General features: G+C 36.7%; 15 protein-coding genes, 1 non-coding gene and 2 pseudogenes across 30 annotated transcripts in view; 9 read left to right on the forward strand and 9 right to left on the reverse strand.

The window, feature by feature from the left end:
• LOC113107602 (adhesion G protein-coupled receptor L3-like) overlaps nt 1-24,636 on the reverse strand; it is a 109,320-nt gene extending 84,684 nt beyond the window's left edge. For all 4 annotated transcript variants that reach the window (XM_026270257.1, XM_026270248.1, XM_026270237.1 and 1 more), the window contains exon 1: nt 24,083-24,636. The gene's annotated coding sequence lies outside the window, so the exon portion shown is untranslated. The remainder of the gene's footprint in view (nt 1-24,082) is intronic.
• A 797-nt stretch (nt 24,637-25,433) lies between these two features.
• Nucleotides 25,434-65,461, forward strand: LOC113107631 (multiple PDZ domain protein-like). Its single transcript, XM_026270277.1, has 43 exons — nt 25,434-25,665; nt 26,939-26,991; nt 27,191-27,360; nt 31,015-31,215; nt 31,303-31,439; nt 31,533-31,695; nt 32,738-32,860; nt 32,960-33,133; nt 33,882-33,978; nt 34,073-34,161; nt 35,258-35,495; nt 35,622-35,684; nt 36,798-36,874; nt 36,995-37,141; nt 37,493-37,675; nt 39,698-39,847; nt 39,980-40,189; nt 41,136-41,216; nt 42,576-42,687; nt 45,295-45,493; nt 46,643-46,774; nt 46,846-47,103; nt 47,171-47,348; nt 48,814-48,912; nt 49,030-49,095; nt 49,182-49,241; nt 50,062-50,236; nt 51,715-51,923; nt 52,100-52,191; nt 56,181-56,226; nt 56,452-56,517; nt 56,596-56,877; nt 57,639-57,722; nt 57,954-58,177; nt 58,265-58,412; nt 58,525-58,596; nt 59,531-59,579; nt 59,663-59,706; nt 59,792-59,890; nt 60,966-61,070; nt 61,151-61,245; nt 64,602-64,725; nt 64,851-65,461. The coding sequence occupies exons 2-43, from the start codon at nt 26,985-26,987 to the stop codon at nt 65,013-65,015; spliced, it is 5,493 nt and encodes a 1,830-aa protein (XP_026126062.1). The 5' UTR covers nt 25,434-25,665; nt 26,939-26,984; the 3' UTR covers nt 65,016-65,461.
• A 764-nt stretch (nt 65,462-66,225) lies between these two features.
• Nucleotides 66,226-77,636, reverse strand: LOC113107638 (replication factor C subunit 1-like). 2 transcript variants are annotated; one of them, XM_026270289.1, is made up of 24 exons: nt 77,513-77,636; nt 76,899-77,006; nt 76,677-76,743; nt 76,309-76,365; nt 75,913-76,214; nt 75,758-75,832; nt 75,196-75,273; nt 74,629-74,940; nt 74,195-74,302; nt 73,925-74,104; nt 73,720-73,824; nt 72,836-73,223; nt 71,791-71,900; nt 71,514-71,628; nt 71,341-71,429; nt 70,660-70,797; nt 70,233-70,328; nt 70,059-70,157; nt 69,803-69,957; nt 68,923-69,040; nt 68,261-68,406; nt 67,955-68,168; nt 67,620-67,802; nt 66,226-66,428 (listed from the first exon to the last, which is right to left on the reverse strand). In XM_026270289.1, exons 1-24 carry the CDS (start codon nt 77,516-77,518, stop codon nt 66,327-66,329), a joined length of 3,351 nt encoding a protein of 1,116 aa, XP_026126074.1. In that variant the 5' UTR covers nt 77,519-77,636; the 3' UTR covers nt 66,226-66,326. The 2 variants fall into 2 exon arrangements, with proteins under 2 accessions (XP_026126074.1, XP_026126082.1); XM_026270297.1 differs by lacking the exon at nt 77,513-77,636 and adding an exon at nt 77,196-77,404.
• A 2,160-nt stretch (nt 77,637-79,796) lies between these two features.
• Nucleotides 79,797-83,153, reverse strand: LOC113107657 (60S ribosomal protein L9-like). The gene is made up of 8 exons (XM_026270322.1): nt 83,072-83,153; nt 82,600-82,646; nt 82,397-82,512; nt 80,896-80,991; nt 80,647-80,779; nt 80,455-80,535; nt 80,190-80,317; nt 79,797-79,940 (listed from the first exon to the last, which is right to left on the reverse strand). The coding sequence occupies exons 2-7, from the start codon at nt 82,643-82,645 to the stop codon at nt 80,211-80,213; spliced, it is 579 nt and encodes a 192-aa protein (XP_026126107.1). The 5' UTR covers nt 82,646; nt 83,072-83,153; the 3' UTR covers nt 79,797-79,940; nt 80,190-80,210.
• Nucleotides 83,154-83,208: 55 nt separating this feature from the next.
• LOC113107652 (lipoyl synthase, mitochondrial) lies at nt 83,209-90,017 on the forward strand. The gene is made up of 11 exons (XM_026270309.1): nt 83,209-83,447; nt 84,319-84,482; nt 85,158-85,251; nt 85,320-85,400; nt 85,477-85,633; nt 85,848-85,905; nt 86,002-86,130; nt 87,129-87,274; nt 87,375-87,445; nt 88,455-88,566; nt 89,511-90,017. Exons 1-11 carry the CDS (start codon nt 83,361-83,363, stop codon nt 89,576-89,578), a joined length of 1,167 nt encoding a protein of 388 aa, XP_026126094.1. The 5' UTR covers nt 83,209-83,360; the 3' UTR covers nt 89,579-90,017.
• A 423-nt stretch (nt 90,018-90,440) lies between these two features.
• On the reverse strand, nt 90,441-100,726 carry LOC113107665 (UDP-glucose 6-dehydrogenase-like). Its single transcript, XM_026270332.1, has 12 exons — nt 100,543-100,726; nt 98,989-99,150; nt 97,037-97,138; nt 96,759-96,959; nt 93,852-94,049; nt 93,625-93,772; nt 93,436-93,530; nt 92,741-92,871; nt 92,360-92,499; nt 92,156-92,247; nt 91,182-91,292; nt 90,441-91,098 (listed from the first exon to the last, which is right to left on the reverse strand). The coding sequence occupies exons 2-12, from the start codon at nt 99,148-99,150 to the stop codon at nt 90,994-90,996; spliced, it is 1,485 nt and encodes a 494-aa protein (XP_026126117.1). The 5' UTR covers nt 100,543-100,726; the 3' UTR covers nt 90,441-90,993.
• Nucleotides 100,727-100,828: 102 nt separating this feature from the next.
• On the reverse strand, nt 100,829-105,368 carry LOC113107673 (small integral membrane protein 14). The gene is made up of 5 exons (XM_026270343.1): nt 105,175-105,368; nt 104,012-104,092; nt 103,336-103,384; nt 103,097-103,245; nt 100,829-102,024 (listed from the first exon to the last, which is right to left on the reverse strand). Exons 2-5 carry the CDS (start codon nt 104,084-104,086, stop codon nt 101,983-101,985), a joined length of 315 nt encoding a protein of 104 aa, XP_026126128.1. The 5' UTR covers nt 104,087-104,092; nt 105,175-105,368; the 3' UTR covers nt 100,829-101,982.
• Nucleotides 105,369-107,389: 2,021 nt separating this feature from the next.
• Nucleotides 107,390-112,972, forward strand: LOC113107706 (ubiquitin-conjugating enzyme E2 K). The gene is made up of 7 exons (XM_026270388.1): nt 107,390-107,510; nt 108,064-108,157; nt 108,257-108,315; nt 109,132-109,214; nt 109,325-109,424; nt 109,513-109,641; nt 111,643-112,972. Exons 1-7 carry the CDS (start codon nt 107,448-107,450, stop codon nt 111,715-111,717), a joined length of 603 nt encoding a protein of 200 aa, XP_026126173.1. The 5' UTR covers nt 107,390-107,447; the 3' UTR covers nt 111,718-112,972.
• Nucleotides 112,973-113,284: 312 nt separating this feature from the next.
• On the reverse strand, nt 113,285-135,972 carry LOC113107680 (sister chromatid cohesion protein PDS5 homolog A-like). Of its 4 annotated transcripts, none has more exons than XM_026270355.1 (34): nt 135,816-135,972; nt 134,984-135,127; nt 128,663-128,866; nt 128,394-128,480; nt 128,132-128,229; nt 127,922-128,048; nt 127,746-127,826; nt 127,527-127,667; nt 127,332-127,447; nt 127,147-127,241; nt 126,920-127,065; nt 125,761-125,912; nt 125,545-125,658; nt 125,320-125,401; nt 125,045-125,093; nt 124,818-124,957; nt 124,542-124,657; nt 123,854-123,959; nt 123,251-123,411; nt 122,954-123,077; nt 121,010-121,168; nt 120,858-120,926; nt 120,635-120,771; nt 120,419-120,542; nt 119,212-119,416; nt 118,602-118,716; nt 118,374-118,506; nt 117,891-118,010; nt 117,739-117,807; nt 116,794-116,951; nt 116,618-116,702; nt 116,199-116,536; nt 115,048-115,288; nt 113,285-113,656 (listed from the first exon to the last, which is right to left on the reverse strand). In XM_026270355.1, exons 2-34 carry the CDS (start codon nt 135,089-135,091, stop codon nt 113,615-113,617), a joined length of 4,242 nt encoding a protein of 1,413 aa, XP_026126140.1. In that variant the 5' UTR covers nt 135,092-135,127; nt 135,816-135,972; the 3' UTR covers nt 113,285-113,614. The 4 variants fall into 4 exon arrangements, with proteins under 4 accessions (XP_026126140.1, XP_026126147.1, XP_026126154.1 ...); XM_026270362.1 differs by lacking the exon at nt 135,816-135,972 and adding an exon at nt 135,675-135,809; XM_026270369.1 differs by lacking the exon at nt 135,816-135,972 and having other exon boundaries at nt 115,048-115,261; nt 134,984-135,091.
• A 1,184-nt stretch (nt 135,973-137,156) lies between these two features.
• LOC113107714 (NEDD4-binding protein 2-like) lies at nt 137,157-150,390 on the forward strand. 2 transcript variants are annotated; one of them, XM_026270400.1, is made up of 16 exons: nt 137,157-137,395; nt 139,110-139,830; nt 140,549-140,673; nt 141,095-141,183; nt 141,422-141,498; nt 141,584-141,736; nt 141,886-144,209; nt 144,626-144,711; nt 144,860-144,905; nt 146,038-146,195; nt 146,286-146,410; nt 147,463-147,589; nt 147,675-147,857; nt 148,137-148,305; nt 148,410-148,533; nt 149,558-150,390. In XM_026270400.1, the coding sequence occupies exons 1-16, from the start codon at nt 137,257-137,259 to the stop codon at nt 149,613-149,615; spliced, it is 4,704 nt and encodes a 1,567-aa protein (XP_026126185.1). In that variant the 5' UTR covers nt 137,157-137,256; the 3' UTR covers nt 149,616-150,390. The 2 variants fall into 2 exon arrangements, with proteins under 2 accessions (XP_026126185.1, XP_026126192.1); XM_026270407.1 differs by lacking the exons at nt 147,463-147,589; nt 147,675-147,857; nt 148,137-148,305; nt 148,410-148,533; nt 149,558-150,390 and adding an exon at nt 146,711-146,777.
• Nucleotides 150,391-151,159: 769 nt separating this feature from the next.
• LOC113107725 (rho-related GTP-binding protein RhoH) lies at nt 151,160-153,901 on the forward strand. Of its 2 annotated transcripts, none has more exons than XM_026270418.1 (2): nt 151,160-151,369; nt 152,686-153,901. In XM_026270418.1, exon 2 carries the CDS (start codon nt 152,914-152,916, stop codon nt 153,490-153,492), a length of 579 nt encoding a protein of 192 aa, XP_026126203.1. In that variant the 5' UTR covers nt 151,160-151,369; nt 152,686-152,913; the 3' UTR covers nt 153,493-153,901. The 2 variants fall into 2 exon arrangements, with proteins under 2 accessions (XP_026126203.1, XP_026126208.1); XM_026270423.1 differs by having other exon boundaries at nt 152,689-153,901.
• Nucleotides 153,902-158,136: 4,235 nt separating this feature from the next.
• Nucleotides 158,137-163,753, forward strand: LOC113082186 (neuronal acetylcholine receptor subunit alpha-9-like). Its single transcript, XM_026254173.1, has 6 exons — nt 158,137-158,182; nt 158,543-158,688; nt 160,205-160,359; nt 160,507-160,690; nt 161,545-161,896; nt 162,809-163,753. Exons 1-6 carry the CDS (start codon nt 158,137-158,139, stop codon nt 163,660-163,662), a joined length of 1,737 nt encoding a protein of 578 aa, XP_026109958.1. The 3' UTR covers nt 163,663-163,753.
• A 2,356-nt stretch (nt 163,754-166,109) lies between these two features.
• Nucleotides 166,110-166,182, reverse strand: trnar-ccg (transfer RNA arginine (anticodon CCG)). The gene has a single exon. It is a non-coding gene; the product is annotated as a tRNA-Arg (tRNA).
• Nucleotides 166,183-167,714: 1,532 nt separating this feature from the next.
• On the forward strand, nt 167,715-176,696 carry LOC113107747 (uncharacterized). Of its 3 annotated transcripts, none has more exons than XM_026270445.1 (18): nt 167,715-167,858; nt 168,743-168,921; nt 169,019-169,114; nt 169,405-169,569; nt 169,652-169,739; nt 169,815-170,311; nt 171,250-171,967; nt 172,364-172,538; nt 172,800-172,957; nt 174,093-174,278; nt 174,354-174,439; nt 174,521-174,583; nt 174,695-174,786; nt 174,862-174,941; nt 175,112-175,200; nt 175,293-175,435; nt 176,164-176,266; nt 176,355-176,696. In XM_026270445.1, the coding sequence occupies exons 2-18, from the start codon at nt 168,755-168,757 to the stop codon at nt 176,557-176,559; spliced, it is 3,111 nt and encodes a 1,036-aa protein (XP_026126230.1). In that variant the 5' UTR covers nt 167,715-167,858; nt 168,743-168,754; the 3' UTR covers nt 176,560-176,696. The 3 variants fall into 3 exon arrangements, with proteins under 3 accessions (XP_026126230.1, XP_026126239.1, XP_026126246.1); XM_026270454.1 differs by having other exon boundaries at nt 167,720-167,858; nt 168,748-168,921; XM_026270461.1 differs by having other exon boundaries at nt 167,734-167,773.
• Nucleotides 176,697-176,711: 15 nt separating this feature from the next.
• On the reverse strand, nt 176,712-195,452 carry LOC113107739 (protein FAM184B-like). Its single transcript, XM_026270436.1, has 19 exons — nt 195,065-195,452; nt 190,289-190,411; nt 189,556-190,188; nt 187,909-188,044; nt 186,901-187,052; nt 185,692-185,964; nt 184,424-184,519; nt 182,825-182,995; nt 182,607-182,713; nt 181,629-181,746; nt 181,379-181,561; nt 180,334-180,490; nt 180,002-180,132; nt 179,758-179,909; nt 179,357-179,467; nt 178,303-178,411; nt 178,120-178,224; nt 177,781-178,019; nt 176,712-177,088 (listed from the first exon to the last, which is right to left on the reverse strand). Exons 1-19 carry the CDS (start codon nt 195,200-195,202, stop codon nt 177,013-177,015), a joined length of 3,210 nt encoding a protein of 1,069 aa, XP_026126221.1. The 5' UTR covers nt 195,203-195,452; the 3' UTR covers nt 176,712-177,012.
• A 1,719-nt stretch (nt 195,453-197,171) lies between these two features.
• Nucleotides 197,172-222,907, forward strand: LOC113107769 (condensin complex subunit 3-like). 4 transcript variants are annotated; one of them, XM_026270481.1, is made up of 24 exons: nt 197,596-197,632; nt 197,861-197,978; nt 198,830-199,048; nt 199,129-199,357; nt 199,492-199,637; nt 200,110-200,194; nt 200,560-200,755; nt 201,848-201,997; nt 202,131-202,271; nt 202,457-202,580; nt 202,866-202,955; nt 203,048-203,233; nt 203,768-203,803; nt 204,300-204,410; nt 204,605-204,724; nt 204,810-205,016; nt 206,392-206,573; nt 207,058-207,220; nt 207,327-207,497; nt 207,654-207,780; nt 209,398-209,439; nt 209,516-209,585; nt 209,689-209,844; nt 222,774-222,907. In XM_026270481.1, the coding sequence occupies exons 1-23, from the start codon at nt 197,613-197,615 to the stop codon at nt 209,813-209,815; spliced, it is 3,060 nt and encodes a 1,019-aa protein (XP_026126266.1). In that variant the 5' UTR covers nt 197,596-197,612; the 3' UTR covers nt 209,816-209,844; nt 222,774-222,907. The 4 variants fall into 4 exon arrangements, with proteins under 4 accessions (XP_026126275.1, XP_026126266.1, XP_026126257.1 ...); XM_026270490.1 differs by lacking the exons at nt 197,596-197,632; nt 222,774-222,907 and adding an exon at nt 197,172-197,269 and having other exon boundaries at nt 209,689-210,844; XM_026270472.1 differs by lacking the exon at nt 222,774-222,907 and having other exon boundaries at nt 209,689-210,844.
• On the reverse strand, nt 217,596-227,521 carry LOC113107789 (ligand-dependent nuclear receptor corepressor-like protein; annotated as a pseudogene).
• A 51,453-nt stretch (nt 227,522-278,974) lies between these two features.
• The window catches only part of LOC113107798 (slit homolog 2 protein-like), a 71,607-nt pseudogene continuing 62,223 nt past the window's right edge, over nt 278,975-288,358 (forward strand).

Here is a 288,358-nt window from a genome sequence, read left to right on the forward strand (position 1 = left end):
ACCGTTTCATTTGTTTAGGTTGTAATAGTTTTAAGTGTAAAACAGCTAGACTTAATTTTTTGTTGTGTCGATGCTTCATGTGATCACACTTTTTGGACAGACACAAAGTTGCACTAAAAGAAATATCTCGAAGAGAAAAACTGTAACATAAGTTCTTAATTTTCATTTATTCCTATTATGATGACACCACACAGAGATCACCTAAAAACGTACAGTCCAACAAACAAATTGTGAACGGCCGTCCAAAATCTTGATATGGCTAAATCTTGAGGTGTAAGAAAAATGTCATTTAAAAAACATTGTGATTCTTAGATGTGAAACACCCTTGACATAATCTGCTGGCATGCAAAAATAGTCATAAATGTTTTAGCACAGCTATCTACACAAATAGTATGAGAACTGTATATCGTGTCACTTGCATAGAAAATTCATTACCAGTTTATCAGAGTCAAAAGGAAATGATGATAATAGTTGAAACATCCTTAGCTTGTACATTTCTTTCATTTTGAAAATCACAGCTGCTGATGCTAAATTTTTTTTGTAAACCATTTCACATTACATGATGCCTACAAAATAGTCAAATAGTCAAAGTGTATGTTTTCTGTTCTAGGTAAGAACATTTACACCACGTGTTATAGGCCGGGGAAATAATTAGAAAATAGTATGTCTGTCGAATGAGAAAAGTTCAGTCATGCATTTAAGATGTAGAAATTATGTTTTTGGCAAACACATCCAAAGAGTTTTCTACTCGTGCGAAAAAAGCACTTGTGTGCGTAAATGATCTAAAGAAACAATGCTCGTCATCAGGTTATTTAAACATTTTTTAAGACAATAGACAGTGTGCCTTGCTTTAGTGACACACAATGTGTAATCTTTTAGACATGTTTAAAATGGTAAGTGTAATTATTTTACTGAGTTTAAGCTAAATGTATATTTGTTCATTTACAGTACACATACTACAGGTTAGATTATTAAATTAAAACATTTCTTACATAACACAAAGTAAAAACAACAAATACGAATTTGCTCATAAATAAAATTTAGTTTACTCAGATTTACTGTGTGTGTCTGTGTGTGTGTGTGTGTGTGTGTGTTTGTGTTTGTTTGTGGTTCAGGTATACCCCATGTTATGGGGAACAATGATGGCAATATCCAAAATCCTTGGGGATTGTTTTTGTCCCCGTGAGGAAACAAGTTTATAAATCATACAGAATGAAGTGTTTTTGAAAATCTTAAAATGAAAGACATTTTCTGTAAGGGGTAGGTTTAAGTGTAAGGTTGATGTATGGTGATGCAAAATACAATTTGTACAGTCTAAAAAACATTACGTCTACGGGATGTCCCATAGAACATGGAAAACCAATGTGTGTGTGTGTGTGTGTGTGTGTGTGTGTGTTTAGAGTTGGTTTTAAAATTAGCGTGAGATTTCAACTCCTTTTACACATCACATATTATGGATAGTATTTTCTTAACATTAAGGAATGCCTGTTTGATTTTATTAATTCCAGATAACATTCAATTATTTATCTCTTCAGCGGCTTAGTTAGTTGATGATTTAGATAATTGTCTCTCTCACTCTTTGAAATTCTCACCTGGAAAGACACCAGACATCGTCCTCCTTTTCAAATGTGTTTGTAGACGGGGAGCATGTGGCCTGTTGGTGCCTAGGTATCAACACCATAAAGATTAAACAAACATTGATCCTGCCAAGACGTCAAAACCCTCACTTTTGCACCGCCATTTTTTTCCCCCCAGGAAGAACCCAAACACCTCCCCACTGTCTTTAGGTGTGAACAACAAGCCAGAAAGGAACTTCACAGAAACCCCCCCCCCCCCACAGCTCTGGTTACAGATACAACCATCATATATCCAGTAATAAACACAACACAAGTCAAATCTGAGATCTCTTTGATCTTTTGATTTACACACCTCTGCCATGTCAATCAAGGGTCACAGGACCCAGTGGCATGGCAACCGCTTTGACTGACAGGCCTTATAGTCATAAATCAATCCAAACTGACCATGCACACTTCTGACTACCTGTCAATCTACACGGACTGTACGGCCATAAATCAGGCCATAAATCAGGGTAATAAATCATCAAGACTTGAGATAAAGTGTATGATAGGACTACTGACACACACAGAGCAAGCAAAGAGAATGTTAATTTAACAGCTAAAGGTCACTTTTGTTGCACACAGTGATACAATTAAAAAATAACCAGAAAATCAAAAGTTACTCTGTGTATTTTCTTTATAAATGTCACTGGTGTTCCCGTGCATCCTTGCACATTATTGGAAAATATGTTTATTTTTATAATCTCTTATCAAATAGTAATAATGTTTTTCTTTCCAAACCAACTGAGAGAATTCAGCACAGGATGTGTTCTTGTGCTCAAAGACGGCTAGACTGAGAGACAGAAAAAAACAGAAATTATAAAAATTATAAAAATGCTACAGATAAACACAAAAACACATGTTGTGATTGTACCTCTGACAGATTGTGTGCTAGTGAAGGGGTTTATGTAATATATTCTGTGCGAGGAATGTTAAATGAGTTAATACTAATGAGTAAACCGTGAAATGTTTAACAGAATATTTCTGAAATTAAGGACTATTTTAAGGTCTTGCAGCTCAAAAAGCAGAGAAACTGATCCAGCTGAACCCAGATGTAATGATCACTCATATCTCATATCACTCATAAAAAAAAATCTATAATATTTAATAGAGATTATTGACTGTTGTGTTTGTTTGACCATGTAACAATTCAATCATCTGACAAAAAAAGAAAGCGTGGGTGTTTCATAAACTTTAATTTAGTTAGTTAGTTTTTTATGTCACAAATGAAAATTATATTAAAAGTGCACTGACATTTCATAATTGTTTCAATTAAGTTTTTATCCATACCAATTTAGTTTTATTATTGTTGCAGACTTTCAATCTTAAACAATGAAATCCAATATAAAATGTACATTATTATACTATTATGACCAATGCAAATGTAACTTACAGAATTTTAATAAAGTGCATCATTTTGAATCAAGTTTGTCAACTATTTTCTAAAAACGTATAATAATAATAACAACAATAATTTCCGCCACAGTGCTATTAAACACAATAAATAATATGAGATGTGTTGAAAATTACAGTGTGTTAAGAATGTACACTGTTGGACATATTACAAAGAAATTGAGCTTTAACAATGTATTTTAAGGCAGTTTACTTTCTCAACATTCAGATATCGCCCAAGGCAGTGCAATGTGTAACAGAGGCATGACAGCATAGGATAAAAATCCTGTGACAATACTCTTGAGAAGACACATGTGGCGCGCAGCTAAAGCCTCCTACAGCAGCTTAATGCATCCGTCCCCTTCCCTCTCCCACACACACACACACACACACACACACACACACAGAGAGAGAGAGTTGTTATGTAGGCTCTGCCTCCATTGAACATCTTCACCTTATTAAAAATAAAGCACTATACAGCCACTGTCTCATTAAACTTACATAAACACTCAACAACACCACTCACATAAACACACGCATAGCTTAAACGCTCTCTCTTTCTTTGTCTGAGTGACTGATGGCTGCTTAACTAAAGAGAACAGGAGGCTTTCGAGCAGATGTCCCACATTATAAACAGGGACATATGGAAATACGTCCACAGTACCAGTAAAGAGCATGTGTGTGCATGTGTGATCAACTAAGCATGCGATTATTCTTCCAGTAGAGATCTGGTCAAATGATTGTGTGTCTAAGAAAACAGTCAGTCTGCCAATCGATCATGTGTACAGTATATGCACATATGGGAGTGTGCATGTGACTAGTGCTTCGACAAATAAAAAAGACACACTATTCCACTTTACTTCAGATAATGATGCTGACTTAAATATCTGTTTGCATGCTTTTTTAAAGGAATATTCTACCCATGCATGAGAGTTTTGTCATCGTGTTTACCCTCATGTCTATCCAAACCTGTGTTACTTCAGTGAAAAACAAAAGATATATTGAAAAACACTTTACATGATATAATGTTGCTTCTTGCATATTTCATGAGTGTTTACGAAAAAGCATATTCAAAATAGCCAACATTTTACTACTGTATTGTGGTTTATACACATACTGTATCTCTGCAGCTCAGAAATTAAATGTTATGTTTGAAAGTGATAAATGACGAGAATTTTCATTTTTGGGTGAACTCTCTCTTTTAAGTGATTCGTTTTGATTTTACAGAGCAGAATATGTTCATGCTTCCTCAATTATTTCATTGTTTAGCATGATCCGTTTGACCATATGCTAATCTTAATCTCTTAATGACCTAATTATCTACTTCAGCATAACCAATGTGTGTCCACTCTAATGCTGATTAATCATTGGGTATCTGAGGATGACCGTCAGGACTTCTGCTATTCACTCATTCCTTAAAGAACCCATGATTTGTGTGCAATCTGTAGTTGGCTGCAAGTCAATTTGTGCAGAACATTCACACCGAGAGTACCAGATATGTACTACATAATCCAACACTGTTATTTTTTAGAGATGACAATCTTCAGCCATCATTTTGGATCCTTTGGCAGGTATAGCATGCATCTAAATACTATTTAGGTGAAATAGCAATAATTAGCAATAACTTAAAAATAATTGGCTTATTAATGTATGCATTAAGCAGGCTTGTATTGTGATAAAGTTCAGCACACTGTTGCATGCTAATTAAAGCACTGAAGCAAAAAAGAAAAATCTAGCCTACATAAACTGGTCAAGTAGTATGTTTTTGGACAATAAGACCATCATGACTCTAATACACACAGTCAGGAAGAGCACCGTTTCTGACCGACTTCCCCTTATTATACTTAGTGTTCAAAAACAATCTATCCGACTTAGATAAGGTAAGCAGATATGGTATCTGAACACTGAACAGCTGGCGTTGGTGTGTAAATGTCATAAGAGGCAATGCATTAATGTACACCTTGCATTAATGCATTAATGTTTTTTTTTCTAAAGGGGCAGGAAGTTCTGACACATAAATGTTACAGTTTGTTTTCATAGTTTAAGAAACTCTTTTTATATCAAAGGTTCACAGACTTCATTTTCTGGTGAATGACCGCTTTAAAACCTACTGTATCAAACGCTTGGGTTGTCTTTCTTTAAACGCTATGCCACTTAATGCGACGTGTTGTTATTTAATGCAGTGCTGCTGAATTTCAAGTGTGGCTGAAGTGAGTGAATACTGTCGATGGATCCACATTTGATTGAGACCAAGTAAAGTCGAGTGTGTTCCTGTATGTGTCGATATGCGATCCCTCTCGCTTGCTGTCACTCTCGTTCTCTCTCTGATTATCTGTAATGCCATATGGCAGTTTTTGACTCGATTGTGCTGCGGGGTGTCTTACATAGATGGTAGAGTTTGGCTATAAATTATGGCACAGAAATGCTTCCATGTCTGGCATGGCATGACCTTACGAGCTCCCATCAACCCCTGCAGCGCTGTGTGTCCAGTAATGAGAGCAGCAACCTCTCTCTCTCTCTCAAATCAGGGAGTCTCACAGTAATGACACACAATTAGAAAGACACGACCATGTATTCCCCCACCATCTCGCTCTCTCCGTTCCTCCCTGTGTCTCTTCCTATCTCGATCACTCCATCTCTGCTTTTTTTATACCTCACATTCCTCCTAGTGCATTTTTGGTGGCATGCACTGACCTCGTTTTTTGTTTCCCTCTTCACAATAAGGGAACAAAAACTTAAGCTTTCATGCATCGTGGACATTTGGTGAAATGCACCATCGTGGACATTTGGTGAAATGCACATTTCACAAATGCACAAATTTCACAAATGCACAAATTTCACAAATGCTCACATTTTACAAATGCACAAATTTCACAAATGCACAAATTTCACATTTCACAAATGCACAAATTTCACAAATGCACAAATTTCACATTTCACAAATGCACAAATTTCACAAATGCACATTTCACAAATACACAAATTTCACAAATGCACAAATGCTCACATTTCACAAATGCACAAATTTCACAAATGCACAAATGCTCACATTTAACAAATGCACAAATTTCACAAATGCACAAATGCTCACATTTAACAAATGCACAAATTTCACAAATGCACAAATGCTCACATTTCACAAATGCACAAATGCTCACATTTCACAAATGCACAAATTTCACAAATGCACAAATGCACAAATTTCACAAATGCACTCATTTCGCCAGGAACTGCAAACCTATAAGACATCTGTTCATCTTCGAAACAGAAATGATGATATTTCTAATATTCTGTCATCATTTGTATCTATCCATTGGCATTCCACAAAACCAAGATTTTTAAGATTTTGCATGTAATGTAATCCATATGAACTGGGTGGTTTAATTCAGTATCTTCTGAGGATTTAACTTAGGCTTTTATTTACACATAAACATTGATCAATGCATATACATACAATATAATAAAACACATCAAATATAATAAAAAGAACCTCAACCATACTTTTATTACGTGTTTTGAATATGAAATAAACTCTTATAGGTTTGCAATGACATGAGGTGAGTACATTTACAAAATATAAATTTTAGGGTGAATTGACCCTTTAAGACACAACAAATAAAGCTTCAGCATTTATAATCAAATTATATTTTTCATATCAACTGATATTGGATATTTTTCTTTGTGCATGTTCATTTCTATTTACATATATTTAAATCACAGTTGCATTATGTAATGCTTACTCAAAAGCAATGTTTATAAAACACTATTAATTTAATAAAACTTAAATTAAATTTAAAACAAAATATTCTTTTATCTTTTTTGGACCAAATACTAATGAAATGCAATGCTGGCCATTTATAATTACTTAATAAACATTAAAATAATTATCAATTTATAAGTATACACTCGATTTCTCATATCATTGCATCCCTAATTTTTTTTCGAATTCTGGATGTTTCAGACTGGATCGATCGAGACTGGTTAGGCGTTTCGATGCCAATAACGTGTCATCAAAGGGCCACTGAATGGGCCAATCAGATTCCATCTGGCCTCACCCCTAGCCCCGCCCATCCTCCCTCTCTTTCGCTCTTTCTCTCTTTCTCACTAAACAGCAGAAGAACTTAGTTTTGATTTATAATGATGGTGCTGGTGACTTTTTGCTCTGATAGAAGGCATGTTTATAAAACTCTTTCTGAGCCTCAAAGAGTCATAAATCTTTATTCATTTTCCCCCCGTTTCAATAATTCAGAATTCAGCATGCTGAAATCACTATTAATCTTGAATGCACACACACACATACACACATTGAGTGTGTTGGGTTGAGTTCCTCTAGCCTTTGCTCATAATATATTCTGTGTCTGTCTCTGGCTCACTCTTCATACTGCCAATACAACTGAGTCTCTCTGATTTATCTTTTATTATGTCCTACAATCTACTTCTAAAGCACTCCGCTCACTCTCTCTCTCTCTCTTACACACACACACACACACACACACAAAAGCCACATTCATGAGCCACACATTACACTCACATGCACAAACACGTAAAATAACAAACAGAATCGCTGATAATAGACTATGGCAACATCTGTGCATGAAAAATACAACCACAAATACAATCTTGCATGAATACATAATGCTACAGACGAATGTAAAATGTGCTTTCTTCAATCCAGAAGGAATATTATGAACTTGTTTTTTGATTTGTCTTTAAAATACTGCAACATGACATACAATTGTGCAGCAATTTAGTGAGATGAGACACACTTTGAAAATGAATGAAAATGAGGCTTTGAGGGACTAAACTCCTGATTGAAAATGTAAATATGCATTTTTATCTGGAAGACATCATTTTCTCATCTGCTATATGTCTCTAAAACATTCTGTCAGATGTTAGAATGACATGCAATAGATGTTTTTGAAACACGATGATGTTTTTTCCAACTTTAAGCAGTTTTCTAATGCAGCCTTTTCTCTTTTTGTGAAGGTCACGTTACAATGCCTTAATTATTTATATTTTTGCTTTTCAGAAGCCTTTTATGTCAAACTATTTCTTTAACCCTTGTCCCTGATCTAGACTTTCAATATTTAAAAAAATAATTAAATGCAATTAAATTGGTAAGACTAGAATTCACAGACAGTGAAATTAACATAAATTAATTTATTGTGAGAAAACTAATTAAAACTCAACTCATTTTCATCGCATCCAACTATTTTATCAAGTTTTTTCGAAAGGTAATGTAATAAGCTGCCAAGGAAACAAAAGTGTCAGCACATAAATTATGGGACACACGAGATATGTGAATAAAACCAAAAATAAATAATATCTTTTTTGTTTCGTTTTGTGACATTTCATCAAATTATGCAAAATCTGTTTTATTAATTGTGCATATCAGAGACATAAAATGCTGGCTATGGAATTAAACAATTTCCGCCACATTGTAATTCTTAAAATGACATTATTAAAATGCAATTTCCACCACAGAATGCTACTAAACAATGCATCCGATGAACATTAATCATTCAGCCAATGAAACCATTTCCAGTCAACAGGAACAATGCAGGATGAAGCTATAGTTTTGTCTCTTCTTTTCTATCAGATAGCAAACTAAGTGTGCTGACTGTTGTAGTGTTTTGTCCTGATTTGCTGGGTGCTTCAGTGGGCAGAGAGGGGCACTGGCACAGTCCTGTCACTCCACATCTATCTAGAGTCAGCTACAGGCGAAACGCTCCCATGCACAGAGACGCAGGGGCTTGTACAGTAGTAATGTGCACAAATTCTAAAGGAATAGCTTTAGGATTCAAAATGCTTCAGTGTGCATCTCAAGGCTAATGTGGATTAAAGCTATGGTTTGCTAACATGGCCAAAGGTTAAGATAGTATCAGCTGCTTTATGCAATGGTAAAAACCTTTTTAAAAAAGTGATCTCTGATAGCTCAGCTGGCGTTGTTCAACTCGAGCAAAGTGTAAATCATTCATGAATACACAAACAGTTCACACACAAATGTGCTCTAATTTAGTTTTATGAATAGGCCCAATGTGTGCGTGTTGTCATCTGGAAGTTGCTTTTTAAAACAGATTTCTCATCTGAAACGTTCCCTGATGTTAAAACAACATTCGGCAGATGTTAATTCACAAATTTAAAATTTATGTAAGTTCATTCTTGATTACCAGATGGGTTACAGAAAATTATACACAATGCTAATAATTCAGTACTACTTAGAGTAAGTAAAAGTAGCCTAGTGTAATAACTATTTAGTATGCACATCATGAACTCATCTTTTTAGGCGAGTAGCCTACCGGATAAAGGTCACATGTCATAAAATATTTAGCAATGGCTAATCTGAGCGCCTCTGGTTGGTCAATGCATTCAGAAAATCAACAGAATGGTGTGTGATTGGTTATAATGTGAAACACTCTAAAAACGTCTCAAAAGAAATATGATGCAACATGAGCATAACTAATTTTAATGCTGCAATCAACACAATTCATTTCATTGCATGCTGTTTTAATCATTTTTTTTTTTTATGTTGCAGTATGAAAAAAAAAAAAACTTGTGTATGCAATTGTATCAATAAACAAAATCTCCAGTCTTTCACGTGCATCTTAAAGATCATGTTTAATATGTGAAGTGGGGGTGATATGACAGTGTTTTGTGCAGGCCCTGCAAGTATCATAGTATTACCATAACTGTACCATAGTGCCACCTCTTCTAGATGATGATTTTGGGGTACTACCCTGTACTTTTTCTGCCAGCGTGTGATCTAGCTCTCTAATTATGCAATGCTAAAAGTGCTCAATCTGCTCAGCCTGATTCAGCATGATGGCGCTGATAATTAAAGCCATTTCATTAATTATTCAAGATGAATATTCGCTATTGTGGGTTTGGTTGAAGTGGTGAAATATTTACGTGTTTTCTCCTCCAGCTCACTAATATTTTATGCTGCGCCTAAATTCACACCATATGATGGAAAGAGAGAAAGAGAGAGACAAAAGCTGGGGATGGGATCTGAGAAAAAATGCTGTCTTTGCAGGCAGTGTGATGGTAGGAAGGCAACCGTGTATGTCTGCATCCAGTGTTCACATAACATTCTGCCGACTCCATCTGGTCTTTTCAGAGCAGAACTGTGTCCAAAATCACTTACTGTTCCCTATATAGTGCACCATGTGGAGATGATGGAGGTTTATTCTTCATATAGTTCTCTCTTCTATTCCTATAATGCCTTTAGGTTTACAGAGTACAGCCGATCATTTTCCTGTAGGTCAAGCATTCATGTTAGTCTAATCATATTTAGCAATAAATAAGGACATGTGTGGCATGTAAATAAATCTGCCCCTGTCCTTTTCTCACCTATGAGTGCAGAAATACTTCACAACATGGATAGATATTTTTTTCAAGATAATAAAAAAATAATGATGATGCATGCTTTGCATGATTTGTTCACTCTTATTTTATTAATTAAAACAATATATTATTTTTAATTATATGCACAACTATTAAACTTGACAGACATCATGCATCCATGAAACCTCAAAGATGACAAGTTTATGTATATATACAGCACAGCTGCAGAGTGAGGAGATTATTATCATCATTATTCAAATGTTATTGGACAAAGTTGACAGAGCACTCTCTGGTTAACTACATCAGATAAGATTTTTCTTGTTTTTTGTCTACATGTAGTCCACTAGGTGGAGTGACCAATTTGTGACTGTGTGTGCGGTTTGGTGGTTGGTGGAAGAATCTGGAAATAATAAAAATGGTGTTTAAAGAAGAGGATGAATGGATTAATTAAAAGAGATGAGATGCAGAAAGTGTGCTTCAGTTTTTAAGCGTGGCGTATACAGCCGAATACATAGCATCATATTTTCTGAGAGTGAAGAAAGACTCTAAAGTAAACACTGTGCAGAACGCCCTTTTATGGAAATGGGTTGGGCATGTTTTATGCAAATGACTAACCTCGGGCACACAAACGCTCATTTAGAATACAACAAATTCATTAACATTAAAACGAGGTTAGGAACAAATACATGTGCACATGTTCTGAATTAGGTGGAAATGTTTGCTGAGAGGTTTGTAAATACAAATAATCCACTCAATTATTAATGAATGAGATTAAACGTCTTTGCACTCTTTTAAACTTGAGTTGTGAGTATCTATACTCGTCAGTCGTTAGCTGTGCTGCAATTGAGAAGCTGCTTGAAATGCGTCATCGTTGCCACAAAAGATACAACAAATGGACACTTCTCAGCCCAGTTCTTCCCAAAATCAGTGCTGGGTAGATTACTGGCAGTCCTTTACTGATTCCAAATTACATGACAAAGATAGAAACCTAATCCATTACATTACACATTTAAGGTAATATAATCAGACTACTTTTTTAATAACTTTTGACCTAACTCGTTAATTTAATTTGAAAACCGTATAAAAGAAAATAATTTTAACACTAAAATAAAAACTTACAAATAAAAAAAGATTAAATATTTATTCTTTTTCCTCATGTCATGTGACCATTAACCAACATCTGTGAACCACGAACATGCAAATGTGCAGATTATATTTTTATCTTATTGCCTTAAAATCTCAGGGGCTATTTTAAGTAAATATATTAGGTGAAAGAGGTTCATCTGACAAAAATATAATGTGACTTTGTGCATTTAATGTGTTTGTAATGTAATTGTAATATGTAATTATGTTATCAATAAAAAGATCACTGTTGTCGGATTATGAGTATAAAAAAAAAAAAACATTTTTTGGAATCCTATTATGTAATCCAGTGTTACATTTTATTTTAAGGTGTCCTTGTTACAATGTAATTATACATTTAAGTACTGACTAATATTAATTAACTACATGTGCTTACTACACAGTTAGGGTTTGGCTTAGGGTAACCTGCATGTAATTAATTGTTATTATAATAGTAAGTACATGTCATGTGTAACAAGGACACCTTCAAATAAAGTGTTATGTAATCCACTTACTACTGCTACAGCTCTGCCCAAGGGTCATTAAACACTGGTGACAATAGAATTTATTTTTATTTTATTTTGCAGAGACAATGACAGATTACACTTAAATAAAAGCTCTGGGTTTCAGCTTACTTGGATATCTAATGATAAAAATGTTATACAAAATTTTTTTAATGTTGTCATTTCTTACTTACATGCAATATTATAGATAGTTTCCATTTAACAACCTTCAGGAAGTTTGCTGTTGGCCCTTCATTTCAATGTGTTTTTCGACTGTGAGACAACAGTCTGTAGGAGTTACAACCTTGTGTACAAAGTGAAAAATGTTGCTGCATGTGTACTATTTGAGGATTAAAGCTGCCATGAATCTCCTCCATATTGTGACTTAAATCCAAGTCTAACAGATGAAAGTAAAAAATGTAGAGCAGGGACTTGGAACAACATAGGCTGATAAACGCAAGCATGCAGAGATGCGGTTCAAACAGAATAAATGAGTGTTCAAAATAACATAAATAGCATGCATTTTGAAAATACAGTAAATACGGTGAGTTTTAGAAGTTTCGATCCTGCAGTAAAATATATAACGATGCAGTGAAGAGGATGAGAGAGAAGGAAGGAGGAGGAAAACATCCTTTCAGAAGCGTAAATATAACACTGCTTTGCTTCTCCTGCAAGTGGAGCTGCACAGTGTCAAAAGTTGGGCAGCATCTGTGTGATGAAATATTCAATGATGCCACTGTTTCAGTGTGCAGACAGAGCACAATGCTACGCTAAATTATACATCCCACACACACAATCACTAGCTTAGCATTTAACAAAGACATTCTTAAAATATGAGTCAAAATCTGCAAAAGTTACTAGGTATAGCAGGGTGTTGTTGAACATGTGGAAGACATAGCTGACTATAAAACAGTGTATGGTGCTTACAACAGGCATTATGGAGCTAGAGCTTTAGCTTTTGTTATCGCATGTGCTCTATTTGTTTTACATGCTCCCTCTGTTAATCTCTAATCAGGTTGTTTTTCTGTTGGTGAGCAGTTATTGTTAATAGTGTGTCGCTCCCTCCTGGAATTAAACAAGTCCAAATGCAGCTCTACCCAAGAGCCCTGCTACTAACAACAAATACTCTCACAGTCCCTCAGCAGGGTGTGTGTGTGTGTGTGTGTTTAAGTGTGAACTTGACTTTATGTACTCCATGTCAGAATGGATGTTTGTCTTGGAGAGCTCCACTCCAATTCTGCTGGGTTTCGCTTATCAACGGCTGAATACCTCTGAGAGTTGGAAAAAGAAATGGAGGAAAGGAAACGAATTACCAAGGTATGACACGAGCAAGTGTACGTTTAAGATGGTTATACAATTAAACACTGCAACTCAGTCCTGAGAATACACATTCGAGCTCACGCACACACTCTGTAGTCCGTCTACACTTTTTGTGTCTCAAAGGAAATAGCATTCGCTTGACCTCATTGTTTAGGCAGTGTGTGTGTGTGTGTGTGTGTGTGGCCAGAGAAGTTGGAAACACCTGCCACTCATTTAATAGTGAAAGATGCATCCTTCCTCTCAAATGCCATTTTCTCACTCTGAAACACACATTAACTCAGTTTCCACTGCTTTCACAGCATAGCAAACAGCAAGTTATAGCATTCAAATGTCAAATGATACATGAATCAGCACCATGTAGCATAAACCGTAAAAATAGAAGAATGCAGCTAATATCTCAAGGAGCTTTTAACAAATATACTTTAAGTGTAACCTAAATGTAGTGAGCTTCATTTAGTTCATTTTAATATTATTGCTTATTATAAACTTATTATTAAGTTTAGGTACAGGGTCGTATTAAGGGATCTAAAAAATGTTCATGCAGAATAAGAAATGAATACGTACTTTATACTATAAGTACTGATAAACAGCCAATATGCTACTCGTATGCATGCTAATAAACAACTAGTTAATAGTGAGAATTGTTCCCTACACTAAAGTGTTATCATAGTTTATAGACTAATCTAGTATGCACAAGTCAAGTTCTGTCTGTGTTTGATGATGATGATGATGATGATGATGATGATGCATGGTGTTCCAAAGTGAACTTTAACTGATATCCCCTGCTCAGGGAATCAGGGAGTAGTGAACACTGCATAGGGACACTGAGAATCGCAATGCATTTAATGTTAAAAATAGTAAGACTTAAAAAAGTGCATTCTGTTCCTTTTTGCACTCGATCTAACTGTTTTAAATGCAGGAATGAATCTTATATAAACACATATCGGATCTGGGTCAGGTGAAACTGAAACCAGACGAATTCTTCAGGGCTTCATTAAGAATACCAGTTGTTCAGGCAACAGTGTAGTCGATGGTGAAAATATGTTGTTTTAGCAGTGCACTAATTGCTTTGAGCGGGTCTGCGATCTCTCTAACTCTCTCACTATGTCACTAATTCCCAGGATTGAACCTTCGGTGTTTCGTTACCAGCTCTGATCTTCAACCATTATCCCACCACCACTCCAGAGGGAGGAAACCTGAAAACATGAAAGCCTGCAGATTAAGTCATTGTAAAGCACTGCACAGAATGTGGGCGGATGCTGATTCAAGGGGTTTTTAGAGCGCTATACATAACCACCTTCCCGTTAAAAGCGGTCACTTAGGAAGACATCCATTTGTTGTCTGTTCAATAGCGCGCATGTCTTTAGAGCCACGTTTGAAAAGTTGGTTATTACACACACACAGATAGATATCTGAAGAGCTATTCGGCTTCATAACAATCCACAGAGCGTTTGTGTAATGGGTTTAAAATCCAGGTGTCTGTGTGCATGTGTTCAGAAGACTAAGGCACCAAATCTTGAATGTCATTCTAGCACAAAATAGTGGTTGTTCTTATATGCACGCATTACAGTACCATCCGTGACACGAAAGGCGGCGGGAGCCACATCATTCTCCACCATTATAAGGTGAATTGCATCGCTGCCACCCAAACAACACCTACACCCAGTTTCTGATATCCAAACCCTCATTCTGACAAAATAACACAGCATATGTCCTCTATTCCCATCTGTCTATCCTCTCATCGCTCTCCCTCACCATGGGTGGTCATATTTCTCGCTCTGTTTCTAACTCTCTCTCTATTTCCCTCTGTAATTGGGTGTATTACGGGACTGGAGGCGATGAGCATCATGGACACGGCTCAATGCGCATAGAAAGAGAGAGAGAGAGAGAAATAGAGAAAGCAAAATGCTACAGCAGCTTCAGGCAATAACAAGGAGGAAAAAGACTGTGGTTTGTCCGAGAAGAGAAGAGAAGAGAAGAGAAGAGAGGAGAGGAGGAACGACAGCCGAGAGAGCGAGATGTAATATAGAGATGAAGACAGGATCATGAGGAGAGAATTATTGCGTCTTTTTGGACTAAAAATGGACACTGTTGGGAAAAAACACCCCACTTGATTTGGAAATCTGTGATTTGGAGCTTTACGATAATCCTAACAGAATGAATTCTACATATCTCGCCACAGAAAGACTAAAATTGAGCCAGACTTAAATAAATCAGGCTGAACTGTGTCAGCCACAGGATATAAGTTAATGTTACTTGTCATGTGACCGTGTGTGCGTTCGTAATATACGCTACAGCGGTGCATCCAGTTCCCTCGAGCGTAAAATTAAAGAGTCATATCCTGGAAACAGCATAAATGTGACACACATTGGTGTGCATGCACACACACACACACACACACATCCCTGACACAGCAGAACTAATGGGAGCATCGGTCCTTTGGTAACCAGTCAGCTGTGTGTAACCGCTATGATAAAGACAAGACACCTTGATTTCACCGCTTCATTATGTCACACATCTAATACCTGACCTTCAATACGGTGCACAGTAACAGATAATACAACACAGACGACCACAAGAGTCAATGACATGATACTATATTTGCTTTATATGTATATGAATTGCAATGCAGTTCTTACATAGAGTGAGATATAAACCTGGGTAAAAAATCATTTTGACATTTTTAAATTTTAAAATTCACTAAAAGACTGAGTCTGAGATTTAAAAAAAAAAAAAAATATATATATATATATATATATATATATATATATATATATATATATTTTTTTTTTTTTTTGTATATTGGCATAATTTTTGTTTTTTTAAATGCATAAATTGTGTTATAATTTCTATAATAAAATACTTTTTAATAGTATAAAAACTAAAAATGTCATATGACATTGTATGACAAACATGCTGGGAAAAAACAAACAGGAAATTATATCACAAATATTATATTCAGAGTTCAAATTTCATCTGGTGATATTAGCATATGTCCATATTTCTATAATTAATGATGATTAATAATTGAATCAATCTTTTATGATATTTGTAAAAACAAAAAATATGTATCCTTTTTGGCTTGAAAAATATATATAATTTAAAATATTTGAAATATTACTTGTACTTGATGGTTATCACATTTTATAGTCATAAAATTTACATTTACATAAAAAATAAATTGTATAAAAGCTTCAAATCAATATTATTACAAAAGATACATTTTTTATGTTTTAAGCTAGATTTTTATAAGATTTTGTCCTTTTCTTTAACATGGACACTCTTATACAAAACAAACCACAGAAGCCCCAGAAAAACAGGTTTTGATGGCAGACCCTCAGTGGTGTACTTTGCTGAAATCTCAGTTCCCACAAGCAGTATAACACTGTACTATAGATGTGAGCGATGACGAGGAACTGTTAATGGAGGCCAAATACAACAGATCACAAGAGTGAAACAGGGCACACACACACACACACACACACTGGACGAGCATATTCCTCATTCACCGGTTTAATGGCTAATTAGGCAAAAGCTGGATGAGGATGAATCTGTCAGTCCGTCAGATTCCTCTTTTCCATTTCTCTGTGGCTCAATAAAACAATGTAATGGACCTTCTCTGACTTTTTTTCTCTGTATGTAGAGAACTATGCAGGATGCTTTATCCATGTGGGGAATATTCCAGAAGAGCAGCAGTTATTTAAGATTCAAACACAAGGATAACAGATGGCTACCAGAAAAAGAGAGAAAAAAACACGCATAAAGAGCATGAGAAGAGAGAGAGAGGAGGAATATGACAGACAGTGTTGGTTCCTCTCAGTAAGCCGGTCTCTAAGGACAGACAAATCCACTGCTTAGTGACGTTTAAATTAACAACATTACTTTCTATACCCCCCACCGTCGCTCACCTCACCTCGCATCAATGCACAAGTTCACTGTGATTCTGTACATGCTTCGAGTGCTCAAAATAGACGTTTTGAAAAAGCAATTAATCTGACATGGTTTGAACTTTGACTGCATGAAAATTGTTTTAAAACGTGCATGAAATCATTTATTTTTTTTATTTAGTTTGATATCACAATAGAATAAAAGATCTGTCGCGAGTTGTGTGACATTGGATAAATCGGAAGAATGATGTTTCTATATGAGCGTGATGTGCTGCGGATCTCATTTGCATATTCAAATCTGGTGCATTATGGCATTTAACATCATTAACGTCAAACCCAGCGCTGTGTGTTTTGATATGCCGTATTTGAATATACACAAACTCAAATGAGATTTCAGAGCTCTGTACAGCAGACCTTCTATAAATAAATTCTGAAAATGCAGTCGGCTCCTCACACAAGTTACAGTATCTTGTTATTTCAGAAGACTTGAGAGTTTATGAGTCATTTGGGCGGCAGGGAACAGCAGCAAGTTATTGTTATGGCAGAGGTACATTGCAAACTGTGAGAGGGATAACAAGGATGATTAATTTTCACTTTTACTTTAAAGAGCATCTCACTGGACTGGTCACCCTGCTCCCCATTTACTTCCATTGCATTGGAAAGAGAGTTTGTCAAAATATCTCCTTTGTGTTCAAAGAAAGAATTTCACTCAAAAAATATTTAAGATTTATGTATTTGAATTGCATATAAAATAATTCATTTAGATTACAACTAATGTATTGTGTGATGCATATTTGTCAGAAACGGGTAAGATTTCTGGACTCAAAAAATGTCATATATTATTTGTAACTATTTGCATATGCATTTGATTTTAATCAAATAGGCATATTTTTAAAACGCATTTATTCAAATAGCTTAGACTTGACATGCATGTAATTATGTATCATGTCTTTGATACATAATTATGCATCACATTAAGGTGATAAGTTCATTTATTACAACTGTGTAATCCAAATGGATGGAAATTTTATATGCAATTCAAATACATAAATATTAAATGTATGCCTATGTATTTTTTGACCAAAGGACAGAAAACCATGCTGGTTTGAACTGCATTGTGAGAATAATGTAATGAGTAAATGATGATTCTTTGAATGCATTATTCCTTTAAATTGTTGCCACATTATGGGGTAAGTCCCCACAAGGGCAGATGCATGCTGTATTGTTTAGAGGTGAATGAACAATAAATGTTTAGAAAAAAATGTAAATAAATATCCCACAGCAATCAAGACAACTTTGGACAAAAAGCACCCATTGCTAAGCTAAACACTTTGAGCTGTTGTTTCACTCTTAAAATAGCTCACATTGTCCAAAAGCTGAAAAAGGAAAACAACTGGAGGTTGATGTTTCCTGTGCCATTCATTACCCATCAAGAAAAATATACTGCCTTTGACTTCAACAATGAAGGGTGCCAACACAGCCAGGAGCAATCGATGCAAGGAGCAATCAAACGTCAGGGTGATCAATCAATCACAGAACTGCTTTATCTCAGAGGATGCTTTCCTCTCCCTGAACCTGTCACTACAGCAGACCTGAGGGCACATTAGTGTTAACGTCAGTGTCATGCTGAACTACTCTTGGAAGGAGACTTGCATGTGAAACAGTTGTAGAAATGCTTGGTTCTTTTGATTCAAAACACCTGTCAAGGTCGTGGGTTAAATTCGCAAACTGATAAAACATGTACTAGATATTTAACTGTAATTGCATTCGAATCTATACAACGATCAATGTTTTTTGCTGTTGTTTGTTGCCTGTAAAATGGTATATCTATGGTCTCTCAAACTGTGGGAAAGGGCATAAGGCATAAGTCATTTCTCACAACGGTTTCACTGTGCAAAACGATAACGCATTAAAGGAACCATGATGATAATGATCACATTTTACAAGCAAATTTTCCATTCATGCAAATCTATGCCACAACAATCTGACCTGCCACAGGTGTGCCTCTCTACTACATCTCTAGCCTAGTCTAAACCGACTCCAGCTCATGTTCAAACTAGTCTATGTTTATAAAATACTAACACAAATGGACAATAATGCATGCAATGCAGAGACAACAGGTTGCTTTTATGTTTTATTTGTAATGGCGCTATACTGCATGTAAAAGTAAAGGTTGCTTTAAAGTACTTAACTAATGTAAATGTTTGCCATTTTCTGTGACCTAATCTAAAGTGAGAGCTTTTTATGGTAAATATGTTGCATTATCTAACTCTTCACACATGAGCTAATTACAATAATAATTGTGTTAATGACAGTGATAATGAAGAAAGAACTCACTATTTGTATGAATTTTTAAACTACAGCTTAAAAAACTGTGAATTAACTAGTTGAAGTGGTACCCATTTGTCTTTGTCATGCTGTTTATGGGGTTTATGGGATTGTGGGTGATGACATCATCATCACTATTTTTGCTCCAGCTTCAGCTTGAAGCACTTGACATCACACGCTGTGTGATGCTCTGAACATGTAAGCATGTGTGTATGTGAAAGACCTCACACATCTCACACACACACACACACGGGGAGGGGCAAAACAGCGTATTTTCAAACCAAACCAGTTGGTGGATTGTCTGAATGAGGAGACGGTGTTAAAAAATGCTGTATAATTAGGGTCCCCCAGACTCTGATCAAACGCATTTCTTCAGCGTTCACACAGGAAGTGTTTTTGTGTTCAAATACAGTGCAACTGAATGGAAAAGAAAATCAGGCATTTTAAACAAGTTTAATTGTTTTTAATTTGACACGGTGTGAAAACAGACTGCGTGAAAAATATGAAGCAGTTGTTTTTAGTGAATCATAAACACACAGTTGCATCAGTGTAGTCTGACTCTTAAACAAATGAGTCTTAAGCAAATTATTTTTAGTGAATCAAAAAAAAAAACGGACAGCATAACTGTAGTCAGGAACAAACTACTCTAAGCTGGTTATTTTTTTTTTTTTTTGTGAATTAAACATATACAGCTTGCAACAATTGCATTATTTTCTCGTCTTGTTTTTACAGTATAAATATCTAAACATTCATGAATCAAGATGCATTTACTTGAAAAGCAATTTCAAGTATTTTGAAAACGAACAAACTTTTGATACATTTTACAGAAAAAAATACTTAATATCTTAAATCATTTTGCTTCTAAAGTAAATTTATCTTGATTCCAAAAATGTTTAGATATTTATACGTGAAAACAAGAAAAAAACGATTTTTTTTTTTTGCTGTCTTACTGAGAAAACAGTACAGTTACTGACTTGCTGTTTTTATTCAAATGTGTAGTTCAAGATGCACGTTACAACATTTGTCAACATTACTTTACAAAAGTAACTGAATTAAATGTTACTATGCTTTTAGATGGTACAGTAATTTCTTAATAAACCAATTATTATACTGTATATATATGCTGATTTTAAAAGCCATTAAAGTTTTTTTATTGATTATCTCATCATTTGGCATTGAAGTTGTTGTTGTTTGTTTGTTTGTTTGTTTGTTATTTACAAGCACCAAAAGAACGGTCAATGGAACCATTAAGAAAATGGTAAACCAAAAGCAGAATATTTAAATTACATTTCCAGCATCCTACTACTCAATTATTTGTTTTGGATATTTTTCAACCACTCTTTAAAATATTGAAAATACTGAAAAGAATGATAATAATGATGACGATACAAATAAATAAAAATACTAAAAGTTTGATTTAAAAAATGTCTAGATGAACTAGTCATGCTCTCTAGTTGCTAGTTAACCATTCAGCCCTTTCCTAACACACATACTTCTGACAAAACACAGCTATAATTCTCTCATCACTTAAGCCCACTTAAATCCTTTTAACCTTGCAAATGGATGAAAATAAAAGCATGAACACACTTGTGCACATGGGATCATTGCTTTCAATTTCCTGTTGGGACTGAAGTAATCAAAGTCCTTCAGAAGACCATTCCAAATCCCATCGTCATTGTTTGGTGACCTCCTTATTCAATCAGATGCTAACACACACACACACACACACATCCTACTTCAAAGCATGGCCTGTACACACTCAGTGGCTCTCGGTTCTTGCCCTGAGTGTGTATAAAAATGGATGAATTTGTAAGTGAAAGGGAGAGAAAGAGATGGAGATGCGGAAGCTGTATAATTCATGCCAATCACTGTTTTAGTTTGAAGGACATTCAGAGAATGAGAAGAGGAGCACTCGCTCGAACACATGCACTCAGTGTGCCGTGAGCAGCTGCTGTACATCTAATTGTTCTGCAGGAGTGTGATGAACTGTATTTCATTTATTTATATTCGAGCGGTTGTGACAACACACACGGGCTTTCTTTCACAGATCTATGACAGCCCCAAAACACAGTTTGTATACTCATGCAATCAAACCAATAATCCAAAGCGAGAAGCTGTGTTTGTCGCCCTTTGATGATGAAAGCAGCATGTGACCCACCGGCCTCAGTTTGATAATGAGCGAGTGTTGCAAATTACACTCTGACCCATGCTGTGACATACAAAACATATAGCAACAAACATAAACCTATGAACTATTTTATGTTTTCATAATGTCCATAATGATACCTCCAAGAGATTCTTTTGTCATTTAGTCACTCTCATGTTATTGCAACCCTGTAGAACAATTTTGGTTGCCATTGACTTCCACTGTATGGCCAAAAAAACACAAAACAAAACAAAACTTAAAATATCTATATGTTTTATGTTCCACTGAAAAAAAAACAAAGTCATTTGGGATAACAGCAAGGTGAGTAAAACACTACAGAATGTTGGGAATTTTTGGGGAAGGATGTCCTTGGTTATATGAATGTTATGAAAACGTAAAAAGAAAATGTTATGTATACATCACTTACACATCATGTAAAGCAATAGCATGCATTTGTTTTAGCTGACCGGACCATGGTGGACAGATGGCTTCCAGAAATCCATTTGAAAATCATTATTTCATCATTCCTTTGGTGATGTTAGTGGTGCAGAAATTACACACTTCAGCTTGAAGACACTAAGAGTGGAAATACAAAACACCCCCATCAAGGCAAACGGAGCAAACCAAAAAACCCAATCTGAAAAACACAGCTCCACCCAGTGTGTGAACTCCACGAAACTCAACTCACAAAACAAGAGGACAGAGGGAACATCTTTACAGACGACAGAATCTAAAACCTTTCCATTAGTGTCTAAAACATAACTATGCAAACTATACAAGTTTCAGAAATTAACACTATGATGATCTTTCACTTTCACTGGCATCAGCTAAAGTGTTTTAAATTAACCTGTTATCTTGCATTAAATGTCATACACTATCAATCAGATATTAAAATATTTCTACGTCAACCAAGCAAGTAGGAAGTGAATTGCAAGTGGCATCACATAATTCAGCAAAATGCAGCAAAATCGAATGTCTGTCTTTCTAAAAAATGCTAATTCTGTCATCGTTTACTTGTTGTTCCAGAACTGTTTAACTTTCTCTCTTCAGAGGAACACAAAAGGAGATGTTGTGCACACTATAAGGGACTGACAGCTTCAGTCACCATTCGCTTTCAGAGCATCTTTTTTCTATAATATGAAAGCAAACTGAGGCTGTCATCCTGCCTAACATCTCCTGTGGTGTTTCACCAAAGAAAGAACATCATATGACATGAGGGTGTGTAAATGGTGACAAGTTTCTTTTTTGGGCTGAACTCCCTGTAATGCATCCCTTTTTGCTAGATCAGGAATGGAAATGTTTGTCAAGTGAGCAGCTTTTATTTCTGTTGGCATATAATGAATCTTCTGATGGAACGATAGAAGAACTAATAATAGAGTTTAAGTTATGAGTTTGACTGGGGATCAAGCCTGGAATCAAACCTCTAATTTAATAATATTACAGAAAGAAAACGCACAATCCTCCCACACAAAAGCAGGTCTGATATTTTGGTGTGTGTGTTTTTTTTAAATGCCCTGGGTGAACGTGCCTGTCCATTCTTCCTGTTTCTGTCTTTTTCTAATCTAAGCTAGATATGCATTATGAATGTGCTGCAATCAGTGGAACACAGGGACTGATCTCTTCCTTCCAAAATGTGTCACCCACACGAAGTAAACAATCACTTAACATCTAGTGAGTTGATTCTATTTCCATGTAATAATCTCTGCTGACATATGACAAAGAGTCCGGTATTCATTGTTTATATGGTATATATGATGATCCAGCATTCACTGCAATTTAAATGGCATCATGGTGACATGAATAGCAGATGTGTCTTTATTAGGCTACTCAATGAATCAAGGTCATATGATCTCTGTACACATCTGACGGTGTTCAGTTGCATGCATCCAAGGCTGTTTATTTTGCTCTTTTTTCTTCTGGATTCTCTCATACCAACGCATCTCCTGTTTATACACAAACACACACACACACATGCATTTACACGCAGAGAGAGAGAGACAGTTCGTAATTGGCATTAAGTCGACCGAGGCGTTGACAGTCTTCTCCTTATGTAAAGGATGAAGGGATGCTGTGAATATAATAAGCCATCGATACAACGTTGTTTGCGACAAGCTGCCTCCATTCTGCATGCAATAAACAAATTAAAGCTATCGTTTCGTTACGTCAAGAGCTGAAAGCAGAGACTTAAACACGCGCGCGCGCACCGACGCCCATTAAAACACCACGCACGACACACGGCAAAAAGCATCCTGTGTCCAAAGCCCCTCACACACACACACACACACATTCAGCTACAGGATATGGAGAGTTTGAGGAGTGTAAACTACAGCATCTCTCTGCCACTGTCAATCAAACGTCGATCGGTTATTGATTTATTGTTTCTTACGAAATAACGTCCCCTCGTTTAAAAGCATTGTGACTCACCGCATCTTATAAAGCACTGGAATAATAGTCAGCTCCGGATGTGTTCAACAGCATCAGGCTGTGTGAGATCTCAGAATGCTCCTTTATTCCCGTGACAGTGTGTGAATAAAACACGCAGATGATGGTTCCCAGATGCGCGTTTATGAAGCCTCCTGAAGAACCACGACGAGGTGGAACAGTATATTTCGAGTATCCTGCGTCCCCCAAACCCAATGGATATACAGTGCCCTGTGCTGTATCCCGATCAGTGTTTTTCTGGAATAAGAGGAAGATGCGCAGAGTGGGTCCAGCGATGGCATCAGCGCCAGTCCATCGCTAGATCGTCCATGCGACCCGACAGCTAATGCACGCGCGAGGAGAGAAAATGACAAGCCAATTTGGAAGTAAAGTGATGCTTGATTCACGGATGGAGGGTGGGAGGGAGGGAAAGAGAAAGAAAGGGAGGATAAGAGAGGAGTGATGACGGGAGGACTTGAGCACGCTCTGGCGGTCGAGAGCGCGCACAGCAGTGAGGGTCGACCTTCCCTTCACTTGAGGGGTCTTTCATTGAAATGTGTGCAGTGTAACTTTTCTGTTTTGAGATGTGTTTTTCTTTTTCCTTTACATTTATTTAAGCTTCAAAAAGCTTAAAACTGCGTGTTTGAGTAATAAACTGTTGGCTGAATTAATTTTACAGATTATAAATAAAGTTGGGATACAGAAACATCAAAGTAGACGTAAATGTAGCCAGGTTATACCCTGGACACTGGAACCTGTTTAAAAAAATACAAAATATATATAATAACGATAGCTCTACATGCATGTTCAGATTTCAGATGATCAATTTAATAAATTTAAAATCATGGGGTTGAGATTTAAGCATTTCAAGATTGTTCACTGACTGTGTTCTGTATGTACTGTAACAAACATAAGATAAAGTAATTTAAAAAAATAAATGTCGAAGATAATTATTTGTTCATAAAGAACTCGAATTCTGAAACGATGATGATTATTTTATTAATCGATTGTTTCATTATATTTTTACCATCATCTGATAGTAACAGTGCTGATGCTTAGTCTTTTAAATAAATATTTATATTTGGATATTTACATATTTATTTGGGACACACATAAGATCTAAAAAAAAAATTATGAAAATGTATGAGCCTCTATTTTATGAGACGAAAGGGATTTTTTTTTTTTTTTTTTTTTGGCATCCATCTGTTGTAGGCTAATATTAAGGACATTAGGGTAATAAAGCATAATAGAAAACATCACATTGGCAAATTATAATTTGTGGACATACATTAATTTAAATGTCTCTCATGAGCTGATGTCTCTGTTATCATTAAATGAGGGGGAGAGGCCTGATCATCCATTTACATGACACTCATGCACGAGCATCAAAGGCGCATCGCGGACATGCGCGGTGAGTGACAGACAGTTATCACTCTCGCGCAAACCCTGGGCTTTCTAAATAATAATTACGACGTCTGAAAATGTTTTAAATTGAGCCCCGACTTTTCATCATCCGATGAGACGAGACGAGACGAGACGAGACGATCCGCGAGCGGCAGTTTTTCATGCAACCTGTTGATCTGAAGGTAAATGTGAAGTGGGGAGATCAGCTTTTATTGATCCTTACGTAACGAATGAAGATGGCATCGCAGCTGTCAGTTACACCTGAACCATGGCATGCTGAATTTATTTAGCTATAGGATTTATTTTAGCAAACTGTTTTTGTTGTCCTTACAGACAGATCCCATTTACTCTGTAGTCTAGCCATAACTTGTTTTAAATTCGCAATTAACCTATGCATAATAAACTCAATTTGTTACATTATAGCCTAGGCTATATGATGGACAACACATATTTAATAACCTAATGTTGTCATCTATTTTTACGTTAAGCAACAATGCGTCTCTCAACTAGCCTATCTTAACGACATTTTAATGTACCACTGATATATTATTGTGAGTTGTAAATCTATAATTAGGCTACTTGATCAATAATGACAGAACTGTTTTTCTATGACGCATCCGATGCAGACAGCGACCCAGCATCTGTTGCTATGGCTACTCCTTACTTGTAAAGTAACTTTTGTGGTTACTGAAACCTAAACAATTTGGGCTCCTACATATAAGGGGCAGGGTAGTCCATAATCAATTTTTAATATTGAAAACTGGAAATAATAAACAATTTGCACACTTGACAATTTATGCACTCCATATATGATTTCAAGATCGTTCGATATGACTTATTTTAAATCGTGCAACCCCCTTGGTGATGTGCTGAGGCTCCATGGTTCAGAACCTCTTTGCATATTTACGCATCTATCAGCTTCGCCCGCTTAAAAGAAACCCCTTGATTTGTTTTCCCTTGGTTACTATTGTTGTCCGCCACACCGCCCACCGCCAGGCGCTATCAGGTATGCTGGAAGGACATCTGTCCCGGTTAATTACCGTCGTGCACAGTTTAAGTCCGTTTACAGCTACTAAACCTGACCGGTAAGCGCATTACCGGAGCAGCGCGGCGCAGACACGAGCGCTCGCGCAGATCACAGAGGTGCCAGATTACATCAGCATGAATAACCGATTACAGCAAGCGTTATCAGAGCGATCGGTGAGATGTGACGTGAACCGTCTGTGCAATTCATAAAGCCTGTCATCGGTTACAGAAGCGTCACTAGATGCCAAACGTCACCGTCGCTGTCACAGGTAAGGTCTGTCAGGTGCGCATGCCAGTCAGTGATTAAGATGCAAGTCCCTCTTTCGTAGGATGAGAAATAGACAAATCTGTTTGTTGATTTGTATCTAGAATATGCTCAATGCAATTACGTCTGATGGTCCTGACATTAATTTTCTTGCATTGTTTTAGATGTCAGAAAGAGAGAGCTGGTAATTCATTACCCAAAGAGCTGAAAATGATGGGTATGTATGAGGTGTTAACACCACATCATTATTTTAGCCAGCATGTGTGTCTTAATCTGTCTTTCACAATTTATGATGACCATTTCCTTAATCTGCATGTGATATTCACACTCATACATTGTACATCAACTGATGTCACTGCATGTGCCCATGTCATTGATATATTTATGCGTATGTGTGTGTGTGTGTGTGTGTATAGACACACAGCGTGCTTTGCTGGCCGTGGAGCGGCTGCAGGAGCGGCTGAAGAAGAAGGGAGAACTACCTGCTGAGGAAAAACTCAGTCTGCTCAAGAGTGTTTTACAGAGTCCCCTGTTTCACCAGATCCTCATTATGCAAGACACCGGACAACAGCATCAGCAACAACAGGTCAGAGACTAATAACACCGTCATTAAAGTGCACGACCCAAAAAAAAGGCACACACTGACACGAAAACACATCAGACGATAGTGTGCTTTAACATTATGTAGTGTTTTATTTTTAATAAATGTATTCAATGAATCGGTGTATGCAAAATAAAATAAAAAATATTTATGACATGACACATATAGATTAATTTTGTGCCATATTTCTGTCATTACCTTCATAACTGATCTTGTGAAGTGTATTAAACAAAATTATATGTTATGCTGATATCCGACTCCACAACTACTGAAATGGAAATTTTCATGCAGGTATATTTTTTAAACAATTATACAATATATTTCATATGGATCATTTTGATTCACATCTTCTTCCCTGACTACATCAGCTCTGTTTCAGTGTCTATTATTAGATGAAATAAAACAAGAGACAATCCTTTCTTAAAGGACTGTTTTGGATTCAGTACAAGTCTCAATTGATAACAGTTGTGGCATAACTTTGTCCCTATTCTGCTTTAAAAAAGGGTGAAATGGGGGACAATCCATTAATATTCTTGGTGATTGATAGTAAAGCTGCAATATATAAACAATACACATGTTAACAAGATTTTTGCATGAAATAAATGAATCTGTATTTGGTAAATTATACCACATTTTACAGCTTTGTCAGCTTTACAGTTCAAATAATAAACAGAAGAGTCACACTATCAAAATGTATTGAGTTTAGAAGCCTTTTTGTCCATTATCAACAGTGTTGCATGAAACACAGCTAAATCTGAGGTCCCTTCGAAGCTAAACAGCTTTATATTGATCACAGCGTGCAATTTGGATGTTCAAAGTTTAGTTGCAAAATCTACAATCACACAAAACTCCAAATATCACAGATTATTATTGAAATGACTACCAGCAGAATATCACTATACAAAGGTACAGTAACCTGCACCCTTAACAAATTTTATAATTGCTTTTATAAAATTATAAGATTCACTTTTCTGCTTTTACAACCTCCAAATACTGTCCCTATTAAAGCTGCAGTCGGTAACTTTTGACGCTCTAGCGGTTAATAAACAGAACTGCTTGCGTCTTGCGGAAGAACATCGTAGCCGGAACTACTTCTCTCTGTTTATGTCTATGAAGAATCACAAAGGTACTGGATTACTCCGCCGCGGTATCCCCGAAGCAATCTAAAATAGTCCGAATATAAACACTTATTATAGGTGCACCTAGTGATTGAGGACAGGCTAAAAACACGGTTTGGAAAATGGATTCATGGTGTACTCGCTTATTATATACATTTTGTAAATCTTGAACACAAAAAAGTTACGGACCGCAGCTCTGATTGGTTGTTTCTTACCGGGAGCGATTGAGTTTCTGCAAACGACAATAGGACACTGGGAGGAGCCAGAGGAGCTTGATTTTTTCACAGATTATCTGTCTCATATTCTACTGTCAGGACATAATGTTTAACAAATGACAACAGGTTTAACAAATATGTAAAAAATACATTTTTACAAAAGTTACCTACTGCAGCTTTAGTTTCTATTGTTACCCTAAAATCTCTTTGTTTTCCTAATAAACTTTATGCCATAAATGCTGTCAACTGAGTCTAACTTCTAGTGGATGTTCCACTGAATGTAAAAATAGTTGCATGCATTGAATTTCGACCTGAGCTTGTATTTGACATTTGACTTTAACTGTGCTTAGTGTAATAACCACATTGACCCAGAGGACTACATTTACAGAGCATAAAGCGGTCAGAGAAGCCCAGCAGATATGAGTGGGAGGCATGAGAGGTTATTCAAGGATACTAGGTGAAAGAGTCTCAAAGGTGTGTGTGTGTGTGTGTGTGTATATGTGTGTTATGATGCAAGGTAATGATGGGAAATGTTCTCGCGAAAATGGCCTGCGTTGTCCCAAGCTTTCAAAGAGCAGCTCAGGTAATTTAGCTCCTCGGATATCATCATAAAAATAGACAGTGGATGTTACATTCAGATTTATTTGGTACAACCATAATTGATTGTGTTAGAATCTTCTAGCAGGCTGAAATGAGAGGAGCAGCAGGCGCCAGATGAGCGACTCCAGTAAACCAAGCACTAAACGGGCTGTTTGTCATGAAAAATCACACGTTTATGGGTTTGCTAATATGCCATGAGATGTAGCTACTTCAGCAAAACTATATATCAGATAATCTTCTTGCTGCTCACTTTGTATTGGTCAGGCCACTTGCCATGGATAATCATTAGCATTGAGTTGTTTATATGAATCAATCTTTAATCAATCTTATCATTTCCTGTTTGCATTCTGTAATGTAATAGGCTGGATTTTGTCATCTTTCTAAAATAGTTTTTAGAAAGTTTTCGGTTGCCAAACAATTAATTTATTATTCAATAATTAATTCACTCTCCTCTCAAGAGCTCAATGAAAGTAGCATATGCAATAAAAATATACTTTGTCTTCTGATACATCAGGAAAAAAATCTGCATGATAATTTTTTAATGCATTAAATTAGCTGAATAAATTCGGTTTCTTCAGATGCGCATTCTAAATCAAATTTAGATTTGTATATTTGAACATTATTTGTAAGGAGACGTCTGACTGTGTTCCACGTCAATGGTAAGTGCTTCTGTGTATATTGTGTGTGATGCATTAAGAGAGACGATTCTTTGAAAACAGCAGCGAGCACCAAACTGAGGTTGTATAAGCTACTTACCTGAGCTGACCGCTTAATCGGTGCTGAAACCAGAGAGATGCAGAGGTCAGCAAGTCACACACACCTTTCTGTAATTCTGGGGACTTTCCATTGACTCGTGTTGTTTTTATAGTGAACTAAGTATGTTTGTTTTCCTATCGCTAAACCTGAGATTTGCAGAAACAATTTTGCATGTCTATAATTTCATTAAAATAATCCAGTGTGTTAAACCTGACTGCTACACGACAAATAGAAAGTGAGATACTCCAACAACAAAAAAAAGCACACTGTTATTAGTTAGTTTTAGCAATGGGCTTGGCTTGCACCCTACTAAATATCTGTGCATTAGACCATTACACTTGAAACACTGAAATATAACCACTCTTTTAATAAACTGAATATATACCCAAGCTTTGACCAAGTTGCAATAAAGGCTCAGTTGGCAGTCTGACTGAATTATAACAATGAGCTAATGTTTTACGCGTCAGACTTCAATCATTTAGACTTTTTTATAGCAATGCTCACATTTACACTTGTTTTCATTTGAAGAGAGAACATTATGTGAATAACTGAACATCTCTCCAGCAATGAAACTGATCTAAATACTGCACTTTCTTTCTGATATCAAGTGTTTGTCTGTGTATATATATTGCCAGTATCTTGTTGCCTTGTATAAAAACACACTACTGTTAAAAATGTGGGGTTGTTGTTTTTTGAAAGTCTCTTCGGCTCATCAGGACTGCATTTATCCGATCAGCAAAAACAGTAATATTGTGAAATATTATTACAAGTTAAAATACATGATTTATATTCAAAAGCTGAATTTTTTAGCACCATCTTGAATGTCACATGATTCATCAGAAATCATTCTAATATGCTGATTTGCTGCTTAAGAAACATTTCTTCTTATAAGTGCTGAAAATAGTTAATATTTTGGTGTGGAAAATGACTTTAGATGTGTGTTTGTACAGGTTTCCCCCAGAATGCCTCTTTCCCAGTCACTGAGTGTTGATGCAGATGTTGTGAGCACATCCCATCCCTCATGCACACTGAGATACAGAGACTCTTATCTCTCAGCACAGCGGCGAAATGACCGATGTCAATCCTCCAATCATGTGACCTTTGGCCCTTGCATCACTGTGGACATTTCTCTGCTGCAGTCCATGGCCAAGGTACTGTACCACCATAATTGAGGACCTTTAAACAAACTGCAGTTTGAATCCATTCTTTCTTATCTCATGTATTTACTTCTCTTTCAGGGTCGGTCTGTGCTTAGTTTTGAGCTGGAGAAGGGTGGAAGTGCTTTAGGCATCAGCATTGTTGGTATGGATCCTGAAGGCAGTGGAGGTCATGGTATCTTCATACAGAAGATCCAGCCAGCCTCTGTAGCATACAGGTATACACTGACAAGGATTCAAGTACAGTGTAGAAAAACATTATGTTATTCTGGATAGGTGCATAAATTGATCTGAAGCCATTCTTTATTTAGTGATGGACGTCTGCATGAGGGTGATCAGATTCTAGCAGTGGATGGCAAGCTGTTTGAATCCTCTGTGACTCAAGAACAAGCTCTCCAGGTTCTTCAAGATGCTGCTTCTGTGGTAACCTTAATTATAGCCAGGGAACCAGCCCCATCATTCAGCCCCCCACAGGTGAGCATTAGGAGATGCATTAGCCTACATCTCTTAAAGTTCCCTAAATATAGCTGTTTAAATGTACCCTGAGCTCATGTTTTGCCTCATATCTTACGCTGTAATGTCTTATGCCTTAAAGCTGCCCCACTTTACCATACATCTCAAATCTGATTCTGATCCACAGTAATTCGATTGCATTACCACAAGTGCAGCACATCTAACATTTGAAATGGTTTACATTAGCTTTTAAAACAGAGGTTTTCGGTTTGGTGGTTGTTGTGGAAAAAGAGGATTTCCTGGTAATGGTGGCGATTAAATTGAGCCTTCTTCTATTAGCAAGACTATTATAATACACTACTGTTCAGAAGAGGTTTTTCATGCTCACCAAGTCTTTACCATCAATTTTGATCAATTTAGTGCATTTTTAGTGCGAAAGAAAAGTATGAAATTCTTACGAAAAATTTACTTTAAAGAAAATTGAATAGTTGTGTATACTATATATGGGGTTCAAAGATGAAGGAAAATTTTTGATGGGGAAAATAATTACATTTTTTGGATTATATGGTGTTTACCTTTCCTTGTGAGTTTTTTTTTGTTGCCTTTTTTATTTAATTTTTTGCCTTTTTTATCTCAATATATAATTATAAACACAATACAGAGAACATGATCATATTTTTCTATTGAGATAATAAATATTTCAATTTTAAAAACAAGTGATATAAAAATATAATACACATGTGGAGATTAGTAAAATTGATCGTAAAAAAAAATACAAAGTAACAGCTGTTTAAAAAGTTTTTTTTTTATTTTTTTTTAAGAGTATCAAGACATAATGTTACAAAACATTTCTATTCTATTCTTTCTTTTCATCAAAGATAAAGATATTCCAGTGTCTGTTTGGCACAACATTGTTATGGCATTTTGTAAAAAAAAAACTCTGTTTCATGAAATGATTTGTTACATTTAAAAAAATAAACTTACCCTGAGAAATATTCACTGTAGTAAGTGTGACAACTTGCCCCAGTCTCTCTTGCACTGTAATTTAAATCTGAATCCACAGCCTCGACAACTTCATCATATTGAGCTGCAGAATGACGGATCGGGTCTGGGCTTCGGCATCATTGGAGGGAGGAGTACTGGCACCATGGTAAAAACCATCCTACCTGATGGTGTAGCTGGAAGGGTATGAGAGAATCAGCATTATTGTTATGTTTTTGAATTGTACATGTACAAACTGATTCAAATTAGGAAGAGTGGCAAATGCCTTGACGTGTGCACACAGGACGGGAGATTACGCGGTGGAGATCTGCTCCTCAGAATCGGTGATGTGGATGTGTCCACTATGGGCAGTGAGGAAGTGGCACGTGAGCTCCGTCTTGCTGGTCCCCGTGTGAGACTTATCATTGCCAGAGAAACCACTGATGGTGACCTTTCACCTTCCATCACCCAGCTACAGGTGCAAAATGCTTGTGTGTGTGTGTGTGTGTGTGTGACATATCAGGACACAACTCTGTATAATGACATGGGTATGACACAGGTATTACAAGGAGAGGGTGACTTATGAGGACATAACCCATGTCCCCATTTTTCAAAACGCTTATAAATCATACAGAATGAGTTTTTTTGAGAAAGTAAAAACGCATTAAGTTTCCTGTGAGGGTTAGGGTTAGGTGTAGGGTTGGTGTAGGGCCATAGAATATACAGTTTCTACAGTATAAAAACCATTACACCTATGGGATGAACACACTTTACACAAAAACAAATGTGTGTGTGTGTGTGTGTTCATATTAGAGGTGTGCGATAATGACAAAAAAATTATATCTTGACACTTTTGGGGATTTTTTTGATAATGGCACTTAAAAGCGACATATGATAAATGATCTTTTTTATTTAGCCTATATCATACAAGTTTGGAAACAATTGAAGGTGAAATTAAAGCTAATTAAATTAAAACTATTTCTATTTTCAACAAAAATTGATTGACACTGACATTGAGACACAAGGAGATTGTGGTTAAGTGAGAGAGTCAATGTAATGCAAAGAGATGTCGTGTTTGTTGTCAAATGTTATATTTATTCACACTTTCTAAGTCTTTTATCTTGATTACGTATTATAATCATAAATGCCTTTGTATTATGTCTTTGAAGATACAAAAACTAATAATTTGATGAGCCGATAATAAACAAAGTATTATCCTTCTGCAGGGTTTAGCAGAGAAAAAGGAAAAAGAGTTCGGCATCAGATTCAGTAACAACAAAAATGGTTTCAGCATCTCCAGATCTCTGGATAACCTGGACAAAGGTATGATTTCTTACTGTTTCCTTTCAGAAGTTATTTTCCCGTTGAGTCTAAGAATGTTAAACGTGAAACATTAAATGAATATTGGGTGTTTTAGAGTCCAGTGGGTTTGAAATAAAGAGCATACTGAAAGGAAAAGCCGTGAATCCGGATGGACAAATTCACACCAGAGATCACATCATTGCTGTGAGTCCAAATCACAGACCTTTGTTTTCTCTTTGTCTTTCGAGAATCACATCTGTTTATCTTCCTTGTGTGTGCATGTAAAGTTAAACAGTAGTTCTAATGCTTTCAAGCTATTTATTTACATGTTTACAAAGTTTTGCATTAATTGTGTTTGGAGGTTTAGAGAGCTCAGATATGAAACATTAAATAATGCTTAAATAATGATGGGATTCTGCTGTACAGACTGTGGAAATACACTCCTGTCAGAAGTTTAGTGTCATCGCTTTTATTGTATTCTTTGCCGAGGTCAAAATGACCAGAAACAAAACAGTGTATACTAGGAATATTTCTGAAAAATGCATGCTTGCTTTGTGGTAGAACAGCGGGATAATGTGTCTAAAGATGGGTAAAATGTCATGACGCATCAATATAGTCGGTATTAATGTTGTAGCAAGAATTATTTAGCATGAAAATCAATGCGTGACATAAACTTTGAAGAGAAAAACTTAACATATAGTTATTAAACTTTGCAACTATTCATCTTAACACAGAGAAATCCTGAAAGACACAAGCACAGATATCATCTGGAGCTATTTCACACTCAATAAAGATGAAGCTTAATGTGACTCTATAATAGTTATAATGTAAGTTTTTAGTGAAAAATCAGTTCTTTAATTGTTATTAATGATATCCTAACACTAAACTCTGATCATTAGCACTTTAGACTCATTAAACGATCAAAGATGGCTTTCAGATATAATGTTAAATGGCTGTAATTACGCAAATATTTTCCATTTAATGGACGGTGTCTGCATGATTGGCTCCTATAGAACGTGATATTGGATTGAACAGAAAATAAGAGGTATTGCTTATCTTTTAGGTTTTGATTGGGTCAGAGGTGCTCTTAAAAGATAGGAAACTATGAGATTAAAGCTGAAGAACATGAGCGTTGAGCCAGCAATATTAGTGACTTCAATAACTGTGAATAATATAAAACATATAAATAAAAGACAAACGTTCAAATATCTGAACATGAATTATATGAATCATATTATTATTAGTTTTATGCACATGTTATTTAATTGTCAATTTTAATGGGGGGTGTTGGTGTTTTTAGAAACCGAAAGCAGCGGAGATTCTGCACACGACTGGTCAACAAGTAGAAATCTCTCTTCAGAGAAAGAGCTCAACATCTGGAGCACAGACAGCGTCCTCCATCTCTCAGAGAGACTCGAGCCCTCTGGGGCTTCTTCCCCCTCCGCTGCCTCCACGTCTGCCCGAAACGAAGCCTGTCCTGCCCCCAGGGAAAGTCTTCTACACTGAACGCCGGGACCTCAACTTCAACAGAGAGTGCAGTCAGTGAAACGCTCGTCACTTGGGTTTATTTACACTCATTCGACCCGTTCTCTGTGTGAAGTCTTTGACCCTGCTTTGAATCTAATAACAGCTTCTGTGTCTGTTCGTTCTTTCTGTGACCTCAGTGGAGTCAACGCCAAGCTGTTATTTAAAGTCCAACATGGAGAACAGAAACAACATTGTTTCACGTAAGAGCAGAAAATGTTGTTTTCTAGCATATTTGATTATCATTGATTATCACAGCCACTCATTTTGACTTTTGTTCCTTGGGTTCGTTAGTGTACGAGTAAACATCTGCTATGATATACTGATATAATTGTGATTTAAGAGAATTTTAATTGATCAGAAATTAAGCATTGTATCACTTGCTCACCAGTGGATGCTCTGCAGTGAATGGGTGCCGTCAGAATGAGAGTCTAAACAGCTGCTAAAAACACCACAATAATCCACACCACTCCTGTCAATCATTTAGCATCTTGTGAAGTGAAAATCTGCATGTTTGTAATAAATAAATTCATCATTAATTAAATTTTTTTATGTTTTTACCAGTTAATATATGAGTCTTCTATGCATAATATTGCTTTTGCCAGTGAAAACTTTGTCTGGTCTGAATCAGGAGAAAAATATGCACAGATCAAGTACAATCCAAAACAGTTCTAAACAAATATGCATGTGGATTTCAATGTGAATGACAACAGGAGATGGACTTTTTCTCTGGAGTAAGCATTATTATGGACTTATATTTTGGCCATAGGCAATGATTTAAAGTTACAAACACGCAGCTCTTGGCTTCACAAGATTGGAATTAATTTATGAATTTGATTGGTGTGGATTATTAATGTTTTTATCTGCTGTTTGGACTTTCATTCTGACGGCACCCATTCACTGCAGAACATCAGTTGGTGAGCATGTGATGCAATGCTAAATCTGCTCCAATAGAGAAACATTCACATCTACATTTTGGATGGTCTGAGGGTGAGAATATGTTCATTTCTGGGTCAAATATATTCCTTTAACTTGTATTTAATGTAGTCTGTTAACTTGAATAGTTTTTGTACATTTCGACAGCTGTCTAATCAGCATCGATAACAGATAAATGCTTTAAAGCCAAAATACTGATTCATTTAACATCACACATACATGGACACTGAGCAGTTAATTTCTTTAGCTTGCTTGATGATTTCTAACATAGATATTGAAATCCAGACTCTATTATGATGAAAACATACATTGTCTTTCGTAATCGATTCTCCTTAGTCATGTTGTCTTTTATTTATGCGTGACGTGAAATTTTGTTTTAGTTTGCAAACTGCCTGATGAAGAGGATATATTGAAGAAGAAGTGGCAAAGCAAGCTGGGTCCTCAATATGAAGTCATGGTGCGTCTCATCTGTATTCCCTTTCCTGTATTTTCCATTTCAAGTGTGTGTGTGTGTGTGTGTGTGTGAGCATATGTTTACATTCAGTATATGTCTCTGTTGATGTATGCACATGCGCAGGTGGCCCAGGTACAGAAACTGACTGAGAGCAGCGGTCTTGGTGTGAGTTTGGAGGCTAAGGAAGGTCATCATTATATCTGCTCTTTACTGCCAGAGGGTCCGATCGGACAGACGGGAATCATTCATCCTGGAGACGAACTGCTAGAGGTTCACTTCAGTTTATGTTCACTTCAGTACTTCATTACTATAGAATGCATTTACCTAAAAAGCTAATGTAAATTATATTTGGTTATACATCAAAGTCAAACAAGCTTTAGATAATACTGTTGTTTATAGATTAAGCCATTGTAATCCCTTATCATAAACCCTGCTAACATATGCATGCATAATAACTGAACTCTTCTGCATTCTGGTTTTTATGCATAGCACTTTATCCGGTGCTGACTGCACATGAATATCAATCACGACAGCTGTTTAAAAACAGTCCTTCCTGTCAGGAGAAAAGCCTAGAGGATGGTTTCGGCAGAGCAGGCGAGTTGATGTGTTTTCTGTTTGTAGGTGAACGGCTTCTCTCTGATTGGTGAGACACACAAGGAAGTTGTGAGCTTGCTGAAGGAACTTCCTGTGAATGTTTGTGTGGTTTGCAGTCGTCTCATCCCACCCACAGCCAGTGATGAAGATGATGATGATGATGATGTACAACTCAACCTCAAGAAGCTACTAGCAGAATTTAATGAAAAGGTTTCCTGTCTGTGTCTATCTATGCAGCATTACAAATAAAACTAAAGTTTAAAAGATGATAGAAGTGTATTCAAGGGAAGTGTACTTAAAGGGAATATTCTTTCATTATAATGTTTCTTAACACACTTTTAAAAAGTACACTTTGTAATAAAGTCAAATTGACCGCTCATTGACCGTACACTTATTACTTTAAACACTTATTGAAGTATACAATAAGAAGTACACTTATTGACTAACACACTAAAGCACATGTAATATGTACTAAATTGGACCTTAATGTGTAATTACAAATATATTTAAATAAATGACATACAAGCTTCAATAGAAATTACATTAAAGTGTATTTATTTAGGCTACTTTTTTATTCTAGGGACAAATTCTCACTATTAACTTGTAGATTATTAGCATGCATATACTTATTATGCGCATATTAATGCCTTATTCTGCATGACCTTTAATACAAGCACATACCTAAACTTAACAACTAACTACTGATAAGCATGAGTTTACTGAGGGAAAACTCTTAGTTCATAGTGAATATGTGCTTCCTATTTGGCAGTACACTTTAATCATATTTCAGGCTATGAAAGTATGTAAGTCCTACTTAAAAGTAGCAATAATTACTCTAGAGTTCAGTTGACTGCATTTAATATAAATTCAAATTAGAATAATTTTTTATTTGCAATCAATTACAATTATCATGCAACTACGGATCCGAAAATAGTAGATTTAGTTAGAAAATATAAAGTGTTTTAATGTTTTTTTTTTTTTTTTGCCAAACTGGACTTCTTTTTTAACAAAAATATTTACTCACCCACATTTAGTTTCAAACTCAAAACCCCTCTTTTTCTTGTAAAATGTACTTTTGCTAATCTTTAATTAGCAATTACACAAAGAATAGAATCAAGCTCCAAAAAATGGAAAAAAAAAGTGTAGAAGTAGCATAAAATAGAACTGAATCATAATAAAGAATTCCCAATTAAAGGGACACTAAGTAGGAATTACTCCCATCTAGTGGTGAAATTGTATTTTGCATTCAAACTAATTTTGCTCTCCAGCGCCTCGCTTTTTCAAATGCGCGTTGCATCTACGGTAGGCGATATGTACCAAAAAGCTTTGACAGGATGTCTTCTAATAGCACTTCGTCGAGTTTTCCTTCAGGTGTGTTATTTCAAACAAACAGCAACATGACAACTAACAAACGAATGTTACAGTATGAATTACTGACTGTGGAAAACATGAAATATTGTAATTAGTAGTTATGTCTAATTTATTCGTTATATTTTCTGAATAATGTGCATTGTTAGATATAAAAAAAATATTATAATATAGACTGTAACACTGACTTACCTGTCGAGAAGAAAACTAGCCACTTCTGCGTCTCTTTTGAAATCTTTATCAAGCATTAGCTCTTTCCACCTAGAAAAAGCTTCCCCGACATTAACTCTTGTTTTCTGTAATCTACGGTCACATTTCCTTTTACGTTCTATTTTTGACTGTTTTGGCGACTATGTTTTCTTCTACTGTGGCGCGGCATATGTATGGTCCATAATAAGAATGCAATCCAGACTTTTAAACTTGCCGGTGCAGTTTCAAGCGCCTCTCACTGCTCTGCACCTGCGTTTCTGGCTCTGACCGAAAACGCGCTGTGGAAACGCGTTGGCTTAGTACTTTTTGTCCCTCTCTGCTATTATAGTTCTGCAAGATGGCGGAACTACATGGAAGCCTCCGTCGACCTACCTGTCCCATGTATATAAAGATAATAAATTCTTCATTTACGAGGATTAGTTTAAACATTGGCATAGGTATTTGTACACCATTGAGGGCATATTTATGAATAAAAATATTGATTTTAGATAATAAAATACCTAAAAAGTTACTTATTGTCCCTTTAACGTCATAAATTGAAGCACACAAAATGAATGATTGCTAATGCTTTTGTCCTTTTTAAAATTAGTTAACATGAGTCCACTCATTTTTTTTCTGCAAAATAATACTGCCTTTTTCCACTTTTTCTCACAGGCCGAGCTAAACTCGTCTGCATGTAGAGAGGAAGAATGGAGGACAGAGGCTCCTTTGCTTTCCCATCAGGCCATGTGGGAGAGCCAGATTCAAGTTTACGAGCTGCAGAAAGGCGATTCTGGTCTGGGATTCAGCATACTAGACTATCAGGTATCTGTGTGTCTATTCACCAGTACTATTAGCTCCACATGACTTGGTTTGGGGACATTGCAGCAATCTCTCCTAATTAATGTCTACTCTTCTCTGTCTCTCTTGCGCTGTGACTTGCTGAAACTCTCTCAGGACCCCATGAACCCAGGGCATACTGTGATCGTGATCCGCTCTCTTGTAGCAGGCGGTTTGGCAGAAAGAGATGGCCGCTTGCTGCCAGGCGACCGGTTGATGTTCGTGAACGGGACTGACTTGAGCCACGCGAGTCTGGATCAGGCCGTCCGCGTCCTGAAGAGCACTGCTTTGGGAATCGTACGCATCGGAGTCACCAAACCCTTAACGGTAAATTTCTCACAATCAGCTCCATTCTCAAGAGCAACGATCTTGAGCAGTGTGGGAGAGATCTAGAATCATCATGCATCATGCAGAGTCATCATGCAATGTTAAGGAAGAGAATTCAATGTGCACCACTTTGACATGTATAATTTGCAGTATGATAAGCATGCATTTATATCAACTATCTGTGAGCAATGGCTGTGTTGAATGCTTAAGTATATTAAACTACAGCTCCTCAAACTACTGGCACTTTAATGTCAAAGGGGTTTCATTATTCTTGGAAACATTCTACCATATCCATATCATGTATTTTGTCATTTTTTGAAAGCCTTTCACCAAGACAAATTACATACAAATCCATCAATACAAAGAAATATATTACAGTTTTTATTTTTTTTTAAATACATTGATATAAATGATTCTGTGATTAAGTAAATACTTCAGAAAAACAAATGTAATGTCTAAGAATTCTATTGATTCTTTTAATTATACAGTTAAGCAAAACCTACTCATCTTTCTGATACTGGTGTACCCATCATGCACTGGGGCATTAATAATTACTTCATGCATTTTTCACTGTTTTCAAGTTGCATTTACACTGTGTTATGGTTGCTTTTGTTGCTTAGACTGAGATGTCATTGCATTGCCTCTGTCATCTTTTATATTTTCCAAGTCACTTGAGTGTTTCTGGCCTGAGCTCTGTTGTTATTACCGTAGTCTAGAACTGGGTCTCAGTAACTGTGGCTCGTGAGTCTCTGGTTACTGGAGTCTTTCAATAATTAATGTCTCTTGAATTCTAACACCAGCCTCCTAAAACAAGTGGTGGGTTTGTGTTTATGTGTCTCTGAAATGCTCGTTAGCTGGTCCTGGGAACCTCACTGTGAAGTTAAGTGTCCATCGAGTGAGAGAGGAGTTTTGAGTCGGAGATTTAATACAGCTTTGTCATTGACAGGAGAATGAGACTCAGGACGCAGAAGATGATGTAACTGTCAGCGTTTACTCCGAACATTACAACCAGCACAGCACTTTGCAGGTATATTGCTTTAGCTGCTATAATACTAATGTGAGCATCTGAGCTACATGAAACCACTGCTTTTCAAGGACTCTTGACATTTGTTTTGCATGCATAAACTCAGTCTAAATTTCCTGCTTCATGATGTAATTTTGAAGTGTCCTGCAGCAGCTGATTTTGCAAACGATGGTTGTTTTACTCAAGCAGTTAGTAGGCCGAAGAGAAAGTGTTTTTTTTCCACTGACCTAATTTAGCGTGGTCATTCTAGCTGTCAGGGTTTAACTGGGAAGGATATTTGTGTGACATCATCTCTTATTCACACAAGGGTTTTGGTTTACTCCAGACCGTAAGTGTGTTCAGGACTCGTCCGCTTCATTGGCTCGTCGAGAACACATTTGAGCATTGTCATTGATTGCTTTTAACTTTTTTATGGTGAACAAATTGTTTGTAGTATATCATTTATTTTGCTGTATTTTTTTTTTTTACAAAATCATTTTTTTCCCTTAAAAATGGGATAATTCAGCTGCCTTTTTTCTTGCATATTAGTGCAGGTCATTCTATTTGTTAGAGATCTGGGGGATAAAATGCTAACCAAAAAGTCATTATTATAAACTTTCAGTATTCTTGGAAATACAAAAGCTAACATGACAATGCTTTTTGGTTTAATGTTCATTTCTAATACATTTTTAACATTTCAAGTTATAGATTAATGTTTAATGAACAAACTTGAATTTAAAATGAACAACAATGTATTTACAGACCTTCATTAACATTAACGCTGAAAAATATAAATTCTTTAACTAATGATTTTTGGATTTTATACCTTAATCTGCAAGTGTGCATTAATGTTGAATCAAAAGTTACGGTTAAAATGTTTATAATGTTGCAACATTTTTAATTTTTCAACATTTTTATGTTTTTAAGCAATAATAGCTATTCTTAATGTATTTGATTAAGTAAATGCATTCCTAGTTAGTAAAGGATGCTTGTATTTAAATGCTGAAATACTTGCCTAATTGTAATGTTTCTTAATTACCAAATGCATTTTACTTACATTTTGCCATTTAATTATTTCGGACCCTGTTTATGTTCTGGATAAAATACACTGGTTGAGGATTTGGAGGAATTGTTGACAACTTAAAAAAAATAAAAATAAAAAGTGCAAGACATTGCTCATCAGAGGATTGTGCATGTCATTCAGTCCCACATTGACTGGCACCGAGTCGCCCGGGATGTTTCTCGAGAGCTGAATAAACACTCTCAGCACTGGAAATAAAGCACCGCTGCAGGACAGATGTTTAAAAGGGCTCTTAGCAGCACATATGCACAGAAAATAGGCCATTTCACTGAATAAAGTCTCTTTATCTGTTTGTGTTCTAGACAAATTCCCTCTCTCAGAACAGCAGGATGGAGACTGACGCTAAACACGTCTCCATCCCTTCAAGCGGCTATGAGAGAAGCATTACTATAGTCAGGGGAAACTCCAGTCTGGGTATGTTAACCCTGTTCTTTACATTCTTCCTGTCTGTCTTCTTACTGATCCTCAGTTTGTTTCACGAAGAGCTGGACTCTGTGAGAGACCTGTAACATGCTGTGTGTGTATAGATGTTGAATGGGTTTGTTTGAGATCTCTAACACACCTCACAAACCTTCCTAGATGAAAGTACACATGCAATATATTACATAGGGATCTAACGGTTTGTATTAGCATATGATTTATTTGAATTTTTTTTATTTGTTTGCATGTACTTTAGTTTGTATGTATGTTGTTGTTTTTTAAAGATTTCTTAGATTTCTCTCTCTCTCTCTCAAGTCAAGCTATACTGTATATGATGCATTGCAGGGCTCAACTATGCATTTATGTATTACATTTTTTTCAGCTGATTTGAACTTGCCCTACACTTTTTATTTTACTGTATTTCCAATATTTCATGCATTAATTTCCTTTATAATAAATAAATAGGATGCATTAAATTGATCAAAAGTGACGGGAAAGTCATTTATAATTTTACAAAAGATTCCTTTTTCAAATAAACGCTGTTCTTTTGAACTTTCTGTTCATCGGTGAATCCTGAAAAATAAAATGTATCACAGCACAACTGTTTTCAACATTGATAATAATCAGAAATGTAAGAAATGTAAATAATTATCTTAGAATGATTTCTGAAGATCATGTGACACTGAAGACTGGAGGAATGGTGCTGAAAATACAGCTGTGCATCACAGAAATAAATTGCATTTTACGATACATTCTCAAAGAAAGAAAATGAAATGGAAATTTTACAAGCATGCCATTACAACTATAAATTCATAAACACGATTAAAAATGATGACATAAAATGATTTAAATGAAATCATCAACACATTCTGACTGGTGTATCTAAAGACTTTCACAGATTTTAACAAAAGAGCTTTACGCTGTTGATGCATTTCAGCTAAATTGGCAGGAATAATGTTGAATGCATCACAGAATACAGAACACAGTTGAGCCCTGTAGTGTATTTATGCATCTACACCATCACATGGGCAAAGTCATAAAGCTCAGTGAAGAATATAGAAGTCATGGTTCCCATCGAAGCGTGATCTTTCACTTTATCTTTCCTTTTGATCAAGTATTTATTCCAATGACTGTCTAATTTGACACAAAGCTCGACATGAGTGTTATTTAATTGATGAGTTCCAGCATCTCATTTCACCTTGATTTTTTTTTTTTTACGTTATAGTCAGTTATTTATGTTGGCTGATGGAATAGAGATTATAAATCGTGATGTGTTGTGTGTCTTTTGTGTCATCTCTGTCTGTGCTTTATATGGTCAAACGTGCACTTCTGTAATTAGCGCACTATGATTGTACTGTAATTTGACTGAAATATGATGTTCAAATTAAAAATAAAAGCTTTAAAATCAATGAATCTCAAATTCTTTACGACCATAGTGTTGTCTCCGTGTTTGGTGTGTTTCCTCGCTTGTGTGTTCATGTTGCATGTGTTTTCTCTTTGCATGGGCTCATAATAATTAATAAATCAGCTGCATGTTAGATTTAATACAGGTTGCATGGGTTTTTTTTCCAAATTGAGAGCAATTTTGATTTCTAGCAGCTTAAAAATAGTACAAAGCCAACCAGTCACTTTACAGCCACAATGAAGTCAGCAGCACTGTTTGAAGCTCATTAGCTCAATGTAATACTCGTAAAATGAATCGTTTGAAGGCACACGCTGTGATTTTAATACAACACTGAGTCAAAGCCAGCATTTAATACGCCATGAAGGTGAGTGAGGTGTTTTAAGACCCTCTACACGGTGCGCTGACACTTTCATTGTTACTTAGAGATAATTAGCTTTGACTAAAAGAGTTTGATTCGGTAAGACGGATTCACGGCGTATTTATGAGAGTTAGCGAATGATGACATTCCATTTGTAGAAATGTATGATGTGGTTAAACTTGCTCTGTCAATCTATTCACACACACACTATAATACACACTTTTGTTAGCTATGATGAACTTGATTAAATAAAAATGGCTTCATATAAATAAATACTAATAAAATATTCACTGTTGGGAGAGCCTGGGGCTAGTTGTCACACTTTTTTTAATTCAGTGCATAGTTGTTTCTGTACAGACACATACTTTAGAGTCTTGACCACACAAAAGCTATTAAAAAAATACTGTTTATTAAACTCATGTTGACCTTTTCACACTTTATGTCGTCATTTGTGACAATGCACCCTTATTATAGGCTTTTTGCCACAATTTAAACATTAAACCAATTAATAAACAGCAAAGATGTAAAAATGTCAGATTAAAAATACATGACAACTTGTGACGAAATAAGTGCATACCCTGGGTAAATAAATAAGTGCATACATACAGTGCATACATACATATACTTAAGTACACTCCCTCAGCTGACTATGCACATGCATTATCAGCGCTTATATTTCCTGTTTAACACTGTAATGTTGCTTTGACACAGTCTGTATTGCACAAAGCACTATTTAAATAAAGGTGACTTGACTTGAATGACACATGCGTGTGTGTGTGTGTGTGTGTGTGTGTGTGTGTGTGTGTGTGTGTGTGTGTGTGTGTGTGTGTGTGTGTAGGAATGACAGTGAGTGCCTTAAGGGATGGTTCAGGCATGATAATCCGCTCTGTGGTTCATGGCGGGTCGATCAGTAAAGACGGGAGACTGGCGATTGGGGATGGAATTGTTGCCATCAATGGAGAATCCACCACCAACCTGAACAATGCACAGGCCAGAGCTATGCTGCGCAGACATTCACTGATCGGACCTGATCTCAGGTGTGCACACACACACACACACTCACACACACACACACGTTTGTTCATCCCATAGGCGTAATGGTTTTTATAATGTACAAACTGTATATTCTATGGCCCTATACCAACCCTACACCTAACCCTAACCCTCACAGGAAACTTTGTGCATTTTTACTTTCTCAAAAAAACTCATTCTGTATGATTTATAAGTGTTTTGAAAAATGGAGACATGGGTTATGTCCTCATAAGTCACCCTCTCCTTGTAATACCTGTGTTATACCCATGTCATTATACAGAGTTGTGTCCTGATATGATACAAACACATGACCACACACAAACACACACTCTCTCTCTCTCTCTCTCTCTCTCTCTCTCTCTCTCTCTCACACACACACACACACACACACACTCTCTCTCTCTCTCTCTCTCTCTCTCACACACACTCTCTCTCTCTCTCTCTCTCTCTCTCTCACACACACACACACACACACACACACACACACACACACGTACACACACACACACACACACACACTAACCAAGCTTTATCTTAACATTGACCTTTAGCTCTAGTTTCTGTTTTTATATCTAATACAAATAAATACAGGATAACCATTTGCAAGAACATTTATATAATAATATTTCAAGCAAGCGGTGTTATTTCTATTTTCACAAAATAAGTTTGTTGATATATATATATATATATATATATATATGAACAAATAAACAAACTTAGTCTTGTTTATATTTATTTATTTATAAGTAATTATTTAGATTTATTTGTTACTAAAATTTGGGGTTGTAAGTTTTTTAATGTTTTCAAAAGCTATAAAAACTGCATTTATTTGATCAAAAATACAGTAAAAAATACTACTGTAAAATATAGTAATTTAAAATATGTTATATTATATATATAATAAATATTTGTAATTTATTTATCTGATGCACAGCTGATTTTTCGAGTAATAGAATTCTTGTAAGATTATGTTTTACCTTTGATGAATTTAACGCATCATCCATGACTTTAAAAGAGATAATGCTGACCCATAGCTTAGTTAACCGATTATTTAAATTTTTCTATTATACCACGTGCATTCTTTATAAATGTTGCCTGTTAAAACTAAAACTAAAGAAAGGTGATATTCTAATTTCTGTGTGTTTCTGTCCCAGCGTGACGTATGTACCTGCTGCCTTCCTGGACATGCACAGAGCCAGCTATAGCCAATCAAAAGAGGAAATAGAAACCCACAGAACAGCTACCGTCCAACCCAAGCACTCACAAAACCTGCCTTTCAAACCTCTGTAAGGAATCTTTCCGTCTGTCTGCTTTCTTGTTTCTGATGGTGTCCTAATGCATGTGTGCTTTGTGTTAGAGAATGCATTTCTGAACAACAGAGTACAGTGGACGGTAAAGGAGTGAACGGAAAGACTCAATCTGAAGAAGAGAAAGAAAGAACAGATAACCACAGCCAAGTAAGACTAAGAGAGAGCGATGAAAGACTGGAAAGAGACAATAAGGTGAAGAATGAAGAAGCGGCCTTGTGGAGTGAGAACGGACAAAGACGACAGAGAGTAAAAGATGATGAAGAGACACACGGAAATGATCGTAGCTCGTGGAGTCAGCCTAGAAGGTATTGCATAAACTAATAAAACATTAAGACATTGCTCAAGGTGATATGGTTGTGTTTTTGGTCCTAGAGTCACATTATTCAGGGCCGGGGCCACGAGTCTGGGCTTCAGTGTGGTGGGGGGTCGTGGCATGGGCAGTCGACTCAGCAATGGAGAAATGAGACGTGGCATCTTCATAAAACACATCGCAGAGGACGGCCCAGCTGCATGCAACAGCGCTCTGAAAGAAGGAGACCGAATTCTTCAGGTGGGTGTGTTTATAAGACAGTAACCTTCAACTGTTGGTGTAAAGTCTGACATGCTTTTTATTGCTTATTCTAGCAAAGAGATGCACACTTAGACACTGTCTGAAATCACAATAACGGGGAAAAAGTAGAAAATACTTGGTCAAATAATGACACAGCAGTCTACAGACATTGGTGGAAAATAACTGTGATCAGAAAATCTCCTGTTAAATACTGAGTGATATAGATTAACGACATCTACTTATTGTAGGGTTATGATTAGAGTTAGCTGCTTGCAATCAGAGCTGGAAATTGTAGTCCGTTACTGATTGATGAAAACTGTAGTTAGTCATAGTCAAACTGAATTTAGGCAATGTACTCTGACTGCTTTTCAGATTACTTTTAGATGCATGGTTTGTAAATAATATGTGATCCATAACAAAAGTAATCTGTAATCTGATTATGAGTATTTTAAAATGTAATATACTCTAATTACAAGTACGTATTTTTGGAATCTGATTATGTAATCCAGTATGTAAAATGTGTTTTATTATTACTAAAGTAAGTACATATATAACAAGGGCTCTGTTAAATAAAGTGATACCCATAACACAAATTCAGTATGTAAAGCAATATATTTAATATCTAGTTTACTTGCTATAAAGATTTTATAGCATGAACCTCAAAAACTAATCGTATGATCAAAGAAATGTGATTAAAACTCACAATTTTTCCAAATCATGATGACTTTTTGAAGCCATAAAGATGTTTATATATATATATATATATATATATATATATATATATGTATAGAAAACCGTATTTAAAATGATATATAGAAGAAATTATGAAATTACATATAAAGATCTAATTCATTTTGAAACTGCATTTAATTTAAATTGTAACTAAAAAAAATGTTGTAATTGTCATGCAATTAAATTCGTGAAAACATTTCATTCAATTTGCATGCATATTATTTCTCTTTTAAAAAGTATGCTAATGGAGACTTCATGTTGACAAAAGTTGCATGATATCAGAAGACTAATTATGTAGCGCAGGAGTTGAAACATTTGATTTTTGTAAATTGTATTAATTGTTTTTCTTTATTTGCAGTTTTGTAGCTTGACAGTCTGAATCCTCATTTACTCTCATTATACTGAAGAAGAAAAAAATCTCCTTTTGTGCCTCACAGGAATTAATCATACAGGTTTATAACAACATAAAAAGAAAGAAAAAATACAGATAGTCAAATTTGAATGGTGCATTTTGCTATTTTTGTGTCAAATGTACATCAGCAGGCCTGAGGCTGAGTCTAGTTAGTGTTGATGAGCATTAATGATCTCCATCTGCTGGTCATAATAAGCTAATGCATCACTCCTCAGACCTAAATATACTAGATAACAAGATTAGTTTCAAGAAAATCTGGGGCAAACTGGTTAAAAAATGGAAAGAAATGAGCGACTCTGATTTTTTAATGTGTGTTGGCAGGTTCAAGGTGTAGATGTGAGTGATTTTACTCATGAAGAAGCCGTTGAGGCGATCCGTAGAGCAGGAGACAGACTCCAACTACTAGTGCAGAGTCCTCAAGTAATCTCACACACACACACACACACACACAGCCACTTCACAAATACACAAACTCAGTGCTAGAATATACAGTGCTAGAATGAGTACATAAAACATTTATTTTCTTTCAATGCCCAGCTTTCAGCTCCTGACAACTGCCCTGAAGATCACGATGCATCGAAATCTAATTCTCAAACTCATCAGGTGTGTTCTTGCTTATGATATTGTGTTTATCATAAGTGTCTTTGATGTGATGTGTATGCTTACATTAAAGTTGATCTCATCTTTAGGAGCCCGAAATCCCTAGTAATCATTCCCCAACCTACCCCTTCAGTCCCATCCCCTTTAAGGTAATGTCATGAGTGTTTGCATAGTAATAATAATCCAGAATTACATATACACATATTCTCTAACACTAGCCTACTTTAGGATACTCTTAAAAAGTACTTATTAAGGATAATATTATGCTTTGAAATTGACAATTATTTGTATGTTAAATGCAATTAAATGTAGTTTACATTTATATTAACTGTAGTAGAGTGCTTTTTGATCCACTTCAGTACATCTTTTTGATATTTGATAATTTCTTGTGCACTATAATATACGTTAATGTAATTTCTAAGGAAACTTGATACTGGTTGCAAATTATTATATTCAAAATATATTAACTTTAAATGTAGAATTAAATATTAAACACACACACATATTTATATACAGTATATGCACAAAGAAAGATTTTTAAACACTAATCATAAAATATTATTAAAACGATATACGTAAAAGACATTACAAAGTGCATTTTTTAAAAAGCGCACTTAAGAAAGATGTGAAAATAACACTTAAGTGGCTTTTTATTTAATTAAGATTATATTATCTGCAAGTAAAAAATTTTAAATACTTATAAAATTCAATACAGTTATGCACACTTCTGTTTCAAGAGTGTAAATAGCAGAAAAAATATTTTTTTCATCCATGAGGTGACAAAAAGTGAATAATATTTAATTTTAATTCCCATGTTTCTTTACATAAATTACGTTACTCTGTTAGTATTTGATAAAAAGAGAAATGTATTTTTGGATTGTCAGATTTTAGCTGTGTTGTACCAAACTGTTGAGCGCTGAAAATGAGAACTGATTGAATATTATAATGATTTTTATGGTGCTGTTGCAGCGAACAGAAGCCTGTATGTTGGGGAAGCCTCCACATGTAGCTCCATCACTCCTGAAACTGACATCTAAACACATGGAGACAGAAACTGATGCAGTGCAGCATCTTCCAGAGAAACCACCGCTGCCAGAAGAGGATTCACAGCATCACAGCGAGCCGGAGCAGGCCTCTTACTGGAGTATGTGTGTGTGTGTGTGTGTGTGTGTGTGTGTGTGTGTGTGTGTGTGTGTGTGTGTGTGTGTGTGGCACCAACACGACGGGGACCGAATGTCTCCTAAAAACAAGAATCACTTTCAGTGTGAGGAACGGTTAATCATTCCTGTGAGGAAAACTGCTTAGAAAACATATCGAATTCAGCGTTTTAAAAATGCATCAGTCTGCATCAGAATGCTACAATCTCAGAAAAGAAGATACAAAAGGTGTCACTTTTTAAAAGGTACACCTTTGTACCCCAAGGTACCCTAAAAGTACATATTAGTATCTAAAGTGCACATATTACTACCTAAAAGGGAACTTTTGTAAAGGTACCACCCAAGTAATAGCTTTTATACTTTTTTTATCGGAGAGTGTTGAAATAATAGACTTGCATGAATATTCAGAATATATTTACAGAGGACTGTAAAAGCAATGCAAGGGTGAAAATTTTATTTTGTTAATATATCAAATTAGATATATTTACACTCTCAAAAGAAATGCATAGGTGCAAAAATAATTTAATCTTTGAAACACTTTTTTTTTCTAAGTCAACAAATAATGTATAATGTTTTCACAAACAATCGCTGGCCGTAGGTAGGCAGTAAATGAGCATGGCATTAAAAAAAGCAGTAAATTAAAAACAAAAGCTGCATGCTTTCTAATGTCTTTAGTGTTTTGCAAAAAGTTTTTTTTAATTGCAAACTGAAGTACAACTTTTAGTGTGTAAGTGATTTTTTTAAAACTGTAACGTTAGCTGAGGCGATCAAAAATATTATTAGCTCTGAATATATGGAATTACATTTGTTTCAATAATAATGAACGAATCTTTATAAAACTGAACGTAACTTTTTCAGAAACGATCAAAAATATGCCATTACAAAAGAAGAAAAACACTATGAAAATGAAAAAAATGAACTCAGTCACACAACTTTAACATGCTCTTCAAATATGCTTAATTGTTTGTTTATGTTTTTAAAAGATTCATTTTCGCTAATCGTGGATTCTAAATTCACTGCCACAGATTTCACTTACGTTTCGCAGTTTTCCGTTTGGTGTTTTGATACAAACCTCTCGTGGGGGCGTGGTTAACAGTGATCTACTCTGATTGGATAGTGAGCTTTTGATGGACAGGTGCTCTCTGACCGGGAAGTACAGACGTCACTCAGTGGCGCTATTTTTCAAAACGCTTATAAATCATACAGAATGAGTTTTTTTGAGAAAGTAAAAATGCACAAAGTTTCCTGTGAGGGTTAGGGTTAGGTGTAGGGTTGGTGAAGGACCATAGAATATACAGTTTCTACATTATGAAAACCATTACACCTATGGGATGAACACACTTTACACAAAAACACGTGTGTGTGTGTGTGTGTGTGCATGCATGTGTGTGTTCACATTTATCTCAAGTGGACTTAAATAAATATTTAAATGTGTGTGTGTGTGTGTGTGTGTGTGTGTGAGCAGGCCGCATGCAGCAGAGGTATGGCAGTCTTCCTGGAGAGCTGCACATGTTTGATCTGGACTGTGGCTCTCACGGCTCTGGACTGGGATTGTGTTTGTCGGGAAACAGAGATGGAGCTCGTGGTCGGATGAGTGTGTACGTGTCAGAGATCAAACCGGACGGGGCTGTGGCCGCAGACGGTCGGGTCAGAGTGGGAGATGAACTACTGGAGGTGAGGACGACTGCCTGGACCCAGTTCATTTGGCCAGTCAAAAATATGTAGATGTATGTAGATTTTGCGATTGCCCTCAGTCTCCTCCATAACTAAAAGAGCAAAACACAGAGAAATATGAGTCTTATCAAAGGTCAAGGGTTATTCTTCAGCGTGTTTATGTGTGCATTGTGCAGATAAATGGTCAAGTGCTGTATGGACGCAGTCACCAGAATGCAACAGCAATCATCAACAATGCTCCAGTTAAAGTCAGGATTCTGCTCACAAGGTGAGACATGTGCACATGAATGTAGATTAATTCAACTTGTCTTCTACGTGCATTTTAATATGCTCTTTATTTACATAGCTTATTACTATGGAGTGCAAACATCTGAGATAGCAATGCATATTTGTTTTTAATTTCAAACTAGGGCTGGGCGATATGGACAAAAAATCATATCCCGATATATTTAGACTGAATATCGATATACGATATATATCCCGATATTTTTTCCGCAAAGTGAGAGCAAATGTTCAGTCAAAGTCAAAGCCAAATATGACGTCACAAGTAGTTTTATTGAAACCGGCCATTTCAGTGAACAGTTGCAAAATCAAATGAATAAATAGTAAACGGGGTTCTTCACCTGGTTCATAATTAAATGCTCAGCTGTTCAAATAACAATAAAATGTAAAAAAAACTGTACAACAAAATACTGTATAACAATAGGACAGGAGTACCTTTTTTGAAATCAAAGCTCCATAAGGTGCACATTTGAATAAAAAAAAAAATCTTAAAACATTTTAAAATAAAATAGGCCAATCTTTTTCCGAAATAAATATATTTATATGAGAAAAGTACAAATATCAAAAATGTTTAGTTTTACAACTATTAATGGCTTATTAAAATCCAATAACAGATTTTATTCTCCTTTCTAACAAATCCACAGATGCAAATAATGAATATTACAAAAGAATATGACAAACCCTAGTAACTTAAGGGCAGCATTTACATATAAAGAAAGAACAAAATAAAGTGCTCAGTTTAAGAAAAAAAAAAAAAAAACATCAGCTTGAGATTACCTTTTCCTTTTTGTTAACTCAATTTCTTATCTGAACAGTCTCAACCAGTTCCACAAGAAACAGATTATCAACTAAATAAACATTTTCCCCCTCTTTTTTTACTTTGATAAACAGTAATTCTGTCTTGAGGTAGACATTAGAAGATAGACAAGCGTATCCTCCTTCGTTTAAAGATTTTGTGCGAGAAACACCAGCCTGTCAACAGCATCCGGCTTCAGAGATGCTCTGTGGCAGGTCACGATATTGCCACTACAGCTGAAAACCCTTTCGGAGGGTGAACTGGTAGCTGGTACCAAGAGATACTTTTTTGCCAGGTGGCTCAGAGATGGAAAGAAAACTTCATGATCCTTCCACCACTTGAGAGGATCAGTGTCACTCTCCACACTTGCGGACTGCAAGTAACTTGACAGTTCATTTTCAATAGCCCCCCTCTTGGTTGGTGCAGTGGTGGTGGCTGTGCGCTTCTTGAAGAAGCTTGCCAGTCTTTTAGCTTTTGGTGCTACTGCTGCTTCTCCATCTGCAGGCTCAGGCACAGTGGGCACACATAGGCAAGGCGGTTGACAGCTGCTCTGATCAGCCAGTAGCGTCTCCACCTCCAAGACAGCTCTGTGCTTCAATGCTTCCACTTTTTCACTTGGGATGTAGGTGGCCCTGAACCGAGGATCCACAAATGAAGCCATCTCCAAAAGGTCAGCAGTGGCTGGGTCAGAATATTTGCTGTTGAGGTACTCAACAATGCTGGTCTTGATCGATTTACAAAGCTCGCTATCACCCTCTTCACATGCCAGGAGACTTTCGTTAAAAAGGTGCAGCACAGGTTTCACATATGATAGAGTGACGTACTCCTCACCTGATAAAGCATCAGTAAAGTCCTGGAGAGGTTTCAAGACCTTTTGGACTGCTTCTAGGACCTCTAAGTCCTGCCAGGTAGGGACAAGGTGCCTGGTGTTTTTGTCATTAGACAGGACTTTGGCCAGTGCTCCTTCCTGCTCCAGGACTCTCTCTATCATCTGCTGCCTGGATCCCCAGCGTGTGGCAGACTCGGTTATGAGTTGGTGACTTGGCAGACCCAGCTGAATCTGGACTTCAGCAAGATGTCTCCTTTTCTTCCAGCTGTACGAAAAACTGCTTACAATTCTTTTGCACAAAGAAATGGCCCGGGTGACACGCTTGTCATTCATGCCATGTCCTGTCAGAATCATAAAAAACTATTAAACAAATGTGCTTATGCAAGAAATTTGACTCAGGGTTCACTTTAACACATTCATACAACTAATCCAAAATCAAGCTTTAGAAATATTCTACATTAATATTATATTATATTAATATTTATTTTATTGTTGGATTGTTTGTGTTTAAATTATTTATTTTTCTGAAACTATGTGTGCTGCCGTTTTTTTACCAGGTCTCCCTGGAAGAAGAGATTATTATATGGGATTTTTTCCTGGCTAAATAAAGGATACATTTTCTCTTTCATAGTTTATTTTTTTAATCAACACCAGTACTAATCATAAATATCAAATATTATATTTTTTTTCTGAATTTTAATCATGTAAGTGATTTTAATGTATTATTATTTTTGTATAATTTATAAATGATGACTATACTGTATGTACATTTACTTGTGTTCCGTTCTTGTCGTTGTTCTTAGTATTTAATATGTATGCTATTTTTTAATGCTACTTCATATTTCTACTCCACTAAAAACTCCATGTGTCCATGTGTCATGTGTCAACATTAGTTTCTAGTTACTTTGCAGTTTGCTATTTTCAATCCAGAGAAAAAAACTAACATTTTAATGTTTTTGATTAAAGTAAAATATCTGAATACTCCTTACAACACTGCACTCACCAATAGCCAAGTGCAGTCTGTGACCGAAGCACTGCATCCTCATCCACTCGTTCAGCTCAACCGCTTTGACGATGTTGCTCCCGTTGTCGGTTGTTATAGCAACCAGATACTTTTCTTGGAGTTTCCAACTTGCAATTGCGTCCTGCAGGGCCTCAGCTATGTGCTCACCGGTGTGATCCTGGGGGAAATAACTTGTTTGCAGACACGCTGTTTTCATCTCCCAGTCTTGAATGAAGTGAACTGTCACGCTCATGTAAGGCTCACACGTCCTGCTCGACCACATATCGCTGGTCAACGCAAAATGGGTCACGTTAGCGAGCTGGTCAGCAAGGCGCTGTCTGAGTTCAGTGTACATTTGTGGCAGTGCTTCTCGTGCAAAGTAGTTGCGACTGGGAAGCTCATATCTCGGGTCCATAGTTTTCAGTAGGTTTTGGAATCCGACTTGTTCCACAGTTGCAATGGGGACCATATCTTTAGCAATGTGATAGGACACCGCTTTAGTTATAGTACACCACTTGACACTTTTCTTTTCATAAGGCACGTTGCGGGAAAATGAAGTTTGCAGTGAGCTTTGTGTTGGGGCTGGAGCTTTTTCGGGTTGTCGATGGCTTGCGGCTGTGGCTTCTGCAGCGCGCAGTTTCAAAGACTCTTCGTACTGCAGTTTGTGCCACTGTTTTAGGTGGTGAAAAAGATTTGTAGTGCTTCCACCCCTGGCTGTAACTTGTTTATTGCACTCCCTACAAATAACGTGATGTTGTTGCTCATCTGATACTTTAAATCCGAACCATCTCCAAATTACTGAGCCACTGCTTTTTCTTTTACTAACCAATTCCTCCCCGCGCTCCGCAGACGTACCTGCTTCCTCCATGTTTGTCGAAGAGTGGCTCTGTGCCTGCCCATCCCCCCTCCCCCCATCGAAGAGGAGGGGCGGTGGCGCGGGGAGCAGCGCAAATTTGAACTATATCGATATATGCGATATGCTCTAATTCCATATCGCGTCTAAAAATATATCGATATATTTTTTTATATCGATATATCGCCCAGCCCTATTTCAAACAGAAATAAAGAAACACTTTGGATTTTGAAATATTTAAAACAAAGAAAGAAATTCAGCATTACTTTTAGGACTATGCCAGCTTGAATGCACGGTGTCATTGAAGAACATCAATTCAATGTAAAAAATAAATCTGATATATAATATTTGTAATGAAAAGACTGCAAATAATTTGAAATCAACCTAGAAGCATTTTCATTAAAAGTCTCAAGGTCTTTATTTATCTATATATAGAGTTTGTGTAGTGTGGATGTGTCACATATTTTGATGCACACATGTAATTTTCTCATCAGGAATAAAGCTGCACAGAAACAGATGACTACAGGACCAGCATATAAGGCAATGGAGACACACACACACTTAAATAAAACAGTAAAAAATACAATAAATATAGAGCTATGCTTGGTTAACAAATTAAAATAATTTTCAAAAAAAACTAAGTTTGCCTCATGTTTCTAAAGTTCTTGTTTTATTATTATTTATTATTATTTTGCATATGCATTTATCTTAATTTACCACATCTTCAGACTCATGCGTCATCTAATAACACTTTTATCTGTTTAGATGCACAACTGTCCTGTTATATCTCCAGTCTTGCTCAGAGAAGGTCAACATTCAGTATTATTGCAGGTAAAACACTCAAAAACATGACAAAACAATATCTGCATGCTTCAGTGTCTTTGTTCTCATGTTTGCGTTTGTCGATAGGATGGAGGGATCAGCAGAGAGGATAAACTCAACATTGGTCTTCCTGCCACATCCAATCACAAGCCCTCCTGTCATCCTGCCAGTCACATGACTCCCAGCCACTGTACGCCTTCGTCAGCTGATCCCACAGCCAATCAGAGCTCTTCTTACTTGGCTCAGTGTTCTGTGACCTCTGACCCCCTAACGAGTCCAATCATAGCTGGCTGTATGAACATCATTGATATCTGCAAGGGCACCGCGGGGCTCGGCCTCAGCATAGTAGGAGGCTGCAACACAGTGCTGGTGAGAAATTGTAAAGGAAACCATGTATATGACACTTAATGATGTCGCGAGAGCAACTTGAATACAAACCTGAACGTCAAATACTACAACAGTGTTATCAAAAATCATCATTCACCCTCATGTCATTCCAAACTAGATTTTCTTTCATGCATGGAACACAAGGAGAAGTTTAGCAGAATGTTCACGCTGTTCTTTCTTTCAAAATGCAGGTGAATCGTGGTAAAATTTTATAAATGAATGCATTGGTAGAATATTTTATCTAAAGCAACTTACATTGCATTCAAGAAATCCATTTTGTCAATTCATGCATTGCCTGGGAATTGAACCTGTGACCTTTTTGCATTGCATTTATTTATTTATTTTTACTTTTAATTATTTACTACAGAAATGCTTTTTATTTGATCTGTAAAGTCGTCTAAAGCCTCCTGTTTTTCCTCTTTTTGAACTGAGGGATGAGTCTAAATGACTTTTTCATCTGGTATTTGACAGAAGGCCAGAGAGAGAGAGAGAGAGAGAGAGAGCACGCTTGATAAAGCTTATAAAATATTCCTTTAAATTAAAAATATATTTTGAAGTAACATGTTGCAATCACCAGAAATCAAAATGGGACTTCAAATAATATTTTTTCTTTTCCTTGGGAATTTTTCTTGATTTTCTGAGGAAATAAACAATTTTAGATTTTCAAACAGTTCAAAGTTAAGTTATTGCAACTTTTCACTTAAATGCTGCTAATATAATTTCTTTCCCTCTTTCTTTGTCAGGGCGTAATAGTGATTCATGAAGTGAATAAAGATGGTGCGGCATACAGAGACGGCCGGCTGTGTTCTGGAGATCATATTCTAGAGGTACAGAAGTGTAGCATTCACCAGTGAAGTTGTATAGTTTAGTTTATTGATTGATCTCTTCGCTAAGAACTTCCATTGACCCAAGGTAGATGCACAATCAAATGCACAGAGAAATAAACTGACATCAACAGGGTACAGTGCACATATGCACAGATTAAACTCATCTTGGGAAATATTTAATCTACTTTTTCACTGAATAGCTCTTAATGTGATTATTGTTATCTGCTCCAGGTGAACGGCATTGATCTGAGAATGGCCACTCATGAGGAGGCCTTGAGCGTCCTGCGCTTGAGTCCGCAGCGAGTGCGCTTGTGCATCTACAGAGACCTTGGGATAGAAAACCACTGCACACACGTCCTCCAGAACCGCACACCCGGGGACATGTGGGACCTCTTCGGTGTGGAACTGAACCTCAAAACAGGACAGGAACTGGGGCTTTGCATTGTGGGTAAAAGGTGGGTTGTTCTCAAGGAATATAATTACATTACAGAACTGCATGGATAATGCATAGATTAATCTGAATTCATCTGCATGTCTTTTAGAAATGACACTGGAATCTTTGTGTCTGAGATAAAAAGGGGAGGGGCTGCAGATTTGGATGGAAGACTGTTACTAGGTGACCAGATTCTGTCTGTGAATGGAGAGGACGTGCGAGCTGCATCACAGGACTATGCAAGCGCACTTCTGCAGGTGCACCAAAATACACTTCACTCAGGAGTACAGTGATTAATGCATTTCATTCATAGTCATAATAGGGCTAATTGTGCACCTCACCTCGTGTGTGTGTGTGTGTGTGTTGTAGAGCTGCAGTGGGTCTGTGCTGTTGGAGGTGGCTCGTTTTAAAGCTTCATCACACTACTCATATGGAGATCAGGTAAATGCTGAATAATTCCTGTTATGCAATACCCTATAAACGTTGTGATACAAAACAATAAATATGCATGTGTTATAATTCAATAAAAATACAAATATATATATTTTTTTATAAAGGATTCACAATATGCTCTGGTTACGCTCAGACCATTATTTATGTATGAAAATGAACAGAATTATTCCCGAAAGAATAGCCGTTGCTCAGTGACCAGGATGTTGACTTAAATACCATTTTGATATATTTAACCTTTATTATTATTATTATTATTATCAGATTTTTGTGGAAAGGTGGACTTATTTGTCATGAGAACAACTAACACTAACTAACACAAAAATCAGAACAGAAAGATAATTTGATAGATAAAGAGGATTAAGAAAAAATAAACCAATGAAAACAGAATGATTGGAAATTAAAACAACATTCTCAAAAAAAAAAAAAAAAAAAACGGAAAAACTTTCAATTAAAATAAATTGACAATTTGTATTGTTAGAACTTTATGAAGTTAGATTGCATAACACATGGGAAGTTACATAATTGTGAATCAAATTTGTTTAACTAAATCTATTTCCATCTAGAAATATTTTATATTTTATACAGTATATTAGTCACGCTACTGTTCAAATGTATGGGGCACGAATTTTTCTTTTAAGGAACGTAATGTTATTATTTGTTATGTATGCATTAAATTGATCAAAATTGACAGTGAAGACATTTATAATGTTATATAAGATTTCTTTCAAATAAATGCTGTTCTTTTGAACTTTCTGTTTATAGAAAACATGTATCACAGTTCCACAGAAATAAAAGCAGCACGACTGTTTTCACCACTGATAATAATCAGAAGTGTCTCTTGAGCAGTTTCTAAATCATCATATTAGAATGATTTCTGAAGATCCGTCTCAGATCTAACAGTGTTCTGTCTGTGTTGTGGCAGGTGGACGAGCTGGACGTCCCTCTTCTCGCCTCGTTCAGCACATATGATTGTAAGAGTGTCTGTCACATCACACAATTATTCATTATTCAGTTCTATTCGTCAGTGAGTCAATGTTTTCATCTTTTTGCACAGCTGTGGATGAGAACGTGGACATCAGAACGGTCACCGTTCAGAAGGTGGGTTTGGTTTTGCATGCACTCTCAAAGCACGTTTCTGCAGTAAGTCAGTAGTAACCGTACGCTTGGTGTGATTCTGTCCCAGTGTGAGTGTGAGTCTGTGGAGCTGAGATTGAGAGATGGAATAATTTATATCTCTAACCTGGACCCGACCACATCTGCAGCGCGCGCTGGACTTCTGCAGGTACAGACAGAGAATGAGGATATAACACAGGTCCTGAAAGCCTTTTCCACTTTTCATTGTGTTTGGAAAATGTTGATGCTGGAGCCTGTCCTATTAAAGGCAAAACATTTAATTAATAAATAACTACATTATCATTTTAAGCCTCTTTAAAACTATATGTACACTACCATTCAGAATGTTGTGATCAGTAAGATTTTTTTTTTTTAAAGAAATGCATACTTTTAACCTAAATGGATACAAAAGTAACAATAATTTATAATGCTAATATATATATATATGTAATCTGTTTTAAAATAAATGTTGTTTTTTAGAATTTCCTATGCGTCAAAGAATCCTGAAAAGGTTACATTTTAAAATATATTACAATAGAAGACAACTGTTTTAAATTGTAAAATGACACAATATTACGTTTTATACTTTATTTTTGCTGTAAATTCTTTTTATTGATGCCAAAACTTTGAACAGTAGTATTTATGTGTGTGTGTGTGTGTGTATACATACATTTTCCATTTATTTAGCCTTGATGGAAAAATCAGTCCTTAAAAGCAATACAGTAGATTAAGGCCACACACTAGTTATTTATAGAACTATATTACCAATAAATGAATACACATATGTGTATTTGGGTTTTTTGTATAATGATTTCTTTACAAAAATATTTATGATATTTGTGTAAAAATTTAAAAATCTTTTTTTTTTTCAAATCCAAATTTTCCCCCAAAATGCATGTATGTATTTTTTGCACAATGATTTGGGTAACAGAGTTGAATGCTTGAGGTTGATGAATTCTATGAACACTTATGAACATTTGTGTTAAATTTAGAAAGAAAAATTTTTATTGAATGATTTTACATTTTGTATTTGAACAAAATGTGAGAGGCCAAAATAACAATTTTCATGAATGGATACAGTGATTTAATGTGTTTAAACCCTGTCATTCCAGATTCATTTTAGATACTAGTTTATCTAACATATGTAATAGTGCTGCAAAAAAGCAAACGTCACAGGACACCAAACACAACATTCATGAGAACCGCTTCCCTCAAAGATAATCACCTCTGAACTGAATTTTCAGCTGGGTGCCAGGGTCATCAGCATTAACGGGACATCGACAGAACGTCTCTCTGATACTGAGGCTAGTGTTCTCCTGAGAAACAGCAGCGGAGCCGTCACACTGCAGGTGTGTGTCTTCATCATCAAGTGTTCACTCATTGCACACACTCTTTCCATGAATGTCACACTCGGTGTGTTTGATTAAAGGTGATGCCGAGTGGCTGCGCAGATGGAGCTAGTAAAGATCAAGCATCTGTAATTCACTCCTCACCTGGAGTCAACACTACACACAACCACCACAGGTACTCAAAATGAATATTTATCATCTCATTATATAATGCATAAAAATGGTCAAACTGTGCCGAAGTAGATTCTTATGTAAAAAAAAAAGGTAATATTATTTTGTATTATGATTTTCAACATCAGAAATATTTCTTGAGCAGCGAATCAAGATCATGTGACACTGAAGATTGGAGGAATGATGCTGAAAATACAGCTGTGCAATGCATCACTGGAATAAAAGTTAGAAGTGCAAGCAAAATCCCAAATGACCTTTATTCACCAATGATTATGTGTATAGAACTCCAATTTTACTTGCATTCATTTTCATTTAACAAATCTATTAAATGCACTAAAATGAATGAATGAGATCTTCAACTCCCACCTCCGGCAGAGCTTCGACCGGATCCCGAGGGAGTCTGGAGATATTGAGTCCGAGTGGACCATGTTCTCCACCTCCATTGTCGCTGCGGCTGCTCGGAGCTGTGGCCGTAAGGTCTCCGGTGCCTGTCGAGGCGGCAATCCCCGAACCCGGTGGTGGACACCGGAAGTAAGGGATGCTGTCAAGCTGAAGAAGGAGTCCTATCGGGCCTGGATGGCTTGTGGGACTCCGGAGGCAGCTGACAGGTACCGGCAGGCCAAGCGGACTGCAGCCCGGGTAGTCGTGGAGGCAAAAACTCGGGCCTGGGAGGAGTTCGGTGAGGCCATGGAGAAGGACTATCGGTTGGCCTCGAAGAGATTCTGGCAAACTGTTCGACGCCTCAGGAGGGGGAAGCAGTGCCCTACCAACACTGTTTACAGTAGAGATGGGCACCTGTTGACCTCAACTGGGGATATCGTCGGGCGGTGGAAGGAATACTTCGAGGATCTTCTCAATCCCACCGACTTGTGTTCCGTTGAGGAAGCAGTGGCTGGGGACTCGGGGGGGCACTCGTCCATCACCCGGGCTGAAGTCATCGAGGTAGTTAAAAAGCTCCTCGGTGGCAAGGCACCGGGGGTGGACGAGATCCGCCCCGAGTACCTCAAGTCTCTGGATGTTGTGGGGCTGTCTTGGCTGGCACGCCTCTGCAACATCGCATGGCGGTTGGGGACAGTACCTCTGGACTGGCAGACCGGGGTGGTGGTCCCTCTTTTCAAGAAGGGGGACCGGAGAGTGTGTTCCAACTATAGGGGGATCACACTTCTCAGCCTCCCTGGAAAAGTCTATGCCAGGGTACTGGAGAGGAGAATTCGGCCGATAGTGGAACCTCGGATCCAGGAGGAACAGTGTGGTTTTCGTCCCGGTCGTGGAACACTGGACCAGCTCTATACCCTTTCCAGGGTGCTGGAGGGTTCATGGGAGTTTGCCCAACCAGTCCACATGTGTTTTGTGGACTTGGAGAAGGCATTCGACCGTGTTCCTCGCGACATCCTGTGGAGGGTGCTCCGGGAGTATGGGGTCGGCGGCTCCCTACTTAGGGCTGTTCGGTCCCTGTACGACCGGAGCAAGAGCTTGGTTCGCATTGCCGGCAGTAAGTCAGACCTGTTCCCGGTGCATGTTGGACTCCGGCAGGGCTGCCCTTTGTCACCGGTTCTGTTCATAATTTTTATGGACAGAATTTCTAGGCGCAGCCAAGGGCCGGAGAGTGTCCGGTTTGGGGACCATACGATTTCGTCGCTGCTTTTTGCGGATGATGTTGTCGTGTTGGCATCCTCAGACCAGGACCTTCAGTGTGCATTGGGACGGTTTGCAGCCGAGTGTGAATCGGCTGGGATGAGAATCAGCACCTCCAAGTCCGAGGCCATGGTTCTCAGTCGGAAAAGGGTGGATTGCCCACTTCAGGTTGGTGGAGAGTTCCTGCCTCAAGTGGAGGAGTTCAGGTATCTTGGAGTCTTGTTCACGAGTGAGGGAAGGATGGAACGTGAGATTGACAGACGGATCGGTGCAGCTTCTGCAGTAATGCGGTCACTGTACCGGTCTGTCGTGGTGAAGAAGGAGCTGAGCTGTAAGGCAAAGCTCTCGATTTACCGGTCAATCTACGTTCCTACTCTCACCTATGGTCATGAGCTGTGGGTCATGACCGAAAGGACAAGATCCCGGATACAGGCGGCCGAAATGAGCTTTCTCCGTCGGGTGGCTGGGCGCTCCCTTAGAGATAGGGTGAGAAGCTCGGTCACTCGGGAGGAGCTCAGAGTAGAGCCGTTGCTCCTCCACATCGAGAGGAGCCAGCTGAGGTGGCTCGGGCATCTATTTCGGATGCCTCCTGGACGCCTTCCCAGGGAGGTGTTCCAGGCATGTCTCACCGGGAGGAGGCCCCGGGGAAGACCTAGGACACGCTGGAGGGACTATGTCTCCCGGCTGGCCTGGGAAACGCCTCGGGTCCCCCCGGAAGAGCTGGAGGAAGTGGCTAGGGAGAGGGAAGTCTGGGCGTCTCTGCTTAGACTGTTGCCCCCGCGACCCGGCCCCGGATAAGCGGAAGATGATGGATGGATGGAATAAAATGAATGAAGCTCGGGAGAAAATACAGGTCCTGATTTATGCTTTCATTTAAGATTTATAACTGGTTTCATCCCAACACTATGGAGCACCATGTTTCCACCACTGAATATATATTTTTTTAAATAAAAGAAAGTGTCCAAAGTCCAAATTGCGTCATATAAACAATTCACAATTCTGACTTTTTGTTGTAACACTTTATTTTAAGATCCAATTCTCACTATTAACTAGTTGTTTATTAGCGTGCCTATTATCAACATATTGGCTGTTTATTAGTACTTATTAATCACATATTCTGCTTGACCATAACAACTTACTAATAAGCAGCTAATTAGCCGTTTATTGAGGGAAAACTGTTAATATTAAACGTGTTTCCTATTCTAAAGTGTTGCCAAACTCACAATTGTGAGTTATAAAGTCCAATTCTAAAGAATACTATTTTACAAGTTTATATCTCAGTTACAACTCGCAAAAGATATAAAGTCAGAACTGAGTTTGACTATATAACACACAATTGCAACTTTATATCACACAGTTCTTACTTTATAAATTCTGTAAAAAAGTAAGAATTCCGAAAACTTGCAAATGTGAAAATGAAATAATAATAATTACCTTTTTTTTTCAATCTTCTATACAACACTGCATTTAATAACTCCATGAAATGTATTAAAATTGCACATATTTACATAAACGTCTGCTTGTGGATATTTGTGGAGCTCTGATAAAGGACTTCCCCTCCAGGCCACACAGACATTCAGACTCCCGGTTTAATGTTAGTGCTATGCTTGTTTGTCATTATTCTAACTGTATTATGAGATTAATTGTTGCCCTGTTTGCCAATAAAGGGTGTCTCTAGAGGGAAAAAAGGGGTTAAATTCCATGTGTCTTTTGCGTGTGTTTAAGTTCTCCCCAGCTCCAGACGATCACTCTTGAGCGCGGCGCTGCTGGACTTGGCTTCAGTATTGTGGGAGGATTTGGCAGTTCTCATGGTGACTTGCCAATCTACGTCAAGAACATATTTCCCAAGGTACACAAGAAAGACACCGAAGCTAAAAACTGAGAGTTGAGTGCAGAGATCAAAACAAACACACGTTCAGTTTGCATGAGTCGTAGCATGTAAGAAATCATCACGGTTTGTGTGTGTTTCCACAGGGAGCCGCGGTGGAGGACAGGCGTCTGCGTCGCGGTGATCAGCTGCTGAAAGTAAATGGAAAGAGTCTGGAGGGTGTCACTCATTCAGAAGCCGTCGAGCTCCTTAGACAAACCAGCGGGACGGTTACTCTACAAGTACTCTCAAAAACACTACCAACATGCTGAAATTTCACCGTCCGTCCTGTCCAGAGGATTGCGTAGCCCTCAAGAAGCAGATCATCAGACACAGACGAAGATCTACAAGCAGGAATTATCAAAAAAAACTCCCAAAACTGAATAAGTGAAAGAAATGTGTAAAAGTGGGAGATGCCAATAGAGACTAGTGCTAAACCAGTGGTTCTCAACCAAACGGACAGAAGTTATTAAAATGATCATTATTAATATTAATGCATTTAACCTGAAAACACTTTCCTTATTTTCCCTGCAATAAATATTTATATATATTAGCTACTACTGAGAGCTCAAATTAAGCATAATTATGTGTAAGTGTGGTTCAGTTACACATTTATGTTATGTCATAAATCATGCAAAAAGCAAGAATAATATATAGGAATATTTTCTGAGTAATTAGAAATGGTCTGTATATGTTGTGTCTATTAGAATGACGTCATCTGCTCATAGATCTATCTTTTTCTACTGTAAATGTACCTGTATACAAAATAAATTAATGCATTAAATAACTATCTGTTAAAGTCTTCATGTTAAGACTACAAATGACGTGAAAAAAACTCTAATTTTAATAGAAAAAAAGTTGCAATTACAGCATAATCAAGCCGTTTTTTCCATTCCATTCAATACGTCTAATCTGCATAATCAATATATACAGCAAACACAATGCATCTCTATGACATAATTCTTGTTTTAATTGTCAAGCAGCACACATTTAGTCATTTACACAATAATCTTCATGCAAATATCAGACACGATCACTCTGTATCCAAAAGTAGAAAGCACTATGAAAGGGATTGTTTTTATATATATATATATATATATATCTGGAAGTATTCAAAATAACAAAGCAAAAAGCTGATATGGCATATATTTACATCACGTGAGGTCTCTAGCTGACATGCAGCCTGTACAGTTATCATCCATGTGTTCAGCAGCAGGGGACGTGCATGTGTTTAACTGTGAACAACTGAAGCAAATATATTAAAAAGCTCATGCAGTTAGTCACAAGTACAGTGACATTAAGTGCACTTAATTCGGTTTACCTCGGAGATGAATATAGCTTTAACAGCATGTGTTAACAGTCTGATGCATGTGTCAAGTCTGATCCACTTGATGAACTGTGAACTATATAATAACTTGTGTGTAAATGTGTGGTTCCTGCAGTGAGGGATGGCTTTCAGGAAGTGCACAAGTATGACTCACAGACAGAAAAGATCTGTTTATAGAGCAGATGGCATTCAGCCGCTCACATCTTTGTGAAAACAGAGAGAGATAAACAAGGTCTCGTTCCCTTCTGTGTTTATCTCAGTTCACTGCTTTTCCCTTTCCTTTACCCCTGCCTTTCCCCATCCCAGAAGCCCCTGGTTTCTCTTGCTTTGTGTCTTTTGCTGGTTTGGCTTTTTTCTGCTGTGAGAATTAAAAAAAAAAAAAAACAGAAATCAGGTGAATAATGGTGTAGCATTGTGAATTATATTTTTTTGCCTAAATGCAAAATGTGGAATTCTGCAGAAATGAAACTATACATGCAACAGCATAAAAATATGTAATAAACAGGCGTGCATGTCACAAATAATATGTAGATTTAAAATGATGGCCGTATGTATTCAGCGGGTTTAGATTCGAACATAAATTTAACTGCATGCAACAAAAAGTGTTTAAATTTCAAGCTTTCAAAAATAATGCTAAATTATAAAAGCAGCCATTATGAACCTATCAGAGTGGTTTCAGGAGATTTGTAATCTAGGAAAAAGTAATAATTCTTTAAACCACAGGTTTAGGTGAAGAACTATTTCATTAACAATTTGAAGCATTAAAGTTCTGGTTTTATTTATTTTTGTTGGAGGGACAGAAATCTATTTTCTCAGGTGTTTGCATGGTGGTAAAAAAAAAGACCTTTTTTATTAAAAAAAAAATAAAATAACACTAAATTTCATTTTTTCTTAATTTGTATTTTTCAAAGTTTTTATGGTATTAAATTATATTTATGATATAGTCATGATCCATTTATAATCTGTTAACCATTTTTTAAGCATAGACCTGAAGATTTCCAACTTAAACTGTCATAAATCTACTTTTAAATACTACTTTTTTTTTTACTTTTGGCCTCTTTTTAAGGAAGAAACTTTACTTTACATATTACAGAAGTTAAAAAATAAAAAGTGAAAAGATATAGAAGTTTATTATTATGAAAAAAATGCATAAAAATACTTTTATTTTTTATATGAAATCTATATTTTCCAAAACATCTTTACTCTAAAACTGCAAGAAAAAAAAAGCCATAAATCTAAAGTTTTCCAAATTTGGGTGCAGTACCAAATATCTCCACTAGATGAAACTTGTTTCCTATTCTTTTCGAACAATACAACGGTGTCAACATTTTTCAGGACTGGTTAACTTTTTCAAATCATAAAAAAAAAAAAAAAGTTACTCAGTTACTAAAACACCAAAGTTTCGACGAAAAAAGTATTGTGTTTGGAACAACATGTAATTAAGTAACTAACGACAGAATTAAAAATTTTGAGTAACTTGCCCTTGCAAATGAGATGTAAACATGATTGTAAAACACGGCCAGTCGAAATAAGAGATTTTGATATCTACCTTTATCATTGCATCTGCGGTAACGCCATCGTCGTCTTCCTCTTCCTGGATCTGAGATTCACCGTCAAGCTCTCCTATAAGCTCAGGGTCAACGGCACCTTTACGGCTTTTCTTAACCACTTGTAAAGAGTACGGCGTGAGATGGGATTCCTTATTGTAGGCTCTTGTAAACGCAGCTTTCACCTGCAGAAAGGAAAAAAAACCCAGAGCTGATGGGGATAAAGTGTGGCTTACAGCAGCTCCAGATGTTTAACAGTTAAACACATCGCATCTGTCAAAGCAATGAACTGTCACAACTGGACCACCGGTTTCTACACACACACACACACACACACCTTGGAGTCCAGTTTAGAGTAAGGATCCGGCTGTCCGCCCCAAGTGCTGATCTCCATCATGTTATCAACGTCCTCTTTGATGAGGTCATAATCATCTATGATCTGCACGCTCTGATTGGCTCCCTCCGAGCCCCGCGACTGAAGAGGCTCTAATACTGCCGAGCGCAAATACGGCAGGTAATCCAGATTTATTGCTTCCTTACTGCTTAACGTCCTGCAGGGAGATTTTAGGGAAGCATATATGTGGTTAAAAGACTTCATACATCAGACACGGAGGAAGGGAAGTGTTTAAGAGCGTTTTCTCACTTTAGGCTCATGTGTGAAGCGAGCTCCTGTATGATGCGGCTGTGTTTGCCAGCGGATGAGAACTTGCCCAACCAGCTGGGAAAGGTTGGAAACTGGCTCATATAACCCCGCATCAGTTCCCCCGGCAAAACACTCGCATAAATCGCCTGTGGGGAAAACATGCTTTCACTGATCTATGCAAAATACTTTGATGCAAAGCAGTTTTTGTAAATGGTCACTTCAGGGCCTGATTATCTACAGCAATAATTGTCGATTATTCCCTTGAAATTCTAATTGCAATTATTATTATCAATTTACAGTATTGTTTTGAAGCAAATGCATGCCATATTTTTATATGAAAACTAACTCCAAGTGAAAAACTTGCATTGCTTTTCTATGGCGTTAAGCCTCAAATGTCAACTGTACATTGGTTTGGTTTCATCTCTACATAAAAAAAAAAGGTTAAAATATGCATGGTATTGTATGCTATAATTAAAGCAATGGAAAAAATCCCTAAAGATAAATCTTTAGAGAGAAAAAAAAACTTTTGCAAATTTTATTTTTGGTAGTAATTTCAGCTTTGTAATCACAATCCGAAATACGATCAATTGTGCATCCCTACTGTTGACTTGTGGTTTGGTGCTCAACACTGATGAGAAGATATTGGCAGGAAAGCGTGTCACCTGTGTGGGAAGCAGAGACCATGCCTGTCTGGAGCGGATCTGTTTGTCCACTAAATCTCCATCGCAAATACTGTCTGCTGTTTTACTCAACAACACCAAATGATTCTTCAGATTTCCCCTGAAAAACATCCAATGTCGCAATTATACCATCATGCTTCCATCCGCAGTTAGAACGGTCTTATTAAATAAATACATAGTGCACAAGTTACAAGATGCAATTCTGTAAGTCTGGTCAATGCATTGAATATTAAAGATATCACTGCAATAATGTAGGTGACGACAAAATCAGGGAAAATTGTCATGTCATTTTTATCTGTCAGAAGTCAGTTTGTGTGTCAAAATACATCTGTACATTATGCAAACCAACAGACCTGCCAATTTTGTTTTTTTATGCAACTGTGCAATTATTAGTTTATTTGTTCTTTGATTGGGCTACACTTTATTTTAAGGTGCTCTTGTTACAGTGTAATTATACTGTTAGGTAATGAGTAATATGTTTAGAATTAGGGTTTGGTTTAGGGTTAGTTGCATGTAATTATGCACAATATCTTGTTATTACTATAGTATGAACATGTATGATGTGAACTGTTAAACAGTGTTGGCGAAGATCATATTTTTATATTGATACCTAAACATGATTTTCAATTGTGTTAATGCTATAAAAAGCAGTAAGTGATCACTATGTCTAATTTTTGGTATTTTGTGACAACAGCTGTTCTAAGTAGATCATGTCTTTTTTAAGGGGAACAAGCAACAATCACCACTTTTAAATTATTAAAAGAGCAAATGCAAAAAATAAGATTTACATTGAATATTGTAAAAAAGTGGGAAAATACTCAAATATAATACATTTGCCCTTGCGTGCACGTCTAAAACTCACCGTGCAGAGGCTGGTCGGACATGCAAGAAGTTTTCCTGAACAAATAGTGGTGCTAAAGAGTAATCATGGAAGAAAAGGTCTGATTTGTCAATCAAAGTCATGTGGGCGGTTTCCTCTCCTGAAGCAAACACTTTCCGACACACGTCAAACGGACCCTGCATACATGAGGAAAACACACAGATCTTGTCATCTCATCAATGCACCAATGCTTCTACAGAGTGTACCCCATCATGTATTTAACAGTGTGCACATATACCAGCTTCATGTCCTTCCTAGCATTGTTAGCATCAGCTTTGGCCTGGTCATAGGTCATGACCTTGTCTGTAGCTGACCACATGCTTAGATTATGCAGCACCTAGGAGCAGAAATATAATAAGCACCAAACTGATAAAGACCGTTTTGGACACAGATTAGTTTGTTAACCGCATACCTGTCGAATATCCTGATTGGACGCCAGGATGACTTCATTAAGTGCCGGGGGTGGGATTTTCAGACCCTCTTTGAAAGCTATAGACATCATAGCCCCCTGAAAATACATTATTTTATTTTTTTTATGGTTAGGTGTCTTTGTCACAATGTCATTAAACACAAAAGTAGTATTAACTATTAATAACTAACAACAATGTATACTTCATATACGCTTGGGGTCAGATTTAGGCTTAGTTCTACGCTATTGTGCATCATTTACAGTTCTTATTACAAAATAAAACCTAGGATGTTTAAACCTCCACAAGGTTCTCCTTCATTTCTAGATCACTATCCAGACTGACACTGATCATGTGAACACACATTGCTGCTAAAAATATTAAAATGATGTCTTTATATAAAACGCTGATTTAATGGGACACTGGTTCCACCTTGATCTGCTCGACGCGGGGTCTCTGAAACCTCAGGTCGTAGCAGTAGTTGGCCAGCGAGCGGATCTTCTGATGATTGCGGTCATTGCACATGCATATGATGGGAATCTTTGACTGTTTTATCAGACCAATCATCTCCTGTGTGGGTCAAAGGGCAAGAGTCAAGAATCACAGTGACAGTGGAAACACTGCTGTGCACATGTACAAGTTTAATGGCACGCATTTAATGGCTTGCAGTCTACATATTGCACAAAGTATCTACATGTACTGTATGCACAGAATACCTACATGTGCTCAGAATAAACAGCAGGGTGTATTGCACGTCCCCCTTACAATGACTTGACCTTCTATAATCCAAAATAACCATGAATGCACTCTCTGAATTTGAGTGCAATGGATTCTCAATAAATAAAATAAAGTACGATCCATCCGTTTTTTTTTTTGATTGATTGATTGATTGAACGCACTCAAAAATGAAGCTTGAAGTAGACAATGTGATCATGTGACAAATGTAGCATAATACTGTTTGAAACAATGGCAGCTGTTACACACTATATTTAAAAAAGCTATACAATAAATACATTAACTGTGGGGTATTCAGTAATCATTAAGCGAATGCTCCATTGCACACACACACACACCATCTCTGGTAAAGTGCAAGAATAATATTGTATGTCGTACCTGTATTCCTCCTCTGTCTTCATTTCCTGCCATGCCGTCCACCTCGTCCATTATGAGGACATGTTTACTGCTCACCGTCTGAGATGCACCTGATGCCATTAAACACAGAAACAGTGTTTACATTATAATCAGCGCAGTGTAACTCTCATTACCTGATTAATTAAGCTAATTACCGGTATAGAAGTTCTTAATGCTGGTGTTGTTGAGTGACTCTGCGATCACTTCCTTTAAGCTGTTCTTACTGCGTGTGCAGCTCGCGTTCATCTCCACGTAGCTGAAACCCAACTCCTACGAGAACATATGGAACGCTAATAATGCATAAACCATGCCGTGAAACTGTAAAAACATGCATGCCGTGTTTACAATCATTCACTGATGATTTAATCCTGTTAAACACTTCAAATTGATTACTATTTGCTTCTATTTAAATATGAGCGGGACTGAACTGACCTCACAGACGAGGGCAGCAGTAGTGGTCTTCCCAACGCCAGGAGGCCCGGACAACAACGCAGCCTTAAATCCAGAACCGTCATCTTTACTCCCAAACTTACCCAATTTGGCTGCATCCCAAAAACAATGGAAAATAGTTAAACTGAACTTTGTCTCCAGGGTGCATTAGAAAAAACACATTTATTCAGAAACGGCATACTAGTATGCATACTGCTCAGTATATACTACTAAATCAGATGCTAGTAAGTATAGTAGGTGAAACAGTATGCACCATTAAAAAAAAGAGAAAAATCTGGTGCATATGCTTATGGTCAAGTCTAGCACACAGCATTATGGGAAACGTACTCTGGTTATATATAGCATGTGACCCTGGACCACAAAACCAGTCATATGGGTCTTTTTTTTTTTAAATAAGCTTTAAATAGATGTATGGTTTGTTATTATAGAACAATATTTGTCTGATACACACTATTTGAAAATCTGGAATCTGAGGGTGACAAAAAATCTAAATATTGAGAAAATCATCTTTAAAGTTGTTCAAATGAATTCTTAGCAATGCATATTACTACTCAAAAATTAAGTTTTGATATATTTACAGCAGGAAATTAACCAAATATATTCATGGAACATGATATTTACTTAATATTCTAATGATTTTTGGCATAAAAGAAAATGCAATAATTTTGACCCATGCAGTGTAATTTTTGGCTATTGCTACAAATATACCCCAGAGACTTAAATCTGGTTTTGTGCTCCAGGGTCACAAATATGCTTTGAAAATGTAGCAGGCATTGATGCATACTGGTAGTTTGCTATTAGAAACACAGGTAAACTGAACAGATTTCGCAGCATGAGATAAAACCCATCACAAACAACATTTCTAAATCTTATCTTATAGCATTGTTATTAAGTCATATTGACTGAGAGACTAAATCCATAAATAGTACTTTTAAAAAAGCACCGGTCATATTTAATTTAACTAATGAAGGTACCCAAATATCAACTGCCTGCCAACAAACAGTAGAAGCCAACTTTAAATACTGACATGGTGCTTTTGTAATGCCGCTGTGATGTTTATGCCAGTTCTGTAACCAGCGCAGAAGCTTGTTGGCACAGCTCTGATCCCCCTGCTGGCCAATCAGGTTCTTCAGACTACGAGGGCGGTACTTATCCACCCACAACAGGCTCCTCCCATCGTTCTCAGGGGTGGAGTGGGATACAGGGGATGCGCTCGTGGTTTGATCGAAGCTCAAACTCTTTTTGACCTCTGAATGAGAGACGCCTAGTGTTCCAGATTTAGAAGCAGAGCCAGGCTTAGACTTCCCCTTTGAAGGGCTGCTCTTTTTGGGGCTGGGCTCTTCTGGAGTGGCCTTCTTGGATGGAGAAGAGTGTTTGTGTCTAGAGTCTGGAGTCCTTGCTTTAAAGGATTTATTCTGTAATAAGTGCAATAGAGAGAGTTTGTAAATTGAACCAAATTCAAAAAAATAATAATTGACATTTTATATGCACAATAGTTTTTTTATGCAATATATGTTGAAAAGATGCAGAATGGTTATACAGTGAAGACTTTTTGTTGTGTACGAACCACTGGGTAAAAAATTCCCATTGTTTTTTAACTTTACAATAAAACTATAAAATATGATTTTTTTATTACTGTTACTATTATTAAATAAGAAATATTAAACATAATACAGTACTTCTTCAATAAAATAATAAATTAAGAATTTAATCAAATAATTTTATTTTAAAGTACTCTGTAAAATTCCGAATTCAAAATGTAAAAATTAAACTGGGGTTTCCCAAACTTGGGTTTTTAAAGATGAAAAGATAATAATTAACTCAACTTAATGCAACATTAAAACAGGGCTGAACAATTAATTTGGAAAAAAACTAAAAAGCAGGAAAGTTGATGCGAGCTGCTTTATTCACCTCTGCTTCTGCTGCAATCTCGTATTTAGACTTCTTGCCTGGTTTGGTTCTTATGAGCTCCAACAGCTCATCTTCATTTATGATCTTAGTCCCAAAACTCTCCGCCTAAAGAATAAACACAACACATTCAATTAATTAAAAGGTTAAATTAAATATAAATATGGTTAAGCTGGTATATGCTGAGAAAAATCATGCAAAGTAAGACCTTCTCAGACTTTGATGCCCCGCTGTCTCGTCCCAGAACAAGGTAAGTGGTTTTTCGGCTGACGTTTCCTGTGACTTTCCCGCCATATCGCTCTATTAGTGACTTGGCATCATCCCTCTCCAGAGACTCTAACACACCGGTCAACACAAACACACACCCCTCCAGGCAGTTCTCTGCTCCCTAAAACAATCACAGAACATCGTCAAAGCAGTTTAGAGGAAGAGTGGATTCCTTAAACAGCAATGAAACGATAGGCAGAGATGTTTTTACCTGCGGGATCTCTTTAGACCCTAGTGCTCGTGGTCCTTCTCTGTTCAAAAAGTTACGGTAGGCTGATGAATTTGCCCGTTTTTTCTCTAAGTCCTCTGGACTTTTATTCTGAAATGACAGAGATGCTTTTGGTTTGCTCATTAGCTGAGCACAATTGTGCAATGCCCCATTAAACAACATGCATTACATTAACATGCATGCATTTAGCAGACGCTTTTATCTGAAGAGACTTACAGTGCATGCATTCAAGTGCATTGTGAAAAGCATTATATAAACAACACAAATTACAAATATATCCAAATATTGTGTGCCCTCTTTTAACTTGTAACCATAATATTTGTAATTGTGTTGTTTAAGGGTCTGACATATTAACGTCTTCTAACATAAAAAAAATAAAATCCTAAATGAAGTTATAACATATGTGTAGGATATACCTCTGGTTTTGCTGGTGAGGTTTTCAAGGGTGCTCCTACACTTTTAGGTGATTTTGTGGCTCCTGTGGAAACGCTTGCTGCGGATTTGGGCGTAGCTGCTCGCTCTGAGCTAGTTGGAGACATGGGCTCTTTCTTAGGAGAAATCTTCATTTGTTTTTCACCCCTGTCTTTCTTCCTTTGCTCTTCCTCTTGCCTTTTCATCCTATACAGTTTGGAGCTGGTCTTCACGGGACTTTGTTTAGGGGACGGGTCTATTTTGGGTTTGGTGTCTGAGGTACTTGTGCTGCTCTTTGTTGGGGAGTCCCCTCGAGCCTAAGTTAAAAAATAAAAAATACTACTACATTTAAAACACTCCACACTTGACTGTGTAGATGTTTTTCCAGTATTCATAAACAGTTTTTTCTTAAGAAAAAATGAGTAAATATTGATTTTTCATTATTTTGATACCAGACATACAAATTTAAGTTCCATTTTTTATGTATTTTGAATAAATTAGTAGATATGACAAGATGCTCAATATGCATGTTTAAATCAGAAGATGATGTAGTGTTGAGACAAACTAAAGACCTTTTTCGGTAAGGGAGCATCATCCAGCATGGCTAATGTTCTCGCAAATTCCTCATCATCATGGATCTTCTTTTCCAACTAACACACAAAAAACACACACACACACACACATACAGAAAACGGACAATTTCTGCATGATAATGAATTACATATAAACAAAGTGCAAAATTGACATGCATAATTTTCCCATTTAAAGACACCGTTCACCCAAACACTACAGTATGGAGGAAATATACAATGGAAGTCAATGGCTACTGTCTGGATACCAATATTTTTAAACGATTCAGGTTTGAGGGAACAACATGAGGGTCAGTAAATGACGACATTTATCATTCATGACTGAACTATCCCTTAAAGGTGTATTCTGGATTAGCCTTTATTAAATAATAAAAAATAAATTATGCATGCTCTTCTGGAAATCTCGTTCATTTTTAGCAATTCTGAATCATAATTCAACTCCTTGCTCACTTAATAATATATAATACAATGCATTTTTTATATGACCAAATTCAGATTGATATAGAAGCTTTATTGAGCTTATAAACATGTGTCCTGGACAAACCTCCATGTCTTCGTCCATCTGAAGTTGTTTAGCAATGGCTTCATCACTGAGTGGCTCTTCAGTGTCCTGTGTGGGCTGGACAACACCGAACAGCCATGAGTGTGAGTTTTTCTACACTTTAAGCGTGTTCACACACTCACACTCTCTCTACTCACTGCCTTCCTCTTAGTGCTGCTACTGGCCACCATCTTCTTCTCTGACCTCTGAACACTTGAGCTCCCAAAGAAGGCCATTACTGAGGTGGGCGTGTGTTTTGGTGGTTCCACCCTTGGGGAGACGGTGGGCTGAGAGCTCTTCGCCGCTCCCTTTGAGACCGCGTTTGGGGATTTGGTTGGGGATTTCCTGGAAGAAACTTGCGCTTGTTTTGCTTTTCCCGAATCTGATTCTTTCTTGCCCTTAGCGGCTCCATTTTCTTTAGGTTTGGACGTTTTTAGAGTCATTAATGTGTCGTCCGAATCTGGAAATATAAAGAGGACAAAAGAGGAGTACAGATTAATGGATTCATAACATTATATTATAAATGAGGAAAAAGCATCGGATGACTCCCTCACCAGAATCTTTAGCACTCTTTTTGGTCTCCTTTTCTTTCTCTTTCTCTTCTTCAGAGTCTAAGATAAGACGAGAGACGAGAACATCTATATATAGTGGTATATCAGGGGTGTTCAACCTTTCGGATCCCACAAACACGTTTGTGTCTGGGACCCTGTGTGAGTGAGTGTGTGTGTGAGAGAGAGAGCGAGAGACAGAGTTTGTGTGTGTGTGTGTGTGTCAACCTTTCAGATCCCACAAACCCACAAATATATGAAAAGTTAGTATTATAAATGTCTAAAACATACACAATACGGAATTTTTATTTAGTAAGATATCAAAAGTTTACTATAATTGTTTTCCTAATATTTGATAAATGCTCTTTAGGAACCTGAATCAATTATGACTCTTTTCTTTCGCTTTCCAGAAGGTTTTTCATCAGATGTGAGACTTTTGACCTAAGGAGAGAGAGAGAAAGAGATAACATAAAATATATCAGCATGCAAACTCTTTCAAATAAAGAGAAAACAAGAATGAAATCACACTGTAGATGCCATCTCATATTTATAAATTCTGTACAAATCACTGTCAAATCAAAGAACTGGTGTTTTACCTTAGTTTTTGACTTCTGCTTCTTCTTCTGCTCTTCATCAGTGTTGGTGCTTTCATTTGAAGGTTTGGGTGCCGCAGGTTTGCTAGACGCAAAAAACCTCCGGATGTCCTGAAATACACACAAAACAATGTTTACTAATAACATCAAATGTAGTTTTATTATTATTTTATAATGACACATGCTAGTAAACATGCAATGCAGAGCTGGTACCATAGTAACCACAGGATGAGTTTGTTCCATGTTTACATTTCAAAATTGATTATTACAATTATCAATGCCAAAACATAAACAACTAACCTGTGTTGTTATCGAGTATCATAAAGGACGGTATTGGCAACCAATCAAATCGATTTGATTTGTTAAGTTATGGCTAATTTAAAAGCTTACAGGAACAGGATGTAAACACATGCACCTGTGACATGAGCATGGACTGTTGAGTTCATATATAGTATTTTGTATGTTTGATTGTATTTGTAGCTCTAATGTTAGTCTGTTAACAAACACGTGAAGGCTGCAAGTTGGAGCTAACTGCTCTTTCTTTAGCCAAACAGACCGAGGTATTGCACTGATTGTGTCGTTGTTTATACACACGGTGCATTAGTAAGGCGACTCACCATCATTAAGCATGTGTCAAAAGCGTTTCTTTATTATTTTTTTTTGGGCGAAATTGCGCGACAGCAGCGCTTCTCTGATGCTCTTTGGCGCCAATGATGCTAAACTCAGGCGCAGAGTGATGACGCGCGGAGCGGATTCCGATTGAGACGCCGAGACGTTTCATAATATCTTTACGACGTAAAATTATATCCTTTTGAGAACCAAAAAATAATAATAATAAAAAATAAATAATAATAATAATAATAAAAAAAAATATATATATATATATATATATATATATATATATATATATATATATATATATATATATATATATATATATATATATATATAATTACATTGGTTGGAGCATAAGAAACAAATAAAGAGTTAATCAGATTAGTATTTTATTTTTATTCATATCTTATTCTATGACCTACGTAGAGGAGTCGTATGTCAAGGCCAAGTTATATATATATATATATATATATATATATATATATATACTAAGTTATTTTACAAAAAGACATGAAAAGGCACGTAAAGGCGAAAACAATTATTATTATTATTATTATTATCAGATTATTTTTAACCAGACTTTGTACAAAGATGATTCTCAACCAGTGTTGGGCAGTAACTAGTTACAGTAATAATATTAATTTTGCAGTGACTAATTACTATTAAAATTTAAGTAATAATATTACAGTTACCAACCATAAAAGAGCTAAATCTCTGTATCTAACAATCCAAATAATTCCATTTCAATTCTATTGAGTGCTTGTAATAATTTCTGTGATCCAATGTAGATTTTGGTCAAATGATGAGGCAGAAATATATTGTTAGTAACATTTACAAGAATTTTATGGGAAAGATACACAATTATAACTTCTGTGGAGTGTGAAGGAAAAATAATTTAACAAGTAGTGTAACTAATTACCGCTGCCAGATGTAGCACTAAGTCATAATATTACTTTTGAAAGAAATACTTTTGAACTGCTAATGAGTAATAAATGACATTTTCTTAGTGTCGAGCCCAACACTGTTCTCAACTATGTTAAAAAGTATAACTGTATGGTTTGATATACTACTGTACTTTATGCAATATGTGCGTGAAATGTCTATAAATTGGTATTCTCATTCTATATAATGTATCTATTCATTGCATCTAATTTGCATGTTAATGTGTTCATTTAGTGCAAAAAAAAAAAAAACAGTGTAATAATGGGATAATAACATGGCAATATTTTTTTAAGGAATATCTCATAGTTCATAGGAATATTGATCTACAATTTCTTAAATTTGTCCTGGTGTCCTCTACAGAATAAATGTATGAAAATTATGCCGTTTCATAAAAAGTCATATTCAGATTTGAAACCATTTGGGAAATAGCCAGATTTAGCCAAAATATTACCATACTCATCCTAAAAATGCAGTACATAATACATTTATAGGTAGGTATCTATATGGTTTACTATCTAAAGACCCATACCATGAAAAAATTATATTATAAAAATGTCTTAATGTTATTTGTAAAATATCCCATTGCTATTTAGATAACTATGTTTTTCTATAATTTTGTGTCATTGTAGTTATTCTTATTTTATTAAAAAAAATTATTAGTTTTTCTTCTGAAATGTAAGCATCCGTCAATAAATAAAAATACAATTAGAACAAATATATTGCTTTTCACCATATTATTAACTGAGTGGCAAAAAATATAAACAACTATAGAAATATGACAAAATCTCTGACCTGCACAATTTAATTTATTTGGTGCATATATCTCCGTTGCCTGTTGAAATGTACCAGTCACACCACCAATTAAGATACACAACATTATTCATTAAACTTATCAATAGCGCATCAAAAATAATCTTGTTCATAAACTGGAATATGGATGCCCATTGATAAAATTCAGACTATTTTTGAGGAGTTAAAGTTCAAAAGGCATTTAATTAAATCAATCAAGATTTAACTCTGGTAATCCTAAGATTTTATGCTTGCATGGATTAAACATTCAAATAATTTATCACTTAAAAATATTTTATGTGTAGTTCTACTCAATTTAACATTTTTAAACCAGGCATTTCTTAGTTACAATTATATCCTTACAATATGGTTTGTTAAAATATTACTCTTGAGGTCCCAAAATATCCTATGCAGATTTAGAATGCATTCAGAGAAAGTGCACAAGATGAACACTGATTGAGAGTGCAAGAATATTTTAAAATACAAGCAGCTCATATTTTAATTCCAATCCGGTCATGTTTGTGCCAACATGAATAAAACACACATACAATTATGTGGTTGAAAAATTAAGTTGGTCTTTATTTTACAGAGACTAATTTAGTCCTTTTGCTGTTCCACCACCGTGCCCTGACATAGATCCCGTCCAAAAATGTCCAGATGTCCTTCATTCTCACAGCGGTGGCTGCTGGATCAGAGCAGCTAATGGAGATAAAGTGAAAACACATTAAGACAAACCAGTTTAAAATGACAACGTGGTGCACCTAAGAACCTGCGTTTGAGCGTGCAACAAATCCCTACAAAAGATGAAGTGTAGTAAAGTTGTTTGGCGTGTATGATACGCTCAATCAAACATTGCATCATTTGAAATGTAATGCTTTGGCAAAGAAAATCAATCGGATTTAACCATGAACATGCCAAATGAAACTAAAGCAGGAAAACTGGCCTAACCTCTGGTGTTCTCTACGTTCTCTACGACTCCGCCTCCACTACAGTGCCCTTCTCAGAGACGTAAATACCATCCAGGAACTTTCTGATATCTTTATTTTTCACTGTGGTTGCCTGCTGAATGAGGGCAGCTGAAACGAGAGATGATGGGGAGGTAAGGCATGCACACACACTGAACTACACACACACCTTGCATACAACTGTCTCACACACACACACACACCAATCAGTCTATTCAATCACTCAGGATTGGCAATGTACATCTCACCTGAGTTTGACACCAGCTCAATGTCATTACCCTCCAGAACAAGCTCGTCTTTCTGAGCGGCAGACACTGCGCATGACACACCTAGCCGAAAAATAAACATTCTGCATCAGTGTAACCAGGAATGTGTGAAGCAGGACCAGTGCTTTAAGATAACAGACATCACGTTGATTTAGGAAAAGCCTGCACATGTACCTTGCCTCATGCGGACACGGCGGATGTACTTCTCTCCCAAGAAGTTTCTGATCTCCACCAGAGTGCCGTTCTCCTGCATCGCCACATTAATGGGGAAATGGGCATATACAGATCGCATCTTGTATCTGAAGCCCTGAAGATGAATAATATTAGGGTCATATCTTTTCCTCCTCGCATTATGAGCACGAGTTACTTAAAAAATGAATTAGTCGTGCAAGCATGAAGAAGAGTGAAATCAGGGTTGCTTACCAGTGTGACGCCCTTGATCATGTTCTGGACATGACTGCAGATGGTGCGGACTGTGGCCAACTCCTTCCTGTTACCCCACCACTTATCCACACGCAGCTGAAACAAAACCCTTCGTTTGCTGAGATTCCACACACTTTCAATCAGAATGAATCCAACTCTACATCAGATTCTGAAAGTTGCAATGTTTCAGAATTTTAAATATGAAACCAGTTCACATTTTACAAGCCGCATTCCAAACAAAACTATTTTGCATCAGCTTTTTTGTTTTTGTTTTTTTATGCATCACCAATTTAGCATATTTAATACATGTAATCTACTGACCAGTTCATAATACATTAATATAAGCATGTTTGTAGGATGTACAACAAACATAAGCATCACAGCACTGTGTGATGCATTTTTGAACTGATTCGGTACGCAGTTCATTAATTGGATTTCAGATCTACACCACCTCGTTCCAATACGATCGCCATTTCATTTTAATCTAGCTTAATCTGATTAATTGAGGCATTTACACAAAAGGACTTCCGGTCCAATTAAGAAAAACAATCCAGATGTGGGTGCAAAAACCATAACGATTGAAACAGTTAAGCTGTATTTAAAGGATTGGTTCACTTCCAGGAAGGGCTGTGCGATTAATAGGAATAGTCCAATCAGAATGCAGCGTGCCGAAATGTAGCGAGAGAACAGAGCAGACAGGGTTTTTCCGAGCCCATGCTAACGGATCATAACGTTCACACTGCACACGGTAAAATATACTGAACAGAAAAGGTTAGAAAATAGAAATGTGCAAAAATGATAACTAGCGCATGAACCTGGATGGGTGGGGTTTTTTTTGCCGTATGTCTAGACATTTTGTCAGCTTAGTGATTATTTTGATTTATGTCAGTTCTAGAGACATTACAATGTTTTGATAAAGCTCTCTTTGATTTTCTTTTGGAAATATGTTTCAAATTTATACTGAACGCATTTATGACTGTAAAGCATGTCTGTGTGTCAAAATCGTGTAGTTGTAAAACTGATAAAAAAAAAAAAAAAAAAAAAAAAAAAAATCGCAATAGGTTTTTTTGTTGGCTATATCGCACAGCCTTACTTCCAGAATAAAAGTTCTGGTCATTCGCTCACCCACATGTTATTCAAGATGTTCTTTAGTCTTAAAGAAATTCAGATTTTTCAGGATAACATTAATTTTCTCTTTTCTCCATATAAAGGACTTCATGGCCTGAAGGTGCAAGCTGCAGCTTCACAGAGCTCTAGATGAGGAATCAGAGTCTTTAATTAGTGAAACAATCGGTCATTTACCTTAAACTAAGAAAAAGAGTTTTACTTTTAACCACAAAAGCTCTGTTCTGAATTTTCTCTGCAGTCTGGACCTTCAGCCTCACTGAAATCCTGGAATGTTCTCCTCAAAAACTCAACTTTGTCTAAAGACACAAACGTCTTCAAAGACATTGGGGTGAGTGAACGATGAACCAATCCTTTAATGCAGATTCATTCAGACCTTCTTCTGTTTCTTGCCCAACAGACTGAGCTCCAGATTAATGTGGTTGAACTCCCGGCGAAGAACTCCTCGGGGGCCCTTCACTACAACGGTGCGGCCCTTGAGGGTCACCTCGACTGCAAGGAAACAGACAACATTCAGTACAAATGAAAGCTTGGGTCAGGAAGAAACGTGTAGGTAGGTGGTCAGGATGTCAAACACACCGTTGTTGGGGATATCCACAGTCTGGTTACTGAGAATGGTCTTCATTCTGAAGGAAGGAGCACAGAAGCACAACATATAGATGTTACGTCACATCCTGTTCATTTAACTTCAATTTGCAATAGAGAACATCTGAGCCTAGAAACAGAATAACGCTCAGACAGCAATGCTAAACGTACGTTTTCAAACAGTGAAAACGTTATAATGTCATAACGAGACAAGCGAGTCTTAAGGTCAATGTGATTATTGCTAAAATGCATTAATTCAGCCTGCTAGCCGAGCTAATAGATAAACACTGACTAGACACATCGCGGTTTTTAAACAACATCGGGTTTTCTGCACTAATACTAGCACATATATTCTCAGGGACATGTAAATAAAGGATTGGGACACTAAACAAACCCGACAGATTTGACGATGGTGAGGATTGTAGTTGATTTAAACACACAAGAACAGGACGCGGCATATTCTTACCTCGCCGAGTGAGGAGGAAAGGACGGCGGGAGGACGTCATGACGTACATGTACTAACCAGTACGTTGTGCGTCATCGCCGCAATCGATCACCGATCGATTACAGATACTGTTTATATAAAGCAAATTTAACACAGTGTTGTTAACTGTTAGAAAGATTATTCAATACGATTTTAATGCCATTTCTTTTTTATGTAGGAAAATGTTTTATATGTTTTTGTCATAAACGCGCAGGGTGAGTTAATCGATGTCAGAGCGAATTGTTGACAGGCTGGAGCTGGTTCTGAAGACATGGCGCTGATCAGAAGTTGTGTTGTTTCGGGACGATATTCGTCTAATCGTCTGTTTTTACCATCAAAATGCTTTGAGGGGTCTAGTGTAAGTGATTTTTTCGTTCCGTTTTGTTGTATGACTGATGTTACTGACATTTTAGTGTTTAGGTCAGCGCAAAGTCACAGCGATCTAAAGTACAATATCCACTGATTAAACATGTTAATTCTTCATATAGCAAATAATTCATTTGTGCACAAAGTTGGGGACAAGGGTCTCAGGTGTGATCCCAAAATGTATTTATTTTATTATAAATGTCATACCAGTAACCTCGATAAAATAAAAACGTTCAATTAACGCAATTTAAAATGTACTTACCTCTAAAAGTACCATATTTCTATGTTTAAAATAAATGCTTATTTTATGTTGTATTTAATATTTATTTAACCTCAGTAAAATAATAATTATTCCAGTAAGTTCAGACATCCAAAAGCTTAAACATTTGGTAACTTTGATTATATATGATGGTATAAAAATATATCTAAATATCAATAGCCACTATTTTGTCTGTAGTACTGCAATCTATAAATCATTAGCCACTTAATTTTTAGACTTTAGCACTAGAAAAAACACATTTGTGATTGGTTAGACTATGCAAAGAGGAAACAATAGGGAAATCTGATCATGCTAAAAGGAAAAAACAAAATAAGTAAAAATGAATAACTCAAAACATTAAAATGGCATTAAATGGGTACGAATACAAAATGAACCTGGCAAGTAGTAACAGCATGCTTTGTTTGGATTCATTTACAAATCAAGTACATATTGTTTTTGTGTGTGTACAGGTGGCCAAAAGTGGGTTAAAATGAGTTTAATATTTGTTACGGTCTGAATATATCTGTGTGAGCTGGTAGATGATGATCAGAGTGTGTATGTTCTTAAAGAAAAAGCCCCGCTGACCCCGTGCTTCTGCTCTTAGGTTAGACTGATCACTGCTGCCAACACGTCCTCCTCACTCCCTGAAAAGAAGAGGAACATCAGAGACGACGGACTGAACCTGCAGGACTTCATCTCCGGAGAGCTGTCCGAGAAGAGCAGCTGGGAGGAATACCGAGGCAGTCTGAAGAGAGAGAAGGGAGAGCGGTACGCTGATGCACACCACAGTCTTTCTCAAGAACTTTTGCATTGGAAAGCTGCTGACTGATCACTACAGCTGTCCTTTAGACACATAGTGTATATGTGTCCTGGAGAACAAAAGCAGTCTAAAGATGCATGGAGATATTTGTAGCAATAGCCAAAAATACATTGCATGGGTCGAAATTATTAATTAAAAAAAAAAATTAATGTCTTTAATTCAATGCACCTTTGCTAATATGTGACTCTGGAGCACAAAAGCAGTCTTAAGTTGCATGGAGATATTTGTAGCAATAACCAAAAATACATTGCATGGGTCCAAAATTATTCATTTTTCTTTCATGCCAACAATAATTAGGACATTAAGATCGTGTTCCATGAAGATATTTAGTAAATTTCCTATTATAATTATATCAAAACTTAATTTTTGATTAATAATATGCATTGCTAAGAATTTCAAAGGTGATTTTCTCAATAGTTCGAATTTATTTATTTTTTTGCACGCTCAGATTCCCGATTTTTTTTTTTTTTATAGTTGTATATCAGTCGAATATTGTTCTATCATAACAAACCTTGCATCAAAGGAAAGCTATTTCCTGTCCTAATCAGCCTTCAGATGATGTAGACATCTGAATTTAAGACTGTCACGAATATGATTTAACCCCTCGTGTTTATTTTTGCCAGGCTAAGGCTTCCACCGTGGCTGAAAACAGAGATTCCTATTGGAAAGAACTACAACAAACTGAAGAACACACTTAGGGACCTGAAGCTGCACACAGTGAGTGTCTTAAAAAAACATGTCCTTCACACAGTTAACCGAAGTATTGACTGTTAATGTGTTTAAAGGTTTGCGAGGAGGCCCGGTGTCCCAATATCGGTGAATGCTGGGGTGGAGGAGAGTATGATACTTCCACAGCAACCATAATGGTGAGTGTGCTGGGTCTGAAATACAACATATGCATGCTCCGGTCTGGACTAAACATCTCCCGCACTCTTTCTGTAGTTAATGGGGGACACATGCACACGTGGCTGTAGGTTTTGTTCAATTAAAACAGCCAGACATCCTCCGCCTCTCGACCCTGAGGAGCCGTATAACACTGCTAAAGCCATCGCTGCATGGGGACTGGACTATGTAGTCCTCACATCAGTGGACAGAGATGGTAAGGAAACCCAAAAACACCAGCAAACCAAACATTAAAGACTCTGAAACTGGGCTATATTAAAGTGCAGTCTATTTAGTTGCATCATAGCCATGATCCATATTCTGGTTCCCGGAGGAGGAAGTTTAATTTAAATGAGTTCATCTGATAAAAAAATTAGTTGTACACAAGCATATTGAAGCATAGAGCTTTACGATTGATTTCTGACCGACAGATATTCCTGATGGTGGAGCTGAACACTTTGCTAAGACCGTCTCCAATCTTAAAGAAAGGTAGGGAGATGGGGGAAATGTTAGTTTTTTTTAGAAACAGCAGATTATTCATCCGTTTCTCTCATATATATATATATATGATGTTTTCTCTCTTAGGAACCCTAAAATCCTGGTGGAGTGTTTGACTCCTGATTTTCGAGGTGATCTGGCTGCAGTGGAGAAAATTGCTTTGTCTGGACTTGATGTTTATGCTCACAATGTAGAGACGGTCAGAGATTTACAGAGGTCAGTGCAATCCGCCGTTACAGCCTGGATCTTGTGTGCTCACATACAATTATTATTATTTTTGAGGAATGCTTTGTAAAGCTGTTTGTCATGTCAAGATGCTCAGACAGATCTCACAAAGTGGTGTGCAATATGAGAAAGTTCTGTTTTTATTCAGTTGTATTTTTATGCAAAAAATATTTAATTAAAATATTTAAATCTTTCAATATAATAATTATTTTATTTGCATTCTTTTTTAAATTGCTTTCATATTTTATTATTTTATTTACTATGCACTTTTTTTAATTCTTTCATATTTTATTATTTTATTTGCTTTGCATTCTTTTTTTATTTCTTTCATATTTTATTATTTTATGTGATGCATTCTTTTTCAATTTTTTTCATATTTTATTATTTTATTTGCTATGCATTCTTATTTTAATATCTTTCATATTTTATTATTTTATTTATGCATTCTTTTTAATTTTTTTCCTATTTCATTTGCTTTGCATTATTTTTTAATTGCTTTCATATTGTATTATTTACTATGCATTCTTTTTTATATCTTTCATATTTTATTATTTTATTTGCTATGCATTTTTTTTATTTCTTTCATATTTCATTTGCTATTCATTATTTTAAAAATTTCTTTCATATTTTATTATTTTATTTGCTATGCATTATTTGTATTTCTTTCATATTTTATTTTATTTGCTATGCATTGTTTTTTAATTGCTTTCCTATTTGATTATTTTATTTGATATGCATTCTTTATTTAATCTCATATTTTATTTGCTATGCATTCTTTTTTAATTTCTTTCATATTTTATTATTTTATTTGCTATGCATTCTTTTTTTTATTTCTTTCATATTTTATTCACTATCATTTTCAGCTTAATTTCTAATATATACGATCACCAGCAGATGGCAGAAACATCTAGTCCAGCTTATCAAGTGAATTAGCAACAGTAGTTAAAGTAGTTTAATAACAGACCTAATTTTTCAACTTTGACCTTTAGACATGTGCGTGACCCTCGTGCAAACTTCGACCAATCGCTGAGTGTTTTACGACATGTTAAAAAGGTGAAGTCCGGTGTGCTCACGAAGACGTCCCTCATGCTGGGCCTCGGAGAGACAGACGCACAGATACACGCAGCTCTGAAAGGTAATTAATGTTCAGTTCCAGATGTGTTACGTACATCACGTGAGGTACAGTACATACAAATGCATGTATTAGCGTATGAGAGTTGTTTGTGTTCCTTCAGATTTTAAGGACTCTGGAGTGGACTGTGTGACTCTGGGGCAGTACATGCAGCCGACCAAACGCAGTCTCAAGGTGCGACATTAACTGTGTCTTAGATTTCATTTTCACAATCTGTTCAATGACTATGTGATACACTCCGCACACACACACACACACACACACACACAAAAGGCATGTTCTGGCTGACATCACCAGCTACTGGCTAGCTTTATGCAACGCTTTGGTAAAATTTAAGGCCAGAATAGTTTAGCAGTGTCACTTTTGAAATCATGCAGCTTTCTGTGTGGCCAACTTGAACCTGTTGCGAAATCTTTCACCCTCACGGAAAATGAGTTTCTATTCAAATGACTGAAAATTAAGTAAGTCAACCAAATCTTGAAGGGACAGTACACCCAAAAAAAGAAAGTTAGCAATGTGCTGTTAATATACTCGCCCTCAAGTCATCCAAGTTGTAGGTGACATTTTTTCTTTAGAAGAATACAATTCAGAAGATTTTTAGCTGAAACTGTAATCCTTTGTGTGATCCTCTGAAATGCAAATCAGTGGCTGCATGTTTGAGAATAAAAAAAAAGCATATTACAAAATTAATACTCATGACTCCTGATGATATATTGAGGTCTTATGAAGCGAAACGATCAGTCTGTGCAAGAAACTTTACAGCATTACTACCTTTAATCCAGAGCCTCAGGCTAACGATTCAGTTCATGAATCATTCTATTGAACCGATTCTTTTTGGTGAACTGACTGAATCAGTTCATCAAATCATCGGTTGTAAAGCATCTGACACAGTTTGTGGCTCGAGCAGCAAAGATTTACAAGCTGCTCAATCAAAACTCACTTTCATTCTCCTATGAGACGAGCAGAAATAGCGGCGTATCTGATCCTGTGATGAGTGAACCGATTCATCGCTCCAGTTCCTCCAACAGTCACTGAACTGAAGAAACAGTTCAAAAGCAGCAGGCCAATCAGCATTTCCCATTTCATCCATCATTTGAGTTTATTGTGTTACATCACACACCTGTGCCGCTTCTCGCGATCTCTTCTGGAATGCATCAGTCTAAAGCTGTGTGTCTGATTGAAGGTGGAAGAGTACGTCACTCCTGAGAAGTTTGCTTACTGGGAGCAGATTGGCCAGGAGCTGGGTTTCGTCTACACAGCCAGCGGGCCGCTTGTGCGCACCTCTTACAGAGCAGGTAACCTCACACGTCTTCTGTTTCATGGGGCTCTAGCCAGAGCTCAGATTATGGGATCTGCTGGCTTTCTCATTTTTTTAATCACACTTGCTTGGCTGCTGCTAGATGCCTAGAACCATGTGACTTTAAATCTCCCATCTTTTCTCACGGGGCAATTCATTATTTGCTATATGTTGCTTGCAAAAAATAAAATTTTATAACCTACTTTTAGATATGTTAAAGCCTTAACAAGTTTATATATATATATAATTTTTTTTTCTAAGACACTTAAAAGAGACCTCCAAAGTTTTTACTGGACTTAACAAAAAAAACTGTACATTTTTATTTACACTCAGACAATCATAAATGCAAATGAAACATTAAATTTATTCTAAAAAAAAAATTACATTTCCAAATTAACAAATATATATAAACCTAATATTATATTTACATGTCTAATTTTTAAATTAGTAAACTAGTGTTATATATTTTTACATTAATGTATAAACCAAACATTAATTAATTTACATTTCTAATACATTTAAATGTCTAATTTAGTATTTTTTTCTAAAATTATTATTTAATAATAATATTTAGTGTCACACATTTTTACATTTGTAAATATATAAACAAAGCATTTATTTATATTTATAATTTTATATTTACATTTAAATTTATTATTTATTGTTTATACTAAAGCAATTGTTCAAAACCATTATTTGGGATTATTCCTATTTTTACAAACGTGTATAATAAAAATAAAAAAAATTAAAAAATCAATGAATGGAAATAGCTGGAAATTAATGCATTATTTGCAATGCAAAAAAATACAGTCACATTATACATAAATATGGCAAACGATGCTGTGTAGTTTCAAGGTGTAGTTTTGTGCATCAGGTCAGCACTTTATTTAGGTCAACTTCAGGTCAACTTTATTTGTTTAAAAATATCATTTCATTTCTTAGGTGAGTTCTTTTTGAAGAATCTGCTGGAAAAGAAGAAATCTGAAGGAACCGTAGAAGCAGCAGAGTGAACTTTTCCTCTTTATTCCTGCCGTATAAACCGTATTAATAGGAGAATTCATCCAACAATTGCTCAATGCTCAATGCTGTATTAATTTACTCTCCATCATGTCATTATTTTTCTGTGTAACATAAAAGAAGATTTTGAATCATACAGCTTTTGGAACGACATGACGACTGAATTTTCAGTTTTGGGGTGTACTGTCTCTTTAAGAAAACATATTACAAGATAACATTCACCGTGTTACAGTGACACTATAAACATATTTAAATGAACATGTTGGGTTGTTTTAGAAATGGATTAAAGCTGTCTATTTTGTGCATCATTTAAGTAATATAAATAGAATACATTCAATGAAAACTTGTCAATTGTCCATTTTTGTTTGAGTCATGGTTGACTTTCATATTTAGGCCTGTGACATAAACAACACTGCTGCTTTTTATTAGTCCATATTTGTTTAATACGTTTTCTGACATTATTGTATCTGAATATTACAAACCTGTACAGTAAGAGATGATTTTATAAAAGCTACAACTGTAACTCTACATTAATATAAACAGTACAGGTTAAACAATACATACCAGAGTATATTTGTAGCTATAGCTAAAAATACATTGTACAAGTCAAAAATGACCAATTTTTCTTTTATGCCAAAAATCATTAGGATATTTAGTAAAGTTCATGTTCCATGAAGATATTTAGTAAATTTCCTGCTGTAAATATATAAAAACTTCATTTTTAATTAATAATATGCATTGCTATGAATTCATTTGGACAACCTTGAAGGTGATTTTCTCAGGATTTAGATATTTTTTTTGCACCCTCAGATTCCAGATTTTCAAATAGTTGTATCTCATCTAAATATTGTCAGATCCTAATAAACCAGACATCAATGGAAATATTATTTGTTCAGCTTTCAGATGGTGCAGAAATCTCAATTTTGAAAAATGTACGCTTATGACTGGTTTTGTTGTCCAGGGTCACATATGATTTAAAGCAGTTTTTATGTCCCCTTGGTCCACTTATTAAAGTTCCTTCTGTTGCTGCTCCCTCAGACATCGCTCTCAAATAAACAGATGATATTTGAAATAAAATCTATAACACTTATATGCAACTAAACCGCTGGGATTGCATTAATGCAGTTTTGTGCACTATGGTTGTTTCAACAATGTCTTTGAAATGGCACAGATTTGAGAACATTCTAAAAAAATAAAAAATACAAATTAAGAAAGATGTTTTTTTAAAACAAACATGAATGCCAGTGTTTAAAACAGTACATCACTGCATTTTTGCAAACGGTCATGAGAGATGAAACTCATATAAAAACATTCTGAAGATAGTTTAACACATACACACAAAACATGCATTTTTTCACATTACTTTGGTTTTGTCACTGAAGGACTTTATTGTGTGTGTGTGTGAGTCTTAAACTTTGGTTTTCTTGACGGGTGGTTCAGTGAGTCGTGGACCTCCTCCGGAGGATGGTGTGAAGGGGATTCGGGTCGTCACTTTCTTCCCAATGGTCTCAATCTGTGCAAACACACAGCATTAAACCCTGGTAACCAGTGAAGTGTGTGAGCACACACCTGTGAACTGCACAAACAGCCTCTCACCTGAAAGCCCAGGTTCTGTAGCTGAGGGTGCAGATAGTCCAGAACTCGTCGGCCATCAAAGATAAACGCTGGTTTCAACATCTTCTGATAGATTTTCTCGTAATTCAATTTCTACAATAAACACTATTTGCATTACTTAACTATTCTTTTACACACACTGTTGTTTTGGGAGTACAGTGTGGTACCACATTTACTATAATATATGAATATATGGAAATTATTCAGCACCAGGGCAGGACTTTCATGCCGGGGGTTCAGATTTATACCCCACCAGTATTTTAACTGGACCCAACACAAAAACTAAAATTTTACATTTTAAAACTTAGATTTTAATTAACACAAAAAAAAAAAAATTACATATATATATATATATATATATATATATATATATATATATAAAATTAATTAATTAATTTACATTTCTAAATAAATTTATATATTACATATTTATTTATAGTATTATATGCATGTAAATATCTAATTTTGTATTTATATCTAAAACAATTATTTAAAATAAATGTTACATTTCTACATGAAAAGAATAAATAAATTAACCAAACAAATTAATTATTTTCCATTTATAATTTTTAGAGTATCAAATAATTGTTTAAAAATTATTATATAATTAAAATGTAATATATAATTAAATTGTAACTATAATGTTATAAATGTAAATTATTTATTTATATTTAAATCCTTTATTTATTGTTTGTACTAAAATGAGTGTTAAAAACCATTTTTCTGCATTATACATATATATATTTTATGTTTAAACATCAATATGTAAATCAAACATTTGTTAATAATACAATACTAACGAAATTGTACCTGGAAATGAATGCATTATTTGCAATAATATGGCGCTGATGAAGTGACAGTCCTGCTTTGGTAAAGCAAATACTTGGTGCATGAATAAGACATTACACTATATGTCAGTGCATTTTGAATATGCACAGCGTTTGTGTCTTTTGTACCTTAAACATGTCCCACTCCGTGCAGATGACCAGAGCGTGTGCACTCTCACACGCCTCATACGGGTCAGACGACACTGTTACGAGATCAGACACTGCCGAGAGAGTCAGAGACATGATGAATTAGACACAAACGTTCACCTGCATGAGATTCAGAATGAGGTTTATCTGCTCAGCACACACACACACACACACACACACACACACCTCTCTCGGGGCTGTCTCCAGAGATGCTGGGTTGAGACAGGTCCTGGATTATCTGCTCCTTCAGCACTTTAGGGTCATAAATATGCAACTTGGCTCCTTCGTCCATCAGATACTTAGAGATGTAGATACTAGAGGACTCTCTGAAACACACACACACACAGGAGGGGCTTACAGCACAAGATTCCCGTTTACAGACAGATGATGATGCCACAGAATAAGGCTCTTTTTGAATAAATCCAGGGACACTAGTGCAGAACAATAGCTAAAAATGCATGCTATCTGTCAAATGCATAAAACATGGCACACTTTTGACTTAAATGAACATATGATAAAGCTGTCATGAATAAACAAAACGCCTGGTTCATGTATCCCTGCATGCACCTAGTGTCTCCTGTGTCCTTCTTGAAGGAGAAACCTAGCAAGGCGATTTTCTTCCCTGTGACGGTGTTAAACAGGCAGTCAATGATCCGACAGGCAAATCTCTTTCTCTGATATTCGTTCATGTCAATCACCTGCAGAGTAAAAGATTAGACAAAAATAAACACGTTTAGATTTTAGCGTGTCTCTAGGCACAAGTTAGCTTACACTGAATTTACACCTCAAATGATTCATGTTGTTGAAAGAAGGGTCTTTTATTTGAGCACAAACACAATAAAAGCTGTAAAATTGTAATATATTATTATAATTTAAAAAAGCTGTTTTCTATGTCAATATCTGTAAAACTGGAATTTATTTCTGTGATGCACCGCTGGATTTTCAGCATCTTCAGTGTCACACGATCCTTCAGAAATCAGTCTAATATGATGATTTGCTGCTTATAACAAATATTTATTAATATAATTAATGTTGAAAACAGTATAGATTTTTTTTCAAGGATTCTTTGATGAATAAGAAGTTCAAGAACAGCATTTGTTTGAAGTTTGGAAATACCTGTTCACCTCCACATACTCATATTCATTGCTTGCTGTGACATGATCGGTAAGCGTCTGATGACTTCACACGAAGCTAAATCTGACCGTATAATGACCCACACAAAGCCAACATCTTACTAAATAAATATTCAAACTGAAGTTGACCTGTTGCCAGTATGAAGCAACCTCTGGGAGATTCAGTGCCTCACACAGATACACCAAATTCAGCACATCCTTCTGAAAACAACTTCCTCCAAAACCTGATACAGACACATAGAGATTGAAGCAATTAGAGCAAAACTGGCTTTCATTTATTTATTTGATTGAATCCCATTCTTTATAAATCAGACTGACCCACGCTGGCTTTGAGGAACTTGCATCCGATGCGCTGATCCATGCCGATGGCTCTGGCCACTTCCTCCACATCAGCACCAGTGGATTCACACAGAGCAGAGATGGAGTTTATACTGCTGATGCGCTGAGCCAGGAACGCATTCGCTGCCTAAAACACAAACACAGTTCTTGTACAGCGCAGAAAGATTTTTACATATACAAAACTACTTCAAATCACGTTTACACACCAGCTTGGAGAGTTCAGAGGACCAGGTGTTGGTGGTGATTATACGTGATTTTTGAACCCAGTGCTCATAAACTGCACAGAGGGCACTGATGGCCCTTTGACCTTCTGGAGTCTCATCTCCACCAATCAGGACGCGATCTGGGTCCTTCAGGTCCTTCACTGCTGTTCCCTCCGCAAGGAACTCTGGGTTAGAGAGAACCTGTGATCAAAGAGGGGAAAATGTCATTTACTAACACAGAATAAACTGTGAAGTCGGTCAATTACCGAGGCAAGATTGTGTAGAATATCACTATAAAATCCAGACTGTGTTTACAAGTAGAAGGTGGCTGTGCAAAAATGTCAAACTAATGCAAAGCATATTTTCACATATAAATTAGACTAAGAAGTTCCTTTAACTTTTAAATACCACCATTCTGTCCTCTTCACACACATATAGTGAACACACACACACATATAGTGAACACAAACACACACGTATAGTGAACACACACACACATATAGTGAACACAAACACACACGTATAGTGAACACACACACACACAAACACACACACATAGTGAACACACACATACACACATAGTGAACACATACACACGTATAATGAACACACACACACATAGTGAACACATACACACGTATAATGAACACACACACACATAGTGAACACATACACACGTATAGTGAACACACACACACACACACATAGTGAACACAAACACACACATATAGTGAACACACACACACATAGTGAACACACACACACACATACACACGCACATATAGTGAACACACACACACACACACACATATATAGTGAACACACACACGCATATAGTGAACACACACATATAGTGAACACACACACACACACACACACACACATAGTGAACACACACACACGTATAGTGAACACACACACACACACGCACATATAGTGAACACACACACACACACACATATATAGTGAACACACACACACACACGCATATAGTGAACACACACATATAGTGAACACACACACACACACACACATAGTGAACACACACACACGTATAGTGAACACACACACACACGTTTAGTGAACACACACACACACGTTTAGTGAACACACACACACGTATAGTGAACACACACACACACACACACGTATAGTGAACACACACACACACACACACGTATAGTGAACACACACACACACGTATAGTGAACACAAACACATATAGTGAACACACACACACGTATAGTGAACACACACACGTTTAGTGAACACTCACACACACGTTTAGTGAACACACACACACGTATAGTGAACACACACACACACACGTATAGTGAACACACACACACGTATAGTGAACACACACACACACACGTATAGTGAACACACACACACATACACGTATAGTGAACACAAACACATATAGTGAACACACACACACACACGTACAGTGAACACACACACAAACACACACACACGTATAGTGAACACACACACACACACGTATAGTGAACACAAACACATATAGTGAACACACACACACACACGTACAGTGAACACACACACACACACACACACACGTATAGTGAACACACACACACACACGTATAGTGAACACAAACACATATAGTGAACACACACACACACACGTACAGTGAACACACACACACACACACACACGTATAGTGAACACACACACACACACACACGTATAGTGAACACACACACACACACGTATAGTGAACACACACACACACACGTATAGTGAACACAAACACATATAGTGAACACACACACACACACGTACAGTGAACACACACACACACACACACACACGTATAGTGAACACACACACACACACGTATAGTGAACACAAACACATATAGTGAACACACACACACACACGTACAGTGAACACACACACACACACACACACACGTATAGTGAACACACACACACACACACACGTATAGTGAACACACACACACACACACACGTATAGTGAACACACACACACACGTATAGTGAACACAAACACATATAGTGAACACACACACACGTATAGTGAACACACACACACACACGTTTAGTGAACACTCACACACACGTTTAGTGAACACACACACACGTATAGTGAACACACACACACACACGTATAGTGAACACACACACACACACGTATAGTGAACACACACACACACACGTATAGTGAACACACACACACACACACACACGTATAGTGAACACAAACACATATAGTGAACACACACACACACACGTACAGTGAACACACACACACACCCACACACACGTATAGTGAACACACACACACACGTATAGTGAACACAAACACATATAGTGAACACACACACACACACGTACAGTGAACACACACACACACACGTATAGTGAACACACACACACACACGTATAGTGAACACACACACATTACCATTCAAAGGTTTGGAATTGAAACAATTTTTTAATGTTTCTGAAGAAGCCTCTTATTCTGATCAATGCTGCATTTATTTGATATTACTGTAAATACAGTAAAACTGAAATATTGCTACGGTTTAAAATGACTATTCCATTTGAATTTATTTTCAAATGTAATTTATTTCACAGTATTTTCAGCATCATTACTGCAGTCTTCAGTGTCACATGATCTTCAGAAATCATTCTAACATGCTGATTATTTTCAATATTGAAACGATTGTGATGCTTACATTTTTTTATTTATTTATATATATTTTTTGTGGAAGCTGCAATAGATTATTTTCCAGGATTCTTTGATGAATAGAACATTTAAAATGACAGCACAGAAATTTCTATAACAATGTAAAAATCACCTTTTTGCAGTAAAGTAAAAAAAGGAATGGTGTACGGTTACAGCTGCTCACACAAACACACCTGTAAGTTGAGTTTGGGTTTGTTGTTTGCCTCAAATATCCTGCGGATGCTCTCAGCGGCACGGACCGGCACCGTGCTCTTCTCTGTAACGATTTTATACCCTTCTGACACCTCCACAATCCGCCGTGCACATGCCTCGATAAACTTCAAGTCAGCAGCACGACCTTTTCCCATACCATACGTCTTAGTCGGGGTGTTTACCTGAGAGAAAGAGAGAGATTAGGGTCAGTGAACAGACATACGTGCAAAACCACATTCAAATAGTTTATTAAACTCACAGAAATGAAGACCAGATCTGCTTGTTTAATGGCAGAGTCGATATCTGTGGAGAAGAAGAGGTTCTTCCCACGACAAGACATCACCACCTCATTCAGACCCGGCTGAAGAAGAAGAAGAAGAAGAAGAAGAAGAGGTGATGTTTCATGACTCATGCAACAAGGAATTCTCATTAAAAATATATATATTACAATTTCCGCCAATCTGGACTGGTTTACAATATATATATATATTTTTTTTTTTTTATAATTCCCTTATTGTATAATTGTATCTACATTTTATATTTGATCTAGTTATTTTTTTTAGGCTTTAATGTTAATGTTATCTGTATGCATCGGGGTCTGAGAGTAACGCAATTTCGATTCTCTGTATGTATGTACTGTACATGTGGAAATTGACAATAAAGCAGACTTGAACTTGAACTTGAACTTGAATATGTTCTCAAAATAAAGTGCTCTGTGACTGGAAAGAGGTAGAATCTGAAGTGGCATTAGATGTATTTGGGTCAAAGACGTTGAAAGCAAAGGAATTTACAAAACGTGACTTTAGGTTCATAGAAAGAACATTCAATTTAAGTAAAGTGTCTACTTTTAAGGTTTCAAATACATTTTTGGAGGATAAAATGTAACAATTTGGTTGCAATAATGTTACATTGTCATTCAGTGTAACAAAATTTATGTAAAAATTCAAACAACATGCTTATTGTGATGTGTACATATTAAAGCATATACTGTATAAAAGAATAAGGGAGCATATTCAATTTGATTGTGTTTTAAATGAGTGAAAAAAATGAGTGTTTATTGACAAATGAGCAAAACCTAGGATAGTGGCAAATTTAAAAAATGCAAAAATCCAACTAATTAGTATTTGGGGTAAAAGTAATTATTCTTTTGATATGTCATAAATTGATTTTAGTTGTAAATAATGCCTGACGAGATCATTACACTGAATGACATTTTAGCGGGTCTCTTCCGTAAATCAGGGGGAACATGTATGATATTTATTTTTCGCTCAGAAAAACAAGAACAAAATTGCAATTAAATAATAAAAAAAACTTTTGAATATTTTTTGGGTGAAAAAAAAAATTTAAAGCAGTATTACACTTATTGTTTTTTATTCTTAAACCCTTTTTCGCCTTTGACCCATTTACACAGACTGTTTGATAAATTGCAAATGCATAAATAATGTTATAAGATTCATGTAAAGTGTTCATCATATGATTTGACAGTTTATTTAAACAAACATCAAAATCTAAAAGGTGTGCATTACTGCAAGTCATTTTTTTTCCAAATGCTGCATGTACAACAATGTCATATGTAACTTTAGAGATGGTCCCTAAATTAGTTAAAGCTGCAGTAGGTAACTTTTGTAAAAATATATTTTTTACATATTTATTAAACCTGTCATTATGTCCTGACAGTAGAATATGAGACAGATAATCTGTGAAAAAATCAAGCTCCTCTGGCTCCACCCAGTGTCCTATTGCCATTTGCAGAAACTCAATTGCTCCTGGTAAGAAAACAACCAATCAGAGCTGCCGTCTGTAACTTTGTTTGTGTTCAAAATTTAGAAAAAATGTATATAATAAGCGAGTACACCATGAATCCATTTTCCAAACCGTGTTTTTGGCTTGTCCTGAATCACTAGGGTGCACCTATAATAAATGTTTATATTCGGACTATTTTAGATTGCTTCGGGGATACCGCGGCGGAGTAACCCAGTACCTTTGTGATTCTTCATAGACATAAACAGAGAGAAGTATTTCCGGCTACGATGTTCTTCCGCAAAATGCAAGCAGTTCTGTTTATTGACCGCTAGAGTGTCAAAAGTTCCCTACCGCAGCTTTAATATTGAACATCCAACATCAAACCTGATTCCGGTCGGTCAGTGCATGTCTATTTCTAAATGCACCTTTATCTTGGATTTAACCCTGTTATTCCTTTAACGTCGTTACCTCATAGATGGGCAGGATCTCGGAGTTCCAGGCTCTGATCCGGGATTCATTAACATCCACCACTGTTACTGTGATCTCGGGACACATGCTTGCAATGACACTACATGTCGGACCTCCAACATACCCAGCGCCTATACAGCAAATCTTCTTAATCTGAAACATCTGAGCAGAGACACAGATGCAATCAAAGTGACAAGTTATTCACACGATAGCAATCAATTATTTACAATTTATTGATTCTCTCTAAACATTGCTTTTTATAAGATTACCATATATATTGGTTCGGAAATTATTCCAGTTCACAAAATGTTTAATGTTTATTTGAATTATCACTTTTATTTAAGTATGTGTTTCTAAGACTTTTGTAATTAAAATGCACAAATTCACATTACCACCACCTTATTTGTATGTAATGCAGGGATTCCCAAACTTTTTTCTTTCCTCTAATATATTTCCTTGAAGTACCCCTGAGATTATAAAATAAATATTTTAATAATTATGCAAGACATTTGCGTGTTCTTGGTTCTCTGGTTTCGGTTAATATTCACATAACATGCAGAAAACCATATAAAACATTTCATTTTTGTAGTAAGCATTTTATTTTGATGTTTTGTTTTAATTGTACATTTAAACAATTTAATTATTAGCTTTTCATTGAACTGACATTGTTCCTTTAAGAACCCCAGTTTGGGAAACCTTTATAATGTTATGGTTTTAATGCATTTCATGTTGTTAATTATATCAAATATAATTCATTTTCTTTCTCTTTCTGTTTTTATATCAATATCTACACGGTTATCCTGTGATTAACGAGTTGGGTGAAATTATATTACTTAAAATGTGTAATTTATTACAATACTAACTACTTTTGTTTTCGTCATGCAATTTGGAATCAGAAACGAACTACAATTTGTAGTTTAATCTAAGTAATCTATCCATTTTTGCCAGTTTTAAGTGTCATTTTACTGACCCCACCGGGGAGCTTCAAGTAGTGACGAGAAGTTCGAATCTTTTGCGCGCGCTCGGTTCTTTTGAACAGTTCATCCCAAAATCCAATTTAGCGATTCTTTTATATAAAATACTTTATAAATTAAGTGTTCTCCTTATAAACACGATTACAAAATTAATCCGAGAACAAAAATCTACTGTCAGGAGTATGTTAAATAGTAAAGAAAAAATAAACCGTTTAAAAAGTATAAAATGAATGTAAATGTTGACATCGCCTCGTGAATGAATCACCTCAAAGATCAAATGATTCATTAAAAAAAATAAAAAATAAAAATAAAAGGTTTAGCCATTATCGTACGTTACATGACTAATTAATAAGATGATACACTTTTAAGATATATAAAGAAAACGCAAATGTGTTTGCAAAAAAAGTTCAGAACTGTTGCTGCTTTTAAAATAACGTTACATTTAAAATGTCAAAATTATTTATGTGATTCGTGGTGTTCTATCAAAACAGGAACATTAAAGCGTTTATAACTGACATGTATTCAATTTACAGTCAATCTGTACAATAACTTTTAAATTCTTTATCTTAAGTAGACTTACCTCGTCTATCGGAGGACTTCAGTTAAAACTCTCTTCTGTGCCTTGTTCCCGAATGAATAAAACTATTATATCCTCGATATATAAACACACGCAGAAATCACACAGACCAATCAGCGACTGGAGGCCTCGGTGACGTCACATGTAAGGAACACATGAGTGGAGTTTGACGCAGAAAGTTTGAGGTTGTTTTGTACAGTCTATGGTTGAGACACACAGAGTCATGGAAGAGACTAACCACCACAACAACAGATATCTTACATTTAACAAGAGACAGACACGATGGGATGCTATTAATCATCAGATTTATTTGTAGAAACCAAAAGTGCATAGATGAAGCCCTTTCTCATAGAACAGTGTACATAGACAGAACTCACATATTAAGTCCAACCAATTAAGACATTCAAACCTTCTCAAAGCACTGAAGAGACAGCATCCTATCGTTGGTGTTTTTCTGGAGCTGTTGTAAAGGAGCCAGAACGAAAGTGCTAGAGTTTAAGCTCATCCGAAACAGAATCTCACTCTTTGCAAATATTACCGAAATTGCAGCATGCCCAATTCAAAGCTTATTTTGAAAGCCACCGTTTCTGAAATTTGACAGCTATTCATACCATTTAAGTCATGTGGATAATACAGCTACATAATGATTCCTGAGCAAGTGCAAGCAACTCCTAAGAATGGCATTTCACTGGCTGTACTAGTGATTCTTTTAGTGATTTAGAGAGTAAACAGTGTTCAGGGTGGAGAGGTCCGTTTTAGATGTTTTAGTCTATCCCAGACCATGACAGAGTCAAGTAAAAACTGGAAGACGCCCATTTTTTATTATTTCCTCTTGCCCAACATTTTGATTTAAAGGGATAGTTCACCTTCAGTTGAAAAAATAAACAAGAACTCTATGCAAGTCAATGGGTACCGGCAACTGAAGGTGACCTATCCCTTTAAGAAGTGGACTCGGTCAGCCTCAAATGTGTGAATCATTTCAATTACATCTGTGTTTAGAATGAGCCATGGCTCACTCAATGACATGATGTCTGTAAAGTCAAGAACATGATCCTCTACGCCTTCAAAAATAACCAGATTTATACCTAACCTCGAGTCTAAAACACGATTTAAATCCAGGCTGATCTAGGCTAGGTTTATGTCATATTAACAACTTGCCGAATGCCTAATAATGCTTCAAAACAAACATATAGAAAGAAGAAGTAAAAAAAAATTGAAGACATATATAAACCTGGAAAACATTGTTTCATCAACTTCCTCCTTTGAAATGTAACAAACTGTACATAAACCTTGCTATCCAAGAGTCTGTATAAATCCACCCCCATTATTGGACTAAAGAATCTGAGATTTGAAACACTGAAAGATGAAGGAAACTAACGAGTTCTATATTCGTCACAGTATCTGATCAGGTGGAAGCTGATGGAAGGATCCATGAGAAGAGCTCTAGTCTACAGGAGGAGCTGCTGGAGGATCTCTGCCAGGATTCTAGACCAGAGGAAAGAGATATATTCAATCAATCTCTTTAAACACACGGTCAGTTTACTCTCATCACTGAACTGGACTTCTTGTGTCTTCCACGGAGTCCAATTCAGTGATTTACTATGTAAACCGATTCAGAGCCCAAATACACATTAGATATTTTGCTGATAATTAAAACCGATTAAAGATGTACATGGTTATTTCACTGTGGAGGTGGATTATTTTTTTTTTTTTTGTATGTTTCTTGCTCATCAAGGCTGAATCTATTTGACATAAATACAGCAAAATAAAAAAAATAAAAAATATTGTGAAATAATAAAATAACTGCTCATTATTATTGGTACTGAAATATTAATAAGGCTTATTATTATTATTATTATTATTAATGTTGAAAGTTATTTTTACTGCTTTATATTTTTTTGGAAAAAAAAATTATTAGGCTATATACATATACATATATATATATATATATATATACACACACACACACACACACACACACACACACACACACACATACATATACATATATATATATAATATTTTTAGGATTGTTTGATGAATAGAAAATTCAAAAGAACAGTATGTATTTGAAATAGAAAGCTGTAGTAATATTATACAGATAAATTTTGAACAATTTCATGCCTACTTGCCGAATAAAAGTATGATTTGTTTAACTTACCACAAACTTAAATGGTAGTGTATCACCATTACAACAAAATATAAAGCAGCAAACGCAGTTTTCAGCATTGATAATAATCAGAAATGTTTCTTGAGCTTTAAATCAGCATATTATAATGATTTCTGAAGATCATGTGACACTGAATACAGGAGGAATGATGCTGAAAATACAGCTGCACATCACAGAAATAAATTACATTTTTAGATTATATACAATAAGAAAAAAATATATTTTAAATTATATAAGAATAATTCACAGTATTTCTGTTTTTATTGTGCTTTAAATTAAATAAATGCAGCTTTGGTGAGCATAAAAAAAAAAAAAAAACATTTTGACAATGTTTTGTAAGTGATAAGTGACATGGTTCATTATGAAAGCTTGTCTGTCATGACTTACACCTCGGGGACCGGAGGGCTTGCTGCTGGCTGAAGGGCCCCTCATGCTGGCTGGCCGGATCAGAAAGAGCATGAGAGCTAGCACCAGCCATCCCATAATGATCATGGGTACAGTGATGTCCCCTTCCACTGAGGAGCTGGGGCCCGGCACTGCATGCACACAACACTCACACGTTAGAAAACAACACACAACATGTGCCATAATGTGATATTACTCTTGTTTCAGACAGACAAACTTACTGTCCTGAAGGCACTCGGTGTCTGTACAGTAGGACTGGGACTGTCTCAGCTTGCAAATGAATCACAAAGGGTATATTTCATCAAAAAGGCTGATCCAAAAACATACCATATATACGTAATGACAGCATTGTGTGCTGATGTGGGATTCTGCTTTAAAGCAATTTTAGAACAAAAAACTGATGCCTCTACATTACATTAATTGATTTTGAATTGAATTTGAAACAATAAATGTGTGTATCCCTCTGCAGAATGCCAATTTCATTCATATGATAGATAGATAGATAGATAGATAGATAGATAGATAGATAGATAGATGCATTCAAATGCATTCTCTATCAATACTTAAATAAGCTGAACCAAACGTTATTCATTGGCTGAACTAAGTGAACCAAAGAAGCAAAATTACAGAAGCAAAATTATTCGACACCTATTGCATAATTAAAAAAACATACATACATACATACATACATACATACAAATATAGATAGATAGATAGATAGATAGATAGATAGATAGATAGATAATGATAAACAATATTGTACAAAAAAAAAAAAGAGAAATCCAAGGATATATTTCATACAGATCAGTATGTTTATTTAAAATGTATAAGATTAATTTCTATTTTTAGATTACTTTTATTATTATTATTAATTTTAATGAATATAATAGAACTCACCAGGCTGATGAGTCTCCTCATGGCATGTTCATGAGAGCAGATACACTCACAGGGGTCAAAACCTCCCTCTGCCATCCTCTCCTAAATAACACAGAGGATTCACACACATTCCAAAAACAGAGACAAAGTACAGAGTCTAATAATAATACTTAATTATTTTAAACACACAGAGACTCAGAAGCGAATGGGTATGGTAAATTATGATGGCTTAACATGGCGTAGCAAGGATATCAGCATAACTCGCATTTGAAAATCCAAACTTCATCTAGTACTCATAAATGTTTTCTAGGAGTGAAAGTGTTTGGTGGAAATAAAAGTGGAGAAAAAATTAAATGTCCAAGCACCAAATTGTTCATGCATTGCTTTTGATTTTCGTATTGGCTCATGTCAAAGGATCAATATCACAGGACAAAAAAAAAAAAGATAAATTATCCTTTATTTATGTTTTAGTTTATATTACACAAATTGAAATAGCCACATGCAAATTACACTTGGTTTACAGTTAGATGTTAGCATTAGTGAAAATGGTGTATAGCTGTAATATTAATGTGAAATATTGTAACTGATGGGTGTTTGTCAGTTGTAAGGTAATGGGTTAAATCAACTTATGAATTGTGTGCATTGTGACTCAATTCCTAAATCGAAAATACTTCAGTAAAAATGGCTATTTCTAAATATATTTGTATGCCACAGCAACTAGGTCCACCACTATCAACACACTAATGCTTTTAACATACTTTAGTTTAGTGCATTTTAAGCAGGACTAAATAGCTATAAAGTGTACACAAATGATTATTTTGCACAAATAATACGAATTAATTAATAGACGTTTAATGCAAATAGATTATCAGTTTGGCAAGTTTTTTTTTTTTTTGCTTCCTCTTACTCAACCGGATTCAAAAACAATGTCTGTCTACACACAAAAACTTACAAACCACTAAACATGTATATTAACTAATATGCAAGCAAAAACAAAGAATAAAAAGTAATGTTTTCCCATCGCGAGAGTTAGACTATAATTATTTGCGTCTTTAAAGAAAGATATATGTTTATTTACTCATTAAAGCATTTAAATTATTTTAACAGAGACAGCATTTAAAACTAAAATAAGACGATTTTTACCCCAGAGCAAAACAAACGAGATTTGGATAAAGATGTCTTACCGATGAGTCGAAAACTCACTCTAAGAGATTTAAGTTAAACTCTTCGCTTTAGCAGGAGCAGCGGAATGTGAATATTGCCCTCTGAGAGATCCAGTGCAAACACTCCTTGTTTACACTGCTGCTTGGCTCCTAGCTCCGAGCTCCGGATGATGTTCCGGCTGTGTTTTGGATAAAGATCAGGGAAGCAAATTTAGGAATGTTACTAAGGCGAAGGCTTAGCTCATGAATATTAAGTAGCTCGCGCTGACGTCAGTTTTTATCCGTCCCGCGGCGTCCAATCGCTCCGCCTAATTAATATCCAAGATTAAACATTTCAGCGAATCAGCAAAGCCGCCCGGACGAAAGTATTAATATGCATGAGGGAGGCGTTGACCATAGTAGGATTCGTACATCAGTGTTGCGGAATTAACTGATGAGAGCCACGTCGGTGCATGACGCGAAATGTGGTATATTTAGGGAAACACTGAAATGCCGTTACTTTTCTCACCTTTTGCACAGCGCATCATCTCTTCATTTTTTATTGTGCTGGCTGAGTGTAAATAATGCAATGTAGCCTAACCCTCTGCCAGTCACAGGAGTGTGTTCGTGTGAATGAAGTGTGTACTTATGTGTGCTCCTAATCTAAGATAAATAACAAAACGTGTCAACTGCGTTAACCAAATGCAAACAGAGATGAACAGTAATTTTGTAAAATATTTTGAACAAGGATATCCTGTAAAATAATATAGACTTATTTAATAAAATGTGCTTTATTTTACATGGTGTTGGGCCACCATGTCATGGTAACCTACTGAAAAATAACAATCAAACAATGCATTTCTATGGAATTGCAAATTAAGGCTTTGTCAACATCAGAAAAGGTGCTGCATGGAAATATAGAAAACTGTCTGAACTGAAAGTAATCTTAGTTTTTGTGACGTGCTAATTGTACTTGGATTATAAATTAATGTCACCTTTGAATACAAATACAACTTTTTCATAAGCAGCTATGTTTAGGGATCATGTACTGGGAAAACTACTTGAAAGTAATTTTGTAGGAGGAATCTGCACTTCTGTTATTTACTTTAATGTCTGCCCAACACATCAGACCAACAAAAGACATGTCTGATGATACTGACCTGATTTTATTATTTATTTTCTTGTTCTTTTACACATAACGCTACATTACATGAAGTCATTTTAAGTGCACTTTGCACCAAAACTATGCACCTGTCTGTTTTTCTTACTTTTTATTTAGAGAAATCTGTTTCTTTAATTTATAATGTGTCAATTGTGTATGAGTCATAACATTGTGTGGATGATTAAGTGAGAGTAAATATGTTAGAGAGAAGGAGAAATACTATTATAATCTAGTTTTATTGTTATTTTGTTTTTGTTTTTAAACCAAGATAAATTAGTTTTATTAGACTGAGATTTATTGTATAATGAATTGTCTCTGTTGTATAAATATTGTAATGCATTGTTTGATTGTCCAAATTTATAGAAGGGCAATTATAATCTTCTTCAGGTCACCCACCAGATAAAACATTCCATATAACTTACAGGGGCTTAAAAGATCAATACAAATATTCATGTTAATTGAGAATACTTCTGGCTTGGATTATTTTTTATTTTATTTTAAGTTTTTTAAGTTTTTTATGGTCACCAACCTGCATTTATTTGATGAAAAACCACAATAAAAATAGAAATACTGAAAAAAAAATATATATATATATATTGAAAAAGTGGTGATGCTTAATATTTTTGTGGAAACCATGGTTGATTTTATTTTTCAGGATTCTTTGAAGAATGGAGCATTTATTTGATATATATAATGTGTATATATATATATATATATATATATATATATATATATATATATATATATATATATATATATATAATATTAATGTTTAATTACAATGTGGGTTGCATTCAACTTGCATTTACTTTATAACCTTTTAATTTTCACCTTATTTGCACGTAGGCTACACATTCCTTTAATAGTCCTATATGATTTACTGTTGACTTTTTAATTATAAATTATATACCAACAGTGCAGGGCTGAGGATGTACACTTGGACAGATGTGATTTGGACTTATAAACTTCTGTATTATTAGGCGAGTTCGACGTGAAGCAGTGTATGACATCAAAGTGTGTGACATCAAAGTACCGCGAGAGCGATTCGATTGCATAGGATCCGTCTGCTCTCGCGGTACTTTGATGTCATACACTGATGATTCTGCGCAGTGCAGAATGATCACAGAGAGAGAGAGAGATAGATAGATCAGCCATGGCTAATATCGCTGTGCAGAGGATCAAGCGAGAGTTCAAAGAAGTGCTGAAAAGCGAAGAGGTTTGCAAAACTTTACTTTCCTACGTTTTTGAGCCCGTCGAGAGCAAACAAAATTACTTTTGAGGCCAAAAACACAGAAACCAGTCGGCTAGCTTAGCCCGCTAAGCTAATGTTAGCACGATCTGTCATAAGATGATGGCCTTTAGTACTTGTTAGAGGCGGAAGTCAAACATCTGACAAATGTCCCTTACTTGGATGTTTGGAGAAGAAGTCCTTGCCTGAAAACCATTTATAGACGCTTCTAGATTTATTTATTTATATTGTTATATGTCATAGTTAGCCTGTTAGCTCCACTAGCGTTTCTTGAGTGTGTTGTTGTTATATTAGCACTCGTGTTTGTCGCTTATTAACGTGTGTTTCTTTTTTAAATCCTGGTTTACTGGTCGTGTTTGGCCTATTAGTGTCTGTTTAAGTAGTTTTCAGTAGTGTGGCTGTTTCAATCCCTATCTAGACAGAATGTTTTGGAATCGTAGGCACCTCTTAATGCTGTTAAAAATTAAAGGGTTAATAATCTTCCCTCCTTTGTTACTATGTTTGTTCTGTTTTATAACAGACGAGTAAAAATCAAATAAAAGTAGATCTGGTGGATGAAAACTTCACAGAGTTAAAGGGAGAAATAGCAGGACCTCCAGACACACCGTATGAAGGTAGTGAGGATATTCTCAAATCATATTTTCTAGATTGCTGATGTTTTCTAATGCATGACTGTGTTGTGATTCACAAGCTTTTGTTTTTTTCCCACGCAGGCGGCAGATACCAGCTAGAAATCAAGATTCCTGAGACATATCCTTTTAACCCACCTAAGGTACCCTGTTTTTAGTGTTTTATTTCTATCAGTTCTCGTGGTTGATATTTAAAGCCAAATTAACCTGATATGGTCATAAGTTCCCTTGAACTCTCGGTAACAATACAAGCAAAGAAACACACCCTTGATGGATTACTAAATAAGACATCATTTTGAATTTGCAAGCTTAAAATTTATTGGGTTATTAATAGTAGCTCTTGCTTTCTGTAATGGAAGCTGTTAGTCAAAGATGCACAACCATGTTAACTAAACCTCATTAACTTGCACTTACTAAATTGTTAATGTCTTCTTTTGCACCATTCAATAGTTTGAAAATCAAAGCCAGTCAGTTTTCATAGAACATTGCATAGGCCACAGACTTCTTTAGCTTCAACATAAGATGTTTTGAACCGTTTATGTGTGAATTTGTTGTGACTGTAACAATGCATGTGTATTATGAGAAATTTATGATGCCTAGTGTTTTAACATCTGTTCAGTTGTGTAGTGTATTCCAACTTAAACTTAACCAACGCTTGACGTAATTAACATTTTCTATGCAACAGCTGCTACTATTAACAACATGATCTTAAATGTGTTCTAAATTTGGCTGTGCATAAATAAACAATATAATACTCACTATAATAATTAAATTATTTGCTAATGTTAGGTTGACTAAAGGGGAATAATCCAAGCTTAGTTTTTGTTTTATACAAGGGTTTAATTTGATTATAATTCAATGCTCCCTCAATTCAAGCATTGTATGCGCTGATAAATCATGTGCAGTAAAGCAAAATGATTCGTTTATGATTTAATGTTGACTTTTTTTATCTTTTTCAGGTGCGGTTTATTACTAAGATCTGGCATCCCAATATAAGTTCGGTTACCGGAGCGATATGTTTGGACATTTTAAAAGACCAGTGGTGAGTGCTGATAATTAATGAGCATGACAAGTGTAGAAGGCATTTCTTTCGCCATATACTGCACTCTTTCTTCATTTCCTCCTCATTCTGTCTTCACTTCCTGTGCGCAGGGCGGCTGCTATGACTCTGCGAACCGTTCTGCTCTCACTTCAGGCTCTTTTAGCTGCAGCAGAGCCGGATGATCCTCAAGACGCCGTGGTAGCCAATCAGGTACAACATGCTCAAGTCTGAATGAGAACATGGCAGAAACAAAGCATGGAAACCCGTCCAGTCACGTCACTGTTGTTGTTGTTTGCAGTACAAGCAGAATCCAGAAATGTTCAAACAGACGGCTCGTCTCTGGTCTCACGTGTACGCTGGTGCTCCCGTGTCCAGTCCGGAGTACACGCGCAAAATAGACAAACTCTGTGCTATGGGCTTTGACAAAGTAAGTGGACAGCTGATCGTATGGTTAAAAATCCAGATGCACAGAATACACAGAAGGGCTTGGCAACCTTAGGTTAGCCTATAATATATAAATGAAACATGAACACGGTATGTGAGGAAGTCATGTGTGATCCAGGACCATAAAACCAATCTTAAGTGTCAATTTTTCAAAATCATCTGAAAGCTGAATAAATAAGCTTTCCATTGATGTATGATTTTATTAGGATTGGCTGAGATACAACTATTAGAAAATCTGGAATCTGAGGGTGCAAAAAAAATCATCTTTAAAGTTGTTCAAATGAAGTTCTTAGCAATGCATATTACTCATCAAAAAAATACGTTTTTATATATTTATAGTAAGAAATTTACAAAATATCTTCATGGAACATGAATTGTCCTAATGATTTTAGGCATAAACAAAAATTTTACATTTTGACCCATACAGTGTATTTTGGGCTATTGCTGCAAATACACCCCAGAAACTTAAGACTGCTTTTGTGCTCCAGGGACACATATATGATGCTTAAGGATATGAAAAATGAAAAAATAAAAATGATGCCACTTTATTTAAATGTATTCAATAGCTGTGATATCAGTGCACTGTCATGCCATTAAAAACAACTCAAAAACAAGAATTTCTAAACTATTGAAAATGTAGGGAGTGTACTTGGTTCAGAACTGAAAGCAAGCTTGCATTTCGTTTTTTTTTTTTTTTAAATGGCTCTAAAATCTGAATCAAATAAATACTTGAGTCATTTTGTGTCTTTTCTATGTTTCCAAACCAACACATTTGTGTTTAAGGGTAATCAGATGTCGTAGACTGTGGCAAAATTACCAGCCACTTCCCAAAAGCAACAGCGCTTGACTGATGGTGGGTGTTTATTCTTCACCCTGGGTAGAAGAATGCATTATTGGGTCATCACCACATGCCATCAGAGTTGTAAACTAGTACACCTATACTAAATAAAATGACACTTCATGTCAAAAAGGTTGCCGACTATTGTCTGGAAGATGTACCGTATTTTTTGGACTATAAGTCGCACCTGAGTATAAGTCTCATCAGTCCAAAAATACGTCATGACGAGGAAAAAAAACATGTAAGTCACACTGGAGTATAAGTCGCATTGATTTAGAACCAAGAGTTCACATTACCGTCTCCAGCCACGAGAGGGCGCTCTATGTCTTCAGTGTAGACTACAGCAGCACCGAGCGCCCTCTCGTGGCTGGAGATGGTAATGTTTTCTCTTGGTTCATGTCAAATTAATTTTGATAAGTCGCACCTGACTATAAGTGACAGGACCAGCCAAACTATGAAAAAAAGTGCAACTTGTAGTCCGGAAAATATGGTACATGGTACTCACTTATATATTGCACAATGAAATGCAATCCATATATTTAGGTGAATATTTTTAGTTAGTCACATTAGAAAATACACAACAGTTCTGAAGTTTGGGGTTGGTACGATATTCATAAGTAATTTATATTCACCAATGCTGCATTTTTGATCAAATATAAATTTAGATAATTGAAAAGTTTACATTTTCAGCAGCCATTACTCCAGTCTTCATGATCTTTTAGATATAATTCTAATCTGCTGATTTGTTGCTCAAATAACTTCTTATCATATTGGAAACAGTTGTGCTGCTCAGTATTTTTGTGGAGACTTCAGGATTCTTTCATGCATAGAAATGAAAACGAACAGCGTTGGTTTGATATAAAAATCTTTTGTAAAATAATCGATGCATTCACTGTCAATTTAATGCATCATTGCTGAATTAAAAGTATTTGTTCCTTGAAAAAAAAAAAGTGAACGTTAGTATGTTATATGCCTACTACTTTGTAAGCAGTGTTGAAAAGAGAGTGAACATTTTGCTTAGTTGATTTGTGGCACTGTGTTGAATGAGCAATAGACAGATGATAGCATGAACTGATAGCATCATCTTCATTCAGCAAATTTACTGTTGCTTAGAAATGTTCCGTTCTGTGTTTCTCTCTCTTACAGAATGCAGTAATAGTAGCCTTGTCCTCGAAATCATGGGACGTGGAGACTGCGACAGAGCTGCTTCTAAGCAACTGATCCTCCAGCTCTCACGTTTTCCTCAAGCCCTCCTGCTCTGTGTTCAGAATCAATGTTTGGGGAAGAGTCAGCACTGAATCATCTTCTGTCTGTCCCCCATCACTTTCAGTTTTTTGCCTTGCTACAATCATTTCCCCCTCTTAAATTTAGGCGGTCACTTACTTTTTAAAGAAACCCAACAAGCCTCTATCACTGTCATTTCATGCAACAAAAGTGTGTTTTTTCTTTCTCTGTACACCATAAAAATGTGTTTTGGGATATGCTTATTTGAATGGGATATTGAGCATATAAAAACTAGACTCTGAGATTAATAATACCCCTTCTATTTGATGCTCTCTTGCAAAGAACAAATGTGATTTATTTTGCTCATTTGATTAGTTTCTTTCGGCTTTCCTTTGCACTAATCTGTCTGTATAGTAGCAGATATAGCCAGATGACATGGTGTTATGTTGTGAGCGCAGAGACAGTTTCAAACTTGAAGTGTTATATATATTAAACCATAGGAAGATTGCCGTTTCTCACTTTTCCCTCGGGGGACGATGTGGGATTGGTGGTCACAAGGGTTGCAACTTGCTAATGGACCGATACACCTTGAGTTGCCTCGTTGTTTTTGTTTTTAGAAGAATGCATTGTATTAAACATGGAGAAACGATTGGCTTTTTTGTGCAACAATCGATACAGTGAGACGCGTTCAGATTGGCATTGGCGCAGAGGTTTAAAAGGGTCAGATATAATTAGTATTTCCCACATAACAACAAATATTAGAAGCATGAATCAAACAGTTATTAGTCTATGATGATGTTTCAGAGCAAGTACTGCCACACAATGCTTTGTGTTTTTATCTAGTGTTCTCTTCTTTTCTTACATGGGTGAATTGTTAAGTGTCTCTATTCTTTCTTTGCTACTTGCTCTTCTTCTATTCCTCATGTACACACAGCAAAAGCTTTTTGAGGGGATAAAGTGCTGCTCATCTCTAGAATGCACCATTGATGGCTGGATTTATATTTTGTATGAAAATCAAAAATGGAACAAAAAGACTGTCTTCCTGATCACCTTGTTCAATATTGCACGAAGAAGTGAATTCAAAACGAGTCTGTCAAAGGAGAAATGCAGGTCATGGGCTCTGGCTTTAGTCACTTTAGCTCCTTTACAAGTCACAACAGAAACAAAAAACCCTACCCCGAGCCGTACAAGCATGGTTATTTATTGTGAAACTGTCATGTTCTTTTCAATTAAAAAAAGTGGAAAAATAAAACTGGTGTTATCCGTGAATCTCTGACTTCTACATCAGCCGGCGTCAGATTTTAGAGAATGCATGTAAATCGCTTTGGATGTGAAATTGGGAAAAAAATGAAATCAAACAGCTGTTTCCCAATATAAAAATCTGATCCTAACGTAAATTCCATGTAGGAAATACAGCAAGTCCCTTGTAAAAGTGTGAAAAATTTATGCTTTACCACCCCAAAATGAATAAATAGCAGCGTTATTAATCATACAGTCGTCTTGGCACTTTATAAAGTTAAACTAATTGAACACAGGATGTGAGCCTCAATGAAAATCAGAAATCTGAGGAGTTTTTCAATTTAATAGAGGATTAAAAGAAGCGAGGGAGTTACAACAGTAAAAAAATCTTTCCAGGTATTTAATAAGCAATCTTAGAGCAGATTAAAACAGATTTTTTTCTTTCAAATGTTTGTTTTTAAAAATGGCTCCGGACAGAGAGGCAACAAGAACAATGTCAACAAAACAAAAAAGAAAAAAACGAATGGAGAGTATGTTTCTACATACAAGTGTGAACATCTAAAGAATGAATTCCTCGTTCGTCTTGAGGTGTGAGCGGAGGACCGTTCAGGTTCATGAAGAGCGTTTGATGTGGAAGTGGATGCGTCTCAATTCTTTACTGCCTGACCGTCCTTGTCTTCACGCACCAACGGTTTACCTGAAACCAGAAAAAAATAGAAATAAATCAATTCTACATTATAGCAGTGTGAGACCAGGTCTGGTGGAATTCTGCACTAGACTTTTCAATATTAAACTGCAAACTGACATTTTTATTTTTCCATGAAACAGAAACTGAGAAACAGAGAGAGAAAAAAAGGATTCAAACAAAAGAATGAAACTTATATGAGCAACAGCAAGGATGCAATAAATTGATCAAAAGTCACCAGAATAAAAGACTACAAAATGTATCTTTCAAATGTGTCATGGTTTATTATTAAAAAATATGACTAAAAATGGTTTTTGAGCACTGAACTGTTGTAGAATGATTTCTGAAGGATCATGTGACACTGACTTGGCCATCACTGAAATAAATTACATTTTAAACCAAAAAATATTTTATTATCTAATTTTATTGCTCTTGCTGCTCGTCTGACATTATGTAAATATGAGACAAAAACATATTTTGCACCAATATCTTGCATTTTAGGGGCATTTATGCACTAGATCAATGTCTGGGGCAAAGACAGTGCATTATAATATTTTAATCGCGTAATTTTTTTCTTATCAAGTTAACATGTTAAACTGACAGACTTTATATATATATATATATATATATTCCTATTTTTACTCTTTTTCATTTTTACTCGTACTGAAATAAATCTTGCTGAACCCAATTTCTTTCTTTGCAAAATATGTGTAAAGCAAATTCCAAAACAGCCACCATAAAAGTACCGTATTTTCCAGACTATAAGTCACACTTTTTTTCATAGTTTGGCTGGTCCTGCGACTTAAAGTCAGGTGCGACTTATTAAAATTAATTTGACATGAACCAAGACAAAAGATTACCGTCTACAGCCGCGAGAGGGCGCTCTGTGCCGCTCACTGCTCCTGTAGTCTACACTGAAGACATAGAGCGCCCTCTCGTGGCTGGAGACGGTAATGTTTTCTCTTGGTGCTTGGTTCTAAATAAATGCGACTTATAGTCCAGTGCAACTTATATATGTTTTTTTCCTCATCATGACGTATTTTTGGACTGATGCGACTTATACTCAGGTGGGACTTATAGTCTGAAGAACACGGTAGTGTAAAAAAATATGTATTTCAAGCCTTCTCAGGTCGCTGGATAGCTTTGTGTTCCTGACAGAAAGCTGTCGCATGACATCAGAAGAATATAAAACAAGTCGAATGGACTAATGTCATGTTGCCAATGTTGTGAGGAAAACAAGCATATACATTCTGCAAAGTTTCTCCTAGTATTCGATGAAAAACAACACCGTTCGGAAGAACATCGAGGTGTACGGTTGCTTTAAGCTAAAAGCTGCAACGAATGTGAAGGATTTAAGAGCTGGAGGTTACAGCATGAGCTCTCTCTCTCTCTCTGACACTCACTGACACCTCGCCCTGCTCTGCTGCATGGGTGGATGCTCTCTGTTTGGGAGCGGCTGCACCCCTGAGCCACCTGTCAAGGGTTTCCTCCTGCTCCTGTAGCTGTGTGAACCAGAGCACATACTCTGGGCTGGACTCCACTTCTCTCTCTGTCTCTCCTTCACTTCCAGATGTCTTCTGAGACACCTGCTGATCTGGCTGTGCTACCCTCACTGATCTTGGACGACAGAAACACCTGCCTGAACTTCACATAACAGACTTCATTAACAGCATAAGATGACCAAGTTACACACAGTTTGTGGTGTACAAGGGAATATCAAAAATGATTCCCACTGAGGCAAATTACATGCAAATGTGAGTCACTCTCTAAAAAGGATTTGCATGCAATAAATGTGAAACGCACTCTGGGCGTTGATGAGCTTAGTGAAAAACTTGTTTGACAAAGATGGGTGTGTTTATCATTTACGGGGCCACAAGCAAAGTCCATGCAGACTGACAAAATAAAATGTATACTATAATAAAAATGCATTAAAATGTCGCGCAGGATACAGTTATACACCTTGTCAATTTTGGGGTCGGACTATTCTGCTCACTAAGAATGCATTTATTTCATAAAAACAAAAAAACAGTAAATTGTGGATTTCTATTTTCATGCATTTTACAAATATTTATCATATCAAAGTTGCACTGCTTTAAGTTTAAATTGCATTAAATTTTTTCAGGAGTCTTTGATTAAAGTTCAAAAGAACAGCATTCATTTGAAACCAAATTTTTACAACGAATGCTAAAGTCTAATGTAGTGCATACTTGCTGATTAAAACCACTAAATTCTTAAAAATAAATATATTTTTTTACTGACCCCAAACTTTTGAAATAAAGTAAAATAAAAATTATTACTGTGAGTAATAGGCTGCTAATCATAAGTTATTTTATTATATACAAAAAATTATAAATATGCTAATTATAAATAAGCCATTTTACAGCAGCATATCTCTACTCTATAGTCCATACTCAAAAAAAAAACTTTAATATTTGAACTTGTGTGAAGAAATTGATTGATATGCTGTGTCAAATAAAGGCCTACTAGTAACTTGTAGTGACAGGTTCATGTCTAGTTGATTGATGTCATACGGGAAAGTCTTGCACTCAGTTACCTTTGCAGGTCGATCTGTCTCTGTGGTGTCACTCTTTTGGGTTCTGCTTCTTTCTGCTGTTTTGGTGTCTTGACACCGACTGGATCAGCTGAGGCTGTGCTGACGGGATCCTGAGCAGGTGCTGCTCTCTTCCGGCCCCGTCCGCTCCCTCCTCCCGTCGCCGCTCCAGCCTCTTTATCCGGTGTGGACACACCTGAAGTGTTTTTCGGGGGTCGACCGCGTCTGGGTTTATTGGCGGGGGTCTGTGACCCTGCAGAGGGGTTTGAAGACACGCTGTTCTCCGAGCCGTCACTCGCAGGAGCAGCACGCTTCTTCCCACTGGGCTGAGCCGCTTCCTCCTGAGAAAGAGCAAAAAACTGAATGACAGAAGTGTTAACGTGCCGCATTCTTAGTGTTCACATGAGATATATATATCTGACCTTCTTTACATCTCCTGCTTTTGTGATGACTGGATTCTCTTCGTTCTCCCTCGCCCCTGTCTCTGAAACCTCGGAGCTTGCATCCCTTTACGAAAAAAACAACAACAACAACGTTTAATTTTTTTAAAATGCTGGATAGATTCCACATCACACCGATATAAAAGTAAAGCACTTGCCTGCTCTTATTTGTTGCAGGCGAGATGGGTTGGGAGTTGGTGCTTGCGTTGCTTGCCGTGTCAGAGGCGCTGGTTTTCATGTACGGGCGGCGAGCGGTTACCGTTACCGTTAAAGGTTTGTTCACTGCCCCCAGCACGCCTGGCTGCTTTGGTGGTAGCTGAAATATATTAATGAATATGTGTTGTGTATACTTCCAACAAGAAATATTGAGATGTCATTGATTCCTGCTTGCAAAATATATCTTCCAACACTTTGACATCCAACACACCCTGAACCAAAAATATATATTTATTTGGAAATTATAAAGTCACGTTCTGAAATTTTAATGTCATTATGAAAAAATTTCTAAATCTGTAAATTATTACACAACTGTTAATAGAGTTTGGGATGGGTACGATTTTTTTTTTTAAATGTTTTTGAAAGTCTGTTCTGCTTACCAAGGCTGAATTATTTGATCAAAAATACAGTAAAGAGTCATTCTGAATTATATTTAATTAAATTAGTGTTCCTGTAGCTCAATTGGTAGAGCATTGTGCCATTAAGCGCAAAGTTGGGGGTTCAATTCCCCGGGAACACAAGATAGGTAAAAATTGATAGCCTGAATGCACTGTAAGTCGCTTTGGATAAAAGTGTCTGCTAAATATATATATATATATATATATATATATATATATATATATATATATAAAGCTCCATATGCATTCAAATGATCAAAAGTGACAGTAAGGGCTTTTTTTTATATTGTTATAAAAGATTTCAAATAAATGATGTTCTTCCTGACCCTTAACCTTTTTTTTTTTGCTTATATTTTTTAAATTATACATTTTTATATTTAACTTGGAACTGGCCTTCTACTACAAACTTCAATCTTTTCAAATGCATAAAATATATAGCAAATTTCTTTAAATTCATTCAGGTATAGTCGCAGAGGTGACAAAACCTACCTGGATTTTCCCTGTCTGCAGAACCAATTTCGCTTCTGGTGACAGATATTCCTTATCATTGATAAAATCCTGTGTAGATGGACAGACAGAATGAGTTTGATCGTAAGGTCACATGAGAAGTGTTCACTGCGGACCGTCAGAGAGACTGTTACCTTATCAGGTGTGGTAAAGAACTTGCTGGGCAGCACGGGATCTTTTGGGGAGTCCAGATGACATGAAGTGCTCTTGTTGGCGATCACAAATAATGCCACGTCACACACGATGTAAAGTTTCTGTAAACGCATAACAGGCTAATAGTGAACAGTCCAGTCTGGATGATGTAATCAGTGTGATAATATAAATTAGGTACTTGTATTATTATTATGGAGTACATGATTGTGTTTTATTCACTTAAGTTATTAAACATGATGATCAACACTTTCGACATCATATCTTGTGACTTTCAGATTCTGGAAATCTGAATTAAAACATTTAAAACCTGGTGTGCAATGTTGTTTTCATGTCTGATAAAAGTAGACAGATGCATTGCCTAAAATAAGTAACCTAGATTTAGTTATGAAGTACACTTTTCATCATGTAATCAGTACCAGACTACAATCTGGAAGAAATCTAACTATGTTTTAATGGAGACAAACCTCGTTTGCTTTTGGGTCGTCTGGTGCCTGAGCATCTTTTGTTTGTTTGATGTTCTCTACCATCTTCCTCAAGAACGAGTGACTGTTATTCTCATTCTTTGTCATCAAAACCTCCAGCATGAACCACAGGCACCTGGGAGGAAACAAGAAATCACCTGAATTAGTTTTCACTTTAACAGAAGAATTGTTAGTTAGTGTGAGGTTGTCTCTGTGTAGAAGTACTCGTACTCTTTGACGTCTCGGAGCTGCTCCAAATCCTGTGGTTTGGTGAGGTCTGGATCATGAGCTAGAAGATGGATCATGTATGGCACCACATATTCCGGCAGGAGAGACAGCAGCTTTTCTGAAAGAACAAAAATATATACCGTATTTTCCAGACTATAAGTCACACTTTTTTTCATAGTTTGGCTGGTCCTGTCACTTATAGTCAGGTGCGACTTATTTATCAAAATTAATTTGACATGAACCAATAAAAAAATGAACTAAGAGAAAACATTACCGTCTACAGCCACGAGAGGGCGCTCTATGCTGCTCACTGCTCCTGTAGTCTACACTGAAGACATAGAGCGCCCTCTAGTGGCTGTAGACGGTAATGTTTTCTCTTGGTTCTTGTTTCTAAACTAATGCGACTTATAGTCCAGTGCAACTTAAATATGATTGTTTCCTCGTCATGACGTATTTTCGGACTGATGCGACTTATACTTCAGTGCGACTGATGTAGATATATTTTTCCAAACATAGCATATGCACGTCCTGGCAATTCCAGCAGTTCTACAGGAAATAACGTTACTGTCCCAGTGTGTTATGTGCGACACCAAAAACCAGAAAGTGTACCAACCATGGGGCATAGGGTTCTGTTTGATGAACTCTCTGCGAACACTGATGTTCTTGAGCAGGCACTGTCGAGCGTGAGCACGTCTCTCTTTCACTGGGTCTTTAGCACACAATGCAAACACAGCCATGTACTCCAGTGGCAAGAACAGCTTCACCAGAGCAACATGCAACTTCTGAGCAAAGATCTGCCGCACCTGATAGCACTCGTCCTATAAAGAGAAGGGAAGGAACAAACTGAAAAGACAGTTTTGGACACTTTTGTAGCATGTTCACTTGTCATTTTAATTTATCAGCATCAGACCCCTCGGTTTGACGTCTACGTTTACTTCATTATATTACATTTAAATCCTAAACTCCTAAATGGATATTTTACCAATCTTTTTTTGTTAAAAGTTATGTAGGAAAAGTAAAAGCACCTCAAAAAGCCTTTCTCTGACCTTTGTCCAAAAAATAAATAAATAAAAAGTCTTCTTTGTTGCCTTTTTCTCGATCACACTTTAGAAATCATCAGAAATCATAGATCACGTCAAAACTTAAAATCTCAAAATTGATCCTTTAAACCCATTTTTCAAATCAAAAAGTGCATTTCCATGAAAGTGGTACATAAAAATCATGTCACAAAATGTTTTTTTCAGTCATGAATTAAAAAAGTTTATGTTTGGATCATGCACTTTCAAGTCGCTGTTCAAAAATGTGAGTGGCAGTTTTTACAAAAAAAAAAATTTTTTTTGCTCCTGAACTTATAAGATTTTTATAAATAAATAACTTGTTAGAACATATTACATTAAGATTCATGCATTTGCCAAACGCAAGTGTAATTCAATGTTACTGACCTCGGCATTACTAGGACCATCATACACAAGCAAAATATACATAATATATAACAGCAATAACAGCTAATATTAGACATTCGTTTTAATTTATCAGCATCAGTCGATATCGGATATTTAATTGTAATGCCTATCTATACATTAAGATTAACTGAGAATTAGATGTTAATCTTTAAAAGCACTTAAATGTAATCCTTAGCAAATCTTAAAACGGATTTAAATTTGTCTATCTTTTTATTCCTAAATTCATTTGAAAATGACTGATTTCAGTTTTATTCAGACTAAACAGTATGGCACTTTAACATCAGCCATTACCTGTAACTTTAAAAATTTAATAACTTTCTCTACAAGTACGGGTGTCTAGGAAGTGATTGAACTCACGTTAATGACGAGTCCACAGAGCTGGAACTGTTCTGGAGTGATGATTTCGTGGTAACAGGGCTCTTGTGCCAGTTTCATGATGGCGCTTCCCGCTGCAAGCCTCAGTCTAGACATGTCAGACTTGCTGTGTCCACAAACACATGTGTTAGCGGCCTATTAGCCATATTAGAGCAGCTTTCACAGTTGCACACAAAATCACTCAGGGGATGTTAGTACCTGATCTTTTTCTGCTCCGTGAGGTCTCCCTCGCTGACTAGCATGGCTGAGAGGAGTCTGAGAGTAGAGTTAGCTGATTTAGACTGATTATTCTTCATTCCCAGCAACCAGCGGACTAACAGCTTAATGGCTTGCACCTGGCAACACACACACATGCACATTAATACACACACAAATCACCAAGAGATGTTATTTACAACCTGATTACACCATGAAATTTCACCTTAGCTAGCACTTCAGGCGAAACCTCATCGTCAGTTGTCCAGAGCCGTCCATTCTTGTTCCCCACAGACTGAGAGATAGAGAGGGCTTGTTTAACATGCGAGGCAATCAAACCATTCATACATGCTAAAAGCTAAACATCGAAACGCTCACTCTGTCGTTCATCAGAAGGTCCTTCACAATAAAATTGGCTACAATTGCCTTCATGGGAGATGCAAATTGATCTGGGGCCAGCATAGAAATGTGTCCGAGAGACACGAGAGGAGTGATGAGCTGCTCGGGCACGTCTGCGTTCAGACTGCGAGACAACGGCTGGAACAAGAGACAGAGACAAAAAAAATATATATATATTTGAAAAATTCTCATGCAGCATAAAATGTCTTGATTTTAATATTCAAATGATTTGACAGTTAAATAAATGATGTTATGCATTTTTCTCCAATTTTAGGAAGAATGCTTTTATGCACTTTGATTTAGCTCTCATATATTTATTTGGAATATTGAGAATAAAATCTTTTAAAGTAATATAATTTTGGAGATAACTAGAATCCCTAGCGTTAAAGGACTGGTTACATTTAGTTTCCAAAATACATTCTGTGGAGGTGATAACATGAAATACACACACATATATACACACATGGCGCTGTTGGAAACAATCGACGACTCGAACATGCATTAACCATAATGTGGACAAAGAGTTTGCAAGTACGACATGAATTTTAGAACTACAGAATTGCCTGTAGCTGTTACTTTCTATGACCTTATCTATGTTGCATGTAAAATTAAAATATGTAATTAATAATTAGGGGTGTGGCTGAAGCCGAATTCCTCATTTGGAATGGCACGGATGATGACTTCAAAAATGAATAACGGACAAATAAATTCAGAATAATTCTGCCTGAATACTCAGCTGAAGCTGGCACTGTTTGCTAGATAACAGTTGAGTCAGGGGATCAGCGCAATATTATACACAGACCTCTAAAGTCACGAGTGTGAAGTGAATGAATGTAAACTTTATGAAAAGACAGCAAATCAAACACTGCATTGCTGTTGTCTCTCCGTGCATCTCTCAGAAATCAGAGCTTTGCAAGAGTAATATCACCTATAATAATACATCATACACGTTCTCTTATTTGTATGTGTTTAAAAGGCAATGATTTAAAGCTTAGGCTACAGATATGACCAATGACCAATCAAACAGCCGCGTTACGCATCAGTCTCTCAAAAACCAAACCAGTTCTAGTATGCTAATAATCAGCTTCGATACGGATACTTTTTCTACTTGTTCTTCGTGTTTGCATCTTTACCTTTTGCTGGTTTGCGCGGCACACACACATCTGTTTAGTGAAGTTCACTAAACATTAAGACTCGCTAAAAGTTTTCTGTGTAACGAAAGTGTGCGCACTGAATTGATTCAGTCGTGTTCAAATGATCACTAAACGTTTGTCATGACATCTCTCTCTGCTTGCATGATAAATGTTATTTTAGAAATTAATAATTATTTTATTTTAACACGACATACTTGTTCAGTGGTAACTATGAAAAAAAAGATGGCCATAACGGTCTCATCAACGTTGTACATGAACATTTTAATATGTAATGTCATAATTATAAAGTTTTGACAATTTACATATGTTAATTGTTCATATGGCTATTAATTAATAAGCATTTATTGATTAAAAAAAAACGATTTAATGTCTTTTCATTTACAGTAGCATGAACCACAAGTAGTCGAGTAACTCAAGTATTTTTTAAATAAAAAATCGACTAGTAGACATCAGTAGTCGTGCAACCCCTTATATATAAGTGTGTGTGTGTGTGTGTGACCCTAGACCACAAAAACAGTCTTATGTGTCAATTGTTTGAAATTATGATTTAAACATCATCTGAAAGCTGAATAAATTGTATTTCCATTAATGTATGGTTTGTTAGGATCTGACAATATTTGTCTGAGATACAACTATTTGAAAATCTGGAATCTGAGGGTGCAAACAAATCAAAATATTGAGGAAAAACGTATTTATAAAAAGTAATGTTTATCTGTATAATGTATTCAGTAAAACTAATGGAAAGAAAGTATGACAGAACAAGATTTACCTCAAATATTTGAGCTAACTGGACCTCCTTGTTGTGAAAGATGGCATGGATGCAGTGGACCGCCTGTTTGGCCTGGTGAGGGGTGCCTCGTTTCGCCTTCTGATGTAGTACGGGAATTAGAGTCCTGCACAAACAGTAATATTTCATTACACCAAACTTTTGAATTTGACATCATTAAAGCGTCATTTGACATCATTAGACGACACTGGGGAGCTTGATAATGAGTATGTAATGAGTGTAAAGGTTTGGCACTGACTCTAAACGGTTTGTGTGTGTGTGCATGAGAAGTGTTCATACGAGCGGATCTGTGGCAGATCGGTCTCAATCTTTTGTCCTGTGTTTCTGAAGATCTGTATTGCTGCTTCTGCAACTTTATCATCCTCCATCTTCAGACACTGCAACAAAGACTCGTACGTCTCAGCCGAGTGAAACGCAGTGGGGTGAGTAAATGACAAAACCTGAGGTAGGGACAGACCGAACAGCAAATGTTAAAATAGAATTTAAATTATAAAAAATATATATAAAAAAAAAAAAAATTTAATATTTACATTTTTTTTATATTTAAAAAAAAAATAAAATAAAAAAAAAATAATAATAATAATAATAATAATATATATATATATATTTTTTTTTACTTTAAAATATATATAAAAAATTATTATTACAAATATTTACATATTTATATTAAATATTTAAAATATTATACATTATGAAAATGAGTCTTCTAATTCTTCGTATTAAAGGGAGAAATAGCCCATTATTATTTTAGCAATTTTTTTTTTTATCAATGTGACTGTGTGTCCAAGTAGTACTTCAAACTCTAATACAAAAAAAAAAAAAAAAAAAAAATCCTGTTTTCCCTGATATTTAAATGTGTCCATTTGTTGTTCCAAACAGTACCTTGAGTAGCTCAAGTCCAGCACGAATGGCAGTATCAGGGGTTACTCCCTCATCATCATCATCAGCAGTGCCCTCAATTGACTTATTCAACAGCTTAACCAGGGCACTGAACACACACACACAAACACATGCACACATCATTGTTGATCTACACGATACTTGCAGTTACACTTCATCCTCACTAGATGTCTCACCCTTAAAAAGCTATTCAGAGTGTTACACAACCGTTGAGAGGAAAGAAGCACATGGCCCATATTGCTCCTATCTCTCTCCCACTCAGTTTCTCTTCCCCTCTCACTCATGTCCTCGCTTTACATCTGCAGGTGCACTGATAGCGGTGCATATTCAATATTGTACAAAGTGCATGCATTCTTATTTCTGATTTGTGCACAAAGTGCATGCATTCTTAATTTTTTGATTTGCTCTTCAGATTGGATGCAGTTATTTTGCAGGTGCTCAAACTAAAATTAAATTGGGCATCGTAGTCTATGTACAGTATATTTACAGTAGTTCTTACAGAAAACAAATTAAGCTTGATTGACGGCACTTGTGGAAAATAATGAACTTATCCCTTACCTAAAAAAATAATTCAATAAAATATAATATTTTTTTGGGGCTAGATGCATGTTTATTGGCTTTGCTCCAAAACAAAAGCATTTCTCATTTTCCGTTTGAGCTCATCGCATACCTGATGGCCTCAGAGTCGATGTGCACCGGTGCAATTCTCTCCAGCAAGAATTTCACCATCTCCAGGAAAGGGTTTGTGGGCTGCTTTGGGAATGTCAGCTTCCTTGTGATTTCCCTCTTTTAAAAAAACAAAAACAAACATTAGATGACATGCTAAATATTTAAATAGCTGTTTTACAGTGTTTGTCTGAATCATTTGCATCATATACAGCAAGCTTATAAACAGTTGTACTGTTGTACAGAATGTGATTGGTGGATATATCATTGTAAAACTCACCACACACTGTTCAGCCTGTTTACATGAGCAGGTGGGACTGATGAGTTGCTCAAGCTGAAGACGGAGTTTCTCATCCTCACCCAGAACCTGATTAAACTTCTTCATAAAGTCCTGAGCTTTACCTGGGTCTGGGAGATTCTCTGAGAATGAGAGACGAATTACATATTGTAAAATCTGTAGGTTTCAACATCCATCCGTTTACAGTCATATATGAAGTGTGAGCTTACTAGCGATGGTCATAAGTTTTCCAAACATGGCGCTGGTGTTTGCTTCAGACTACAGGAAGAGAAAAACAAGTCATAAGCAAAATACATGTGCATTGTACGCAGTACGATTTTAATTAAACTGCAAAACTTAGAATAAACTATGACTAACAACTAAAGAGAGCATTAAGGTGAGTGTGAGGTATCAGACCCTTTATAAAGTGTGTGTGTGTGTGCATGTTCCAATAATAGAGTCACGTATGTAAGTTCGAGTGTATTCGTGTCTAAGTGTAACTTACTGTAGGCAATTTGTGTAAATCCAGCAGTTCTCGAACCAGCCCTCTCAGCATATTCTGACACTTCCACATTTCATTCAGTGCTCTGAAAAACAACGAAATGCTCTGATATAACTGAACACATCAGTGAGATGAGTGCTGCTCACAGAAGCACAGTGATACTGTACAACACCGTCGGATGAGAATCATATCTGATATCTGCTTTTAAAAGAGTCGATTAAGACTCACTTGACTGCGTTAGTGTCCAGACAGGCATAAAGGTAGTACAGACACTTCATCTTCTCTTCAGTCTCCAGACTGTGAGGAACCATGTTCTGGGCAAAGATCTTCTCCACCAGCAACCTAATACACAAACACACTTTAAGGGCCTGAGGTTTGCATATTAGACACGCTTCACTGTTTTAATGTCAATAAAGGACATGAAACCACTTGTGTGTGTCATACTTGTCATCTATGCTGTTCTGGTAGTAGATGTGTAAGAGTTTGTCTTTGATCCAGCTGATTTTCAAAGCGGACTCTTTCCCAGCCTCATGGTGCAGACAATACTTCTTATAAAGCTGAGCCAAACCCATCATTGCTTCCTTACGGACACGCCACTGAAACAAAACATGAAAACATGCTAATTTACTTTCATCTAAAAAACACAGAGGACTTAAAATTACAGGATATGTGGGGTTCTTTCTCAGTTCTCGATTTATTCACATTCCAAGGGATTTGGATTTGAATTAGTGTTCCATGACGCATCAAAATAAAACTGCAATTTTGTCCTGTTGCGACTTTTCCTCAGCTGCAACTTATTTTTGGAACATATGGTAAATGTATGCATTCTGTAAATATACAGCAAATACATTCACTATCCTGCAGCACATATATTTATTTGGTAACACTTTACAAAAAGGTTTATTAGTTAACTACTTTAGTTAACAGGAACTAAGAATGAACAATACTTCTACAGCTTTTCTTCATCTTAAAGTTAATTGCATTTACTAATGAATTATTAAAATGAAAAGTTGTGCTTATTAACATTAGTTAATGTACTGTATTTTCATTAATTTACATTAACAAAGATGAATATATACAGTAATAAATATATTGTTCATGTTAATACGTTAACTAACAGAACCTTATTGTAAAGTATTACCATTTATTTGCAAACATAACAGCAAATTAAAAGATTAATGGCTTAATGTTTAAAAATAAAAAAAATACAGATGCAAACAGTAGTATTGCATTGTTAATTTTGTCAATTATTCAATACTTTATTTTACAATACAAAAGTATTTTTTTAATAATTGTTTTTTATAAAAAATAAATAACGCATATTATTAAATAGCCATACTGAATGTCAAAAAAGTGGAAATGCACCCAAAGAGATAGAAGGTATGATTTTATTTTTATGTTCAGTTTTATCATTTTTTTGGCACTATAAGGGCTCTAGATTGCATTTGTGTGAGTGTCTTAACATTCAACACGCCCCATGCAGGAAGTGAGATTTCTGATTTTTGTCACTATGTAACGCTAAACTATAATAACGGAAAAACTATTCATCAGCATGGATTGATTAATAACGTTGTAGAAAAAAAAAAAGGTACCCCTTTCTTACCCTCTTGTCCAACATCCTCTCTCTGACGAATCCCAACAGCTGATCATTCACCAGGTTCAGGTCTTTCTTCCCTGCGTTGATGATGGTCACAATGACATCATGTCTGATTGCCTCCTCTGGGTCATGTGATCTCACCTTCAGAAAATCTGACGCGACAGACGAAATGTTTTACGAGTCAAGCAAATGCTTAAAATGGAAAAATCAGCCGATATTGATCCCGAACACACCTGTAAGGTCCTTAGCGAGGTCCGGGTGGTTCATCAGACAGTGGCTAGCAAACTTCACACACTCCAGTCTCACAGGAACATGGATGTCATTGAACCTTTGAAAGCAAATCAGAATTCAACAAACCCTCAAATAACACACATATTCCAAATCTGACTTTCCATCAAGAAAATTCATTTTTCCTCACCTTCCCAGAAAGCACTGCCAGAGTGGACGATTCTGAGTGGCCAGTTCAGAGTCCTTCGCTCCAAAGAGCTTAGCTAACAGTTTCACCACAGCCAACCTCTCCTCTCCGTCGTTACTCTAAACAGACAACAACATACAGATTTAGTCTTCCTCTAAAAGGGTCTGTCTGCTAGCAAATGTATGTGCATTTCCTCACCTTTAATTTGAACTCAAGTTGTGGCATCACAGAGACAAGAAGCAAAGGGTCAATTGCAAAGAGCTCTTGAATGAGGTCAAATACATGCTCGGACAGATCGCTCACAGAGGACTTTCCCATCACCAACACCTGATTAAAGAACTGTGGAAAAAGAGATGAAAGTCAATTGAAATCAACTCAACTCTGACAAGACAACTATTATAAAGGATGACTCCTCACCGAGGCAATGCAGGTCTCGATGGTCTGAACCGTTCTCTTCAGAAGAGTCTTGGCCAGGTCATACGCCTGCTTATTCAAATTCTAAAGCAGAGACAAATAAACAACCACACATTGATGAGCCATCTGAGACTGGACTGGGAAATAAGTCTGGGAAGTAAGAAGAAGTGTTTGCATACTTTGTGAGCAGGGATGAGGTTGATGAGGATTGTGTCCAGCAGCTCCTGCGTCACTCCGTCTCCCTCCATGATGATGGAGCTCATCAGGTCCAACATGTGCATCTGCACCTTCTGATTATGGCTGTTACTAGAAGAGGGAAAAGTCCTGATCAAAAAGAGCACAGCTGCGTAACAGGAGAGACGATTAAACTCACTTAAAATCAAACTCACTTGATGACAGAAAAGAGGGTTTTGAAGAGCTGGATGAAGATGTCATTACAGTCCTCCAATTCAAAACAGATGTTGTAGGACTTCACCCATGCCAGGTTCTGCATGAAATATATGAAAAGCAAACAGGTGAATATTGCTGCAATGTCGTTTATAATCCAAAGAGCCTGAAAGTAAATTGTAAACACATGCATGCATGCATACAAACACAGGCTATGATTAAATGCAATGAATAAACTCTGACTCCTTGAATGAAACATCTCACCTCTAGTAAGTAAAAATATCTGTTGAACTGAGGACTCTTGGTATCCTCTAATCCCTTCAACTGTCGTGTAATAAAGAGAAAGATTTCCTAGATGGGGAACAAAAAGAAAATTAATGACATCAGTGTGCTTTTTTTTTTTTTAAACTGGGATTGTGTGTAGGATGGCAAAAAAAATGACGGTGCAAATGCATGATCAGTTTTTGGTTATATATTTTTAGCTCGAGTGGGAGTAAGTCATTTGTGAAGTTAATCTTTTGAGGAGTACATACCTTGAGCTTGTCATGTGAGGTGTATGGGGCCTCCGGAGCATAGATCCTGAAGATATCAGCAAGACAGCAGGCCACAAGTAATCGTACATCTTTGTTAGGGTTTCGCAGGAAAAACTCAGATGCCAAGTGAAGAGCCAGAGCCAAATACTGCTGCTTTTCCTCCTCTGAGTCTTGATCCATGTCCATATATGTCTTAACCACCAGCTATAAAACAGAGAGGTGTCATATTATACCCGTTTATCTTATACAGTGAGCAAAAAGCATTTATTTAAAGTAAAAGGTTCAACTTTAGACAAAACCTATCTTTTACACATTGCATATCTGTAAAACCTAGTGAATGAAAATATTAAACACTAAAAAGCTTGTTTGTAATCACGTGATTCTAATGACACGCATAATTCAGATGGAGGGCAGGAAGTGTAAAGCAGAACGGATGAGATACTACTGGTTTAGACACTCTTACAAGAGAATGGTATAAACCAAAAACCACAACATATTATAGCCTAGAATGCGAGGAATTTGCTCTTTCACATAATCACTAAAAAGCTGTCACTCACTATAATTTATCGCAATTTCACAATGTTCCAGTATAATCAGTGAAGCTCTCTATTCTGCACATATCTTATTTACGTCATGGCTATGTGTGGCGTTTAGCATTGAGTGAATGCATGCGAGTCGGCAGCCCTGTATCTATTTCTTTATTGATATTTTAATATCTTATATTAACCATTTGCACACAAGCATTATCCGACTCAGCTCCTCCCAACTGGAACCTAGCATAATAACAACACTATTCTTTTTCTTGTCAGAGCTAAATAACATGCTTGTTTTGTAAGAGCACATTTGTGCATTGACTTTAGAAATCAATGCATCGGGTCACATGTGTAAATATAGGTGGACTCACTAATTATGGACCTTATTTTTAAAGCTTTTTGTTTTAATATCACAATGCCTGTGAATTTCTGCACATTAAAAAATTTGCAACCTGACAAGAAATTAATGTGATTATTTTAAAATAGGTATTAGGTAGGTATTTTATATTTGCATTCATATCATGTTCTGGTGCTCAAATATACCATGAATGCTTATACGGAGTACAGTTTAGTACTTAAAAGTGGATTATATCACAATATATTTATTTTTGCTTTACATAAAGTTTTTCTGATAACAACATTTTGGATAGCATAGAAACTTCATTATTCTTGTTACCAGCGTCTATCACAAAAAACGAACACTAGCAACAACAAAAAAATAACAACAACAAACACTCAAGCTCACTGAAGACAACTTAAAAAAAAAAAAGTCAGCTATTAACTAAGAATAAGAAACTAATTACATGCAATAGGACAAAAAAAACTGCAGTGAAACAAAAATAAGAAATGCTACATTATATAAAGCAATCAAATGTATAAAAACACTGGATAATTTTCACTGTGTAAATTATCCAAAAGTGATTTAGTCAAGAGTGAGTTTTTTTCCTCTTTTGTTGTTTTATTAGCATGGATGACAGAAAGCAGGAATATTAGACTGCTGTCACTTTATGAGCTACCTGACTCCAATTCTTGTATTGAAAAATATTATCAAAATTAAATATGTTTTAGAGTAATTTGGAATAATTAGTGAATAACAAAAATAGCATTGTGCAGGCCCTTGAAGGTTCTCTGCAAATAGTGACAGAGCTTTTCCTCCATATTGTGACATGTAGAGCTGTGTGAAATGGATTAACAAACAAAAATGTAGTGCAGGGACTAGATCTGTTGTTGATTGGATTAACCTATTCAAAAAAAGCTTAGTCATACATTGCTAAAGGTAAATAATTAAGCCGGTCTGCATGCAACACTTCTAGAACTAAGACCCAGGAGAAACTATGTTTTCTACTTTCTACCTCTCTCTGCTGCCTGGGTGTGTGTGTGTGTGTGTGTGTGTGTGTGTGAGAGAGAGAGAGAGAGAGTGTGTGTGTGTGTGTAGCAAAGCGGGGGAAGGGCAGATTGTGCTCTGAGCTCAAGGACTGCAGTTGAGCTCCACTCAGTCAAAACAGCGCACTGGCAAAAGCAGCAAGCCCAGCTGTCACCCCGAATCCCTCCAAAACACTCGGATACTTCCTCCTTAACCATTTTCAACCACTTTTGCAGATTAGAGAATAACAGAGTGAAAGAATCTCTGGAAATGTGTATGAACTGATTGATACAAAAAGTCCACAGTTCTTCAGTTCATGTGAGAGAAAAAAAGTAACTTATGGTACTATATTTTACGGAGATTTCCCAATTATTTCCACCATCTGTGGATTTTTTTTCGGGGGTGGGGGGGGTTGGGGGGGAGGTGTGGTGTCCTAAATTCATGTTTACTTATTGAAAAGTACAACCTCATCTATAAGATTACAGTGTTATTTTCCACAAAATCATTACTGGTAGAGTGAAAACGTGTTATGTGAAAGGGTATATTAATACCTTTCATGCAGTGTGTAATGTAGCTGTGTGTGAATGTAAACAGTCAAAGTTGAAAAGCAAAAAAAGGGACTTCACTTCATGAGCATTCGACCGTATCTTTTGAGAGAAACTATCATATCATCATATGCACAAACACAAATATAAAAGGTATTCCCTGCAACCCGTCAAAATAAAAGTTTGGTTTAACTTGAAGAAATTATTGTGAAATACAATACTGTTGATCAGTAGAATATACGTAATACTATAACTAGGGAAGCGCCGATACGATATTCAAATCGGGTATCGCCTCCGATACTGCTATTTTTCTTGGATTGGGAATCAGCCAGAGAGGGCCTATCCAAATCAGAGATTTTTTTTTTTTGATTGTGCAAATTATTAGTTGTTTTGTTAATTGCTATCGGGTGTCTGTGAGAACAAAACACAGGCGTAGAAAAGACCATAAATAGTTTTGAACATGCACAGTAACTGAAATTTAAAACTGTTAAGAGAAAGGCATGTGATCAGCTAGAGGCAAAAAATAAATAAAAAATTAAGGAAAATCTGACCACGCCCACAATCCACGGCCCAAAAACTCAATATAAAAAATATTTTAGCACATTAAACGATATATCTTATATTGTAAATAGATTCTGTCCTGTAAAAAATTAAAAGCAGCATTTAATAATCATAACAAAAATATAATACTCCAGTTTTCAGTGGCACAAGATCTTTTAGAAATCATTACAATTTATTTGACTCAAGAAACATTTATGATAATAATTAATGTTGAAAATAATTTCAAAATAATGATGCACTTTATTCCTCAGGTCAGAAAATACGGAAATACCTATTCATACGGAAAAATCACATGCCTGAATAAGACACATTTTTAATCGATAAAATGTAATAACCATAAAAAAAGATTAAAAAATTAAAACAGAAAAAATTTAATTGTTACCAAGAGAAATTTAAATTAAAAAAAAAACTGAATTTGGAAAATAATAAAACTGATTTCATAGTGCTCTAGAGTTATTCAAGGTTTAACATCAAAGAAAGCCCCTTATACCTGAGAGCAGTAAAATAAACTCACAGGGTACTTATCTCCACCATATTACACTGCATTTTCATTTCTAATCACAGTAACACAGGTAACAATTAATAGTGCACAAATGATAAACTTGTCTACCAAAATGTCATTCAACAAACAGTCTCTCATATGTTGAACTTTAGTTGGATAACAAAGCTAAAGTGTTTCATTTCTACAACACCCAGTCTGTTGCAACTTCCTGTTCAGCCAGACATCGCAGAGTTAACCACTGAGTTTGCTTTCGCCAGCCAATAGTTTTTTGTTAAGCAGACTTTGGGAAAGCTATTTGCACAACACACCAGTTTGTTTAAGATTATGAACACCTATTTGCAACATCTTGTTATTTTACAACTAAAATAAGTATTAAGTGGCTCAAACCAAAAGCCTTGCACAATCCAGATAAAAACAGCCAGGACCACTCGTACATCATAAAGTAATTATTAAATGCATGGATGAATAATTAACAACAAGAAAAAATAAACAGGGTTAATTTTGATGATATAATAATAATTATTATGCATAGGGGGATAATGATGATTCACTTAACTATCACAATTTAATCTTTCCAGAATCATTAAAAATGCATGTATTTTAGTCCTAGCTTATGAAAAAGTGATCGACCAAAACAGTGGGGTTTAACTACAGGTGCATCACAAAAAAATCAGAATATCATGGAAAAGGTCTTAATTTTTTTTAATTTAATTTTAAAAAGCAAACTTTCTTATATTCTAGATATTCATTGCACACAAACTTTATACACATAAAAATGCAAGAGACTGGAAATGTAAGCACATGCAAAAAGCTTTGCATTACACTACATTCAAAAGTTCAATTTGGTGAACTCTGCCCAGCAAATTTGCATCACATGAAAGACTGATACGTTGCAGTGTAACCTCTTACATGAAAACAACAACGCAAACATCAATTACACATTGAAAAATAGAGAAATTAATTACCAAATAAAAAGTCTCAAATCACTAGATACAGCTTTACTCTCTCTTTCAATGCAAGACTAAGACATTTTTGGTAACACTTTATTTTAAGGTCCAATTATCACTATTAACTAGACTTTTGCCTCAATAAAATTACTTTGCAACTTATTAATAGCTAGTAAGGTAGTTGTTAAGTTTAGGTATGGAGTAAGATTAAGGGATCCAAAATATAACCGTGCATGTGTTCTATTATACAGGCAATGTTCTAGTAATATGCATGCAATTAGTTAATAGTGAGACTTAGTTCCTAAACTAAAGTGTTACCAAATGTATTTGTCGCTATTTTATCATCCGTCAAACGAGAAAGTCTCCAAGGTGCAGATCCGATCACAATAAGCTTATTAAAGGTGCTCACCCTCAGGTCATTAAGATGTAGATGAGTTTGTTTCTTCATCAGGTTTAGAGAAGTTTAACATTACATCATTTGTTCACCAATGGATCTTCAGCAGTGAATGGGTGCCGCCAGAATGAGTACAAACAGCTGATAAAAACATCGCAATAATACACAACACTACTCTAGTACCTCACTTAGTGTCTTTTGAAATCATAAGCTTGTTATAAATGAATCATTAAAGACTTAAATAAATCCACAATCCATATTAATGGACATAACTGTTTTGGCTTGTAAAAGGTGCTTGATCCGTGCAAATTTCTCTGCTGATTCAGACGAGATTATTTTTTTTCACTGGAAAAAGCAGTTTAGCCATAAGCCAGGGTTTGGAATAAAAAAAAAAACTCTTCCTGATTGATTTGTTTCTTACAAACACGCAGATTTTCACGTCAAAACATGTTACTTGATGAACTGGAGTTGTGTTGTGGATTGTGATCCTCTTGTTCTGCCGGCACCCATTCACTTCAGAGGAACCATTATGTAATGCTAAATTGCAACTCATCTTGGACGTAATTGGAAGTAATCAGTACCTTTACATTTTTTAATGGAACCAATGATTTATTTTCAAGTCTCCATGTTCAAGGCCTAACTCAAAGCATGAGCAATAGCAATATGAAGGTTGCAATTTGCAAAAATTATTATTGGACTATTACTGGTCCACGTACACTCACCAACTCAGTGGATTTAGAACTAAACAAGACTCACCATCAACAGCAACCAAAAAAAACAAAAAAGTCATTTTAAATGTATTTTCTGATGTGAGTTTTATTTTGAAAGATGTGCACGACAGCTCAAAGACTACAGATGCAGTTTAAATCCAAAGAGCCTGAAAAAATGCACAATCCCGATTAATGTGAGTGTCACTATTCTATCGTTATTTTCTTAAATTGTTCTTTTTAACTTTATTCATCAAAATCTTGAAAAAAGTATCAGGTTCCAAAACAACATTAATCAGCACAACCGTTTCCAACACTGATAATAAATCAGCATATTAGACTGATTTCTGAATGATCACGAGACACTGAAGAATAGAGTAATGATGCTGAAAATTCAACTTTGCATCACATAAATAAATTACATTTTAAAGCATATTAAAATGGAAAACCATTATTTTAAATGGTAATTATATTTTACAGTATTATTGTTTTTTCAGTATTGTTGATTAAATAAATGCAGGCTTGATGAGGAAAAGACACTTCTTTAAAAAGTAATAAAATCTTAATGATCACAAACTTTTGAAAGGCAGTCAGTGTATATATACATATCCTAAAATACTCAGTGGCTTTAAAATATAGGTATCAAGACCAAACCAGTTGAGACATAAATGAGACTTAGATCAACAGTTTAAGCACTTGCTAGTGTTTTACAATACTCAATAGTTTTTTTTAGCTCAATATATTAGTTAGTCTCCACTCTGGCTCTTACCTTAAGTCGTTTGACGACTTCATCGTTGCTGATTTTCTCTGTGATCTCCTTGACCCCCAGTGGGTAGGTGATGGGTCTCTGCTGCTGAGGCTGCTGCGGGAACTCCATCCTTCTTCAGACAGACAGACGGTCCTCTACTGGCCTCTATAGGCGACAACACTACAGTTCAACACGAGCCCAGCACACGCTTACAGAAAGACTCAAATAAACACCGTATGCGCTTCAGTCTCATGCTCTCTGGCCGTATAACTAACCCACATAAACCCGCGGAGTTACCCTGAAACCTCACACATGACATTTAGAGGAAAAATCTCGAATAAAATCACGAAGCTTACTAGCTTGAGTGCTAACGACACCCGCGCTTTTACTCTAAAACGTACTGCTTTATGTATTCAAAACTCTCCTGACATGGTTGTCCACATATTATGCATGTTCCGACATTATCGCACTACTTGGATAATATAAAAAACATTTAAAAGTCGTTTTAATCGTTTCTGACGCTCTCTGAGGGGCTAACGGCTTAGCCGTTAGCTACCGTTACAGGCCTCAAACTATGAAGCCAAAACTCACATTTATCTAATAAAATCCCAACCAGACACTTCCTGCTGCACAAAAAGCACTGATTCAATATATCTCACTCCACCGCGCCCGTTATCCTAACTTTACACGGTAAGAAATCTGAATTGTTTACTTGTTTTCTCTGTATAAGTTCAGTCAGCGACGCAAACAGCTATCACTAACTTGATCATCCCTCAGAAACTGTGTGAATTAAACTCTGTCGAGCGAATCCAGTCGCCTCGCAACCGCGTATAAACCATTCCCCGGTCATTACCTCACAGACAAATCGTTGTTTTAACTCATGAGTCGGGTTCGGGTTCGGGTGTTTTTTTAGTTTTGGGCACAAAGCTCCGTCTCTTTCATTCAGGGCTGTGTGAACGTCCTCGCGTGGAAAGTGGAGGCGCAGCGTCCCCTCTGGCCCAGGGACGGTACTGCAGCGTTCCGACGGAGGGAGAAACGTGACCGTACAGTTTAGAAAAGCAACGGCGTTACATTTTTGTACCGTAAATATCAGAGATACACAATTGTTTTTTTAACTTGCTGTGAAACCTTTTGAAAATTAGTGAGGTCTGGGCTAGGGTTAGGAATTGTGCTATTATAACACCTACATATACTACTCATACAACTACTCATACAACTAAAAACATTAAAAGAGACAAATATGTGGATGTTCGTGAAAGATGGTTTCTCTATTTGAGGGGGTGGAAGTTTTTCAATTAGACCATATTGCATCAACATTTTTTAACATTTTGGGGTGGATAAATGTTTGTTTATTATTCATGCATTAATGCTTATTACTGTTATATATTTCATTAATAAGCATTGCTATATAGATGAAAACTTTGTCTAGTGCGCTTATGAATGTTTTTAGCATGACTTTTTATTTAACTTGAAGGATATAATTAATATTCATGGCCAGTGTTTGCATATTTAATTTCATTCTGTAACCATTCTGTGTTCTAGTGTTAAATACTACTGTTTTTGATAGTGCTGTAAATGTTTCAGATGGATAATATCATGATTGTTTTCCCTTTTTTTCCCTTTCCTATTGGCCTTTCCACTAAATATTGCTGTATTCATTCTCTGAAAAGAATAAGTAATTTTGTAATTTATACATAAATACAACTATAGCCTACTAAAAACTTGCAATCTTATTATTGATGCTATTACCTATACAAATTCACAATGGGGAAATACACTCAATAAAAAATAATACAATATTGCAACTGCCTTTTTTAATTCGCATGGTGCAATATATATACAAAAATTTCAGTATAACAAATAAATTAGTCAAAATTATTTCTAGTCATATGGCAAATCCGTACCATAGAGGGTTATATAAAATGTAAGTATACTTATATGTATGTACTTAATTATTGTAAATGTTTTGTTTTTGTATTATATAATCGTTTATTCCTTATTCATCTACTGTACAATGATTTGATAATACTGTGCAAGTCATTTCAATAAAGCTAATTTGAACTCAATTAAAAAAAGTATATTATCTAGTTTGTTTATGTTTTGCTTGGATTGATGTATTTTTTTCATCAAACAAATATCCTCCAGTCCAGTGGATGGCGGTAGTGCACCAACATATTACGTTAGCAACCGCCAATAAACACCAGAAGTTGTTGTTTTTCTTTTGGTTTACTTACACTTTTACTTCCTGTGGTTTAACTTCTAAACAGTGGGTTCGCGGTCGGTGTCACAGCAGAATGCCAAAGAAAAGGAAGAATGAGATTCCTCAACTGGAATCTCAAAACCGTGACGAAATCGTCCGGAGCATGCAGGAGATGTTCTCACATCTGGACCCGGATGTCATTTACATGCTGCTTTCAGAGGCTGATTTTAAAGGTAGGACACTGGCTGTGATTTTAGCAAGTGTCTGACATTGCAAGACACAGTCCAATAAGGCATTTATGATAAGCTGTTATTGTTTGGGGACATGCATAAGGTTTCTATAACTAACCCAAAGCCAGCTTTCCCAACTTTACCTGGTTGACCAACTAGCAGAAGGTTTATTCCTGGTAAGAGATCATCTTGGGTCTTCTAATGGTCTTCCTAAACCAGCTACATGTACCAAAAGCTATTATGCACCTACTTGATCCTATTATATTTTCTATATAAGTTACACTGGTAAAAATTATGTTTTGGTGAAGTAAATACTACAGAAAGCATTTGTAATTCTAAATGCAAAAAGTAAGTTCAGACTATAAATTCAATATTAGTAATCTATTCAAGCTAAAGCTTAAATATCATTTTTTATAAAATGAAGTAAAACCTCTGCATTTCTGATTCTGGTGTTTTCATCATGCACTGTGCCATGAAAGATTAATAAGGTTGATTTTTTTTTCTTTCCCCACACTGTTTTATCATTGCTTTTGTTGTTAGGTTTAGTAACTTGCAATTTTGTTACATCTGGAGTTCAAGTTCTACTCTAAAAATCAACCTGTCGTTGTGTATTTTTGTACCAAGTACTGAATGAAGCCTCTTTGTTGGGATGAGTGCTGCTTTACCAATTATGTAGATATTGTGTCTATATGATATCTGTTGTATTATTTACTTAAATGTGTATTTAGTAACATACACATTAAAAGCATGGTTTAATTAGGTGCTATAATGAGAAAACATTAAAGTATTGCCAAGTTAGCTTTGACTAACTAAACATAATGCAAATTTTAATTGGTACAAGTTTAAGTTAGTTTTTTCTTAGGTTAGGTAAGTTGATTTTACTTAATTCTGATTGCGAAATTAAATATAGTTATTGTAATATTAGCTTATATTTTCTTTATGAGTGTTAAGTACAATAGTAAGTATATTGTACAGAGCAGTAGCAGTTAAAATAACTTAAAATGTGTTAGTGTAAAATTGCTAAGAAGTATTTTTTTTCAGTGTGTTATAATTATATTGAGTATGAACGTACATTCTTAAAATGAAAAATTACCCACTAAAAGAGTGTTATAATGAAGTTTTTTTATGATTTTTAAATGCATGTCAATCTCACCATGCTGCATTTATATAATCAGGAATACAGCACAAACAGTAATACTGTGAAATATCATTGCAATCTAAAATAGCTGTTTATCATTGCAATCTTATTTTCAGTTTAATTGAATCTTGATGTTATAGAAGCCATTATTTCAGTCTTCAGTAATCATCCTGATATGGTGCTCAATTATTAAAAATGACTTTTATTATATAGTTTCTGATGCATACTATTTTTAATAAATTGTTTCAGGATTATTTGATTAATTAAAAGCTTAAAAACAACATAATTGAAATATTTAGTACCATTATAATTGCCTTAACTATCAACTTAATGCATCCTTGCTGAAAGTATTCATTATTTTATTTATTAGTTTTAAATCTTACTCATCCCAAACTTTTGAAGTTGAATGAAAAATGGTTCATGTGTCACTAAAGAGCAATGGCTACTGAAAATTCAGTTTTGCCATCACAAAACATTTTTTCTATTATTATTTAAATGGTAATAATATTTCACAATGTCCTTAAATAGTGCACACATTTTAATATATGTATATTTTTCTTTTTCATCTTTCTGTATTAGTGGACAATGCAATGGATTCTCTTTTGGAGCTGTCAGACGCTGCTGAGGACCGAGCCGCATCACAGAGCTTCGTCTTTTCAAACCAGCCTGCATCACATCCGGAGCTCAATCCTACTGAAACCCTCCTGACAGAAGAGTTCGATGCTCTCTTAGATCAGGAACTTCAAACGTTGACGGCACAGCAGACTCAACCCAGCTCGCATCCTCTGATGTTCCCACTCTCCTCATCCCAGCTTCCAGCTCCTCAGACTGCACCACATCCCGGGCTCAGTGAGGCCTGCAGTGGTAGTTCACCAGTGAATGAATTAAGTTTTGGTGGGGATCATATCCCAGAGACCAAAGCCATATCTCTTGACTTCAGTCACCTGACACTGGAAGCCAGCTCTACTGAACTGAGACCCTCAGCCTTTCAGGTGTACTGTAGACCAGAACAAGAAGAAGCTCTCAGCACACCTGCCATGTTCTGGAACACTCATGCTGCCGAGTTTCATCCCCGTGCTGTGAGGCCGGCATTCATTACACCTGTTATTCCTAACTCCACAGCATGGGGCTCTAATGCCCTCCCTGCTGCTCAATGGTTGGCTCATGCACCTATCAGACAAGCTCCTCCAGCTGTACCGAAATCATGGACTCTGCCATCCAGGAACAGGCTCAGATTAGAAGGGCAGGTGTTGGTGTTACTCCGAGGGGCTCCTGGATCTGGCAAAACCACCCTTGCCAAGTATGCGGAAATCTGGGATGTGTGTTATTCTGTTGAAAAGAGATGGAATAGAATAGGAGATCCTTTCTTTTTTTGGTGTCTTAAGAAAATCTTAGATGGATTGTTCTTTGGTAACGCTTCATGGGTGGGACGTTTGCCATGTGGTGGTGCCAAGCTTTTTTCATGATATATGTGCCCTGGAGCACAAAAGCAATCTTGAGTCGCTGGGGGGATATTTGTAGCGATAGCTAACAATACTTTGTATGGGTCAAAATGATAGATTTTTCTTTTATGCCAAAAATCATTAGGATATTATGTAAAGATCATGTTCCATGAAGATATTTTGTAAATTTCCTACTGTAAATATATAAAAACTTAATTTTTTATTAGTAACATGCATCGCTAAGAACTTCATGTAGACAACTTTAAAGATGATTTTCTCAATATTTAGATTTTTTTGCACACTCAGATTCCAGGTTTTCATATCTCTGTCAAATATTGTCCTGTCATAACAAACCAAACATCAATGGAAAGCCTATGTATTCAGCTTTCAGAAACACAAACCTACATTAAAAAAATGGTTTTGTGGTCCATGGTCATATATGGTATTGTATTGTATTGCAATACAAAACTAAAGAAACCATGTTGAAGTTTTTTTTAGTGAAGTTTCAGAATTACTCTGACCACTCTGCTGTAGGGTAGCTTTATAGATATATTTTTGTCTATCTCTTTTGTCTAGTGCTATGTTGGCGCAGAACCCTGGAGGGGTTGTTTTAAGCACTGATGCTTATTTTACTCGAAATGGAGAGTACCATTATGAGCCCCATTTACTAGGAGAGGCCCATGAGTGGAATCACCAGAGAGGTGAGTATTACAGGCCTGTTAAGCTCAAACCAAAGCAAAATGTCTGGTGTGTACAATTAATAGCAGTTATTGCACTTTGTGTTAAATTATTAAAAGGTGCAATGAGTGATTTCTAATAAACACTGTTGAAAGGGGAACAGACAGAGCATTGGAACACTCCTGTAGCCAATCATCAATAAGGGGCGTGTCCACTTGTGATGGGGGAGGTGCCTGTGCTGCATAGATATGTTTGGGGGCGGGGCTATCAAGATAGTGATGTGATCCTTTTGGTTAAGGGTTTGTTTTGGTGAAATGTAGTACTACTAATACAAACAGACATTATTATTTAAGCTATTCGACTGATAGCACGTTAAATTACACACTTCATCTTTAGTCTTTATATAATCATTCTGCAATTTCTTTGTGGTGATCAACATTTCAGCAAAAGAGGCTTTTGAAAAAGGCCAGTCACCCATCATAATAGACAACACCAATATGCAATGTTGGGAGATGAAACCATATGTTTCTATGGTAAGCAAGTTATTTTGAATCGCTTTGTATTAAATACATTATTAATGTTCATATCAAACCGTATCTATATTGTGTTGTATTGTTATGAATACGTATATCATACTACACAATTATACATTGCTATATATATTATTCATTGGTTTAACTTTAGAATGTTCCGCACTTGACTGTGTGCACACAAAGAGATTCATAAAAAGGCCATTGTGCTGATTGTAGGTCTTCTTTTATTTTCTTCTAGGCACATAAACACAGATATAGGGTGTTGTTTCGTGAGCCAGATACCTGGTGGAAAACTAAACCCAGAGAGCTGGAGAAGTATGTCATACATAACCACAAACTAGAAATAACTATTCTTTGTTGCAGATTCATAAACTGTTTCTGTTTTGCCCTCTTTATGAAGGCGCACAAGGCATCAAGTATCAAAAGAAAAGATCCGACGCATATTAGAAAGGTACGACAGATTTGTCTCTGTCCAGAGCATCATGAATTCACAAAGACCGGAAAAGGTGCCAAGTGTTGTGGATTTGACCCAAACAGAGACGGAGCAACCCCAGTGAGCATATGCATTATAAACACTTTACAGTATTTGTGTTTTGCTTTAAACACAAGCAGCAGAACATGGTGGTCACAAACTGTAGAGGAGAATTTGAGTGTTAATAACTATGAACTAAATTTTTTTTGTATTTCTCTTATTCCCTTCAGGCGATCTTTACCCCCTTGTCTCAGCCATCCTGATCTTGTTGGTGACTCTGGGTTGAGCAAACTAAACATAAACCTTTCCTCATCTTTCCCCGATGTGTCCTCTGTTAGCCAGACTTACAGTACAATATCTGCAGGTGAGGACGAAAGTGAAATAAGCTCCTACAGTTCCAAGGAATCCAAGGAAACCCTTCTGGAAGGGTCTGGAATACCTCTGTCGGATCTGCTTGATGCCGAAGCGTTAGACTTAGAGCTAGATGCCTGCCTTGTGGACACGGAAAAAGAATTGGGAAATTTGAGTTGCGGGACAATTGAAGAATTTGTAGCGTCAGCACATGAAACGTTTCGGGAGTTGCCCGTGGCATTTTCAGAGTCCATTGCTCAGCGTGTGAGAAGGGACAGAGGAAGAGACAGAAATGCCCTCGCAGCTAGTGCCGTTGACCAACCTGTGAACTTTGACCTCAGGATTGATTCCTCAGGGCAAGATAAGGAGGAGGGATGTGAAGTTGAGTCTCTTTCTGAAGAGAAAGGAGTAAGACCAGAGCTGTTGGATTTTGTAGGGGACTGGCCAATGGAGTCTCAAGGACAACGTCAAGGAAGACATAAAAATTCAAGAAATAACACTGTTCTGGAATCCAGTGTTGTTGAACACAAAGATAACGCTTCTGCTGATGAAGACAAGCAGTCCGATACCGAGAAGCTGAAGATAGTTGAATTTCAAAAACTTGTTGATCTACTGCAAGGTGGAATGAACTCTTCTCTCCAAGCGGCAGCTCCAAGTAAACAGGCTACTCTGCATTCCCCTTCCTTTGGTGGAAAAGAGGGTACCTTGAACTTGGAGACTGTGGTTTGGCCTGAGCTCCCTGACTGTGTGCTGGAGAGAACGTTCTCAGAGTGCACTGACCCAAGCAAAGATTCTTCAAGTCCTTCGAAATCGAGAGCAGACCCAACTGAGCAGGCCACCCCAGTGTGTGTTGAGAAGGGCACACAGGATGAGGTTCAGCAGGAGGACAGTGTGTTGTCAGAAGAGAAATGCAGATTGAGCCCAAATGTCCCAGAATCTCTGTGTTCAAAGGTTGTCGGAGATTCAGAAAGCAGTCTGGAGAGACGGAGAGGGATTAGTCGGAGAGTTGGGAAATCTTGTAAACTGGCACTTACCTTTACAAATCAAAGTCTTACATCGCCTAGCTCAGAATCTCCAGTTATTTTGCATGTTCCCACTGATCTCGCACTTACAGGAGAACCTCCTTCTTTACCCGTGCTGTTATGTTCCTGTGCCTCGACCCAAACACAACCTCAGGACTTTGCCTTGCTTTGGAGAATTGACCAGCAGACGTGTTCAGAGTTAGACTCTGACTTCTCTAGTAGCGGTGTGTTTGTTTTGGATGGAAACTCTTTGCGTTTTACCCCAAAAACAAATGAAGAGCAGTCTGCCTTCCAACGGGGAGTGCCGTATCGTGTGGTCCATGAGAAGGGTTCTCAGGTGGAAGAGAACGACTTTAGAGAAACTCACTCTAAAAAGGAAAACCTGGAAATTTTGAGTCGCCATTTCAGAAGTGTCTCGATGGATATTCTGCAGGACCTTTATGAGAAGTGCCATCGAGATATTGAGTTTACAACTAACTTGTTACTAGATTCTGGAGAGCGACTGTATAAAGTAGATGAGGAAGATGGCGAGGGCAATGACATGGGGTCTTTGGTTCCTGAGGAAGAGTCATGTGAACCCTCTATAAACCCATTAGAAACCGTGATGGGCTCAGAAATTGACTCTAGCAACATTTCAGCAAATAGCATCAGTCCCAAGTTTCAGGAATCTATCTTTAGTGATGTTAGCCAAGCTGATGATGATTGGAGTCCAGGTCTGAGTTCACAAAGCAAAGTTGAAGGATCGGATGAAGCGAGCATGACCATGAAAAAATGTGAGCCCGAAACGTCCTTTGCGATCGAAGGCACTAAAGTACAACTGGAGGTTACAGCAGCAAATGAGGAACAGCCAGATAAAACAGGTCCTGGGCTGGAAGAGGCATTAGAGACAAAATGTGAGAATGTTGTCCAGTGCCCGGAGGGAGCATTGAAGGAAGGGAGCGAAGAGGAGGAAGAAGAAGAACATGAGGAGACAAGAGCAGAGGTGAATGCCATAACTCATTTACTGCTGTGTCAGGTTGATGAAATGGAGCGCAAAGAGGAGGAGGAGAGGAAGGAACGAGAAAGAGAGAGAAAGGGGAGAGAGCCAAATTCAATGGATATCCAAACCTTGGAGCTGAAACTTCCGACTGAACTTGCATTGCAGCTTTCTGAGCTTTTTGGACCCGTTGGGGTCAGTCCAGGTAATAAAACATCGAATCAATAAGTCAAATAAATGATTCAGTCATTCATTCCAGTAACATGAAGTGTCAATACAAAGCCAAAAACATTGTTTTTTTCAATATTCAATATGGACAAAACCCACAGTCTGTGGTTAGTTTCATTTTATAATTTTCCAGTAGGCTTTGTTTTTTCCTATACTATTAGAGCAAAACTGCCATCAGGACCAATTGAGAACAACTGCACTAAACTATTGTGTTCCCATTAAAAAGTAATATTTAATCTTGAAGGTAGTCTTAATTACAGTATATGAATATCACTAATACAGTGATATGAAAAGCTCTTACTTTGAAATAAAATGAAAAAAACACTTCGATCCTCATTCACACTCATGAAATTGTTGTAAAATCTTTATTTAAAAAAATCCATATTGTTGCAGGTGCGTTTTCTTCAGATGACTGTGCCGTGCAGATAGACCTGAACTTGGCCAAACTGCTGCACCAGAAATGGAAGGAAACTATCCAAGTGTGATATTTTGATAATATGTTTTCCAGTAACCTCCGAAAAGCTGCACATGTTTTTATTTCAATGTTTTCATTATTTGATTATATTGTGATTTATTTTGTTATCTGAATTGGTGTAAAACTTACCTGGGGTCTGTTGTTTTTGGCAGGAGAAGCAAAGACAAGCAGCTCTGTCCTATCAACTAATGCAAGAGAGTAAGAGCGCTTATTCTCTCAATACACACAAAAAAAGATTTACAGCAGGTATAACATCCAAGTGAAAGATATAACACCAAAAAAATAAATAAAAATACAGTCACTGAGTTGGAAAAGGGATCAGCCCCTCGTGGTCAGTATTCTGTTGAAGCATCTTTTGCTTTAATTACAGCCTTCAGTCTGTTGGGATTTATCTCTACTATCTTTACACATCAGACTTTGCAGTTTTTGCCCACTCTTCTTTGCAGAACTGCTCTAGTTCAATTCAATTTGATTGTGAGCCGTTTTCGGGTCATTCCACAGATTTTCAGTGGGGTTTAAGTCTGGGCTCTGATGAGGCCATGCAAGGACATTCATCACTGTTTGTCAGTTTTGCTGTGTTCTTTGGGTCATTGCCAACTTTCTGGCAGATTTCCCTCAGTATTTTGACTCATGCTCCAGTCTCCAGAACAGGACATCACCAGCTGCAGGAATCCTGTTATTTGGATGTTGAGTTGGATTGGATTTCAGACAGATATATCGATTGGTGTTGAGGCCAAATAATACATCATTAATCTTCAAGGTGTGTTTTGCCAAAGCTCAGTCTGACTGCATGTAGTCTTACTTGAGGATTTTCCATTTTTCTTGCAACCCTCCAAAACAAGCCACATTTGTGGAGAATTAATGATTTTGTTGTCACATGCACACAATGACCTCTCTTTGTCAAATGCTCCAGTAAAAGCTCTTTTCATGCAGAGCTAATCAAAATAAGCACAGCTGATCGCAGTTGAAAGTCGAACAGCTTTGAGTGCCTTTGAGAAAGTGATTAGCTGCATCTGATTAATTTTTAGGAGGGGGCTGATTCTTTTTCCAATTCAGTGATTCTGTGTTTTTCTTTCTGACATGCTGGTGTTTGATCTTTCCCTTGGATTTTAAAAGCTGCACTGAGTACATACAGATGGATAATATATACATATTTTTATATATACAGTACATATAGTATAGTATATATAGTGCACAAGATTGCTTTTAACATTGTAATGAGAAACCAAAGTGTACCCAATTTGTGAAAACCACTCCATGCTATGAATAATTTTTCACTGTTTCTCATCTTGGCTGATTTATCTCTCTTTGTGTCTCCATTGTAATCAAGGTCCTGTCCACTGGGGTGAATCACAGAGCAGGCTGAGGGACCAATTAGGTTTGCATGAAGAAATCCCTTTTATGGATCACTGGAGTGCATCCCGTGCTCCTGTCTCACTGAGGGACATCATGATTGAAGAGCAGGTGAAGCAAGACAGCACGGAGAAGGTAACGGTCACACACGGGCACACACAATGCATAATCACTGCCAAGAAGTGTGAAAGTAAGCAGTGAGAATGAGCTGCATTTGGGTTTTAGTTCAGGTCAAGTCGGAGGGAACTGGATAAGAAAGATGGTGCAGACACGCTGAAGGAGAACCAGCTGTTTTCAACGTTCCCCACCATAGACCGACATTTCCTCAGGGATATCTTCAGAGATCACAAGTGAGAATATTATACATAGTGATATTAGCAATAGTTTTATATTTGTTCAGATAAAATTTTACTGGGCTTATCAGTGATGGCTCTGGACATTGAAAAAGCCCATTGGAAAAACAAAACCAGATTCTTAAAGGGACAGTTCACCCAAAAATTCTGTCACCTTCAAGTTGTTTAAAACCTGTATGAGTTTCTTTCTTTTTCATTTTGTTTAATGTTGGTTACCAAACGGTTGACGGCAGCCATTGACTTCCATGGTATTATTTTTCCATAAATATAAATGGTTCTTCAAAATATCTTCTTTAGTGCTCAACAGAAGAAAGATTATTCATACCAGTTTGAGACAGCATGGGGGTGAGTAAATGATTACAGAAATGTAATTTTTGGGTGAACTGTCCTTTTAACCCTGTGCCTGTGATAACTGTGCTGCTAAAATTAAATGATTGCAGCATGATATGGCATTCACAATGCATTTAAAGATCATAATGTGAAATTAAAAATTCAGTTAAGAAATAATGCAGAATAAGGTTTCATTTATAGAAAGTAGACATTCTAATGTGTGGAGTTTTTGCGATAATGTGAATTTCTTTTTTTTTCTTTTTTTTCTCTCATGTGGCCTTGGTTTCTTGGTTAAGGCATTTTTAGTTTATTCTTTGTTTGGTCACACTTTATTTTAAGGTCCAGCTCACACTATTAACTCTTACTTGTGCCTCAATAAACTCTTAATTTGCTGCTTATATATAATAGTTAGTAAGGTAGTTATTAAATTTAGGTATGAATTAAGAGTTACTTAATCATAGTTTAGAGTTTTTAATGAGTTTTTAAAGCATCATATCTGGTGGCGAGCTATATGTCTGTCCACACTGAACAATTGCTGCACCACCATTAATCTAAAATATTGTCATGCATAATAAGACATTAATATATGCTTTATAATACTGATTATAGGTCAGTATGCAAGTAATATGCATGCGGCAATAGTTTTTTTTTTTTAAAATGTGTGCTGAGGAATTGTGCACAATAAGACGAGCTGAAAGGTTGTGCTTGTGTTTGTGTAGCTACTCTCTGGAGCACACCGAACAGTTTTTGCATGCTCTGTTGGATGAAGGGCCGGTCAGAAACGCAGTGGCTCCTGAACCTGTCCCTCAGCGTAACGCCACGCACAGAACTCAGAGCAAAGAGCGGGTGAGCTACGTGTGACCTTACAGCATACTGAAATGAAACGGGATCCCCGTGTTGATCGTTGACACATTTTGTCTCGCTCACTCAGAGATGGAAGACAAAAGATGGAGAGGAGGAAACTGCTCACTTCCAGGATTCGGAGGATCCAGAATATGAGGACTTCCGCACAGAGGCAACACTGCAGAGACAACAGCAGATCGAGTGTTTTAACAAGGCGGCTGAAGCCCTTCATCAGGGACGCAAGGATGTGGCTAGTTTCTACACACAACAGGTTAAAGAGATGAAGATTATAATGTATGCTGGGGATTTCAAACGTTCTCCTAAATGAGCTACTCATTCCATGAAGCAGTGTAAATAATGTAGTTAAATCAGTGTTTGTGTCTTTTCTATCACATCTCATTTAAACATTTTCAGGATCCCCACATGTCGAGCATTATTTTCTATATCTATAAGCAGGTGCTTTTTAAAATGCATGAGGAGTGCAGTGCTGTTCTTGGATCAGAGCTCTTATTTATAAAGATTCTATGCACAATTTTGTGTAAATGTTTAGGGTCGCATGCACGGGGAGAAAATGCGTGAAGCGAACCACCGAGCAGCCATGCAGATATTCCAGCGAGTGAATGCTTCACTCCTGCCTCAGAATATTCTAGATCTCCACGGACTGCATGTGGATGAGGCCCTCCATCATCTTAGTCAGGTTCTCGCCGACAAAAATTTAGGTATGTGATCCACTAACCGTTTTTGTAGTGTATGCATCACATGGATGTGTATGGGTTTTGATTTCAGATTCTGGTGTTCTCTTTAATGCATGTGTCTTTTGTAGAGTTCAGTCAGGGTTTGTGTCCGCCTCAGCTGTCAGTCATCACTGGAAGAGGCAATCACAGCCAAGGAGGAGTGGCACGCATCCGGCCTGCTGTACTGGACTACCTCCAAAAGCACCACTACAGGTTTACTGACTGCTTCCAGCGCCCTCTTTCTGAATGCTGCATTGATTCACTACATGCAACAGTCATGCCATCGCATGAAAATGAAATTAAACACATTCTAGGTCCTGCCAAGTATTACAAATATCTGGAAACGCTCTTAAGTCACACATAAAAATCTAAACGTGCTTGTGTATTTAGCTGGGTATGGCTTAGAAACAATTCTCACTATTATGTAGCTACTAACTGTGAATGTTACCTAAATAGCAGATTATTGATAGTTAGTAAAGTAGTTGTTAAGTTTAGGATATCTAAAATATCCTCATGCAGAATAAGGCATTAATATGTGCTTTATAAACAGCCAATGTGCTAGTAATATGCATGCTATTAAGCAATGAGAATTGGTCTTTTATTTAAAATATTAACAAAAATGCACAATTGTCTCAGTGGGTCTGTTTTTCTAAATGAGGTTATTTCATCAGCATAAAGTGATCAGCAAGCCAAACTTGATACACATAGTTTTGATTATTTCTAAGGTTCTTCATCTTTTAAGATTTAAAGTTGATTTAAAAATCCTTTTTTGAAATCTTAATTTATTTATATGCATTTTAAAACAATTAAAATTGTGCAAGGCAAGGCCAGTTTATTTATAAAGCACATTTCTTACACAGTGGTAATTCAAAGTGCTTTACATAAAAAAAAAGTAAAATAATCATCAAGAAAAATAATCTCAAAAATAAAACAAGCAATTTAAAAACTTTGAAAATTATTTAAAAAAATACTTATTTAAAATAAATGTAAAACATTTAAAAATATAAAATGATTTGACTTAAAATACAGTGAATGTGTAAAATACAGTGCAATCAGTTCGGACATTGCACAGTGCTCATTCAGTAAATGCACATCTAAACAGATGAGTAATAAGTGAATGCTAAGAAGCCAGCAGCATTATAGGGACTTGACATATTTTGATATTGTATTTTGCAGAACCAGTTGTCTTTAAATGTGCATTTTGTGATTTCTTCATTTCTGTGTGTCTTTCTCACAGTTACACCGAGCCTAAGACCGGATTGGTGCTGGTCACGTTTCACAGAGAGCTGCTTTAATGAAGCTTTTAGCCTTCAGTTTCTCTCTTTCCACTGCCTCAATGTTTTCTCTGAGGACTAAAAGTGCCAGTATTTACACTTCTTTTGTCTTTTTACTACATGCATATTTTCACGTCTTTCTGAAAGAGTGCATCAAAGTCACAAAAATCAAGGTATTTCATATTTACAGTGTTTCTTTTTAATGCATTGAGCTGTATATACAGATTATACTTTCTTGAATGCTGTATGTTGATGCTCCCTTCCAAGGTCACTAGACACAATAGATAGTGGCCCCACAAAAGTGGATTGTTATTCAGGTACTTGTTTGATTTTGTACATTGTTTCAATCCATGCTTTCGGCTTGTACATGCAATGCAATGTCCGTTTTACAAGATCTAGGATGTGGTTTTCAGAGATTTAACCACATTGGTTGGTATATTATATAAAATGTAAATTAAAATGTATTTAATAGTGTTTCTGGAAATATAAATGCTGATCCTCAGTCAGCTTTGCATTTTAGTTTGTTTGTGAGCAGCTCGGACTGATCCTAGATCAGAATGATAGATTTTATATAGTTTTAGCTCCGCTTTGTTTTTTATATTTCCAGTTTAAAATGTTGATGCCACAGTATTTTTAAAGACATCTTAATGCTGCTATGCAAATCACAATCCTTATGTGTCAGAATTTATTCTTGAAAAATGTTTTTTTGTATATTTGGAACCTTGAAAGATTTTATATGTATAATTTTGTTATTGGGGGAAAAAAATGAAGGGGAAGAATAAAGTCTTAAAATGTGCAAGCTTTGATTTTTTTTGGGCGGGTGAAATTATAATGGAGTTGAATCAGCACAGCTCTATAGGGCTTCATGTAGCATGTGCTTGGAGCTCAAAAACACAGCTGAACGTTTTCTACATCCTCGTTTCTCTTTCTCTGCATTTCCCCTTGAATCAGTAGAAACCGTTGGCGGGGGAAAATATAGCTCAGCTTGTTGAACGCTCAGAAGCTGACGTTTCTTTTAATGAGTAAAGGTCAGATTCCTCCATGATGAAAGCGGCAGCTGTGGATGTGAATGCAGTGCACTTCCTCTCCATCAGAGGGCGACGCGCTCAATGACTTTCTTTCTTTATTAAATGTTTGATGCTATAGCACATGCACTAAGGTTTGGATGCTTTGAATCATTCCTTCAGCTGATCTAAAAACAGCAAAGACAAAACTATCATGCTTTAATTACATGCACTTTCATAACTTAAGTCTGGTAGTTATTCTACTTCCCAATGCTGTTTTAGAGACCTTTCTAAAAGGTGTGTCTGATTTATGATCAAATCAGTTAAACTGGAAATAAGGATTCCTATCAAAGTGATTAAAATGCATTCACACAGCACTGTGGTCTCAGGGACCCCAAACAAAGAGCAAAGGGCTTAATCTTTCTTGTTTTGCTGCATTAGACTGTTTCATGCATAATGAGTTCTTGACTGCATACTGTAGATGTTGAGAACGTCACAGCGGAAGCTTTGAAGGAATTTGATTTTACAGAGAAAAGAGCCTAGCCTCGCACTTCACTTCCCTCTGCTAGAGGATGCAACGTATGCTCTGTCTGTGAAGGCATGTATTATCTCTCTGTGCTCAAAGGTGCTCGAGTTTCCTGAGTTTAACAGTTGAAGTTTGGAAAAAACTCAGCAGCATTGGACTGAGCTCGGATCTCTTTCTGATGTTTCATTAAATTAAAAGAGCTAAACTCTATGCAGGTGAATCTCACGGTTGAAGAGTTCAAAGAGGTGAGTTGTTTTATTCTATATAAAACATCTTTTAATTATACTGCGCATCAGTTTTAAACTGTGAATCCGTTTTTTATATATATAATTTTACTTGCGTACATTAATCACCAATCCGAAGCTGATGTGTATAGTGTTCATTATCTATAAGGTTCTTAACCAGCTTAAATCTAAATTAATTATTTTGTAAATTGTAAATATACATTTTCACGTCTTTAAAAAAAATGTAAAATGAAACTTGTAATATTCTGGTTTCGGGTTAATATAATGTGGTTAACAAGGACTTCAATAAATTGTTCGACATTTTGATGAACAAAAATCTGTATTTTAATTATACCTTGCAATGCTTCAGAGTCTGTGAACAGCGTGTGTGTGTGTGTGTGTGTGTGTGTGAAGGGAGTTTTCTCCATCGTCCTCAAAATTTTTAATATTAATAGTATTTCTTTAACGAAACACACAAGACTTTATAAATCCTGATGTCAATAAGGATATACAGTAATTGTTTATAATCGCACATTTTCTATGTTAGGAAAGAAATAGGGTATTAAATAATATAGGCCTGCTTCTCAAGAATGTTCTGTCTGACAATGTTTCCAGTATTTTTTGTTTTTGTACCGAAAAGTGTTTTCTGACTGTATATCACTACCATTTGGTGTTTTGTGGTATTAACTGGAGCAGCTGTTTGAATCATCAGTGTACTTTCCTCTCATGACAGCCATGTTGCTATTTGGAGATCCATCTTTGAGGTTGTGTTTTGTCAAAAACGCTCTTTGCTGCATTGGCCGGTAGAGTTATAAAACACAGAAACAAGTGAGCTATCGCTTTGGTGTTAAACAGCATTTTTTACAATACTATAGCCAAAAATGTAATCGACTTTAGCTGATAACAGGGATGTTGTCAAACGGAAAAGCGATGTCTGAGGCCTGTGCTCTGTTGCATAGCAGGATATTGTGTTGATTTCACACCTTAGAATGGCGTTCTAGTATTGCTTTGGTATTTTAAAGATGTTAATTAACACAAAAATCAGGATGAGAAAAATACGGAATTCTCATGTCATTCCAAACCTGTCTTTATTCTAATTAACACACGGAATGTTTTTAGAAAGAACAAACGACATCTGACTCCATAGACTATCACTGTATGGAGCAGAATAAAAATTAAAGAGAAAAAAGTCAGGTTTGCAATGACATGAGAGTGAGTAAAAAAAAAATGAATTAATGTCTTTCTGTAAATATATGGCATATAAATCAGTGTTTTTGGATTAAAGGTGTTTTGTGATTGCATAATAGTAACTGTGTTTCTTTGTTCTTTTAATGAAGCAGGTAAAGATACAGCTGGGCGACTTCAGTCTTGAATATCATAATGAACTCCGTTCCTAAACCTTCCCTGGATTACAGAGCCGAGGAGTAACTCCACGAGACTTCAGAATGCTGTGTAGCTTGCAGTGTTTTATTCTTAGTGATTAGAAGGATGTCTTCATCGTCTGTTGGACACCACTGATATTTGTTTTCACACTCATTATTATTATCAATAACTACGACAGAAGGATGGAAGAGACCTCGGTGAAATGCGTCCTGGTTGGGGACTGTGCGGTGGGTAAAACAGCACTTCTTGTACGATTCACGTCTGAAACGTTTCCAGACAGCTACAGACCTACGATCTATGAAAACACTGGCGTCGATGTATTCATGGATGGAGTCCAGATCAGCTTGGGATTGTGGGATACAGCAGGCCATGAGACATTCCGACAAATCCGGCCCATGTCCTATCAGCAGGCGGATGTGGTTTTGCTCTGCTATTCTGTGGCAAATGCGAATTCGTTAAATAATTTGCGGCACAAGTGGATCGCTGAAGTGAGGGAACATCTCCCGAAGGTTCCTGTGCTGGTTGTTGCCACACAGACGGACCATCGTGAGATAGGCCCATATCGTGTCAACTGCACCGCGGCCTCGGAGGGCAAACAGGTGGCACAGGAGATCCGTGCCAAGGGATACCTGGAATGCTCAGCTCTCAGCAATCGTGGCGTGCAACAGGTTTTTGAGTGTGCCGTTCGGACGGCTGTTAATCGTGCACGAAGACGGACACGGTGGAGACTGATGGACCTTAACCCCTGTAAAGTCTCCTGATGCTTTTAAGAGAGCGATGTCGCTTGCTTCTCATGCATCACTAAGACACAATTGTTTCTCACACACAACACCAACTATTTCTTAACTTCTTAACACTGATATCTTGATAATGTTTACTAAAAAGACTGATTGATTGATTTTGAGTCCTCTAGAAAGGCTCTGAAATCTGACTATACATTAGACACATTACAGATATTTATTCATTAAAAAGATGTGTCCTTGTAAAATATAAAAAGACGTGCATCTTTTATTGCTACTGTAGATTGTGGCTCTTCAGGGTCATATTTCATTCTTGTGAATTGAAACGGAGCCTCTCAATCTGCCAAGGATTCACATTAGCTCATAATAATCAGATCACGTTCTGTAATCTTAATTTTAGATGCCGATTAAATTGGTTATGAATTTCTGATTTGCTGTCATTGCTTTTTGTCTGTGTTTTGTTGTCTTATTCTTAAAAGATTGATAGTCTTCACGAGGTCACTTAAAAAAAGTAGTTGTTTAAATAAAAATTTAAAAAGAGTTTAGCTCTGTGTGCAAAGCGAACCATCGGAAAATGTGTTTAAATACGTAAAACAAAAAAATTTGTGAATTTTTAAAAAAAAAGGGACTTTCAGACGTATTAATGCTAAGAATAAATATAACAGTCCCTTTGAGAAAGACCTCCTTCATATAATAGTTATTTACTGTAATATTTACTGTGTTACTAAAGCCCAAAAGAAACATTAGATGAAACATATTATTATTGAAGATGTATATTGATGAGCTAAATTTATTACTACGATAACATTTTTACAATAAATTCTGTTCCAAAACAATTCTGTTCTTTCTTTCTTTTCTTTTTTTAACTGCTGAAATTTCCTGCGGACAGTGTGGGCCCTTCTGGAGGCCCCCTGGGGGTCCCCAGACCTCAATTTGAATACGCCTTGTTAAAATTTTTTTTACTAGAGGTTATTCCATAACGTTCCATAGCAAAAACACAGTCTTTGACAAACAATCGATTTTTGAAGATACCTTATACACTGCAAAATCCTTAACATTAACTGCACAGAAAAAAATACAGAGAGAACCGAGCTGTTTCTTACCTCAAACATTCTGTTTAAATACAAAAGCATGATCGTATATGTGCATAATCTCTTCTGTCGATATGCAATGAATGCATCTGCTATCTGAGATAGTCAGCAGGTGTACGAGCGGTTTCAGAGATGTAGATTTAGGAAAGTATAGATATTACAAAATGACAAACTACTTTGAAAATTCTATAAGCATCAGATAATATGTAACACGTGATACATAATGTCTTTATTTTGACAGTACATAGGTGCAGGATGTGAAGCGAGGATGTTATATAAAGCCATTCTGAAACACTTTATTCTGAGGTTGCAGGTTGGGTTGTCAGTGAACGTGTGATGATTATGTAGACAACAGAAAAAGAGTTCACCTTGCTTGAGCTATCAGGTTTGGACATAATATAAAAGTCATATGGCTTGATGCATAGAAGACATCAGAGGGAAATGCACAGAATAGAGTTATTTCTAATATCCCTAACATGCAGCCTCTGGCATTTTGAGCCTCTGTGCTAAACGTTTCTTTGCAGCTGAATGTATTTGTAAATTGTTCTCAAACGAACACTCAGGCGAGATGTAAAAGCAAAGGAGATGTGCTCTACTACTCGCTTTATATGAAAGGAAGAGGAGAAGAAGACGTGGTTTATGGAGATGGGGTGATGTAGGCCGTGCTTTAGGAGAACTGAAGAGTTCAGACCCCGAAACCACATCCCAACAGGAGAACATCTCACTGTGCTTCGTGGCTCCACAGAAAAGTGCTCTATCTGCGTTGTGAAATACTGTGAGAATCCTGTAATAAATGTTTTGCAAACTAAGGTATTCCTGCGCTATGCAAAAATATGTTGTACTGATTCTAGAAGTCATGAGAAGAATGAAAATGAACTACATTTATACATATAGTTTTAATCAAATAAAGGTTGAGAGTAGGTGATATAGTCAACAGGACTGTACTCAAACTGCAATATGTATAAACCACAAAAGAGGAAGTGAAAGAATGATTTTATTTACTCCTCTCTTTTAATACACTGAATGTGCAAGTGAAGCAAACATGCTTAATGATTTTTTTTTGTTGTTGTTGAAAAACATTTCAGTGTTTTTTGTCCATGCAATAAAAAACAAAGGGGTCCAGTGTTACTTTGGACTTCAATAACTTAAACTGTACAGACAAAAGCTTCTTTAATAGTCTTTAACTTATTCTTTAATAGTCCGCTTTTGAAATGACATGGAAATGATGACAGGATTGTAATATTTGGGTGAACTCTACCTTTAAAGAACTAGGTTTTAAACTATAACGTGTGAACGAGAGACTGCCGAGAGATGCCTTAGTCCAAATTTGGCCAATTTACAGAGTGCTGTGGTCTGCACAACACACAAAATCAATACATGCATGCATATACACATTCGTCGTATGCGACCCTACCACATGTTCTCTTTTTTACAACAGGAAACACCTGCACTGTTCTCTTACCACACGAGCGCTCTGATACACATACACACACAATCCTCCCTTAAAGCATCAAAGCCTTGCACAATCACCTCTTTATGACAGTTAAGCCAAAACTTAAGAGATTGTGCATCATCAGATAAGCCACATGTGCATTTAAGCACCTCAGGATGCTGAAATGAGCAAAAAACATTGGCAAAAATAAGCAGGGGTGTAAAAGAAACCATCACTTGAACCTCTAGGATTTTTCCACACTTTGTGTCATCTGCCCAACAGTGAGTCAGAGAGGAAGGATTGTGTGGGACAGGGAAGATACCTCTGAAAATGATACTGAAAGAATCACCTTGATTTCAGAAAATACAAAGAGAATACCCAACCTGAGTCATTTTGAGTCATTTGATTGTGTGGTTTTATCTCTAAAGATAGTTACCTGCTCTGCCGCAGTGTAACATGAACGGAAAAATGGAAGAAGAAATGGCAATTATCTAAAACGGCTTCCTTTTGAAGCAACATCTAGCCAATACAGTCATCCCTGAGAATGATTGTCTTGACTGGAGCATTATGGGTAATGTAGTTCTGCAGCGTAATATGTCAAAGTGCACTACAGGATATGAAACGCTCCTACGCTTGAGAAAGAAAGAGAAAGATATAGACAGACGCCTCGAGAAGAACCACTTCCTGTCTTATTCCTCTCATCTCTCGTCATTTCAGACCCTACAGTCCTTGTGTGTGTGTGTGTGTGTGTGTGTGAGCTTGTATTCCTGCGTAGGCGCTGGGAAATATGAGGGGGCTGTCTGACACAATCTAAAGAAATTCGTTTGAAACATCCATAGGTGCATAGAAATATACATTATATATACTGATTCTTTACAAATGGGACAAAACATATCCCATGATTTGGCATGCTATTAAACATCTACGTGCCAAATTGACTTTTCAAATAAATAAATAGAGATTTAGAGAATTTTTAGGCATTTATGAAGTGTTCACAATATGTTGATTCAGCTTTGTCACACAAATGCATTTTTAATAAGTAATATTGGTATCTTGCAACACCAGGACTGCTTTAAAGATTGCAAAATATGATTTTTCAGCACAACTGGAATGTTATTGTATCAATATGTAACAAATATGCTTGTATTATTTTGTCTTGTCTTTGTATTTTGTCTTGTTTTTCGGTAAAATAACTAAATCTTTTAAAACAAGATTAATATGTTTGATAAGCAAAAGAGATATTCAGAGAATATATTGTGTATTATATATTCGCAGGTGGATTTTTTTTTAATGATTTAGCTAAAATAATTCCTTGGTACATAAACTAAATCTAATGTAAAATATATTTTAAAAAAAACAGTGCACTACTTTCAATGGAGTCTGATTAAATGTGTCACGTATTAGTTTATATAATTTTAATTCCTGTGCCTTATAGCCACTGAAAAAGCTCTCCAGTGAACTAATACAGGAACAATATTATTAATTCTCACTCTTTAATGAGTTTCATTTCAATGCCTGCAAAATGTATTTGTGTTGGATTTTATACCTCATGTTAATTTCTCCGTCGTCTTGATATTCATTATGTTCTTGTGTCAGCGACAGACCTTTCTTTCTTTAAACTTCATTGTGTGTCACATTCAACCCACATGACCTGTCTGCACTTCAGATCGCTCTCTCTGTGACGGAGAGGACAAACACATTCAATCACACACAGTCACAACAAACAATCCATAACCAGCATGCAGAAGATGACACATAACAAGTCTCAGCTTTTGAAAGAACAGAAGAACCCCAATATTAAACACACACTTGAATATTTCCACAGTTTCAAGAAGTGTGTGTGTGTGTGTGTGTGTGTGTGTGTGTGTGTGTGTGTGTGTGTGTGTGTGTGTGTGTGTGTGTGTGTGTGTGTGTGTTATGTGATACCTCAGCTCTTGTTCCAGAGAAACAGTCAGAATGACATTCAGGCCTTCGGTGTTGTACCTGACACACTGCTCTCAACATTCACCTCGCTATGGGACTCCTAACAACTTCTCTTTCCTCCTCTGCAGCAAGTCTCTTATGACCATGGACCGCAAATGAGCAGCAACAGCACACAATAACTGGCAGATTTTATTCGATTTTTTACCATTCTTCTAAAAAATGAAGATCATATTTCTTGTGATTCACATTAGCATGTTGCTAAATGGTAAGTCCATGCTCCTTTTAATGTTGATGCTAAAAGAATTTACATAATCAGAATTTTGCCTAGTTTTTCTGTAAAATAGATGAACAATTAATTTGTTTGATAAGCAAAATTGTGTCAAATAAGAGATTTTCTGAGAATATATCTTGAACTAACTATAAACATACATGCATATATATATATATAGTACACATACATAGTATATATATATATATATATATATATATATATATATATATATATATATATATATATATACACTACATAAGGATTATTGTTTGTATTTCTACATATGCATTATTTTAAAGCTGTATCTCTATTATTTTATTTTAAACAACTACATAATTATATTTTCCTCTGTAGTTGTTTTCTCTGCTCAGGGTCGTTTTGCTCAAAAACTGCTGAACGACCTGATGGAGAACTATTCTAACGCTTTACGGCCTGTGGAGGACACAGACAAAACCCTTAATGTGACTCTACAGATCACACTGTCACAGATCAAAGACATGGTGAGCACTAAACACGCACCTATTTAACCTCATGCTTTCACTGAATGATAACAGAATGAGGTTACAGCTACATGCATCAGAGCTTCTGCAGAAACAGTGGGTTTGAGATCACTTCTGTTGGTTGGGCATACAGTATATCTCACCAGCAATACACCCACACACTGTCCGACTGGCCTTGATGTGGCATTGCACATGTATGTTCTGATCATACTTCGGCGACTTAATGCTGAAACCACAAAGATTGCACAATTGCCCCGAACTTTTAATCTTTGAAAATGCATGCCTATTTTAAATTCACACTCATTCAGGGTGCAGAGTGCTTAAATAGCAACAGTGAACTACTAATGAATGTATCGGAAGCATTTGCTAATGGTGCCTAGCCTTTAAAAAAGCATGTTCTCACTGGTGAAGCATGCATTGCATGTTTTTGCTTTAGCACAGATTTTACATTGGACATTTTCTGCTGTTTACATAAACAATTCATTAATCAAAATGAATACACAGCCACTTTGAAGAATGCATCAGTGGAGAAAAATGATTTCTGTACAAATAAATGCGAGTTATCCATTGCAGCTATTAACTCTAGGTGTCTAGGTTGTGTGGATCCTCTTCTCATTAACCCTCTGTATCCTGTGACACTGTAAACATTATATGTGTGTATGTATAGTGTGACTAATGTATAACACTATCTACAAAGTGTGCCACTGCTGATCTTGTTTATCCTCCTTTCAAAGTGTTTATTCAGTGCATGTGTGATGAAGTAACCTACTAATAAGATTTGTGTTACTCATAATAGTTTTTAGATATTTTCTACTTATTAAAATAAGCAGAATAAGAATGTGTGTTTGTGTGTGTGTATGTGTGTCTGTGTGTGCATAGTGTAGCAATTTAAGTAAAACACTGGTTTAGCAAATTTTAACTCAATAACATCTGACTTTACACACAATCTCACAAGTTAGATTATTTGACTATTTGACTAAAACTAATGCAGAATCTTTTTTCATCTTATGCCATACCATTTATTTGCTTTACATTTTCAAACTCTAAAAATATGTGTTTATTTCCAGAAGATTTTCAGCATGGTTTCAGACACACATTCACTGTTATGCACTATTGTAATACTTCAAAACATTGTTTACCTGCGGTTACTGCACTTGTGTGGTTTTATGTCCAGTGTCTGTGGATGATGGTTATATAAGACATTGTTTATCTGCGTTCCAGAAAGATTTCCACCCTGATCAAACCCAATCAAATATTAATTTACTGAACCCAAGGAGTACTTTTAACCAATGAGATGTGATATGTAGAAGGCATTAAGTGCAGCCTAAGGGTTCAGACTTTCTTCGCTCTCATTCTTCATTGTTGTGAGAAAGTGTTTCATGTACAACGACAACAGAGCAAGACCCCGTGCGACTGAATACATGTTCTTAACAAACCATATTAGATTTTATAGTGTGGTATGATTTGGCTGGTGTGTGTCTGTAAATGACTGTTTGTGCTCGACTCTTTGTGCCAGGATGAAAGGAACCAGGTGCTGACCACATACCTCTGGGTGCGTCAGATCTGGCATGATGCTTATCTGAGCTGGGATAAAGACGAGTATGACGGACTTGAGGTCATCCGAATACCCGGCAACCTCGTTTGGAGACCAGACATCGTTCTGTATAACAAGTGAATACATATACATACAATACCGTGCATAAAACAGGAAAAAATAATGTGGAATTTAAACATTCTCATTTAGACAGCATGCTCAGATTCGATTGATAGACACAAAGAAGACTGAATTATTGCTCTCTATTTTCATTTTTTGCTCAGTGCGGATGAGGAGGACTCCTCGGGACCCCCAGACACGAATGTGGTGTTGAGGTATGATGGTGAGATCACTTGGGACTCCCCTGCCATCACTAAGAGTTCCTGTAGGGTGGACGTCTCTTATTTCCCCTTTGATAGTCAGGAGTGCAACCTGACCTTTGGCTCCTGGACCTACAATGGCAACCAGGTATATGCACTGGACAGGTGTACTGCAACTATATGCATTCTTGTTTTGCCTAAATAATAGCTTTTTATATCTGAATACACACTGTTATGACACAATGTATCAATGTAACTCACAATCTGAAGGTATGAACAGGTGCATTTGTAACACATTTGAATTCAATTAGTCAACTGTTGTTCACCCAAAAACGAAACTTCTGTCATTATTAGAAAAAACAAAACATGGATGAATATCTTTCAGCTGTTGAACGCTATCTTTAGATATTTTGAAGGATGTTGGTTAAAAAAAAAAGTATGCATCTATTTCAGACACAGAATGAAAAATAAAATGCGACTTTTCCCCTTAACAAGTCTGACTATTTTTCTCACGACTGTCTTTTTTCTCAGAATTGGATTCATAATTTGCAAGTTCATATCTCAAAATTCTGAGAAAAGAAGTCAAATTTGAGATATAAACTTGCACGTGCAAGATAAACATTTTCTCACAACTGAGAGTTTATATCACCCAATTCTGAGAAATAAAATTCTGAATTGTGAGAAAAAAAGTCACAATTAAAAATGTTTTGTTCGGTGGCTTCCATAAGGGTGAATTACTAATGGCAGAAATGTAATTTGTGGGTGAACTACAGAAACCCAACATCAACAGATTATGAAGTGAAATCAGAATATATACAAACACAAAGCAAGGAAGAATATTAACAATTGTATAAAACAAGTCTTCATGCATGGGAACCTCATTTCAACTGCTCATAAAAAGCATACAAAGAAACTGAACCTTTAAAGAAGAAAAATATATTTGCATATAAAAGAGAGAGTTTTCCCGTACTCAAAGTCCCATCATGTCCACTGTAACCCCAGGTGGACATCGCTATGGGCATGGAGGGTGGAGACCTTTCAGACTTTGTGGAAAATGTGGAATGGGAGTGTCATGGCATGCCAGCCGTTAAGAACGTCATAATGTACGGCTGCTGCTCGGACCCATACCCTGACATAACATACACAGTCCTGCTCAAGCGGCGTTCTTCCTTCTACATCTTCAACCTCCTCCTGCCGTGTTTCCTCATCTCTTTCCTGGCTCCGCTGGGCTTCTACCTGCCAGCTGATTCTGGGGAGAAGGTCTCGCTGGGGGTGACGGTGCTGCTGGCTCTGACTGTGTTTCAGCTGATGGTGGCTGAGAGTATGCCGCCTTCAGAAAGCGTTCCTCTAATTGGTGAGTTTACAGTAGAGCAGAACAGTTCATTTTAATTGCTCTCTGGCTGTAGACACAAAAGTGATAACCATATGTCACTATAGTGGCTCTGTTGGCCCTCTAGTGGAAGTTGCTATAACTATCAACTCGTCTGTGAAGTGAAACAAGAGTATTTAGTAAGTGCTACTAGGTAGCAACTAATAACATGTAATCTGGATTACGTAATCAGATTAAAAAAATTAAGTGCTTGCGATTAGATCATATTACATTTTGAAACACTCACAATGCAACTACAGTTACTTTGTATTACATATTACAATTGCATTACGTTGCAAACACATTAAACTGCTCAAATTCACGTTATTTCTAAAATGTTGGTTAGACTTTTTGCATTGTTATGATTTGATTTATAAGCATTTCTTAAAAAAATAAATAAATAAAAATTCATGAACCCCAGTTTGGGAAACCTTGACGTAATGTGATGTAATGTTTAATGCATTTAATGTTGTAACAAACAGAATATATTTTCTTTCTATGATTCTTTTTTTTTTATCAATATGGTACAATATTATCCTATTTCAAACTATGTTATAAGCAAGTTAGGTCAAAAGAAATCTAAAAGTAATCGGATTATATTACCTAAAATGTGTAATGTAATAAGTAACCAAAATAAATTAATGTAACTACCCAGCACTGTCAATATGATTTAATATGACTCTCCATTGGAAATTGATTGTATGATTATATTTATATATATTTATATAAATATATAATAATGCAAAATCATGCAAAAAAAAAAAAAGCTATATTGTCATTGAAAAGTGGATATACAGACAGTACTTTTCGAGTGCATATGATTGTCAGGCTCAACCTCTGATTGTGTGATCGTATAGCCTCTTTACTATCTATCCCTTCTTTGTGTCTTTCCTGTAGGAAAATACTACATTGCAACTATGACCATGATAACAGCCTCTACCTCTTTGACTATCTTTATCATGAATATACACTTCTGTGGAGCGGAAGCCAAACCTGTGCCCCATTGGGCCAAAGTCCTGATAATAGACTACATGTCAAAGATCTTCTTTGTGTATGAGGTAGGAGAGAACTGCACCACAGCGGAAAGCGACCAAGGCCCGTTGTTCCCTGAAGACCCACTGACTAGCTTGGAGAGAGACGGGTATTTAGACAAAGGATTTTATAGAGACTGTCACCATGATGAGAGCAACCAAAGGCAGTTTAACGGCTTCAGCCACAGAGATCACCGGCGTGGGAATGGGTACCGTCAAAACAACAGTGCCCATCGGCATCATAGGCCTGACCAGCAAAGGAGGACGCGCTCATCTTCAAATTCCCCTGTCCGACATCCAAAATACACACACTACATTGGTCGAGATGGAAGCGAAAAGCTCCCGCTAACAAGCCAGGAGAAACTCAAAGATAGCGAAATCTCTATTCCGGAAAAACTTAATGGATACACCTATGATCCCGGGAATGGCTATCTCAGTGGAGTCGCCTATCAACACGATAATAGCTACGGCAAACCCTTTGGAGCAGATGGTTACAATAAGACCACCAGTGGCCCAGGATCTGTATGCGCCTGTGGCCAACATCAGAAAGTGGTGCGAAACATTGAGTACATAGCTAACTGTTTCAGAGAGCAGAGGGGACACCAGGCCAAAGGGGCCGAGTGGAAGAAGGTAGCCAAGGTGATGGACAGATTCTTCATGTGGGTGTTTTTCATCATGGTCTTCCTCATGAGTATCCTTGTCATGGCCAAGGCAACCTAGAGCCGTTTACACCTTAACTCTTTCCCCACCAGCGTTTTTTTTTTTTTTAAGTTGTCAGCCACCCACATCAATTTTGATCATTTTTGCAAAAATGTCATGGCCCCCAGAATATTTTCTTTTTTGAATATCTGAACATGCAAAATGTCACAAGAAAGAATAGAGCCTTTGCTTTGAACAAGCAAAAAAAAGTTTAATTGTAGCTTCATGCATCCTTTTTTTTATCAGCACCTTTCATCAAAAAGCAACTTTTTTTTTTACAAAAAGCTGATTATTAAAAAAAAATTTCGTCAGGAATTCAGATAGATGTTTAAAACATAGATGGAGCAGAAAGCTTCCATCAACACACAACCGAAGCTTCACAGCCGTGAAACACTTCCTAGATTAACATTTAATTCGGTAACATTAGGCAGTTTTGATTTAAACGCCATTTAATGATTGATGATCATGTTTTTTACATATGCAATTGTTGTTTCTGGTTCTTCTTCACCATGTTTTGATTCAGGGATTTTTTCAGAAGATGTGTAATAGCGCCTCCTACTGTATAACAGTGAAAACATGGCAAGCCAGAAAATTCCATCAATGGCGGGGAAAGAGTTAAAGAAGCAATCAATCGATTACATATTTGGTAACACTATATGTGTCAAAAGAACAGTTAGTTACTGATTCTTACATATTTTTTCAAACAGTAATTCCTATAATCCTGTATTTGTTGGCAAATTGGTTCATGTTCTACATTCAGCTTAATATGTGGTCTACAGTTACTGCACGACTCTCTCACTTTCTTCATTGTTTAATTTGTTCTTTCCACTGAAGAAGATTCCCTGGTTGTAACAGTTAAATAAATGGCATTAATATTTCAGGCGTAGACTTGTTCCCACATGTGTATGTGTAGAGTAACACAATCTTTGTCTGGTACGGACACACATTAATAATGCACAATTAACCCTGCACATGCACATGGACAGACATCCACACTAATGCACATTAAAAATGCATAAATAGACCAGTCTAGAATGTCGACCACACATAAATACAGTGCAAAACTTGAACAGTGCTAACATATTATCTCATCACAGAAATATATTTTCTTGTAGTAACTAATTTCTTTGATGTGCTGTAAAGTGAGTAAAAATAAACACTGTCACCTCAGACTGCCTACTAAAACCTGATTATATGGAGACATATCAATTAATTCACCTGGGTAAGTACTAAACCAAGCCTTGAAAACTAAAAAAGTACTAAAAAAGCATGAAAACGAACAGCTAAAATCTTGATTGATGCAAAGACTTGAACAGGTGCTGGCCTTGACCTCTGTCTTCTTATTACGCCGTAACATAAGGAAAATAGTTTTTCTGGGTCAAAGACATACTCATTTCAACTGAGAGTATCTCAACAGCCATTTATGAGCACTTTATTTATTCTAATCACACATTGATCTAAACTCACAGTATGTGTAGTCTCCAGACTAACAGCATCCCAGACACCAATATTTGAACAAATCCTAAATAATGAATCAATGTCTTGCCATCTGAGATTGCAGTGTGGAGATAAATGTCAGAATCATTACATTTCTGTAATATTACAGCACACTTTGAGTGTATATTACTGTTAATTGTTTGCTTGACAAACATTTTAGAATATTAATTTATTGATCTAAAGACTATTTATATATTATCTATATTTATTTTTGCATTTTTCATGAACGAGGCATTGATTTGAAATAATCAACCTGGAATTTCTTGCACAGTCAATGCAGCCCGGCAATGACAAACCATTTACAATTTTAGCAAGTTGTGATGTAAGTTTTATATAGTTTTTTTTTTTTTTTGCCAATATACTCTGAGCATGGTAGTAGTCAGCTATCGATACAAAAGCAGAAAAGTTGGTGTAGATAGGATTGGAATAAATGCACGTGCAGGTAAGTTCTTGAACATTTCAACTGGTGCTCTGAGAAAACCTGCAATAAATAAATAAATAGAAAAGTTCAAAAACAGGCGTACCCATTACAAAATATCTCATCTGGTATCAGGTATTACAATGTGTCAGTCCAGGTTCAATTTAAGTTGACTCAGTCAACAGCATTTGTGGCATATTATTGCCAAAAAAAAAGATTTCCAATTGCTTCTATGAATATATATTTAATATGGCATTTCATGAGAAATCCAGTGACTTTGTCATATTTTCATTTCATTGTTATTTTATTGGAAGATAAATGAAATAAATAAATAAAATATGAAATACCCGTGCATTTCAATAACAGTTTATGCTTTGTATATATTCTCAGCCTGAGTACATGCACATTCAGGACAGATGTGCTTACTGACAGTATAACGCACACAAAACTGTCAAGAGCTTATATGCAAACTATATCTCCACTTGCCATGGCTGTGCGCTGCTGCTTTGAAAAAGCATTCTGGAATTTCTTCTTAAAAGTAGCCCACCATGGATGACCCAGATGGGACTTGAACCCACAATCTCCAGCTCCGGAGGCTGACGCCTTATCCATTAGGCCACTGGGCCACATATACCGAGAGATTAATGCAAGAAATATGGTAATTCCACCTTTCTGTACCTATGGCTATGCTGTTTTGAAAGAAGCATCCTGGAATTTCTTCCCAAAAGCAAAGCAAGTGGGACTTGAACCCACAACACCAAACACTGAAAAATGACATCTTACTCATAAGTCAAAATCCCAAGTATAGGAGGTTGACGCCTTATCCATTAGACCACTGTTCCACTTCAAAGAGTGCTTTGTGTTGTCTTAACCTGAGAGAGCACATGCACCATCAGTCCAATAGGATTCTTCATGGCTGTGCTGCATTGACAGAATCATCCTGGGATTTCTTTCACAGCCAACTTAAAGATAACTCACCAAAGACAACACACAGTAGCCAACTCCAGAGGATAAAGCACTGTCTTTGCGCGTCCATGCACGGTCAGGCCAAATGTGTATTCTGACAGTCTGATGCACACAAAACTACCAGAGTTAAACAAATTTACATTTCCAATTGCAATGCCGCATTGATAGAAGCATACAGGAATTTCTTGCAAAGCCAAGTAACCAAAGGAAACGAGATGGGATTTGAAACCCTAACCCCAGCTCTGAAGACTAACATCTTATCCATTAGGCCACTCTAATAGTCTTAACATGAGAAAGCAGATGCACCATCAGTGTGTGTGCACTTTGGATGGGTTAAACGCAGAGCATGAATTCAGCCTTGGCTGTATGTCATGTCACTTTGTCTTCCAGTAGAATTCATGATGGCTATGCTAAAGTGATAGAATCATCCTGCATTTTCTTTCAAAGCCATCTTGAAGATAAATCACCAAATATGATCCAGGTGGGAATTTAACCCAAAAACCCCAGCTCTGAGAGCTGATGCCTTATCCATTAGGCCAAATGTAAATACAAGTTTGCATTATCTTAGCCTGAGAGAGAGCACATGCGCCATCAGGTCTGAAGGATTCTTAATGGCTAAGCTGCATTAATAACACATTCCAAACATATTATCTGAAAAATCTGCATTGTGCCCATAAAGATTTTTTTTAATGGGCTTTTACATTTTCAGCTTATGAGCACATGTACTCTTTGGGGAAAAAGTAAGTGTCAAGCATTGTTGTTTGTTTCCCCAGTTTTTTATTTTTAATGTAGGCCTATCTCTACAGTAATTTTTTATTTTTATTGAAGGGGTATGGTTAGGGTTAGGTTGTGTAGTTATAATTACAATACAATAGGTCTGTCTTTGATGTTAAATTAATTTATTACATATTTTTGATATTTCATACTTCAAAAGGTTTTAAAACATTATGGGTTTTCCTCAAAAAATGCATGTTTGCTGTACTGTTACTGCAATGCCTTACTCTTTAAATAGGCGGAAACAACTGTTAAATCGATTTTTTTTTCAAGGAATTACAGTTCCTACAGTTACTAAATTACGACAGAAATAAAAAGAGTAGATGTCACTACGACCCAACAGTGGAAGAGTTGCTGGTGTTCAGTAGGTGGCGGTAATGACCCAAAGTTGTGAGCGGCCGTTAAACACGAAGAAGAAGAATCTCCAATCAGCGAGCGACTCTTCTCAGTTTGAACGCGAAGCGGTTTGTTGTAATGGTGATCAGTTCTGTTCATATTTGACATTCATACAGTTATTAATGATCCCGAGAAGAGCTCTGCATGTCAATAACACGCTGTAGAGGTACAATCAGTTGGCATCATATTAACGCTTTTCATTTTTTAAAACATGCGCATCGTAGTGCAGATGTTTCCTGTAACGTTACAAAAGTTAGCGTTTAGCTTTTAGCGTTTTATCTCGATAATGAAGTTATCATTTCGACTTTTAAAATTTCACTAACATTTTTTTTAATTTAATTTACATTGTTATTTTCAGTAACCGAAAACAGTTTGTTCTCCAAATGTGTATATTTGAAACCGTTTGGTGTTTAGTTCAAGTTCATCGTTAGCTCGTGTTGATTTTTAGCGCCTGGGGTTAGGTTTAGGATGTTTGTTTTGGTATTAGCATACAAACTTTTTCAGGGGATCCTGAATTAATGATCACTTTCAGCTACACTCATCTAGAAGATTAATATTACGAATAAGCCTAAACCATCTAGGCATCTCAGTTAAATAATGCCACTTTATTTTTGTTTACATGAAGAGATTTTTAGATTATCTCCTCTTTTTTTTATTTATTACATGGACAATGCATATTAATAAAAAATTCTGTCAATATGCCAGGTTTAATTTGTTAACATTAGTTTTACAGCCTTTGTTTAATAAACTTTTCATGTTTATATTAGTTTACAGTGCATTGATTATTCTGAACTGATCTTTAAGTATTAGTAAATATTGAAATTAATAGTATCTAAAGTATTGTTCGTTATTAGTACGTGCTAACTTAAAAATGAAACCTTGTTGTAAAGTGTAACTAACATTAGAAATAAACTGTTACTAATAAAACAAAGGAATTATACTTATTTCACAACATTGCATTTTGAAGTTCCTTTTTTTTCCACATTTGAAAACATGATCTTGCCTTTACGTTTATTTTATAATAATTGTTTAATTCTACTCTGTGTGTAGTAAAGCTCCAAGATGAATGCAAGAGGAAGAAATGGGCCGTTGTTTATCAAGACGTACAGTAAAAGAATGCGAAAGGTGGAGCCGTGGTTCTCTCCTGACCTGAAGAAAGCAGCTTTCTCGTTTTCAAGCACACTTTCATCCGATCAGTCCATAACAGAGACCACACAACCCAAGAAACGGTAAAACACACATGCATGCATTTAATCCTTAACTGTGGTTTAAATTTTCTATAGGGAAGCTGATATTGTCAGTGACAGTTCATTTGTCTGTGAATAGGAGAATAAGAGAAAGAGCCTCCCGTCCTGCCAAGAGCAAAGGCATGACTGCTATAAAAGAGAACGAGGAAAACTACGCACCATCCTCATTGTTCAGGTCTGGACTGTGGCAAAACAACACAGTAGAACACACAGTTCACTAACATTGTGCAGAACAGATGAAATATCCACAGAGAATACATTAAACTTGCTTGAATATTGGCTGTGTATTAGTGGCTTATTCTGCATGAGCATATTTTAGATCCTTTAATCCATCCCATACCGAAATTTAACAACTACCTTACTAACTATAAATAAGCAGTAATTACGAATTTGAGTCTAAAGTCTTATATAACAGTTAGTTAACAGTGTTTACCTTCACTGTACCGTATGGCTTTGTTTCTGCAGAAAGAAGACAAATGCAAAACCATCAGTAAGGACTACAGCTGTGAGGAAGACTCGAACGGCTAAAACAAATAAACAAATCATTCTCAGCAGCAGTGAAAATGAGGATGACTCCTGTATGATAAAGAATAGAATTCGTCCGAAAACGTCTGCTGGTGAATGTGCTGGGTGAGGCTTGTTATACATTTAGTTTAAAAAATCACTGCTACTTGATTTCGCATGAGTGAAATATTGTTTTGTATCTGTGTAGTGCTGAGAAAGTGTTCGGCGCTCAATGTTTGCCTAAGTTCGTCACACATCGCAGAAGACCACCGGCACCCATCCAAACCAAGCCGATCGTAAGTAACAGTCTGCTAGGGGGGTTCTTGGTTTCTATTGGATTGTCATTAAAACATATTTTTCTTTCCCTCTAGTCTGTTGATGATTCCTTAGAAGACTTCCTTCCTCAATTCCCCCAAAACAAACGGAAGCCGCTTCACATTGGCTCCAATAATCACGCTGCTCTCAAGAACCGCGTGGCTCTGGCTGAGGTCTCGTTCAATGACAGCGATGACCAGCAGCTCCCAAGTAAACGTCCTCTGCTGTCGAGCACACCTTCTCTGGTCTGCAGACGGCTCCAAACCTTACCAGAGCCCTCCATCAGTGAGATCTCCTCCCTCAGCTTTGATGAACTTCACCAGCCTGCAGAAAACAACTACAGCCTTCATAATCTGAAGAATATGAAAGCGTGTGACAACAGAAGTCATCAGCTCACAAACCCAGGCATATCCTCCGGAGAGAGAGTGATGGAGCAGAGGGATGCAGTTGTGGAAGAGAGAGCTGGGGATGGAGAGAGGGATAAAAAAGGAAATCCTGGATGCGTTTCAAGACAGTCACATCTAGAATCTTTAGCAGATGAGTTAAAGAAGAGGTGAGTAATGCCTCTTTATTCACAAAGTGAAAACTCTTACACTTGTGATTTATGATTATTAATTTTTTATTATTATTAGAAGAGATTTTTTTTGGCCGAAAACGTTTACATGACCAGTCAAAAGTTTGGAAACCTGTGTGTAATGACATTTCCAGCTTGAATGGTTATAAACAGTGCCACAGACTTAAGGTTGGTCTTTTTTCAAAACAGACTCTTGGCAGGTTATTGTAGAAGTGAAAAAGTTATAATGATTATATAACAAAAAAGTTATGTTTATGAAAATATTTAAAAAAAAAATATTTTATATAAGATTCATATTTTACAAAACATGTTTTACTCTAAAACTGCTAGAAAATCTTAATTCTGAACAAGTTATATTCCAAATTTGAGGTTGATATCTCAAAAAATGAGCTTTCAGTGAGTTTGTTTGGGCGCAGTACCAATGTTCTCCACTAAATGAGCATCCAACCCCATTACTGACCATTTAAGGGCGCCTTCATTTGCATAAATGGTTTAAGTGACCCGAAACATCTTTTTACATAATTTTCTCAATATTTATAAAGTAGACATCACATTCAGAAGTATTAAGGCTCAGTATGGCAGTATTTGATTTCAATTCAACCTCAAAAAACACATGCTACGAGAACCCTGGTTAATGCATCCAAAAAGGATAATCTATTGTTTTTTTATATATCCAAAACACTTTTAGACCCTTTTAAAAAAAAAAAATAGAATGGATGTTATCTTTTGAACACTCTTCTTGAAAATGAATAAAGATTTTTTCATGATTTTCCATGATTTCAGGTCAGAAGGTCAGAACGCACTCTCTGACTCTGATGAGATCTCTTCTTGCATATTAATAAATTACAGTTGGTCTTTAAAATATTTAAAAAGAATGAATATTTAAATAAGTTCCCGTTGTTTTGTTTGATATATAGGTGTCGCACTGTGGATGTAGCCGTAAATCTAAAAAAAATAGACGTCTCGGATCATCTGTTGGTGCAAAGCTGCGTCAGGGAACGAGAAAAGAAAATCTCCTCTGATTGTTTGCAGTCGTCTGTGGCAGCAAACAGCCAAACCTATATAACTGTATCATCCAGCTGCTCCTCTCTATCCAAACCATCACTCTACCTCTCCTCAAAGTCTCCGTCCACTTCCCCTTTTGCTGGAGCTGTTTGTTCAAAGCAGTCTCTTATTGGGCGTCTTAAGGCTGAATGTCTGTTATCTTCCCTCGCTGTCAGCGTTCCCCGTCTGGACTTGGATGCGTATCCTTCTGTCCACCAGAGGGCAGCAGAAGCGCCCTGCCACAGGGACAGTGCATCCTCTCCACCTCTCAAAGAGACGGGGAACGTCATCCCAACCAGCTCCCAGACTCCCAGAAACCCTGAAGGAGATGTTCAACACTCGTCTGCATCATCCCGACCCCCTCCGGTCTCTCCGTCTGCCTCTGCAGCTTATAGCAAAACACGTCCTCCTGCTGTGCCTAAAGAACGCACTGGGTCTGGTACTGGCACCGGCCGCAAAGTTTGTGTGAGTGGACTTAATGTCAGCCGCTGGTCAAAGAGGGGCGCTGGAGAATTCAATGAAAAGCGGAGGAAAAAGGACGGACGGATAAAGACGGTGTCAGGAGACTGGGGCAGCATGTCTTCTGTAGGGGTCAGTTGTCACTGTCATACACTCCTGTGCTCATTTTACTGTAGCTAATAGTCACTTACACTCTTTGACAAGTAGATGAAGGTTTTTTTTTTTTTTTTTTTTTATATATATATATATATATGGTTTTTACGTTTTACAATTTGTTTTTTTGAGATGCACATTTCAGATATCTATTACGAAATGTATGCATGGGTCAAGGCACATTAATTATTAGTTAAGCAGGTAGTATATTATATATTTTTGTTTACTTTAGGCGATTTCCAACCTTAAATTCTGAGGATTTTTTTTTTTTTTTTTGCTAAATGCCACTTAGTTGTTGTAACTGATTGAATTGGAGTTAAATGGAAGGATTGAATGTTTAATCCGCTTGCTTGTCTTCTCTGTGTGTTCATGCAGGACTCAGCATGTGGCTGGCTGCAGGGCACCAGTGGGATCGGTCTGGCTGTAACGCCTCTCAGGATGGAGCAAATGAATCTGTCTTCCATTCTGACCAACTTTACTCCCGACACACTCACGACACACTCCTGGGGCCGACTAAAGGCAGCACTGTCCCTGCATAAGAAGAAGACTGGTATGTGTCTGCAGCAGACCGGATAAGCCAGTAGTCTACGATTCATACACCAAACTACTCTTCGTTTGCATATCTAAGAGCTAAAGGGGCATTTGACATGTTAAATGACAGCTGGCCAGCATTTAGTGCCACCTTTGTTTTGATAGCGCTCTCCTTCTGACAACTTAAAAGCATGTAAAATGGTCTTCAGTGCTTGTCACTTTTCCTAAAAGCTCTCGTTATGTATAAACACCTGAATGTGTGTGTGTGTGTGTCCCACAGCATTTGCCACCCCTCGCCGCTTGGTTCAGGCTCATCTGAAGTCCCCAGGTGCTGTATTTCCACCTGACCACAGTCTAGACCTGTTTGCTTCCCCTTTCTGTACACCGTCCAGATTCCCAGCTTCACGCTTGCTCCGCTCCACCATCAACACCCCCATGGTAAAGACTACACTCAACACTAATGAACAGGTTTTTTGCTAAAGGTCTAGTTTAACTCGAGGAGGTTTGGGATCAGTAAGATTTATAATGTTTTTCTCTCTCTCTTATGGTCATCAAATCAGGAAAAAAAAATACAGAAAAAAACAGTAATATTGTGAAAATATTATTACAATTTAAAATATAGTTTTTGTATTGTAATGCACTTTAAAAAATAATTTATTTCTGTCTTGTGTCACATGATCTTCAGAAATCATTCTGATTTATTATCAGTGTTGGAAACAGATGTGCTGCTTAATATACATACACATACAGACATACTTTTGGAACCTTTGATGCTTTTTTTCTGGATTCTAATATAAATTAAAAAAAAAGAACAGCATTTATTCAGAATAGAAATATTTTGTAACAATTTAAGTCTGCACTGACTTTTTTTTTTTTTTTTTTTTTAAATCAATTTAACACCTCTTTGCTGAATAAAAATATTTTCCCCAAACGTTTGAAAGCTTTTGTTACAAAAGATTTCTATTTGATATAAATACTGTTCTTTTTAAATTAAATTAATGTCTTCAATAAAATGTTATTGTAATATGTGACCCTGGAGCACAAAAGCAGTCTTGAATCTCTGGGGTGTATTTGTAGCAATAGCCAAAAATACATTTTAAGGGTCAAAATTATCGACCCATTCTTTTATGCCGAAAATCATTAGGATATTAAGTAAAGATCATGTTCCATGAAGATAGTTTATAAATGTTCTACTGTTTATATATCAAAACTTAATTTTTGATTAGTAATTTGCTTTTTTTAAGAACTTCATTTGGACAACTTTAAAGATGATTTTCTCAATATTTAGATTTTTTTTTTTGCTCTCTCAGATTCCAGATTTTCAAATAGTTGCATCTCAGACAAATATTGTCCTCCCAACAAACCACACATCAATGAAAAGATGATTTATTCCGCTTTAAGTTGATGTATACATCTCAATCTAAAGGTCAAGGGTCACATGTGGTAATACATCTAACAGAACTAGAGATGATTCTTATCTCTTTGTTCCAGATTTCATTACAGATCATCTCAATGATTTCTCTTTGTCTCTATTCTCCTTTTTTTTGACCGTCCTCCCTTGTCTGTGGTCTAGGCTTCGTATGATGAAGATATCAGTGATGCAGAAAAAGTGTATCAGGAATGCCATCAGAGCGGCCCACTTTCCTTCAGTGACTGCATCCCTCCGGCTCGCATGAAGCTCTGCAGCAAGATCGGAGAAGGGACGTTTGGAGAGGTCTTCTCCACCATCAACGATTCCAACAAGACCGTTGCTCTCAAAGTATGTGCACGTGATAACTGCTGTCGGACACATCCCAGACACTCGTAGTATTTACCTGTTTATCTTTATCTATAGATCATCCCAGTAGAAGGCAGTCAGCAGGTCAATGGTGAACAACAGAAAACCTTCGGCGAAATCCTCCATGAAATCATCATTTCCAAGTAGGATGTCTTGCATAGTTTAGGAAAATCTGAACGTAATGGTGTGTAGATATTCAAACGCATCTTTAAATGTTATTACAGAGAGCTGAGCTGTCTTAACATGAAGGAGATCAACAAGACAGACGGTTTCATTGGACTCAACAAGTATGCCTTCTTTACTTCTCTGCTAGCTTGAATATAAAATGAGGAGATTTGTGTGGGGTAGAGTTATAAGTGATTTTTCTTTTGTGAGTGAACTATTCCTTTATCTTTTAGTCTTCATTGTGTTCGTGGATGTTATCCGGACGCTCTGCTCAAAGCCTGGGACAAGTTTGACCGTCAGAAGGGATCTGAGAACGACAGACCTGGTAAGAATTGATATGCCTTTTAATTGTATTATGATATTTAATGTCTATAAATGTAGTACTCATTCTATGGCACAGATTTCTTTGATGACGAGCAGCTGTTTTTAATCCTGGAGTTTGAGTTTGGAGGGAGTGATCTAGAGAACATGAACGGAAAGGTACCTCGAGCGCACTTTTAATTTGTAAACCGTTTGGACTTTTTTTTTTTTTTTAGGTGAACTGTTCCTTTAGAAGTCACTGTAATATCTAAAGCTGTTTATTAGAAGTGTGGTTTTCTTATACTTTGAGCTCTAGCGTTTAAAGAGTTTATGTGTGTGTACCGTCGCAGCTGTCTTCCCTGGTCCAGGCCAAGAGCGTTCTTCATCAAGTCACTGCCGCTTTGGCTGTAGCCGAGCAAGCGCTGAGCTTTGAACACAGGTGAGGTGTTGTAAATGTACCTCATGTGTAAACCCTCTGTCTGTCTGTCTGTCAGTGTAAGCTGATGTTAGCGTTGTGTGCTGGGGTTTCAGAGATCTTCACTGGGGAAACATCCTGGTGAAGGACGTCAAGCACAAGCACAATGAGTTCATCCTAAATGGAACGGTCCATTCCATCGAGACACGGGGGGTTCACGTCAACATCATCGACTACTCGCTCTCACGCCTGGAGATCGGTCAGTCTCGGCAAACTCCAAATCTTTTTGCTGCAACTAGTTTGTTGTCCCATGTTCCCACGTTTAATAATTATATTAGAGATTATTTTCAGGTCCTTCCTTGACTTTCTCAATTGAGATCTAACAACTCAAGTCCTGGTTTCACAGACAGGGCTTAGACTAAGCCAGGATAAGACCATCCTTTAAGTAGTTTTTCTTAAACATGCCTTAGAAAACAAACCACTGGTGTGCATCTTGAGCCAAAACACTGATGTAAGTTAAGATCAATCAGTGCAAGTTTCTTTCAGATTGACACAGCTCAGACTTTTCAGCATTTTAGTCTGAGCCCAGGCTTAAGCCTCGTCTGTGAAACCATACAACATTACAGTACTGACAGTCTGTAGAATTAATTATAGCAAACTTTAATTTCTTGAATTTCTTATAAAAGTTGTTGATTTGCATTTTTGAAACTACTTATCAATATTTGGTCCAAAACTAGCTAAGCTCACTCATTTTCATCCAGCTTTTCTATTCTTACAATGAACAGTGAACTTTTATTTTCCCCTTCATGTTTACAAATGTTAAAAATTGACAGTTGTCCTTTTAAAAGTTTATTTTAGGTTAAATTTGCAACCTTGTTTCCATTATTTGTTCAAATTAACGTTACTTTTACAATCAATCACAGTGATACAAATAAAAAGGATAATTCTCAGAATGTTTGAAACCTCTTGTCTGTGTCTCTCTCTCAGATGGACTGACGGTGTCATGTGATATCTCTAATGATGAGGAGCTGTTTATGGGTCAGGGAGATTATCAGTTTGAAATCTACCGTCTAATGAAGAAAGAAAACAAGTATGTCCTTCAGCCTCAGACAATGTTATTTAAAGTCTTTCATTCTAAACCATTGATTCTCATCTCTCTCTCTCTCTCTCTCTCTTAGTAACTGCTGGTCCACGTATAATCCTCATTCCAACGTGTTGTGGCTACACTATCTAGCTGAGAAGCTGTTAAACATGAAATACAAGAACAAAGGCCAGACCAGCCAGCAGAAGACGCTGAAGAACGCCCTCACATCTTTCCAGTCGGAGATTCTTAGTTTTCCTTCGGCTACAGAAGCTCTTATGAACTGCAGGCTCTTTCAGTGAATTTTTTTTTATTTTTATTAACATAAACGATAGACCTGTATATTTAGAATTACCAGTCCAGGGCAAGGAGCGATATTCTAAAGTTCTGTAAAAAAAAAATATATAAAATAAAATCATGCCATTTATAAAAAAAAAGAAAATTGTAATTTATTGACACGTATATTATCTTGAAAAAGTTACAGGTTCAGCATTGCATGGCAAAACCAGCTTTTCTTGCATTAATTTTTTTTTCTTAGCATTTCACACCATGCTCAGCCACTCATCATCCTTTCTTCATGGTTTAATGCATAATCTCATGACATTTTAAGACACTGGCTCTGTGTGCTGCCGATCGTTCAACAGAATAAAACTGAGATGCATGCTGTAGGAAAGCTTATTTGGTGTTAGCTTGTAGTTGAGTGTAATAATGCAGAAAAAGGAGACTTTGGTGAGCTTGTTTGGGGCCGGAGGACCTCAGAAAGAGAAGTATTTGGTGAACCACTCCTGTTTTTGAGGCTCTTGTCCATCAGAGCCTGTCTCAGCAGGAGTCCTGGAACAAAACACAACAGGAAATGTAGATATGGGAGAAAAAGAGTTAAGAAAAGAAAACACTGAATCAGGAAAAGGGGGGTTATTGTTCGCATAAAAAGTATTTGAATAGGTATTTCACACAAAATGTCTGGATTTTATTTTTTATATCAAGGTTAGAATGTATGCATGCACCTAATTTTTTATGTATTTTTTATCTTGAATATGCAAGGCTTCAGGTGTCAGCTGCATCATATGTGTTATAGTGTGTGCCGTTACTGCACATTTTGACAAATATAGTTGGTCATCTGACTAATCTAGATTTTTTTCCCCAACTCCCTTTTGCAAATATTCAGTGCTGCTACTCGCATTAAACAAAAAGGTGTAGAGATAAAATAATAGGGACTCTAAATAAGATCTTTATTAGTCTTTGGAGTAGATATGAAGAGTTATTTTAGTATTTTTTTAAATACTATTATAGAGTTGTATTTGCATGTTTTCATTTTAATTTAAATCTTTTGTTTACATTTCAATTAAAATATGCATTTTTTTCATGCATTTTTCAGATAAATATAAATTGTATATTGAGTTTTTCTCAGAACAGAAACAGCACCACATACATAGTTTGGATAAAGCATCTGTTTAAAATAAAATATGCATTGATGCATTATTAATTCTCAGTATGGAGATATTCTCAATGCATTGCGTGATTACCTGATGATGTGCTGGCTGTAGTTGATCTGATCTTGTGAAGGTGGATGTTTGTGTCTGATGGAGGCTCTGTGTTCAGCATTAGGGGGAGTGGGTGTGTGTGTTCTTGTTAGGGTGGTGTCTCGCCCGCCCTGTTCCAGACTGGATAATCCACGCTCCATAACCGCTGAGCATTTGGTCTCGGGTGACCCCCCAGCGTATGAGCAGAGGTTCAGGATGCTAGTTTCCTCAACCCTCTTTTTCTATATACAGAAGACGGATTCATTCTGAGCTTCAGTGAATATGATCCTGGATGAATTGTATTCCGACGTGATGTGGGATTCTGTAAAGTGTGTATGCTACCTTCATAGTAGGCGTGAGGGTCCCTGCTTGTGTCCTAGAGTCATAAGGCTTCAATATTTCGTCGCTGCACAGAGGAGGATGCTGGGACAGCTGGTGGAGGTCCTCCTGAAATCGAGATATGTGATGAGCCGAGCATCCTGTGTCTGTTACGTGTCTCTGTGTGTGTGTGTGTGTGTCTCGAACCACTAGACTTCTGATGAGTTGGTCTCTCTCGCTCAGCTTGTCCTGTAGTTTAGCAATGTTGTGCAAGTCTTCTACTCTCCTCTTTCCCCTTTCTTCCCTTTCTCTCAACCTGCAAACATAAGAATCAAGCACACAAAGCAGACATACAAATATTAATTAAATGCAACTTTAATCAATTTAATGTATACCTAATATAACTAAAAAAAATTCAGTTTAATATTATATATATATATATATATATATATATGAGTGTGTGTGTGTAAATGTTATATAAAGCAGTCTTAAGTCTCTGGGGTATAGTTGTAGCAATGATTGTATGAAAATACATTGTATGGTTCAAAATTATATTTAGCTTTTATGCCAAAAATTAGGATATTATGTTCCATGAAGATATTTAGCAAATTTCCTACTGTAAATATATCAAACCTTAATTTTTGATTAGTAACATGCATTGCTAAGAACTTCATTTGGACAACTTTAAAGAAGATTTATTAAATATTTAGATTTTTTGCACCCTCAGATTTTCAAATAGTATCTCGGTCAAATAAAGGTATAGCATTATCTTTACTTTATGCAATACTATGTCTTTATTCTTATATATATATATATATATATATATATATATATATATATATATATATATATACATATATATATATATATATATATATATATATATATATATATATATATATATTATAACTTTATTTACTTACTAATTGTTTTAACTTGATTCTTGAAATCTTATTTTAGATTTGAATGTTGCATTAAAATACTATCAAACTTCAGATTAAGACTTGTATAACATGATATTCTAATATATACAATAATGAGTAAATTCTAGTACCGCTGGTTTCACATTAGCAATAAGGGAGTCTGTTTATATGATGCAATAAAATGCAAAGTGGTAGTAAAATACAGTTAAATAGAATGTTACGTACTGCATTTTTATAGCTACAGTTATTGTCAAATTAGCTATTATATGCATGCATTGTGTCGAGGAATGTGGAATTTGGTTTGCGTTGTGCATTATTGATGTGGGAGGAGTAGGTACTCTGTTTCCAAGGCAACTATGCGGGCCTGTAGTCGTGTTTGGGCTGATATTATGGTCTGGATCTCCATTGTGTGCTCTCTCTTCACACACTCATCTGGTTCCTCCGAGAAACTGCACATCAGATACAAATAAATCAGTCTCAGACATGTACTGCATACATAGCAGATATCAGATTTACTTCTAAATCTGCACATTAATGTGAGCCCGTTTCTACCACTGAATACAAAATAAAAAGCTACTTGAGACTTTTAATCTCAGAATTTTGAATCTTTTAGTTGCATGTCTCATGTTCTGAATTTAAGGGGCTGATTTTCTATAGCTGAAACTGTTTGAATGGGAATAAATAAGCAGTTCTTGACCAGAATAAGCAGCATAGTTTGTCTGTGTGTGTGACCTCTGACCTCTTGTGTTTGTGCTCATCTGTTTGTTCTCTCTGTGTTGCACTCATGCGATCTTTCAGATCTCCGTTCTCTCTCTTTAGCTCCTGGACCTCGCTGCTCTTCTCATCCAGCTGTCTCTCTAGAGACTGTAAGCGGTTCTGCTGCTTCAGATCCTGAGAAGGGGATGAGAGAGAGACATAGATGTGGGGTAATGAACCAATGTGTGTAATATGTGTGTGTGTCCCCATGTGGCTTGTATGTGTACCTGCTGCAAAGCCATCATTTGTGTGTGTGTGTGTATTTCGTTCTGAAGGTCTTCGATCTGCTGCATGTGTCTCTGGGTGACCTGTCTCACCCACTCCGTGTGCTGCTGGGTCAGCTCTGCCTTCTGCTTGTCTGTACACACACACACACACACACACACACACACACACATTAGATCAGACATGCTTACAAAGGTTGACATCTTCAGTCCTGCTCTTGCTCTGCTTTAGTCAGTGGCACTAGATGATGCATTTGTGCAAAATAAGTAAGTATTATAGAAAACATGCAGCTTTGAAGCTTGCACAAACATTCTGTGTGAGGCGTGATGGTTACCCAGCTGGAGTTTGTGCTGTGTGAGCAAGCGCTGTCTTTCTGACTGAAGTTCCTCATGGGCTTGTGCTTCGAGGACCTGAAGAGCACGCTGGTGATTTAACCTTTCCTCACGCAACACGCTTCTGTCCTCCTCGTCTTCATCTTCCTCTTTAACCACCTACAGGACAACACCAAATCACTAACACACAGAGTTCTTGTGTGTGCTCTGTCATCATCTGAACTGTTTCTGTCAACACAGTCAAAGTAAATGGGCTCCAACACATCATTTTTCTAAATAACTTCTTTTGTATCCCAAAAGAAAGAAGAAATACACAGGATTGGAATGACTTGACAGAATGTTGTTTATCCCTTTAACGGCACAAAAGCAGTCTTAAGTCTCTGGGGTATATTTATAGCAATAGCCAAAAAACATTGTATGGGTCAAAATGATAGATTTTTTTATTTATTTCAAAAATCATAAGGAAATTAAGATCATGTTCCATGAAGATAATTAGTAAATTTCCTATAATAAACATATAAAAACGTACTTTTTGATTAGTTATATGCATTCATAAGAATTTCATTTAGACAACTTTAAAGGTGATTTTCACAATATTTAGTTTTTTTTGCATCCTCAGATTCCAGATTTTCAAATAGTTGTATCTCAGACACATACTGTACTCATAACAAAAAAACTGACCCTTATGACTGGTTTTATGGTCCAGGGTCATATAACAGAAATGTGTTAAATGTATTTTCACATAGCACCAATATTTTGGTTAATAATTAGGTCAGGTAATTTTTTTAGAACATATATCATTAATTATGAAACATTTATAATTTACACATTTGTACTTTCTTTTTTTCTAAAGATATTTTGCTTTTGCAAGGACTGGAGCATTCTAGGAGCTTCTGTAATGTTCTGTGATATTCTTTAAGTCATAACACAGAAAACAATTGTCATCCAGCAATGACCTTACACTTCTGAAGTTCTGGAAGACTCACTTTCTCTAACTGTTGTTGTTGGCTCAGTATCATATTGATGCACACGAGTAATAACACTCACCTGTAGCTGCTGCTTCATCAGTCTCTCTTTCTCCTGAATGATGGAGTGAAGCTGAGATCTGAGCGAGCTGTTCATATCTCTCGTCTTCTGGATCTCCTGCTTCATTCGCTCCATCTCTCCATCACCATAACGTCTCTCTCTCTCTCCTTCCATCTTCTCTGAGAGCGCTCTCCTCTCCTCCAACTACACACACAGATGTGTATGTGATGGGTCTGAGGAGACTGTGTGTGTGTGTGTGTGTGTGTGTTACCTGTGTCTGCAGTTCTTCTACTCTGTGTTGCCACAGTTGGTTCGTCTTTCTGATCTCTTCCTCTCTTTCTCTCTTCAGTTCCACGATCTGATCAGAGAACTGCTTCTCAAACTGTAGCCTACACAAACACACACACACACACACACACACGCATTTTTTTAAATTAATAAAATTGCACTTTATACCCATTTTACACTTCAAAGTCAAAGTTAGCACATTATTGCATCTGACGTGTTTCCGCTTGAGTTCTGGTTTAATTGACCAACATGTGTTTAAAGACTGCGTAATATTATTATAACATTACTGTTTTGTTAAGTTGCATACTGTTAGGTAAAAGCATTGTGTGCTGTTGCAGAAATACACAAAAACTACATCCATCCGGTTTGGGCAAACTATACTCACTATATCCACTACCGTTCAAATGTTTGGGGCCAGTAAGATGTTTTTTTTTTTTTTTTTTTTTGTTGAAGGAAATTAATCTTTTATTCAGCAAAAATGCATTTAATTGCTAAATAAGTTTGGTAAATTGATCAATGCATTAGATAAATACATTAAATTGGTAATTTTTTTACAAGTGGTAAACACTGTTCTTTAGAACTTTCTATTCATCAAAGAATTCTAAAAACAAAATTAAGGTTTTCATAAAATTATGAAGCAGCACAAACTGTTTTCAGCATTGATAATAATCAGAAATGCTTCTTGAGTCTCAAATCAGCATATTAAAATTATTTCTGAAGATCATGTGACACTGAATACTGGAGTAACGATGCTTTACAATCACAAAAATGATTTTTATGCATTTTATTAAAATCTAAAACAATGGTCAAACATTACTTGCATTTAAAAGAACTTGATTTTTGTCCTAATAAATGCAATTAAACATTTAAAAAAATCCTAAAACGCATTAATGAATCACATATTTAAAATGCCTCCAAATGAAACATGCAATGTGAGTCAGTTTCTCTCTGTCCGGCGCACCTGATCCTCTCCTCGATGCGGTGATTGCACTGTTGTAGAAGGTCTCGCTCTTGCTGTACAGAAGAAATCTCTGCCTGTAACACTTCCTTCTTTGCAGTGAACTCCTCCTGTGGGAGACATTAAAGAAGAAAGGAGGACAAGGATGGATGGAAGGACAGATCCATGGATTAAGGAATGCATGGTGTGCAGTAATGCGTAGGGACTGAAACAGGACTGACCTGTGTTTGCTGCATGCTGCTGCGTGTGTTTTCCAGTTCTTCTCTCACTCGAACACACTCCGGGCCGCATGTTGTCTGCCGCTTCACCTCCTGCTCTCTATCTTTTGCTCTTTCCTTCTCCTCTTCTCGTTCTCTCTCCAGCGTCTGAATCATCTCCTCCAATTTGGACATCTGCAAGCCAAGAAGACTCAGATCAACAAAAACCTTCTACAGAATCTTAATTTAAAGCAACCAGAGGTTAAGGTTGTTTCTCATGGAGATACAATGGGTCTCAATCTATTCTTTAGTTCAGGAGTAAAGTAATTGCATATTACAAACGTAATCTTGTCAAAAGTGAAAATTTTTAGAGCAACAAACTTTTAGGAATAAATTGAGGGGAACACAATACGTCAAAATGCAAATGTCTAGGAAGCACACACTTCAGATTTCAAATACAATCCCCATTGTACGGTTTAATTCATTTTACAGAAACTTGAATAGCTCTACTCTCAACCACTAGAATATGGAAATAACTGTTATTGTACCTCTTAATCAAATAGCAAATAAATAAATAAATGATGATGACGTTCTTCCTCAAGTGTTTTCGTCTTGTTCTCTGGTGCAAATATCTAGAGACTTCAATCAAGATCCATTTACTGAAGATGCAAAATGACACATGAGAAACTGTGTAAATCAAAATGAAGTGAGTTTATGAGAACAAATCATGCCAATCTTCATTTTCTTTCACAGGTGAATGTATCTTGATTTAAGCATGTTTAGATATTTGAATTAGAAATGCACACGATATTTAAAGCTAACATCTTTTTGTTACACTGGTTGAAAATCTCTTCAAGTCCTGATAGCAATCAATCAACAATTAAAGTGAGTTGTGAAAGTTATAATATTACACTGTGCATTTACGTCTAAATGCCATTATGTTTAATGCATGCACACAATTTATAATAACTTTGTATTTTGTTACTTTGTGACATCTACAACAAAGAAGCCTGGTGGCATGTTCAAAGATGTTGTTTATAAATAACTAACTAAATATTAATGCACTTAAAATAGGAAAATGAGTCACCTGTGTCCTGATATTTAAAGCAGGTTCTCAAAGGTTTGGTCATGAACTATTGGTTGTGCAACAAAATAGCGCTGCCAGTTAATTCCAGCAATACTGAAGTGATTGAAATATGAGGACATGAACTGAGAGATCTGCATTGTGCAGTGTAAGTTCACTTATGCTTTCTATTCTAAATATAGCTTTAAATAAAACAATTGCTCATGAGGATATTTTAATCTCAGCAATTCAGCAGCACTGTCACACTGTGAATTAGATAACGTGCCTTTCAGCCCTGTTCATTTCCTAAATCACTTTGCAGGTGCTATGTAACCCATCTGCATTATTTTGCAAATCTGTAAAGAAACACTATCATACATCGCCTGAGTCTTTAACCAATTAGAAAGAGTTGTGTGTATATAGCTCAGGTTATTTGTGGTGACCTGATTCAGTAGTAGTTCAACAATCCTATGCAAACATATTCAAGATTGTTCAGTTTTTTAAGCGGAAAAGCAAAGGACAGGTGTGTTTTTCTTCTTCTCTTGTCTGGTATTCTTTACCTCTCTGTGGGACAGCTGTAGTTGGTTGTGTAGCTCTTCTCTCTCATTCTCTAAAGCCTTTCTCTCTTTTTCTGTGGTTTTCATCTGCTCCTCAATCTGTAGACAAACCAACATTATAATGTCAAGTCACCATTATTTGGACAGCGCTTTATACAATCCTGGATGTGTCAAAGCAGCTTTACAGAGTCAAACGGCAAAAAACAATAATTTTTCAGCTTCTTATGCAAGTTAATTTCAATATTTCAACAAAAATATCAGATTATATTACTCATAATCCTGCATTTGCTATTGCTTAACTTGTTTTAAAGAGGGTCCACATCTTTGAGGCTGCTTTTTTCCCCTTTCCTAAAGTCAATTACCATGTTAGTATTTTATGCATTTAGCATAAACTTTCATCCAAAATTATTTATATTGCATTTAAGTTATATATTGTTCTTGCATTTCCAGGCAGTTAACACCAAACATACTCTTTGAGCTACAGAACACTTTTGGGTTTTTTCATGTTTTTTATTCTGTATTCTCCTGTCAAAATTCTCGTCAATGTCATGCGATTCCCTGTTCCTTCATGTGTTCCTTTAGTTCAAGTGTCATGTTTTCATTGGTTCATTTTCTTGTCACATGGTCTTTTTTAGTTCTAAATTCTGATTGGTTCATTTTTCTCAGCTCTACTCTGTCATTGGCTGTTCTTGTCATGTGTCTCTCGTATAGTTTTAACAAAATTTGATACAAAAATTTCATTCTAAACCTTCTTTATTTGGTGGAATACGTAAGAAAACATTCCGAGCGTAATACTTCAAATATAGAACATGTGTTGTATGGATTTTATTGTGCTACTTTGTTCTTTTGGGAGTGTGAAACCCTCTGGTTCTCATTTGCTACTCATTCATTGCATGAAAAAGGCTGAACATTTTCATGGAAATGAGAAAAGTCATGCGGGAATGACATGAGGAAGAAGTTTTTATCTTTGGGTTTTTAGCTCATGTAGCTTTAAGAGTTTTTCTACAGCTGACGGCTAATCTCTGCATGTTCATAAAGTTGAGTCAAATTTCTGAATGCAGAATATTCATCATATGTTAATGTTGCTCTGATTTCAAAATGACCAATTTTTGCAGCTTAGTTTCCATAATTGGTCCAAATGGACTGGGGTTGGAGCCACTGGATTGTGAATAATGATGTCTATGCAGCCCAAAGAAAAAAAATGTTATGTCCTCATTTGTCAAGAGGGCAAAAGTTTGCATGAGAAGAGCAGCTGTAACTTGTCGTGATACCTGCTGCGTCGTCTTCTTCTCTGCGTCCAGCATTGCCTGCGTACACCGCAGCTCACTGCCGTGTTTGCGTATCACTTCTTCCAATGCTTTCCCAAGCTGTTCTTTCAGCCTGACTTTCTCTTCTTCCATCTTCTGCTGCACCTGTTTCTTCTCTTCTTCCAGCTCCTGTCTGTCATTCTCTCTTTCGTTGTCCACTTCCTGTTGAAGGCGCCTGATCTCCTCAGTGTGAGCACGCTGCAGCTCCAGACGCATAGAGGATAGAGCATCTGCATGCTAAAACACACACACACACACACACACACACTACTCTTAATGATATAAACCTGTAATCCTGTAGTTCTGAAAGAATGACACAATGTCTTTTAAGCTTCTGATGTGTCAGCCATGATGCTTGGTTGACCATTAAAATAAATTTTATAGTGTGCTTTACTCATTTGTGTGTGTGTGTGTGTGTGTGTGTGAGTGTGTGTGAGTGTGCATGACTTTCATGTCAGAGATGGCATTCATTTGGGATGCGATTTCACAATTCGGTTTATGTCAGATGCTGTAGAGAATAGAAGAGGTGTTTAAAAGCACGAGACAAATTTCAGGCACTGTAAAATATTTTTTTCATTCAGTTATTGGAAAAAATTATTAGAAATTCTTTTATCAGTATGTGGATGATATTGAATATTTGTGCACGCTCATTTCTCCTATTTTTACTTTTTAGATTACCTTTGCTTTCAGCTAATACTCACATATCTTCTTGAATCTATAAAACACCAATAGTTGAAAAAGACTGTATTTTATAGTGAATTATTATACATGTGATGCCTAAATTCACAAATTATTTAAACAAAAAAGAATAGTAAAAAGTATAGTTTTAAACATGCAATTCAGCATATTTTGAATTAGTTTTAGATATAATATTTTTATTAGTTTTTTTTTATGAAAACGAAAACTTTACGTTTACTTTGTAAACGTGCCTTTGTCATTTTTATTAGTTTTAAGATTTCTATTTAACTTCTATTTTTCATTCAGCTTTTTTTAAATTACCGAAAACAATTTTTAATCATTTTAATTAACAATATTAGCACTGCTGACACACCCGACTCAGAACTAACATAAAACCCTGAGTTTTGCGCTTGTAGTTATGACATTGCGGTGCAGTAACTCATAAACACAATCCTTCATCCGTGACGTGAATGCATGTTTGTGGGCGGGGCTTGCCTGTTTGAGCATGCGTGCGTGGTCATTGGATCGGCTGCTGTTCTGAAGCTCCAGCTCTTTGTTTTTAATGTTGAGACGACTGAGTTGAGACCTCAGCTCTTCTACTTCAGCAGAGACCCTCACCTGAGACCAACTCTGACTCATTAACTCCTCTGCAGAAATGAGGAAGATGATGATTAGATCAAAGGAAGCCAAATATTCAGTGAACAAGCTGGTGATCACAACTCTTACCTGGCAAAAGCAGTCATTTATTTTAACAGAAATGAAATAATTATTATCAAACGGACTATAAACGACAATGGGTGATTTTAAACTTATTTACCGCTGAAATTATGCAACTATTTTTTATTAAACGTTACATTAGTACAATTAATTATATAATAAAGAATGCATAAAAATATTACGCATTTAATCATGCCATGCAATCCCATGTTTAAATTCTGTAAAAAGGGATTTTTCTTACATTCAGAGCATTTTAAGGTTTAAGTACCACGATTACGCTTCAGCTTTGTTTCCTGAGATGCAGACAGATGTGGTGCAATGCAATGGAACAGAATGCTTAGATCTCGAGACACATTTTTCAAACTATCTGACAGCAAAAACAGGGCACTTATGATGGGAGGCTGAAAAAAGAGGTGTGATGCAAAAGGCATAGATGTCCATCATAGATATAGACCAATAATTATAAAAACAGTACTGACGAAACACTGAAAATGCTTCTTGTGTGGTGAATATGGGCATCTTCTCAGTGGGAATAAAACACACCCACAGACATATTTATTTCTAAATTGACTTTTTATTTTGTCTGTTTAATTATTTATTAGACCGTATTTGAAATATCGTATACCAAATAGTGATTTTGGAATTCTGCAGCATGTCTCTGATTAATGTGATCCCATATAATGCTGGAAATAAGTACACAACCAGCTTTTCACTGATCTGTACTGTGTGTGTGTGTGTGCGTGTGTGTGTGCATGTGAGTGTGTGTGTGTGTGTGTGTGTGTGGACCTGACTTGCTCTGTATCTCATTTTCTTGCAGTAATAATCGCTCTTTGGCTACAGCTAACTCCTCGTCTGCCTTCTTCGCCACATCCTCAGCCTCGGCCACCCGGTGACGCCCGTCCTCCAACTGCTCCTCCAGCTCCTGGAGAGAGGAAAAACATCAATAAGCATAACTATTCCAATTACTTATAATGCTGTCCCTTTCACACTGCACATTATGTGACAGATCGGCATACATAGGAATAAGTGATGCATGGAATGGCATAAGACTTCGATTCCTCCCCTTGAAATTTCCCTTGCATTGTATCTTGTTCTGTCAAAAACATCTGAGGGTGAGTACATTCACAGCACACTTTTTAATTTAAGGGTGAACTGCCCCTTTAAGAAAATATTCCATCACAGCAGCTGCTCTGAGTTGCAGATCTGATTAATTTTCTGTGAAGTATGACGAGCTAAAGAAGGGAGGGTGTTACTCATCTTTAGGCACATTTAAAGCACATTATGTGAAAAGCTACATCGGAGACGGAGGAGTCAATGCTGCATGACTAGCAACTCTTACTGATCTAATCGCTTGGTTTTATCCTGATCTAAATACTAAGTGTAACGACTTACTTCTGTGTCCCACTTAAAAAAGCCTATGTTATTTTTATTTTCTGCAAGTTCTGTGCAGACTTTGCTGTTGAAACACTGATTACAGATCTGTGGGGTGTTATCACAGATGGTTTAGTGATTTGGTGGTGTGCCATCTGTTTCCACACAGCTGTGTGTCTGAGTGACGGGAATTGTGGGTGTTTTTCTGATCCTCTAATCGCTGTCTCAGTGAGATACAGAAGTGTCAGTCACAGCAGTGATTACTGCCCCCTGACACTGAGATGAACACCCCACTGGAAGATCGGGTACACTTCTGGTTTATATTTTATATATATAAATGCATAAATAGAAAAATTTATATTCACCATATAAATCTCCATGAATTACAATTTCCAGTTTTTCATGATCATGGGAAAATATGATGATAAGGCGAGCTTGTGTTTGAAATTTAAAAAAGTAAAAAAAAAATGTATTCAGTTGATCTATTATTTATATTTAATTAAACAAGGAAATGTCACTACATAGTGAGAACAGTTTACAGCCTAATAATAAACCTAATAACTCTCATTAACAGCTGCTCCACACCTGATCATATTTTCTGTATGTTACATGCCATAAGTGCTAAAAAACTATGTCCAGTATTGTACAGATATTTATTTAAAAGAATTTTGCTCTAAAAAAATCGGTCATAAATTGACACCTGACAAAAAACGAAATTGGTCAGAATTAATTAAAATTAAAATGTTTAATATATTATTAATAATATAAATCAGTAATGAAATATTTTATGAATGAAATATTGAAACTATAATAACCGGGCCATGACTGATACTGATGTTTCCTATAGAAAAAACAACATAAATAATTGTTAAATCTGTCTGTAGAGAAAATATCTGTATCCCCGCACCACCAATATTATATAAATATTTATATAGGTTTATTAAAGTAGAGAGGAATCATACACAATAGTGTCTCATGGAATAACTATTTAAGGATGTTATATTGTCAGGATTCACCTGGAATGAGCAGAAGTGTCAAAAAGTTCATTTTGGAGTTAATTACCTCTACTGTCTCCTGCAGTTCGCTGCAGCGTCTGTTGCTCTCATTCAGCCTCTGTTCCTGAACCTCCAAGTCAGTCTCCGCTTTTCTCAGCCTCTGCTGAAGTGTTGCATTCTGGGACTTGCGGTTTTCTTGCTCTCTCAGGTGCCACTGGTTGATGTGTTCAGTGAGGCTCTTTTGTAGCGTCTTCTCAGCTGTCTTTTGCTCCTCCCTCTTCTCTTCCTCCATCTCCTTCATTCTCCTCTTCCACTCCTCCACATCTCTCTTCCATTCCTTCTCTGCTCTCTCCTTCTCCTCCCTGAAAGCCTGAAGCTCCTTTCTCACGGTTTTCAGCCTTTCTTCACACTCCTCCTCTAGTCTCTTTCTCTCCTCCATCTCTCTCTTCCTCTCCTCCTCCAGTCTGTGCATCTTCTCCTCTTCCTCTCGCTTCCTCTCTTCATCTCTGGCTCTGCGTAGCTCTTGGCACTCGCTCTCTAAGCGCTGGTTTTCTTCCAGTGTTTGTTGCAGTAGCTTGTGTTGCTTGTCTCTCTCCGTCTGCAGATTCTGGTAGTCTCTGCGCAGATCTGACGTCTCTTGGTTTAACACAGCTATGCGCTCCACATACTCTATTTCAGCCCTCTGTCCACGCTCCTCCACCTGAAACGGACACACATCCACACATCCTAAGAAGTGATTCTATCCATCTAATATGCTTATTATGAACGCATGTGTATGTGTGAGCACTTATGGGTTTTACTTCCTCTACAGTGGCCTGCAGCTCTAGAAGGCGTGTCCTCAGAATAGATGCTGACTCCTCCTCTTCCTCATCCTGATCTGCTTCCTCTTGCTCCTCATTCTTAGTGTTTAAGGAATATATCACCTATGCATAAAACAAAAACACACACACACACACATTATTTATCTGCACTGTGGATTGAAGTAAAGGTGTGTATGCTAACGCCACACTCTTAAAAATGAAGAATCTTTACTGGCATCTATGGATGCATGAAGAACCATAAACATACATGAACCTTTTTAATGCACAAAAAGGTTATTTATAGTGAAAACAGGTTCTATAGATATTGATTCTTTAAAAAAATGTTCTTCAGGAACCATAAATGGTTCTTCTATTGCATCACTGCAAAATTCCCTTTTGGAAGCTTTATTTCATTGTCATTTCACGCATATAGCGTCTTGTTTTTAGTGATGAAATCTTTCACCTCTCTGATCGATCAGTCACACCCACAGTCTGCAGTAATTGAGCTGCAGTTTATCTAGTACATGTGTGTGTGTGTGTGTGTGTGTGTGTGTTCTACAGATGTCTGTTTTAACCTTCTTTGAATGTTTGTGATTTCTTGTGCACAGCTGTGCGACTGTGTTTGGCACTTTCAGATGAGATCAGTGTCCAGTTTCAAGCATTAGAGGCACTAATCCCAAGCTTCTGTTGTTTGAATGTGTTCGATAAACTATTTATATGAACATGTAATATGTTTTAAACTCCTGGTCCCGTATAAGTGGATGAAAGTGGATGGATGGACACTTTGGATTTCTATATCACCTCCTAAAATAAAGGTTTAAGGTCTGTCCAACTTCAGAGGAACAACTTTGACATAACCTTTAGAAATGATATTTAAGAAATTGAAGTAAGAAACGTGTTCCCATGTCCCACCATAACCCTATTATCCATTATCTATCTAGATTTATTCTCCATTACAGAAAAAAGTTCCTAAGAAATAATTAATTGACAGCTAAGCATTAATTGAACCCTTTTGGAAATATATAATGTAATTGTTTACAAAAGTCTTACAAATACAGTGTAATGATGACTGCATTTTAAGTGAAATCATTCAATCCGTTATTGAAAGAAAAAAAATTATTACAGTTATCAATTTTCCACGGTATTGTTAAAATGTGCTGGAAATTAATAAAAAGTACTGATACACACACACCGAAATCATTTCACCAAGCTTTTTCTCAAAACCAACAAGCAACAAATAAAATTAGCAGCATGATGTGCGTTTTGTTTGCAAAAAAAATATTACTTATAGATGACTTACAGCATAACATTATCTAATTAATGTGTACTGCATCTTCAAATAAAGTTCTGACAATTTTTTTTTTATAAAATTATAAGACTTTCATTTCAAACATTAAATTATTCTAAGAAATAAACGAATCGAAATGATAAATTATAGGCATTTTATCTTCTCCATGAACAATTCTGCATAAGCTACTTTATTATCCAAAGTGTTTGGGCTTATTTTCCATCTACTAGTTAAGATTTACAACAAAAGTTTGGTCTAATTTTTGCATCAGTCTGAATAAAAATGGCAGACAGGCTGAATGAAAATTTTATTCAATTTAACTTTGATGCTTATTTAATGATTATTGTTGTAAAAATACAAGAAATACATCAAAAAGATTCTGAAATGGTCTATTATTTAATTTTTTAGTAACAGGGTTTAAACAATTGCAAACGAACAGAAAATAAAACAGCTATATTATTTACGGTAGTTGTTCATACACAGTGTTCCTGTAAGCCGACCACCTTCTCTTTTTTTCTCTCTCTACTCTTTATAATGTTCAACCTTTTTTTATATTCCTGCCTCTCTGTCACCCTTTCATTCCTTAAACATTAACTCTCATGTTTTACAGTGCATCTAATAAAAGTGAACGCAATGTCATATATCTGTAAGACTGAAATGTCTGCTAGCTTTAAATCGAGCAATAACTTTCCTAGCAGACTGGAACGGACTGGGACAGAGAGAAAATTAGGATGAAGAGCAGATAAAAGGAACTGTTTTTGTTTTGTTTACATGAATTATTATTTTAAATGGGAAGTGCCGAAATCCCTGTATCTCTCAATCTATGTGTCCTTGTTTTCATTTTCTGCAAATATGGCACCTTGCCTCGCTACGATCCATACTAATGAAATCTAAGACACGCTGTCTTACTTTCCTTCTTCCTCTTTAACAAACACAAATGATAGAAGCGTCTGTTTCTCTTTCCATTTATTGAGCCTGTGCATGTGTGTGTGTGTGTGTGTGTGTGTGTGTGTGTGTGTGTGTGTGTGAAGGCCTGTTCACACCATTAATGATAACTTTATTAGCATGCATTCCAACATATGCTAAGATTCAGTTTGCAGTTTAAATGCTCAAGCTATTGATTGTGATTTTTGAACTGATTAACTAGCAAAAGTATTTACTCCACCACCAAGTCATTAATGACAGCCCTATATCGGTGAGCGATCATGGTTTAAATGATAATTACTGTGGTTTTGGGTTTTGACTAGTTAATTTCTCAGCGGTTAAGCAGTGAGTTACGATGTTGTACAGGAAACAAGCGCCGGATTGGAGCTTTTTTAACATTTTCATTTCACACCACCAATAACATTCCCATCATGCTCTTATATCAATACGAGACTGAAGTAGATCAAATCTCATATGCTCCTTCTTGGTAAAAAATAGTGTGGCTTGGTGTGTAGCATTACTAAGCGTCACAAAGCTAAGCTGAATGTAGGGAGGGTATGATTCACACATCTGTTCTTATAGACACACACACACACACACACACACACACACAGCTAAAGATAACTATTAGGAGTATGTTTACATGATGAAAGAGAGAGGGATTCCACACAGCTGTGACATTCAAGCTCACCCACACAGGTTTGAATTTAAGCCCTGACCTATTTTGTTTAGGAACAGTGTTGCTTTTCCATGTTCCTAACTGCAGAGGACCTTTTTTTTTTTTTTTTGACAAGAATGAAAACGAGGCTTTGAGGGACATGCGTACAGTCCGTTCAATAGCTTTCACCTGGATATCAAACTTAAGAAAAGAAAATAATAACTCCTTTCCAAAATCAACTCCAAGGGAAAAGGCTTACATCTCTCAGCCTTGTTTTCATTCTCAGTAAATATGCATCTTCCCTGACTAGGGGTCATACTAATAAAACCTGATACACACTCTCTCACTTCTGACGGTGTATACATTAGCCATTAATACCAAATAGATTTTATAGCATTTAACCTCTATGTATTAGTTGCACTTCATAACTGGCCAAGAGGATAATAATTTTTCACACAGAGACAGATGTGGTTATGGCTATTGATTTTATCATACATCCTCAAGGTGCAGTTTAACCAAAAACACATCATTCAAACTGAAACTCCCAGTATATAGGGTTTGTTTGATGTGTTTGATTCTATTATTATTGTTGGTGAGTAAATGTATATTTAATTTCACGTGCTGTGAAGAGTATGCAGGTTGTTAGTTGCTTGATATTTTAACAGTTTTTTTATTTATTTATCCAAAATGACAAATAGTATTGCAAATAAATATTGAAGTTCTCTATTTCAGGGACATTATGAGTTTTTAACCCTTATTTTAAGCCATTTTTCCTTTTGCAATTCAAGGGTTATCATTTGTTCATGTAGTGTCAGACATAATTATGGCTATTGATTTTATCATACAACATCAAGGTACAGTTTAATAAAAAAATGCATCATTCACGCTGAGACTCCAGAGGACGGCAATATAAGGCGACTTTTGTGCAAAAGTGTTTGTTTCTAGGAAGTTGCATTTTATTTATAAAATTATATCTCGGTGTATTTCCCGAATGCATCGTTAGCTATCTAGGTCCATAGTTGTAAGGTTACATTTTTATATTACAGTCCTAAAGATGAATAAATAAGAAATGATAAGTACTAAGGCCATCAGAAAAAAAATACTAAGGTACCATGAGAATACACCTCAGTACTGAAAGATTACAAGAATAATGTAATGTTAATAGCCTATTGATTATTTCCTTGGCACTATATTCAAACATACGACTATTGCAGTATGTCTACATTATATCCTAACAAACATAAATCAAGGGTGCTTTATTGCTAGTGGAACAAACACAAAACTGTATCAAATATGGCTTAAATAAACTGAAATGTACTGGAGGACTGTTTATTTATTTGTTTATTTTGCCACGCTGAACTAGTCTGCCACTTTAATAAACCTCAACCAGGTGACAAGCTTCTTCTGGTCTTAACAACTGGATGCTGCTTGCTCATGAAGCTGCATGGACCGTGGTTCTCCACACCAATCTAAACCTGATGATAATAACCCACATCTCTGTTGCCAGTGATCACTCAGGGGTCAGATTATTTTAGATGAGCCCTTTAAAGCGTGGACTTCACTAGCACTCCCTCAACTAGCTATATAAACTCCACGAAAGTGCATTTGCTACCACACATGATATCTACAGAAGACGTGACTTGTCTTGGATCACCTGCATCCCCTGTATTGAAAAGACAGTGATGCGACACTGAGTCCATTAAAACCTTGTTGCATTCCATGAAAACACACCAATGGCTCAGACAGCATATATACTGATACGTGTCAAAGATTTATATTATGCACTGTCTTCAACCCTGCCTTAAAGAAGCCTACATTTAAATGATGCAGCCTATATTTTGCGCAATAGCAAAAAGGGTAATTAGCGCGCGCACACACATATAGGCTGGTAAAATAACGCGCTTACCTTTGTCAGCTGAGCTATTTTCTTGCACATACTCGTGTGCATTTGATAATCATACAGTTCCTGCTCTACATTCACTTTGGGGATATCCGCGACAGCGGTCCCGTTACATGCACCGCTCTTCATGGAGCTTGAAGCCATAGGAACCACTCTGTGTAATCACAAGCTGGGCTGCGCAACACCCTGCTCGCCTCTGCGTGATCCTGAAGGTAACGTTAGAGTCCTTACGACAGCCGAGAACATCGTGCATGCTGCAGCGACCGGAGAACACCCTCCACAGCTCACGAGACAATGCCATCGGTGCCCCCGGACACCTTTCTCTCACCCGGTGTCTGACTACAGTCTTACATTACTGCAGTGTAATCATAACCCCTCCCACAGGAACACCCGCGCGCCCAGCAGCACAATAAACATAAGCACGCGCAATGTCCACAACTCGGGTTATTTACAGATACTAGCCTACTACATCTGATTTGTGAATGTTTAACGATTCATATCATTTTGTTATCAATTCAAAAGAATAAGCAATACGTAAGAAGGCCAAGTGATTGCTACGTGAGTAACCATTAGGCTATTTTAAATAAATGCATGGGGAAAGTAATTTTGAAGGGAACATTTTAAAAGAAGAAGAAGAGGGAAAAAAATAGGGTGAATCAATAAATCATGAATCGCTTACTGTGATTGTGTGATTATTAATCATGTAGCTAATCCATTACAAAGTTACTGTAATCAGATAATAAGCATTTTACGCATTTAAACGTAATATAATCTGATTAGAACTAGGCCTACTTAACTTTTGGAATCTGTATGTAATCCAGTTACTAGTATGTAGTATTACTGATTTACATTTTGATTTTCAGAAAATGCATGGGTCTTTGATATACAGGCTACTGTTAATATTCATACTCACTCGTGCCATTCTACATGCAGTTTTAAACCAAGAGTTATGAAATAATACAAAAAAATGTGCTTTGCTGCCTTCAAAGGAGCTGAACTATGGCTAAAATCTGGCCCACCGGTTTATAGTGAAAAATTTACCCACAGCCAGTGCTGGCTAGTAATCGATTACCTGTAATAATCTGGATTATGTAATCAGATTCCAAAAATTAAATACTTGTAATCAGATTTAGAAAATTTGTAATACAAAAAATGTTTGCAAAATTATGAATGTAATCAATCAACTTAGTAAGTAAGTTTTTTGACCCTATTCACCTGCAGTGTCTCGCCTTAATTAAAGGATTTTTAATCATCTTTGGAAGGCTTTTACGTCTTTCAAACACTAATTCATGTTATTTTGTATTCCCCCCAAAGTTTTTTTCCCAGCTAAACCTCTTTCACCTAATATATTTATTTGAGATTTAAAAATATATATATTTTAATAATTAAGTATCACATTTGCATGTTAATGCACATTTGTGGTTAATGGTCAAGTGACATGCAGGTAAATAAAAATAAATACATTTTGTAAGCATTTTATTTTGATTGTTGTTTTTAAATGATTAATGCTATGATCTACTTAAAAATTATCTATGGTTTATTAATATGTATTAAAAATATTTATTTAGATTTATTTATTTTTTTATGATTAAATTAGGCTAACTGTTAACTTAACACTAAACCGCCTGCAGTTCCTTTACGAAGCCCAGTTTGGAAAACATTGAAATATAATGTGTAATTCACGTTATAATGTTTATAACAAATAGGCCTATTGGAAATTATTCTCTTCCTCTTCATACTTTCATATAAATATGGTTCATCATATTCAAATCAATGTGAAAAGTATTCTTAAAGTAGCAATCTGATTCTATTACCTAAAATGTGTACAGAAATTGATTAATTTAATACCTAAAATTTTTGTCATGTAATTTGGAATCAGTGTCTATTCTAGCTATTCTGTTCTATTATTTCTCAGCGTTTAAAGGGGTTGGGATTACAGGATAAAGAGTTTTATTAAATCATTATAGAGATATTTCTATGTTAGTCTCTATTACTTAATAAAGTTAAAATAATTACAATTTTAACGCGGCTCTTACTAATAGACTCAGAACGCCCCCTGGAGGGTATTGGATTACTACGAACGTAGCTTGCTATGATTGACAGCCCGAAGCGGAAGGAGGCGGTCCTACGAAACTCTCGCGAGAGGATAGTTTGAAAAAGTGGCGCTTCAACGTCTTTCCAGACAGAAGTTTCAAAAGCGATTTCTTGCAGGTACGACTAAGATTAAACCATTTTCCCGAAACGCGTTGATCAGAAATTAAGTATTATACAGAGAAACTAACAAGCATGAATGTTCTGGTAAACTTTAAGTAGTTGAAAATTATAATTATGAGCTAGTCCTTCGTGTTTTTGGATCAATGCTAATGCTAAGTGTCGATGCGAACAGTTCCTAAACATAAACAAACGCTCTCACAGAGGGAAAACTATATTTTATTCAGCTGTTTCACATGTTTACTTATTTTATTTAGTATGGGACGTCATCTAGTTGTGTAGTATGTGCTAACGTTAGGTCATTTAATGAATAACTCTTTATTTAGATCATTAAAAGTGTCCGATGGGTCGAGGAAAGATCAGGTAACGATTCTGAGGTATCTCTGTTTAACGAATTAACTTTAACCTGTCAAGTGTGCTATTAACAGCTAAAGACAAAATAACGTTACATGTTCAAGTAGGTGTCTTTCATTTGGTATCTGTCTGATATAAATGGGTGTGTTGGTTTATATATATATATATATATATATATATATATATATATATATATATATATCTCATTCACACATGTGTTTTGTATGTGTGTTTCAGTAACATCAACATGTCTGGAGACAGTGATCTAGAGATTGAAGAGGCTTTCCGGAGAGCACAGAAAGCTCATAATAACAAGGCCAAACTTGTTGCCAGTTTGAAGAACAGATATAATAAGGTACTACAGCAGATGTACATTAAACAGTTCACATTATGATATACCACCCTTTTTGGGTCAGAAATGTGTTTTTGAGAGATGCATTTAGTTTATAAATGACTTCTGTTTGTCATGATGTAATGCATCTGTTTGCACATAAAGCTCAACTGTTTTCAACTTTGATAATAATAATAATATGGAGAAATATTTTTTTGAGCCCCAGATCGGCATTTTTGTTTGATTTCTTATGGTTCATATGACACTAAAAACTATGCTTGAACAATTGCATAACAAAAGCATATAGTAAAAGCAATCATTGTCATTTAGAAATGTAGAAATCTCTGCAATCTTTGTATATTGCAAAAGCTAGGAAATATGGCTGCTGAAATTAACATATTTCACAATATTTTTTTACTATGTTTGGTGAAATAGATGCAGTTGAATGGAATTTAACAGGTGCATCTCAATAAATTAGAATGTCGTGGAAAAGTTAATTTCAGTAATTTAACTCAAATTGTGAAACTCGGGTATTAAATAAATTCAGTGCACACAGACTGAAGTAAATTCTTTTAATTGTGATGATTTAGGCTTTGAATAAAAACCCACCAATTCACGATCTCAACAAATTAGAATACTTCATAAAATCAATAATAAAAAAAATCATTTAGTGAATTGTTGGCCTTCTGGAAAGTATGTTCATTTACTGTACATGTACTCAATACTTGGTAGAGGCTCCTTTTACTGAGTTACTGAAATTAACTTTTCCAAGACATTCTAATTTAATGAGATGCACCTGTAGAAGCATATGATATTGTCTGATACATAAAAAAAAAAGGAATAAGAGATTGATTTTAATTCTGTTCTCTGTGTAGTTGGAAGATAAGACTGAATTCCACGAAGAGTTCATCCGCTGCCTGAAGTATGCCATGATCATTTACACCCGAGAGCCGGCGGTGGAGAATGTCATTGAGTTTGTCACAAGGTTTGCTGCTAGTTTCGAAACTCCTGTTAATGAGAACGCTGAAGAGGAGGAGGAGGAGGAGGGGGACGAAAATGAGTTTTTGAACGTCCTGCTCAACTTCCTGTTAGAGGTAATCCCACTCAAATGCTGCATAAGCATTACTTCTTTACATTAGATTTCTAATCTTTACTGTCTTTTCCTCTCTCTCAGTCTCATGGTGCAAACAGCCACGCGGTGAGGTTTCGTTCTTGTCAGCTGGTGAATAAGCTCCTTGGCAGTCTGAGTGAGAATGCTCAGATTGATGATGATCTGTGGGATAGGATCCACGAGGCAATGCTGATCAGAGTCACAGACAAATACCCTAATGTCAGGATTCAGGCAGCACTGGCGATGTCCAGACTCCAGGACCCCAGCAACTTGGACTGTCCCACTATTAAAGGTACTCAGAATGCTCAAACTTCATGCTAAAGCACATTGAGCTACAGTCCCTAGTTAACATGTTTAAAACTGATCCTTGATTTTTCAAGAATATGAACTAAAACAAGGTAAAAGTGATTTATTCTGTGTTTTTAGCTTATATGCTGCTTTTGGAAAATGACTCAAACCCTGAAGTTAGGCGAGCTGTGCTGTCTTGCATCGCTCCCTCGGCCACTACACTTTCTAAAATCTACAAGCGCACCCGGGACGTCAAAGAGAAAGTCAGGAAACTTGCTTATCAGGTAAAATTGTTTAAATAGGTTTAGTCCAGATATGTTTAAACGTCCACTACCGTTTAAATGTTTGGGGTTAGTGTGATTTTTCTCTCATGCTCAGCAAGGTTGCATTTATTTAAACACCAATAAATGCAACCTTGTGAAATGTAGAAAGATGATTTTTCTATTTTAATATATTTTGAAATATAATTTGCTCCTGTGATGACAAAACTGAAATTTCAATAGCCTCTAGTATTCAGAAATCATTCTTATATACTGATTTGGTGCTAATGGAACAGGAACATGATGAAAACAGTTGTGCTTCTTATTTTAATTTTTTTGTGGGAACTGCATAAAAGAAAAGTTGCTGTCAATTTATTGCATCCTTTCTGAATAGAAGTTTTAATTTCTTTCAAAAGAAAAGTTTACTTACCCCAGTCTTTTGAATGGTAGTGTATGCTACAAGTTCAAATATAATGTGTGTATGTTTGTGGCTCAGGTGCTGGCAGAGAAAGTGCATATTCGAGCACTGAGCATTGCTCAGAGAGTCAGTCTATTGCATGAAGGTCTCAGTGATTCTGCAGGTAAGGAAATTCAGCGTTTGTTGATCAAACTGTCAAAGAATCCATTTTTAAACGTATTACAGTTCACATCAATCTCATATCAACAGTGTTTTAGACATAAACAAGGTATTTACAAGATGGGTCATTTAAGACTTAAATGTGGGTTTTTACCAATAAGGGAAATGCCTAAATATTTCTTTCATTTTAAAATCTCTGAGATGAGAACTTTTTTTTTCTGTAGTGTCACCTGAATGCATCTTAGAAATGTCATCTTGTGAAGTTTTGTCAGTTGCATATCTTGTTATTCCCTGCGCTCGTCATGAAATAGCCTTGTTGCTGTCAGGATAGTACAAGTCAATAAAACAAATCATACGTATTTCCTTTAGACTCAGTGAAGGAGGTCGTCAAGACCCATTTGCTGCCTGCTTGGCTTCGCATGCAGCAGGGAGATGTTTTGCAGTTGCTTCACAGATTGGATGTAGAGAATTGTGCAGAAACTGCGATGACTACTTTACAAGCCATCTTCTCCATGGCATCAAGCCCCGATGACCTCCTGCAGAACGGGGTCAGGCTGAATGAGAGGTCAGTTACTTGAATCTAAACACTGCAACAGGCATATGGCATAAATCAAACCATCTATACCCTTCATGTATTCATTTGGGATGTTGAGAAAGGATTCATGTAAAATCTAAAATAGAATGTGAAAATAGGAATAATTTGAGGTTTATTTGATCATTCTTTGCTTTTAGCTATTAATAGAAGCATTGCATTGAATGCCATCGTCTATCGCCACTGGCTGACAGATGTCATGATGTTGAGCCGGCATCGGCAAAATCAATGAAGATGAAATATTAGGGGTGTGCACGAGTAGTCTAATATATTATATCTGCAATAATTGAAATCGAAAAAAATAAGACTATTTGAATTTCACTAAAATGTTACTTTGCTGGCAGTAAATCCAGAGCACGCAAACTTTGTCATGTGAAACTGAATTCTTAAAACAGAATATTTTTTCAACAGTTTTCAAATGGTATTTTAAGATGCCAGCAGCACAACAAAGCACTTATAAATGTTCAACTCTGTGCAAAATCGCTTTCACAAAAATCACTGTCAGTTTTCAGTCTGCCATCCAATCACAGTGGAGACGGGGCGGGGCAAATAACACACTGAGAGGTTAATATTGATACGACACAGCATATGGAGACGACTTCACTCGACCATTTAGATTTATTTTATTTCAGCAAGAACATTTGAAACACCGCAAACACAATAACCATCGAACCGACTTAATATGTGGTTTACAACCATTTTTTGCATTTGCACATGTTGTTTAATGTTTTCAAATGAAAACAAAAAAACAGGATAGTCTATTTAATTGTAAGTTTATTGTGAAAAGGCTATAGCCTGATAAGATTGTTCAGAAATGGTGACAAAATAATGTTTGATTAAAACGATAACGTCTTTCTAATTAAGCGTAATTTAAATAAACAAATATTCAGGTTATTTTTTAAATAAGATTCAATATTTTCAAAAAATGTCCATCCCTAAAAAAAAAAATCTAGTGGAAAATGACAATGTTATGTTTTTAATAATATAATTGTTTTCAATGTTTTGGCAGATGTCGTGACAATTTTTAGCTTTGGTCTTCTTAAAGGTGCATATCTCTCTGTGCAGGAAACTAATCCCCGTGGACTCCCTAACATGTGAAAATGTGTTGTACTGGAGAGCGTTGTGTGAGTTTGTCAAGAATAAAGGAAACGAAGGTGAGGAATTACTGGAGCAGTTACTCCCAGAGACGGCCATCTTTGCTGAGTACCTGTACAGGTGATTGCACTGTTTCTTTTAATCCTTTTAAATGAGCTTTACATGTCTGTTTTTTTCCCCTGCTCGAGTTCACCTTAACATGAAACCTTTGCAAATGATAACCCAGTTATATAAGGAAGCGTTTTTGTTTCAGTTATCTAAAGAGCATCACTCAGCTGTCTGAGGAGCAGAGAGCAGATATGACACAGCTTGAGATGGTGATGACCCAAGAGTTCATTGGACAGCAGCTGATTCTTCTAGTCGGGTGTCTGGACACCTCTGAAGAAGGCGGCAGGTTAGAATTATCCAAACGTTTAATCTCTTACTGATCAGTGTAGAACAAACATGATTTGGAGGACTAGTGTCTTTAGTTCTTGAGGTTCTGGTTTCTCTTTATTACTAAAACGCCCTTATTTTTAAACCGCACATTTATTTTACATTGAGAATGTGGCATGTTAAACTTCTCGTGAACCGCTCTAGGAAGCGCATGGTTGCAGTGCTGCAGGAAGTTCTTCTGATGTCCAACACGCCCAGCTCTCTGATTGGTCTGCTAGTGGAGAAACTGATTGGAATTCTACGAGACGACGCACAGAAAATTCAGATGGTCAGTCTTTGTGAGACCATCATACTTTTGGAAAAACCTGCTTGATATTTAACCAATGTAGTCCTCTCAGATTAGAGTATGTACTTTTCTTTGACTGTGGGTCAGATATGTATCAAAAACAGCTCGCACCAAAAATTCAAGTGTTTTTTTTCTTCACACATTCTACAAGGTGGTTGCAATGGCTGAAAAAAATGATTTGTGGTCTTTGAGATCTGCTCCAATCTCTCTCTGCAGCAATTAGCCAACAGTTTCATTGTTTTGCTCGTCTCTGGTTATTTTAATCAGATCGCTGAAATAATATCTGACGTGAGAGAGCCCATTTTGCCCATCTCTGAACCTGTGGATGAGAATGAGAAACGCAGAAAACAAGTCAAAGTGAGTGACTCTTCATACACCGCTGGTGATTAGTCGCATCGCCCTCTTGCATTAGACAGGCTTCAATAAAATCTTAAAATACTTTTCTCTAGCTGGCTGAGGTTCGGGTGCAGATAATGGAGGCGAAGCAGACTCTAGAAGAATGCATCAGCTGTCAGGACTTCAGTCGCGCAGCTGAGCTGAAAGAATCCATCTCTGAGCTCGAGGAGCTGAAGAACCAGCTCGTCCTGGAGGCGTCACAGTCTGCTGACAACATCAAGGAGCAGCGTGTGGAAAAGGTACAAATCACTTGCGTACAAACACTCAAATACATAAAAAAAACCCGTTACCGTATTTTCCGGACTATAAGTCGCACCTGAGTATAAGTCGCATAAGTCCAAAAATACGTCATGACGAGAAAAAACATATAAGTCGCACTGGACTATAAGTCGCATTTATTTAGAACCAAGCACCAAGACTTCACATTACCGTCTCCAGCCACGAGAGGGCGCTCTATGTCTTCAGTGTAGACTACAGGAGCAGTGAGCAGCACAGAGCGCCCTCTCGTGGCTGTAGATGGTAATGTTTTCTTTTAGTTCATTTCTCTTGGTTCATGTCAAATTAATTTTGATAAGTCGCACCTGACTATAAGTCGCAGGACCAGCCAAACTATGAAAAAAAAGTGCAACTTATAGTCCGGAAAATACGGTACTTTATTTAGTCAGCACTGATGCTGATCAACAGTGAAAACTAAAAACTACATTGTTACGAAATATTTTAAATGCACTGTTTCTTGGGCTTTCTAATAAATAAATAAAAATTGAATGTTTCAGTTTCCACAAAAATATGAAGCAGCACAACTGATAATGGTAAGAAATGTTTCTTAAGCAGCGAATCAGCATCTTAGAATGATTTCTGAAGATCATGTGACACTGAAGACTGGAGTAATGATGCTGAAAATACAGCTGTGCATCACAGGAATAAATCACATTTTACAATAATACTAAAATGGAGTGGTAACATCAGCAACGGGAACCATGATTGGTTTATGTTGCAAATGCAGCGAATGCGCTTGTTGCTTTATATTTATATGGCTGATTAGCATTCGCTTTAGCATTGCAGCGAACTTTGAGTTCCTCTGAAACCCTCCACCTTCCCCAGCTCCACCTGTATAGATCTGATATGGGTTATTTGATATGCTATTTGTGCAGCAGCTTTGTCTTATATAATCACCGCTTCATATCAGCTTATATTGGCAGTAGCAAGTTCCTGTACTCGCTTGCAGCAGCAAGCCAGACATGAAGTGCCGAATTTAAATATAATCCCACATAATGTAGTCTTCTGTCATGTGTTTGTTTCCCCCAGAGCGATCCAACCACCTTGCTGAAATGTCTGACAATGTGTGCCGAGCTGTTCAAGCAAATGAACATCAAGAGAGGAATCTGCCCTACAATGAATGCTCTGATTGAGTCACTGGTACAATGCACATTCATAAAAGCACTCACATCAGTACACATTTCCTGCTATTCTGCATTCTAGGTTCCTAAGTGTATAACACTTTTATCACAAGCCAATTTGGTTTCTGGATTCTCAACCCATAATCAGTGGAGTGCTTAATTAGAGCTGCAGTTATGGGAATACAACTTAAAAAAGTGATCTCTTTATTCTAGATACTGCCAGGTGTGTCCAACCCTAACCCTGCTGTTCGCAACATGGCTGTCACCTGTTTGGGAACCGCTGCCCTCCACAGTAAAGACCTTGCCAACACACACCTTGTGCTGCTCTTGCAGGTATTTATGATACACTTGCTATAAAGATGAATGAATTCACTTTGTCCTGGTGGCTCAGAGGTTTGTTTTTTATTTCTGTGTTTAGATCACACAGCTAGACGAGCCTAAAATCCGGATCAGTGCTCTCCGTGCTCTCATCGACCAGCTCCTGCTCAATGGCCTCAACATCCTGCAAGACAAGCCTGCTCCTGTCTCCCAAGACGACAGTAACGAGCAGCCTGAACATCAAGCTGAGGAGGAGAGTACCATTCAGAGCATCCTGAAGATGCTCTCAGACTTCCTTGATAGTGAGGTACTGCATGTCCATTATATTATAGGTTATACTATATTGGAGCGTTGCTATCACTAGTAAACCTGCTAGTTCCTGCCAATACCCTACAGCTATATAAATCATCTCTGTATGCCTATTGTAATAAATTTACTTAAAGGCAAAAAAGATAATGTTTACCATCACTTTAAATGGTTAGTTGCACCATTTCAAGTGGACCTGATATGAACGTTGCAGTCGGTTTCTTCCTTTATCTCTGTGATCAAATCTGTATTTTCAGCATCGTTACTCCAGTCTTCAATGTCACATTATCCTTCAGAAGTTATTCTAATTAGCTGATTTTATTAAAATATAAGTATTTTGTAACAGTTCACACTATTGTTCAAAATAGGGGTGTAAGGAAATACTGATACACGTGAGTATCGCAATATTTTGTTTGGTGATACTGTATCGATTCTCAAAAATGGAATATTGATATTTATAAAAATAATAATAATAATAATACAAGATTCGTGGCAGTTTCTTTTTGAGTTTATATCCAGACCGCTAGATGGCAGTCTTCATCTCTGAACTTAAACAGTGACGCGTTGCTCGCGTCGCGCTCTCTGTAATTCCACGCGGAACATAAATACAAGCTGAAAAACCTGTGAAATACAAGTAGAAAGGTTCTGAGAATGTTAAAACATCTGTATTTATTTATTTATTTTATAGGAATCCTGCAAGATCTTTATTTTTCATTTATATTAAGCAGATGTAATTTTTTGTTCAGATCAAAATGTTACATTGTCACAATTGTAAACTTAAGCTGTGAACCTTTAAAAGTAGGGTCTTAAAATATATATGGTCTTTTTATAAAATAAATGTATACATTAAAGAATCCTGCAAGCACTTGAACAAAAAATTGTTTCAATAATGTTGAATGTTACAGGGACTGATTATTGCAAATGCAGATGCCAGTGTGTTCTGGTTATTAAAAAAAGTATAAATTTTTTGCTAAGGTTTGCATATGGTGGTGTTTTCTTAATGTCAGCTTTATTTAAAAAAAAAAAAAATCCTATTCCTAAATTATGAAATATCCCAATATATCGCCTTACAGTATCGCAGTGTATCGCAATATATTGTATCGCAATACGTATTGTATCACTAAATTCTTGCCGATATTCAGCCCTAGTTCAAAAGCTTGGGGTCAGTGTTTTTTTTTTAAATTTATTTATTTATTTCTAATTTATTTAGCAATGATTTGTTAAATAGGTAATGTGATAGTATTTCGATTTTTGTTCATCAAAGAATCCTGGAAAAAATATCTCTGGTTCCAACAAAAAAAGTATTAAGCAACAATACTTGTTTCCAATGTAGTGCAAATGCTGGACCAAATAAAACATTAATTTCCATTTCTTAGATCTGTGAGCTCCGCACAGAGACCGCAGAAGGTCTGGCAAAGTTGATGTACTGTGGGAGAATCCTGAGTCCAAAGCTGTTGTCCCGTCTGGTGCTGCTGTGGTACAATCCTGTGACCGAGGATGACCAAAGACTGCGCCACTGCCTGGGGGTGTTCTTACAGCTGTATGCCCGCGCCAGCAGGTACACACCTCTTGCTTAATCATATCAGTGCTTCAAGTGTAATGAAAGGGAAAGTGCACCCAAAAATGAAAACCGATATTTACTCTCACAAACTCATGCCGTTCCAGACTCATAAGACTTTTATTCAACTTTGAAATAGAGTATTTAATTTCAGTCATATGTTTTATGCATTGAGACAGTTTCATTTTATTAACCATTGGATTTAAAAGTAAGAAATAATTTTTCTTTCAATAAGAAATGTACACCATTTTGTCTGAGAAATAATAGAGCACCTTTTCATTTGTCTTAAAATTTTGTAAAAAAAAAAAAAGTGAGAATCCCATCATGAAATCATAAATCGTATCACATTGTGACTTGAGTGAACCGTTACATCCCTACTATCTCTTAAATGAATTCGGTGTTTGTTCATTCTGCCATTAACATTAAAGACTTGTAATTGCAAAGACGGATGTTTACAGTTGTCCCTGTAATTGTTGTACACTAGAACAAATCAAGAATGTGTGGAGGAGAGTTTTCTTCCAACCATGAGAACTCTGTTTAATGCTCCTGTGACATCTCCGTTGTCTGAGGTAGACACATCCAACGTAGCTGAACTGTTTGTTGAACTAACTCGACCCAGCACTCTTGTGAAGCCTGCAGCCGTACAGGTACACTTGAATACACATGCATGCTTAAAAAAAACTAAACGGGGATGGGTTTTGTTCAAAGCGCTTTAAAGTGTTGATATTTTGTGATTGATTAAATTTTTTGCAGGCTGTGTCTGTGCATGACTCTCTGGCAGTGCGTGTCTGTAATGAAATCTTGCGAGACATTTCTGCTCCCGAGGTGCGTCTCTTCTGTAAAACTCTCAGCTGGCTGGAGATTAACACTGAACCTGGACCAGCTAACAGTGAATTGCAACTCCTGTTAAAAGACATTTTACAGGTACTCTTTTGTGGTTGGAGAGTCACACTGGATGAACGCAAAGTACAGCAGATTAAGCAGAAATAGAAAATAAATATTCTGTCAGATTAGAACAGCATTAGTAAGCAGTTATGATCATCAAGTGACTTCGCTCTTGTGTGTGCATGTGTGTTACAGGAAGTAAAAGATAAGCACTGTATAAGGATTATTGAGAAGCTTTGTAACCAGCTAAATGGAGATCGTTGTTCCAAATCAGCTGGTGCCCAGGACACAACTTTGCAGAACTTGGATGACAACAATGGAGGTACTAGCTAGTAATAAACTAACCTTTACCAGGCTGAGAAATGTATCGAGGGTTAAAGATCAAAAACTTGTTCCCTTGGTGAATAATATATGAAGAGTTTTGTTCCAAAACTTTTTATTTTTTTCAATTGAGTTTCAGCCAAAATCTGTATTGTGTCTTGTCGGCATTGAAAAGTTAATTTTTAATTTTACACAAAATATGATATTTGCAGAGTTATTAGGCAACCTCCTCTACATTGCGAGTAAAGGCGGGTGTACACGGTGCGAATTCGGATGGTCGGAAGATCGTATGTCCACGCACACGAATTTTTAAACATGCATTTTCCGTGAGGATAGAGGTAGTGTATGGGGATATATATTATAGAATACCGTTACGTTTATGGAGAGTCCCTGTAAACTACATATGCATGTGTGAGAGAGAGAGAGAGAGAGAAAGAAAGAGAGAGAGCGAGAACTAAAAAGGCATTGGAATATGTTGCTAGAAACATCATACAGCGCTCGCTGTTCCTGTCAGAGTTCAGCAAGTTTATCCTCCTGGTCAATAGTCCACATTCGCCCTGGCGCTGCCGTCTTCTCTTTGTTCTTCTGTGGTTTTCCTAGTTCGTGATTGGTCAACTTCAGATAAATCAACAAATCGGCTCGTTCAACCGCACAAATGGCACGAATTCAAACCGATAGCTCACAAACTTTTTAGACATGTTTAAAAATGATCGGGAGGTCGGGAAGTGCTCGTAAGCCACTCTGCTCAGCTCGTAATTCATCACAAATGATACGAGCCGCGACCACACGATTGAAAAAAATCGCACCCGAACTCGTACGACAGCAAAAATCTATCCGTGTACGCCCGCCTTAATCTGGTGACTAAATTATGTCTAATATTAGCCAATGGCTAATAAATTCTCAGATTTTACTCACCAGTGTGAGAGTTGGGGACTGCAAGGGTTTCCCAAAGTTTCGCATGCCACTGTAGCACTAGTCAACTAAATGAAACATTGCAAAGATGAATGCACTTTTGGAAGTTGAAAAAATTTATTTTATTGCTGAATTAATTTAAAGCATTAACAAGATGACTGTTGAATTCATTTTGGAAGTGATGACTGATGAATGCATTTTTAGTCCAGTGCTTGTGTATTAGTTTAGTATTGACCAAGTTCAGAGGCTGTCATATATGGATCATCATTGCATTTTGGAAAAAATTCATATACATTTTTTATATAATAAATCTTTGAAAATCAGAACCTAGATTTGAATTAAATTTTATAACCTAAAGATGCTATGTGAAAGTTTAAAACAGAAAATATTGGTTTCCATCCGGCCACTTTCTTGGTAAAGAAAACATTTTTACTCCAATTAATCAAAATGGATTTATTGCTTTTTAGAACCAAACTCTTCATATGTATATTAATATAGTTTTATTTATTCATCTAACATTGTTTTTAGATCTGTGTAGTTTAGTATGTATATTCAGAGGCAATTATTGGTGGAGTCGTACCATGATGAAGTAGTTTTAAAGTATAATTTTGATAACTGTTCGGATTCATAATCCTCGGTTGATTCAATGAAAGTATTTGACATAAGTATCTGTTACATTAACAAACCTATCTGTGCTTTCTTGCAGAGGTGAACAAAGATGAAACTAAAGCTAAACGTGCAAAAAGAGGTACAGTTATATTCATTGTAATAAAATACAACGAGGATTAATGATTGTTGTTAACTTCCACACTGTTGTGTTTCAGGCCAGAAAAAAGCTTCCACAGCAAAGAATGGCAAGAAAGCCAGTAAAGCAGAGTTGTCCTCTGAGGAAAGGTTGGCTTGTTCCACATCCTAACTAATGGATTTGTTTTTCATTTCAAATGTAAATGTTTCTTTTTGTGGGTTGCTTATCTTTTGTTTGCATCCTAATCTATAGTGATGAAGAGAATGTTCCTGAAGAGCCTTCATCAGTAAGACCAAGTCGCCGTGCAAAGATGGCTGCAATAGATAAAACAAAGCAGGATCTGACTGCACTAATGAACCAGGAGGCCAACGGTTCTTAAGAAGGTCCACTTTCGGAGCTAGTATGCATGTGAGCTTGTATGACAAACTGTTCCCTTATTTTTGCAATTTTAAGATTCTAGTATGACCAGTTGGCTTATGTCAATAATAGCTAATATTTGAAAGTTAGAAAAAATACTATGTGCATTTTTCAGTCTAAATAAAAGTTTAAAGCTGTAACACAGTTACTCTTAAAAATGTCTGCAAGAGCTTTTATTGTTCTAATGATTGAGACAGCTTCTTTGAAGGCAAGTATAAAAACAGAAAATACAACGTGTACATAATTTGTATGTTTATGTACAACATATAGCACCAGATAACAAGGTTACAGTGGCCAAAACTTCAAAATGGCAAGACAATATACAGAAGGCCTCCTGATGATTCTCATAACAAGCTTCATCTCCAGCATTTGGTTGGCATAGGTATAAAGATATAATGCACCATTTTTGTCTGTACTTTTGCCACTTTATGTTGGCACTGGGTATGTAGATGATGTGGCTGAATTTTTTTTTTTTTTAGCAGTTTCAGAACAAATCCTCTAGCTGACAAGTACCCATACACAATGGTTTAAATCTAATAGAATAAAATAGGTGGGAAATGAACATACACTTTCTCAAAAAAGATGCCTCTAAGGTGGTTCTTAACTTGTATTGCACAGACGCAAGCCAGTCTTGTTACAGAGAACCTAAATTAACTAAGATGACATGGACAGAGCCACAGATTGGTAACACGCACATCAGATGGGAACTAGAGCTAACATCACAGTATTTAAATAGATAACTAAACATGCATGCTGTAGAACCAGTTTTAATGTTTTTGGTAGGGGCTTAAATGAATGACATGGTTTCAACAATGGGTTAATCAGTTTAGACCATGCCTTGCCAGTAGATTTCAGGAGGTAGGCGTCACATACTGCAATATATCAGAAATTAAAGTTTGCACAACAAAAGTTCTTGTATTGAAGAAACAATATGTGAAACATTTGCCTCTTGATCATCTTAAAACATTTTAATAAAAAAAGAAAGAAAATAGAATCTTACATCTTTGTGAGTAAAACATTGCACCAAAAAAATACACTGTACATTACAACAATGGTTTAAGTCAGAAATGAGAAAATGTAACTGGTAGCTAGTCTGGGTTTGGTAGTGCAAAGAGAACATAAAGCTGGATGTAAATTAATGCTTAAATGATTTAGAAACAATTTGGCAAAGAGTAAATTCACAGGAGTTGTTTCAATAAATACAGAACTAGAGGATTCTTTTTTGTTTGTTTGTTTTGGAGGACATTACACATTTTCAAATTTCAGAATGCTTTTCTAGTACTTTTTCAACTCTGGGCAGTATCTGTATGGAACATTAACAGTACGTAAAACTTGATTTAAAACAAATTCCCAACTTAAAAAGAGTGACATGGTTTAAAAAAAAAAAACATTCACCAAAAATAAAATAATCCTATTTAAAGAGCTCTTACAACGCCAAAAATTATAAAATGTAAAGAAATGAACTTGTCTTTTCCAGAATTATATAAGTTGCCTTCAACTTGAACTCTTGAGACTCCAAAGTCACAGGTTAGGCAAATCAAACCATATACTGCTCTTGTGACCTTCGGTACTCCTTCATGTAACTACTAGAATTTCTCTTGCTCCGCACCAAAAGTAAAATTTAAGGGAGATTTTAAAGCTACATAAAACATAAAAACACAAATCAAGTTTAAATAGTGCAAAAAGTGTCTAAAAGTTGTATTTTTTTGTTTGTTTTTGCTACATGACGCTTGCCGAGGTCGTGTGTCAAAATGCTTGTGATACTCAGCCAGACCCCTCATGAAAGGCACCTTATGTTAGAGTTCAAGAAAATGCCTTGCCCAAAACTGGTTCCATGTTATTTCAATGACCCTGTAAAGCACAAATTGGAGACAAATTTGAGTTCCCAAAGACAGTACGGTCTAAAAAACATGGCATATTCTCTTTTTAAATCTTTATCTGATAAATAAAAAAAACTAACTTTTTGATTTAATATCAAATTTTTAAAAATTCTTTACCAAAGCCAGAAACATACTTTATGCCAGCTTGCAGATAGGAGTGCATGGTCAACACAACAATCAGGTTAAACATACTTGACATGCACAGTTGCATCGGTCTTGCAGTAACAACCCTCAGTACTACTTTGTCAGAATGAGTTACATTCAAATATGTCGACATTAAAGGAATGCACTTTTTTTTTTTTTGGTGAAAATGGACTCATTTTCCAATTCCCCTAGAGTTAAACAGTCTCGAATCCATTCAGGCGATCTCCGGGTCTGGTGGTAGCACTTTTAGCTTAGCTTAGCATAGATCATTGAATCGGATTAGACCATTAGCATTAGACCGTTAAGAGTTTCTATATTTTTCCTATTTGAAACTTGACTCTTCTGTAGTTAATTTTTGTGTACTAAGACCAACGGAAAATGAAAAGTTGTGATTTTCTAGGCTGATATGGCTACGAACTATACTCTCATTCTGCTGTAATAATCAAGGAACTTTACTGCCGTATCATGGGTGCAGTGATATTACCGGCCTAGAAAAAAACAACTTATTTTCTGTCAGTTTTGGCTCACAGAAGAGTCAAGTTTCAAATAGGAAAAATATAGAAACTCTTTGGGTCATTTTTGACCGAGATTCTTACGGTCTAATCAGATTCAATGATCTATGCTAAGCTAAGCTAAAAGTGCTACCACCAGACCCGGAGATCGCCTGAATGGATTCGAAAATGATAAACCTCACCTTTTTAACTCTAGGGGAGTTGGAAAATTAGCTTAATTTATAAAAAAAAAAAGTGGAGTGTTACTTTTAACCGGATTGGTAATTATGCATTTATGCGAGTATATTTTGGAAAATTTTGCTTTAAACTTGCTCTGCTATCTTATTCATAACAGAGCGTTTATAGCTAGAACATGTTTGCGTACTTGCATAGAGTATGTTTTCGGCATAACAAAAAAATTATGCTAAAAGAAGACTTACCGAGTACAAAGTCACACCACCTCGCTCCCAGGACACCCCTGCTGCGCCTTGATTGTCTGATGATCTTTGTTGGAGGGGATGGACTTGTGCTGGCACTTTTCCGTTTGCCTCTTTTTCTACCTTTCTTGCTCAGGCTTTTTGGGGATTTGGGCAGCTGTACTGGAGAGTTACCTGTACTTGGAGACGACACTCCCAATGTAACATCCTCATTCTCTTCTTGTTCATCATATAGCTTTACTGTGCAATTGTTACATTCCTCTGTCATTGACTTTGTGTTTGGGGAGTTGATCTTTTTCAGAAACACCCTGCACTCCTGTAGGGACTCTGGACTCCAAGCTTGGGAGCTGATTCTGTTCTGCTTTGAAATATTGGCAATCATTTTCTGAGGAGTTTTGACTAGAAGCTTTAATGCATTTTGAACTTTCATGACTGGTCTGGATGTCTTGTCTACCAAGTTGGGCATTTCTTTCAATAATTCTAGAGTCTTAGCACCTGAAGTCATTGTCCTCATCTGGTCACGAAAAAATTTGTGCGCTCCTAATTTTATCCTAGGCCCGGTTTTAAACTTTAGCTTTGCTTTTAGCAGAGCTTTTCTGTAGACAACCCATGTGCTTCTAGACATAGGCATTTGCTGCCTATCTTCATGCCTTGGTTTAAATGATGAGGTGTTAAAAAGTTTTCTCTTGGCTTGTGACATTGTTGACTTTGACAGTATTTCTTGTGCTTGCTTGAGCATTGACGGACTCTTTGGGACGACTTTAGCAAATTTCTTGACATGTTTCCTGAGTCTCTCTGCTTGTGGACTTGGGCAAATATTCACTTTGCAATTGGGTCTGCTCATGTTGTAGTGAAAGATGTCCTTGGGATTTCTTGCAGTTGCTTTCTTTACAATCGCAAGGGATTGAGTTTCTGTGGACTGCATAAACCAAGTGCAGAGCTTCTCCATATTATAGTTTTTCTCAAAAAGCATTTTGATGGCAGAAGCAGACTTCTCAGCAGAACCATCAAGCTTCTCACAAGGTTTCGGTTTAAGATCAGTTTTAACCTCTCCTGATTTGTTAGCCTCCGGGACATCTGATACCCAAGTGCTGGACATTAGCCTGATCCTCCTAGCCAACTCTTCATTTAAAGTTTCAGGTGATGCAGAGGTGGGCCACCACCTGAAGTCCTCATTCAGTGAAAAAATAGAGTCCATCGAAACAGCAGAAAAACGGACAATGTCTTGTACGCGACTGACATACTTGGTCTTTATGGAAAGTGCATTTTTTGGGAGCTCCTCTTGTGCGTTCTTTGTATTCTGGCTGGCCTCACAGCTAACCTTATTCAGCAGTAGTTTTCGTGACCTGCGAACCAATGCACAGGATCTGGCAGTAGCTACAGAGTGGAGTAAATGAATGGAGGGTTTCCGCTCTCTAACCGAATGCCTCACTGGTATGACCTGCCCTCTGGTATTCTGGTTATGTTCTTTTGGTGCAGCCCCTGTATCCTTGCGAATGTTATTAGGAATGCTAATTGTCTCCTGATCTTTAGAAAGTTGAAATTCATCACAAAGTGTCTTTCTGAGAATTTGAATATCTTTTGTGTCCCTTTTTAAATGTATCTTTCTTTGCCTTGGCGACCCTGTGGTGACAGTGACCGAGATCCCAGAAATTTTGACTTTTGGAGGTCTTCCTGGTTTTCTTGACACTGCTGTGTCACTCAGTCTTTGACATTTGATGTTGCTGCTAGAATAGATGCATTTCCTCTCTTCAATAGGCATAACAAAATGGAGATCTTTGGTAATTTGATCATTACTACTCATGTTTCCAAAACATGTTTTACTGTCCGTTCCACCATTTAATACTTCAGAAACATGCTGCTCTGTTGGGAAATTACTCAAATCTTCAGAAACGACTCTTTTTGCCCTTCTTGATCTTCCATACATTATAGTGATTTTTAGATTTTTGTTTTCATCATCCTTGCAAGTCATTTCTGATGTTCTTTGACTCACTCCACTGGAACCACTTGTACCAGTGGAAGAACTTACATCAGTTGTTTTGGGTTTCGGAGGTCTGCCAATAGGGCGTTTCACAGATTTCTCAATATGTGGTCCTATTTTTTTGGGGCGCCCAGGACGCCTTTTTACTGGAGTTGTTTGATGTACACTTGGTAGTGTTTCTTGGATTCCACCTTCTTTGCTTGAACAACCGGGCAATAATGCATTGAGTGAAAGCACTTTCGGTGAAGTGCACTTGTTCCCACTGCGCTCAACTGTTCTCCGTGGAGGAGATTCAAAGACAGATTTGTGGAAATGTTTGTCTATGGCACTGCCTGCCCATGAGGATTCCATACATGGATCAAACATCTCTCCATGGGAATTTGAGCCAGAGGCAGCTGCTTTGAGAGTATATTTTACACCATCTTCACCGGTCACAGAGGAAACAAACATGAGCTTTATTGGACTTTCATATTTCATTCCAGACAGGCTTGCTTTAGCCTGCTGTGCACTCTCAATGGTAGTAAAGTTAGACATAGTTTCAGTAGGACTGTGTGGGTCAGTGTTTAGACTGTTGGTTCTATGGCGTTTACATCTTTTTGACGGCAAGGTGGATGGCCTTTTTCTTGCACTCTCACCATTACTCTTAAGCTCACATGGTGACTCTTTTATGGATAGAATCTCATCTTTCAATGAAGTTGTGTTCTGTGGCAGATCACAGTCTTCTTGTTCATCCTTAGTTTGAGAAGGCTGCTTGTCACATACATGACTTGGCCAGGAGATTTCTTCTGAAGAGCTAAGTGCTGTTAAGGTGCTGTCCTTAGGGGAATGCTTGAATAAACTTTCTGAAAAACAGGCTGCAAAATACATCTTTCGTGGCTCAGTAACATAGGAAGAGAAACGCTGAGGTGGTACTATATTTCGTCTGGCTCTACCAACTTGAAGAGTCTGATTTTTCTTTTTGCGGGTTTTCGCTTTTACCTTCTGGTCTCTACCTGTTGTTTGTAATTGTGGCCTTTCATCTGGAGGCAGTGGTTCTTCAAGACGTACAGTATTTGGTTTAGTTTCTTGGCTCTCTTGATTTTTCAGTGTCTCATTTTGTGCATGTGTTTTCAGATTTTCTAAGGTATTTTTTACAGGTTCTGTGTACACAGTCTTGGATTTTCCGATTTTTCTTGGATGGAACTTTATGCATTCAGATTGTTCAACAAGAGAGTATGTTAGCTGTGCAGGTTTAACCGTTTTTAAGGACCTCTCTCTCTCAAACCACCTATTCCTCTTGAAATAGGATGGACTAAGACTGGCCAGATCTCTTTTGATTTGTAAGCTTCGTCTTCGTGATGATGGAAGGTCAGGGGACTTGCTCATGGCAACTAACGTTTCCAGTCTCTTACGGGAACGTGTCTGAGGGGATCGTTGCTCTGTGTTCTGTACATGCTGTTCTAAAAGCTCATTAAGGTTGTAATCTTTGTCGCTACTATTGTGTAGCACCGTTGTTATAATCTCTGTCAAATGTGTGTCATCTTGTGTCTTGGAGATTTGACTGGCATGGTTCGTGAGATTTTGTTCCTTCTCTGAAGGTTGGATACTCCTGAGCTTCTCAGTGACTCTATCCATTAGATCTCCTATAAAAGATCCACACTGGTGGTCATTCTCTGCTTGTGCATGCAACATTACACCCTTTTCACGACATGCATCAGGAGATCCCATACGTAGAAGAGTGTTAGAGTACAAAGCTGTATCTTCATCCTCGGTTCTGTGAGGTAGGAGAGAAGGAGGGGTCATGTTCATGGACTTGCAGTCCTGAATGTGGAAGAGACTGGACTTCACAGCTATTTTACAATCCAGGTCCATTGGCTTTGGTGATAGTGGTGGTGGGGAGGGGCTACGGCTTCCTTTACATCTACAATCACCCCGATGGGTGATAAGAGCTTCCCTTACGTGAGAAATGTAAGTATGATCACCATTGTGCTGATGTTGGTGTGATGTTAGTTTTGAGTGAGTACAACAAACAGTGGGGTTGGAACCGATGTCTTGGCCAACACACGCCATAGATGTATTTTGGCAGGAATGGCCATGAATGTTCCTCAGACAGACGCATAGAGGAGAAAATGCACACGTTGGATGCCTACAAGCTGTTCTGCAACAAATGCCAACATTTACTGAGCAGTCACTTAATGAAAGCATTGGGGCCTCATTAAGTGTTTTTTTATCAGCATGGGAACAGAGGGATCCAGCCTTAAGTTCTCTTCTTTGAGCATCCAGCAGAGTTACAGAGGTGTTATAATCTTCTTGCACGTCCTTTAAAATATGATAGAGCAGCAGTCTGTGATGAGAACAAAGTGAAGACAGGACCTTCTCCAACACAGTGACTCTACAGCCCGCTGGGGCATTAGAGCCATCTTCCTTCTCCGATCTCGACTGGTCTTCCATGCATGGCCCTAAGGAACTACATAAATAAATCGGGTTAAGTCATTACTCAATCACTGGCATAATCAGCTTTTCATGAATGTGAGCTGAGCTACGACACTCATTTCTTTTTCACTCCGTTATAACCTGTAATAGATTAAAGGATTTATAAAATCCTACTATAAAAGACATACTGAAGAATTATAAAGTTTGCACAGCTGTAGTTAAATGAGCAATGCTCATCTTGTTGAAGGCACCAAATGACATTGCATTGCAAAGGTGTTAGATCCTTACAGAATGTATAAACTGAATTAAATGTGTAAACGCCACAGATAAAGCATTATTCCACCTCTGTCAGCTTATGCGTGGATTAGAAATGAGCAAAAAAGTACAAACAACTCAGTACATGGAACAATTTTTTATTGGTAACTTGAAGGCAAAGGATGGCGATTGTAGTAACGCTTACACTCAGGAAAACTATACAGAATATTTTCATCAAACCTGAATCATTTTGTTTCCTGATTAATTTACGTGTTTCCCGACAAAACCGATTACAAACCAACAACATTGGCAGGCAATAAGTTATCTATTTTGAAATTAAAATACAACTACCCCAAAAGGGTAACACAGAGAATGTTTGAAAAAGTACATAAAAAAATCACATTTTTAAATGCAGGGTAGTTAAAACAGACTGGAATTATATGCCTTCAGTATTCCATCTTATTACAATTAATTCAATTCTAGCTTTGATTAGCTTTTACCCTGAAATGTTAAAAAGAGACCACATCAAATATATTTCAGACACAAATGCATGCTTAAAAGACCAATTAACTTCTAGTTGACAAAAAAACATCATAAAGATCAAATATATTAACCTGTCTAGGATTAAAAAGAAAAAAAGGTGGGCATGTAGTAGAGGAACATTACAGGACAAGAAACTCACTGAGGCATGCAAGTGCAGTATAGCATTTCACATAACAATGTGCAAGAGAACAGAAGTGCTTCAACAGAAAACTAACACATTTAAACTTCATATTCTGATTACATCGAAAGAAATAACTCACAACACAAATACAATTAGATGATAAAATTAGAGGGAATAATACAAAATCAATTTTAGTGCAACAAATATATGCATAAATAACTGATTGCAAAATGACTTATATCCTGCACCTGTTATGAATATGAAATTACACATATTTCGAAAGGCCTACACTGGTGATCCATTTAATGATCCATCTATAATATTAAGCCAAACTATTCTCAGTGAGAAGTGAAAAACAATAATCGTATGCCTCTCTGATCTATAACTACTCCTGAACAATCTGTCCCCATTAAATGGGAGAAAACAAACTAGCTTTGGATGAACCATATTTGGCTCCATAACAGAATCCCAAGGAGCCTTATTTTGATATAAAAGAACAGTTCTAACTTCTCGACCATGCTCTGTTTTTATATGACTGTTGTTACCCTGAGATTAATAATGTTTTTGGACTGAAATTATACAGGACACTAATATTAATAAGAACAGCAATGTGAAATAAGAGATCAACATTCACCAAAGGGAGCCTAAAAGGATCCCACTTATGAAAACATGAGAGTGCAGCGCTGACAACACATGTATATGATTTCAATAATAATAATAATAATAAAAAATCTGCATGACCACCCTTTACATTAAAAGTGAAACTGTGACTGTGGCATAACTATCCCCGAGAGAAAAAAGCAAAACTTTAACAGTAAGTATGGTAACTGTATATAAATCCACAATACCGATTTTAGTAGTATACAAATATTTTTTGATTTATGTAAAACTGCTAGAGTAACCGAGCAGTAGCTGTAAGAGCAGGCACGGTGCTGTTAATTTTAAGAGCTGTGAAGAACATTCAGGGTGGTTGGATAAATGTTTCTAAATTAAATTAAGATTATCTCAGTTCTTTTAGGGGAGGGGGATTTAACATTTGAGGAACAATAAGAGGTAAACCATTTACAGAACATTTACAACACAAAGATAAAACACATTAACAATGCATTTGGAAACGTTCATATTTCCAAAGCTTCAATCACAAAATTCACAATGCTTCAGCTACACTTTGCAAAGCTCTACAAGTATACTTGTGAATCAGATATCTGAACGATGCTAAAAAGATGCCATTCAAAGTCAGTATATGGCATTTTCTCAACGCAAGTATGAAATAATAACGTGTATCACAAGTATGTGTGCATCTTTTGTAAAGTGCAACTGAATCTTATATTCCAACCTCCCTAACTCAGTTTTAAAAAGTTTGATAAAGAAAGTGATTCAGTTGTATAATAGGTAATTAAAAGCTATAATAATCATTAACATGAAAGAAAAAAAACACCACAAAGCAAGAGCAGCAAAACTGTTGAAACCTGGACATAAAACAAAGCAATTCAGAGCAGCACTTGGATCAGGATTTGCAGTTCTGTCCCATAAGTGCATCATGAAATACGGACCAGGCGAAATTCTGATCCAAGTTCAGCAGCACCCAACTCTAAACTGCTTCGCTCAAGGAGTGCGTGAATGGAGTGGCAAAATGACCCTGAACGGTTTCGTTTCAGCAGGCAGTTAATGCAACTATGTTTTTAGTTTGAGCAACACAACAATTTAGAGTAGAACTCAAATCTGCAACGTTGAGAATTTCAGTAGTTCTGATTGCTGAAAAAGCAATTATTATTCAGTGTAAAACAGACATTCGCTGAGACTGCCGTCCAGCACTTTTTTCCCCTCTGTGCATCATTCTGACATGCATTACGTTGCAACTTACCCCGTATGATTTGCAGAGTAGATTTGCAGGCAAAAAAAAAGATACAAAGGGCAGGACATAAAATAAGAAAGCAATTAAATCAAAATAAAATCACTATCAGAGCAGAATGTGGGAAATCTCATCCACAGAAAGCCTGAGATGGTCCAAGCTTTCACTCCAATCATCTAACAACAGTCCTAATTAATATACTTCATAAAACTGATTACCTGCCAATAAGCATCAATAGCCCAAAATTTGCGGGAGTGGAAACTCGTACCCATATCTCCCCATTGCATATAAGGATGGACATCTCCCACCGATGAGTTAAGAGAGACGTTACAGTCATACCGTCACATAAAAATACTGCTGATAGACTTCAAATGAAACGACCAGTCGCTACAAAGACTAATTAGTGTGAAAGCTGCGTAGAACAATCATTAAGCTGAGGTTAGCTTATGTATGAACAAAACCTGAATATTATCTCTCTTCCTTTTAAGAGCAGTTAACTTAGAAATTAACAGTGCTTTACAATATTTTAAATATATATATATATATATATTCATATAGATATCCACAGTGAAACCCCTGAATAGATTTTTTGAAGGCATGTTTTGTAACTTGATAAAATGTACCATTTAAGCTGTGGCTGAGGATTCAAGTGTAACTTCCTAGTCTGAATGAGGTCCTGACTGCATGTTAAAAACAAAACCAGAAATAAAATCCTTGTTGGTTGAAGTTTAGGCGATGTTTTCGGTAAAACCATCATCTCTCTCTTTCTCTAGGAAATTGTGGAGGTTTTGGTTTTGAGTTAAGACTGGTTGTAGGCAGTAGATGAGGCGTTGGTTGTTGTCCCTGACTTTCCGGAGCCTGAGGTTGCCGCTTCAGCAAGGCGGAGCTTCTTTTTTGGTGGGGTCTTGAGCGTGCCGGTGCGCTCTTTGACTTTGTACTCAAGTGTGCTGTGTGGAATCCCATAGACGCTCTGAGCTTTCGACACGCTCATCTTCCCACTCATCACCATGGCTATGGCCTCCTCTAGGATATCGTGGTCATATTGGCGATAACGGCCCCGCTTTTTCCGTGGCTGCTTGTCTCCACAATCAAGCATGCTTCCGGTGACGCTCCCGTTCTTCACGTTCAGACACAGTGGAGGCAGGTCGCCCTGGAGGAGACGTGACTCGAGGCCCGAGTGGCTTTCCATCAAGCCCTGTTTAGGGAGAATGGTCTTCAGCTTGTGGAAAGCAGCGGAGCTGTCAGAGGTTTTGTTGGCTTGGTACACAGCATCCACCAGGGTGGCCAGATCCAGCTGGGCTTTGGGCTGAGCACTGAAGCGTACCTGAGGGATTCGGATGTGTACAGCTGGCCCAGCGGCAGGACTCTGAGGAGATGTGGCTGGCGAGAAGCTGTTGTTCTGCTCCTGGAGCTGCGAGACCATCCTCTGCAAGGTTAACTGTTTAAGGTATGACGAGGCGGTCACGGTTGCTGGGAACTTCAGCTCGGTGTGCTCTGGTGATGCTAATGTAATTTTTCTTACTTCGGATTGCTCGAGTCGAGAGTCGTTGCTTGGGCTCACCGCCTCCGAGCCAAAACCGGGTGGCTCCCCTGCCCTCCGCTCTGGTGATAAGGCCTCTGTCTGGAGCTGTAAGGTTTTCTGAGGTATCCCCGTATAGTATGGCTGCTTTGTGAATGTCCAGTGATCCGGACCGAATATCTTTCAAAGCTTTCGAGAGCAAACCTTCTGCAAACTCAGAGCTGCGATCCAAATAGTCCTCTCTGATTGGTCTCCTAAGGGGAGGTGGGTGGGAGGATGAGAAACGAATGGGGTGAGCGGACCAATGACAGGACGCACTCAGGGTCCACTCCTTTACTGCCTTGTCTTTCGGTAACATCACTCGCTTCTCAATTGTCTGTATAACACAAAGCCTTTGAGTTGTTTGGGGATAAACGCTTTTTGTTTTTGGCTTTAGGTTGCAAACGATACTTCTTGGAAGGACAGTCTCTCGTCAATTGTGTGGAGAAAGAAAAGCATCTATGGAAGTACTTCCAGTATCTTTGCAATGCGGATGCATTTTGTAAGACTCATGTGAAAGTAATACTGCATGAATCAACGAATAGATCAATAAACAGATGAATAAATACAGGCGGCACAAAGGAACAAGTAAAGCCCCTGACTGCTGGCAAATGTGACGTTACCTTCCAACAAGTTAGAAAAGAGTCAACCCTTTGGCAGTGCAACAAAACAACCACTGAATTATATATAAAACATCAAATGTATGAGAAGTAGAATTTGTTCACACAAAATTATCAGATAGGATAAAAAAAATCATTTTCTGATCGATATTACGGTTAAAATGTTAGCATTTTGATACCAAGCTTTTCTCTGGCTTCGTTAGGATGACGGTCAACAGTCAAGCACACAACTTGGTAAACAAGAACAAGTACTCACCCTGAAACCTTTCGTTGAGGAGTTTCATTTTCCGACGATGCGTTTTTCTTAGAGAGGTCAAGTGCTCCATCTACTATGAAACGCAATCCATAAAAAAACATAACAAAAAAAAAAACAGCAATTAATATTAAGTCTGAGAGCAAATGCACAAGATCATTGCAAATAATGAAGTATTCGCTCACTCTGTAAATTCACCCTGTTTATTCAGAGTTGCGTACCTTTCAGAGACAAGCATAATTAATGAAAATCAATCGACTAGATTTTCTTGAAAAAAGTGACACTTTTGAGACTGAGCTACAAACTCCTGAATCTGACTGTGTGTTGGTCTCCTGAAGTGTAAAAGGATTTGTTTGTGGTGCTTACCTTTCAGGGCCTGAGAAGCTCGGCTGATGGTGAGGTCCAGAGGCCCGTCAGGATCTGGTTGATGAGGGAGAAGCTCAGAGCTGTCGCTCAGGCCATTCAGGCCCTCGTGAGCCTGGCTTTTACATGCATACTCGAAGGCGAATCTCCGAATCATCTTGCGCATCAACTCCTGCGCCACCAACGGTATACTGGAATCACAGCTCTGAGGGAATTCTGGGACATTGAAAAATACAGAACTAGTTAAAGATCTCATTGCATGCATTACGTTCCCTATGTAAAAGCAATTTTTTTTACTTTTACTACATATTTGACTTTAAGGATCTTAAGAATCTGGAGCTGATAAACTGAGCTCCATGGATGCATTGTGTATAAGACAACAACTGAAATGATTCTGAAAGCTTGCTCTCTAGATTTCTATTTATATAAAAAATACTAATATTTAAAATCACTTCTGTCCAATTGTCCATAAGTTCACGCCTGATTCTGCAAACTTTCTATCAAGTGACAGTTTACAATGTGATACCGTAGACTAGGGGTGAGCGATCTGACTATTTTTGATGATATGCACAATCTATTTTTCAAAAGAAATGTAGAGACTGTGACCAAATGTGACCCATTTCTGTTTACATGTAAAACATATCTTTCAGTTGGCAGAGTTATTAACACGTTAGAGTAATAAAGAAACATTCAAAGTATATTTTTAGTTTTAAGTGCGGGCTTAACTGGTCAAATACACACAAAAAAGGCAAGAAATGGAAAATTATCCAATTATCACGACGCATACCACGGTGTACATGTGACAAAAAACATAAGTGTGATTTTTAACAATATTTTTATTTATTGAAATTAATTTTATTTGCTATACTACTACTACTACTACTACTACTACTACTACTACTAATATAAATGTAATTACATACTCATTATGCATGGTAAATTATGTAAATTACAGCATTTAAATGGTAGAGTTCTCCTTGCTTTGTCACATAGTGTCTCAGTGGCTGGGTAAAATAGTGAATATTTGTAAAATCTATATATTGAATAATGTGTCAAATAATGTTCTTTGACTTTTCTTCCAGTGGGGAAGCATCCAGAAACTACAATAGTTTACTATGCATTAAATTGAAATTAAATTAAATACAATTTATAGTTTAGCAAAAATACCAATAAGAAAGAAATGCACCGGGACTCTTATTTTGAAATTTCTTAAGTATTGTGGGCTGATCCTTCAGATAAGAGCTAAAATATGCAGTCTTGCAACAGTATAAAACATTATATGAAGGCCATAAAGCAGACATAATTTTCATAATTCATCAACTCGAGATCATAAGCAATCGCTTGGTATAAATGTGCACTATTCATTGATTGAGAATCGCTTTGAAGCAGTTGTTTTTTTAATTAAATCACAGCCTAGGATGTTTGAGATTTTTTAACATCCCTAAAATATAACATCAAACCTAAAATGATCATTAAGACATTTGTTTAACCATGCATTTCATGCATTGAAGACTTTATGACATTCAATTTAAGAAAACTAATGCTTCGCAAATGCGAGGCTTAGTAAAAAATTCAATTTTTTAAAGAAATGCAATGGTTAGAAGTTGTAATGGATGGTAGCACTGGTACTAATGCATGTAACAGCTGTAATAAAAACTTCACTACCTATGGATAATAAGAATAAAAATGTACTCCTCACCCTTCTTACGAAATAAAGCATTGAGGAATCGGTCTGCTTGGCACTGGAGTTTATCAGAGGTGGACGGGCCCTGAGGTGGGGGGGTTTCAGCAGGGGGTGGCGAGCCAGGAACAGCCACTGCAGGATGGTCCTATGTCACGAAAGATCACATACACCCCAAACAAGCACTGATTATAGTCTCACAGCATTGAGTTCTGCTCAATTATAATTATGCTGAATGCACTTACAATGTGTTTAACCATACATTACAAAGATTAAAACACCCAGAAACACAGACAACTATTTGTTATATACAAACAGAGCTCTACAGTGCAACCATTCAGTCGCATTTAATAAAACACACTGAAGATAAAATAAAAAAAATAAAAAAACACTGTGCAAAATACAACAGTTAGAATTATAAAAGATTTTTTAAATATGAAAAGAATTGGTAAAATCTTACTAAACATGATTTACTTGTCACCATCTACTGGTGGATTAATTTTCTGTTTTAAAGCATCAATGTAATTATTTTAATATTTCTATACACAAACTAACATACATTTGACATAAAAATTACACATTTGATAAGGTTAGGGAAAAAAAATCCCTTGTAAATCAATTTAAGGAGGCAAATATCACCAATAATGTACTTTTTTTTTCTTTTTAGAGCTGCTTTACAGCAGAATTGACTTCTGTTTGCATCATTGAATCATTATTTTTCTGTTTGTCACTGCTTTGAAACGATATGTATTGTATAAAACACGAAGTTAAAAAGTTAATTTCTGTCTTACCAGCTAACACCCCATAATAAGCACATCTTTTCTGTGGTTTCTGAGGGTTGACTTACATTCAGTTTCTCTAGCTGCAGGTTGCAAAAGGAGCAGTTTGCATTCACGGACCAATCATCCACCGCCTCTGGTTCACACTCTGAGCGAGAATCATATGAATAACCATCAGGTAAGCTGAAGCATTGATACCATGAGAGAGAAAGACCGAGCACAGTCAGAACACAACATAAAACTCACCATCAAATATATTGAGATCTTGCAGCAGCCTTGGTCCATATATGCCCTCCAGAATACTTTCAAACCCTGCAAACAAATACAATATAGTCTTACCTGTGTGAAATCCTAAAAGCAGTCATATTTTGAATCTGTCACAACCCCTGCTGGCCAGGTTTTGTGAAATGATCGATGGTTTATTTGAACATATATAAATTTAAAACAGTTTCCCGTTTACAATACTGGCTAATAAAAACCAATTTAACATGCAATGTATTATTCTATCAAATAGACCAACAAGCAAAAGAAAATCATTAACTGCAAGACAAGGCCTAATTAACCAAATGTCAGGTGGTCCTAATGCTATGATATGTGTAAATATTATCATTTAGAAATACTTTTTATACAGAAGTGAGAAAAACTCATATTTCCAGCGCTACTGCCCTTCACTGCAGCTGAATTCACATTATGTCTTTACAAAAGCACAAACAAAAGTTCACCCAAGAATGTCACATTCTGCAAATATGGTGCATTTTGGTATTGCATGAATTTCTGTATTCATGCTTAAAAACCTCAGAGGCCTTGACCTTCTCGACTGCATCCGGCCCTCAAAACCATACAACAAATCATGATCTATTAAACTGAGATTCAACAGATTAATTCCACTACTCTATTGAAATAAAAAACTATTTTAACAACCTAGTTGTGCCCACATTTTGCTCGTAATGTTAGAAACAGAATTGCCAATAGGCATTTCTAATCAAAACATTAACGTGCATTTTTCTTATTCATGCAAAGTAGCGTTTAAAACAACAACGTATTAAATACATGTCAACAGTTTCACATAAACCCAGAGGTTTTTTAGTGAACAGTTTATGCAGTAAACATTGTGTGTGATGTGTTTTTTAATTATCATTGAAATCTGGCTCATTTTCAAATCGTTTGTTGTAAATAAACATCTCAGAAAACATGGTATGTGGCTTTTTGTTACGAAACTGGGCATCATTTTCATCCATGTCTTCTGTAGAGGACGCCAGGACAAAGGGTTAATCACTAATCAGGCGTTATGGAGAAACACAATAAAAATTATAGATATAATTCTATAAAATTTGATATTCTTATGAAAAAGTTGCAAAGTTTTTAATTTTACTCCCATTATTACACTTCTTTTTTCATTATGGTTTGTCCCAGAAACACACGGATATGCAAATAAGATGCAATGGTATTAAATAGGAATACCTATTTATGGACATTTCATATCTATTTATTATTCCTTTTTTAATAACTCAGTCCCGACGTCCACTGAATAAAATGTTTTTCTACATTTATGTTTTATCCTCCAACCCTTGTAATGACTAAAAAATAAAAAAATAAATAAAAGAATAAATTCAAGTAAACTTATTTTTTCGTCTGGTTCCCAAGAGGATATTTTAAAAGATTAAACCGGGGTTCTAGTTAACTAACTTTACCCGCTTTCCAAACATTAAAAAAATCTCTAATGACTTATCAAAACAGTAACGTTACTACTTTAGGACATCATCGCAAAAATGACTGACGTTAACGTTAAATAATTCACGCAGGAGCCTCAGAAAGCTGGACGCTCTTGTTATTATAATTCAATCACACGGTCGTTCGTACATCGGTATTCGGTGCAGAAAGGGTCAGTGAGTGCAAAGCTAACTCGGTTATCGAGGAATCAAGAAGTAGGGACAAAGAAAATGGATCCGGTAGAGCCCGCTCGGCCCTTGTCCGTTTTTTCCGTTAGCCACAAAAGCTTCGCGCGGACGACGGTTCTACACTAACGATATTTTTGAACTTGACACACGCTCGCTTAGCAACTCCGAAAGCTAACAGCGGCTGAGGGAGACTCGGGCGAGAAAAACCCGAGCGGACCGTGCGATAGGTCCGCTCACGGAGCGGTGGTTTAATCTTACCGACACAGTGGATGAGTTTGTGCCGCCATGAGTCGAGTTCCCTCCGGAATCCTTTTCTTTCGACCGTGCATTTGGAGCTCCGGCACTGGGTCGCCATTCTTTCCGTCCTCCTTCCCCCCGGCTCTGAGCGTGACGTCACCGCGCGTCATCCTTATCACGGTTCCGATTGATTGACACGTGTCAGAACAAGCAAGGGGCGGGGCTTAGCGATGTAAACAACCTTCCCTTAGTATGCGCATTTATTTAGTAGAATCGCTGGATGAGTACTCTTTTGAGTACAGTAGCTAGTTGTGTACTTGAATACCAGTGTTTAATTTAATTTAGGTTATTAAGCTGAAATGCCTGCACCTGTCAACTTAGGTTAAATAACATCGTATCACTAATAAATTAAATAATAGTTTCTTGTTTTCTTCCTATCAACCTCACTTGTGATAATCATCAATCACATATGCTTATTGTGAGCATAAAATATCAGATCTTATGTAAAAGCTTGGTTGGTTTAATCATCAACGACAAGCAGGTAATAATGGCAATTCAGTGCTAAAATGGCAGCTTGTTCAATAATACTGCAGGAGTGGCACAGAAATGCAGCTTTACCAGACAGGAGAATCAATCAGATACTGCATTATGTCAACCAAAACGTAATTCAAAATGTACAATTTCCCATTAAACTATGGCGAATCATGAATTATAAATCTACATGTGTCCTTTTGTCTTTACATTTCAATATCAACATCAAACACAATGTGTGCCCCTCCCCCATTTCACTAAAGTGACACACACACACACACACACACTTCTAATGAATGTATATGAAGTCCAACTGTCCAGAAAGAGGAAGGCACTCAGAGAGAACAGATGGAGTTAATGCCCAGCTGAGCATCTGTCACACACGCACAAACACACACACACACACACACACACACACACACACACTGAGTGAGTGAGAGAGAGTGTGTGAGAGAGAGAATATATCTGTTTTACAATTTAGTATGTTGCTTTTAATTCAGATGCACATTAAAATGATTTCATATTCTCTTTCTCCATTTTAGATCAATATTACAGGTCACATATCAAAGTATTGATCAACCTGTTTAAATTTTATACAACGTGTCCATGTGTGTACAAGACATGCAGACATCAGTGTAATCGGAGATCATTTTGATCTGATTTTTGATTTGAACTGGAAAAGCAATAAACATTCCAGGTCTCTAATAATTTCCGAGCTTTGCTGTTTGAGTAACAGCTTTGTTAGGATGACTACTTGCATGTATTCAGTCATTAACTAACAGTGCAGAATTTAATAATGTGCATTCATTTATTGCACACATGTATTTTGCTGATGACTACATCCATTTCTGCTTTTGAAGTCTCTCTGAGGAGGTCTAACATTAAATTAGCTTACTTTGAAGGATTCAAACATATGAAGTTATTTTATTCAGCTAGGTCTTGTTGCTATACACACACTGCTGACTCCCTGTAACTAAATATATATTCTCTAATTGCTCATGTGAGTCCCTGATGGAAAGAGCTCATGCATTGGTGGAAAGTGTGCCCCTCCTCCACAGCTAACACTGCTAAAGGTCTATATGTGTTTATGTGAGGGGGAGGTAAGGATAGCATTGTTCCACTGACGGGCACATTCATTGTCAGAAAGGATTGTGTCTGTGTAAAACTTGTCCAAAAATGGGATTGCGACAACCAACACACACAGCCCAACTCAATGAAAAAACATGCACATCTTACACAGAGGCAATAAAACTCCACCCCTGAATCTAACCACAGATTTATACGAATTAACCACCAAAATTAGTCACCAAAATGTACAATAGAAATATATTAGAATGGAAATCTCACATATTAAATGCTTTACTAAAAATGCCAAGGGATAAAGTGTGGAAGCTCATATTATACAGTTGACTATAATTATACAGACTAACTGCATGACTATACTTTAAATTCGAGGTAAGAGGAGGGGAAAAGAGAGAGGACAAACGAGATTAAGTGAGTGTGTGTGTGAGAGAAAGAATACTGTATGGTTAGATATTTCCAAACTAAAACGTGACTCTATAAGAGCTGGGATTTATACAACATGCATGAGCTGTTGGCTCTTTATTGTCCTTTAAAAGAAAAAGAAAAAAGCTCAGTAATGGCATCATGCAACGAAACAAAGAGAAGCAGTGTTAAGAGACAGCTAATGCTTCACTTACTATTTTTGTGAAAATTCTGGATTTGGAAAGCAGTTTAGGTCAAAGAGGATTCTCCTGAACTCCGGGTTCATGGTTGTCCTCAGTTGCTTTAGGATTGAAGAGCTGATTTGTAGAGACATGCTGTGGTTGATTGATGCGTTTTTTTCTGTAGATGGCATTTTTGCATCCAGACCTTGATGTCAAAAAGACACGTATCATCTTGGTAGCACTGGTCGGAGAAACCAGTCCAGAAGGATGAGGACAGATGATTTGGAAGTAACTCCTGCCAGCCGTTTCATCAACAGACAAAAAGGCATTCTCTGTGAAGCATCTGCTTTTGAAGCCAGATTGGTTTGTTATGGAAAAGGTTGTTTTGTAAGAAAAAAAGCATGGAATTGATGGAACAACTTTTTGGAGTATTTTGGACATGAAAAGTAGGAGAGAAACGGGTCTGTAGTTTAGTTTTTAATGTGGAGGACAGGAGGAAGGTCTCCATAAGGCAGAGAAAAGAAGGAAAGCGTTCTGAATGTTGACGGTTTCTAATAGTCTCCACATTATTAGTGAAAAAGTGGCAAGGTCGCAATGAAAGAGGTGATGGCAGGAGAAGTATGTTGTGAATAGTAGGCATGTGCGTCTGTAGAGATGCTGATCTTGTTGTGATAGAAAGTGACCTTGACAGCATAGAAAGAGGAGAGAAGATATGGTAACACTTTAGATTAGAGAACACTAATTCACTAATTAATTAAACTCCTGATTTGCTGCTTATTTAGAGTAAGTAAGATAGTTGTTACGTTTAGGTTTGGGGTCGGATAAAGGGATCTAGAATAAAGTCATGCAGAATAAGGCTTTAATATGGGCTTTATAAATCGTCATACTGTATGCATGCCAATGAACAAAGAGTTAATAGCGAGAATAGATCCTTAAAATGCTCTTTTTGGTTTGTGGATGTCTTCTCAGCAGCCGTGAGTTTTGACACGAAATTGTCAGAATTGCTGAAATCTGAGGAGAACTGGATCAGAAGGAAGTCTTCAAACATTTGGTAAACATTTCTTTAAAAGTGGTATAGTCTATAAAATGAGGTCACTCTTAACAAGTACTAGAACCTAAACATATTCATCTAACACTGGTTTGCTTTTTTTCTTTCTGAGTCTTTCTGCAAGACGTAATGCTCATCTATTTTGTTGAGCACAAGATGCTCAGAAATTACTTTATAACCCTCTAAAAAGTGCATTCTCTACTAAAAAGGTTCATATATGCAATATGCAAGGGCGTCGTTTTGGTTTGAACATTGTGGGGTTTGAAGTGCAAACTGTTTTAGTGGAGTCCCAGGTGAGGTTTATTTATTTGTTTGCTTGCTTAAGTGTTTATTTTTGTAAAGCAGTCTGTTGTGCAATCATCCACACATGCAAAGTTGGTTAATAACGGCAATAAAGTAACAGCTTAGTTTACAATTACTTGTTTACATAGGATATATAATGTATTTTATATTATTTAGACACTTAGGATGTTCTAATTCAACATGCCATGGGAAGTCAATCTAACTTAACATTTAATATTGTTTGTCTCTTACTCATTTCACTTAATGATTTAATGCATGCCATCTCTTTGAACAGGCCAGGGTTTTATATATGGAGAAAAATCCTGGAATGTTTGCCTTTAAAAACCAATCTTGGATGACATGGGGGTGAGTAAATTATTAAGACGTTTTTATTCTGGAAGTAAACTAATCCTTTAAGTAATTTTATGCATTTAAAGATTTTAGTGTGTGATTTTGTTTGCCATTTAATGGGAAGCATGGGTTCGTTGTACCTGAACACTGGCGAAACAGCAAGGGAGAGATAGTGAGGTTGCATCTTTTTATATTATATATTGAAGATATGGATGAGCTTTTCATTGTGCGTGCATGTACTCAAATTTTTTTTTTTTACTAAAATAGATAAATTAATGCAGCATTTACAACAAAAGGAATTTGCCCTGCTAAGATAAGGGTACAGGAGGATAAAAAAGAAATAGACATTGAGAGAAATACACTGCAGGAAAGCTTGAGATGGGAGCAAAGCAAAAGATGCTATGCTATAACCTTGAATGGCATCTTTCTGTCTCTTCATCTTTCTATGTCCGCTCGCTCTCTGATATCTTCAGAGATAAAAACTGATTCTCCCTTTGGATGGGTTCTTTTGATCTCCAGTGCCTTATCTCCTAGGTAACCACGTCTACAGCAATTAAAAGGTCTCGTTAGAGTTGCCCTCGTGTGTGTTATTAATTTAAGATTACTGGGGTATGCAAATGAGCTAGATACTCTAACCACTCCTTTCCTGCATTTAAGAAGAAAGGCTTTAAGTGATAGTAAACAGAAAATAAAGAGACAAGTGGGATTTGGACAGACAATTTAATAAGTCATATCAGAGCAACAACTTGAGAAATCTTTTGTCTGACTGGGTACACAAAACAAAGCAGAGATCCTACCTCTCGTATTTTAATACTCGCACCTTGATGCATCCATAACTGTTATGACATTCTGAAGTAGTCTTATGCAAAATTATACAGACAGACCCTATAAGCTGGGTTTCATGTGTAATCAATATTCATGTGGCTTGACACAGGTTACCCTGATTTGAATAGAACCATTATTTGTATAATTTGTATAAGTTGTGAGTGTGCATAAATACATGTATGATTGTGTGTGGGTGTCCCTGAGTTTATCAGCAGTAAAAGCCACCTTCTCCAACCAAGGAGATTTTTAACAAGCTACTATAAATCATTTCATGAAAATAAATTGCCATATACTTGGCATTTAAAAAAAACCCGCACAGTTTTATGGAAGTGCATTTATAGAATCAGTAAATAGCAGTGTGAAATCAAGAGAAAAATAGATCTTTTTAGTAAAGCTCACATTCTTATTTCTGAAACAGATGTCAAACCATTGCAATACCTGGAATATTGAAGTGCATGTATAAGAGCTAATTCCAGAGGGATGGTGGCATTGAATGATGTGTTCATTGGGGCAGGTCACTGCTGCGTCATCTGCTGGCGAGCGCATGCATCTACAGGATTTCTAAAGGACAAAAGCTAGAACAATAAATGTATTGCAGCCGTGATGTGCTGTGCTTGCAGTGTTGGATGAAATGGTTGTTAAAGTTACTTAATCGCATTCAGAACACAGGTAGTTACTGTAAAACTGTTTTAAACAGACTCATAAGACAGATATACAGAGTGTTATTTCATAAAATATGAAATGTAATTGGTTTTACAAGGGATTTTCTTTTATTTCAAGGATTTTTTTTTCTGTTACTTGATGCTGCATAGGCCATAAAGACAGTTTTAGAACTCAGAATAATCTTGTGGATGTCCATGGATTAAAGTATAATCCAGTAGGGAATAAAAATATCTGTAATATTCACAATTATAAGCCCCTTTTTTTCAGCTTTCTCTGTCATCTGATCTCTAGCCCATTGGATCTTATTTTATCTTTTTTCAAAGCTTGTTTCAGAATCCCAAAGCAGAGTTTGAAATATATATAAGCCATATGTATGATTATTATCTGGGTGGCTAATGTTATCAGTATAAGGATGAAACAATTTACTTAACTTTTCACTATGTGTTTTTTTTCCACTTTTTTTTTCATTTTATAAATAAATAAAAAAATAGATTTAAGACAAATTATAAATACATTTTTTTTAATTGAAATTGAATTGAATATCTTTTATGTCAAATAACAAAACTAAATAGGATTTTAAAATACAGTAAATCTCAGATTAAATAATAGACACAATTAATACAAATGCAATGATAATACATTTCTTCATTCAAACAAAGGCTTTGCCTGTGCTCTTTCCTAGCCTGGATTTTATTTTATTTTATTTTAAAAAGAAAGAAAGAAATATCAGCATGTTTACATTTTCCAGCAGAAAATAAACCTTGTACATAAAATGCATTTGAAGCAAAAACAGAATGGTCTGACTTAAGCTTTGTGAAATTATGCACAGCTGTTAAACAAAGCAGTGCTGCGCTAATAAACAATGCATTATACAAGGCAAGATGAAACGCAACAATCAACAAAACTTTCCTGAAGACAATCAGTTCCCCTCAGAAATACATTCATATAAATCCCCACCAATGGATTTGCAATTCGTTTAACAACTGACTTAAATAGTCACATATTTTGTGATTTGCATCATTAAATCCCAGTTAACAGCTAAAAACCAACAAAAATGTATATCTCAAAGGTCTCAATGCACAATCTCAGACTGTTTTGCCTTACTGGAGAGAGATGTATATGTTAAAGCATATATATACCTGACGTATGACAAGACATGCAATGCACCTTATTCAAGTTTAATAGCAAGTTTATTAGTGCTTGTTGAATTTAGTTAGATTTGGGGTTTCTGATAGCTGTTAATTTGTTATTTAGCTAAAGGACTGTGTTGAATGTGTTTTTTTTTATCATGCAATTTTATTGACTTTTCAGCTTTAAAATAAAAGACCTCTTGCAACATAATTAAACAATAAAAAATAAAAAAGCACAATGAATGAGACCCACATCAGCCCTCAACATTTAAAATACAAATCTAATTATTGCTCATAATTGATAAATTGCAAAATGATTGATTACTGAAAATACACAACAGTATAACAACATAACATATGGTGCAACGACAACAACATCATAAATAAAACCAGCTAAAAATGAACCAGTAACATATACTGTATCTGGTAAAATATCATTGGAGTAATATAAATGTGCATGAAGATTCAATGCCATTCACGTTTCTCTTCTTTCGAGAGATTTAGGATTTGGGATTTGCAGATATGCAAGTGCATAAAACACTTTTGATAATAAGATGCATGTCTGAATATAACACATTATTGCATGTTATTGCACGAAGCATTAACTCTAGTTGAATGTTGAGCTACATGGTTGTTTTTACTCAGTTCCTGATTTATGTCAAATTAAAAGACACTTGCTAATAGGTTTTAGGCTCAGTCTCTGGAAGTGAATCCATTAACAGTTTAATTTTTCCAGTGCTAAGTGGTTTTTAAAGAATTGTCTCATTTCCACAAAGGGCTTTGATAGCTCTCACTGTCCTCATTCCTACACGTTCTTGCAAAAAAATACAACAACAATAACAAGAAAGAGTTTCAAAATGGAAGACGTTTGCACTACATCATGTCTGTTGTTGGATTTTCTAATAGTAATAATTTGCTGTGGTTGTATTTGGCGACGTGGTGGGGTGGTTCGGTTCACCGCTGTAAATCATTCAACGGCTCTCCTGATGATAGATAAAATGTTTGGCAGTGGAGAAGAACTTTGTGGTGTGTTAAGGAACGTGCAAATATCGCTGGTGGAATAAACCATTTAATATCCTCCTTTCCATTTCCTGAAGAAAATCAATGTTTTCTCATTAGGACCCCCGCTTGCTGGCACCGCGCTTTCCAGATATTTCAGGAAAATGGGGGACAACAGTGAAATAAAACTCTTAAGACTGTCTAATAGTTTATCTCTTGATTTTTATGCTTAGATTTTTTATTCATTTATAACTGACTGCAGTTTAAGCCTTATAAAATGAGAGCAAACCGATGTTTTGGGTTAAAGGTGCCAGTGGAAGAGCGAGCGATCGAGAGAAAGAGAGAGAGAGAGAGAGAGAGAGAGAGAGAGAGAGAGACAGGCACCTTTGTGTTATGTTGTTTGAAAAACCAGTAGCATTGTGTGTGTTTTCATTATTTCTCTTCAGTAAAGGTTTTGTTTAAATGACAAATACACAAACATTCACACATATTTAAACACAGAGCTGAGAAACCTAATTACACAGCCGTCTGTGTCTTATGTGTTATGTGTTGGATTGTCCTCCTTCTCTCTCTCTCTCTTTCTCACTTACTCAGCGCTGGATCTTGAATGGATCTTCAATGATTAATGCATGACTTGTGTCCTGTCCTGTCCTGTCCTGTCTTGACCTAGTGAAAGTAACTGAGTTGTCTGAGGAAAAGCTTTCTGAATAAATTCTGCTCTTCATATTGGGCCGGACTTTGTAAACTAGCGGCCTCTGTTTACACACTAATTTACAAATTCCATAAAGTAAACAAGTCATACTGGTTTCAGGAACATGATCCAAGTCTGTTCACACACACACACACACACACACACGCACACACACCCACACACACACACATGCACACAAACACACGCACACACATATGCACACACTCACACACACGCATACACACACACACACACACACACACATGCATGCATGCACACGCGCACACACACTCATGCACACACACACGCACAAATACACACACACACACAGTAGCATGCCAAATTTTTTGGTAAAGTTTTATTAGTTCAAGGACATTTTTTTCTGTTTTAGTGTTTCATTTGATATCAATAATCATCATAGTAAGCTGTTTTCAGAGACAGACATTGAATGCATGTTCAGATTAAAGACTAAAATATATGTAATAGTTTTTTTTTTAGTTTTTTTTTTATTGGTTTTATTTTACTTTTTTATGTATTTGAACATTTAGGGTGAACTATGCATATTGGATAGATTTATGATAGATGTTTACACTCATGGGGATTTTTTGTGATCCCTTAAATGTAAATTCGACTACAGAGTGTTTGTCAGTGTGATAATAGACATCTAAATGCACAAAGTCTCTGCATTTCACCTGAACGGTGTTCTGGCTTTCATTAAAAGTTTGATAGCGATTTAAAGTGTTGCTGCAGTGACATTTTAGAATATTTTTTCCCCCTATGAAATGTAAAATAATTGTTCATATACAATCCCACATTTGAGCTATAACACAGTCTCATTCATTAAAATATCTAATCATCTTATGAGACATGTTAGCTCTTTATAGCATAAAAGATTACGGACCGTAAACCATCAGAGCACCTTTAAACAGTTTTAAATCACACTTTGTCTAACATGTTAAAATAAAGAGGCCTGAAAAAGTCAATTTGAAAAAACCTTGGTATGACTGATATGAGCTCTGAATATCCATTAGATGGCGACAATGATCTAAACTCCTCAGTTCAGCCAAAGCTGTTCAGCTTCTCTTACAAATAGTCACCTAACAAGATCTGTGTGCATGGCCCTGACCCTCACTTCTGATCAACTTCATTTAAGCTCATAAAAACAGGACACAGGAGACACATGTACATATCACTGTAAAGATCATTGTTTAAAAAAACAACAACTCTTTGAGCTAAAGATGAATGTGCATGTTATTTGCTTTGAGCTACAGATCCAACATTCAGAACCATTTGTGTATCTCATTAATCAAAATTAGACCTCTATAGCATCCAAGCACTGCAGGTGTGTATCAAAAACTCTCTCCACTTCTCTCTTCCTTTGTTTCTTCTTCAATAATTGCTGAAACTAAGCAGACAAGCTGCAACGATTTTGTGCCTGTGGTTTTCAAAACCGCCTGTTTTTATTTCAGGAGTAAAGAAAGAGAGACAGAAAGAAACCAGGTCCGGTTCAAAACTCTTTAAGGAATAAAAATGGAAATGTTGATCTCTAGTATTAGTTGGTTTCATAATTTAGATCTTCGTGAGTGAGACAGAGACAGAATAATTACTGAAGATGGAATTTGATGAAAACTATATATGTTATCTATATAATATACATTATATTTGTAATGACGTATGTGTGTATTGTTTATAGGGTGATCAATAAGAAACAATAATGCATGGGAATATACTGGAAAATATTATGTGAGATATTAAACAATACAATTCCATATGAGGACACTAGTTGTAATATTTTTCGGGATTTATGCAATGTATGTAAAAACGCTCAATTAATTTCTCTTTCATGACTTAATGCACAGGTTTACATCAAGCTGAACACATTCATAAGCTTCTATCTGACTCTATTGTTTGCATATAGTCACACATATCATATATGACGATATATAAGAAAAAAGTGTTTTTGAAAACAAAGTTTTGGACGAGATGTCTTTTTTAAAGTAAGGCAGCATGGTAAGTAGATATATATTGTGATATCCATATATTTATCTATATTTTCCTCATAATTGTCTATATACAAGTTCTCAAATGAATGTATTTTATCACATACATTGTTATAAAAAAAAAAAATATTGTATATTTTTCAATATACTGTATGAAAAACAGCAATTCCTAAAGTATTATTCAATATATTGTTATGCATTTGGCTAATCGCAGCATGCCAAAGTCATAATAAATAGCATTAATTTATTAATTTATTAAATAGCATGCAAACTACGGAAGACCCTTTCCACCACTGAACAAAAAAATATGATTCTGCTGATTTTGTGCATGGCTTTAAATTATATTATGAATGGCTACTGTACAGAAACAGTAAAGATGCAATGGAATTTTTATTTTTATTTTTTATACACGTTTTTGACTAAATGAACATCAGGTAGCATTATAATTTTCATGAATATTCTTGTATATGTCAGTGATTTTTGTCTGTTAAATGAATAAGTGCTAATGTATTAAATGTAAATATTCACCAGCAAATGGAAATATTTACTTAACTACGACATATTTCTGAATGCTTTATGAATAATGTATTTTTGAGTGACAACATTTTGAATGGATTCATACAGTTTTAATTGATTCTCATAATTTGAACTCTAACAACTCAACTGCTATTCTAATAATCACCAAGCCATGTGTGTGTGTGTGTGTGTGTGTGTCCGTGTGTGTGAACAGACAGAAATCAGATGCTTCCAATAAAGCTGCCAACTTTAATTATTTCAGTTATTTCCAGCCTGCTTATCACAAATCAGTGTCTATCAAATTCAATTGATTTATTTTGCCATCTGATATTATATATTTCACTTTCATTTTCCATAGATGTTTGCTCTATAAATACACAGACCCCCCAGAGGGAATATTGAACTAATAAGCTGATTGGCTGAAAACAGGGGGCATGGACTTGAATGTTAAAGCATGAATAATTAATGAGGGCTGATGAATAATGAAAAGAGTTTAAGAGTAATTAGTGCAATGAGAGAGAAACAAAGCTCAGCATTCCAGAATCTTAAGGAATAAAACTATGGACACCTGACAGGTCAGTGTGTGTGTGTGTGTGTGTGTGTGTGAATGTGAATGTGAGGAAGAATGAGGACAGAGAGATAGGAGCCGATGGAGAGATTGGTGATGGTGAGATAAATGTATGTTGATTATTAGACTAAATACAGTCATTTAGTTTAGCATGTAATGATGTGTAGCCTTGTAAACATTCTCTGCTTTGCTTTCAACTTAGTTTTCCGGAAAACTCACAGCTTGACTTCCTATTATTTATATGTTCTCACACACACAAATACACAAACAGGCTTTGAAATACTGAGAACTTGAAAGATTGTGAGCTACACCACAAGCAAAAGTGTGTGTGTGTGTGTGTGTGTGCATTTATTCACCATCTGTAATTCCAGCAGAACACATCATATTCCTACTAAATCACATTTAACAGAATAACAAATGTATTGCATTGCAATTTGACACCATTAAATAGATAATAATCCAGATCTCTTTAGTTTTAAGTTTACTAGTCCTCTAGTCGTCCCCGAAAACAGATTTATTGAGTAAATCCAAAACTGGAATTCAAGGAGATATATACAGTTTGCTGAATTTGTTTCATGGATGTTATATTCAACACGTTTTATTGTATTTGAGAAATCGTTTGCCTGCTTTATACTGAAATGAATGGTGTTATAGATACAAAGGTACCGGAAGTGCTCTCATTTAAGGACAATTTACCATCTTATGTAATTTTTATAGATTTAGATCCAGGTCTGTGGTAAATATTACTTATACATACTTTAAAATGTTCATTCTCTATCATAAATTCCACACAGTCATAACTCAAATATGTATTTTAAAATGAGTATTTTCTTTTTAAATGTAAGTTCTAATAAGTAAACTCATTAAATTCCTTAGGGAACCCATTCTCATCAATTGCAAATTTTCTTCCAGGTTTTAAAAACGTGGAATTTCTTGATTGTATCTGTATTATAGCTGCACTTTTGTTTTTAATAGAAGAAAGAGAGACTGAGGTATTCCCTTGTCATCTGTCCAACTCTCTCAGACATTACTATAATTGTATGTGTATGTATAACTGTAATAAAGATGGATGAAGGTGGTCTTTATGATATATCACTGATCTACATTGCTACTCTGATCTGTCCGAAACACTCACATATCCTAACATTATTTACTTCTTATAGTCACCCTCGTGTGACCTGTAACTTTAGGGGTTTTTTCTAAGTTGCGTTGTAAGCTTACAACAGCATAGTGGATCCAACCCAAACCCCGAGGATGTGTGTGTGTGTGTTTATGGGCTATTCATTCCTGATAAATGTCTCAGAGGGCTCATTCCTTTGAAAATAAAACACTGTTTCCATCTCTCCCTCCAAGATCACCTCATTCTTCCTTCCTCTTTTTCCCCCTTTCACACATTCTCTCTCTTTCGAGCTTATTCTGAAATCATTGGGACTTGATATGGTAAATGTAATGGTTTTCTTTTATTAGGGCACGGGGACCTGCAATTCTGTTCCCAGACACACACACGTAAACATATACTCACACTCACATACTCTCAACTCTTTTGTCAAACAACTAATAAAAGAGCTTTAAAAACACTTTAACGCTGACATGTAATTTATGCACCAAAATTGACTATTTCTCATTTACACTTAATCATTTAGCAGACGCTTTTATCAATTTTTATGAAAACAATAGAAGTAATCGGAGGTGACAAGTACAAATAGCAAATAATAATAAATACAAAAGAGAAAATACGAATAGAATAGAATTAATTGGACAGGTGCTGCTGAAAAAGATGTCTATTGACATCAAAACATCAAAAGACACTAGAACTTACCTATTCTATTCTATTCTATTCTTGTCATATCACACAAACTCACATCCACACCACTGAACGCTCCCCTAAAGTTAGTATTTAACTTCCCCTTTTAGTTATTTTTTGAGGAACCAAAGTATTCTTTTTAGCTTTTTTTTTTCAGACTATAAAATAACATGCTCAGAAGTTTTTCGAGACAACCTAAAAATAACTTATACAGAATGTTCCCTAATGGATATTTTTTTAGGGGAGCTTTCTGCAAAACTAGAAAAATCATTCTACTTCTGTAAAGACAACTTCCTTCCATCCATCCATCCATCATCTTCCGCTTATCCGGGGCCGGGTCGCGGGGGCAACAGTCTAAGCAGAGACGCCCAGACTTCCCTCTCCCTAGCCACTTCCTCCAGCTCTTCCGGGGGGACCCCGAGGCGTTCCCAGGCCAGCCGGGAGACATAGTCCCTCCAGCGTGTCCTAGGTCTTCCCCGGGGCCTCCTCCCGGTGAGACATGTCTGGAACACCTCCCTGGGAAGGCGTCCAGGAGGCATCTGAAATAGATGCCCGAGCCACCTCAGCTGGCTCCTCTCGATGTGGAGGAGCAACGGCTCTACTCTGAGCTCCTCCCGAGTGACCGAGCTTCTCACCCTATCTCTAAGGGAGCGCCCAGCCACCCGACGGAGAAAGCTCATTTCGGCCGCCTGTATCCGGGATCTTGTCCTTTCGGTCATGACCCACAGCTCATGACCATAGGTGAGAGTAGGAACGTAGATTGACCGGTAAATCGAGAGCTTTGCCTTACAGCTCAGCTCCTTCTTCACCACGACAGACCGGTACAGCGACCGCATTACTGCAGAAGCTGCACCGATCCGTCTGTCAATCTCACGTTCCATCCTTCCCTCACTCGTGAACAAGACTCCAAGATACCTGAACTCCTCCACTTGAGGCAGGAACTCTCCACCAACCTGAAGTGGGCAATCCACCCTTTTCCGACTGAGAACCATGGCCTCGGACTTGGAGGTGCTGATTCTCATCCCAGCCGATTCACACTCGGCTGCAAACCGTCCCAATGCACACTGAAGGTCCTGGTCTGAGGATGCCAACACGACAACATCATCCGCAAAAAGCAGCGACGAAATCGTATGGTCCCCAAACCGGACACTCTCCGGCCCTTGGCTGCGCCTAGAAATTCTGTCCATAAAAATTATGAACAGAACCGGTGACAAAGGGCAGCCCTGCCGGAGTCCAACATGCACCGGGAACAGGTCTGACTTACTGCCGGCAATGCGAACCAAGCTCTTGCTCCGGTCGTACAGGGACCGAACAGCCCTAAGTAGGGAGCCGCCGACCCCATACTCCCGGAGCACCCTCCACAGGATGTCGCGAGGAACACGGTCGAATGCCTTCTCCAAGTCCACAAAACACATGTGGACTGGTTGGGCAAACTCCCATGAACCCTCCAGCACCCTGGAAAGGGTATAGAGCTGGTCCAGTGTTCCACGACCGGGACGAAAACCACACTGTTCCTCCTGGATCCGAGGTTCCACTATCGGCCGAATTCTCCTCTCCAGTACCCTGGCATAGACTTTTCCAGGGAGGCTGAGAAGTGTGATCCCCCTATAGTTGGAACACACTCTCCGGTCCCCCTTCTTGAAAAGAGGGACCACCACCCCGGTCTGCCAGTCCAGAGGTACTGTCCCCAACCGCCATGCGATGTTGCAGAGGCGTGCCAGCCAAGACAGCCCCACAACATCCAGAGACTTGAGGTACTCGGGGCGGATCTCGTCCACCCCCGGTGCCTTGCCACCGAGGAGCTTTTTAACTACCTCGATGACTTCAGCCCGGGTGATGGACGAGTGCCCCCCCGAGTCCCCAGCCACTGCTTCCTCAACGGAACACAAGTCGGTGGGATTGAGAAGATCCTCGAAGTATTCCTTCCACCGCCCGACGATATCCCCAGTTGAGGTCAACAGGTGCCCATCTCTACTGTAAACAGTGTTCCTTTGCTGAAATTAATATTTAAAAGTATACTGTGGGAACATTCTAGAAATATCGTTTTTGGTTCCCAGTGGCACTGGCTTTGCCCCAAATGGCAGACTCACTTGTGGACTTTCAGTGGCTGTTGTTTGTGTAAATCATGGTCAACACATTTGTAGGATGACCGATTTGGCCTTTTGGGTTTTAGATGGGTGTGCTCACGAGTGCCCTTTATTTGGGTCTTATTTGGTTTTTTATAATGTTAACTTAATTTAACAATTTAAAGAGCATGTGAACATGCAAATATGCTTGCAGAGTTTGGATGGTAGTTGCATCTGAGTGAAAAAAGTCGCTAAAATGTAGCCAGTGAATGCATTGTGTGCCAAACCAATTCTAAAAGATTAGTTTAACTCATGTATACTGCTGTTGTGCTCGCTTTACGAAGAGCCATATGCATTGGCAATGCATTGAGACATGAGTCTTTGTGTTTGTATATTGTGAAGTGGATTGTGCTGCTTGTCTCTGGTTATTGATTGTGATCGTTTGTGTTTGTGTAAGACCGTGTGTCCTTGAAATCAAGATGACGACAGTGATATGAAATAGCAGGTGTGAGGAACATCTGACACACATTTTCTGGGCTGAATGAGAACATTAGACATAGACTCCTCCAGCTTTCATTCAAACAGGTCATTATGAATACAACACACTAAACCTTTTGCTTAAGCAACAACAATCGAGTACAATTTTGTCCCTAAACCTCACTTGGTGTGTGAATGGCTGACTCATTTCATCCATATCACACCCTGCGTCTGCCTGGAAAGTGTGTATGTGGCTTTGTGTGTATGAGTGTATGTGTGCGGCAGCGGGAAAGGAAGACTGGGCAACAGGAACACACAAAAAATTCTAACACTTCCTGACACACCCTTCCCAACCGGTCAGTCATCTGAAGGAATAGAAATCCTTTCAGCACATCGTAAGTTGTGTGAATGTGTCTCTGTGTGTTGTAGTTGTGTTTGGGTGTGTATGTGAGAGAAAGAGCCGTCATCAAGGATAAGAATACATGTTTTATGATAATGGAAAGGCTATTGTGTGTCTCCGTGTTCCTTGTTAGGGGAAATAGAAAACAGAATATTTTCACATCATATCATTATATCACTACTTAAACCCTCGGCTTTTGTATTTGGTGCATGAAATATATTATAAAGCAGAGAGAAAATGAGTTTCCACCATCATAATACACTTATTTCCATGTGTATAGATACTCTTGGTTATGTGTAGACATAGACAGACAGATAAACATATAGACAGACAGACAGACAGATAGATAGATAGATATATAGATAGATAGATAGACTGTTAGCAATTGATGTAATTTTTACAATAAATTTTACAACAATGCATTGTATTCATGTTTTTATTTTAAATGCAAATGCATGATGGGAAATTGATGGACAGTACTTTAATATTACTGTAAATACACAGTAGAAGCATTATTTTACAGCTACCGCATGGCATTGTGGGATATGTATTTTTTTAGATCACCGTCATGGAGATCAGTGTTTCAGTTTGGCTCTTGACCCTCACATTTTGCTGAGTTACTCCTTTTACAACAATTGCAGTTGTTTTCAGAAAAACATTTTTGTATTGATTAAAGTAGATCAATAAATAACAGGCGAATAACTGCATTAAAGTAGTTTAAATAACTTGACATATAATCACAGTAGCGCTGTTGTAAAACACAGTACTTTATTGTATTACAAAAAACTATATATTACTTGTACATTATTACATCTTTGTTGGTGTGTGTGGATTGTTTGCAATCCCAAATCAGTGTTGAAATCTCTTCCGTTCATCTCCAGTCCCTATACACGTCACACATACACATATATATGTATACATGTATACATATACTCCTACATGCATCCCATCTCTCCAGATGCCTCTCCATCTTTACCTTCCATTCAAGAAGACATTTCCTGGAAAAAATGAAATGACTCTGATGACTTCCTTGTCTCAAGCCCTCCGTCTTTTCCTCTTTTATCATGTCAGTGTGTCTGTGTGATCTATTGTGTCTTCTCCTCTCGGACCGCTTTGTGCTGTTTATTTATTGATTGTGACTGTCTCTGGATGAATTGTACGGATTGGCCGGTGCACAGGTGATTTGATTCCGGCACGTGGATTTCGGGGTAGTGCATTGGCCCTAAATTCACACACAAAGCATTACTCATTTCGACTTTTGCTTAACACTATCAACTCTTGGTTCAGATAATCACATTTAGATCTATCACTGCAGGTCTAATGGTTCTTTTAAAACTAACATTTATAGATGTTTATAAACACACAATGGAAGAATGATCCCGGGGCAGTGTATTGTTTTTCACCTCGATTTGAATATGTTATATTGCAGGTGCTAAAACCTGATCAAATGTTTTTGAGTTTTCAGCTCCTTTGAGGCTCTTTTCTTACCTGAGCTCTCATGCTTGTAAGCTGGAGGGTCACGACCTTCTAACACTTCCTGTCACAGGAGGATGTGACTGACAGCTTGTCAAAAATGCAGTCTTACGGATGTGAAGAGGTCAAGCATCTCCTTTTTGCTCCAGGTTTCTATTCATCACTCATTCAGGAACAGACTTGCTCTCCAAAATCAGAGCCCTCAAAATGTGAACAACTGCTATCAAATCAATTTAAAACAGCGATCATAACCAAAGCCCTGCCCTTCAATCCAGGCGAATATTTCTCACTACTTTCCCGATCTAAAGGTCAACATTAGCTTAAAGGATTACTGTGTGTGGCTTAAAATGTGTGTGAATACAGACACATACACACACATTTCTATTATGATGGGGACTAATGATATTTTCAATCCCTTAATGTCACCATAACACGTTATTCTCATACAAACTTTTTACATTATTTATTAAAGCGTGATTTAGTGGGTTAATTAAGCGGTTTCCCTTGAAGGCTCTGGTCTCTACAATGTAGGTGATTTCAGTTTTTACTATCTTTGTTAACATTTGGCCCACAATCTAGTCATCTTTACACAGCTTAAGGCTGTTCTGTTCCTGCACTTTATTCTGTGTGAAGATGTAATACTGAATAAAATCTGGACTGTATTGTGGCTGAATTCCAATGTGACACTTCAGTAAACATTCATCAGGTCATCAAATGTGAAATAAGATGCAAGAAGCTAAATAGCTCAATAGCTGTTTTACTATAGAAATCTTCATTCACTAATACACCGTCTAATTTTGCATTTTTAAATTGAATTTAAAGGGGGGGTGAAATGCTGGTTTTCACTCAATATCCTGTTAATCTTGAGTACCTATAGAGTAGAACTGCATCCTTCATAACTCCAAAAAGTATTTAGTTTTATTATATTCATAAGAGAAAGATAGTGTGTACCGATTTTTCCCGGAAAAACACGAGTGGCTGGAGGCGTGACGTGTGGGCGGAGCTAAAGAATCACGAGCGCGAATAGGCTTTTGTGTTGAGAGCATGTGGAAGCTGTGACACCTTGAGGACAAAACCATCCAAAACAAACCATGGCTTACAGTCAGATTCAGCGTATATTTATGATCCAGAATCAGATCCAGAGGCTGAAATTGAACAAGAGCATCATCAGCAACAACGTCTCTATGTGGTATGTACTGAAACTGTATATATTTGCTTAGCGGTTTTGGAAAATGACTAAGTTCCCCTTTTCGTCTTTTTTTTTTTTTTAAGCTGTACATGTGGAAAGTGCAGTTTGATGACAACATCGCATGTTGTTTACTTGATGTGCTTACGCGCTGATAGCTAGAGATATTTGAAGCAGTTTTACTCACCGCCTGCGGTTCCAACACACGATCGTGACCCTTTTTCGTTGGGATTGCATTATCCTTAAGAAATAAATGATGTGCAAATCCGGCATTAAACTGGGCCTTGTTTGTAAAACAAGCATCTTCGAAATGCAGGGAACAAACACAAACACTTGCACAACTTCGTTGATGTTCTGTAAAAATAAACTCCATCCACTGGTCCCTTAATGCTGTTTCTCTTTTGGTAATCTGTGCAGGGTTGTCTTGCCCTGGCAACCAAAAACACACTTCTTTTGTGACATTTGGCGACGCTCTCACTCTGATCAGTGAAGTCTGTTGTGCTCTCAGTGCTCTGCTATACGGGAGCGCGCGCTCTTCCGGCAGAAGTGCCTCAGGACCCATATAAGGAAATTCCGGAACAAAAATACTCCTTCAAACAAACAAACTTAATTTTTGAAACTTTGTCCATGTTTAGCATGGGAATCCAACTCTTTCCCAGTGTAAAAAACTCACCCCCACTTTAAGCTATAATTTACATGATTCACTTTACATTTACAGGACATTTTGAAACAGTGAAATAGTATCTTCTTGTCAAATTTAAAGCATGAGTTGTTTTATTACAATGTAAAATGTTTATTTATTTATTTCTCTATATATTTTTTAAAGTGCATGTTTCAGACAGACCGATATTCTAAATAGTTTTTTTTCAAATTTTTTTCTGAGCAACTTGCATCGTTAAGGAAGAAGGTGGCGACATATGACAATTTTTATGAGGGAGCAATTTAACCATTCATGATTATTAATTTAAGAAACAACTTTATGAGACAAAACCTCATTTAAAACACATTTTGAAAATGTTATCACATCTAACAACCACTTTAGAACCACCTTATCAGTGTAAATTTGGTATATATATTTATCATTAAACTAGTTGGGAATTTGACTTTTCAATCAAAGCCATGGTTTTCTAAGTTTGCTGGATCACTCTGATTATTTGATTCTTGCTATGTGAAGGTCTGTCCTGCCCTGATAACTTGTGTGAAAGTGTGTGGATTCAGATCAATCACTTCCTCTGCGTTTCCCACGGCCCTCGGTCCACAGGTGTTAAAGTCTTTTAGCTGCCCGAGAGTCCTTTCATTCATTGCTTTGAGAGATGGGCCAGTGCTGTTATTAAAACAATTGCTGTCATGCAGAGAGGGGAGAAAGTAATTACATATTTATTCATTAATCATACGCACATGCTCACATGCACACAACACACGCTGGGATCTCAGAAAACAACACACAGATTTGATTAAAAAAAATAGCCTTCCAAGCTAAATTGAGCAAAGAATTTCCTGATTTCTCAATCCAGATCTGTAATATGTATGTTGAGCCATTAGTGCATGTGCTGGGTTTCTATGACAGCATAATGTTGAAGGTGTGTGTGTGTGTGTCTGGCAGGTGGCCAGACACTCTCATCACCACGGCAACATCCCAGACAGCAGCCATTGCCACAGCAACAGTGCCTTTGATCTTTAGGAGCCCTGTGAACACAACCTTTAACCTAATAGCAAAAACACACACATGCACACAGTGTGATTTGTGAAGTGCATAACTGTGGCACAGTGGCGCATATAATTATAAACAGTGTTGGAGTTTATATTTCAGATCTAATAAGCATGCCGTATCAGATTTCATCCCTTGAAAACAGAGTCTCACAAATCTAATACACACAAAAATACACTAGTGAGTCATGCTGTGGTATAAGATGATTAACACGAATACTTCTCTTCTCTTCTCTTCTCTATTGTTATGTTCTGCACTGTCTCAAGTTCCAATCCTGTATTCACAGTAACGTGTTCAATTAATGAAATGTTGATAATTCAAATCCAATAAATGCAGAATTAACCCATTGATTATGGATGGAATCTACAATGATCCAGGTAATCAAAGTAATGATCAATCTACAGGTTATTTAGTGCTTTTTTTATATATATAAAATTAAATCGAGTTTAAATGTCAGGAGTTCCTGTCGGGACGAAAGTAACAGTTATTACTTTTGTCCCGCTACAGTCACACAAATTATTTATTTTGTTCCAGTCCAAGCTATATTGTGAATTTCTGTGTCTTGCATCATTTCTTACAAATGTTTATGTCATATTATACCAAAAAAAACATGTCTGAGTGAGGGTCAGAAAGACAGACAGAGGTCTGGTTTTATCCAGATGTTTTTGAGAGGGTGTTTCTGGACATAGAGGAACATCTCTCTCTGGGCAGCTGCTACGTCACATTTATATTTAGTTTTTAGCCATATCTTAGCCTTTACACCTCCACCTGTGAATTTGCAGTGTTTCCAGATGTTTTAATGCACATTTTTAATTCATGTATAAAAACATCTGGATGGAAACATAAATAGGCCTATACTGTTACATTATGTTTAGAGTTTTTTTATTATGCTAATGTGGTTAAATTTTCATATTGTGCATTCTGTAGAATTTTGTATTATTATATAAAAATACATTGAAATTTAAAATAAAAAATACAGTCAGGTTTTAAGACATCTGATGAAACTTAAACTTAAATTTAAAATGAAAATATGAAAATGTAATTTAATAATTTTTTTGAAAAGATAAAGGACAAAATATGTTTGCAGTTATTTATTAACAAGGTCACAATCAGGTATACTTAAGAAAAATAAGACTAACAGAAAAAAATCTAGCTTATATTGTTGTGTTACTTTTTTAATCCACTTGTGTGTTACTTTCGTCCCAACCGATGGGGTCGAAATAACAATGTGCAACTTATGTTCAAAGTGAAATTATACTGAAGTCTTTCTACATTTCTACAAAACACCACCTGGTATTGTTAGACCACACTTCTGAGTTACTGACCACAGCAGAAATATATCCGTATACAACATTATCTTTTAAAATGAAGTTTTTCTGATAAATTGTTCTTTCGCCCCTGCTCTCCCCTATACTATAGTATAGATTCATCCATTTATTCATCACATGCTCATTCATTCACTCTAATGTGTTGAACATTGCACTGACGTTATGTTGTTAGAACAGGTTGGGGAGCTATTTTATCCTGGCTAAGGTTCCCTCTATTTCTCTCCTTTGTCCCGAAGCCAGTTCCTCTCCAACAATAATAAGAGCGAAGGTTAAGACACTTTGAAGCGACTCAGATTTCTCCTTCACCAGAAGAACTCACCACATGGATCCAGGGGGTAATGACTTTTTCCAGTGGTGGAGTGATTAATGAAAGCAGAAGGAGAAATACTTGATTAGTTGTAGGGCTTGTTTGTCTCTCCTGTGTTTTTTTCTTTTTTAATTCAAAGAAGGCTTGCTCACAGGTATCATACTGCTGAATACAAAGAGCAGCACACATTTACACAGACACATGGAAGGAAAAAGACAAATCCTTCTTGTTTTATTACAGTCAAACTCTTCCACAGGTCCATGTGGAAAATCTTTTGTAATGTGTTTCCCTAGAGAAACATGATCATTTCTGTGGGGGGAAACAAAGCTGTGAACTCCAAGGATGGACTGTGAATCTCATCTCATTGTTCGGCAGATATCCTCTATGGGTACCATCACACTGGAAATGTGAAATAATGCATGATTTTTCAAAAGATTTGAAGTGTGGTGTACCTCGTGTTCACTACAGATGAACGGAATAAGATGATAATTTAGCCATCAGATGAAGTTAAGAGCAGACAAATGCTATCTTACACACACTGTAGGTTTGAAAATGTCAAAATAACTCACACCTGAAATGTAGCCAGGATCACAACCTCTTCAATCTTCTCAATCAGATGCTATTCTCTCAATCAAGGGCTGTTTGTCATCATCTGAGACATCAGACAGGGACACTCTGCGGACAATCTTGAGACAATAAAAGCGGTGAGGCAGGTTTAACGTGTCAGCTTTTAAACATGACGGATGGTGTGCTCATGCATACTGAGTTTTTTATTCATCTAGACTGCGCCATCTACTCAGTCCTGCTAAGATTTTCACGTAGCATTTTACAACTAATTGACTGGTGACGCAGCAGCCACACGGGGATTTTACAAGTAAATTAAAACTCTGTGTTCTTTAACAGAGACTCAGCGTTGAAGGTCGCAAGACTATAAAGTTTGAGCGTGTATTGATGTGTCAGCTCAGCGGCCAAAATGAATAAATAAAGGTTGATCCTCTTAGCTGACAAGTAGCAGAAGAGCTGGTGTTGTCAGAATATATTACGGAGTAGCTTCATCTGCGTTTAGCATTAATGTGATGCCACAAGAGACTCCGCTGACTCAGTTTGGTACAGTTGGAAGGGTGGAAAATGTAAAGCAGGCTCGTATTCAAACAGGTTCTGCAGTGGAAGCAAAGCAGGAACATTAATAGTTTGGTTATAGTGTGCACTGCTAAATTTCTGTAATGAGATCATTGCCCATAATGACAGCTTGAATTAGCAGAGCTGTCTGTGAATAAGCTACGCACACCCCTGTCTTTTCCCTCCCGATGTGTGAAATGTTGACTCAGTTACTGAAGGCTCCAGATATCAGCTGTAGTGTGTGTGTGTGTGTGTGTGTGTGTGTGTGTGTGTGCTCATGTTTTTGTGTCATATCAGGACACAACTCTGTATAATGACATGGGTATGACACAGGTATTACAAGGAGAGGGTGACTTATGAGGACATAACCCATGTCTCCATTTTTCAAAACACTTATAAATCATACAGAATGAGTTTTTTTGAGAAAGTAAAAATGCACAAAGTTTCCTGTGAGGGTTAGGGTTAGGTGTAGGGTTGGTGTAGGGCCATAGAATATACAGTTTGTACATTATAAAAACCATTACACCTATGGGATGAACACACTTTTTGTGTGTGTGTGTGTGTGTGAGAGAGTTCATTGTAGCAGTAGATCTCTGGAGGTGTCAGCTATGTGCACGTAGGACACAATGAACACAATATTTGCTGCTAATAACAGCCCAGAATTCATATATAACTGGAAGAAGAAGTTAATTTATTTAAACCTTGTGTTAAATAATTTTACATTTTAATACAATGATCAGAAACCTCATCCTTACAGTCACAGTCATTAAACATATAAACAGCTGATTCTGCATGCACAGATACGTTTTTAAAATATTTATGCACATCAGAACCTGCAAAGATTTAGTAAAAAGATTGTGCATATATATATATATATATATATATATATATATATATATATATATATATATATATATATATACTAACAACTGAGGAAAGCACCAAGTGATTCATCATAAATAAGCAAATAAACACAGTATGTGCTCGTAATACAACGTTCAAACATTTTTCAGATTAGTACAAGATAGAACAGGGAGACATTAGGGAAAAGTAAGAGTTTGTTTGCTTGTTTGTTTTTAAAGGAGGATGCACTGCAGTCAAACACTGGTGGAAGAGATGTGTTTCAAAAACATATTAAAAAAACATAAATAAATAAATACTTTTTGTACATAAAAAGTCCATAAAACAATCTTGAGTACCATATATAATATTAGATAAATATTTAGCAATGAAGTATTTGAATTTGATTTCATTTTATTTATTTATTTTTTAAATGCATGCTTCAAAAATAACAATTTTGTGGCATTTTTAGATTATTTGAGCTAAACTGGAAGTCGTTTTGCACATTCCATGCCTCTTTTGTATGTGCGTGTTTTCTGTATCCAATATATTTGTGATTCAAAAGCCTCAGGTCGACATGTCTTTGGAAAACTCACTCTTAGAGGCAACATTATTGTTTTTGACTTGTCTTTTACTGAAGGTGAGCCTGTTTGTGTAACTCTAGCACATCTGTCATATACCATCATTGTATTGCTCTGGGCTTTGCTTAAGAACTTGTCATTTTATTGGAAGCACAGTGTCCTTGATCAAACAGTTAGGGCAAAAATAAAGTCTTAATTAGAAGCATATTTCCAGATATAGTCCAAAGAAGCAATGCATTTCAATTGGCTGTCTGGCATTAATTTAGCTCATAATGTTACATGCCATTTGTACAAAAAAATAATATGATTACAGTTAAAAGCAAATAGAAATCGGTTTCCTTTTTCACAGTCAGTGGATGGCTCAAAATGCAAACTACACATTTCAAAGAGCTCAGATTTCTTCTGCCTGCATTTACAGTGTCTTTCCCCAACAGCATTGATAAGTGATAAATGAGATGGCTTTGGTGCCCTCACTAAATACAAATAATTTGATAAACAAATCAAAAATCTTGCTTGATGCTAGACCAGGGCTGTTCCCAGATTAAACTTTAATCATGTGGAAAAAGAGGCCTAACAAAACCCAGTGATAAAATAATTGTAAAACACTTCACTCAACATGCTGTTTAATTTAAGAGTTGGTTCAAGTGGTAAAATGCACTGACTCTCTCTGTCTTTCTCTCACTGGATTGCTAACGTTGTGGTCTGCCACAGTGTCTGGAGTCATTTGTGTTTGAGGTTTCGAAGCTGTGATGTGGTGTGTGTGACTGCATGTGTGTGTGATGTGATTATAGAACATACTCTTTAAAGCAAACTGCATCAAAACCAATGATAAACAGAATCCGTGTCGCCTTTTATGCATTATATCACTTCGGGATGCCAAAACCAGCACGTTTTTGTTAGCGTACATGTCTGTGTGTGTGTCTCGGTCTGTCTGTGAGTATTTTTCTAGTTGAAAGCACTTAAGAACACTTCACTGCTGGCTCTTCAAAGATGGAATACTAAATATGATGTGTGTGTGTGTGTGTGTGTGTGTGTGTGTGTGTGTGTGAGTGTGTTATGTGTGTTCCCTGACAGAATGTGTGCTCACATGTGCAGATTTACTAAGTGCTTTTGATGACTAAGGGAGTTTTGCTGTGTGTGTGTGTGTGTGTGTGTGTGTGTGTGTGTGTGTGTGTGTGTGTGTGTGTGTGTATAAGAAAGAAAGATGAAAACAAAAGGCGAACGACATTATCGGATTTCAGGAAAAAGCACCTGATTCCTATTCTCCACACATTCCTGCCAGAGTCTTTGGCAAATCCCTCTCTTCTCCTCCTTTGCTACCTCTCTCTCTCTCTCTCTCTCTCTCTCACTTTCTGGAGTGGCAGTAATTGATTCAGCTTTGTGATGAAGGGTTGAAAGACAAAGAGAGAGAGCCGCTCTACTTCTCCTTTGATTTTTAATTCCCCTTTTCTCTTTTCTCTTTGATTATCGTTTTTATTCTTTGCCCGTTGCTCTCTGAATTGATATTCAAAGCAGCTAAAAGGTTTCTTTGCACATGTGTCTGCATATGTTTCTATGTTTGGTTTACATGAGAGAATGTATGCATGGATTACATGTTATAAACTTTTAATATACAGTACTTAAATTTCAAACAATGATAAAAACCTAAATAACAGGACACAGAAACACAAAGGAGATGGTAAACAACAGCAAATAATGTGTAGTTGATCAAGACAAATGTATTTGCACTAGTATATAAACAAGTCCAGAATTGATACATAGTAAAAAGATGATGCTTTCACGCAGCAGTCAACTACTCTTGGGCTTCAGGCGCATTCAAGTCACTTTGGTTGGAGAAATTACCAAAGTACATTTTTTACCGAAAATGTTTTATTCAAGTGATGAATAAATAAATTAAAAATGCAAATCGAGTTTATGCAGTTGCTGTGAATTGATTGAATAGTCAGAATTTGTACATGCAACAACTAGTTTTTTTATTGTGAATAATTTTTTTTTTTTACTGTGCATACAACATTAATTGCATATCCAATGTTTTTTTAACTGACATGCTGACCCCAATTCTAAAAACTCTGAGTTTTAGGATAGTTCAACCAAAAATGACAACTTGATGTTAATAATGATCAGTTTCTTGCACAGACTGATTGTTTCGCTTCATAAGACCTCAGTATATTGTCAGGAGTCACGGCTCTTAATTTTGTGTTCCTTCATATGCTTTTTTTATTCTTACATTTACATTTATCCATTTAGCAGATGCTTTTATCCAAAGCTACTTTAAGTGAATCCAGGCTATGCATTTTTTTTTTACCATGCAGTTCTTAAAAACTAGTAGCCGCTGACTTGCATTTTATGAATCACCTACAGCCACGGTTTCAGCTAGAAATCTACTTTTCTGTTTTAAAGAAGATAAAAAAAAATTCATTGTCAGATCAACATCTAATGTAAGTGTTTATTTGATTAAATTAACCAAATCCAATGTTATCCCAATGTTAAAACAACATCAAATTGACTTTCATTGTTATTCTCAACGTCAAACTGGCTTTATATTGACATCCGCCTGCTGGGTCCCTTTAAAGAAAGTTGTGAGTTTCCCCACTTGTAATTATGATTCTGTGGTGGCTTTCATGTTTATGAAACTCATAAATATGATCTTGAATTCTCTAAAGCCCCATTATATCCCACCTCTGTTTCTGTCAATATATGCAGTGGATATATTAAGAATATTATTGTGATTGTCTGACATCTGTGAAATGCAATAATTGTTTGTTTTCTGATGCAGTCTTTACAGACTCTGTTGATATTTCCAGTCTCTCTCTCTCTCTCTCTCTGTGTGTGTGTGTGTGTGTATTGAAGACACTGATGGTTTGTGATATTTCTGTAGGGCAGATTCACCATGCCACACGTCTGTCTGGTAATGCGTGAAAACCAGTGAGATGTTCACATTTACAAACCAAAAGCAAACACACTTAATGAGTGCTGATTTTAGCTGTCATTAACAGCTGCTTGGAATCCTTACACTCAAAACAAACAGCCTAGGGGTGATTTTTTTTCTTTCCAGTTTAAGTAATTACCGGTCACAAGAAAATACAGATTTGAATTGACAGAGGAGGTTTGAGGAGGTTTGCATGTGTAGTGTGATGCACTCAGACGTGACGTGTCTTGAGGTGAACCGAAATGTCATTTATATCAAAGGGCGGTGTGACCAGCAGGAGACACGGATGAAGAACTGGAGCTGTGTGTCAGGATGTGTTGAGGTTTATGTCTGTGTTTGTATGGTACATAAGTCGAGTTTCGTTGTCACTATTTTCATCACAGACTAAGTGTACAAAAAACTGAACCAGATTGAAACCAGAGCAAGACTGTGATGTTTTTAGGCACATATATAATATTTATTTTGTAGATTCTGAAATGCATATTATTGATGTGTTGAAATCTGAAAAGTACATTTGTTTGCATATTAACAAATTTGCAGACTAACAATTGTTTAAGAAATACTTTGACATCCATAGAGTTTTCAAGGTTCACTTTGAGGACCGTTGGAATTTCATGAAATTGATGTGTTGGTTTTATTGTAATCCTTTTGTAAGTAATATTTTCAAAATATAATGAAATAAAAAATGTATTCAGTGTAATATATTTAAAATAATCACAGTAACAAATGTTTCATAGAATTTCCTGACATTTATATGACTTTAAATATAATTGTTTTGTAAGTTACATTTTCGAAAAAATGTTTAATAAATATTTAAACGTAAGACCATCTCAGTTAACAAATGTTTAATATAAAATATTAACATATTTACCTGATTTGATGATATTAAGTTTTTGCACACATATCAGTAAATCTTTAAAACACACATTGCTGTTTAAAAATAAATAAATAAATAAATAAATCCAATGTGTTTTAACTATTTATTTCTTAATTCTTATACTTTTCATACTTCGGTTTGATGATAGTTGTTCATATATAGTTTTAAATTTTATAAGCTTTCGATTCAATTATATTTTTTATAAATCCTACATACACATTTTATTATTTTTTTGCGAATTTGCAAAAGAAGGAATTTATGTTCTGGATTAAACAATGAAATGGAATTGATTGACCAATAAACTGCCAGTAATTGTTTTTGTTTAATTAGTTTTTACAATTAAAATTGCACGGATGCCATTCAAGGTTGTTCGTGTCCAATTTAACATCTAGAAGCAAAGAGTAATAAAATGCAGACTCCTTGGTGCAGAAACAGTATAAAAAATGAGAGAACGAGATGATAGATAGATAAGTTCTGAGTGGAGCCAGAGAATAACTTACAGGGTTATTTGTTAGCTTGACATAAACTGTCATAAAACTCAACACTGTGATTTCCAATGAAAGCTGACATCATCCATTACGTCAACTGTGTGAACAGTTTCTCTGATCTAGTGCTACAGATCTCACCAGGTCTTAGAGTGCTTAGATTATAAAATATGGAATGAATCAGGGCGTAAATAATGTATGCTAAGATCCTATAGTGAGCATGAACCTGTGGTAGTGCAACTTAGATTTATGGCCTGACTGTGTCTGATTGGATTACAGGTGAAGGCAAAAGATCATCATCTGGTGCATGTTACACCGCATCGAGGTGAGAACCGCATCTTTTCATGTCAAACTAATAATCTTGTCATTTGTCAGACACCTTTTTTTCTTCTTATGAAACGCTGCAATGCATCTTCATTGCAGATATATCGCTGTGTTTATTTCTCAGATGCTCTCAGACAGAGAAAAATGCTCACACATCTGTTCCAAAGGAAAGCAGCCAGGGTGCATGTGTGTGCATGTTTGACATTGGTTACTCTTCCATCGGCACTGTTTTGTCTTAACTTTGCTTGTCTTTCTCTCTGTTTTCACAGTGCTTTCTCTGGGTGTCACCTTGCTCCAGGGCTGTAGGGGGTAGCGATGGAGTGCTACCCCCAGATCAAAGGCTCCTGGCTGGGTCAGTGCTCTGGCTGTCCCCTCTCTAAACTCTGGAGGTGCTGGGACTCACAGCTGGTGCTGACTTCAGGCTACTGATGATGTCTGCCACAATCGGCACTGTCAACTACAATCAGGGACAGAGCCGTAAACACAGACATGCACAGACTTTTTATATTACCTCTTATAGACATCATGGTCTGATTTTTACCATGCCCTACCTCTAAACCTAACTCTCAAAGAAAGCTGTGGAAATGATTAGATTTGACATGATTTGCCAGATGTATGAGCCTTGCAATTGTGAGGTCGATTTCAGAAGTATTTGCTTTATTTGTGGGGACGTTTTGGCATTTTTGTCAGTGAATAGAAAACAAGATGTAAATGTGTGGGAGGGATGATTTGGGAAGAGATCCTGTCAGAACGAATCTCCTGCACGGATCAAGTTTAGATAAAATGGTTAACTTGGTAAAACATGAATTAGCATATTTTCTGCAGGTCTCATAAAATGTCGCTACCTGGTATAAGACCAAGTTGGATGGATTATATGTTGTACTCATGGCATGGTAAATATTTTAGACAAATTCTGGACAGATGAGACCGCAAGCAACTTGCAGGCTACATTTGTCACATTTCAGTCTAAATTGTTTAAATCCAGCAGGCGCTTTTAATATTAACAGTTATCATGTGATAAATGCATCTGCTGGAATTCATGCAGGTGGATAGATGAAAAATGCAAACTAATATGAAGTGACACTATGCATATAAGCAAGATGTTTACATGTAATTTACTGCAACCGGGTGTCTTTTTAACATGCATTGCAGTAAATTGCATGGAAACATCTTGAATGTGTCCATGCAAAAAATTACAAAAGCTAAAAGTAAATGCTGAAAAGGCTGAGTTTTGTGTGTGGATGAAATTTGCCACCACAGGTTTTGCATCGGGTTTAAGATGGTCAAGCAAAATCAGTGAATGTATGATTTTAAAGTGAATTCTGTGTGAGCTGTGCTTCATACACTATATTGATGATGCATAATGAACCTTTTTTTTTTTTTACTTATGTGACCGGATCTAAAGACAGATAACATGTTATAAAATGGGATATTCATGAAAACAGTCTTTGGTGGACCTAAAAGCAGCAGGATTTTAAACTACAGTACAAGTCTTATCAAAAGTTAAACCCACTATAAAAGGCAATGGTTATCCAAGGTGGAACTAACAGCTTTAAGCACTGAGAACACAGGGATTTTCTTTCCAAGCACAGAAAGCCTCAGTTGCCTGCCAGCATGGAACTTCTGGCTGAAAATGTTTCAGCAAACACGGAAATGAAGTCACAACAACAGCATGTCCTAAAAGAGATCTGGAGTGGATAATTGACTAATCTACAAGTATTGGGTCGTGACACTACGACTACACCTGAAAAAAAAAAAAACAGGCCTTGTTTGAAGACAGGAAACTGTTAAGATGGTGCGCTGGAACTGATTTTCCTGAATGTTTTGAAAAAAGCCCAAACTTGTGAGTCACACACCAAAAAATGAGTCACAGGTTTGTTCTTATAAGATCAGAGACAGCAAGGGGAAAAAAAGGTAAATGCATTAAAAGTATAACTAACCTAAGATATTTTGCATTTTAAAGGATTCCAAAATACATTTTTTTAATGCATAAGAATATTCCTTCTCATACCTTTTATTTTTGATGAAAAAAAACAAGTTTGCAATCAAAGACACTATTTTGTTACAGTTTTATGTGTCATTTTTTGGATAAGCTAGCCAAACTAGGTCTAAGAAACTAAGAAACTACAAAAAATGTTGTCATAAAACGAGTTGAGAATTGTCATTTTAGACATATGACAATAATACAATATGCATTCGTAAAGCACATTTAAAAACAACCAAGGCCGTCCAAAGTGCTGTACAGAAAAGAAAATAAAGAAAAATAAATTATATGAAATAATATGACCTTCAGCAGAATACAAACAAATCTCAAAACCAGGATTTCATCAGTGCATTTTCATTTTACTTAAATAAAAACAACATTATCGACAGTAAAACCTTTTAATGACCTCGCAATAACAATCATTTACATTTCCCATAAGTTAAAGAGGACTTATCCAGACCAATCCGTAATTTGCATGTCTGTACATATGAATTTCAAATCACTATTATACTGTTTCAAATATTACTTTATAACTTATATCATTACTATGGAGTAAGGTTTAGCTAGTTTTGAAGAGGTTTAGTTTTTTGTGCATGATCCCACTCACAGCTACTTGGCAAATAAATGCATGCTTAAAAAATAACACACACTATTGCTTTCAGTAGAAAAGAAGAGTGATAAGAGAGAACTTTAAATATAGAACAGATATGGAAAATTATTGCATGGGACAGCGGCCAATTATACATATTTTAAGGGTCATTATACACAAACATTTGACCGCAGAATGCTGTAAATGATCAAGAAGAGTCATGCATTCAGTACTTTTGAAACTACTCCTGAATGTAGGCTGAAGCTGTTTGTGAATGTCTGGGTGACAGATGCTTGTTTTATTGAATTCTTTCATGCTTGTTTATGGGAGTGGTGCATTCGTGTCAGTGCTCTTTTGCAAGTGAAAACTGGATGAGTCTCCATCCCACTCCCTCCTGTCAGATTAAACGCAGATGAGAGTGTGACGGTGTAAAATGTTGGAAGAAATCAAGCTGATCAGACTATTAGACCTTCTCAGTTGCTGTAGACTTCCAACAAAGTCTAACAGCGAGGGTTGCACAGTTTGCAATACCAAAAAGTAACTTTCAGGGAAATTGATTTATTTTGTTTCCTCTCTCTTTCTCTCTCTCTGTCTGTATCTCTCTCCATCTTTCTATTTCTAGGCCTTATTTCCACTTGGAATGAGGTATGACTTCATGATTCCACTGACATAACTTGGGCGATATGAGGACTAAATAATTTCCACATTTCTTAGAAATGGCATTATAGAGGTAATACACTCCATCAATCCATCTCCCACAAGCATGTGTGTGAGAGAGAGAAAGACAAATAGTGGGAATATAGGGAGAGTGTGTGTCATATTTAAGTATACAGTTACTAAAATAGAATAATATAATCCCTTCTTTTAATCAAATATATATACTAATTTGATTCCAAGAGCACACATACAAACACACTTCAGAGCGGGTTCATCTTAGAAAGAGCATAATGCTGCACAATGTAGTCTATATAAGTTTCAAGCATTTTTAAAAGCACACACACACACACACACACAGTGAGTTTTGGCACATTATTTGGGATCAGGGTGGCCTGTGTGTGTATTTGGGAGCTCTGAGTTCGAGACGCCACTAAACTCAAACCACATGTTTGTGAGAGTGTGTGTGAGAGTGTGTGTGAGAGTGTGTGCGTGAGTGTGTGTGAGAAGCAGACAGAGGGAGGAAAAAACACCTTACGTGGCTGCTGGTGTTGCCAAATCGAATGCTCTCTCTGTTCGATCTCCTGCACTTTTGAAGCTGTCCACAGCTCATAATGTAAGAAAAACTGCAATTCCCACAAGGCTCAGCGACAGCCAGGGCAAGATCTACAGGAGGCATATATCAACCTGAGCATCAAAAATACATATCCACACAACTACTGAGCTCATATTATTATTAATATGAGTTAATGACAAGTAAATAACAGCTGTGCTGAATAAGAAGAGGTTTACAAAAAAATATATGTAATAAAAATTACAATCTATTATCATTTTGAAATTGCATACCAAATTCTGGCCATCACTGATGTTATATGTGTGTTTATATATATATATATATATATATATATATTGTATTAAAATGCTTTGAAATCATTCCAGTTAAGACTCCTCCTATTAGAGATGGAAGTGAAAAAGGAAGATGATTATATTTTAAATCATATATGACAACAAACCTAGAAAGAGATGTGAGGATTTGGGAAGAAAAATTTGAGATTCTTACTGCATTATTGTAAATTAAATCGGGAGAGCGGACCACAAATGTGTAGTCATTTTTCATGTTGTTCAAGCAGAATAAAAAAAAAAAAAAAAAAAGAGTGAGAAGAGATTTGCTTTGGATTTTGTTCCATGCCACAAGTATATATGAATACTAGTTTCTGGAACCAAGGATCACAGTTTCAGCTAAAGATCATCTTTACAGTTCTCCTGAAGAAAAATCACCTACATGGATGCCCTGAGGTTGAATCAGTAAAAACACATTTTCATTTAATGGTGAACTGTCCCTTTAAGATTACTGTTGCTTCAAACAAAAACATTAGACAGGAGGCACAATGTGGAATAAGGGCTGTCCTGAAAACACGCCAATGTGGAATTTTCCCCCAAAAACAAGACCTAAAAGAATTCACATTTACAGTATATAATGTAAGACGCACACCTAGTGCGGAGCGGGTCGCATTGGTCTGGGAATACTGATGTCATTAGATGACATCACAGGTGTGGTTAGGATTTTAAGTTCGTTTTGGTTTTCTACTGAATTACAACCAATTACATATTTCCTTTTTCTTCAACAAACATTCACAGAGTGCAAGAAGTGTTAAATAAACACACACACACACACACACATTTGACAGTCCTAATGCATGTATAGATGGAGACGAAATCTCCTCAATAAGACACTTGTAAATATTTGAGAAAAAGAGTAATGATGGAGGCCATTGTGTTTTAAGCAGCCAGTAAACTATATGAGTCTCATTGAAGGGCCCTGATGCTCTCTCACACACATTCACGGTGAGTGTGTGTGTGTGTGTGTGTGTGTGTGTGTAAGAGAGCAAAAGAGTGTGCAAGACATCATGAGACTAACCATCATCACAAATGACAAAGAATAACAAACTTCTAGCCTTCAGCACTTCAACACAAGCTCTTCTGATTTATGCTGCAGGAAGGTATTTTTAATGAACTGCTGAAAACTAGTTTCAAGTCAGTGTTGTTTTGAATTGCTATTATTGATGTAAATACTCATTTAAAATAACAAGATGAGGAAATACCGTGCCAGGAAAAGGCCTACGTATTTACTCAAGATTACGTGAATGAATCAATTAAAAAAATTCACATGCATACACAGACACACACATCCAGCTCTCCAGTTGAGGTCACTGAGTGACGGTGAGGCTGTGCATGTCTGTGTATTTGTGTATCTGTCTAAGCTGTCTGCTTGGAATAAACTGCCGGTCATAAGTATACACACTCTCTCTCACCACCAAAATATTAGGAAGAGCTCATGCCGCCTCCAAAGCTGTTTTTGTAACTTCAGAATGCTAATAATGTGGTTGCTAATGATTAAACAGGGCCACTCTTGGGAGCAGTTTGTGCAATGTGAGTCTGAGAGATGTTTGTGCCTGTCAGCAGTGGCCATAAGTGATTAGGCATAACCTAAACACCATCTGAATTAAGCACCAATCAAATCTGTCCATAGCGTGTAATCATCAGAGCTATTACTGCACTCCAGAGAGCTCAAATCAACACAACAAATATATTCATTTACTAAAAGAGTCACATAGAAACTCAATGCAAGGCTGAAGAGGTGGGAAATGCAAGGTCACAGAGAGCATGTGAGGGCTAACATTTGCATTCCTTAAATGAAAAGTTCACACAAAAATACAAAATTTCGCCTTCATGTCATGCAACATCAGTATGGACTTACAAAAGATCTTAGTTTATAGTGACCAGAGGCTGTCAAATTCCAAAACTGACAAGAAAACACCAACAAAAGCTGTCCATATGAGTTGTGCGCTATATTTCTACCAAGTCTAATAAGTCAAAATTAAAACTATACCGCAGCAATATTAAATGTGTTAGACTGAAATATAAAAAGGCAGCTTGTTGTTCCAGAACTACAACTGGATTCATTTATCACCTGAGAACATGACACCGTCAACAGCATTAAGATTTCAATTAATTTAATAACTTTAGCATTTTTATTTTTAGCTTTAAAATACATTTCAGTGCATCTTTGGAACAGACCAAATTTGTGTAATTGATTTAGCGTCCTCTGAAGCTAGTTTGTAACCAGAGCTTGGAGTCTAGACACAATCTTTGGCCAAGAGAAGATTATAAATGAATTATGGCTGAAATATTTATCTGTTCGACATGAAGAATCCTTGTTTGGATTCAGAAGACTAGACTTGGAATGTAAAGTTTTATGGATGGTTATAAATATTTGTTTTCTTTTTTTAATAAATGAATAATTTTTTCCAGCAAAAATGCTGCTCTTTTCGACTTTCTATTCATCAAAGAATTAAAAAAATTGCAAGAATCACTTCAAAGATCCTGAAGTTCCTGAACATGAAATAACGACAGAATTTTTATTTTGGAGTGAATTATTATATTATTAAACCTGTCTAAGTTGCATTAGGATACACACATATACGACTGTCATGAAAGTGAGAGACAGAGCTGGAGAAGAGAATGGAAGTCAAGTCGCCTTTATTTATATAATGTTTTGCACATCATTGAGGCATAACTCACTATACACATATCAAGCAAAACAGTTCTACATCATCTGTGGCCTACAGAGACAGAGAAAGAAAGAGTAAAAACAGAGCCATAGCGTTTGAACTTTAGGGGGGTGGATAGTTAAAATGTTTCAAAATCAAACATCTCTGAAACAAAAGCCACACAACAACAATCATTTCCAGACCTTCTTCTGATCAAATGCACGAACCCAAAGTACATGTGGGAGAGCCTCTAATTGACTCTTATGGCAAAGTCAATCTTGAACCACGCCATGCTGATGTCATGCTGGGGTTTTCGGAAAAGAACAATACAAAAGCCATCCAAAAGCCTCAGAGCGAAACCCTTGTACCGAAACTCAAAACTCCTGACACGTTTCAAAGCTTGAGGGTGTTTTACGAATGCACAAGTGTTAGAGGAGAGACTCACTGCATGCAACAAATCAACAGAGCAGTCCAACGGATTCAAACCAAACAGACCATGAGTTTTACAGTAGACGGAAAAGATTAAAACATCGTTTCAACATTTAAAACATTAGGCTGAATTTGCCGTTTCTCAATATTTAAGTGATTTTTATATCCTTGTGTTCTTGTACTACGTCCTCATCAACCATCAAAGTTCAATTCCAAAACTCAAGAGCAAGTGCAGAGGACGCAAGATGTGTTCTTGATACCGAGGATGCATCCAATGCAGACTTGACAGAATTTAACTGTTAGAAACGGGGGACGTGCTCTGAGTCCTCACATCCTTTCAAGTTAATTAAATATAAAACATTAACTGGCAAAACCGGTCTCCAAGAGAAAGCAAGTTGCATTCGTAGAATTAAGAAAATGCCTTCGATGAGTTGCTTCATTGCCATTTAGAATGCACTGGAGTTTTGCTGGAATAGTAGGTATTCTGATACTTTTAGACTTTTTTTTTTTTAATACTGCAAAATTTTAACACTATGTTTGCCTTCTATACAATATTCGGATGAAGCATATTTCAATGCAGAAGTACGCTATTTCCAGTGAAGGTGCAAGTCTTGCAGTAAACAATAAAAGTATTTGCACTACAAACTAATATGTGTATAATTGCATCAATAATGAATAAAAGGTAATAAGTGCAACCTTTTATCTCACAATTCTGACTTTTTTCTGACACAATTACGAGTTTTGTAAAGTCCAATTCTGAGCTGGGGGAAAAAAGACTATTTGTTTTTAGTAAGCTACTGCTAAAATATTTGACAGGTGCTGAAAATTAGCACATGTGCTATAACACTTTACACAATGCATCTGGTTTGTCCAATGTTATTGCTATGTCCATATTAAATAATTAAATAAATTACAATAAAATACTCTGGAAGCCTTGCACATTCATGTGCATTAGCAGTGCACACTTTTGGGATGTATTTCCGAAAGCAGGGTTTATGTACAATGACATTAACCTTAAACCCAGAGTTGATTTAACAAAATATTACTTATGCTGGTTTATTGTTTCCAGAAAATTTGTCATGAACAGTTTGGGCACTTAAATGGTGACTGAGAAATACATTCCCAACAAAGCACCAATTTCAGGAGTCACCAGTGAAACAGATGGAAATAAAAAATGCACTATACTACATCTTATTACTTTGATTAAATGGCATTATGGCAATTTACTTGACTGATGCAAATTGACACCAACTGTGCTTTTATCTTTCCCCATCTAAGAATGTAATGCTTTAATGTCTGTCAGGTTTAGCTATTTTGCACACATGAGATGCATTGTTTTTTATTGTAGAAAAAAAAAATCACATTGTTGAACCTGGGTACAGAATATAGAAAACAATAAAGCAATATGGCAAGCTTAAATGAAAATCCGCATGTATTCCCCTGCAGGATAATTATGTATTGTAGCCTGAATCCTTAGGCAACTCTTTGTTCAAGGTAAAAGTCACCATCGACTACATGATATTTCAATACATCACAAAAATTAAAATGATGATTGTAATATTTCCACACGGAATAGAGACGGGAAACCTCTCAGATGTGCTTCTCTTGACAGATGTTTTAATGGTTTATTGGCTGACATTTGAGAGCGTTGATGTTGTTGTGATCTGCAGTTTATAACTGCAGGGGAAGATAAATTAAAAACTCAATTGGAGACTGACTCATCGTGCCAAAGCTTGATTGGAGTGACATTTCAAACGCATTTCGAGTCACAACCTGTCGAAGGAGGTTAGGAGAGAGGAGGAACTACACAGAGGAAATGAGAGAGTTAGATAACAACTAACCATTTTCAAGCCCCCAACGAATGTTTATCTATTGTCATTTTTAAACACAGTTGCAGGATGAATGATTAGATTCCTACAATGTGAGAAAATACTTAAAACTAATTTAGTGGCACTAATCGTAAAGTAACAAAACATAAAAACGTACCCCTGATCATACTACCTTTATTATTATTATAATAATATAATTTTAGGATAAAAACTGTAACATGCCTTTACAACCAAGGTACTGATTCGTGATAAACAAGGAATATTACAGCTAATTTAAATTGTTAAGTTAAATTGTCAGTAATGGACAGCATTTGTTGCATAATTGATTACCGCAAGGAAAATAAAGACATCATCTTTTTTCTTTTCTAAAAAAACGCCATTGATTTTTGAAAACACCAAAACAAACTGGCCCCTACCCAAAAGGATCACACCCCTTTCTTGATAGCCCCACCCCAAAGTCATGAATATGCAATGCAACAGCCACCTCCCCCATTACTAGTGGACACGCCCCCTTCCTTGTAATTGGCTATAAGTGTGTATTGGTGCTTAAAATCACTTACTGCACCTTTAAATCATTTATAAACTTGTTTTAGTGTTTTAAATTTACGTTGTCAGCGCAAAAGTATTAAAATCATTCAGCATGCCAGAGTGGACAAGAAAGAGGAATGGAAACAAGAAGAGCAAGAATGGATGAAGGGATGAATGAAAATAAGGACAGACATATCGATTGGTTACACATGTAACCTGCATTGGAACTGATAAGAACTAGAAACTATAATATGTAGCACATGTAACTGTTATGCGGCTCAGGTCAGTGTGAATCATAAGTCATGGTCTGCTACAGGAGTATTTATTACTCTTATGTGCTAATGATTGTAACTGTGAACAGTTTAACAGCAGAAGGCTACATTAAGCTCCGACTTACATTCTATGGTGTGTGTGTGTGTGTGTGTGCGCGTGTACATAGATATAGCAGGGCAGCTGGATTTAGTTTCTGAGTTTTAATGAGCTCACAGTGTGAAACTAGACTGCAAGCTTTATTAAGTATTTCTAATGAGGTCCACGCACTCCACAAACCCACATTTGCAAAAAAAATAAATCTTTACAGAAACAGCAACACTAAAGCAAAAACCAGTGAATTTGATTAGGAAAACTCATACAATGTTTCTCATGACAAAAGGTGTAATTTATTGCTTAAATGGCATTAAAGTAATGTATCTTTGAATGTTTAAAGTCCTTTTTATGTTTTATTTTAGTATTAGCAAACAATATGCCCAGAAATATGTGTGTGTGTATGTGTGTGTGTGTGATCTTTGCTGTTTTTGTTATAATGTAGCCTACATCAGGATGTATTTACACGTTTTTGTTCATATTAGATAACTGTATTATTTTAGTGTTGTGTGTTGACTTGAAGCTGACTGTTACAATGTGAGTTACAGTTTTTATTAAAAAGCAGAAATGTGCAAAATACTAAGAGCTGATTTGGTAATAAAGTATAATGACATTTATTTAGTAGTAAAAATGCAAAAGAAAAATGTGCAAAATTGCAAGAATACACATCTAGCATCTATACATTGAGCCTCATTTCAATGTGAATTATAACTTTTTCCGAGGCATTGTAAGTGAAATGGAAAGAAGCACTTGCTGACATTGTTGTTATACGAGGACAATACTCTGAAATGGCATAGAAACACAAAGAATAAGAAAACTATAAACTGTTGCACAGGTTAATTTTGCTCTTCTGTGATTCAAGTTACTGTGTGGACTTTTGATTCAGCATGTGAGACTGGAATGATACTGGTATGTAATTTTTTGACTGTACTAAAATAACTTAATATGTTTGCAGATATTTAGAAAACATGCTACGTTCACATACTTTTTTATCTTGTAATGTGTAATGTGTCAGAATGTCTGGTTTTGTTTTGGTCGGTGTGACTCCGCCTACTATAATTTTACCCAATAGTATGTCCACGTCCCGGGTTGCCAGTTTGTGGAAAACACAGCGTATTGCAGCCATGGAAGCCAGCAAATGAACTAACAAAGTAAATGTGTCTTTGTTCAGTAATGCACACCTTGAAAACCACATCACTGAGTAATCTACCTCAGTTTGTTGAGTTTTTGAAACCCTACAAAAGTCAAAACACTGTAACATACTCCAATGGAGAAGAAAAAAGACTTGGAGGTATTTTGACGTTAAACAAGAGGTATTTTTGTACAGTCACACACTCACTCAAGGTACTTGTAGCTCCTGGCAAATGAGACTGAAGCATCAAAGCAGTGTTTGCATCTTTCGCAGAGAGAAAAAGAGAAAGGAAGTCTGCGTGTTTTCATTTGAATGTGCTGTCCATCAGATATTTGAGGCTAAAACCTCCGGAATCTTTGTTTGCCATTTTCTCTTCCCACAGGAATGTTAAATAGATACACAGCTCACCGTCTGACCTCTCCAAAAGGACAAACACTGTTATCAGAGTGTGAGTGGTGAAGAAACAGGGGGTGACATTAAAAGATCTGAACACAAACGATGTGATCGCAAATACACATCAGCTGCAAATCAACAAAGAAGAAGAGAGAGCAAATAATAGAGCTAGAAAATGACAATATATGAGTGTATAAACAGGTACTGTATGACACAAATCCTCATTTAGTTTTAGTCATAGTCTTTTGATTTAAATGCCATTTATACGCCAGTCATATTTTAGTCATCTGAATTGCTCTAGTTTAACGGCTGTGACACATGACATGTCTTAATTAATAATTAATACTTATTTAAACTACTAAAGTTATTCAGCCAAGTGATTTTCTCTCTTTATTTGGTTGTTTGATTAGCATTAATCACAAATACAGCAGCAACTAAATTGGGTCACTGTCCCTTTAAGACCGAATGCACAGCTCTAATATACTGTGAAAACTCACCAAAATTGACATTTTTGGAATCCATCACCACTCATTTATTTCTGATGTCGTATTTTGGAAGGTTGCACCAAGAATAGCAGTGATGCATGTAACTTTGGGATTATCTGGCTGGCAGTATTTTTTCATTTTAATAGTTGAAGAGAATTACAGTGCTTAGTTTTATTATTGTAATGGTTGTACCATAACTTTTTTAATATTGTCATATATTAACCTCATCAGGATTCTTATTATTGGACCGGCCTTAACACTTTCCCTCTATTTCCTCAGTTTCCTGTATTTTAATGTACCATCTGCAATGATATATTGCAATACTTATCAGGGAATGTGAATACCATGCATTTATCCTGTCTGAACTGGATGCAAAGGAAAATTCATTGGATTGAATACCAATGTCTCAGTAAATTACATACATTAATTTGAGACGTAGACGTAGTTTTTTTTTAAAGAGAGCATATAAAACATATAAGTTTCAGTCCAACCATGACAAGCCCTACTGTTGCCAGACTGCAGTTCTTATAAGGGTATTTTGTTGGACTCTTTGTGGTGTGTGTGTGTGTGTGTGTGTGAGACACCAAAAATGTTTGGTATATAAACCAGAGGTTTGACATAGAGGTTGATTTGATGTTGTCTGTGTGTGTGTGCATGTTGATCAATATTCTGATTTGATTTGAAAGTAAAAGGCTTATGTTTAACTTCTCTTCAACATACAAAGTGATTGTGTAGCTACCAGTCGAGTCACATAGATTAATTTCAGATTATATTTTCATATATTCCTCTTGGAGTTTGTACATTTTTGACCTCACTGACTTTGATAATGTGAACAAAACAATAAAATAATTCTTTAAAATATCTTATTTTGTGTCCAACAGAGTTAAGAAAGCCAAAAGAGTTCAGGGTGATTGGGAGTGGATGAACAAAGTGTGAATAGAGCGAGTTGTAACAATACGGTGCAGTTTAAAGGTTGGAAAATAACTTTTAATATCTGAACAGATTGTGCATCCTTGCTGTCTTTGTAAATGGTTATGGGGGAAAAAATGGGCATCATACTCTACTAAATGGACTAAGGTTGCACAATACTAGACTTTCATGTCCTTCATTTCTAGAAGAAAACAATGTGTTTTCTCCATGCAATGAGGGCTAGATGGAATCATAGTGTATGTGGCCATGGTTCACTATACATTTTGTTTTTTAGAAATCTGTCAACTCTGATATCCCAACATCTGGAGATTGGTTATGACTTTCTAGCGACAGCTAGTATTGACTCTTCCAGATTGCAAACTGTGGAAAAATCTGGGCAAAAGTTAGGTAGTGTGCAGAAAAAACCTGTCTATGGAATTGTTAATTCACCCTTCATTGGCAGGTGTGACAAAAAGTTACTTATAGTTACTGCAAATATACTGAACACACATCATTTTAGCACTATTTTGACCACAGTGCTGAGAGGTTTCCTAAGAGCTGTTCAAAGTTTGTTTTAAAAGAGAGCTCCCTGAGTCGTCGATATTTGGTTGATATAATGGCTTTGAATGAGTTTATTTAATGGTTTTTATATAGTTTGGCTGCTCATTTGTGGTTGCTCTTTGGTTTGTGAATGGTTAGTGTTTGGTTGTGTAATGGTTTGAGCGTTTCCAGATCAGTTATCTCCCGCGAGAGGCTCATTCAGTGAAACCATCTGTTGCCTGACAACCCACTGTTGCCAGCAGTCACTGTGTGTGTGTGTGTGTGTGTGTGTGTGTGTGGAGAGTGGTTCAGTGGGCCAGCACAGTTTGAGTCTGGCATTAGGCCTCAGTGAGAGTGTGTGGAAGTGATAGAGAAATGCCACACTGGCAGATAACGCTCTCATATTAATCTCTCTCTCTCTCTCTCTCTCTCTCTCTACAGGTTGACTGTGTGTGTGTTTACATGTGTATTAATAGTTGGTGAACTGTGTGTTTATGTTTTGCTTAGTTGAATCACATGGTTTGAGTTCACACTAATATTTTATAGCATCTTCCTGCTGTTTCGCCCACAGACTTTATAATAGGGAGGAGAGGGACCACTCTGAGGAAAACTAATGGGAGAAACAGAGGAAGTTTAACCCCACTTTTCAGTTCAAACAGCTTATTGTCTGTAACCGATGCTCATCTACATATGATTTTAGTTATTTGATGCATGATTCTTAAAAATATATATTATTTTTGTCAGATTTTTTTTTGCTTGTATTGTTACTGAGATAACTGTTGAGTGACCTGACTTGCCTTAAATCTAGTAATAATAAACATTGTCATAATTTATTCAAGCTTGTGTCATTCCACAACCTGTACAACCTATGTGGACTATAAAAAAATATATTTTGAAGAATGTTTTCACTGTTTTTGTCCATGCAAAAAAAAAGAAAGAAAAAAAAGTGGTGGAATCCATTGATCTAGATAAAAAAGAAAGGAAAAAAGAGCTGTTTTAAAAGAAGGATCACTCCGGAGCATTTGTCTTAGGATTACAGGTAATAATGTAGTAAATAATGATCAGTTTCTTGCACAGACTGATTGTTTTGTTTCATATAACCACAAAATATCGTCAGGAGTTATGGCTATAAAAACTTTTTTATTTCCAAATATGGGCAGCCGCTGACATGCATTTTTTGGGTGAACTATCCCTTTAAGATGAGTTTCGCTCATTCTGACTAAAATACATTCTAATATTTCAGAGGGGTCACTGCCATTATCGTAACTGTTATGGCTATGAATTGTAAGTCAGTTCACAATACCATTGCCGCTCTCTCCCTTTCCCTCCTTCTGCCTTCCGCATAGGAAATGAATCTTTTGGCTACACAGCAGTCTTATTTTCAGAGCAAACACCAGGAGAAAATCAGCAGTGTGTGTGTGCTTGTGTGGTAAAAGTCAGCTTTGAAGTGTCTACTTCCTCCTGCTGAAAAACGTCAGGTTTAATCAATATTTACGCGCACACACACACACACACACACACACACAAACACACATACAAACACACACACACACACAATGCAGTCTGTAGCCTTGTTAAATCGCTCTCAGGGACCAAAACTTATGTTTTATGACAGATCAAAAAAATCATTTTCTCAACCATTGAGACGTCTGTTTTAGACATTTTAACATTTAATGCTCTGGAAAAATGGAAAAGGTATAACAACTGTAACAATCATGTTCAACTTGTTAAACATATCTCATTTTAATGGTTGCATATTGCGACATTTATACTATATGTCCTGTTATGAATATGGACATGTGGTATTATTATTATTGAGTGAATAAACTCTCATGACACAATGAATCTCTGTGTACTGTATATCTATAGCATGAAGATGTCTGGAAAACGTGTGTATGTGAATGAAAGGAAGGAGAGAGTGTCTGAGCTGGTTAATGAAGATGAATTTTGTCATTCACTGAATCGCTGGTCTCATTAACTCTGTCTGCTACCTTCTACAGAGAAGACAAGTGCTCTCCAACACACACACACACAGTTTTATGGGCTATGCCTGGCATGCTAATCAATTTGAACCTAATCGATTGGCATGCCATCTAGATTACATATTAAATGATGTGCAGCCAAATCTGGATTGTTTAGACAATTGGATTGCGAATCGGAAATAATGTGTTAGTTATATCAGACGTCATAATGCTGAGTCTACTTAAAGTTCACGACTCTTCCTCTACAATGTATTTCTGTTTTAATGATGCTGCGGGAAGTTTGTAAGTAGATTATGCTGCAGTGTTTACACATTTCGTTCTGTGCACTAAACCAGAGATCTTAAATTCAAATTACACGAGGCCAGGTGGTGTTCTCCGTCAGGGGCAGTTGGGCATTTACAAGCAACACAAGGGGATTTATAACCATGAATTTGAACTATATGCGCTTATGTGGCACAGCTGTACAGTTACTGATGCATGGATTACACCTAGCATACTAATACAGGCTAATTATGCCTCAAATTTTATTATTACAATGCAATATTTTACTTGCAGATCAGCAGGAAGATTCATAAAGAGACCAGAAACATAACAAGCTTTGATGTAACGAAATTCCTTGAAATATAAAAGGAACAACAATGTAACGATACAATGATACATTCAAATGTTCACAGTTCTTTGATGTGGGTTAATAGTCTCATGACCATTTAAATAAACAAACAAACTATCTCTAACAAACTATAAGTGTTTTACTTTGTGTGTTTTTATATATATTTGTTTGTTTATTTGTGTGTTTGCTTAATTGGCAGACCAAGTGAGATAATTATTTTTATATTTGTGAATTTCAATTACGATTGTGATTTGAACTGCGACATTTCATTTCATATGAAATGACATTGCTGCGTCCGGGCACAAAGAACAAAGACTTATTATATAACTTATTATATGGATATACTTACTTTTAAGGGTGTTCACACTTAGGTTCACTCTTTATAAGAAGCAACTAACCCAGGTTACAAGCTACGAACATTTACAAATACAAACATTTATATCTTCGCTTTCAAAAACTTCAAAGCTCGCTGAAAAGCTTCTGTCCACAAAATAATTGAAAGTGGTTGAATGGAACTAAAGTGATCCTAGGACACATTGCTTTGCCTAGGATAAACAATTCATGTTTAAATATTTGATTTAAAAATTGTGATTTGATAAGATACATTGTTATTTCAGTTTTATTTTGATTAATTATCCAGCACCATTTGTTTAATTATTAGCTTTTCATAAATCCCCCTTAACAATTCCTTCATGATCCATCATTTGGGAAACCCTTTACATGATAATTATAAATAACTGAAACATTAGCTTAATAAAATGAGGTAACTTGTTGTTATTACACTAAAGGGAAAGTTCTTTCAAAAATAAAAATTCTGTCATCATTTACTCATCCTCAAGTTTTTTCCAAACCTGTATGAGTTTCTTTCTTCTGTGTGACACAAAAGATGATATTTGAGCAATGTTTATAGCTACAGTTTTGGTTACCATTGACTTCCATTGTATGGAAGTAAAAGAAAACACACACACACTCACACACTGAGATATTTTTCAACATACCTTTCTTTATTTCAACACCCAAAGGATAGTAATTTATTGACACTTGAGGGGCTGAATCTCAAGGGTCAAATATGAGATCTTTGCTTTAAATATTAGCTGTTGTTGTCACAGAACCTGCCAAATATGCAACTTTAGTGACTAATAACCATAGGCAATCTAGTAAAGTTCAGATATGTGTGTTCATGCATTTGCACAATACTTTAAGTATTCAAACATTAAGCATGCACTGAAGCAGGTGTGTCTTTCATTAGAGTCATACAGTATTGTGTACGGTCTTCAAAATTCACTGGACACTCTCCAGCTAGCTGTTGAGAAGATCAAGTGCAACACACATACCACAACTAAACACACTCACATTCATGCCCCCATCTACATAGACAAGCTTCATGCAGTCTTGTACAAGCATGCACACACACACGCACACACACACACACACACACACGTTTGTTTTTGTGTAAAGTGTGTTCATCCCATAGGTGTAATGGTTTTTATTCTGTAGAAACTGTATATTCTATGGCCCTACACCAACCCTACACCTAACCCTAACCCTCACAGGAAACTCATTCTGTATGATTTATAAGTGTTTTGAAAAATGGGGACATGGGTTATGTCCTCATAAGTCACCCTCTCCTTGTAATTCCTGTGTCATACCCATGTCATTATACAGAGTTGTGTCCTGATATGACACAAAAACAAGAGTGCACACACACACACACACACATGCATTCCGCTTGTCTCAGTTTCAAGTGCTTTTCTTCCTCCCCTTTCTTCTTCTCTCGATGTTATTCTGTTGTTTCTTTTATGTACAGTAAAGGCGTGTGAATGGGGAGGGCGGAGGAGGCAGAGAAATTCCAGGGAGGGAAAAAACTGTCCGTTCAAATGCAGGATTATTATTGGCTATTGCTCCGGGCCTCCCTGAACAATCAGCAAACTCATTCATTCTCATCGCTCAGAGACAGATCCACACGTATATGCACACACACACACCCATAATTCCTCATTCTCACACTCATAAACACATGCATGCAAAGACAAGTGGCTTTTACTTAAAACTCTACCTTTTATCCGCTCTATTACAATCTTTATTTTGTTTCCTTTTTCGGTCTTTCACTGTGATCCTGCTTTTGGTTGTGAAATACTCTAGGCAGCTACTTCACTTCTGCACTTTGTGTGTGTGTGTGTGTGTGTGTGTGTCTGTGACAGTCTGTGTGTGTGTGTGTGTGTGTGTGTGGATGTGCTCTGATAGTAGAGAGAGAGAGAGAGAGAGAGAGAGAGAATTTAAGACACAGAGGGGTGGTTGATTGTTTCTTTTACAGACGGATTTGGAGTGGGAGTCTTATTGATTTTTCCCACACTCTTCTCTGTCTGTCTTTCCTCTTTTTTTCCTCACTCATTTTCAAACTTCTCCTCTTCTTCTTCTCCTTTCTTTCTTTTACCTCAGTTAGTGAGAGCACCTGACAGTCTGCCATTATGCTAATAAAACATTGTAAGAAGTTATAAGACCTCACGTTGTCTGTCTGCCACAGGTTTGGTTTCGTTTCATTAAGTTTGTCAGGATCGGAAATCAACCTCTCACTTTAAGATCCTCATGTTGTCTCTGAAACTCTGAATGCAGTTGCTTTTAAGGCAAGTGGGAGGTAGAACGGTTCCAAAAGTAGGATTTAGTTTCATTTCACATTGTTTAAGGAATATTCCAGGTTTAATACAAAAGTTCAGTCGACAGCATTTGTAGCATAATGTTGATTACCATTAAAATAAAAATATGGAGGATTTAAATGCTAAAGCTTCAAAGTGTATTAAAACACAAATTCCTCAGTTAAAATATATGTATTATATATCTATTTTTATTATTTATCTGTAAAGCTGTTAACCATAGGGGTTATGATGTTGCTATTTTTAACTATTTTTCACAATACAATCATATTAAGAAATATTGTTTATGTCATGTGGACATATTTTTGAAAGTATTTTTGTTTAAAAATTTGTCAATCAACTCCCATTATAAATGTCTCACAGTAACCCAAAAAAAAATATGTATTTAAAAATAAATAAATAAATAAATAAAAAAAAATATATAAATATATATATATATATATATATATATATATATATATATATATATATATATATATATATATATATATATATATATTTTTTCATATATATATATATATATATATATATATATATATATATTTATTATATTTATATATATATTTTTTTTGGGGGGGGGGGGGGGTTAATGTGAGACATTTATAATGGGAGTTGATTGACAATTTTTCCTGTGTATTAATTTTCCATTATTTTCCGTAGTATTAATGTGAAGCTAATTTTTGTATCGTATAAAGCGTCATACAAAGAAATGTGATTTGACTTGAACCTGTTTAGTGTTCACGCTGATAAATATCTAAAGGCAGTAAGACATTATACTATCATAGTATCAGCAAATAATTTCAGAAATGTTGTTACTGAAGCAAGGAATGAGATAATTACGTAAAAAATTCAAGAGATGAGAGACTACATTAATAGTTAAGCTGCTCTGTGAGAGTGTGCTGAATAGGCAATGTGAGTTTAGACAAATAATTGCATTTTGTTTACAAAACAGTTCATGATATCATTATAACACTGCCATGCTGTTGAAATCGGTCGCTTTCTGATTGATTAAAGATATGTGCATTCCCTTCTCTCTCTCTTTATCTCTTCATCTCTGCCTTCAGTCTGCAAGACCCCCGTCTCCAACCGTCCTTGGACAAAACTTCAGAAAAACTAGTCAATAAGCGGCATTAGTTATTGAAGCGCATGTTGCTCATTTGTTTTGGCCACTTCTAAGATCAGGTGGAAGTTACTGCTGTTATTTTAGAGAAATAGAGACTGTGTCAACACGCTTGCATCGCCTGAAATAGTTGAGATGTTTAACTGTTTAGTTGTAGTCTTTAGCAGTGCCTGAACAAATGCACAAACCTGACAGCTTTTGTCTGAGAAGAGACTGAAGTCTAATTCTTGTATTGTGGTTCACAGTTTGGAGGAAATGAAGTGTTTTGTTTAGGTGGAAAACATCGACATGCCTTTCAAACAAACATCATGACCACTGAGCCAACATGCCTTCTCCACTGCACAATACCTGACAAAACAATTAACAGGAAGACACCTGAATTTGGAATGTGGAATACTTTGTTCTGTCCTTTATTTACCTTTATTTACTTTGCTGTCTGACATCATTCGCAGACAACTGCTAATAGAGATTGAAACATCAGACATTCAGTGGGATGGGCTTCTAGTATGTCATGGGTTTTATTTGTATTCATTTGTGATGCATTTTTGACTGTCTGTCAATTAAAAGTGTGTGTGTGTGTTTGGTATTAAACCAGATGTTACTATAATTGGGGACTTGGATATTTTAAAAACCCTGTCTTGAATGAAACTGTCACTGTTTTGATTCACAATCTCTGTGATAACATTTTTAATTGCATTTTCGTTTTCAACCTTTTGCGGGAACGAGCCTTACCCAGAATTTTAATGTATTTAATTTAACCTTTATTTAATCCGGAAAGAGCCTCACTTATACAGGAGTGTCCTATCTTGTCGATATACCTTTCACACACATAACCTACACAAATTAAGACAAACGCAACAATAAATAAACAAATAAACACACATTTACAAATCATTGACTGTGACTTTCAAATATAAAGTGATAAATGCCGCTACATTTTACACAAAGTCTATACTTTCTCTGAAAACCCCAGATCTAATAAATTGTTAAAGGGTCAATGACTTAATGCAACTAAACAAGTAAAACAGGAAAAACAGTAAATTATATCATAGAGAAACCCCTGAAAGCCATCATGACTTACTGTCAAGGTCAGTATAAATAAGTCTTATAAAGTTCGGTCTCAGCTTTAATTATTTAAGAGTGCTGCAGAGGTTTCTTAACTTTTTAAGAGGTTTCTTAACTATTACATTTCTAAGAATGTGGCATGCATTTTAAACTACATTCTGACAGATCTTTCCTTTTCTTTACTTTGTCTTACTGTTGTTTTATTTGTCATTGAACACAATTCTGACGCTGTTATAACACGTTAGGAACAGTTTTAAAAGGATTTGCTTCAGTTATCATCTGAATTCCTTTTACGGATGTTTTCATGCTTTCTAATTATTAACAGATGTTCTGTAGTAGGACAGATGAAGTTATATTAATCATCCTAAAATCATGACAAGTGCCATTTATGAGCAAATTAATTTTAGCTTCTGCTAAGACTTGAGGTACTGGCAGATGTGTGTAAGGAACGTTTAGTTACTTTACCATGAGGTCTGGTTTATAGACTCACACACACACACACACACACACACTCTCTCTCACACACACACTTACAGAGAAGGACAGTGTGCAGACTAACATCCATCTGGAAATGTGTTTACTGCAGTCTAAACAACTGTAAATTACAACAAACACAGGTTGTTAACTCACTCTCAGTTTCTTAGTCGCTCACACTTTCTTTTTCATCTGTCTAACACACACAGAAACACTCACTACCACATTTCTAGTGTTCAGTGATTAGAACAGATCAGTTCTGAGCTTTCAGTTGTCCCCTGTCATTTTATTTAACAGAGCTAAAATATCACAGTGCCTCCTTTTACTAAACATACTTTTGTAAGCGTACTCCACCAATCAGTTGACTTCATTACCCTACATTACTAAATATCCCTCGCACTGCTTTGTAATACTTCATCTGACCTACAGAATATAGCACATATATGTCATGTTTAGAATGTTTCAATTGTAGTTCTAGAGTCATACATGTATAAAGTGTGTTCATCCCATAGGTGTAATGGTTTTTATACTGTACAAACTGTATATTCTATGGCCCTTCACCAACCCTACACCTAACCCTAACCCTCACAGGAAACTTTGTGCATTTTTACTTTCTCAAAAAAAACTCATTCTGTATGATTTATAAGTGTTTTGAAAAACGGGGACATGGGTTATGTCCTCATAAGTCACCCTCTCCTTGTAATACCTGTGTCATACCCATGTCATTATACAGAGTTGTGTCCTGATATGACACAAAAACAAGAGCACACACACACACACAAAGGAAATTATTAATAATTAAACAAATGAGTAGTCAAAAGCATAATTTTTTGATTAGTGTGGGTGTGTATACAATTGTGAGTTTCAGCTTCACAGGAGCTGCAGTTGACCCTTGACCTCTCCCTACCCCACAGGTGCATACTGAGCAGGTTACCGAGGTCATTCCCGCTGCTTTCTTTTGCTTCTGTCTTCCAGGCAAAACTCCCCTCCTCTCTCTGGCTTTGTGGTTTAAATGGAATCTGGGTTCGGATCTGTAGATACTCATCTATGATCACAGTAAACAGCTTAGATTGCTTTTGAACAGTTTCAAAACTTTCCCTGCAATCACTAAACAGTACCATCAATCTCCCTCGTCCAGAAGCAAAACAGAGAGCGTGCGAGAGAGAAACAGACGCTGCTTCACTTGTTGGCTCTCCGTGCGTCACGCGCGCATCGGCTCCCGTCTTTAGAGCGCTCGTGATCGCCGTTCGTGTCCCTAAAGCGGGAGAGACTGCACGGGCTCCAGCGGGGCGGGGCGAGGGGTGGAGCCGCTTCCGGTGAGAGAGAGAGAGAGAGAGAGCCGCACTTCACCTAAAACAACTTTAATCCGAGCGTGAGAACGGAGAGAATCACAGCACAGGAGTTCATTCACTGCACTGGTGCATGCACGGGAATTATCTGATTCACTCACTCCAGGAAAAGCCCATTTAGTCTGCAACTTCATGATTTCAAAGACGGGAGTCTTTTCAAAAACGCTATATTCCTGCCTGTTAGATAATATATTTTAAATGATTCTTTGAAGTGCAGTGAGTTTGAACGACTGGTCTCGGTGTCTCCTGGACTGACTCCGTTACCGAGTAGCTATTATCGGTGTGCGCGGCTTATTTCCACACTAGAGGCACCGCCTTTGCTCTGAACACACACTCATACACACAGGTGCCAGAGACACACACACACACACACGCTTCTGATTGAGTTTTCGAGTAAAACAGCTCAGCAAAGATCACCCAGGACTTTCCGCGGGACCGAGTTGGATTTACAAAGCAGATTTGTCCCTGTGTGACAACATGATGGATGCATGAGGGCGCGCGAGATCAATACACCTAATTAATCAATAGCCTCTAAGCGCACGTGAAGATTGGCTCAGCTGGATATGTGTGACTGCATCTCTATCACCAGGTGGCTTTTCAAGTGCGCGTTTCTCCTGTCGGTGTGAGTGTGCGCGTGAGGTCAGGAGCCACTAAGCGAAATGCGCGTGCGGGATTAGTTTAAACTTTGGTTTGCGGCTGAATCGTCTGGATCTGGACTCTAAACTCGCGTGCCCTGTACAGAAGAGACTACGACCCCAGATGGGAGCTTATCTGGATTGAATTGTTTTCCTTTGTAAAGAAGAAGGGGGAAACGTTCCAGCCGGAGGAGATTACAAGTGCTTTCTTGTTAAAAGATAATTTGTTGCGACTCCTCTCGTTTTTGGATTTAAAACTGCTGCGCGTGATTTGGTGCAACTGTTTCGCACCAGGATTTTCGTGCGTTTTGTTAGAACTCGGAGGAAACGGCAGTGATGTTTGTGTTGGAAGCAGTGGTTCTCTGTGCATTGCTCAGCGGGGCTGGGGCTCAGTCGTGCCCGTCTCAGTGCTCCTGCAGCGGGACAGCGGTGGACTGCCACGGGCACAATCTGCGGAGCGTGCCCCGGAACATTCCCCGCAACGCCGAGCGACTGTGAGTGCGCAGAGACACGCACCACGAACACGATTACTCTGGCAAACACTTTACTTTACAGTGTGCATTTGAGCCAAAAAAAATGCGCACATGCGGACCACATATTCTTGATAATATGCTATGTAGTTTGACTGCTATTATTTTGTATAACGGTGTGCATTTAGTATAATAAGCCACATTAATTATTTATTTATATGATTCTGTTACATGCTTCTCGAAGTGCTGTCATCAGAAAAATACCAGTGTCCTTTTCTATGCCACTCACGCATCTCTAACATTGACTGTCTTTCTGAAGTGGGATTCATTAATTAAACTGGCATGAAGTTTTAAATACAACCAAAGCCAGATGAGCTGTAAAACCACCAGACGCAGCTCAAATCCTGCTTTTTACTTAACTATTAGAATTTAAATCACTCCTGGCCTATGCTGTTCTTTTTTGTTTTTTTTAAATACTATGATATGCATGTTTGTCTGGATAGCTGTAAGTAGCTGTCATTTAGAAACGTAGGTTTCAAAGGCTACATGACACGAACTCATCCACAGTCTAGCACACACTTCACCAGTGATAAAACACACTCAGGGATGATGCATGAGGATGCAGACAATTTAAGCAATCTAGCATGCTGTGGAACATGTGAAATCCATTGTAGTGAAGGCCAGAAAAAAGCATCATTTACCACTTAATGGCCTAATTTAGACTTCTTAATTATGGCTAAATACCCAAGCCATTATTCACCATTTTACCCTCCTCTTTTCTTTCCACAGTGACCTGAATGCAAACAATCTGACTAAAATCACTAAGGCAGACTTTGCGGGACTACGACACCTAAGAATTTTGTAAGTACTGAACTAATTTTTAATGCGTTTTATTAGATTAAGAGTGCATCTTGCATGCAAAATGCATAATGTAGCCTAGACCTTATTACAGAAAAAGAAAAAACATCTAGAAAAGAAAGTTAATGTAAAATAGAAAATATATATTTCACAGATTATTTGCACGTTACTGTGCAAATACCCATTCTTCCCAATCTTCCCATTATTAGATCAATGCCAGTGAAAGCATCATTATTCCTAATGGCATGACTTGTCACAAAATACATTGTTCTGGGTTTTAAACACTTGTAGTATATGCACACTTAGAGCAAACAAGTTTGAACGATGAAGCGTAACGAGGCAGTGAGCCATGATTGTCAGAGTCAAACAAAGACAGCATTTATTCAGAGAAATGATTGCGTTATTGGAATGTGACGTGCTTGTCTATATCTTTCTATCTTCGTCTCTGGCTCTGTGAGAGGTTGTGACAGAGCGGGAGATTTTGTGAATGTAAATGTGTGTGAGATGGAATGTGTGGGTGTGACTGTAAGTGTTAGAGAGAGACGTAAAGAGAGCTCATGTAAGAACAGGTTTGCCCTCCCACTTGGAGAGTAGTATTTCAGCCTGAGACTTTCTCCCTGTCTGTCTGCCCTTTCCCTCATAGATGCATACTTTTCTCTTCCTCTCACTCTTACTTTTTCTTGACTCTAACCTAGTGTATTATTCTTCTGGTGGTTGCTGGGATTTTAAGAGTGTACCAATTTTAATATGAGATCAACAAACAGTTCATAACATCCTTCACAGACGTCTCTCGGTCAAACAAAACATTGTGACTCGTCAGCTGTGATTTCTCATGTAAGGGGTATTTCCAGGTACGGAAGGGTTAAATAATGCATCAGTAAACCTTTGAATGATGTTATAAATATATTATTCTCATTCCTGCAGGGGTATACATGTGAAAGTTCGCGTGGGTATCTGTGTTGTTGTAATGTACTGTTATAAAAAGGTAAAGCGTAGTAATTGCGCTAAAGCTGAAACAAAGAAATTGCAATGTCTGATTTAGTGATTTGACATGAATCGTCACACTCTTTTTACTCTTAAAGTGGAGACAAACCTGCGTGTCACAGGTTAAATCACAGTATAAGAGTAATTTTAACAGGGGTTTTTGCTCTTGAATGCCAGTGTAGCTGAAGGAAAATAGTGCAATTATGTTGTTCTTTTAAATCATAGTCTAAGTATAGATGTTGTATTTAGACTGGAGTTGAAAGCTCTTATTTACGGTGGTTTTATAATGAGAGGAGGGTCTCCGATCGTGAGATATCCTGTGAAATGGTGTTTGTGAAACCTAAATGCGGACAGTGAAATGTAAAGTGCTTTCTACGAAAGTGCCAAGCATGCACAGACAAATTAACTACTGTAGTTTAATCTCTGAAATTAATGCAATGAGTGACTTATCTTTATTTTTATTTCCTTTCTTAGGCAGCTAATGGAGAACAAGATCAGTTCTATTGAGAGAGGGGCATTTCAGGACCTGAAAGAGCTGGAAAGACTGTGAGTGACTAACGCACACAAACACACACACACACACACAGATATGCTGCACTAGCTAAAAGTCAGCAGTGTATTTGTGAGTTACCATTAACTGTGTGACCTGCCGAGTACAATTAATTGTAAAATGGCATTGCACAATCAAGTGTGTGTTTTCATACTTCAATGATGGACACTGTATGTTGTGGGGATGTGTGTATGTGCGCATTGTGGTCAGGATTTCATGGAGCAACATTTTGGTCTGACAGCTATCCCAGCCTCAGGGGAACACACACATGCACAACTAACTCTGGCACACACAGGCCTTTAAGAGAATGACACTGGAAGCTGGAATGGAAATGGGAATTATGCTTTTAAGGAACACACACATTTTCTTTCCAGCTCTTTCCCCCCAGCTATTCTCCATTTTCAGACCATATTCATTCTGATGGCCTTTATCTCTTTGTGACTCAGACAAACGTTTCGGTTTCGTCAGATTCCTAAAGTGCTGCACTTGGTGTACTGCAGATCTCGATATTAACCAGTATGACAAATTAATATAGAGCAAACACAAAATTGAATTAGCATTTTTGAGCCATGAGCTCATCTGAGGAATATCTAACAGGGTTTTTAGACTATTTATGAGTACAGTGTGGTCTGTGGTTAACAAGCTGCTACGGTTGCCTGATTTGTTCAGCATTTAAACTCAAATCCTTGAAGTCAAAGTCCTTATGTACATTGTAGAAAGTGAGGAACTGCAAGGAGCCTTTTCTACCCATTGCATTTTATTAATGCATTTAAGTTGCTTCTATGACATTAAAGTATTACATTTTTGCATTTAAATTATTAAATTTGTTACAACATGGAGCACGTTTTTTGGGGTTAACATTTTTTTTTTCAATGTAGTAACTCATTAGCAAATCCGTTTCAAGTCAATAATGCTTTCAATACAGTGTCTTGTATTGCAGAATTATCTGACTATTATCTGACTTTATCTACTAAGTGTCTTTAGCTACTATGCACTAACATTTAAATTAATCATTTGATACAGTGAACATGTTTTTACAACACAAACACAATAAGTACTGTGCATTGAACCTAACAATTCTTAAACACACACACACAGAATCTTTCTTAATCATAAATTGTGTTTTCTTTTACTCAAAAAACCCATTTGACATTCTCAAAGGAACCTAGGGCGAATTAGCAATTAATAATGGATTACAATTAATAAAGCTTATTGTGCAGTACTGTAATGTATTATATAATGAATGAAGGCCACGCTGATTTTTAATTCCGCACAAAGCCTTATTTCTCTCCTGAGGAGATATTAAACTCTATATTAGGCTATTGCATAATCATGATTGCTGTCTAGATTCAAACAATATTTTTTAAGATGATTGACTGTCAATTCCCACTTAATGGTGACTGGCAGATGTTCAATTTTCACGGATGGTCACATTAAATCCGCGTGAAACTCAGTCAGTCACCTGCTCAATGCACTCCTGTTTTTTTCTGCTAGTCATTACCTTTTAATTTGTTGAGGAAATGTTTAATGACTGCGATCAGCCCAGCTGAACCACAAAAGCCTTTTGCCAACTCGGCTCTGTGAGAAACATAAAATTCACTCACGAATTTGATAACTTTAGATTAATAAAGGATTTGTGTTTGCTGCGTGTGAATGCTAACTAGTGAAAGGGTCAGTGGCATTAACCGTGACTGTGGCTTTGTGCAGTAACATACAGCTCATAAAACAGAGTACAGCTAACTGGTGATAGCAAGTAGTAACAGCAAACTTGCTTTTGGCGTGAATTGTGCAGTGTTGGCATAACTGAAGGGTTATAGTGATAAGTGTAGGGATAGAGGAACTAGCGATAGCGCTGAATAGCACAGCTAAAGTCAGTGTGTAAGATCAGTCCCACTGTGCCGGTACAAAAGCAGGAGTCAATGCTGGAGGGTGACTGCATAGCTGAGAGGATTAGAACTCATAGACATTATAATGCCTTTACCAAAGGCCCTGCATAGATGTGTGTGTGTGTGTGTGTGTGTATTGGAGATGCATTTAGGTATTGGATGTGATCAGGGCTGGACTGGGACAAAAAATCAGCCCTGGACTTCATCCAGACCGGCCCACCATGCATGTAAACATGCGCGCGCGCACACACACACACGCACACGCACACGCACACTACATGTCTATACATACATTAATCTGGATGTAAAATTACTGATTAGAATGTATTACTATCAAAACCAAGAAAAACTATTAAAATAATAAACAAAGAAAATGTCAATTATTTTATCAGGCTTTATTTTAAATATCTAAAGGTCTTATTTTATGTGCCTCTTATTATTCTAATAGAAATATTAATGCTTAGGGTACACATTTTCTGCTGTAACTATATTTCATGTGCTGCAACATAACACTTTTTTTTATATTAATTCACACAAATTACCTCTGACCTGTTGGCTGCTTATAGTAGGCTAGTATTAAGACCACTGAACTATAGTAAGCATTATTTATAAAGACCACTGATCTACAATAAAATAAAAGAGTAATTAAGACAAAGAACGTTGTGTAGTGATTTATTTTACATTTTTCATAACATAATCAAAGGCCTTTAAGAGGCCGCAGCATAAATGGCTGCCCACTTCTCTGGGTGTGTGTTCACAGTGTGTGTGTGTGCACTTTGGATGGGTTAAATGCAGAGCACGAATTCTGAGTGTGTGGGTCACCATACTTGGCTGAATGTCAAGTCACTTTATTCAAATGCAGAGCTCAATGCTAGGGTTCAGAACTTTTCTTGCCCTGCCAAAAAATAAATAGGCTACATAAACAAAGATAAAAATAAAATTGCTATTGTTTTCTTTGTAAATAAGCTGCAATCTCATTTCACAATTGTAATTTCAATACCACAATAAACACTAACTATTAAGTTCAAACATTAATGAAGACAAGTGAACAGTCAGTAATAAAAATGTAAAAAAAAATTATCATAAATAGCACCTTCAGGTACAGATATTGCATAATCAAATGTAAAATACTTTAGGTGAAAATATAATAAATATGTACTGTAGTGCACATATTTAGCAAAATACTCCTTTCTTATGGCTATTTTTCAATCTCAACTAACCTGCTATGGTCTTTAAAGGGCTTTCTTGAGGTAAATGTAACATTCTGTGAAATAATTGTTCTCCTGCTGTTTTGACTGATAATTGATCGATATTATTTCTGAGGCATATATACATTTCTGTAAGTTGTACTGTATCTTTAAACAGAAAGTAACAGATGATCGGTTTACTTGAACTGAGGCACTAAAGCGATCTGTCACAACACATTCTCTGACGCCAAAACGGTATTGTCTGAATTTTGTAATAAAATAGACAGAACTTGAGAGCTGAGAATTTTAAATGCAATTTATATAGATCAGTGAGTGGTGGCATATTACAGCTGGAATATCCTAACTTTTTGAAACAAAACAATGCAGTAGCCTACGTGTATCATTACATTTCTGTCTCACCTCAGCTGTCAAGTCCCGCCCTGAGGACGTCTTCCCTCAAGTCTTTTGCCTTCCAGCAAATAATTTATCTTGACACATTTGGTGGCATCTGCCTCAAGTGCTTGTCGTTTTCTCTCTCTCAACCTTCGTCCCCTCATTTACGCTTAGATATTTTATTATTTAACATATTGAATTTCGTCACAGTTGTAATGGGCCGCTTTTCAAGGCTAGAACTTGATTCTGATTGGCCAGTGAGCAGTGAACACGTCACGTCTCGCAGCAACATCATGCGCACGGGTCGTTTTATCTGTTCTTTATACTGCTTTTTGTAATGTTTTAAATAAATTATTGTGACTAACGTAAAAAAAAAAAAAAAAACATCTTGCGGCATCATGAAAGAGACACGTAAGGCCGGAATTGGACTGTACAAAAATATACTTACGAATATATTTGCGATAAATAATGATTTAAAAACAAAATACATAACGCACCGGCCCAACCAGACCGCGGCCCACCGGGAATCTCCCGGTAGTCCCGATGGCCAGTACATGCCTGGATGTGATTACCTCTGTTCCATGTAAGACCCCCTTTTTAGACACTCAGATCCACACAAACACCTTTCGTCACGGCTTGCTAGTTAAGAGCAATGCAGTCAGGTGAAGTAAACCTATGGAGAAGGACTGTTCATCTTCATGCGTTCTCTTTCCTTCCTCATTGATGCCGCCTGTTTTGCCGTTCTTTTTTTCCTTCAATCTTTGTTTTTTATTCTTTATAAACACACACCCAGTCCTGTGTTAGCTGTTGGATGTGAGCTAATGTCGTGTGGATTGAGACCAGACCGCCGTATAGTCTAGTCCACATTGCAGCTTTTTGTTTTATTCGGTTTTTCCATCTCATTTAGTTTAGTTTTGTGTCTTTTTTTGTTTCGTTTTTTGTTTTTTGGAAAAAAAAGAAAAGAACCTTTTCTCAGTATTAACTAGTTGCTTTTTAGCATGCTTATTACTTTCATATTAAGCACATATTAATGCCTTATTCTGCATGAGCGTATTGCTGTCTTACTGACTATTAATAAACCGCAAATTAGGATTTATTGGAGGGAAAAGTTAATAGTTTGTTTATTAGAACTTAAAATTAAGTGTGACCAAAAAAATAAATAAAAAGGAAATAGTTTTATCCATGAACAGTTGTTCAGAAAATATTGCAAAAAGGAATATAGACTCCACATCTGATCATTTTGAAGAAATTATTAAAATAAATTAAATGCTGACTGTCTTTCAAACATTTGATACCGTTATCTCAGCAACTTTGTTTCTGCACAGATTTAGCCAATCAGATTAGTGCTTGCCAAATGAAGAAAGTTATTTCCAGTTTTGTGTGCAATATGCATCTGGCTGTCCGCGAACAAACTGTGTACATCCCTGTCTGATTTATAAACGAAGCTATAAACTTATCTCATTCCCTGTATGTGATTGATTGCATTTCATGTCTGCTTTACACTACAGAAGCTGTGTTGTACTGATTTTCAATTCATTCTTTCCTCTGTTCAGTCTTGTTGCCTGTTTTTTGGCATTTAAAGTAATTTCACTTTATGGCCCTCCTTGGAAATGACTGCGAGTGCATGTCTGTGTGTGTGTGTCAGAGTCTGGCTATGTGCATTTCTATCTGCAAGTGTGTGTCTGTGTGTACTCGTCTATTTTAAGGGTCGATCTTATTCACTTTAAGCACTGTGTGTGTGTGTGTGTCTTGTGTGTTTCTGCAGTGGGGTCCTCAGGGAAGGCTGTCCTCTGTGCCTGAGTGAAACACGTGGGCATTTTCTGGAGTGTGCAGCTCTGTGTGCCTCGTTATTATTTCATCATTCATTAAATATTCAAATGGAATGATGTAACCCCAGGAGCCGAGCGATGATGTCATCGGCTGCTGTGTTTGAGTGCGAGAGTGTGTCAGAGGAAAGCGAGGGTGTAGAAACAAGAGAGGGAGAGTGGTTTCGTACTTTCTGAGTTCACTTTAGAACTTGGGTTTTGTCTGATTGACGTGTGGGAAATCTCGCATGCTGACGTCAGCTGATCGGCTGTTTGTGCTATTTTAACATTCTTCCATTATTATAGAGGTTCTCAGATCTTGGGAGCTTAGTAGGGACACGGAACAATCTGTATTCTGGTATTAAAAACATTATTGATTAATCTCAAGCGTCATTAATCTAATGCACAGACAGCAGTGGC

This window comes from Carassius auratus, chromosome 1, assembly GCF_003368295.1.
Source record: "Carassius auratus strain Wakin chromosome 1, ASM336829v1, whole genome shotgun sequence".
Classification (NCBI taxonomy): domain Eukaryota; kingdom Metazoa; phylum Chordata; class Actinopteri; order Cypriniformes; family Cyprinidae; genus Carassius; species Carassius auratus.

What these genes read in the sequence shown, in the direction of transcription:
- LOC113107631 (XM_026270277.1), top strand. An exon ending in AACATTCAGTATTATTGCAG is followed by an intron (nt 56,518 to 56,595) that starts GTAAAACACTCA and finishes GTTTGTCGATAG; the next exon opens with GATGGAGGGATCAGCAGAGA. An exon ending in CTGGAGATCATATTCTAGAG is followed by an intron (nt 57,723 to 57,953) that starts GTACAGAAGTGT and finishes TATCTGCTCCAG; the next exon opens with GTGAACGGCATTGATCTGAG.
- LOC113107638 (XM_026270289.1), bottom strand. An exon ending in AGCAGAAGTCAAAAACTAAG is followed by an intron (nt 76,744 to 76,898) that starts GTAAAACACCAG and finishes CTCTCTCCTTAG; the next exon opens with GTCAAAAGTCTCACATCTGA. An exon ending in GTCCGACCAGCCTCTGCACG is followed by an intron (nt 69,041 to 69,802) that starts GTGAGTTTTAGA and finishes GATGTTTTTCAG; the next exon opens with GGGAAATCTGAAGAATCATT.
- LOC113107657 (XM_026270322.1), bottom strand. Translation starts at nt 82,645, where the DNA reads ATGAAGACCATTCTCAGTAACCAGACTGTGGATATCCCCAACAACG. An exon ending in TGGGCAAGAAACAGAAGAAG is followed by an intron (nt 80,992 to 82,396) that starts GTCTGAATGAAT and finishes GTTTTGTTTCAG; the next exon opens with CTGCGTGTGGATAAGTGGTG. An exon ending in TGATCAAGGGCGTCACACTG is followed by an intron (nt 80,780 to 80,895) that starts GTAAGCAACCCT and finishes ATTCATCTTCAG; the next exon opens with GGCTTCAGATACAAGATGCG.
- LOC113107652 (XM_026270309.1), top strand. Translation starts at nt 83,361, where the DNA reads ATGGCGCTGATCAGAAGTTGTGTTGTTTCGGGACGATATTCGTCTAAT. An exon ending in CACATCAGTGGACAGAGATG is followed by an intron (nt 85,634 to 85,847) that starts GTAAGGAAACCC and finishes TCTGACCGACAG; the next exon opens with ATATTCCTGATGGTGGAGCT. An exon ending in ACGGTCAGAGATTTACAGAG is followed by an intron (nt 86,131 to 87,128) that starts GTCAGTGCAATC and finishes TTTGACCTTTAG; the next exon opens with ACATGTGCGTGACCCTCGTG.
- LOC113107665 (XM_026270332.1), bottom strand. Translation starts at nt 99,150, where the DNA reads ATGTTTCAGATTAAGAAGATTTGCTGTATAGGCGCTGGGTATGTTGGA. An exon ending in TTGCTTCATACTGGCAACAG is followed by an intron (nt 92,872 to 93,435) that starts GTCAACTTCAGT and finishes TTTACTCTGCAG; the next exon opens with GTGATTGACATGAACGAATA. An exon ending in TACAGAACCTGGGCTTTCAG is followed by an intron (nt 91,099 to 91,181) that starts GTGAGAGGCTGT and finishes GTGTTTGCACAG; the next exon opens with ATTGAGACCATTGGGAAGAA.
- LOC113107673 (XM_026270343.1), bottom strand. Translation starts at nt 104,086, where the DNA reads ATGGCAGAGGGAGGTTTTGACCCCTGTGAGTGTATCTGCTCTCATGAA. An exon ending in CACCGAGTGCCTTCAGGACA is followed by an intron (nt 103,246 to 103,335) that starts GTAAGTTTGTCT and finishes GTGTGCATGCAG; the next exon opens with TGCCGGGCCCCAGCTCCTCA. An exon ending in AGCCCTCCGGTCCCCGAGGT is followed by an intron (nt 102,025 to 103,096) that starts GTAAGTCATGAC and finishes CCTCTGGTCTAG; the next exon opens with AATCCTGGCAGAGATCCTCC.
- LOC113107706 (XM_026270388.1), top strand. Translation starts at nt 107,448, where the DNA reads ATGGCTAATATCGCTGTGCAGAGGATCAAGCGAGAGTTCAAAGAAGTG. An exon ending in TCCAGACACACCGTATGAAG is followed by an intron (nt 108,158 to 108,256) that starts GTAGTGAGGATA and finishes TTTCCCACGCAG; the next exon opens with GCGGCAGATACCAGCTAGAA. An exon ending in GTGCTATGGGCTTTGACAAA is followed by an intron (nt 109,642 to 111,642) that starts GTAAGTGGACAG and finishes TCTCTCTTACAG; the next exon opens with AATGCAGTAATAGTAGCCTT.
- LOC113107680 (XM_026270355.1), bottom strand. Translation starts at nt 135,091, where the DNA reads ATGGAGTTCCCGCAGCAGCCTCAGCAGCAGAGACCCATCACCTACCCA. An exon ending in AAAACTTATGACCATCGCTA is followed by an intron (nt 124,958 to 125,044) that starts GTAAGCTCACAC and finishes TCTCATTCTCAG; the next exon opens with AGAATCTCCCAGACCCAGGT. An exon ending in CAGAGCAGGGCGAGGTGTCA is followed by an intron (nt 113,657 to 115,047) that starts GTGAGTGTCAGA and finishes TTCTGGTTTCAG; the next exon opens with GTAAACCGTTGGTGCGTGAA.
- LOC113107714 (XM_026270400.1), top strand. Translation starts at nt 137,257, where the DNA reads ATGCCAAAGAAAAGGAAGAATGAGATTCCTCAACTGGAATCTCAAAAC. An exon ending in AAACCCAGAGAGCTGGAGAA is followed by an intron (nt 141,499 to 141,583) that starts GTATGTCATACA and finishes CTCTTTATGAAG; the next exon opens with GCGCACAAGGCATCAAGTAT. An exon ending in ACCCGTTGGGGTCAGTCCAG is followed by an intron (nt 144,210 to 144,625) that starts GTAATAAAACAT and finishes ATATTGTTGCAG; the next exon opens with GTGCGTTTTCTTCAGATGAC.
- LOC113107725 (XM_026270418.1), top strand. Translation starts at nt 152,914, where the DNA reads ATGGAAGAGACCTCGGTGAAATGCGTCCTGGTTGGGGACTGTGCGGTG.
- LOC113082186 (XM_026254173.1), top strand. Translation starts at nt 158,137, where the DNA reads ATGAAGATCATATTTCTTGTGATTCACATTAGCATGTTGCTAAATG. An exon ending in GACATCGTTCTGTATAACAA is followed by an intron (nt 160,360 to 160,506) that starts GTGAATACATAT and finishes TTTTTTGCTCAG; the next exon opens with TGCGGATGAGGAGGACTCCT. An exon ending in AGAAAGCGTTCCTCTAATTG is followed by an intron (nt 161,897 to 162,808) that starts GTGAGTTTACAG and finishes TCTTTCCTGTAG; the next exon opens with GAAAATACTACATTGCAACT.
- LOC113107747 (XM_026270445.1), top strand. Translation starts at nt 168,755, where the DNA reads ATGAATGCAAGAGGAAGAAATGGGCCGTTGTTTATCAAGACGTACAGT. An exon ending in GGTTTCATTGGACTCAACAA is followed by an intron (nt 174,584 to 174,694) that starts GTATGCCTTCTT and finishes TTTATCTTTTAG; the next exon opens with TCTTCATTGTGTTCGTGGAT. An exon ending in ATCTGAGAACGACAGACCTG is followed by an intron (nt 174,787 to 174,861) that starts GTAAGAATTGAT and finishes TCTATGGCACAG; the next exon opens with ATTTCTTTGATGACGAGCAG.
- LOC113107739 (XM_026270436.1), bottom strand. Translation starts at nt 195,202, where the DNA reads ATGGCTTCAAGCTCCATGAAGAGCGGTGCATGTAACGGGACCGCTGTC. An exon ending in ACAGCACAAACTCCAGCTGG is followed by an intron (nt 180,133 to 180,333) that starts GTAACCATCACG and finishes GTGTGTGTACAG; the next exon opens with ACAAGCAGAAGGCAGAGCTG. An exon ending in CCCTCACGCCTACTATGAAG is followed by an intron (nt 178,020 to 178,119) that starts GTAGCATACACA and finishes TTCTGTATATAG; the next exon opens with AAAAAGAGGGTTGAGGAAAC.
- LOC113107769 (XM_026270481.1), top strand. Translation starts at nt 197,613, where the DNA reads ATGGGTCGAGGAAAGATCAG. An exon ending in ACCTTGTGCTGCTCTTGCAG is followed by an intron (nt 204,725 to 204,809) that starts GTATTTATGATA and finishes TTCTGTGTTTAG; the next exon opens with ATCACACAGCTAGACGAGCC. An exon ending in CTTGGATGACAACAATGGAG is followed by an intron (nt 207,781 to 209,397) that starts GTACTAGCTAGT and finishes GCTTTCTTGCAG; the next exon opens with AGGTGAACAAAGATGAAACT.